The sequence below is a fragment of the Venturia canescens genome, chromosome 9 (genome assembly GCF_019457755.1).
Source record: "Venturia canescens isolate UGA chromosome 9, ASM1945775v1, whole genome shotgun sequence".
Lineage (NCBI taxonomy): Eukaryota > Metazoa > Arthropoda > Insecta > Hymenoptera > Ichneumonidae > Venturia > Venturia canescens.
Genome location: NC_057429.1, coordinates 9634655 through 9846172, shown reverse-complemented (window position 1 = coordinate 9846172; position 211518 = coordinate 9634655). Strand labels below are relative to the sequence as shown.

At 41.2% G+C, this 211518-nt stretch overlaps 6 protein-coding genes across 24 annotated transcripts in view; 4 read left to right on the top strand and 2 right to left on the bottom strand.

Annotated features, from left to right (window-relative positions):
• The first annotated feature begins 2894 nt into the window (after window positions 1-2894).
• by (blistery) lies at window positions 2895-179042 on the top strand. Of its 19 annotated transcripts, none has more exons than XM_043427625.1 (23): window positions 2895-3996; window positions 69623-69731; window positions 70167-70204; window positions 114244-114441; window positions 136173-136244; window positions 144573-144785; window positions 145269-145432; window positions 145744-145893; window positions 146963-147260; window positions 147764-148001; window positions 167060-167340; window positions 167859-168006; window positions 168199-168466; window positions 170390-170603; window positions 170755-170946; window positions 171612-172283; window positions 172790-173163; window positions 173932-174021; window positions 174527-174635; window positions 174790-174973; window positions 175176-175541; window positions 175663-175945; window positions 176185-179042. In XM_043427625.1, the coding sequence occupies exons 1-23, from the start codon at window positions 3904-3906 to the stop codon at window positions 176342-176344; spliced, it is 4914 nt and encodes a 1637-aa protein (XP_043283560.1). In that variant the 5' UTR covers window positions 2895-3903; the 3' UTR covers window positions 176345-179042. The 19 variants fall into 19 exon arrangements, with proteins under 19 accessions (XP_043283560.1, XP_043283552.1, XP_043283548.1 ...); XM_043427617.1 differs by having other exon boundaries at window positions 167057-167340; XM_043427613.1 differs by having other exon boundaries at window positions 167057-167340; window positions 167859-168466.
• LOC122415502 (putative sodium-dependent multivitamin transporter) lies at window positions 35530-38753 on the bottom strand. Its single transcript, XM_043427634.1, has 7 exons — window positions 38655-38753; window positions 38364-38489; window positions 38036-38257; window positions 37621-37964; window positions 37405-37524; window positions 36442-37119; window positions 35530-36063 (listed from the first exon to the last, which is right to left on the bottom strand). The coding sequence occupies exons 1-7, from the start codon at window positions 38658-38660 to the stop codon at window positions 35799-35801; spliced, it is 1761 nt and encodes a 586-aa protein (XP_043283569.1). The 5' UTR covers window positions 38661-38753; the 3' UTR covers window positions 35530-35798.
• LOC122415501 (putative sodium-dependent multivitamin transporter) lies at window positions 39432-46977 on the bottom strand. The gene is made up of 7 exons (XM_043427633.1): window positions 46478-46977; window positions 46032-46157; window positions 45651-45872; window positions 43603-43946; window positions 43175-43294; window positions 41003-41686; window positions 39432-39860 (listed from the first exon to the last, which is right to left on the bottom strand). Exons 1-7 carry the CDS (start codon window positions 46481-46483, stop codon window positions 39593-39595), a joined length of 1770 nt encoding a protein of 589 aa, XP_043283568.1. The 5' UTR covers window positions 46484-46977; the 3' UTR covers window positions 39432-39592.
• A 1869-nt stretch (window positions 179043-180911) lies between the features above and the next one.
• Window positions 180912-186320, top strand: LOC122415697 (carboxypeptidase B-like). Its single transcript, XM_043428059.1, has 9 exons — window positions 180912-181154; window positions 181415-181801; window positions 182246-182345; window positions 182428-182533; window positions 182642-182803; window positions 182980-183193; window positions 183811-184041; window positions 184118-184302; window positions 185363-186320. Exons 1-9 carry the CDS (start codon window positions 180988-180990, stop codon window positions 185542-185544), a joined length of 1734 nt encoding a protein of 577 aa, XP_043283994.1. The 5' UTR covers window positions 180912-180987; the 3' UTR covers window positions 185545-186320.
• Window positions 186321-187884: 1564 nt separating this feature from the next.
• Window positions 187885-193668, top strand: LOC122416567 (transmembrane protease serine 9-like). The gene is made up of 8 exons (XM_043429633.1): window positions 187885-187927; window positions 188276-188567; window positions 188694-188997; window positions 189258-189389; window positions 190184-190203; window positions 191484-191766; window positions 191879-192232; window positions 193144-193668. Exons 1-8 carry the CDS (start codon window positions 187885-187887, stop codon window positions 193306-193308), a joined length of 1593 nt encoding a protein of 530 aa, XP_043285568.1. The 3' UTR covers window positions 193309-193668.
• Window positions 193669-200255: 6587 nt separating this feature from the next.
• The window catches only part of LOC122416566 (transmembrane protease serine 9-like), a 17776-nt gene continuing 6513 nt past the window's right edge, over window positions 200256-211518 (top strand). Inside the window, exons 1-12 of the mRNA XM_043429632.1 lie at window positions 200256-200300; window positions 200606-200900; window positions 201357-201663; window positions 203334-203486; window positions 205805-205862; window positions 206108-206423; window positions 207447-207747; window positions 208038-208196; window positions 208781-208907; window positions 209050-209371; window positions 209539-209842; window positions 209931-210082. Coding sequence (XP_043285567.1) covers window positions 200258-200300; window positions 200606-200900; window positions 201357-201663; window positions 203334-203486; window positions 205805-205862; window positions 206108-206423; window positions 207447-207747; window positions 208038-208196; window positions 208781-208907; window positions 209050-209371; window positions 209539-209842; window positions 209931-210082 — 2537 coding nt within the window. The 5' untranslated portion in view covers window positions 200256-200257. The remainder of the gene's footprint in view (window positions 200301-200605; window positions 200901-201356; window positions 201664-203333; window positions 203487-205804; window positions 205863-206107; window positions 206424-207446; window positions 207748-208037; window positions 208197-208780; window positions 208908-209049; window positions 209372-209538; window positions 209843-209930; window positions 210083-211518) is intronic.

Sequence of the window (211518 nt, the reverse complement as noted above, 5' to 3'; positions counted from 1 at the left end):
TCGCTGCGTACTCGTGCGACCCGTTAATTTTTCAATGCTCGTGCGCTTTTCCTTCGTGAATACGGATTTTTAAACCGGGTGTCCCAAAACTCGCATTTATTCTTCGCTGTATCGAGGGGCCTTGAAATTCTAGCGAGAAAAGTCCTTTGCCGTTTTTTTATCTGCTCCATCGTTCTCGAGATATTCGGGAATTTCGTCCCAGCCAATCCGGAGGGACTGAAGTGGGCGGAGACCGCTTCCCCACTCCGCGCCTCCGCCGCTCCTCCGCCGGATTGGCTGACGCTCCGCTCTCCGATATCTCGTCACTGGTTCGTCGTAGAGAAAAATCGAAAAGAAATATTCTTTTCGGTATTTCTTCGTCCGTATTTTCTCACCGGTTTTAGTTACACCCGAGCACTCTTTTTCTACGGGATGAGTAATTTTATGAGAATTTATGTGATCCGTTAATTCGTCAATGAAGTGGCGAGGGATAAAAAATCTTGATAATTCTCGCTGATACAGTCGCGCGTCGCGAACCCTTTAAACGTGGCATTTTAAGTGGAGCAATTCGTTCGCTAAACAGACGCAAAAAGTCGTCATATGCTCCAGTATTCTTGGCAAACATCTTCGTCACTTTGAGATGAGACGCAAAAAGGCCGCAGAAGGTCAGAAACGGAGACTAAAGAAACTCGGCGTTACGCGAGCTCCCGAACCGCATGTTTCTCCTTTCAATTTGTATCGTTGATAATTCATGGGAAATTTGTAAATTGTAGACTCACGTTCGAGACAGCAAAGCAGATGGCTGATGACCGGAGAGGAAAGTCGATCCGTCCTTTGTTCCGCAGCACGTTTTTTCAGAACCGTATTTTGCACGCTCCAGTAAAAAGTGCTTCATATGCATTAGTCATCGGAAGTTTTCGATCTGGAGAAGCGAGACGATCGGAGACTGTGTTTCAATGGAAAGTCCAACAGTTAAGAAAATCACAGATCGAAGGGTTTTTAAATTTTTAATTGAGCGAAATTCCATTTTTTCAATATTTTTGTGACGATTTTACCTTCTTGCAGTTATAGAAGGAAAACTTGCATGGTTTTAGAATTTTTGGAGCAGTAACAAAAAGTTATTTGTTACAAAAAATCATTCATAAATTGATTTGGTAAATATTTACGATACTCACTTTTCCTGAAAATGGTCCCAAACTTTTTTTCAGTATTATTGTCAATAAAAAATCAAATGGGGGTTCATTTTAGGAAGGGGGAATGTAAAAAAAACTAAAAAAAAAAACATTTTGAAAAAATTCAAATGAAATTTCAGCTTCTTCGCTGTTGTCGTCAACGAAAAATGGTCCCAAAATGTTTGGCAGTGTGTAATAATATTGATAAAAAATATATTACGACGAATTTTAAGAAATGGGGAAGGTAAAAAAAACATAATTTTGTTTTTATGAACGAAATTTCAATTTCTTAGCTACTATAATCATTTATTCTCTCAGTATTTATTGTTCCAAACTCATACAACCCCTTAATCTTCGCAGAAGTGGTTGGGTGGGTCCGGAACATCTTCTTTATTTCGTATTTTGATTTTCCTACTTCCTCGTCGTGATTTATTTCAGATTTAAAAGGAAAATTTTCAATTGAATCTTCACGCCTCCCCGCTCCTTATCGCGGTAGCATTTTTCATTGGCGATAATGCTCAAAAAATAACTTGGCATGCTTTTTAGCAAAAGAGTATTGTAAGTGCTTACCATTGATTTTTCTCTCAAGGAAAAAAGCCAGCATTTTTTATGCCCCCAATAATTTTTGGCCTCCGAGTTTTGTACGCGAGTTCAAAGCGTGCCACGAAGTATCGAAGCGTACTGGAAAAAGCTATTTTTCTTTGTAACCATTTTTCAGTATTATTGGACACGCTCTAAATTCTCCATTTCGGTACAGTTGCTCGGATAAATGCTCGTAAAAATTTCGGAGAGGTAGAGCGAGATGGAAAAGAAGAATAATGGTCTCGGAGGTAGTGTGAAGGTCGGCGGATGAACCGCTGGAAGTCATCAATGGAGATCTGTTTGGCTGGAAGCGAAGGTGATGACGAGGCACAGATGCCCAATCGCAGGGTGTCCAGGTGTAAGTCACAATGAGGCACGCGCCAAAGGGCCGGGGAATCCATTTCGAAAGGCACCGGTCGCCGCATCATTTATTTTGTTCCTTCCTCGTCGCGTCTAATGCAGATATCAACGAGTTTGCGATACTTCGTATCCAATTGTGTCTCGAGTTCTGCGTCAGGTATACAAAATGCGAGGGTCTCATGGCCGCATCGTCAAAATCCACAAAAAACGAGAAAAAATATCAAGAAACTTTCGTATTAACCATTCCCACTTACGCGCAGGCTCGGCTAAGCTCCCACAAGTCAATAAATTTATGAAAGATGGAAAAAAAAAGAAAATTTGGATTCAATGAAAAGATGGGATTGAATCTATATCGAATAACCAATTTTTCAAGAACGATGAATTCATAAATTAGATATAATCGAATCCTTCGTTTTCAAATATGTTTTTTTTTTTTGTTTTTTTTTTCCTCCCAATAAGAGATAAGAAATCAAGCAGAAAAACGTGAATGAGAATTTATATTTGAGAAATGCTGCGGACTGTCGCAAATTTAGTTTTGCATCAGCGTTTTTCCAGCCCGAAATAACGAGAAGTGCGGAGAACATGGAAGTACCATGTTGTTTTGGTGGCAGGATCGTGGGGGTTAAAGCCGTGTTTATATTTCGTAACGCGCGCACAACAACAAAGTACGAAGCACTGTGCGCCGCAGCGCCGATGTAAGTTCGTTTGGTTCCGTCCGGTTAGAGAGCACAAGCGGCACGGGCATAGGAGGGCGTGCGTCCCCGGGCCGGCAATATTTTCTGTCAGTCGACGCTAGACCGCGAGGCGTGCTGGTCGAGACGGAGAGAGGGAAGGAGAGAGAAGCGCTCGCTCGATCGAACCGGCACCAAGGCACCGACACGAAATTAGTTTTTCCTTCGTGTTACGGTGCACATTGCTTTGTAGAATTTTTTTTTTTACGCATACGCCAAGCAACGTAACGGATGAGCATTAATGTAGTTTAACAAACTTTTCGAAGGATCAAAATCGATATGAGAATGGTCATAGTATTTCGACGTGCGACATTGACTTGAATCAAAGAACGCAGGAGCCTCGACGACGAACTACGAAACCTTTCATTTTGGACTGATAAATAAACGATATTAATTTTTGTGTGCGAAATCGATTCCTCATGTCCTTCGAAATGCGACTCGATTCCATTCAATTTGTTTTTTGAGTAACGTGTTTTTATGCAGGAGAACAACAAAAAGTGAAGTGTACAAATAAAAATGTCCACGATTATAACGACGCTGATAGCGATGAACTTCTGAAAAATTGTGTGCGCGATATTTTAAGCTTTCCGTCTGTAATCATTGTTTACGAAAATCAGATTAACACTCGGAAAATCATTGCAGTTCGATTGCGTGGCAATCCAAACCGGACAGAACTGCCAAAACTGTAAAAAGCCCTTGAAAACACCACTGCCATACGAATTAAATCCGTCGTCGAAGAGACAATAAAAAATAAGTAAAACATGAAATATCACACGCGAGTTTCAAGTATTGCGACGTTTAAAAAAACGGCTCGGTAATTTTGTCGTTGATTTAAATCGAGGAGGAGCGTAAATGTATTAAAAATGGCGCCACGTGTCGATCGGCGAAAAGCTGGACGCCGCACAATGCCGTAAAAAAGGAAACGAGTAAAAAAAACAAGCGATGACCGAAGAGAACTGACGTCGGACTGCCGATTGCTTTCATAAGAGTACTCGCGAAACACCGGAAGTACGGGAGGAATTTGTTTCGGTTATTGTTTCATCCAATACTACAGAACGAATTATAAAATCGGAGACGAAATGCCGTGGATAAAGTGTTTGGGCGGAGGTGGCAGCAAGGCGAGGCGTGGAAAATCGCTGACTGTAAGTCAACCAGTTCACCTGCTCGTCAAGGTTAGTTTCGTCGTTTTTTATCTCGCACAATTGTTTGCTTTTCTTTTCATTCGACGTAACGAAAATGCTCCGATTGTTATGGCGAATGAGAATTTTCGTGTAACGGTTTCTCGAGTGGTTTTACGCTTGATATTTTTTCGATCGACAATACACTGACGTAAGCAGGCTATGTTTCGAAATTTTTCGAATATTCGTAACTGTCACTGCTCCTTATCGCTGTTTGTACGATAAAATCAAAACATTTTCACGCAATCCGATAAAATCATTATCAAAAGTAACAACTGTCAAATATATTTATAAAAAATCACTAAAAAAAACGACGCTGAAGTTTCCAACGTTGGAGTCCAACGAAATGAACGAAAAAAACGTTTTTAATTCACCAATTGTTTATTTCACGAATCCTTGGTGCAGCTTGAAAAACTACGAATCGCAAATTTGGTAGGGAACAAAATAGGAGAATTGCTGGAATTATTGGAGAGTTCTTTTCGATCATTTCGTTGGACTCCAACGTTGGAAACTTCAGCGTCATTAAAAAAATATGATTTCCGTTTATGAACAGTATGGAAAATGGAGAAAAAAACGTATCGTGGGTACAAAAAAAGTGTTTTGAAGGCTCAAAATCGCAGTGATTGCCCCGAGGCTCTGCACAGACACACGCATAAAGTATAGACGTAGAGGCACGGCTCGTATTTATAACGCAAGCTCGGAGGAGAGCTGCTTCGTTCAAATTTATCGTTGCCGAGGTAGACTCGATAAAAACGAAATAATCGATAATCGACTTATTGCGGACAGAGTGGACGACGGACTTCGTGTTCTCTATATTTATACACACTCGCGCACACACACGCATTGAAAATATGTATCGATCCGATCATCGAGACGAAACTTTCACGTTGTGAAGAATGAGAATTACGTAGCATTGTAGCGGCTAATAAGCGGCGTGTTTCCACGCGTATCAGAATTTGTTTTCTACACGCGCGTTGCGTGTGTTCTCATTTACCGTTGCTTCATAACTCCGGAGTGTGTATAGAAACGCGAAGGAATTCGTACCGTGAAAAATGACAAATTCTTAAGAAAACGTATGATTTCGTAGGAAACGGAACGAAACTTGGAATCGATGTTGCGCGATGGCGGCTTCGTTTCACCCGCGAAAAACATTCTCGAGAAAACTTTTATTTCACAACTGTTCTGAAACTCGGTGCAAATAATCGGAGTAAATTCAGCCATTTTTGGGACTTTCGACTTCAATATTCGGCAACAAAATGGCGAAGACTTGGAAATGCAATTTGAAAAAACGTCGTTCGAGAAATATTCGGACGAGCTTTTTTTCAGTAACTTTGATGATCGATACACCCAACAAATTGACGAATGCTCAAAATAATAACAAATTGCAATTAACGTTGATTGTGAAAAAAAATTCAACTGCAAAATTCAACAAATTGAGACAATGAAAATTGGGAACAAAAGACGAGCGCACTTTCGAAAAAATTCGGATTTCTTTCATCGAAGCAGGAAACCCGAAACGATTTATTTCCAAAATTCATGAATTCAAATCACGATTCGAAGCTTTTTTACTTCTGAAAACGAAGAAAAGAGCTTCGGTCTTCGAATCACTATTTTTTTCTTCGCCTCGCTGCCGCACGTGTTGAGAAATGCGCGTCGAGTCTCTCCAGCGCATACATAAAGATACGAAATCTCGTTGGCTGCGTTTAGTCCGAGATTGAGAGTGCGAGTACGAGAACCAGAAGCCCGGAGGCTGCAAAATAAGCGTATAGAAATATTGACGTACAGAGAGAGAGTATCGATTGGTGCGGGAGGAAATATAATGGCGAGGGCGTGTGTGTGTGTGTTTTGCTGCCCTTTTTGCCGGATTCCTCCCCGCGTGGCGTTTTCTCCCTCTGATTTATTAATTCTCTCTCCGCTCGTGTCCTTGTCAAAGAATTTCCGTCGATTTTTTCGTCCCTTTTTGTCGGGCGCGTGCTGTCCGAGCCTCCGGATCGTTTCCTCGGTCGCGATGCTCTTTATTTTTATTCCTTTCGATAATAGACCACCCCGTTATTTCTTCCTTTTCCCTCGCCCGGAATATTCGATCTTGGAGAAACGCTCGCTTAGCAATTAAAACGATAACGGTCCCAGATGGGAGGAGAAACGCTTCGCGATACACGCGCCGCTCAGCCTCGATATTTCTCGTTATCGTCGGCCTCCGTTCCCCTTCGATTTATTCCTCTTTTCTCCTTTTTTTCTTCGACGCTTCCTTTCCTATTAAATGTACCCAAACCGATGGGCTCGCGAGAAAAGTTTTTTCTCTTCTCTATCGCGGGCTCGACTCGCCCTCGGACTTTGTCTTCTCGAATCGTCGAGTGTTTCACGTCCAGCAAGCAACGAAATTAAAGAAACTCGTTGTTTCGATCTCCCGAGCAATTTCTTTCGCTCTCGATCAACGCTGCGATCGTGCGCCGGGGAAAAAGGCTTGCCGAAACCTCCGAAAGACTCTTTTCCTTCGATCTCCATGGGGCCTGCAATTCGACACACTTTTTCTCGATTCCAACGATAATTGATTCACCGCTCGACAAAAGACGAGAATTTGTGATGCACAAACGATTATACCGTTGAAATTAAAGTCGAAAATATATCATGACTCACTCAACGATCGCGAGTGAAAGTGTTCATTTATTTTTAATGTCTCATTCGAGAGCCCGAGAGACAACATCCCTCGATTCATTGTTTACGCTCGCGCCGCTGCGCCTTCCACTCGCTTCTCGCCTCGGATAGCGGCGCGTGTCCGGATCTGTGGCGTGCGCGCGCCTTTGAGATTGTCAGCCGAGCGAGTTCGCCAACTTGTTGCGCGCTTTTCCACCGCTCCCTCCCGCCGACATTTTATTCGCCTTTTACCGCCGAGCAACGAGATCTTTCGTTGTTCTCAGGCAATTCAGCGCGTTGGGATACTTTCTTCGAGGGAGAAATGACAAAATTCTTGAAAATTCTAACGGATCATTGAGTTTCTGTCAATTATCGTATTACTACTTTGGAATCATGCGTCCATTTTTTCTCTCGCGCGCTTCGTGGGCTCTCGTGTTTTCCCTTTTCTCTTCCGTTTTCTCAAGAGTGCACAACCCCGGCTCGGCACACCGAGAGAGAAAAAATCTTGCGACTCGTTGTCGTTTATTTTCGCGCGGTGGCTCCGAGCATTCGTCGATTTCATCCGAGACGAGAGCGGAAGCGACCGCGAGCGGAAGATTCTCTGGATCGGCGCAGAGAAAACGCGCTAATGCTCGTGCAGGCGCGCGAGGCTCGACGAACTCGGGGACGCTCGGGTCCGAGCCAAGGACAAAGAGATTCCTCAATAACGTCCATTCGGTTTCCACCCCCTCAAACATTTTGGCCAACTCCTCGCGGCGGATCTCGAGATTCATTTAAAAATCAGTTAAACCCTTTTTTCTTTTGGCTCGGAACGAACGAAAAAAAGCAAATTATGTTTCTCCAAATGTTCACCAATCATTTTTCTCCACGATGGAAAACTGCGAATTGCAAATTAGCGAGAGCACTAAATTCGACAACCGAAAATTAGTTTTTTTCGTTCATTTCGTTGGACCCGAAACTTTGTAAGCAACGAATTTTGCCCAAACAGCGATGAGTCTTCGATACAGAAAAAAAAACCACGGAAATAGTCGAACCAATCGACCCAGCGGATTCTTGACACGAGAACAAAAGCACGAGGAACGCGCAGCGTCGATTAAATTGCAATTCTCATTCGTAACGCTCTCTCGCCTAGCTCGAGCCTCCCCGTTTTTTCTATTCACATCCGACCGTTACGCGTGTTTGTCTATTTATCATATTAAACACGAGGAGAGAAAGGCCGAGCGGATTTAGCGGGTGTACGAAGAGAGAGAGCGGGGGAGGCCGCGGTTTAAAGGGGCACAGGTGTAGCGGCACCAACGGGGAACCGATAATTGTAGTACGCCGCGATTATAATAACAGACCTCTCCGCTGCATATGTACGAGCTCCATAAAATCGCAGCCTCTCGAGCACTCGTAGATATATTTATAATGGACTCGAGCGTCGAGTATTACGTGCGGTAGGTAAAAGAGAGTTGAATCGAAATGCCCCGAGCAATAATAAAATCCTCTGGAAAAACTATGAATATGTTATTATATACGATAACATTTAATCTGTTAAATAAATCGACGTGGATCGCGCGACGCTTGATCGAATTACAGTTTCGTCGATTAATTGTCGATAAAATTGGGCTCGAGTGGCCAATAAATTTATTGTTGGGGAATTTTTTCATGTTTTCGAGAATTTGCGATCGACGTTTTTCACTTTATTTCGTGGGAGCTTGATCGATTACTTGATAGAAGTGAACGAGGCTGCTTGCAACGCGGAGTCAAACGAAGTGATGTTAAAAAGCCTGCTCCAATAATTGCAGTAATTCTCAAACTTCGTGCCCTGCCGAATGTAAAATTGGGCAAATGGGGGTTTTTCGATAATTTCGGTGGACTCTGACGTTCATGCAACTACAGCGTCGTTGGAAGTGAAGGAAATCATTGGAGGCAAATTCGGAGCGCGTTTCCTTCAAATTTCACTGGGATGGGAGATTTTTTAGAGGACTTTGTCGCGATGTTTGCGGAGTTGCTTCGCCGAACTTCGATCTCTCCGATTCGATGGAGAAGCGAGGAAAAGAGTTGGAGAGAAATCTGGAGCGAGCTGCTTTGAAGTTTGAGCGAAATGACGCACTTTTCGACGGAGGCTCTCGAAATTTTCGACTCTGTTTCATCGAACTTTGATCGGTTGCTCAATGGAAATTGATGAAAGCGCTCGAAGCGAATTTGGAGCAGGCTTTTTCGAAATTCGAATGAAATAACACGTTTTTTGTAGGCGAACGATTGCATTGAAAGTGAAGAATTTTCGATACTTTTTGACATCGTTGCCAACCGGTGGATCAGCGAAGAAGCGTTTTTTCTTCTGTCGAAACGTTATTGCGTCCTTGGCGAGTAGTGACGAGAGCCTGAACAGGGTCACAAGCGACACTTCAAGCCCTTATTTCGACTGTTAAACTCATCCAGAAAAAATATTGCCCCTTTAAAACACACTGGGCTATGAGCTCTGTATGGAGCACGCGAGGACGAGCTGCCAAAGCTTTTTTTATTCACTACTTTCTCGTCATTGACCCCTTTTAGCTTGACTCCTCATAGAACTGATCTTGAACAGTCGCACACTGCGTCAAAGAGCAGGCCAAAGCTTGAATAATAGAAAGACACACGGAAAAAAGGCTGGATCGAGGAGACCTTTTCTCATTGCAACTGAGGAGGATAAAGTGTCTGCAACGTCCCTGTGAATAGCTACAGCCTCGAGGGGTACAAAAAAATCCGAAATTCGACTTTGTACGAAAAATGGAAAAATAAAATTGCTTGCAATGTTCTCACGAAGCGAGGAAATTACTTGGGCTGTTCGTTCCGTAGATTGATCACATTTTCGTACACTTTTTCACGGTTTATTAAGCGACGACGCTGAAGTTTGCAACGTTGGAGGCCAACGGAATGGACGAAAAAAACATTCGTAATCGACCAATTTTTTATTTCACGAAGTATCGGTGCAGCTTGAAAAACTACGAGTTGCAAATTAGGTGGGGAACGAAATTGGAATGACGCTGAAGTTTGCAACGCGTTGGAGTCCACCGAAATGATGTCAAAAAACTCTCGAATAATTCCAGTAAATCTCCAATTTTCTTTCCTGCCCAATTTCCAATTGGTCATTTTCCAAGCCACGTCGATGATTCGTGAAATAAAAAAATGATGAATTACGAATATTTTTTTCGTTCATTTCGTTGGACTCGAACGTCGCAAACTTCGGCGTCGTAAATTGGAGAACTACTGGAATTATTGGAGGCCTTTTTTCCACCATTTCGTTGAACTCCAACGTTGCAAACTTCAGTGTAATTCACTAAGCATCTCGTGCTCTGGAACTCTTGCAAAAATTAGTCGGCAAAATTTGAATTTTCATTGAGATACAAGTTAAAAATTAAAATTAATACACAAATGCAAACAGAAAAAATTTGATAAAATTTTTTGAATGATCCTTGATTTTCCGGGCTCGAAGGAGTGGAATAGACAAAAAAAGATAAAAAAAAGTATCGCGACTCTTGGCTACCGCTGATGAGCGACGAGATAAAAATCTGTCTAATGAATTGAAAAAAGTGGCAAATTAATGACGAGTAACCGGTTGCTCATTTCAAAAAGATCATTAACCGCACTTTGTATTTACTCTCGTGACAACAGGATGGTGATAAAAATCATAATGATTTCGAGCAGAGTTTTCGTAGGAATGTTAATTTGATTTTTTTCCGCTTTTTCTTACGTGCTGGCAGACGAGCGAGTCACGTTGTTCGAGGCGAGAGCTCGAAGAGACACGAGTCCGCGCACGGGGTTGAAAAAAGATTTGTCCAAGGACGAGGCACCGAGAGAGACACGGAGAAAGCGAGAGATCAGTTAAGAAATGATATAGCGGAGGAGGCGTTTAGGTAAACCGATCGTAGATAGTAGCCAAGTTCAGGGTGGCTCGACCTCGTAATACTCCCCCTTACACCTACACTAAACCCCTCGAAACGCTGCTCGAAACGCTGCTCGAACTACTCATACACTCGCCAACGATCCATGTTAAAACACTCGAGCATTTATTTTTTACATTTTATTTTCCTTTCCTGAATTACCGAAGAGATAGAGCGGGGCTTGACCGTGGCCTTTGCTGATGCGCTGGGCATTCTTCCTCTCACTCGTTCACTCTCTCTCTCTTTCACTGCGATCACAAACTCACGTTGGCCGGATACAAAGACGCCTGCTCTCTCTCTCTCTCTCTCTCTCTCTCTCTCTCTCTCTCTTCCTCATTCTCCTTCAAATCTCTTCTACACAGCAGCAGGTAAACGGGCACATTCCCGATTTTCATCTCTCATCGCTCCTTTTCCTCTTCCTCGTTCCATACGTGAGAGCCAAAAGTTTAACTGGATTTGTCGTCACTAAAAATGAAGAAGGATCGAACGAAAGGCCCCCCAGGATATCAAAGAAACGGGCACGAAGTGTATTACAATGAAAATATATACTATTTTCTTTCAATAGATTTCAAATTTCAACAAACCCGAGACTCCATCTGGCAATTCTCACGCGGAGGGAATTGAATTTTCAATATTACCGTGAGTAACGACCGTCCGGTGACGAGCTGCAATTCACGATGTTATGGAAGAAAAATTAAATTTTACTCTAAATTTAATAATATTTATTGTTCCGAGTAGACACTTTTGCCGGAGTATTTAGTCTATTTTTACGCCCCATTCGCGATATTTACCGTTATAGAACTGAAGGTTTAGCCAAATCTTTGAAATTTTACAGTGCCTCACAGAAACGTAACGTTAACTTGTCCTTGCAGTCAAATATATCACGGTACATTTCACAGTGAATTTCACAATAATTATTACCGTTTAATTCTCTCCGCGCACGCTGTGACAGCTGCACTTTTTCATAGATTTGTAAATTTAAAAAATCTGTTAAATATGGGAATAGATTCGAATATTCATTGATCTCGATTGATGAAGAATATTTGTCGTTCATTTGAAACAATTTAAATTCAAGCTCATTGTATATTTACATTAAGATGACGCTGAAGTTTCCAACGTTGGAGTCCAACGAAATGATCTAAAAAAACTCTCAAATAATTCCAGTAAATCTCCAATTTTGTTCCCTGCCGAATTTCCAATTCATAATTTTTTAAGCAACATCAATCATTCGTAAAATAATAAAATAATGAATTATAAATTTTTTTTTTCGTTCATTTCGTTGAACTCCAACGTTTCAAACTTCAGCGTCGTACATTAAGGAGGTTGAAGCGTATCTTATGTTAAAACTATTTTTCAACTTTGCGCATTAAAATTTTATAAACAGAAAACTTAAGACAGTGTTAAACTTCTGGCGGGATATGCCGATGATTCACCGTCGTGAAATTGAGATATTTATTGTTGATGTTTGCAATTTTTTGAAAGCTTCCATAAGAGCCCATGTTTAACCTTGTCATTTTCGACAATGAATATCTTGATTACTAGGCGGTGAAACCTCTTCAAATTTTTCACACATAATTAAGCGCTGTTCAAGAAGATTCACGTAAATTTCCAATTCATTATTTTGGAATAATAAAATCTAATGTATTTTTCGTATAATATCGCTTCAACTTCCTTAAAACCAGAGTTCACAATGAACGGGTGTTTATTTCGAACAAATAACAGACTCATGACAGAAACATAAATCCAACAAGGTCTCACTAAATCGACACATTACTCGGACTAGAATTTTGTGAGACGACTAATAGGAGCATCGTATTAATCGTGGTTTGATATTTTTGCGTGGGTACGTCGCTGACTAATGAATTGAGTCATTAAACCACGATTACTTCAGTCAAATCAATGACAAACTAAATTGATCTTACAACCAACGGGTGAATGGGACGACGCTGAAGTTTGCAACGTTGGAGTTCAACGAAATGAACGAAAAAAATATTTATAATTCATTATTTTTTTATTTCACGAATTATTGGATGTGGCTTGAAATATGACGAATTGGAAATTCGACAGGGAACAAAATTGGAGATTTACTGGAATTATTTGAGAGTTTTTTTAGACCATTTCGTTGGACTCCAACGTTGGAAACTTCAGCGTCATTGAATGGGTTGATTTCGCGATCTTATTTCGTCAAGATTTCTGATAGAATGCAAAATTGAGCAGCCAAACAAAAGCATCATCAAACCACTTTTCACTTATTTCTAGTTTCTTATGTTTTAGTAAAAGATCAATTACAACCCGGCAATATTCACGCCAGATAATAAACGTCGACTGTATAATAAATCAAGCGATAATTTCATCTCATTTTGGAATAAAATTGATCGATGAATATTTTGAATCATTTGCATATATTTTTCGGGTATTGTACGGTTTTTCGAAGTGGGCACGACGCGCGGAAGGAGCTTCGGTCGTAATAATAGTCAAACTCTAAGTGCACTCTGCTTTCTCTTTTTTCCATTCGAGTATCTCGCTTTTAAGAGCGTACTCGGTGTGAAAATTATTGGGATTCATTGAAAAGTTTTATATTTTTCTGAAGATGGTGAGGAAAGCCTCGCGATCGAGTGAAAATCTCCGTTAGGAGGAGTGACCATTTGAAATTTATTCGTCTTGATATCGTGCACGTGCTTACGAGCGTTTTCATGTACCGGAACGTCGAATTGTACGTAATAAGAGATTCTGGGAGCCGAAACTGTGATTGTTCGTGCATCTCGGAAGTATCTGCGTCGGTGTTGGTCCATTTGCTCGAGAATGTTTAGCCATTCGATAAGAAAGTGCCTCGAGAGCTTCGACAATCTTCACGGGTCACTCCCTCGTGGAGAAAAATAAAACAAAATCTTTCACTTAAACCAGTCGCCGGAGCATAAACGAAGTGGTCCAAGGCACGAGAATTATAATTGGGCACGCGGTAGGAGGGCAGCTTCGATGCTGTCCGGATCGAAAAAAAAATCGAGGAAATAATCGTATTCATTTGTCTCACGGCCTCCCTGCGGCTGTCATCCCTTGTTTCTGTGCGGATTAATCGACTGAATATCAATGCGATGCTCCGGAATATTAAGATTCTTGGAGTAAAGCCGAGACCCTAAATTTGCCGGTTCGTAGTCATAATTTTTCCATCCTTTTCGTCCGAAATATATCGTTTCCTGAACCCATACGAAATATTCCAGGAATACATTAAAAATCGACGATTTTAATCAACTTATTTGGCGATACATTAGTTCATTATTGTTCCAGCAACAAAAAAAAAATAACAGATTTTTCATGGCGTATTTTACTATATTTTTAGCACGTTTTTGTCTTTCACGAGGGATTTTGAACGTTCATTAAAATCGGGATTCTCGTGAGGACTGTTTTAACGAAAAATTTACAGACGGTCGTCCCCAGCACCACCCGGGTCTGCTGCGCGATTCCTGATTTTTATATTTTTTACTGAATCTCGCAGTTTGTTCCGTGGTCGCGCTTTCCACTTGATAATCCGGTGCGAATAACCGCGGATTACGAGTTCGTCGGAAACGAGTGGGAAAGCCTGATCAGTGTGTCAAAATTATCGAAGTGAAAAAATCAATCCCGTCACGTGTTTCTACAAAATCCATCGCGCTGCTTCAATCGTAACACTGATCACAATGTTCCATTAGTTTCTCGATGAATATTATTCTGAAACTTGCAGAAAAGAGGAACCCACAGTTTTGCATAAAAATGCGGGTGATGCAGTGCTTGAAGAGTTTTCGAAACTCGAACAATTCTAGCGCAATACTTCAACATTCTTCACATTTCGCTCTCACACAATAGCAAAACTATAATTCGCTTCACATAATAATGATCATGCATTCGTATCACAATTCAGTCCAAATTTGTGCAGTTTGTGCCAGTTCGAATTTAAAAAAAAAAAAAAAATAGAAAAAAACTCTTCTACGATCATTCTAAGCCGAAAATTCTAGAGGAAAGTAATAAGAATTGTTCTATCCACCATAGTGAAAAGCCCAATACCCAGCATACCTTTTATTCAAAAGACTCGAGAGTCTTTTTCTCTATAAGCATGTATCGGTGTATATTCGTGTATTGATCATAGAATTGCTATGCTGACAGTCAAAATTTGTGATTTACGATACATTTCCACTTATCAGTGAGTCCTAGTCTCTTATGAGGAATAACACTCGAAAACAAAACGAAATATAGTTCTGGGGTGCATCACTTTTTGCTACGACATAAAGCTGTTGAGATTCGAAAGGAGGAAAAATTGGTAAATTCAAAAAATACTATGCTCTTTGTAATCGGTGCTTAAATAGTTCGATAATTCTTGAAAATTAATATATTCCTCAGTATAAAAAACGAATGGAATAGTGAGAAGGTACGTTGGAAACTTATTGAATGGCGTCGAGCATACGATTGCGATTTCGTATTGCAATTATGCTTCTATCAAGTTTTCAAAAATTCTCGGAATTGGTCGAAAGGTATTTCAACGTTCTGCCAGGCTTTCTATTTGGTTTCGTCTCCGATGACATTCACTTTTGAGTAAATTAATCTTTTATTTTTATATTCCCAAACAATACGATCTAATCGAATTTCCTTAACTTATTTGATTTTTCTTTGCGTACCTCCCAAAACTGTGAATACGATAGTCGCGAAAAGAGTTTGAGTAAATTTTCTCGTCCATTTATTAAGCTCGATCTACGCTGTTACTTCTTTTTGCTGGGGATGTGAGACACGTGGTCTTTGACCCATATCCCCTTTCGAAGCATCTGCATATGTGCGCATATAGCTGTAGATATGCGGCTTGACTACGACGAAAACACGAGTTAACGAATTGGTGGAAATGTGGACCTTCCTATTAGTTTTTTCATAGCATATAACATGGACACGAACGTGAAAAAACGCGGGGAAGAAAGTGGAGTGACGAGCAGGCGATTTTGGATATTCCTGCGCCAAAATTTCCACGAGGACGACGGTGGTCCCGAAATTTCCGGAGCTTTTGTTCGGGCGTAGCATCCGGACGAGAAATATTAGAAAAAAATGGCGTCTGAATGATGAATAAAAATTTCCGAGTGGTTCAAATTCCCACCAATTTCATTGGCCCCAAATAACCGCGGCGAGAGTTCGCTTCCGAGTTCGTCGAGCACACTTTTTCCGAGTTGACTCTCGAGACGGCTAGAATCAACGACTGTGTTTCAAGCCTCGCTTACATTTATTCATTCATTCATTCATTATTTCCAGAAAAGAGGTAGAAAAAACAGCACTTTCCGCGGCGAAACACGGACTCGAGTTTCGTATACATTTTTTTGTATTTTATTTTCCTGGCACTCGGCTTTTTCGATCCGGTTTATATTTCTGCTTCTTTCCACGTCTTCGAAATACATTTTTTCTCGCGAATCTTATCAACATTAATTAATTTTACATCACGAATCGATCGCACTCGCTACTCTGTCGATTTTTTTTTTTCATATATGCTCAAATTACGCGGATAGACCTCCGGCCAAATACTCGCTAAGCAACGGTGCTTGAAGTCACGCAGGTAAATAACTCTCGTTCCCCTCAATATATCTGTAGATAGAGCGTATAATATTGCCAATTATTCTTATCGATGTTATCGACTCGAGTTATAATTATGCTATAAGAACCGAGAATTACGAAGGGTGATTGGCCACAGGGGCTTGAACGTTCAATGGCATTCTCCACGATTTTGTCACAGCCAATGTTGACTTGATAATTATGCTCGTCAGGGTTACGCGCGTTCCGTGTGTGTTACGCGAGGCAGCAGGGAGCCTCGATAAGGCCTTTCGCGATAAAAACACTATCGCGAGGAAAAGCGATACTTTTGTCTCATGAGTAAACGGAGGAGAGAAAAAATAACCAGTAGAAAATATTTATTGCTATGCAAATATTTGCTCGACCGTTGTGGCCCCCCCCGATAAGCGAAGAAACAAGACTTTTCGATCTTCGCAGGCTTTTTTTCGTCGTGAATGCGCCTTGCGGATTCCGGTGACGCGCCGCATGAATTTACGACCTCGAGCGAGTTTCCTCGAATTTACTTTGCTCGAAATCACTTAATTTATTGCGCACGATTTCAGTCCACGTTTTCAACGATGATCCTCCAACAGAGGGGAAAGTACTTTTTTTTTCGGATGATTCGACGTGTGCTTTTACTCATTGACGTTAAGGAATTTCATCTGATAATACACCGAGCAAGTACAAAGAAATATTATTTTGCGACTTGCGTAGATGACGCTGAAGTTTGCGACGTTGCGGAGACCAACGAAATCGTGAACAAAAATCCTCCAATAATTCCAGTAATTCTCCATTTTCGTTTCCTCCCGAATTTGCAATTGGTAAAAAAAAATTGGTGAATTACAAACGTTATTTTCGGTCATTTCGTTGGACGTTGCAAACTTCAGCGTCGTCTTGCGTATTCGGTCCAGTGAGTTTGGCAACGCCTCGGCTTTGTAACTTGTACTCTTTATACAACTGTTATCTCGACAGAATTTTTCACCCGAGTTCATGCCATAATAGTTTGGCATCATTAAAACAGCAAAAATGTCGAAAAAATAAACAAGTTTTTATTAATTACATCAATACTTTCTCACCGGTCCTTCATATTTTATTGCAAGTCCCTAGTACGAGTTGTGTCGATCGGAAAACGTAGTCTCCGGTCTCAAAAAGCGCGCGGGTTGCAAAGTTGCCATCGTGAAAGTAAAATATGGGTTGGCCTTCCAATAATCGCCATTTATCGATTAAAAAATATGACGCTGAAGTTTCCAACGTTGGAGTCCAACGAAATGATCGAAAAGAACTCTCCAATAATTCCAGCAATTCTCCTATTTTGTTCCCTGCCAAATTTGCGATTCGTAGTTTTTCAAGCTGCACCAACGATTCGTGAAATAAACAATTGGTGAATTGAAAACGTTTTTTTCGTTCATTTCGTTGGACTCCAACGTTGGAAACTTCAGCGTCGTTAAAAAATCATTAATTGCGAACTTATAAGTATTGAATGGATTTTACGAAGCTGTAAACATATTCTTCAGATATTTTTCTATCACTTATGGAAGTTTCTGCAAAAACTGTTTGTCAATGGCTGCAAATTTCATATATAAAGATGGGAATGGGAAAACCACTGCAACCCGGAAGAGACCGTGTTAAATTGGAGAATCCGTTTCAATATTGTTTCTCACGAACAAAGTATCCTGCTCGGGCCTTGGAATTGGGAGAGGACATTTTTTTATTTTTCATTGCTGTATTCAAATTTTTAATCGAAATCTCTTCGTTAATTCAATTACCAGATGAACTTCCTTAAACGCAGATCGTTTTTATATCGAACAGCAGTTTTCTCTTTTTCTTTGGTAACTTTTTTCGGTCGTCTTATCGTCGAGGATCGAGATGCCCTCTGAGCAAACGTTTCGTTAATTATCTCATGGCGACGCTCGAGATTAAATTGCTCTTACTCACTCGTCGGTTCACCGTCGAGTTTCCTCTCTTCGAGAGCTCAAAGTCCCATTTCCGGTTTCGATGTCTCCTCGTCCGGACACAACCCCGACTCCGGACAACCCCAACGACATAATATTATCATCCGACTATCCCGCAGTCTGTTTGCTCTCGCTTTCCAATCGATCAAGAGCCCTTCTTCAAGTAATAAATGCCCGTCATTATTACCCCGATGGAACCAGGAACGGAAAACTAACCCTCTGAATTAGCACGCTCGAGCGACCGACCCTCCTTTGTGTCCGACCGGAAAATCGAGGAAATATCCGCTCCCTTTTTTCCCCTCGAGTCAATTTATCTCGCATTAAAGAAAAAAAAGGGGTCGCTGCTCTCCCAGCCCTTCAAAATAACTTGTGAACCTTCGACTCAGAACTTTTGCCTTGGTGACTCGCTGCGACAGTCATTCCTATCGATTGTTTCAATAAGAGGATTTACGAGGAAGAAAAAATAAAGCGAATGAGACGAAAACAAAGTTGTTTCGCCTGCACAGAGAAAATCGAATGGTAAAAATTGTATTTTACAAATTTTGTCAATTCGAACAAGCACAGACTTTCATAAAAATGAAATAAAATTTGTTGTATATGACAAAAACGTTGGGGTTACATATTCACGAAAATTTCGGAGTTTCTATTTTGGTGCAACGGCAATTTTTCACCTTTCCTCCGCGCACAAATCACTTTCCGTTAACGCATCGATTTATTTATCGGCCTGCTGCGAGGAAGAGAAAGTTTGCGGTTGATGCAAAGGTATGACGTATTCGTGACGGTGCTATGAAAACCGGAGCACATGCTGATCTCTGACACATTGGAACTCAACGTGCATGAAGAGACGTAAAAATAAGAAATAGAAATTCACAACAAGGCTCGGAAATACAAGAGTGCGGAACTGGATACACTGGCTTTTGAACTCTAAAGGTTCTCGAGCTGTGGGACGGAACGAGACCGAGAGGTTCCCTTCCCAAGACCCGCTCTCATCGTAAGGGAGATCAGTCGCAATTCTTTCTCAGTTCTGCTCTCTCTCTCGGACTATTTTTCTTATCCCTGGCGTATTTCATCGAGGGGGAACGTTGTCACGACGGGGAATATCCGAGGAGGAGGAGGAGGATTAGTACAAATATTTGTTGATCGTGAGTAAATCGGTCTGCGGTCACGAAATCGAGGAGAGAAGTCACAAATTATAAAACTTATTTCCTTCATATACGTCGATACGTTTATCGATGGAGCGAGCAACGATCGTTCGCTTTATTACGAATAATAAGGTGAAAAAGGGGGCCTAAGAATACTCTCGTGCACGTAAAATTTATTGTGAAATCGCTCCCTCGAGATCGTAACATTGTTCGGATGTAACAATGATGTTTTTGCACGCGATTGAAATTCTCGAACCTCGTATACAAAAGCTATTTATTATACACGTTTCGTGTGTACTTGTATCGAGGTGAGGATGCCCTCACCGTTTTTCTCGATCCCTTCGCACATACAGCGTCCGCGATTCAATGCCCTCAAGTCCGCGCTCGAACCTCCGAGATTCGCATCGCTTTCTCATTGTCCCCTACATTTATACATAGCTGCGGAGATCGCACGCTGGGATCGCTCCTTCCACGGGACTAAAAAGTCTGAGGAATGCCCGAAATGATGAGCGGAGCAGGAAAATATATCCAAAGAAGTCGTAACTTTAGCGAAAATTACTAAAAAAATGAATAAAAAATCGTGCCCGAAGGATCGTATTTTATCGGCGTTTAAATTTAATCGATTTTAACTCCCTGATTGAAGATACAATCGTGCACTTTAAATTAATGTCAGAGTTATTAATTCGAAATCGTAAATATATACGTTTTTTCAAATTATCTTTTGGCGAATGAAATTACAAGCCATTTATTAATCGGGGATCCATCAACGACAGAAGCCAACATTTCGTTCGTCCCTGACGAAAATACAGTAGTTTTTTATGTAAAAAATCGCATTCGAGAGCGCAAGGGGAAACCACAAGGGAAAGTGAATCAAGAAAGAAGCGCTAATAAAAAGACAGAAGGCTATGACAGAAATGGGCCAAGCCAAGAAGAAACAAAATGCTGAAATCAGCAAATGTATCTTCAACGTAATCTTTAACTATAATATAATTTTATTACTAGGAAGACAATCGTCTCGAATTTTTTCCCAAACCTTCATTATATACTTCATGTACATTCAATATTGAGTATTTTTCTTCGTAAAAACGTTTGTCTCGGTAACCAATAAGACGAACCCTTTGAAATTTGGCATTCGTGTCAGTCGACTGTCCATTTAAACTCTGTAAATTTCGAGACTGTCTTAAGAAAATCGTTTCGTCCATACCTTAAAGATGTTTTCCGAAAAAACTGTCGAGTGACAGTAAAACTGTCAAAAAACTGGCAGTTTCTCAAGAAATTTTCATCAATGAACGAAATGAATTAAAGTCGAATCGACGAATGGCCGGAATCGAACGATAATCGAATGAGAAAAGTGGGCTTCAAATATGAACCACGAACAGATGAAAATCGGACGTTGGAGGATCAGCCTCTGATGTCGAGCAGGGGACAGAAATTTTGCTCGATCTTTCTCCATGAACTAAGCGATACTTAAATAGGATATTCGTGACTCGGTGCACGCAAGAAGTTAAAAGGCTTGGAGTGCAGGGAAGGAGGAGTTTGATCGATCTCATAAATACGTGTGAAGCCTTTCAACACTGTATTTATCTCGAGGCCTTTGTTATCTCATCTTTATTTTCATTTCCATCTCTCGGATACGAAATGAGGCGTAGTAAAATATCGAGGGGGTACGAGCCCTTGATCTTCGCAGCCTTCGCATTGTTCCGCGATCTCTGTCGCTCTCGTACGACTTTTCGTGTGCGTGTGTGTGTGTGTGTCTGTGTGTGTGCGCGCATGGGTTTGCTCTGGGGGAGAATTTCGAGGCGAGGTTGGATTGGTGCAGGTCCGGGAATCCTCTCTTGATCGTTCTTTCCTTCTCCCCTCTGCATACATTCGGTCCATTCATCCTCCTGACACGCCCTTGAATCTCATACCTGCTGCGAGCGTCGCGCGCTAAAGAGTAATAGAAAACGGAGCTTGTTTATCCCATTTGTTCGGTTTTACGATTTGACGCGTTCATTATATGTCAGAGTCGTTTATCTCCTCTTTTGTATTTTATCACATTTCACATATATTTTTATTCTTCTTTTGTCGCAATATTTTCGACCCCCACCGTCTTTTCATCGATCGCGTTACAGCCTCGAACTGTCTCGCTCGTGAGAATATTTGACGTGAAAATTGATAGGTGCATGCATTTCAGTATTCCATCGATAACTCAATCACTATCGGGAACGTGTGTGCGGGGCTATATCCCTCGAAGAGAAAAGTTCGTGCGAACATATTTCTTCGCGGCGTACCTATAAACCCATTTTTTATTCTCTTTACTCCGCAGCCACAGGCTCATTTCTCCTTTTATTTCACAATGGAAATCCCTCGAGCAATCTGAATACCAAAGCTTCTTCTTCCTCTTCGTCGTCTTGCTCCCAGCAGCCCTCCAGCATCTCTAGTTCTCTTTCCCTTCTCCATCGCTCTCTTTCTCTTGCTTCTTTCCATCGGGCTCCCCCGTGAGATTGCACCAAGCATATTTAAATACTTGGGAGAGTCAAACTAATGTGTCGTCGTATCGCTCGAGCACGTTTCCTCGCGACCATTAAATATCCCTCCTCCTCCGCCCCCCCCGCAACGTAATACGTTCCACCATCATTTCGTCATCCGACTAGAACGAAACTTTTCTTATCCCCGACATTCTCACATGGATCACTCGTGTTCCAGAAATCACTTTTTTCCTACCCAAACGTGTCAACACTCGTGATAAAATCGTGTTTCTTCGCAGGAAGGAGAGCGAACCCTTGATTTTTTCAATTAGCCACTTGCTCTCGGAGACAAAAAATTCAAATGATGCAACCAGCCTGAAAAATTGTTTTGAAAAGATCTCTTCTCACCATCCCGAAAAACCGGTATGGAAATTCCCCTTTTCGAGTCCCATTCCAGCAGCTACGAGGATATCGAATAATGATAATCATCATCGCAGTCGGCAGCGAAGACGCAGAGGTCAAGGGTCAAGGAACAGCACTTTTGGAAAAGGTCGTTGCTGAAATTCTGCTTCTGTCTTTATTGTAAATGATAAAAACAGTTTCGATCAAATGCCGAAGGCCTCGGTCGCGCTTCCGGCTCGGCTGTAAACAGGCTTCGTTTCAATGATTTTCTCGTTCATAGAAACGCTCGTCAGAAGATCAGCGGTTTTCTAATCGCACTGTTTCCTTGACCGGGTCACGTATATACGAGATGCTTGTTCATGGCCACCGAAGAATCAGCTCGTAAAAAGTCTCTCGGGAACTCGAAGATTCAGATTTATCGGAAATGCCCAACGGGATTTGTTCGCGGCTTGAAATTGTACGTGACTGTGACCGCGAGGGCTGCGTACAAGTTATGGATTTTAGAGTGATCAACGCGAGGGACGTAGAAACATTAAAATCTTGCTTTGGCTCCGCAGTGTTTATCCCCGATGCGGGTTTGAGCACAGTGAAAACTTGAACCTGCATTGTTAGCGAGGTCACGGACTCGAGTTTCTTTTTAATTTACTCAGTCGAGCTTCGCGCCAGCTTGAATGGAGAAAAATTGATGCTGAAGAGATGCTCGTTAGAGCAGTTCCCATCGAGGGGTGCGGAACGCCGAGTTTTTTCTCCATTTTTCTTTTTCTCTTCCGTCTCCTTTATTTTTCACGCTCTTGCGGTCAAACACCCCGCGGACTTTCCAGAGGGCCGTTTTTTTCATTGTCTTGGCTTTTTCCCCTCCCTTTTTCGCTGCGGTCCTGTAAATTTTCTTCATTTTCGCTCGGCTCGCTTCCTCGCATTCTCCCATACACACGTGTGAACATTTAACGCGGCTGCACAATGGGACATGCCCCGGTCGTTTCGCTTGTACAAGAATCGTTAGGCGAGCATTTCTCCGCTTTTTGTTGGCTCTCTCTCTCTCTCTCTCTCTCTCTCTCTCTCTCTCTCTCTCTCTCTCTCTCTCTCTCTCTCTCTCTCTCTCTCTCTCTCTCTCTCTGTGTCCACCAAACGAAGGCTTCTTTCTTCTTCTCCCGCGGCGTTGCTGCTCACCCCACTCGGTCAGTCTTTGACTCGCGCCGAAGCTCGGGAAATACGGACTTCTGACCTTTCTCCGTTCCCGGAAATCCCCTTTCTCATCCCTCCTCTTCGCTCTTCTTCATTTTATACCCTTGCCTGCGCAGTCCGGGCGGAAACACTCGAACCATAGCTGCCCCAATCAGAATCACCGCTTCAGCCCTTAATTCGAGAAAACCACTCGACTCGGACGCTCCTCTTCGAATCTTCGTTCGTCGCTGCGCTTGCTTTTTTCACCGCCGATTCGTAAGAAAACTCTTTGGGCACGATTGGAAAATGTGCTTTGTTCCATTATGGCTCCTCGGGGATTTCGACCTCCCAGAAAATATTATCGCTCCAAGAGGATCCCTCCTTTTTGGCTTTCTTCGAGGCGTTGCCTCTCTGACCTAATCTCCGCTCACCTGGACAACCTGTCGCTCCTGCTTCCTGCCGGGCCTTCTCGGGTTACGCGGCGAAAAATCTCGCCCCAGCGATCGGTTTCTCCGGTGTAAAAACAAGGAAAAAAGGTGAAAAAATAAGACGCGATCTTCCTCGGGCGTGTTTCAGCTTCGAGTCCTGCCTGCTCTCTCAGCTCCCCCGTACCGCGAGTGTCCTTCCAGTGGGTAAATCCCAATGACATATTCGTTCCGTATATGAACCCGGACGATGGTTATTACTCACGTGCCCCCCCGATATCTTGGACTTTCCCGAGGGCTCACAGATTAATGTGGCATCTCGAGTACAAGTTCTCGAAACGCGTCAAAACACACGTGGACCTCGAACGACTACCAGAAACTCTCACGCACGTTTGTAGCTCTTTCTCTCTGTCTCTTTCTCTCTCGAATGAAATGAAGCCATGAAAATATCTTTTTAATTCTGGCCCTGCTGCCCTTGTCGCGATGATTCATTGCACGCGTGTAATCAATCTTCGAACTCCGGAGGTTCGAACGAGGACGAGAAAAAAAACAGAATTTTTCGTTGATTAGATTCTATGAGAAACGAGGATGAAGATAGACATTTTTATACTTCGCATCAATCCAAGTTTCCTTGATTTGCCACTTTTTATTTGCTTTTGGTTAAAAGTCAATTTTAACGACACCGCGTACACGGAGAGAAAAAAATAGTAAGAATTACTATGCTGCCATCGTATTGGGGTTCTATATATCGCCCAGTTTGAAGGTTTTTACCAAAAATATTGTCATTTCCAAGTAAATTCTGAATGAAAATTTATAAATTGCGTATTTTGCTGTGAGAGAGATTTAAACTGTGCTATTTTTTCCTAACATAGTTCACCAAGTAAACGTTGTAAAATTTATGTTGACTCGATGATGAACTTTCAAGTAGAATTATTATGCCGTTTTGTTATGCTTTTAGTACTGTTTTCACGATTGAAATTTACAGTTGAACATAGTTAAATTTGATGAGCTCGAACACAAGCATCGATCATACGCCAAAGTGTTTAGAAATTTACTATGGTAATTAATAGAATTTCATTCGCTATTGTACGATAATATACCGATATACATGTGTACCGATGTGTTTATTTTGACATCGCTCATAAATTTTCATCGAGTCGCTTCCCAAAAAATTACTGTTCGTAAGAATTAATAAATATTACCGAGTAGTTTTTAGTGAAATTTTCTCTTCGTGTACAAGCCAAATGCCAATTTGTAGAAAACTTAAGTCGAACGATCGCGTATATATACGAAAACGAGGAAAAGCAGGCTAACGTTCATTTTTTCTAATATCCTGAAAAAATTGGGGCACCCTCCGAATATTGTTCATTCATGAGATTGAGTTTAAGAAGAAGATTGGCAGAGACCCGGTTAGCCGTAAATTGGCCGAGTATTTTCTTATCGGTGCGGAACGATCGGAAAATTTGACTTCCGCGTGGCTGGCAATTGCCGCTGGTGCGCGGGGTGCCACTACGCGTTAAAGTTGCTCGATCGCATCGCTGCAAGAGACTCAGTCGAGAAAGACGTATTTGTCTCTGTCTGCGGGCGTGTGTATGTGTGCGAGTGCTCTGTGTCGTGGCTTCGTTGGCGGCCGTCTTCAAAGCGGCGCCAATGGGTTCTCCCGTGGCTCCGCGATGTGGGAAGACGCGCGTATATGCGTGGGACAGCCGCACGGCAGAGCGAGTACCCTCCATATATCTGTGTCCGCATCTCATCGCGCTTCTCGCTCGCGCTGTTCTTTCCGCATCACCGAAACACTTGGAAGAAAAACGGGATCCGGGAAAATCGATGTCACGGGGGGGATGGCTAAATAGATATTCGCCAATTGAAATGATTAATCTTGGGTGGGGATAAAATTTTTAAATTACTCAAATTTCGAACAGCTAAATTCTCGAGTTTATAAACTTCGAATAATAATATAGAGACGGATCGATTCGACTAGAGCTTTGAATGTCGAAAATTAATAAAGTGAAACTTCAAGGCACGAAGCACGTTTACATCGAAAATAGAATGTAACTATCGCTCGTAGAACGACGACTAAAATATCGTTTATCTACGAAAATTCGATCATCGCTCTTTCGATTCATAAATTACTGCAATCAGCAATACTGTGAATATTCACAATTTCGAAAATATAATGACGAACGAACATCGCCATTTTGACTTTAGTTTTTTCGTGGCATCGCTATTCATCCGTATATCCAAGTTTTATAGGCTCGAAAAATGCACTTTCGATTTTTTACTACTCCGTATAAAACAATTACTCTCCATTTTGAATTCGAAAATCTGAACTTTTGACATTCGTATGTTAAAATTGCATTCGAAATTTATATTTTCGAGTAATTATTACTTGAATTACTTATATTTCTCCAATCTCATGTTACAATTTTGAAAATTTCGAAATATCGACCGTTCTGCAATTTGATTATTTGAACTATCGAACTCTACCCGTAACCTCGAAATAAAATTCGATCGATCGTAGTACGATTATTCGTTACTTTTAGGCCTCATTAGACGTATGATGCTGAAGTTTCCAACGTTGGAGTCCAACGAAATGATCGAAAAAACTCTTCAATAATTCCAGTAATTCTCCTATTTTGTTCCCTGCCAAATTTGCGATTCGTAATTTTTCAAGCTGCACCAACGATTCGTGAAATAAAAAATTGGTGAATTAAAAACGTTTTTTTCGTTCATTTCGTTATGGACTTCAACGTTGGAAACTTCAGCGTCGTATTAGACGTTCGGCTTGCCGCCGCTGTTCATTGTAATTAACCAATTGAATTTGATCGGCCTACGAAATCGACTGATGGAATCGAACTCGAGAATCATTAATTCAGAAGGTGAGTTGCTCAAAAATATGACAGCCAATAAATCGTTTTTAATTCAATTTATCGATGGAGTAAAAGTCGATTTACGATTGGATGTTCGAACCGTGTTCGTTGTCCTCGCGTGCTCGCTCCTCCATTCTCACTCGGTCACCGTTTAATTTAACGCTCTTGAGACAGGCTCCCGCCAGATCTTGGCCGCGTCCATAGAATTCGCGATGAACTTATAACCCCACTTAAGGAGCAGCAGCAGCAGCAGGCGGGCTGAATACATCCGCAAAAAGAAATTCCATAATTTACAGTAGTCGTAAAAACGACATTCCTTCTTATCGGGATCGGTTTCCGCGACTACAACAATCGCCGCGAGAGACGAGGAGGTTGCGCATTGTGCGAGAGATCGTAACGCGATGATTGACAGAGCGTGGCCAATCGGAGACTCGCTCGAAATGTCATTCGCCTCGAGAACCCCGTTGTCTTCGTATTCGCGACTGAATAAGTGAAGAAATTTTGAGAAATTGGAATATTTTGCGATGGCACGTGCAACATGATTTGCACGAAGATTCCAACTGAAAAAGGAAGCAACAAGAAACTGTGCGAGAGACTCGCGCCTCTCAGTGGGCGGTTGGCAAAACATTTCTTACAGCACCGCGCGCACAGTGGACACCACGAGGTCGTGGCGAATAATTCACAGGCGTAGAAGCAACGCCATGAGACCGTCAACCCCATCGTCTCGGAACGTAACCTTCGACTCAGCCTGCTCCATCGCGCCTCATATGCAATCCCAGAAAATCATTCGTGTCGAGGGGGAAAAGAAGCTGTGAATAAAAAAATGTTGAAGATCGTTGTCGCGTCACGCCTCTGAAAATTCTTTCGCCTCGACGGATCTTGCTGGCGTCTTGCTTCGAACCGTTTCGCGATCGAGTTGCTTTTTCTTTTATTTTTCCATTTTTTTTCTCACTGCTTTGCCAGTTTCTAATGTCTTTGTTCGAGGTAGTGCCCTGCAAAATAGCGAGTCAAAGTTATTGACGCGGTGATTTTGTCTCGTCGCCTCGCGCGTCGGTCTCGCGGGGGCACCGGAACTTCGGATGTGTCGCTGCGCACCGAGGTTCCCCAACGCCGAAAGCTAATTCCGTCTCGCAGACGTGTACGGTCTGAAAAATCTTCAACTTTGGCTCTCTTCGGGCTGCTTTTTTCCTTCGCATTTACATATTTCACCCGGGCCATCGTAAGGTCATGGCACACGTCGCGAAACGCATATTTCATCGTGCACACATGCCAGAAATATGCACATGTGTGCGACTGCTTTTGAGCTCGCTGGCTCGCTCTGCCGTACCCGCGCGGCGACAATCTTAGCTTCGCGTCAATCACGTGGACGTTTCTGCGCGAGAACTTCCGCCCGAAGTGTTCATTCTCGTGTGTTCACCTCGACAAGAGTCTCCGCATTTATTTAACATAATTGCCCGCGCGGGTTCGCTGCCGCGTCGCCCCGCGCCGAATGAAATCGATTCAGACGAAACCGGACCCACGAATCTCCGCAGAGCTGCGGCCCGACTCGAATTTATTCTCAAATCATTCGGAAGTGGGTAACGTCGAATGTCAGAGATCAAACGCGTCCCCTCGCTCGAGCCATTGAAAAAAAACGGCCGCTGCCTCGCCCTCCAGCGATATTTGAAATTAAAATTTCAATTTTTCTCTCTCGCGCTCTCACACTTTCTCGCTCTTCGGAGTGCTTTTTTTTAGACGAACGACTCGAGTGCCAGCCTCACTTCAACATGCACGTGTACGTGTTAAATCGCTTTTTGCAGTGGCTCACTGCTATGCCTGTTCGATCTTGATTATCGACGTGGGCCGCCGGTTTTTCTTCTTCTCAATACTCTTCGCTCGTTCTCTCTCTCTCTCCCTCGTTCTTTCCCCTTCTCCCATTCAATCTTTTCTCTTATACGCTTCTCCATCTGCATGAATTATTCCCCGACGTGTCCTGGAGAAACGACTTGCCGCGCTTTCTTGCCCAGGACGAATTCCGAAGCGTCGAACACCTCGCACTCGCGGTTCTTGTTTCCGCGCCCCCTTTCCATTCATTCGGTCGAGAAAATTTTTGCCATTTACGCGCACACTCGACGAAGCTTCAATTTGTATGTGCGAGCATATTGCTTCTGGGGTTTAATGAAGTCATGAATTTACCTTTGACGCGAAGGTTTTTTACTTCCGTTGAAAAACAATTGTGTCGTTGCTCGATAAACCGACGAACTCGGGCGTGTTTCCCCTTTCCACTCGATTCAATGTTTTTCACAATGAAGAATATCCCGAGTTAATTCCACTCCGATATTCGAGATATCTCCGCAATAATTTTATTATTCTGAAGTCGAAAAAAATTCTACTAGTTTTATCTCCGCACGTATGTACGACGGAGCCCATGAAACTCGAGAGAGCGACGCGGAGACGAGCCAGTCGCGAACACCGCGAGATTCAAGTGCTGCGATGTCCACAACTAAACAATAAATAAAATTGACGTTGTTAAGAGCCATTCGTGTGTACGAGTGTCGTATACAAATGTGGTCGAGGCGCGAAGTCAGGCTCTAACTATCATATCCTGACTACCGATTCAACCACAATACAACCTCGAGACTCGAGACTCGATACTCTTACCGCGGTCGTTGACGCCACTAGGAAGGGGTTGCGAACATTTTTTTAAGGAAAAAAATTGCATTTTCGAACGGTAACGACGTTTGTTGTTGGAATACGCGACACGTTTAGAATAATTATCAGAAATAAATTGCAATCGCGATTATTCATTTTCAATTTCATCGATTTCGTTTGATTTAAGATAGTTCGCGCACGAAACGATTTTCTTAAGAAAGTCTTGTTTAAATGGGCAGTCGACTGACACGAGAATGCCAAATTTAAAAGGGTTCGTCTCATTCGTTACCGAGACAAACGTTAAAAATACCCAATTTTCATGTGACGAATGAACGCTCCGCTTACGAACGTTTATGAAAAAGTAGCCAATGACAATGAAGTATATAATAAAGGTTTGGGAAAAAATCGAGACGGTTGTCTTACCAGTAATAAAAATATATTAGGTTAAAGATTGAACGAAATTTGTAACGAGCACTCGTAATCTCACATTTGCTTATTTCAGCATTTTGTTTCTTCTTGGCTTGGCCCATTTCTGTCATAGCCTTCTGTCTTTTTATTAAAACACTTTTTTCTTGATCCATTTCCCCTTGCGTTTTCCCTTTGCGCTCTCTAATGCGATTTTTTACACAAAAAACTAAAGTATTTTGGCCAGGGACGGATGAAATTTTGTGAAAATGAATAAGTTCGAATTAATAATTCTGACATTAATTTAAGGTGACGATGAACGCTTCGCGTCGAATAATCGTTCCATTAGAATTCCCGTCAATCAATAAAAAAATATGTCTCGCCACGTCCACGTGCTCGTTATTTCCGTTGTCCTGCGAATAAATGCCGACGCAAAATTGTATCAGTTTCTCCCAATAAAGTTTGAAAGTTGGCTCAAACGGCGATTCCGCGCGGCCGGCACAAAAGTTATCGAATTACATCGGGGAATGGGCACAGCTGACGAGCCGGCCGGTCAGCCGCAAATCAGCCCGGCGGGGCCCGTTCGTACGTGGAATTTGGCAAAATGAGGGCCGCAGAGCTAATAAGACTCGAAGCCCCACGCTCGATGGGGGCAACGTTGTAGATTTTTTCTCCGTGAACGATTGTTTCCCAAGGCCATCTGCCACCGCACTCGCTTTACCCAAGAATCACGAGATCGCGCCGCAGTTCAAGAAAAAGTGGTCTCGCCCTCCGTTCAAAAAGTTAAACGCACTCGGTATACGCGATCGCATTATCGCTCCTAGACTTTTAAAATAACGGAATGACTGCTGGAAACTTTTGTAAATTGGCGATTCATATATCCCAGCCCGAGCAATCTGCTGCCATATTGCACATCTTTCATCCGGTTTTACGAGCGACACCCGCCATAGACAAACTTTACGAGGCATTTTATTGTCCACGCTATTTCAAGGGCATCTTCCTCCTCCTCTTCACCTTCCCCATTAAATATATCACGCGTGTGTTTCTCCTACCGCCATATACCATAGCCCGCCCACCATAAAAGCTCCTCGACTATCCTGTTACGTGCAATGTGTATTCACCCTGACCAATTGAAACGAACACTCTTGTGTGTATATTTCAATGGATTTTCTCCCCTCGTCGCACCATCCTCGTCGCGTGCATGTCGACCATGACCATGCAATACGAGCGATACAACAAATCGATACAGATATCCCTGGGCTGCGCGCGATATATCCCTCTTTTCTTGTGGATTGAGTTACATTTCGTTAAATTACAATAATAGTTCGACTACGAATTCCATTCTCCGAGCTTTTGTCTTGCGGACGCATTTTGTCCGATCGACCTTTGCTTGGGGAGCGTTCGCCATGCGATTTCTCATCGAAACGAGTTGATTGATCAGTATTGTTCGACTCGTTCATGTTTGTTGGTTATCTCCTTATTTCCAATCTTATTTTCACTCGATTTATTCAAGTTTTTGAGACATTTGAATTTATCGGCGTTTATCCAAGATCCGGTTCTCGAACTCGTTTTCAAACGTTTCTATCTCACTTGGAAACTTCTTGCTCCGCTGACAGTCATCTTAATCCCCGATCAGCGTCAACCGATCTGCAAATTTTTGGTGGCGAACGCCAAGAAAAATAAAAATACTCGTTTCACGTCTCGGCGAACTCGTCTCTCGTATTCCTCCGAGAATAATACGCTCGGACGTTCGCCCTTAGCTCCTCGCCTCCTGATTGTGTGTGACGTCGTGCGCTGGAAATACCTTTTGCCATACGAGAATTCACCGTAGTACCGTATACATTATCTTAGCCTACCCTGTACAGGCTTTTTCATGTTTAAAATCCCCTCTACTTTTCTCACACTCACGAGATCCTATCCCTTTTCGTGGGGACGATAATCAAATCTGCGATCCGACAAAACTACTGTAATAACACGAACCCAAAACCGCCGAATTCATAATCACAACTTCATTCATCGAGCCGAAGTCTTCGAGCGATGATTCCGCATCGCTCCACAATCGTTTTCTTCGTCAATGGAAACTTGGCTTATTCGCACGGCGTTAGAAATTTTTCCAAATAACCCCAAAAAAATACATCGCAGAAGCGAGTCGAAAAACCCAGATTTTAAGCCCGCTCCGACCAGATTTCATCACGAAAATGCCGCTGAATTCGCGACTCGAGTTCGTATTCGCGATCGATTGTTCTCATAATGCAATTCACGAGTGAGCGATTTCACGCGGAATGCTCCATAGATTCATATCTCCACTTGCGTACGTGTAGGTTCGCTATGAAACCTCTGCCGCGATCAGAGTATAAAAGACAGCTGAGAGGGGGAGAATAAGGAGAGAATGAAAGATCAGAGCTCGTCTCCCTCAGCTGGTCAACGTACCATTCATGACTATCCTCTCGATCCTCTCTTTTTCACTTGCTGCTTCTGCCGCTACGATGCTTCGCGAGGCAGCCGATCCTCGGCGATGGAATACACGCTTTGCGGACGCGGGCATGGTGCCTTTCATTGTGCGGGTTTCCGCGGATCTCTCTCGGCTGGCGGCCAAGACTTCATTTGTTTGCAAACCACCGCGCTTTAAGCTTTGTACAAACGATGCCACTGTAGATGTGTTTGGAAGGTGAGCGCCAAATTGGACCACCGCTTTGAAAAACGAAAGTTTCGCTTCGACTTTCGCACCAATTTTCGTCAGTTTTTGGCCTCTTTTCGTCAGCTTTGGTTCAAACGAAGTAAATAAGCTTAAGGTTGATCCTCTGCGACAGCCCCAACCAAAAGTTATGTACTGTCTGCATATTAAAAGGCTTGATAATTCGTTCGGATCGTAATCAATAACTTTGCAAAGACCCTATATACGTACTCGGTGCCAGCAGATATAGTACAAATATCATTTGCTTTCGTAAAATTTATTCTAAAAGTATTTTTGATCCGACATCGTGAGTAAATTTTTTGACGGAACTATCCAGGTTACGCTTCAATACACAGAAAAGGTTGTCTATACAGACGACATTCGCTTGTTTGCTTGCAAAATATATCGCATGCAGCCTAAACCTTCGTACTTCTCGAGGCTATATCTGTCAAACTAGATGGTCAATCACCTTGATTTTTTTTCACAATATCTGTGATATCCTGCTCTAGCTCCTCCTCGTTTTTTATAAACTTCCTAATTTTAGTACTAGCGGTAGAATTAATAATGTGCCGTTTGCTTATGCATGGTCCATATGTTACGTGTTAATTGAGTCAACTTCAATTACATATATCTCGGGTTCGGGATGGTGAAACTTGTTAAAATTTTATAGAGGTGTTGTTCATATGTTAAACAATACGTATGCCAAATTTAAATAATTTCCTAATTTAACTGTCTCGTGGAGGAACCACCTTAACAAAATCTCAACGACACTGAAGTTTGCAACCTCCCAGTTGAACGAAACTCACGAAAATAACATCTGTAATTATCACCTATTTTTTATTTCACGAATCATTGGTGCAGACTGAAAAACTGCGAATTGCAAATTGGGCGAACAGAATTGAACAATTGCTGGAATTATTGGAGAGTTTTTTTTAGATCAATTCGACGAACGTTGCAAACTTCAGCGTCATAAATCTCGCATTCAGTTAAACAAAAATGAGGTGAAATCAACTGTTGTTTTGTGGAGCGACCCGAATGAATTCATCGATATTCATCGAAGGAAACATAATTGATTTTTCGTTATCACCGCCGAGGAATCAAAATCGTCCTGCACGAACGAGCGGCCACGATTTTTTCAGGTAGTCCGTTCTGCCCCGACTGCCATTTTGCCCCGATCCGCGTCTATGCATACGCGCACAAACGGACATGCCGCATTCCCTTTCGAAAATAAATATCTTGGGGAGTCCTTTCAAGTGCACTCAATCCGTTTTACTTCTCCCCGGCCGGATTTCCAGTGCCACAAACATTATCGTGTTTTCCGTCGAGATGGAATTAACCATGAAAAAAGAAGAACAAAGAAAACAGCGCTTTGGAAGTCGGCTGTGGAAAAGTTTTCCCGGACCGAATTGCAAAAGCACTTTTTTTTGACGTCGTAAAAGAAATGAGCGTTGAAACTATACGACGAGAAAAATAATAATCGTAAAAGAAGGGACGGAGGATCTTTAATCATTTTAATGGCAAACACACCATCGGTGTTTGGCCAAACAACTCGTGTTATTATGGAGCGCTGAACGCATGTTTGAGTTTTCCCACGAGGGAAAGTGCAGAAAGCAGCTAAGCGATCATACGTGAAATATGTGAAGGTTTGGGCCCGCGGCTCGCATGTCTGTCGTCACAGAAAACTCTTCGGACTACCGAGGATTGCTGGGCGCGCCTGGATCAACAAACTACCGGCCAGCACCTTACACGCACCTCCTTCCTTCTTCATCCTCCTCAATCTTCTTCCCTCACGATCGTCTTTTTGCTTTCTTTCTCTCTTCCACAAACGTACGATCTCTCGCCTTTATTTTTCCCCTCAACTTTGTCCGTTGGATATTAGAAGAGCTCGAACCCGGACGTGTTAATTCGAAAAGCATGCGCGTCCTTGTTAGAACGACACCAATAATGCTTGTCAGCGTTCGAAGATGCGTTTTCGTCGAGCCACTTCGGAGCTGATGCGAGCCAAAGATTTTTCGAGTGATGCTACTTTTCGACTGATTTTTTAACAGCCGCGGGAGCGAATAATGTCGAATAATTGGTAAGCAGAGCTCTGAAGAATAAAGTGTGACTCGAATGACGCGAGTTCCTGGTTTTGTGTAATCGATAAATCCTCGGTACACTTTCATAATCCGAGCGGAATTAATCTATTAAATGTGTATGCTCGAGAATAATGATCCCTCAGTTCTCAGTGACCCACTTGTTTGCCACTCGAATCCCTTTCCCCTTGAGTAGACCACATTATTGCGCATAATATATGAATTTCACGAAAGAACGCGTGGGCGAGCACAGCTCAAAGTAGTTCGAGTATGTCGCTTCTTCGTCTATGATCCATCTTTGCTTTTTTCAATCGTTATCGCTCGATCAACAGTTCTCGAAGCTTGCCTCTACGTTGAATAAGATATTCAGAGTCGTTTGAACGATTAATTCACGCGCTATCAAACGTCTCATGAGATCCAGTCTATCCGTTTGAACCAATTAAAATAGTGTTGCAATAATCGCATTTTCATTATCGAATATTACATTACGATTATTCGCAGTGAGATACGAAACTTGTTGAATTTACTGAATGTGTTTATTGGATCAAGATAAAGATAAAGAACTTGATGAAATTTGTTAAGGAAGATCACGCGAATCCAATGGAAATGGAAAATTCCAATTTTAAGAGGCGAAGTTTAGAAATATGATAGACAAATACACCGTGCATCTATTCCCGGAATTATTATAGGATCTACCGTCTAGTTGTCGAGAAAATTATTAACGAAAATCACATTTTTTGAAGGGTTATTCACAGGCTCTTATATGGCAGGCACACTTGCTGTGGGACCATTTGGATTTAATGTAATTAATAAATTGGATTTAATGTATTTAATAAATTTGGATTTAATGTATTTAATAAATAACGAAATAAACAGTGGAAGGTTTGATAATACGATGAGCCAGCTGGTTTAAACGACGCTGAAGTTTGCAACGTTGGAGTCCAACGAAATGAACGAAAAAAACATTTGTAATTCACCAATTTTTTACGTAACGAAGTATCAGTGCAGATTGAAAAACTACGAATTGCGAATTCGACAAGGAATAAAATTGGAGAATTACTCGAATTATTGGAGGTTTTTTTTTAAATCATTTCGTTGGACTCCAACGTTGCAAACTTCAGCGTCATTGGTTTAAAATGTAGGTATGCATACGCATAGAAAATGGCTGTTGTCACATTTTCCTTGACGATTTTACTACGAAAGTATTTTAGCGTTATCGTTATATGAAAAATTTATCAATCTCATGAAATAAGTTGCACATAATTTTAATAATTTCGAGAATAAATTTTAATCGTTTCTTTGACCATGAAAAGAGCAAAAAGTTCAGTTGCTTTTATGAATCGAAGTAACACAAGTAACGCATGATCTTTCTTATGTGAACGAAAGTTTCGTTGGTTCAACGAGCCAACATCTGCTGGCTCGAAAGAATATTTCTTACTGCAACGAAAACGTCGCTGAATCGACGAAACAGTTATGCTCGATCAACAAATTCCGTTTCTCACAGAAGACTCGAATTATTATAATTGAGTTCTAGATTTTGCAACGCTCAGAACATCGTCCTCTCGACTCGGCGTTTCAATACCGTTCGAATCCTTTTTACGTATTCGGGCTGCCAGGTACGGCGTCAATAAATCAGGATCCACTTCGCTCGTCGTTTTAGAAAAGCATCGCACAGCTATGCTCGCCACGTAGCCAAAAATGAGCGTTGTCAGCGTTCCAATTGGCGTGTACAGTTGATAAGATATCCGATAGAGGTAGAAGTAATCCGAGTCGTCCAAGTTTCTGGAAGAATTTGCCGAGTTGAGTCTCATTCTACCGGCATAAAGTTTCTCTTTTAAAAATCCCTGGTAAGGCTGAACTACAAAATTCTGGAACGAAATGTCCCGAGTCATTTTTCTTTGCGATCGAAAGTTTATGAGATAGCAACGCATTGGTGAAAGCCAACCCGCTGCGTTGGTGCCGCGAAGTGGGCGCGGCCACGGTAGCGTCGTTGCTGTCTCGAATCTCATTGGTGGCGTTGACACTCATGAATATCTCGTCACCGGTTGATTTTACAGAAAAATGGCTCAGGACTTTTCGTTGCAGAATTTCCTCGTCTATTCAGCCTGTAAAATGGACTCTAAAGTTTTTCGATTTAGTTGCATATTTGTGAGAAAATACCTCGTATCGATTGGAGGCTGGTAATGATTATTTTCCAAAATTGTTACGTTGCCACAGTGCTCGATAGAAATTGGTAGTCGAGCAATCGGTGGCTTTGGTTGTCCGAAACTAATCCAAGCGGAGAGCGCCAAGCTGAGGAGAATCCCGATAACGGAGCCAACCTCGTTCGCAATCGGAACGAACATACCGAGACTGAAGAGGCCGAGTATCGGGCCACCGATCGTTCCATTAATACCTAAAGCAGTTTCTATCAAAGTTCCGAGACCGGAAGCTGCGTAAGCAATTCCCATGCACACGAGCCCGTTTACGAAGCACAAAATTTTGGCGACCAAGGCAGCTCTCGAGTCCGCTAATTCGAGACCGATTCTATGGTAAATCGGTTTCACGTAATCGGCCAGAGCGATTGCTGCGAGGGAATTCAACATCGCCGATACTGTGCTCAACGTCGCGCTGAATATACCGGCCACGAAGAAACCCGTGAGTCCTGGAACTTTCGATAACCGCACTTTTGCGAAATATGGCATTACCTGATCGAACGATGACACGTGACCCGAACCTATCGGATCGCATTTCACGAACCACGCGTATAAAACCAAGCCGGAGAAGGCTGTCATGAGAACTACGAGCACGATCGTCGGCCCATTGATAAATAACGCCAGCTGGGCTGACCTCAGCGACCTGAAAATCATTTCGCAAGTAGAGCCATAAAAAAATGTGTTCGTTAGCGGGCTAAATGGGCCACGCGGATCTTCCGTAGGCCACCCAAAGAGCGGACGAAGAGTGGAGTGGGGCATTCCGATAAAACGTGCGCTCTGAAACTCGGGGAAGTGAAAAATTGGAGCAGTGCTGAGAGAAAAATTGAAAAGTTGCTTCCGCCTCCCAGAACCCCTGACCTTTGATCTCTTCTGCTTCTCCAATTGCGATCTTGTTAACTCGCAGAGAGTGAGACGTTACGGGACTTACTTTGCGGAGAGAAGTCTCTGCACTTGGATCTGGTTGACGCCAATTTGGGCAGCGAAGTAAAACGCGGTGCCAATTACCAGAGTCCACCAGGTGTGTCTGACGCTCGGGTCGATATCGAAGCTGCGATAAAAGCGATTTTCCATTAGTTGGAAAACGGCGAAACAGCGTCGTCGGCATTCCCACTCTTTTTTTACTGTTTCCAGGCTACTGAATTACTTCAAAACTTCCAAACGGCCCCCTTTCGTAGCAACTTCCCAAACTTCGGCGACTCCGCCCTCGAGGTCGTAGCATCCGATGACGATGACGCAGAGGATCGAGGCCAGCATGAGAAATCCTTGGAATACATCGGTCGCCAGGACCGCTTTGATTCCGCCGATAGTCGAGTAAAAAGTGCAGATTATTCCGATGAGAAAAATGCTCGTTGTGCTCGACAACCCTGTTGTAGCTTCCAGCGCGAGCGCCGGAGCGAACAAAACGACACCGCTGTACAGTCCCATTTGTACGAGGTTGCCGACACTCGCTGTCAGTCTCGCCACTCTTCCGAACCTTTTCTCGAGATACTAGAAATTCACGAGAACAATTCATCCCCGATGGCCCCGTCGCGAACTAATAATCTTCCTCTTTTTCTCACCTCGTAAACACTCATGTTTTGCAGCCTGAAAAAAACCGGGAGATACAAGAACGCTGCGATCGGTGTCGCCAACAAAAATCCGAAAACGACCACCACGAATTGGCTCCCGTAGATGTAAATTTCGCCGCTTATCCCGAGCATCGTTATCCCTGATAAATACGTCACCGTCATTGTGATCGCCAGTACCGGTGTCCGCATCGATCGGTTCGCCGAAAAGTATTCCTGTCCGAATAAATAATTCGTTTCGGAAAATTCAATTACTTTCACGATCTGTCAACCCAAAATAATTTTCAGTTCATCTGCTCGTTCACCGAGCTTGCTCCAGTACCTCCGATGTCTTCTGACGTCCACCACTGAACCGATAGTACAAGCCAATCGTCGCTGAGATCGACAAGACTATCGCGATTACTACGTAATCGGGCCACTCCAGAGATTCCGCCCCTTCCTCGATCGCCTTCTCTCCAGATTTTCATTAAAAACAATAAAAATATCGATCAAGTTGAAACAACGTCACCGCATGAAGCGCCGATCAATCGTCGCTTTTCGTTGCTCAGATTTGTTGTAGAATTTGCATCGTTGTTGCTCGGCGACGGACTTGTTTGATTGCTCTTCTACTCACTTCCATCCTCAATGCGACGATGGACCAAACCTCGGCCAATGAAAGCCAACGTGTGTAAACCTTGGAATCTACGAATCTCGCTGCGACTGAACCGCTACTCACTTGCCAAGACTCTGCTGCCTCCAGTTCCATTTTCATGGATCACTGTTATCTACATACTTTGACATTTGCACAGCTTTTGAGTACACAAGAAACCAAGAATAAGGCGAGGACTCGTTGAGCCGAACAATAAACTTTATCAGACATTAGCTACTCTCGATCTCGAGTGCTATCTCAACTTTGTTGGTCTTACTTTGACAATTCACAATTCACCTTGATTTTTCTGTCGTTGCGAGCTCAGCTTTGATGCACGTTGAAGCATTTGAGATAAAAATTTTCGAGTTTTCAGTTACTTTCTTACGTAAATATTGTTTTTTTGATTCAATGTTTTTTATATTCATTTTTTCATGACTGAAATATTTTTTTATCTCTGTCAAAAGTTAATATCTTCGAGCATCAGAAGTTGTTTCATTCAAATATTTTTTTTCGAGAATCGGAGACTCATATTTTCCCATGTGAAATACCGACAGATTTATTTCCACGTCTGACCCACATTGAACTGCCTTAACGAACGTAAGAATAATGCGTCAATTTCTCAAACGAGAGCGTAGGCGAGAAAATTACTTTGTCGGAGTCTCTCCCCTCGCGGAGGCTCGACGGCGATCATCCAATTGCAATAAAATAGTTTCTTACGCTCGAGCAGCCCGCGCGAGGGCTGCCGAGGAAAATCCAACTCCGTTTCAATTTACAAAACATCATTTTTATTTCGTCGAAAATGTCACGCGGCCGCCTCGCTTTCAGATGAATTACAATACTTTATTCACTCGATTGCTTACTTTTCGGTTTTGTATATTTGGAACACCGGTGGAGAATGATTTATGACAAAAAAATTTATTCCATCATTGAGTCGGAACGATTTCTTTTGTGCTCAATACGAAAACTTGACTGGTCGTCGTCTTCGCTAAATCCTCTCGTCTTCTTCGCATCCTCGCTGCTACTATCGGCGTGAACAAATCCGGCTCTGGCTCCACTATCGTATTTTTCGATAATTTACGGATCAACACGCTCAATGCAAAACCAAGTACTATCGTACATAAAAATCCGATTGGCGTGTACCACATGTAAGATATTCGGTAAAGATAAAAGTATTCTTTCTCATGCGCCAATCTGTAATCATATTCGTTCCAAATCGTCAGTTTTTTTGGGTTTTTATTTACAGTTTTTTTGCTCAAATTGTTGTTGGATAATAAATCAAATATTAACCCTTAGTGTGCACATCTTCGCAGCGAGACATTTCGTGCACATGGGGTCACTTTGACCCCAGGTAATTTTTGACATCGAATTTCTCGGCAACTATGCGCTTTTCGGAATAAAAGGTTTCGTCACTTTTTGCTGTGAATTGATCCAACTTTCAGGCTGCAAAGTCGGATTTCCAAAGAAATTTTTTTTTCATTCTTCAAAAACGTGCTCAAAGTTGATAGTGCGCGTAAAAAGCACTTTTTCGGTTAAATCTCTCGTCAGAAATTGAATTTTGAGCTTTGAAAAAAATCCTTAAAGAGGTTTACAGACGAGGGTCCATGCTTTAAGGGAAAAATAGTCCACTTTGCAACCGTTCCAAAAAGTGTATTTATTTTGGAGTATGAAGTTGGCTATGCTCCCTACTTTTAGAGAGGGCATAACGATTTCTTAATATTGGGGGTTTTACTTACGAGATGCTCACCTGTAAATGCTATTCATGTGAGAAAAAAATTTTGGGGTCAACCTGACCCCGGATGCACACTAAGGGTTAATGTTCGCATTGCCTACTGTTTTTATGGTTGTTGCTTAACATTTTTGAGCTGTATAAAATTGAGGGTATAAAAATGTTTCTATTTTTATCTCAGAAACAGTTTCTACAAATTTGACGAGCGTCCTGCGTGTTATTACAAAAGATATTTATAATAATACCGCGAATATTATTATTAATAAATCATATTTTTATGGGACTGGAACCCAGCAGTGAGGGTTTGTTCGTTCTGAGACTTGGCTTGTTTTTCGAAAAAATGTATTAACTTCACGTAGGTCTGCGTGATGAATGCGTATCCAGAGCACAATTCGTGAAAAGTTTCAATTTCCACGTGGTGGTCGGGAGGCTTTAACACGGTCACTCGAATGAGCACACTCGCGTTATTTACTGGGTTGAAATTCAACGAAATAAAGCCAAGCCAGCAAAATAAACGAAATGAAAGAAAAATGTATAAAATTTGATGAAAATCGACGACTGAAAAGGAGTTTTGAAGATTTAAATGGGAATCGTAAATACTACTCACTTGTACGTTGCGTTGACTTGCTCCATATAAGCGATTGTGTCCGCATGCGTTGAGTTCGGGCACCCATCGATAGAAACCGGAAGTTTGAGAACCGGAGGTTTGGGGGAACCGAACGCCATCCAGAAGGTTAAGCACAAGGTCAGAATTGTGCCAGCAACGGCGCCTCTTTCGTTTGCATATTCGAAAAATATACCAAGACTGAATAGCCCCAGGACCGGGCCTGCCGTTGCTCCGCTAATGGCAAAAGCCATTTGGATTAAATTGCCAAAGTGCGAGGCCATTAACGCTATTCCTACGCACAGAGCACCGTTCACCACGGCCAGGAGTTTTCCCAATAACGGGCCTTTCGATTCTGCCAATTCACTGCCGCAGAGGCGATAAATTGGCGCTATGTAATCGGCGATCGCCACCGCAGATAGCGAATTCAACATCGCCGAAACTGTGCTCAACGACGCGCTGAATATACCGGCCACGAAAAAACCCGTCAGTCCCGAAATTTTGGACATTCGGACCTTCGCGAAGTACGGCATCACTTGATCGAACGATGATATTTGACCAGCAGCCTTTGGATCGCACGACTCGAACCATGCGTACAGCACCAGACCTGCGAACGACGTCGCTGATACGATCGCCACTATCAGTGGAGTGTTCAGGAATATTGCTATTTGCGCTTCCTTCAACGTTCTGTAAATCATTATCCAATCAATATTCCATTCATATTCCGAAAGTCATCATTTTTCCTTTGTTCATTCTACATTTTTCAAATTCTCTATTCGTATTATTATTTTGGCTTCGTGAATGACAAATCCAAGTTGAAAACCAGTAGAATGGGTTTGAAAATTTTTCTGGAACATCAGACATCGCTACTTGCTACTCTTGAATTGAAAATACTCGAGTTCGACAGAATAACAACCGTCCTCTTTACGACGCCACTCAAAAACAACGCTGCTTCAAACAGCCCTACTCTCAAATTTACAAAATCAATACAATGCAATTTATCTCCTCTTTTGTCATTAATAATCTGTGTTATCCACCCAGACAAGTTAAGGGTGAATGATACAAAAGTCGAAATAATTAGAAATTGATCAAATTTGGTGATAATGTTGTTCAACATCAAGTGCGAAAACACAAATTTTTTCAAAATTTTCTTCTGTTTAGTTAACGAGTAATTACGCATTAAAGCAGATTTCTTATGCCTGGAATGTATACCTATATATATGGAAACGCTATGCTTATACACGTGAACTTTAGTGATCAATTACTCGATAACTGTACAGAAGAAAAATCTTAAAAAATTTGTATTGTCAAATTTGGCACTAAAGAATATGTTCACCAAATTTTATAAAATTCTGATCATTTTGAATTTTTTTATGGTTTTAGCATGGTTTAGCATGGCAACATTGTATCGCCTGTGCAATATATCCTTAAAGAGCAGAGACGCTATTCGTGTATAAAATACAAATCTTTAGAGTGGAAATGTTATCGAGTAGATTTATAACAGTCGAGTTACGTTGCAGCAAGTCAAAAATTCTATTTTCAGTAAATGTAAATGTTTAACAACAGTTCTCCTCTAAATGCATGTTTAAGGAGGGTGGATAGCGACGATACAATGTTGCCACGCTAAACCATGTTAAATACGTAAAAAATTTCAAAAAGTTGAGAATTTTATAAAATTTGGTGAACATATTCTTTAGTGCCAAATTTGACAATACAAATTTTTTAAGATTTTTCTTCTGTACAGTTATTATCGAGTAATTGATCACTGAAGTTCACGTGTATAAGCATTGCGTTTCCATACATGTAGGTATACATTCCGAGCATAAGAAATCTTATTTAATGCGTAATTACTCGATAACTGGGTAGAAGAAAATTTTGAAAAAAATTGTGTTTTCGCACTTGATGTTGAAAAACATTATCACCAAATTTGATAAATTTCTTATCATTTTGACGAATGTAGCCACCCTCCTTAAAGTGCGGAATCGTTATCGAGTAGAACTGTGATGAGTATAGTTATACATAGCTGCTAGTTAACAACTCTATCGGTAGCCATTCTCGATAACGACCGATGTTATGAATTTCGGAGTGAAGATTTTAGAAGCAGAGTTTTTTTTCGAGTGGAGACGTAAGGAGGATGGTCGTCATTCTGCCACGAGTTCGAATGTAATAATTTACTTGGCGGATGAAAGTCGCTGCACGTGAACTTGACTGACGCCGAAATTGGCTATGAATATTCCCATTCCTCCCAATATCAGTCCAAACCACGTGTGTCTCACGGTTGGGTCGAGGTCAAAACTGTGATTTAACAAAAGGTTCGATTTAGCGAGGCTTGGCTTACATTACAATTCCTGCGGTAAACGATGACGCTGAAGTTTCCAACGTTGGAGTCCAACGAAATGATCTAAAAAAACTCTCAAATAATTCCAGTAAATCTCCAATTTTGTTCCCTGCCGAATTTTCAATTCATCATTTTTCAAGCCACATCAATAATTCGTGAAATAAAAAAATAATGAATTATAAATCTTTTTTTCGTTCATTTCGTTGAACTCCAACGTTGCAAACTTCAGCGTCGTGGTAAATGAACGTAGAAATTTGGGAATTACATATCGAAGGTTACGCGACCGCCTCTGATCGCAGTTTCCCAAACTTCGGCGGCGCCCCCCTCAAAATCGGAGCATCCAACCCCGATGACGCAAAAGATGGCTGCGAACATGAGAAATCCCTGGAAAACGTCGGTCGCCAGGACCGCTTTTATTCCTCCGATACTCGAGTAAAATGTGCATATCACTCCGATGAGAAACACACTCGCTGTACTCGACAATCCTGTTGTTGCTTCCAGAGCAAGTGCTGGAGCGAACAACACCACTCCGGTGTACAGTGTTATGTGCACGTAGTTCGCGACGCTCGCTGTCAGTCGGGCTGCTTTGCCGAATCTTGTCTCGAGATACTGAAAGCCCAACGAGCTTTCATGTTTCATTTCAAAAATTATATTCAAAAAATACTACAACATTTTTTTAATGTAAGAGGTACTAATTTGTACATATGATTTATGCGCTAAGTCTCATTGTCGAAGTTTCTCAGCTACGTATAATATGGAGATTGTAATTATTGACTGCGCAACAAAAATTCCAAATTCTTTTTCCATTTTCGAATATTTACCTTTCGCATATGAACCTATGAAAACTCGAAAAAATTGCGAAATTCTATATTTGCGGCATGTTGAAGTGCGATATTCTTCTTCTTTGGAAGCGCTTCGTTTTCAAACTCGCTAAAAATATATAATTTCGCAATTATTTCGGGTTTTTATAGGTTCATATGGAAGGAAAATATATGAAAATGGAAAAAAAAATTGGAATTTTTGTTGCTGACAATAATTACGATCTCCGCATTGAACGCAGCTGATGAAAAATTTCGACAACGAGACTTTGCGCACAAACCACGTACAAATTGGTATTTCTCACATGAAAAAATTTTTTTGTACTTTAAATATCCTTAAAACTATACCAAAAAATTCGCTATGGTGATTATTTCCGTCTATCCAAAAACATATCCCGAAAACGGTGGATTTTTTTGACTCCTTAAAGGAGGATCTCTTCTTAATCACTCATTTATCTAAAAATATTCGCGAAGACGTTCGGACGTGACTTTGCGCAAAATGAAATTCCTCAACATTATTTATCGTTCATACAGCGATTCGATGCCAGTTTTCTGCATTCTATTTTCGCTGTGAATGCGGATCTTACCTACGTTCCTTTTTTTCACTGTGACGAATAATCGTGATTTTATTATCAAAGTAACAATAAAAACGGGAATTTTGTATCGAAGTAACGCCTTTGAAACATTTGGCGTTCGTTTTTCTACTTTTGAAAAAATATTTTCATATTGAATTCACCGGACATCGAGATTCTATCAGCACGAAGCAACGTTTTAAGGAGAGTGGATCGCGACGATACAATGTTGCCATACTAAACCATGTTAAAAACATGAAGAATTTCAAAATTATAAGAATTTAATAAAATTTGGCAAATGTATTCTTTAAAAATGTATAAGACAATATAATTTTTTTTAGATTTTTCTACCACATAACTCTCGAGTAATTGAACATGTGTATAATAACATGTTATATAATAATAATAACATGTTTTTATAATAATATTTATTTATTTTTTTTTTTTATAATTTTATTTAATTTTTTTTTATTAATTTTTTAAATTAATTTAAAATTTAAATTTAACTATTATTAATTAATTAATAATAATTAAAAAAATTAAATTAAAAAATTAAAAAAAAAAATAAAAATTTAAATTTAAATTTAAATTAAATTAAATTAAAATTAATAATTTTAAATAATAATAACATAATATTAAAAAATAATAACATGTATAATAACATGTATAATAACATGTATAATAACTCGAGTAAAATAACATGTATAAGAACACGTGTATAAGCATAGAGTTTACATTTTTTAAATAAGAAGTTCGATTATTCGATAATCACGTGGTAAAAAAATTTGAAAAAAATTGTGTTGGTATACTTGATGCCAAAGACTGTTATCACCGAATTTGATCAAATTCTGACTATTTCGATTTCGTGATCGACCCTCTTTAATGGGCATCTTCGTTTTTCCAACGTCCACGTAATACCTTACCTCGTAAACGCTCAAGTATTGAAGTTTGTAAAAAACCGGGAGATAGAAAAAGGCTACTATCGGCGTTGCGCACATGAGTCCTACGGTGGTGAACGCGAAGTGAATGCCACTGATATAACTCTCGCCGCTGACCCCCAGCATCGCAATCGCCGAAATAAATGCCACCATGAGAGCGATCGCGAGCAAGGGGATGCTCATCGAACGATTTGCGGAGAAATATTCCTAGATTCAAAGGTTTTCCGGTTACTATTTATTCCTTGAGCCATTTAGCATGGAATATTTATTGAGAAGAAATTTGGCGAACGTGGCTGATCGTTTACTCGGCCAACACCAGCTTTGCTCTGCATTTCTTCTCATACGAACAACTTTTCACTTTCGTACCGCCGAAGTTTTTTGTCGTCCGCCAGTAAATCGATAGTAGACGCCGATCAGGGCGGAAATGGATAGAACGATACCGATGACCATGTAATCAGGCCACTCCAGCGATCCTGTCATTCCCTCTTTGGCCTGGCATTAAGATCGCATTAATGTCAACAGTTTTTTTTACGCCGTTGTGTAATAATTTGCAATCAAATACACGCAATCCCACATTAAACACGCACACACTAATTAAATGGTGGTTTGTATAATAGCAAGAGAATTGAGCATGAGAAAATGGCGGACGCACGAAGCGTTGACAGTTTTATTATTTTGGACGACGCGAATTTTCTGTGTCATTGTTGCCTTTGCGTTTTAATGCAGTTGAAAATAGTGGGATTTAAAAATGTTCTCTCAAATTTGGCTCCTTCGCTCATCGGACGTTTGAAAATTTCTTTCCTTCTACTCACCGACATTTTCGTTCGATTTTAACCCTCGAATATTTCGCACTGACCCGCTATTTCGATATCACAACGAATACATTTAAATTCAACGAACGAATGAACGACGATGTTGGATATCTCACGTCGCACGATTTACAATTGAAAGCAAAGTCGCACCAATTTTAAAAATGCTTGCGAAAATTCGACGCTGCGAGTTGCCGTGACACTCGCTACGCGAGCACGTCTCTTGGACGTTTGAAAATCGTGTACGAGATGATGGAAAAAAAAATGAATTTGCCCCCGAGAGACCGCCTACCGCGCGTGCATTACATAAAAGAGAGACTCCCGCTTGTAATGAGAGTTTTAACCTGCACACACCAATGAAACTCCCCGTGCACGACATTCTCGAAGGATTTTTCTTTTTAGAGCTCTATATCGGATCGTTATTTACATCATGTCGTATCTCAGTGTCGCGAATCGCCACGAGGAAATTTCGTGATAACGACATAAGAAATTTCAAGCTCAATGTCACGGGATAACGGTTATGAAAAATTTTCGAGACACTTTTGTGTTGTCGTCACGCCAAGTCGAATGTGCGAAAACTGCGCGTAACGCGATGGCTGGATTATTGGAAATGGAAGAAATTGGATAATCGAGTTTTCATCGATCACGAATCAATTCAGTGATCTCTGCCGTCGCTCGATTCTTTGTAACCCAATATTTTTCCCCTGATTCGCGTCTTTCAGAGATTTCGAGTTGTCATTGATGTCTGACTTATTGAAAATTCATAGTAATTGGATGGGAGCGAGCTTGATATTTGCTTGGGGTTTCGCGCGTCATTCTGCAATTGAAAACGCGATTATCTTTTGTCGGGATAATTGCAGCGATGAGCACCGTCGCGATTACGTCCCCCGAGACGCGTGCGATTATCTGACATTACGACGACGAATTAATGTCTGGGAATGTACTCGAGAGACGAAAAATATCGCCTCAGGTCGCTCGCCGCGTCTCTCCGCCAAAATCAACAGGCTCACAAATAAAATACGAGATAATTCAGGCTCCTCCGCCAACGTGTGTCGACGATAAATAATGCATAGACGGAGAGAAATCATGCGACGAAATGGAAAGAAAAAAAGGAGCGAAACTCCGTGCGGCAAAATAAATCGATCGCGACCAACATTTTACGGCCATAAAAAGCTTTCGTCTCAGAAAACTTGGAGCTCGACAGTGAAGAGAAACTGAATAATCTCGAGCGTCGATACCCCCGAGAGACTTGCTTTTCCCTTTGAAAACTATCCTTCAACGGACTCGACGCCACGACTCCGCACCTCGTGTTTAGACACAGAAGAGAGGCAGGGAATAAAAAGTACTGTCGGATCGGATGTCGTCGGTAGCAATTCAACCGTCGCACAATGCTTAATTTCAATGTTTTAAGTGAACACACTAAACGCTCATTCATTAAAGCGATTATAGATCGTTATTTAATTGACAAGTTATACTTTAACGACGCTTCGTATGAACAGCGCTCATCCTATCGTCGAACTCCTGAGAACGATTATTTTCGTGGGCGTATAACGTTCGCGATGCTCTGACGTGGACGAGAGTCGAGGGTGAACAGTTGTTGTCACGTTTTTTCGTCGCGTCGTTCATTCTCGTTGGACGGACAATGAGAAAGTGGCCAATAACTGTGTCAGTAAGTAATACGCGGTGCGTAAAAACGAAACAAGTTTTCAAGTCCGAGTATCAGTCGCGATGGCGAAGAAGGAGACAGAACGAAGCCGGTAAGTGGCGAATTCCCGTCATTAAGTTGTTAGACGACAGGAGAGGCTAACTGCCGGTTAACTGGCTGCTGAACTTGATCGGCAATATCTCGTTGACCCGGCTCTCTCTCTCTTATTCTCTCTGGTAGGACGCTCCGCTCCTCCGCGCGCGGTCCAAATCATATTTTTGCCATGTGCTTCTACCGGCTCTTTATGATCTTTACATGAAACACTTGCTTTTTTCCTTTTATCCCTCGCTAATGGCAATTGAACCGGGCAAATTACCTACCGCCTTTCCATACCCGTTTCTCAAGATCTCTCTTTCTCGCTCCGTCTTCATAACCTCCCCGGTTTCTTCCCCCTCCCAAGCCCATCGAAATTCCTCGTAGATCCGTGAGCCTCGTGAAAAAGATGCATCCGACTAGAAACCCCGACCGCTTGGTGCACCGCTAGATTCTGAGGTGAAAAGTTCTTGGACATTTTCTCATACGATCGAACCCCGACGAGATATTCGAGAATCGGTGCTCAGCCAATCCGCTGCGCTCCGCTTTGGTGGGCGGACGCTCGCCCCACTCCGCGCCGGACTTTTGACACCGCATCGGATTGGCTCTCGCACTTATTCGCTCATATTCGATCAACGGTGCGTCGCACATGAAAACGCCTCGTGACTTGACCCTCTAGAATTTTACGGTCGTTTATCTCCGCGGCTTATCTTCCTGATTTTTAAAGTGATTCTTGGGACACCCTGTACGGAGGGCGCTCCTCGCGTCGGCGGCTCAACGACATGTTCAATCACATTCTGACGTGAAACACGCCGATCGAGTTTTTCATTTCTTTACTGTTAGACGTTTAAATGCCGAGCGAAAGACATAAAAAACATGGGCACACGTAGACTCGGACAGAAATACGCCGGATAGAACGCCTGGAAAAACAATCTCGCGATCGATCGTCCGTCAATTTTATAACGAACGAAAGATCCATCGATACATAGTGGTCTCTGGATTCGATCATAAAATGTCTGGTATGCAACGGGTTTTCTCGAAGAATTATATCGACCGTTGTTTCGTTGCCAGCTCCATCGGCCTATTTCCCTCGAAAGGGATCAAACTCTCATCGCTTTTGGGATCGTGGCCTATCGACGACCATAATTGTCCACTATTCGATTAGAGTTTCGATTAAATTGAGTGCAATTGGATGAAATTTCGTGCAGTTCGATGTCCCTTAAGAATCTAATGAAATATCTTCAATTGATCGGAGCTTCGTTGAGCGTTACGGCAATTAAATTGCTTTCGAGTTGATAAAAATCTACTGATGCGTTCAATTTGGTGAAGTGCTTCCAATGGACGAGTGTGATATTTTTGCTTCGTGAGAACAAGCGATCGAAAATAGTACAAATTGAGTTTGTTATCAGGAGCACGCTGAGTTCCATTACGCAATCGGTTCCCTACGGGCTTGAGCGGTAAATTTTCCATCTTTGTTCCCCTTCCTACTGCGCGTGCCAGTTTGATCATATGCGTATATTCGAACGCGTTTCGTTGGTTGTTTATACAAAAGTTTCGGAGTAACGTGTGTCGTCGGTAGGTCAAATGCTTCAGAGCTGACTTAGTAACGTCTGTCAGAGCTCCGTGCGTACATATCGGCGCGAAAGAAAAGAAAGACATTGTATTTGTTTGAGCCTCCGCGTTCGCCGTCTCTCGATCCAGAAACCGTGGACGCCCCGCGCTCATCGAAACTCCTCTTTCGTCATCGAGTTTCTCGAGCGAAGCCCACACTCTTCCAACGTCGTTTAAATGCCCAGGCAATCGTCTTGAGTGAAATAAGAATCAAGTTTATTATAAATAGACATCGCTCGATGAAAAATGTGAAACTATTTCATCGTAGCTGATTCGACGATGATAAAAATCATCGAAATTCCAAAACAATAAATGATGCCAATTTTTTTTGGCGTGCCTGTCCCAAGGAACGTCGCGAATCCAGAAATAATATCGAGAAAACGTCACTCGATTTAAATCTCGTATTTTTTAAGGTTCTTCGATACTAAAATTCTATGGTTTCTCAGTCTGAACGCACGGTAAACGTCAAACAAAAAGTGTGCATCGAAACAACTCGGGAACGGTTCTTACAATTTTTATTTTAAAAAACTCAGTCTTGGAGTGTCTCCTGAAGAAAAAATTAACATAAAAACACGATCTAATACCGCCTGGTTTTTGAGAAAAAAATTATTGTCAAAAATCGTATGAGAATTTGAGCGGCAGGATTTCAAGGTTCGCGACGCGGCAACGCTGTCGCGTGAGACCAGCAATGATTATCACTATACTTTAGGACGCTGCGCTCGTCTCGGACAACTGGTCATGTACAATGTTGCCACGATTCACGCGCTTCTGAGCAGGCGGAGCGTGCGCCGAAGTAAAAATATACAAACTCCAAAATCACGAGAAATTGTGAAATTTAAGAAAAATATCGGTAACCACAGTTAACGATAATTTGAATGATTTTTGGAACGAATTTCACAACGAATACTGTTCACACTGGAAGGGGGCTGCACCCTACACGGAGAAAACGGATTCGCTTTGTTTAGTGAGGAATATATTATTTTTCAAGAATTTTAAAAGCATTCAGCCACCGATTACAAACAGCATAGTATTTTTTGAATTTCACCATTTTACATCCCTCGAATTCTAAACATCTTTATGTGAATAGCAAAAATTTATGCACGTGCGATGTAAACGTGCATATTTCGTTTTGTTTTCGAGTGTTACTCATAAGTGGAAATGTATTGTAAATCACAAATTTTTACTATCAGCATAGTAAATTCTATGATAAATACACGAATATACACCGAATACGTGTTGCATTTTACCACAAATATAGTTTTTTCTTTTTCAGGGTTGTCCGAGCATACTTTACAATATAAACATGTGAAGTGACTGAAAAGATTTTTTACTATGCTTATGGAGAAAAACAGTCTTAAGGAGGGTGGCTACCGACGATACAATGTTGCCACGCTAAACCATGTTAAATACATAAAAAATTTCAAAAAGTTGAGAATTTTATAAAATTTGGTGAACAAATTCTTTAGTGCCAAATTTGACAATACAAATTTTTTAAGATTTTTCTTCTGTACAGTTATCGAGTATCTGCTTTAATGCGTAATTACTCGATAACTAAGCAGAAGAAAATTTTGAAAAAAATGGTGTCTTCGCACTTGATGTTGAAGAACATTATCACCAAATTTGATCAATCTTATCATTTTGACGAGTCTAGCCACCCTCCTTAAGTCTTTTGAATGGTTTTATCCACTATGGTGGATAGAACAGTTCTTATTACTGCTCTTCGAATCAATGCTGCAATCCAGTCATATACTGTCCCCGAGATACCATATTCTTAGCACTTTCCTCGAGAATTTTCGGCCTCGTTTTTCTCCGTGTATTTTTAATACGGCACTTAGCTATCGAACTACCTTAAATATTCCTCGCGTTGGGAGTCAGAAAAAGAGCGTAAAGGATCGAGCATCGTTGCCAACGCAATTCAATTTTACTTGCTTATTAAACAGTTTTCCGTTTCAACTGTTCCAAGATAGACAGCCATGAGCTTTGTGACTCCCAGCGGCAAAAGAGACTTAATAGAAACATGTTATTCACACGTTTCGAACGATGTACGTGTTCACGTGTATAAATATATACATAGAAGTTTGCTGGTATATCAATTATCGACTGTTCGTGCAACGGTGCATCAAGAGAGAGGTGCCTCTCTCGTAATTTATAATATGTTACGCGCACTGGCATGGTCGCCCGTTGAGCCCGTTAACGTCCCATTAATTAACGTCTAATTAAATAACGCGTGGAACATAGCCCCTTTCGTTCGATGTTCGCGATGCGTGAAACTACCGCGCATTTGTAAACGTATTTTAATCGTTTGATCTCTCAATTATCGATGCTTAGAATTCCGTTGATTGCTCCCCTCGCTCCGTTTAAATCACTTGCATTAGTTTTTTTCGCCCTCGCGTTCTCGAAGAAACTTTCGGCTACCGATTTTCTCTTGCGATGACAGCATATTTTTGTTTACGGAAAACGGAACTTTGTTTGGCGAAACTTTATGAGGAGAATAACTGGAATGTACATTTGTTCAATTACCCGAAAAGTTTGATATTTACTGACGATGAAAGCGAGATTACCGGCGCCCCTCGCTTAATCACCGATCGCAGATCTCTCGATGTGTGCACAGAAGTGTGCGCCTCGACGATCCGGTGGCGCCTATAGTCCGAGAATCATTTTAAACACAGAATCCGGAAGGCTTCGAGTCACAACGTACCCGCCGAGTCTTCTCTTTCGGACGCCTCGCTTTCGATGTGTGCTTAAGCGTGTAAACCTCGATGATTCACGCGCAGCTCTTCGACTTTGGATCCGTTCCTTCTTCTCTCCCTTTCTCATTCGCTCTTATGGGAAAAGAGGGAGAAAGGAACGGAAAGAAATAGAACTTGGATTAACCATGCTCTGCGGTGTGGATTACTCACGCCTCGGAAAAACTATTGGCCCCGGGGGACGGAGCGACTATCCGTAGCTCAGTGTCTTTGCCAACTCGAGCGAATCCCTCCCCCCGGCCTCCTCTCGTGAGAGTTTCTAATTGCGCTAACCCAGCGAGCGCGATTCTTCAACCTATTTTATCGAGCACTAATATCCTCACGAATTTAAATAACGAATGAAAAATCAGCACAATAAATGAAATAAAAAGCAACGACGGGACGACGGAAATGTTCGAATAAAATCCAACTTTTTTATTGGACCTTTTGCCAGGCGACAACACAATTATCCGAGTGCTTCTTAGCCGTTGTGAAAACTGCTCTGCAGTTTCGTCATTGGATAGTTCTGAGAGGGAGAAAAACACGGCGAGAGAAAAGGAAGGAGCGAGAGTTTGAAGAATTTGCGATTCTGTGCGTGGAAATCATTCGATTGCGTTACGTTTCGAAACGGGAGATCGTTCGGAAAGTTTATGCGTAAAAAAAGTGTCGATGACTATGACAACCAGGAATCCGAAGCGATGTTTTTATATTTTATAACTTTACTGCTCCTTTTTGTTGTTCTGAAATGTTGCGCAAAAACTATTTCTATACCGTCTCCGCGTGTACGATCGGAAATGGAGTGTAATAAAAAGTGCTCGTTATTTTTATGATTCGCTTCGTACATTTTTTCTTCGGACTTTTCCTTGCTCTGAAGATTTCGCGATAACTTTGACCGTAGCGCGATGATAAATTTTCATAAAGTTTCAGATTTTACGACCAATTGATTCGTATGATTTTTCCCATAAAGGCATTGAGTGAATCTAAGAGTATCAATCGCTTCGAATGGACGCAGGTCAAAACTCAAGGGACGCGAGAAGTTACGATGCTGAAGTTTGCAACGTTGGAGTCCAACGAAATGAAGGGAAAAACATTTGTAATTCACCGATTATTTTTTGTTTCACGAAATATCGGTGCAGATTGAAAAACTACGAATTTCAAATTTGGCAGGTAACAAGATTGGAGAATTAGTGGAATCATTAGGAGTTTTTTTACATCATTTCGCTGGACTCCAACGTTGCAAACTTCAGCGTTATGAGAAGTTTGTGACTGGATGCGTCATGGAATTTATGACGCTGAAGTTTGCAACGTTCGGGTCAAACGAAATGATGTAAAAAACCCTCCAATAATTCAAACAATTGTAGAATTTCGTTCCCTGTCGAATTTGCAATTCGTAGTTCTTCAAGCTGCACCGATACTTCGTGAAATAAAAAATTGGCGAATTACAAATGTGTTTTCATCGTTCATTTCGTTGGACTCGAACGCTGCAAACTACAGCGTCGTTGAAATTTTGTGACCCGAATGAACAATCGAAGCTTCTTCACCAACATATTCTCGTCACTCACTTCCACCGTCGTTTCTAAAACGGAAAGGCGAAAACTCTTCTATTGTTTTCCGTAATGTCTTTGTGAAACGCTCCGCAAACATGCAATCCTGACAAATAACAGGTTGTTTGACAACGGACAGTTCGTCGCTGGTCAATCATTGTCGTTTGTGTGGACAGTCTTCGAACGCCAAAAGATATCTCGAGACGACGGAGGAACGATGACGACCCTCGCGTCATCGTCTTCGCGCAATGGCGTTTATCAAAAATGCATTTTTCTCCGCATGAAAATTACAATCTTCCTAATAATTTCATTATAAGTCACGCTACTGGTGATTTTGAACAAGCAGAGGCCTACGTACTTATATTTGTGACGATCAAAGATGATCAAGTCTGCCCAAAACGTTTTTTGGAATCTTCCGGCTGAAGATTCCTGTAGCTCGGAGTGCATGAAAAGTTTTTCGCAAATTTTTATAGTTGCCCTTTTGTCATAGTCACTATCGACTCCAGTTGAACTCGGTCCTGCTGAGCAGCTTTAATTTTCTGTTGGATCGAAGCGATGGCGCGTCAATCAAGCGTCTTTATATTGCAATAAACTCTCGAATCGTTTTCGAACAGAGGGAACGAACGTGTCGAATCAAGGACAAACAAAAACAAAGGAATAACAGACGCGACAAAAAAAGAAGAAGAAACAAAAAAAAAGACAAAAATCAAGACATGAAAAAGAAAAAAGACAAGAAATGAAAAAGAGGTCGCAAGAGTCGGAAGGGCACCATCGACCGACTAAAAATCTTCAAATTTCTAGTTCCATCATAACGAAGAAGATTTCGATTTTCCAACTTTTCTAGAAACTATTTTATTCGCTCACTGCATTTACTCGTGGATATTGGACGTTCGAATGCAATAAAATTTCTTGTAAGGAGGATCGTGAGATTCGATAATGCGTTTGAAGACTTTCGATGTTGCGTGGTGAAATCGACTGGGTATCCTCGCGCTCGGTGAGTCCGCGAAGAATTAAACATGTTGTGAATTTAATCTCCTACTACACTTTGTCTACGAATACTCGCGTGGGAGCCTTTTTTATAGCGCAGACGCGGTTAATGGATTCTCTCTATCGCTCTTTCCCCCCTTTTCTCTCTCACTCTCTCTCTCTCCGTTGCGTGATCTACGCGTTTCACAGTCACGCATAGCGGAGTTTTAATTTCCTCAAACGATAAATTTAAGTTCACGTTAACTGACGAAAAAAATACGTCAACGCTCGTCTCTACCATTTTCAGTTTTATTTCATTGCCCCTGACCGGAATTTCCCACAGCATCAAGGCGAATATCGCAGAAACATAAATTGGAATTGTGCAGAATAAATGTCCCTGTAAAGGCTTATTAATTATCACAAAATTTACTTCCAGCGACTAAATTAGACGCCATTTTTTACAGTCGATTTTACAAACACGACAGTCACGACCCGTCATCAAAATTATTCCATCATTTCCATTAATTCTGAGATACTCCATCATGAATTTTCTCTCACCAATTCACATTGACGCCTTCCACCGTCAAGAGAATCAGTTAAACTTAACTCTTAATTATAATTTAGCACAAATTAGTTATAATACCGAAGATTTATAGGAGCGTTGAAGAGCTGAGAATGAAAATCGAAAGTTCGTCGCCTCATCACTCACGTGGTGAAAATTCTATCAGTTGTTAACTCTCTCGAGGTGCATTCCCGCTGTCAATGGTAAGCCAATGTGCGCGGCCAGTTTATACCGTTTTGTGCTAGTCATGCTGCAATGGTCTAGGAAACGATACTCGAGGAGAGAGTGACGGGGGGAGGCTTCAGGAGGGAGTGGTCATTATGTTGTATGAAAGGAAAGGATGCATCGGCCTTATGCATCGAATGCCCTCGTGCATGGCTGCTCGCGCAAAGCCAGCAATCATCGGATGCACTTCCATGCGTCCTTAATTAGGCAGTTACGCAATTAAATCAATCGTTCGATCTCTACGAAATACGTTTAATACTGACGGATAAATATTTAAAGAGGCCCGCATGCGATTTTGAGTAGTGTGTTGATCGATGCGGGCATCTGTTATCGAGTTTTCTCTCGATTGGAATTCAAGAATAAAAGTGCTGGAGTTTCGCCTATTTTTTTATGAGAGGAGAAAAATCTTCGAGACATTGAATTCTCGAAGCAAACTTAGTCGATTTTTTATGGGTATTAAAGTGACGAATGTTGTGTCACGTGTGACGTGTGTTTCCTCGTGTGGGGTCTTGTCTCTCAAATTGCTTTTGATTAATCTTGAATTGTCGAGTTGGTGCTTGTCGCAAAGCCATTCAAACTGTCGCTGTCTCTCTTCGCTATGAGGCTTGTCAGAAAAGTTATCTTTGTATACGCCTCGTGGCTCAATGGAACGAGAACTTTGTTAACCCCCCGCCCCTCCCACTTCTCCACGAGCTCATTCCGTGCTCCACGCAAGAAAAATGCTACTCGCTACGATAAATAATAGCTAATTACAAATCCTAGTAGTTATGTCGGAGCGAGATTTGCTGCTTAGCTGCTCCTGCTGCTGCTCCCTCGTATAGAAAAGTAAACGAGAATTGCGGATGAAAGAAAATATATCAAGTCTTCGTGGCGTTTGCGATGCCGGATTATCATATCCTTATCTTTCTTTCACTCGCACTTACTCACTCTCTCCCTCTCTCTTGCCCTTTCTGTCTCTCAGGCTTATTTATGAATTTCTATCCTGAATCCTGAATCGGCTTATTCCGACGTCGCATTTGCGCTCTCAGGATCTCCATTATTGCTGTCGCACACCCACGCGACATTTTTTCCTGCCACGATGCTCTACAATTGTTATCCCAATCTCGATTTCTATTGTTCGAGGCTTTCCTTTTACAACACCTTTCCACGTTGCACTGATTGCCCGAGTATTCAAACTTTCCAATACCCTTTTCGGAAAAGCTGATATCGAACAGACGAAGAAAGTGGTTTTTTCATTTTAAAAACCGTCCAATTTTTATACGATCCCCCACTGAGAAAAAAAAAAGAGTTTTAGACCAAACTGCAGATTCATTCTCTCCGAAAGACTGTTATTGAATCGACCATTTTTTTCTCAACGCCGAAACTTTGAATGCTCACTCAAAAAATTGAGCAGTTTCCCTTCCTTCGGATAAATTTTAAAATCGACGTTAACCAACAGCCACCAAAGTCGCCAGGAGTCGCCCCGAAGGAGGATCCTTTGTGATCGCTTACTCCAGTTTTTTCGCTCGAGTTACTTTCTCTCGAATGTTTTCCTTTCGATAACGTTAAATTTCATTGAGCGGATTAAACCGCCTTGGGCAAAGCGATTGGCTCGTCGCGAGCAAGCTCTGCGAGCTCCGCATTGAAACGATGAATCAACATGAAATGATTTTCCCTGAAACGACAGCGTACTTGTTTCGAACGAGTATTCATCCTCTCCGCTCCTCCCCGCCGCCATGCCGGATCACATTTTTGTTGTACTTGTTTTTTTTTTGTTTTTTTTTTTTCAAAATCCCTCTCTTTTATCTCACTTTTGTTGCTCGTTGGATCAGCCTTTTTATTTTGATTGTATACCAAAGTGGTAGTGCGCGAGTTTAAGATAAGCGAGCACTCGCGATCGTCTGGTATGTTATTACGCGTCGGTATCCGCGAGCTTCAGAGAACCACCGTCTCAATACTTCAAAGGCAGAACAACGTAAAATGCATATACAGTAGTAAAATAACAGTGGCTCAAGAGAGCCCATGCTCGACATTTATAGTCTATATATACACAGTTATACATGCGCGAACAAATGAATTCAAGTTATTTTTACGTTACGCGGCGGAGCAACGCAGAATCCAAATGGAATTAGCTCTCGGCCGGCGTATGCGGTGCAGTTTTCATTATAAATCGAACAAACTCGCGGATTCTTGTGCGGTACGATTTTTAAAACACTCGAGAAACTCATTTGTCGGCCAACCGAAGCACCTCGCTGCTGCAGCCACGTAATAATACACTTTTACAATCGACCTCAATCGTTCACAGAATCCTTTTAACTATTATTTATTTAATAATCGATCAAAAGAATTTTCTGATGAGTCAATCATTCTTTGGAGTATTGCTCAATTTTACTGCATCGATATATATGCTCCGTTTGGAAAAAAATTACAGCGAGAACGACCAGAAAAAGATTTTTCAACCTTCTGGCATCACTGATTCAGATTTTTTAGTTTCAAATTAAGAAAATTTCTTTTTCCCTAAGCCAAAGAGATTTATTCAAATACAAAATTAATGCTACTCGAGTGTTTTCATTCGGTTACCCACCTTAAAGTCTGCCGAACAAATACGCGCGGCACAGTGGCAAGACTTTTCACCAATTGTGCTCTGGAGGTACATATAAATTGTGGTGGTAACCCAAGTAGAGTTATTAAACTGCCTCAAAACGGACCAAGTCTAAGAACAAACAGTCGCTCGTGGATTTTTATGATCCCCAGTGCTGCAGACCCATCAAAGTATCATTGAATAATAATAATAATAACATTGAGTGTGGTATAAATATTATGATAACTATTTTCTGCAACTTAACAACATGCTCGTCAAAATTCGTAAAAACTCTCATAAACTAGAAATCCGAAAAATAATGTTTTTATTGATTTGAAACATAAAAATGCCGGTGGAACTAGTACAAAGATTTGTTTTACTCTTGAGCTTATTTGAACCAACTAGACTCAACTACATATTTTTTCTGAACGTATCTTTTTAGTTCTTCTCAGGTTTGACCATTTTTTATAAATTATTGCAACGCCAAATGTCGTTTTTTTTAAAAAATCATCGATGTTTAAACGATATTATAAAATAAATAAGCTTGTTTGATAAATGGTTCATTATTTGAATTGAGTATTAAAATTATCGATTGGAATTGACAGTGAAGATGGTCTTTGATTATAGTTCGGTTATAAAGATGAATGTAGATATAAAAGAGAAGAAAAAAAGAACAAACGAAGTAAAGACGTTTGTTTACTTGGAGACAGTTTTTCTCCGACGAACGCTGCGAAAGGATGATATTTTGTGTTACCATTACAACCTCGCCCTCAAAATTGTACTTGTGTCGCCAAAGAACACTTGAATTACAATTAATAAAGATTTCGTCAGGCAATCCAATAAAACTTGATGTTTATTTATAATTTCGATTACCTCAACTCTACAGTCAATCCTCAATCAATTCTCCAACCCTCAAACGTGAGCAAGACACAGTACATCATCGTCTCACACGAGTCTCGTGAAAATGTTATCCTCGCGTGAGATTAGTTTTGCTCAGGATCAATTATCGTAATATTTTAATCACCGAATCCTAATGAAATTCCTATTGTCTTTCAAAAATCATACGTTTTGTTCAACACCAAAAGTGGCTCATATCAACAACTGGCAATTGTAGTCTTTACCTTTTCCTTTGCTTCGTTGAATATACGTAGGATGGAGAATCATCGAGTACTTTCGATTGATCGTGGCCGACATGGGTAGCTATTTACAAAGTTCCGTATCATCCGCAACGAGGCCATCCATCTTTTCTCGTAAATAACTCAAAGTTTCACACGGCAAAAAACTGAAGGATGGGGCGTCAAGGGGTGTGGAATTTTGCCGAGTAATATCGATTCGAGTGGTTTTCTCAATACGGCGACGCGGATATGACACGAGCTCGACGGGAGGTCGAGCTCTCTCCATCTTTTTTCCGTCGTCGTCTTCGTCGTCGAACTTTCTGTCTGAGCTCATACAATAGTTGACCACATCGGGGGACCGGGAACCGCGATGTTATTCCGTTACGGTAGGATCAAGCTGCGAGCTCGCTCTTCTGCGGGCTCAAGCACACGCACACGCGAGTGCCAAAAGCACGCGTGCCAACACGCCGCACACAACACATTCGTAGGTGAATTTATGACTCGAAAAGTTCGAAGAGTCTGCAATCGCTGCATTGCGGTTACGACGGAACGACGCACAGCTGAACTTTTATGTGCTTCTCTCCAGTGCGCATTATGCACGATACAAAAGAACCAGGCAAGGTGGAACGCGAGTACGAAAACAGTGGAAAACAAAGTCGTTGTCACAGCAAAACTTTAATGGGTTGCGTTCCACGAGCCCTCCGCGCAGTCCCTGAAACCAGGTAATCAGAAAAATCAACGCAGTTAATGACTCGACGCTGGTGGCGCGGCTTAATTATCCTGGCAGCGATGGTGATTAATCATCGAAGAGCCTTGAGCGTTTAAACACTATTCCGATGTCTAAATGCAGTTGCGAGCCTATTTTTCACAACCGCCCCAGTGCGCCCGGAAAATTAGCATTTATATACAGATTATTATTGCCCATACTCGAGTCCACCTCGCTCTCCATGCCTTTTCGTAACCATACGTGAGGTTATAATCTATGGGGAATTCTATACGTGTTTATGGTTAATGCAATATTGTACAAGGAATCCACAGGGTCTCGTGGTCGAGGCACAACGCGCTCGCATTAATAACTCCGAGCTTCGTGTACACGCGCAGACCGAGTGCGCGTGGGTTGAGATTATGACGTTTCCGAGTAACGTGTGTGCACGCCCTATGGGCTTCTGCACCCTCCGCTCCCTCTTCTTTTCTGTTTCTGTAACTATTTTTTAAAACTTGCTCTTCTAGTCGTCGTGCACAGCAAGAAATGAGCTTTACCGCTGCTGGAAGCCACGTGTGCTCGAGTCTCGATGCTTTTATGCTCGTTGGCTTCGACGCCCTTCGTGTGCGCCGAAGAAAGCCCTCGTTATTATCATTATTTTTTTTATTATTATCAGCATTGTTATATACTCTCGTATCAGTGAGCAGCAAACTCCCCAATGTATGTCCAAGCACATAAAATGCGTGCTCGTACTCCCTTATGATTGTGAGTAGTTTTCAACGAAGCTCCGTTCCCTCGACCGTTGCGCACCGGTGGCAATAACATGAAATATTAATATGCAGCCGTCCGGTATCGAACCTGAGAATTCGTTCCTCCGTAGCTTAGTGAGCGCCTCCGGGGGGAGGCCCGGAGTTACAGGCTCGCTCTGAATTTCCACTCACATTTTTACGCACTCGTGTGGATGGATTTTATCGCCGCACTTAACTCTCCCCATCATCGCCACCTTTCCGCGCATTAATTCTTTCCGCAGGCTCGCTCGCCGGGCCGTGAAAAATGATTGGTTTCTCTCGAACCTCATCGCGTAAGTGGCAGAGAAGCGACTCATTTTTATGGCGGTTTGTAATTGTAGGTTGAGGTTCGTGACGCTACCGCACGAGGGCGCTCTCTTCGGGTCGCTCGTTCAGGACGCCGTCGCTAGAGCGAGCGCTCGACGCTCCCCCCCCCCTGCCTCGGTCAACGGTGGTTGAACGTCGTTGGTATTTCTCTTTCGCGCACTCGCGATTCCCATTCGTTGTGGGAGGAGAACAGTAAATTGTGATTATGAAAAAATACGAAATTTTTCAATCTCCTCGCAGAATTATTGCTCTTGTTTATCATCATCCTCGAACTCGTCGATTTGCAATTACTTCCCTTTCGCTTTACTGCTCCATCCGCACAAAGTGACTGTATGAAAATGATTGAAGTGGAGGATCAAAAATATCCAAGTAACATAAAGAAGTGATTGATTTCGCAGGCATACGCATCCCATGAAGAATGTAACGTATACAGAGCCCCGGTACGTGACTGCGGATACAGAATAAATTTCAATCGGCGATTCGTACTCTTGGGATATCCACGTGGCCGTAGAACACGGACATTATACGAGGAGTCAAAAACCTCTCGGGTCTTACAGCCCCCCGTGCGAAGCTTATATTTACTCCGTCGCGAGAACAAATTGCCTCAATCAAACTTACGTCAGTAGATAAATATAATATTAAACTTATTATAGCCTCGATAAAATGTATGATGCGATTATCCTAACGAATGAATACACTTATGAAGAATCGTTGATTATTGAATAGGATTGATTTATTGGCTGGCATTATTATTCCTCGATGTCTTTCGCATTTGGAAAGGCTTCGTCCAATGTACTCGGCCTTTTCCTTCTTGTTTAATTCTTCATTGTTTTTACGAGGCTCGGCAAGCCACCAAAACGCCCACTCGGTATTCGCAATATGACAGAAACATTGCTGGAAAAGAAGCACTCGCAATGGGCCCAACTCAACAGCGTGGCGTGCTCCAAGCGCGCGCACACACTTCGTGCGCACGTAAACTTGCCGAGTCTCTGCACTAACCACCGCCGCGAGATAAATGCTCGTTTGTACATTTGCGTGACTTTCGTTGATCTCGGGTGTCGGACATTCCTCCGGAGCCACGGGAGGCACGAGAACACATCGATCACACGAGTTAGTCCGGCTATATTTATACTTGCACAACGATCGGCACACGAGTGCAGATATCTGTGTCAGTTGTGCACACGCGTCCACCGCGCCGGGACCGTTTCATCTTTTTCGTTCGTTGCGCACTTACGAAGTGTCCCAAAAGCGGTGCTCGCGGAACTCGACGAGTTCGGCGACCGCGAAGTACTGAAAAGCCGAGTCCTTCGGCCGTCAACCGATTTAGTGAGGGCCCGTCTGCTTTCACAGGTTTTAGCGTTGCTCCGCGGACTGGAGCGCGAGGCTCCCTGCTCTGTCCACGGGCCCACTTTGAGGTAGCACCCCCGGGGATCAACACTCGGCCAATTTTTAGAGAACGTCTGAGAACTCGGCCTCCTCTCCGGAATTCGAGGAAACTTTTATATCGGAGACTTATTCCTTTTTATTGGGGACCGCGTTCTGGTGACGGTGACTCGGACAGTTTGCTTCACTCGCCACAAGATCGTTCGCCATCTCATTCAAGAACCATGCCCGAGAGGCGGCGACTGCGGGGAAACTTAATAACACGTCCGCTGTCCAGCTCCGTCTCTCGTTTTCGAATCAATTGCCAGCTTGTCCTGGATGGTATTTTTATAAAAAAAAAACGACGCGAATAAAGAGAAGATTCTGCAAATCTCAATCTCCATACGAGCAGGCACGATATTTTCTCTTGTCGTTCATAAAACGGGGGGGGGGGGGCTACAAAATACGTGAGAAAATTTCGCGGTGTGCAATTACCCTGACATCTGTATGTGTACATATAAAGTGCAGTGGGAGTCTCTTGATCGACGTTACAAAACTGTAATGATAGTTCGGGCTGGATTAAGCGATCCCTTGGCGGTTTAACGTCGTAATCTCCCGATCGTCGCGTCCTCCCCTCATCGGGCACACGTGATTCGCGCTGCACACATGAAAGTAGCAGAGCACGTCGTCGTCAATCCGTATGCGCGATATTATTTTTCATTAGCTCCGGGCCATTTCTCCACTCGAACGAGGCACGAATTTCCCTGAGCACCGTCGGCAACGATTCACCTCTCGCCTGAATTCACTACGGTTTTCTTCTTCCACTCACGGGACCACGAGACTTTCGTCCTGTTCTATCACGCTCCTTCCCCATATATTCTTTTGAGCTCCTTTCTTACCTCCCCGTTTTTTATCATCTCCGGCAAAAGCCCGATCGTTGCGGCGACTGACATTCCGTGAACTCGCGGGATGGAGCGCATCTCAACTGCGCATAATCCGCTCGCATTCACGTGTCTGTACGGGCATCGTTAACGCGCACATAATAACACATCCTTAACATCATCCTAATAATAGATGAGGCTAATAACAAGATAAATCCCTGGCTCATTTTTCACTGACTCATCAGACTATTCGCTGCGGAGTGCCTCCATTTATCTTGCGGTTATTTTACCCTTTCGAATATGAAGGAAACTCCACTCAATTGCTCACATGCAAATGAAATTTGCGTCGCAATTCGAAATCGCGTTTAAGTCGAAGTTAAAGACGAGATTCGACGAACGAATTGAGCTTGAAGATCAGACAGTTGGCGACGTGTTTTAATCGAAAGGAAACGTGTGCTTTCATTTCGTTAAAAGAGCGGCTCCCGTAAATCCTCGGCGAGCGTAGGCGCGCGATATTCCGTCGCGGAAGAGAAATAAATCGTTCGGGTTAAAACTACGAGCCTGCTGCCGCGGAGTAACACAGGAGGCGAGCTCCGTGTTTCGCAATCCTCCTACAAGCGTTTTTTCCTTCTCCAGCTGCAGCTCCGCCTCTTTCGCTCTTTCTCTCGAGCTTTCGGCTTTCCTGCGCGTTTTTTTACTGGATTCTCAGGGCTGATACGAGCAGGATAGCGACCCGAGGATCGTACATGGCGATCGGGGAGTTTTAGCCGTTTTAAAAATGACAGAAAAATGAGATAAAAGTGGAAAAAGTATTGGCCGGGCTCTCATTATCCTATTCACTGAGAAAACGGCTCGTCCGGACTGATTTAACGGCTCGGGCGACTCTCCCGACGCCCTTTTCTGTGCCAGTATCTTCGAAGCCACTTTACCTCTACCTATATCCTCGGTAATATCGCGTACTTGTACTTATTACATCGTCCAAGAGTCTTACAAGTCTCGGCCAAGATCTACAAGATTCTTTGGTGCTCTCGCATGTGCCACAGTCCTTGGAGGAACGAGCGAGATGTCGTCATTATAACCGCGCGGCGCGGGACCGCGCTCGGACTCGCCGTTTCTTTTCCCTCCTCATTTTCTTTCCACTTTTGTTTTTCTACTCAATATCCGCTTTCCGGGCTTCTGGTGCACCCCCTTTTTATCCTAACGCAAATCGTAGCATGCACGCGAGCTCCGCGCGCGCAGGGAAATCTCGCACCGATGATTCACGATCGCGATTATTAGTCTGCCCGCCTGTATTCACAGACGTACGGGAGTCCACATGTGCGATTCAATATAACGATCTCGCATCTGGGCAATCGCGGCATCCGACTTTGCGCACATTATGTCGGCGCTCGTCACGCTTAATTACCCCACCAATCACGCTCCGATATCCGAGACACGAGTCGACAGCCAAGACACAGAAACTCGAGATAACAAGAATATTTCATTTCTCCCGTTTTTCTCTCTCGATCTCTATCTCGATGTTCAATCGCTGGGGTTATGCTCGCGAATGCTCTTCCAGGTTGGCTCATTTTCTCCAGGATTTTTGGAGAACGTCATTCCCCGGCATTTTGCGCGCAAATGGCGCGGACAATCTCATACTTTTTTCAGTAATAGTTTTCAAAATAATAACCAGCATCATTAGTCGTCCATTAAACGTTTGGTTTGGTCGGGCAAAAACTTGGAGATTTGAATTACTCCAATGACCGATGGTCGTTTCGACATAAACGTTCGCGTTCTTTACGAGCCTTGAATTTCATCTTTGGTGAAGAACGTATCCGGGAAAAGATTAAAGAAAATAAGTTCTAGGGGGAAGGACGAACGGGAAGCAAATCGATCGAAAAATCGAAGGTGATGAAGTACGGAAACGTTAGAACCGACGATTATGTCGATGTTTTTCTCCGAATTCCACGCAGCAATCTCCAGAGATTAAAAGATTCTAAGAGCCTTAATTATCGAGTGATAAATATTATTAGTTACGAGTGTTACGATGATGAGGATGATAAAAAATGGGACTCTGGCACACGGGAGTGGGGCGGGGGAATGGAGGTCGAATTCAAAGCAGTTCTATTCCACTCGGTTATATGAATTATTCATATTTATCATCCGAGTACTCTTTCATACGGGACTGAGCCGAGCTCAACCCATAAATTTATAGGACGTGTCGAGATTTTCGATTTTTTTTTTTCAATTTTCATTCCATCCTTCATCTCCCTCTTTTTCAGCCTTTTTCGATATCTCATCGACGATTATTCAATCCTTGTCGAAGTGCATTGTTCGGCCTCGATGAATGGCAAATGGACGATCGGTAGCTGAAACGGGGACATTTTACCAGGCTGTTATTATACGTAACTCCATATATGTTCGTCTGTGTGTGTGTGCGCGTGCGTATTCAAGATTCTTGGCCGATTAGCATTTATTAATGCGAGAGCCTCTCGTACATTACACGTTGTATATGTAGGATTGACCTCGTGACGTAACTCTCGTATCACTGTATAGACGACTTGCGATTAGAATACAATGAGTAACGTCGTACGTGCTCCTCGTGAGAGATGCAAAAATCCCATTACTGGCGAACGGTAGCGGCGCCACTGCCAACCGGAGTACGGTAAATGTGTATCGAGAACGAGATGGAAAAAAGTTAAAAATTGAAGAATTTAAGAGCGTTGATCCAGATTGAGGTTCGATCGAGCAAAACGCCCCCGGTAACTTGATTTTCGTGATTCGTCATGACTTTTTATACGTAAACAGTTCAAAATCGCGACTGCGCAAGAATCCGGGTCGATTCCTCGTTGTCTTATCAATCCGAAAGAAAGAAACGAAGCTGAATAACTAACGAATCCGAAGATTTGCCCCTCTCGGAAAGACGATCCGATCATTCAAATATTTGTCTAGACGAAAGAATCGATATAGTTTCCATCGTTGGCTTTTCCACTCGAACCGACAAGTCGGTGAATTTCCCTGAATGTTTCCCAATTTACAGCTTTCTCGTCCTGTCAACGATGCTAAATCCTTTCGGATTCTGTCTCAAAGATAAAAGCTGTGCTTTCATCGTTCCGGGACGACGCGAACAGGAGGATGATGCTAAAGATGTAGGAAGAATGGAAATTTGCAAATGGAGAGAGAGAGAGATCGAGAGAGAGAGAGAGAGAGAGAGAGAGAGAGAGAGAGAGAGGGAGAGAAAGCATCTCTCTGAGGCCTTTTGTCTGTGTGTATTCGAGAGCCCGCGAGCTCGTGTCCGTGGTTAATGCAAGTCCAAGTGCACTGCTGGTGTTGCCTGATGTTAGTACCAGCACAGTGCTCGTCCCGCGTACATACCGAGGAGCCTCTCACGTGTTCAACCAAAGCACAAACATCACTGAGAGAGCGATGGAAAGTCCGTGAAAAAGAGAGAGAGAGAGAAAAAAAACAAAAAAGGGAGAAAAAAAAAACGAGCAGCGGAGCTGTACCCAACAGTGAAGAACTCTGACAAAGCGCGTCTCTGTTCGCCCCCTTTTTTCGTCGTGCTCGATATATAATATTGCTTTCTGTCCTTAAACAGAAGATTCTTCTCTCATTTTCGTCTTCTCGTCTATATGTAAAGCCACTGCGAAATAAACCATGAAAATGGCCAGTCGTTGGCGATTTAACTAGCAACTAAAGGAAAACAGCTATTTCGCATGTTCCGCTCTCTTTCCAAGTGCTCCAACAGTCCCACACGAACGACACTGCCAATAATTGGAAAATGGCCAAACTACTGCGCGAGAGCCCGTGACCCCTTGCAAAATATCAGTTTTATATGATGCCATGTAGAAATAATGTATCCTCTGACAAGGAAGCATGTTCGAACGCACTTGAGAACGCACTCGAAAATCTCGAACAAGCACTTCGAACCCGTTCCAATCTCTCCTCTGTCCAGACGACTCGGAACGCTGCGCTCCCCGAACGTCATTATCCCACGCTCTTTCCTCCGCGCTTCTCGCTCGCTTAGAATATGTACTCCATATATTTCTTTACGATCGCTTCACGATCCATCGTCTCTGAATTTCAGTTTTTCCTTGCACGTTAGCCCCCGCGCGTGCGAACAACGCGAGCGGTGATGCTCCGATTCGACGAAGATTCTTTATTACGAAATCATTAAAAACTAAGCGTCTAATTAGAATGACGAGTTTTCGAGCAGATTCGAAGCTGGAGTTGGGCCATTTGAGGAATGAAAAAAAAAAAGACCGAAAATATAAATTCTGTCGAGAATAACGAGCCAGCCAAGCGTCCGGGGCGGAATGGCTCATGGAAGTAGCGAGCGCGGAGAGCTCGTAAAAACTGTCAGTAATCTAACGCGGAACGGAATATTCTGAGACCCGATGTACAAACAATATCAATGATGATAATCGATTTATGGAGGAAACATTCTCAACATCACGGTCAAAGGGTGCTGCGAATAAATCTCCATGAAGAATTCCGCGCTCTCTGCGGATTCCGCGGAGCTCGCTCACGGCACGAGATGCTCGATCGATCTTGCTTCTCTGTACTTTTATTTTCTCGCAATTTTTCGCGTTTTGTTTCCTGGTAATATTCTCGCTCGTGCGAGAGCTTCTCGAGATAAGGCCGAACGTGTGTGCCCAGCCTGAGGGGGAGAGGTGAAAGCGCGCTAGAAGAAGAATAGCGCTTAGAGGTGTATACGAATAGGATTTAACAGAGGAGAGAAGGAGCTTCCCAGGTAGCCAAATGAAATAAAAGGATGGAAGAATGCATTCGAGTTGACTCCGGTGAATTCGAGCGAGCGCGTGGATCGCGTGCGTGTAATCGGAGCCGCGCATCTTAGAATCCTAGCGCGCCTCAGGCTCGAGCTAGGATTATCCTCACGTGCATTACTTCGCATACCGAACCCTGGCCTTCTTTGGTGCCCGCCACAAGCCACAGCAGTGCAGAAGGATACTGAGAGGGGGCGCTTCTCGCCGTCTCCTCTCTTCGGGCCCCGCGCAATGGCGGGTCGACACACCAGCATCGCGTTCCGCTCGAACCTCTCGAGCTTTCAGATGAAAAAGTGTCGGAGCGAATCTGGAAATTTCGCTCTTGTGAAAAACCAAGAATTTGCCATTCCTCGTTAGCAGTTGTTCCATCTCGTACTCGGCTCCACTCATTTTCCCAGTTGACGACTCTTTAAGCACTCCATTTCTCTTCATTCCTTCGTTAACTCATTGGCTCTTACCAGTCGAACGTCCCTCGGACACGCCGCTCCACAATGCAGCCTCAGCGCGACTTGCGTTCAGCCGTCCCATTTTGCCCCGGCAATCATCCGTGCGAATATCCGCGTTTATTATTTCAGCTACGCGATACGATCCTAGCTCAAGATCCCGCGTCACGATCCATACGAACGATTACCGTCCGGCACTATGCTTTCGTCCCGCGATCATACATCATCACCGCGGTCAACAGTTGCTGACCGGCCTTTTATCATTCTGGCTATTACGCTTTCAACTGAAGGAAATCCTGGCTCAAAGATATTTTGTATACCCTTGTAAGGCGGTTCCCACCTACTGGTCATTCCTTTTTTCCATTTGATCAGGAGCTTGGAGATTTTTGTTGCAACGCTCATGGTTTCTGTCCAGATTCCACACATGGCTTGTGCACGATGCTTGAAGGCCTTCGTCGTGAATTTTCGAATTTTCTTTACCATTTTTAGCAGCTTATCAGGTTGACCTGGAGGATAAAAAGTCGATATTTTCTCAAACTGCAAGGGAAGAAAGTCCGAGTTTGAAATCTGCAGGCGCACGTTGATTCGGTGTTTGCGAAACGAAGCGGCGGCGTCGAGACGCTGCGGCGCCTGTTCGATAAAACAAAGTTCAGACGCGATAACACCCATTTGGGCTAATTTAATATCTGCCATCTAAGACGTTTATAAATTGCGCGAATACGCAAATATCTCAATCGTTTGTTATTATTATTCTCTATGATTAATGGAAAATTAATATTCGTAAAGAACTTTTGTGCTAATCCTTTGTCGTATTCTTATCTCTAATTGCAGAGTGAGTTCGAGCCTCAGTGTCACGTGTTTCGTACGAAACAACTGCGAAGATCACGACCGTGCCATCTTTGCCACCAATCCATAATCAAACAGGCATCTTGCTGCAGAGGTAAGTCGATCAATGTGCTCTCTGCCTTTCGAAACTGTTTTACCATCAAATTCACGATGGAAGATACATTTTCAATCCTGCCGTTGGTACACGGAACGTCTCTCGTTCATTTACCCACCAAGTTTGGCTTGGAGCTTCCTCTGAGCTCCGCTACGTCGGAGAAATTAAGAAGATCATTTCTTCAAGGTTTCGCTGCTCACTTTAAGGCTTTCGTAATTGAATTTCATACATCTAGAAAAATTTACCGGACATTTGATTGACAAATTGGACTTGGTATGAATCGTAATCCATTTTGAGTCTGCGATAAAGCGATTACTCGACCGAAATATATTACTATTCAAAGAAAAGTTAGTCAACCGACTGTCTCATTGATACGAAATTTTACAATTGAATGCTCATTTTAACGAGTTGTTTTTTTTTTTGTTATTTTCACAGTTTGCAAGTACACTTGCCACAAAACCTGCGAGGACAAGGTAAGACAACACTTTCATCATTAATTTCAATACTTTTGTCTTATTTATAATTCAAAGTGAAATCATGACTGGAATTTGAAAAGTTTTTTCATCCGGTACATTGTTGGGACCAGCGAAGATTGGAGTACCGGTGTTTCAGTCGGTCCGAGTCCAGGCTGAAGTGTTAACCCCGTTTTCACAAAGTCCAAGTTACTCTCGCGGGCTTCTTCGGAGTGCGCAGTTCTCTCTTCTCCGTCTGGTTAAACAGAAACCCGAGAATTTGTACGCTTGTTGGGCGCACGTGCACTCTATGAGCGGCGCGGTTCTTCTTCGTAAATTACACCGAAAAATTCTTAGGACGAGAAACGCCGACAGACATAAAAATCTGCTGCTTTGACCTTCCGAAAGATAAAGGAAGAAAAAACTTGAGCACTGGCCGTTCAAAAAAATCACTCTCCCACACGTGCTTCCTATTTGAAAACAGAAGCAGGAGGAAAAGACTCGAAAATCTGATCAACTTTTTTATTACTCGAATCCTGGCTCCAACGGGTCGCGATGATTTTTTTAAAATCGAAATCCCGCTTATATCGAACTCTTGTGACATTGACAGCTCTGTCGTCTGCTGGTCTGAGGCTCTCGCCGAGACTATATTTTCTCTGAATAAAACGATTCGAGGTGGTGAGGTTAAATAAATTGGCATGTTATTTTCTTGAATTACGAAGCTCATGAGTCGTCCGAGGCTTTGAAAATTGAACTGGAGATAAATCAAGAAATTCTCTTTCGATCGCGCCTAAAATCAGCATGATCGGTGGCTTAATTGGTGAGAAAAAACTTTGCACAGTCCTGCAATTTCTGATAATCCACAGGAAGTCACTAATTTTTCGTATTTACAAAGCCAGGCCACCACCTGGTCGCAGTTCAGCTTCATGATGGCATGTGAGAAGCATCGTATCGTCTCTCCACTTTTATAAAATGATGTGTACTCGTGTAATCTCATATCCTGAATAATATGTACTGGAGCATGTAACATTTAACTGGCTAACAAGTAGCCGGAGATTCCACTAGATCTTCATTCCAATTTTCAGTACGGTACAAGAGATGATGTTAACCTCGAGAGACTATCCACACAAACCCACACTCCGTATACGCCCTGCGTACCAGAAATAACACAATCGCACTTTTATATATACGAGAATCTACCAGGTGATCGATAATTCATGTCGAAAAATACACAGCCAGCAAGCAATAAGCTCATGCAGAGATTCTGAAGAGAAATACCTTCGAGCGATTTTTTGCATGGTCAACAGTCGGTGGGAAGTCAGCCGCTCATTGGCTCGTCTCCGACCAACTTCTCAGTCTGTCATCCTACCCTCATATTTTCCCCAGGACTGGGATTCGGTGGTAATTCAATGATGAAGCATCCCAGGAGTTACGAATCAGAGAGGAACATCGGTAGGGACTGAACTCTTTAGAATTTGACGGTTCATCGAAGCCTTCGCGTTTGAAGTCCGATATCCAGGACACGTTGTAGCCGAGGATCCCGCTTCTTCCTCGGGTTTCGTCGCCGACTAGTAGTCTCGCTCTTAGCCTGCCTCTTCTCGTATTTCCGTGTAAATGTCTGGCGTACACGTGGTTGTGTATATGTGCGAGTGTTTATATACCAGGATTGCAAGAGGCCACAGAGGGAGCTCAGATTCTCGGGGTTTGTGTGCTGTTACTCCGCTGGTCTCGAGCTGCTTGCCTGGCTGCCCGGTGTGGGTTCAGTCACCGGGCAGGGCACGAGCCTTACTTGTACTTGGCTTTACCTTCTTCGTGCCTTCATCTTACCACCAGCTTCTTTCTTTCTCTCCCCCCCCCCTCTCTCTCTCTCTCTCTTTTTCTCATCCCTACGAGCGTTGCTCTGCCTGACGCCGCCCCACGACGACCCAACATCCCGCTGCACTCAAACTGCACATTTGCCAAGAGAACAAGACGGAGATAGGGAGAACGAGGCGACGACCCTTTCCGAGAGGAGCAGGCACTAGCGAAAAAAGAAAACAGCACAAAAATAGCAGTGCCAAGAAGGTTTGCCTTCTGATGCACACACATACACCACACCCGGTGTTTGCATGAAACTTCCTAGCAGTCGGAAAGGTGGACTTGGGAGATTCTCTCTGCTGAAAATCTTCGATACCCCGACTCGATGTTGCGCTCTGAAGCTCTTAATTTATTTGGATCGACGTTCTTCTTTTCCTTTGGGCTAATTTTCTAGCGAAATTTCTTGATGTTCAACGATCCTGAATTCTTTTGATCGTGCTTTCCTATATTTGAGTGCGAAAGATTTAAGATGATGAGTAAGGAGTTTTGAGAAGGCGGTTTTCTTCCACTCAGCCTCCTTCGATGCAATCTTCTCGGTTTACCTTCCATTCGAAGAGGCTGATCTTCCTTGTCAGCATTTTCTGAATCATGACGTAATATTAGTGGAGTTTTGTTTCATGTTATGTCTCCACTTTTGTGATGCTTATCCGCGTCACGAAATGCTGAGAAAATGCTTCTCGAATTTTATAACTCTCGTATCAAATACGATATTGAGAAAATGACGTGTCCGATTTCGAAGCAAACGATTCATGGGCAGGACGGGGAATGTGTTTGGTACTCCGGAGCTGGCATGAGTGGAGCAACAGTCAAGATTGTCGGATTTCTCTTTTTTTATGTATATACGTCCCATAGGCTCGATGGTGTGTCTCCTTGAACTCGCGCCCGCGACATCGTGTACTCGGGTCACGCGGGCTTCGACTACTAATGCGTTAACTGGCCAGATACTTTTATCTTTTACTTTATTTTCCGCATGTACTCTGGCTTCCCCACACATTTTTTATTTGCTCGTATGCGATGGTAGAGTCTTTACTCACCGTGATACGCTCTCGCCTTGAGTAAAGGAACTTCGGAGAGTTTGTGTCCACAGGCTGTCGCACGAGCCATGCTGAAATCGTGACGAATCGCTGAATCGTGAAATTCCCGAGAGAAAAGTTCTTACAGACTTTTCCTTCACAGCAACCGTTCACGAGATATTCATCGATGCAGTGGGCGGGGCGCGCTTCCCCCACTCTTCGCCCCGCTGCGCGGCCCACCCGATTCGTCGTCGTTGATCGATTGATATATCTCAACAACGACGCATCGGACAGAAAAATCGCTGAGGACTTTATCCTTCGAAATTTCTCAATCTATCAACCCGCCAAATTTCCGGCTCAACTTTCAGGACCCTCTGTGTACACGGCCAGAAGTCTATTCGTTGTCCAGGTGTACTAAGTATCGGCGTGCTCGACGAAACGGTAGCGTATCGATGTCATCGTGAAACAATGTGGCTTCGGATCGTAGAACGCCGTCGGAGAGGGGCGAGCCTCTGTGGGAAGCTCCGTTGCTCCGTTACCCTCGCACTCGCGTTCACCTTACATTTTATCCGCTACTCATAGCTAATTCCCACATACGTATTATTTCTTTAACTCATCCGTCAATTTATTAGAGGAGAGCGAAGAAAAGGATGACGATTGGTGAAAAATTCGTATCAACATTTGGGTTGAAAAATGAACCCCTTTTTGGTTCAGCGAAATTTATCATTTCTTAAAGGCGATAGGAATTTCATTAGGATTCAGTGATTAAGTTGAACAATATCACGATTATTGATCCTGAGCAAGACTAATCTCAGGCGAGAAAAAAATTTTCACGAGACTCGTGTCCGAGAGACGATGATGTACTTGCTCACGTTTGAGAGTTGGAGAATCGATTGAGGATTAACTGTAGGCATTCGATATGACAGTAGTTTTTGAGGAGGAACTTGATTGAATTCGAGAAAAAACAGGAGTGAGCAATCGAATAGAGCATGGAGTTCATCACTCAAAAATACAGTATGATTGCTCCCATAAAAGTGTAAATTATAAAAAAAAAAAAAAAAAAACATCAAGTTTTATTAGATTACCTCATGAAATTTTGAATGAATGCAATTCAAGTAAACGAACAAATAAGATCATTCGTTCGTTTGACCACACATAGATGTGAATTTAATCACGTTGAGAAACCTTCTCGTTGTTTAGTACGCCAAGTATAATTTTAAGGGTGAAGACGAAATGATAATTCAAAAAAACGATATTAGATGAACGGATTGAAAACTCCAAGGACGCATAAACTTTTTGTTCTTTCTCACAATTTTACGAAAAAAGACTGTCTCCAAGTGAATAAACTTGTTTACTTCGTTTGTTCCTTTTTTTCTCTTTTATATCTATATTTCATCTTCATTTTCAACACCAATCAAAGAATAAACCATTTATCAAACAACAAGTTTATTTATTTGATAACATGTTTTAAACAATTTAGAAACGCATTTATTTATTTATTGGGATTATTGTCGTTCTTCTTTTCGAGAATCGCTTTTACGATGACAAAAGTTCGTATTCGATTTGAGGCATGCTTAATAATAATCAAAGTTTCGAACGCTCCGACGAGCGCGATATCAAGGCTAACGATGTTTCTCTTACTTCAATAAACAATCTTTATCTCTTCGACTTTGATTTTTCTGATTGCTATGCTCCGATTATTATCGGATTGCTCACAAACGTCGAGAACGATTTTCATTTTTCCATGTCATCCGGTGACGACGAGTTGCGCTCTTGTATACACATATATCGCAGACATGTGGCTTCGTATCTCGAGCACGAAATCGTTCGCGATGATCGAACGATTTCTCGAGACTGCTTCTCTCGTCACCCTTCCTTGAAATTGATACGAGAATCCTCAAGACGTGAAAAATCACGTGCTCCTCTTCTCGCATCCCGGTTGTTACGTGAGCTTCGTGATTGATATTTTTCGACAGCTTTCTAAACCATTATTCCATTATCACTTCAATCGAGTCGGATGAGAACGAGTTTCTAGTTAGTCGCAAGAGTCGAAAATTAGTGAAATTCGAAAAGTCCAGAAACTCCTAGGCGAAAACAAGCATATAATGAAAATTGCTAGTCCGGCCCCCCGCGAATTCTTCAAAGCGATCCTCAATTTTCGACGACAGCGTTGTACGCATTACACGAGGAAACGCTGCCATCCCGCGCGGCTATCGGGGACAATCTCTTGTGCGCGAGATGTTCTCGAGAACCGTAACGTTCCACGTCCATTTACGGCGCGAGGTATTTCGTCCAGTTTCGCGAACCTCGCCTCGCTCATCACTCTTCCGATGAGAATATGCCAGCAAGAGTATGAGAGAGTGAGACGGAGAGAAACAATGAAAAATAAGAGGCCGCGAAGGGCGAAAGATGAGACGGGAGTCAGGGTCGAAAAGTCCGGGTGAAACGTCCTTGTTAACCGAAGATGCTGACGCGGGCCTAGAGCAAGCATTTTTCTCGTTATCTCCTTTCGCCAAATGGCAGTATAGAATGAACTTTAGTAACGAGACACTTATTCGTCGATGTTTATTATAACGCAGTTACCGAGATGAATTGTCCGTGCCTCCTTAATCTGTCCACAGTTAAGAGTGGACGAGGCTCAAAGGTTCGTTCTCTCCGTTCAATCGCTCATCAAATTCGTGCAATCATGGATTGATCGACTGAAACGACCAATTACCGCATCACGATGAGAGAAAGAAAGAGAGCGAGAGTGGGGAGGGAGAGGGGGTGCGAGAGCTCATCCGTAAGATGTATGCGTTACGAGAGAGTCCATCGACCGTCCCTGGGGCGAGCCAAACAGGAGCAGGTCTCCTCTTCGCTCTGTGCTGCTCACCGGGAGAGATAGCTGGCTCACGAGAGTGGCGATTCCACGTCTCGTAGCCATCAAGTCTACAATCCAAGAGCACCGGGATGAAGAGAGAAGAGAAAAGAAGGGAGGGAGCGCGATGTAGTGAAATGAGGATGAGAAAAGATGCAGAGGAAGAGAGAGGTTCGAGAGGACGGGAGACTCAGGTTCGCGAGAGCCAGAGCATCACATGGGCACAAAGCGCGAGAGGGAATACCATACCCGGGTACTGGCTTCTCTCGCGCGCGCGTCGTCCACGTACGGGATCGTACACACGAACATACATCCACCGCGGGGGCAAAAGATGTTCGGCCATCCAGGATCGTAAACAGGCGAACAAGAACCGGGTAAACCGGCGGCAAGTTCGTCGAGAGAGAACTCTTCATTCTGCTATGAAACAGCGAGAGAGAAACGGGGAGAGAGGAAGGAGAGAAAGAGACGGGAAAATGAGGAAAGCGGTGGAGACCGAGAAAAATAGAAAGAGAGATGGAGAAAAGCGCTAAGGAAGAAATATGGCGAGAGATGCGGACAAGGGGAGGAGGAGGGGGAGGAGGAGGAGGAGGAGGAAAGCGTGAAACACTATACCAAAGTCGAGAAGGGAGAGATCTCTTTTCGATACTATATACGTTGCGAGTTTATCTGCTTCTCTCATATCCCGATAAAAATCCAGTTGCAAGAGACTCCACGTCGTCCATTATGTGACTGCGTTCTTCACGAGCCTCTCGCGCATCTCTCCTCGCCTCTATTCCTCTGCTTGGCTCTTTCATCCGATGAGATCGCTCGCGACACTCGTGCCAAACGAGACGAACGAGCTTGACATCAGGTGCGAGAGTCTTTCCCTTCTCCCCCGTTCTCGGACCCAAGTTTACATACATATAGAGAGATCGCTTTGCAAACGACCGGGTAAATAAGTCCTCGGGAAGATCTTTGCCCGCTCGAGACGTCGAGAAGAAGCGCTGTCGCCCGACCCGTTCATCTCCGCGAATACGAGAATACGCCGCGATTCCAATTGAAATAATGAAAAAAAGAAACACGATCTTACGGTCGGGGCTAAACGGGACAGCGGTGAACAAACGACGTCGATATTCGCTCGCCACTTCGACTCATTTTCGTAACGAGAATATGTTCGATTTAATGGAAAATTCAATCCTAGTTTTTTTTACTACAAATTACTGGAGATCCCCTTTTGCAACGGTATCTTTCGTATTTACATAAATAAATAAATTAGAAAGAGTAGTGATTTCAAGTAAATTGTTCGGCGATCAGCATCGATGAACATGATGAATATTCATCGAATATTCGTACACACACAAATCGTTGGTCAAGCGACACAAAATAAGGGAATGATTGAATTATTTTTCGTCATTTACGATTTCGTAATGCACGGAGAAAACGAGGCCGAAAGTCTGGAGAAAAGTACCAGCAATATAGTATCTCGGGGACAGTATATTCGTACTGGATTGCAGCACTAATTCGAAGAGCAGCAATAAAAATTGTTCTACCCACCTATAGTAAAAAGCTCAATACCCAAACCTTTTATTCAAAAGGCTCAAGAGTCTTTTTTTCTATAAGCATAGTAAAAAATCTTTTCAGTCACTTCAAATGTTTGTCGTGTAAAGTATGTTCGAGCAGCCCTGAAGAAAAACTCTATGCATGGTTAAATGTCACACGTATTCGGTGCAAATTCGTGTATTTATCACAGAATTTGCTAGGCTGACTGTCAAAATTTGTGATTTACAATACACTTCCACTTATCAGTAAGTTTGGCACTGACGTGCATCACTTTTTGCTATCGACACAAAGCTGTTTAGAATTGAAGGAAGGAAGAATTATTGTAAAATTCAAAAAATACTATGCTGTTTGTAATCGGTGGTTAAAACGGATCCGTTTTCTCCGGGTGGTTATTCATACGCTTTTCTCATCGGAATTTCAATGCCCAGGTTACGAAAGTGTGTGCCCCTCGGTTTCTTCTTCTTCCTCTGCTTCCTAATTCAAGCAATCACGTTCTCCATGCAAATACGTGTGCACGAGGTTATAATTATTATTTTATTCATCATTGGTTATTTTCCGTGAGGCTTTACGATCGATGTTTTTCCCGAGACACGGAAGGGAAATCAAGTCGATCTCGTGCTCGTCCCGTAACTGATCTACGTAATAACGGGATCCCCCCATCGATATATAGCTACACGTATATACGCTACCTTAGAACTCCTTATAGTCGCAATCGCCCGCGCTCGCTCCCTGGGATCACGAAAGACAAACTAAAAGACCAGAGATGAATGAACGGACGAGAGAGAAAGAGAATCGGCAAAAGTGGAGAAAATAAAGCAAATCGGAGCGAGATAGGGGCAGCACGAGCCTCGCTGTTTCCTCTCTTTTATATAGATATATTTGTGCACACATTTATTTACATTTACATATAATACGTATCGAGAGAGGTGGATATACGCGGCTGTGTGTGTGGCATATCGTCTTCTCATATCCTTTTCTTGATGGTAATCTGATCGGTCAGTAATCTCGTATCTCGAAATCAAATATATATCTCACTGTGGAACTATATATTTCTTTCATCATCTATAAATATAAAACGAGAGAAAATGGAGTTTGCTATTTTTGCGTAAGTCCGCAATTTAGTAAGCGGCACACGACTTTTGCTTTCTACGGATTGAAGATAATTCGACTCATTCGCATTCTTTTCATTCGGCATTTCGTACGTCGTTTCCTTCTCTCAAATGAAGGTTGTTGTCGTGGGATCAGGACGAAACGACCTCACTGGGATGAAACTTTTTGTTAACGTTCATCATCCCTTTGCTAATCAACCTGTCAAATTTCAAAACGATCCGCAGTACAGTTATATTTAGAAAAAAATCGATGCCATGGAGTTGAAAAAACAGGTACACTTAAGTGGAACATCGGACTAACTTTTTGTGCCCCGAAAATAATCATTTACAATACTGGCTCAGAGTTATTAATCATTGTAATCGCGAATTTTTCCAAAAATTGAGCACACAAAATATAAGGCCTCGGAAACGTGGCAATAGCGTAAACGCCACAAGCTACCTTAACGTTTTCTTTCCCCGGACCGATGTTCATGCGGTCGAGAAACAAACACTTCGATTTTGAGGTTAGGAACGGGGCGCGTATATGCTAGCTGTGCGGCGCTGCTGCCAATCGAAGCACATTATCATGGGCACATTATTTACGTCGTTGTCAGTTCGTCTTGCAATAATTAATCTAAAATAATGTTTTAAAAAAACATTTAAAAATGTCGGGAGATGTCTCTAACTCTTACTCCATGATTTGATTAGAGACTTCTCCTGACAAATATTAAACTCCATTATGATTATAACATATTTTAGTTATAAAATTTTTTGTTTTATTATCACCTTCATTCTTTGTACAATCATTCAACTTCGACAATTACTATATTAAAATTTTTATTTTCATATATAAATGACTTAACTACCATCAATCGATATTAACCATAAAAATCGAATCTCGAGGGAGTTGTAATAAATGGTTTCTTATCTATCTTATTATTAATCTATTTTTATTTCAGTCTTTCCAAAGTTTACTGCAACTTTCTTAAGAAAAAGAGTTTAAAATCATTTTCTGGAAACGCATATCCTTTTTTTACAATATTGTTCTTTTCTAACATTCATTTTTTTTCCTCGACTTCGTTTTATTTTAAATACGCTATACAATTTTTCAGTCGGGAGTTTTTTAAATGTTTTTTTAAAACATTATTTTTACAAAGTTGTTTTTTCGAACACTCATTTTTTTTATTACTAAAACATTTATTATTTCATCATTTTTAAAGTTCACTACGATTTCTCAGTCCCAATAATTTTTATTATTATTTTACATGATATTTTCTCGTTTTCACTATATTTTTCAATACACTATATAATTTTTTCAGTCGGGAGTTTTCTTTCTTTATTTTTGCCTATCAATCGTTATTTTTTGGTTTTTTTTTGTAGAATACCATCAAATCAGTCTTATTGAATGAAAAAAAGTTAATGAAATTGTTGATTTTTTTTTTCGATCGTCGTATTAATTGTACACGTTGTACTAAGAAAAAAATGAATGATTAACTGTCCTAATAAGTACTGTATATTTTGAACATGTACTTCGAGAAAAAATGTCCAAAAATGTGACACAATGTTGTAACATCACTGTGAACTGAATATCCGACAATTCAGTGTCCTGCCCACAATAAGCCTTTCTTATTTTGTCAAGTTTTTCAATTTGTTTATTAGCTTCGCATCAGCTTGCATTCTCCGTTTCACATGCAGTGTCCACAACAAATAGCAGACTTCTCGATTCATGGGTTGAGTAATAGAAAAAAAAAATTGGAAGAGTAACAAATCAGTGGTGCATTTTTTTTTGCATTAGTGTCGTTAATTCCAGAAATAATTTAGGGAAAAAAAACTAATAAAAATCATGCATAATTGTTGTCCAAAATTGCACTTCAATAGCGCCATATTTCCGTGGGACACGAGCGCCGCCATCGGTAGTGCGGATCGCTAATAGCTGAGAGCTGAATGAAAGGCGATCCAGAACAGCGTGAAGTAGTCGATAGTCGAATATGATGCGATATATTTAAACTGAGTATAGCGTAAATATCAATTAAAAAGAAAAATATTCAATAGATTTTGATTAAATTGGCTTTAGAACACTCTCTGCCACTCACAGAAGGACAAGCACAAAATTGGTCAAGACAACTATCACCGTTTTCGAGAAAACTGGCGACAAAGGAATATCCCCCCACCCACTGATCGCAGTGAAACGCATAACTCCCGTCTTTTGGCCCTGCGGGCAGTCGCGGGAGCTAAAAATGATCGAAAATGATGCCATAAATTGATATAAACAATTCCTGTAACCATGACTTTGTCAGAAATGCATATTTTTGAAACTGACGTGGATTTATTCCTCGAAAAAAATTTGACGACGAACGGTCGGTAATAATTCATCGGTTTCGTGCACAAGCGAAGGGCGCTCCCTGCGCGCTCACCCCCGTCAAGCTTGAAAATCGTTTTACTAATAATTTCGGTAATCGGATATAATTTTTTTTCTTCATTTCGAGGAATAAAAAAATCGATGTTTTGCATACGATTGGCTCCCGGGAGCACGGAATTATTTTTTCGATTCATCCTCGTACGTATTTTCCTGTTACCCAAATGAGTTTGACATTCCGTTTGAATTTATTAGTTCAATGCGCCGAAGCTGAATAATCTGGGCACGAAAAATGTTATATTAATTTTTTAACGAAATGAATGGAAACATCCAATTAAGGAGTCGAGTCGTTGAATGAATTTCACGATACGATTTTCGCTCAGGAACGAAATGATCTTAGCTTAAAAAGCTCTCGAGACTTTTATATTGTTTCTTTGGCGGATACGCCGCCGAGCTTGTAAAAACAACTGGTTCTCCAGTCCGGAGCAGTTATTACGCAATTAATGATTTATATGTGTGCTTAATGGATACGCGAGATAATTGGATTGAATGATAACCGGCCAGTAATTATAATTACTAGTAAAATAAATAGATTGGATGATGGATACGAAAGATAAACTGCGCGGAGGATAGTTTTGTAGTGCGTTCATAGACGCGGCGAAGGGCAACCGGAAAACGTAGCTTTGTGGGGTGTCCGTACGTGGTTGGTTTTACCGGTGTGTATACCTGCCACGACGTATATAAATATATAGTAACGCAAGTGTGTACGCCGAGGAGATAGCGGCAAAGCTCCGGTCTCGCGCCCGCGAACGGAGCTCGCGCGCGCACAACCATCTCTCGCCGGATCCAGTCCGCGAAGAGCGCTCCGCCGCGGTGGACGTGGCAAAGTATCAAAGACCAACCTTCTTTTTTCAAACGCTCGAACGACAATAAAGTAGCGCCGAGTTGGGAGACTTTCGGTAACTTAATTTCATCTTAAATCGGGTTCGAAGTCTGTGACCTTGAGACGTTGGTTTTCCCGATTCGGTCCGGGCCTCGCTTCGATCCCGTCGATCGTTCGAGTCGTTTGTACTTTGGAATTCGCGACGAGGAATTTTCGTGAATCGTCCCGTTGAAGAAATCGAAAGGGAGTTCTTGGCATCCCAATGGAATCATGAATTCGGAGATTTATCAAAATTCTCAAACAAGCAAGTGGCAGTGATTCGAGCAACGGTGGCCTCGTGGATTTCCAACGATTTTCAGCTCGTGTCGCGGCGCCCCTAAGAAGAAACATAAGAAGAGAAAGACTCTTGAACAGAAAACGAAAGAGTCTTGTGAATAGAGAGCGGGCTCTGAAAGGAAATTCCAGATGTGTGTGTTGTACTAGCATCGAAGCAAGTGTCAACTTTCTCGCCTATGCGAAGTACCTCGAGAACGCGAAGAGAGAAACAAGCAGCAATCACGAACCGTTATTAATGTTTTTTGCCGCACTCGCAGATTAATCGGAAGATCGGAGCGATCGATACGAGCTAGTAAAGATCGTTGTCGATAAATAACGACTTGGAGTAATCAGGAAAAAGCATCTCTCGATTTATTCAAAAATCCTGCATCTCGTTCGCCCCGTAAAAAGCGCATAAATAATAAAAGGAAAAACAACAATAAACGGCGAAGTAAGAGGGGCGGGGGGGAGGCACGCAGACGTAATATACTGCACGATTTTATGGTTTTATGCGGCAGGCGCAAAGAGCGAGAGTGCCAAAATGGATGGGCAAGGTGTCGTGGCCTTGACCCAAGAAGCCCGATAATTCTGGCCATGCTGCTGCAGTCCTCTTGCATACTACTACCACGCGAAGCACCTTTCGATCGAGGAGCAAGCAAAGAGAGATTTCATCTCGAGCCGCTATTAAGAGAAGAGCTGTACAAAAAGAGCCGAGTAACGATTGGCACTAGCTCGGTATTTCAGCGCGCGGAAGAGAACGAGACGAAGAAAAAGGATTGCGAGGGAGGGCTTAGGGAGGGACTTTGGGAGCGAACAGGATGCATTCTTCAGAGCGAGCTTTGAGCCTTTAAACTCCAAGTGCTTAAATAAATATACGGATATACACATTCGTATTATTCTGTGCGTGCGTGCGTGCGTGCGTCCCTGTGCGTGTGTGTTCGAAGATGCTCCGTATATCGCGAGTGGAAATAATCGTTCGTAAATTTTCGTGAGATCGTCGCTTCTCGCCGCGCTCTCCAAGTGTGCGTCAAGTCCCCGTGTACACACGGATGCTTTGCAAAAGAGGTAAAAGAATACGTCGACGGGGAATCTCACGAACGATCTACGGAGCAACGAAGCGCGTCCCGAGCTGGTGGTAATGTGGTACCAGAGGTGACGGCAAGATGAACGGTCACGGCTCCACCACTGAGGTAGTACCCTGATTCACCGCAGCATCCCCTTCATCTCTTCCTTTCTTTCTCTCACTCTCTCTATATTTACGCGTATTTGAGTAATCCTGCACATGTATCCCTCGACTATTTTCGTTCGGCACCGCTTTTTTTACACTTTTCAACGCATGCTCATGCAGTGTCATAAAAATATGTGGGTGACAAATCACGAGGCTGCGTATCCTCGAAATAGCCGTTCTGGGGCTCTTTTTTTTTTATTTTTTTTTTTTTATTAAAGTTGGAGAATTTGAGTAGCCTTCGGTCATTTTGGCCCCAAGAGATTTGGCTGAGTTCGGTTTTGGTTCGATGATCCGCGATCTTCGTTCTCGCGGTAATGGACTTTTCGTTGAAATGTCTTGGGATTATCAGAGGAATTTCGCACAGGGTTTTCATTCTTCGAGATCCATTTTTGCACGTGATAAAGTTCGGAGCAGGATGTAAATTGCCTGAATAATGATTAAGGGAGTGAGCGTATATAATCGCATTGGAATTGGGATGCAGCAGAGATGATTATTGGAAACGTTCAGCCTAGTCCATGCGTCGAAGGTCGTGCGGAATGTCTCATTCATATATTTAGATCGGCGCGACGCTGGAGCAGCTCCCGATTCATTTATTTTTTCTCCCCGCTTCTCAGCTCTCCGTTAAACCCTTCATTTTGCTCGTCACGCCGTAAATTTGCAAGGCAGACGGCGTCTCGTCCTCCTCTTGCGCGAGCACCGACCAAATATTAAGTTCGCCAGAATTCACGACCCCTTTCCGCACACATGTAGCCTGCGCAGGGCGACTGCGGTTTCGTTTACTCGCGCGTCCGTGTGTCTATGTGCGTGGCTCTGCGGCCCTGTGCGTCGAACGTGCAACCGCGCACCGGGGCGCTATCTCGAAGGGTTCATAACCGAGCACCGAAATTTTGTCCCTTACGCGGAAACCGACGGAAATGTGTTTGTTCGGCCGAACGAGGCCGAACTGGCGACGTCATTTCTAATAAATTAAATTTCATATAACGAGAAATAATCCTCAAATCTCGACTCGAGTCCCCGGATTCGTGGCTGCTGAGAAAAACGATATTTTATCAACGAATCACAATCAACATAAACGAAACACTCAAATTTATTTACGACAAATAACCGAAACGTGCCTTCCACTCCGATTCATATTTCGCCGCATTTTTTTCTTCACCAAGTTTTGCCTACCATTCCAAGGTGTTATGTAGACCGTGTATACGTCGAGATAACGGCTTGCCTCTCCGCAGCTCTCCCTCTCACTCTGCCACCCATCGTTATGCCGATTAGATAAGAGCACGTGTGTGCTGCTTCGTTTATGGATATGTGTATTCATACACACTTGCGTTTATTCGTACACGAAGATATTTACACTGATATATGTGCTTATGTATTATCACTCGTACACATAAATGAGGACGGGGAATATGAAAAGGCACGATGTATTAAACTCGCGGGGCGTTAGCGTGCGCATCGCGCGGGACCCCCGGGCATAAATCCCATTCTCTGATATGCCCACCCGGGATTCGCGCTCGCGATCGCACGTGTGAGTCTGAATTTTCTCGGCGCGTCCTCTTCCATCGCGTTTGCCCTCGTTCCTCTTATTTCTCGTTCCCAATTCCCCTTTTCCGTTTTTTCCGGCCTTTTCAAATCGTTTTATTCTTCACGAACCAACACCGGCGTGAGATTCAGCAGATGAAAGGGGAGGCAAATATTATTTTCAGTCGGAAAGATCCTGCTCGGGGAATTTCGCGCTGGCTCAGTCCCCTAAATATTTCAACGACGAAAATACACTATTCTGATGATCTCATCTCGATCGAAAATATGACAGAAATATATATCATCCACCGTTGATACGAGAGTTTTTTAAAACATTGAGAAACTTCGAAAAATTGCTCTTTCGAAGATTTAAGAGCCGAATCAAGATTACACGGAAACTGACACTGAGAAAAGAAATGATTCTCAACAGATCGAGTATCCTCGGGAGACAAGGGCCTCTCGAGCCCCTCTCGCCCTGGGATATAATGCGAGGCGCGCTATTATATACCAACAACTTTGTAGAAACTCGGAAACCGGTCACGACTGCAAAAGCAGAAGCGCGCTGTAATAACAGCCGATCTCGAGGCCGCCGTCGTTTGTATACACGAAATAAGTGAGAACAGTTGTTGTTTTTTCTTTATATTTTTGTTTCAAAAAAGAAAGAGCAGCATGAAAAAATATTGATTGAAATACAGACCTCAGGCTCGTTTGCTTTTGCAACTCTGTCTGGAAACACGTTGATTGAAAAAAGTTTGAGTGCGGTTGAACGAAGCGCATTTCTCTTGATTGCCGCTGAAAGTTAGTCGAATTTGCAAATTCAACTTGAACTGTACTGCCGCGACCAATGATTTATCGGAAATTCACGCACGTGCATGCGCTCCAAATACAGTCCAATTTCCGTTTTTCTACCCACCTGCCGCGGAATCCTCCTCAGGGCAAAGACGGATTGATTGCGAGGAGCCCCGAAAGAAAAACGCTTTTGCGGACCTTGATTCTCCTATGGAAAGCTCGGAAACGCACAAACGAGGCAAAGGACTCTGGCGCGCGCGATGGGCCCCTTGGCTGTCGGCCAACGAAAAACAACTCCGGCATGCAGACGGCTTTTCTCAGCTTTCCTCCCCGTTTTCAACCCCCTTTTCTCCTTTCTCTGCTCACCTTAATTATTCCTTTTTCACTTATTTCGACGTCGCAAATACCACGATGAATCGAGACCAGACGTCGCGACGCTTTTGCCTCTTTGCTCGCCTACAAATTGTGACGCTTGCTCAGCGCCAATTATAATCGAAATTCACCGCGAATTTACTCCCCAAGTCTCCTTTTCCCTCGATACGACGAACTTCGTTCGATAAAAAATCGATTAATCCAATGGAAACGACAATCGAGCCTTGATTACGAATGCAGACCTTTCGGCCACATCAATATTCTCCATCTGTATCTTCATTTCGAGAAAACGTTAATGCTGCAACGATTAGAGATCGAAAAACATCGACAATTTATGATAAATATGCAGAACGGAATGTCCACCTGGAAATTGAGATGGAAAAACGACTTTTCCTCCGCTACAAGATGTTCCATTAATGTGCACGGAAATTCCTGAAGCATTTTTCTTCACACTTGTCCGCACGTGCTCCCTCACACTGAGATATTATCTCGGATAATTTCTCACTTACGAATTCCTCGCGGTCGTAGAAAAATTGAGTGGGTGAAAGGTTCCGCTTGAAGAAACGAGGGAGAAAAAAAGAGGCGTCTCATTTGTGGAGGCATTGAGAAAAATTCGTAATTAGCATGGTAATGCGAGAGATTCCGTAAAGTCGGACTTATGAAACAGGCGTTTCAAACGTTCAATCGGTTAATTAGAATTGGAATTCCGTCGAAAGATAGGTTAGGCGCGAGGTCGCTGCGTTCTTGCCTTGACATTAGAGATCTTTCACTTTTCTCACTTCTTTTTATGGCTACGAATTCATACGCCGTTAGAGTCGTTCTCGTCAACGAATAAAGCCATTTGGAGGCCTTCCTTTGATCCGATATTTGGAGAAAAACAAGAAAATCAGTAAGAAAAAATTGGTCAACGCGACGGCACGAGCTCGGAGCATCGAATTTGTTTTTTATCTCCGACAAACGACACGTTTGTCGAGATGTTTTCGAGGCCACCAGCTCGCTAATTTCCCAAACGAGCCGAAATAGTTGTTCCGAGAACGAACACCGTCATCTCGCCTCTTTTTTCCTTTTTTCGACGTGTTACATCTCCGACCCTTCTTTTCCCATCTTTTTCGCATCCTCGTGCTCCCCTTCCCAAATCGCCCCCCCCCCCTCCCCCGCCCTTCCTACTTCAAACCCACTTTGAATTCTCCCCCAATCTGACTCCCTTGCATCAACGATCACTTCGTGGAAATCCTGCCTCTTGACTCGTCAAACACCGCCTCAAAGCCTACAATTAAACAATTATTTTCATACTTACGAGTGTGCCAGCGAGAATTACTGCAAAACGTTACGTGCGATATTTGGGTCTTTTAAACTTTTATTTTTTAAACACACGCTTCGAAGGAAAATTGTTGATGGAAGAATGGGGGAAAAAAAAAACGATTTCTGACTCACTTTTCTTACGAATCTCCATTGATTTTTAGAAAAATCGCGCATTCAGTTAGTGCGAGATTACAAAAAATATCGTCAGTGTAGAGTCGGGCACGCTGTCGTCAACTTTGTGGCAAGCTAGGAGTCGTAATTTTTGTCGGAACAGAAAAAATTAAAAACGAAATTGTAGGTATTAACATGCTCTACATGTTTGATGTCTAACATTTCTTTGATATCTATCACGGGAAAAGAGAAAACAGCAAAAAACAAATTCAACTACCTGAATTTTAGACTTTCTCGTCCGATATCTCAAGAATGATGAACGGTAGGTGCAAAATGTGTAGGATCTAAATTGTAGAACGTAAAAAAAGTAACAAAAAAGTATTATATTAAAATTTCCTTATCTCGACGGAGAACCAAGTTATTGTAAAAAAACTGAATTTAACCCTTTTTTAAAAATGGTGGAAAACGCGCATAGGAAATTTTGCTCGACAATTTGAACTCAAGTTTTTCTAGGCACACTTCAAGTGACTAATTTTCTTGACAACTGAATTGTCCGTTTTATTCGTGTTTTAAGCTCGTATCTCAACCGTCGAAAATAATTGATAAGGACATTCGGAATTTCCCGTGAATCGAAGAGACGAAAGAATTTTTTAGTGCTGCTTTTTCTCGAGATGAAGAGACGAGCTCAAAGTGCGCTGGCAGGTGCCACGAGGATCGCTTTTTGTCACGTTATAGCCCCGAGGATTGTCGGCGCTTCCAAGTTTTTCCATTTCCTTGTTTTGTTTTTCTTCACGTATTTTTTTCATCATTTTTATGACAACCGGTTGGATTCTCGAGCAACAAAATTGCCACTTGGGATTCTCGTTTGGAGCCGATGCGTAAAGAGATCGTAAACGACCTTTGCATGAAATTGATTCGCCACGCTCGCACGACGATATATCTCTTGTTGCCGCGCATCATCCCTGAAACTCTTTCCAACACACCACAGCAGGGAGTACACATATTATTATATTGCTCTCGGTATTTGCATGTTGTGTGACATCATGCGGTGCTTCTCGTCAGCTCCTCGACCAAAAGACGCCAGGAAATAATCGATGAGCAGCTTAAATTTCTCGAGAAAATTCGTTCACACGAACGGCTTGATCCGAGACAGAGTCGTGGGAGAGGAAACTATCAATTCAGTATAAGCTCAGCTCCGAATATCTAAGTGAATAATTGGTTGGAAATTTATTTAAAAATTCGATAAATACTTACGGCACACCGAGAAGACGAGGCCGAAAGTCTAGATGAAAGTACCAGGAATATAGTATCTCGGGGACAGCACTAATTCGAAGAGCAGTAATCAGAATTGTTTCTATCCACCATAGTAAAAAGACCAATACCCGCACTTTTTATTCAAAAGGCTCAAAAGTCTTTTTCTCTATAAGCATAGTAAAAAAATATTTTCAGTCACTTCAAATGTTTATGGTGTAAAGTATGTTCGAGCAGCCCTGAAGAAAAACTCTATGCATGGTTAAATGTCACACGTATTCGGTGCATATTACTCAATTTTTTACTCAATTGTAAGTTAGTTTAATTTTACACATTGTATTACGCATTATCCATGCTCAGAATTTTTTGTAACTGGGCTGGATTATTATTTTTCTGCTCAATTGCCTAACAGGTCCCTAAGGCAAATAAACTTAATCATCATCATCATCATCATCATATTCGTGTATTTATCATAGAATTTACTATGCTGATAGTTAAAATTTGTGATTTACAATACACACTTCCACTTATCAGTAAGTGTTAATCTGACGTGATGGATAAAACTCGAAAACAAAACGAAATATATAGTTCTGAGGTGCATCACTTTTTGCCATCGACATATAAAGCTGTTTAGAATCTAAGGGAGGCGAATAAAAATTGGAGAATTCAAAAAATACTGTGGTGTTTGCAATCGGCGGCTAAATATTTTGAAAATTAATTCTAGAAAAATGATATATTTCTAACTATACAATACGGATCCGTATTCTCTGTGTATTTAGCGAGAATATTTCGTTAAAAACGTGAGGGAAAATTGGAATTAGCAATCAATTTAATTTTTAGTCAATAGGGGAAAAAAATCGAATTAAATTAATACTGCGATTCGTCAGTTATTTCCGTTCTCCATTGTCCACTTGCTCGGGCTCTGGGTTCGAGGCACATTTCATTGAAAAATAAATGAAGCGAAGCCGTCCGTTTTTGAACGGGCGTTAATTGAGACCCGCGGCTTAAAAGACAGCGAATGAGAGTGCAACGGGGGCCGCAAAGTAATTCGCACAATTTATATATTGCGCACAAGCCCATACGCGGTCGCGTATTCTTTAATGACTTAATTCACTTTACAGTTTATTCAGCTTATCCAGACTCCAATAAAAAAATTAAAAATAAAAAAAAATATATAAATATATTTTCCTTATTAAATTGCACATGTTTGATATGCTCGAAGAAACGTGCAATCTTCGCGGTACAAAAGTGTGTGCATAAGTGAAAGGAGTGTAATAATGCCCGAGAATAAAAAAAAAAACTTAATGAGAAAAATATGTGTTAATCCTCATCGAGGTCGAACTCGTTCCATTGAGCAAAACATACCAAGAAAAACGAATTCAATTATCGAGTACTTTGCTGTAATGAAATTAAAATTGAAATGAGCGACTCTCGTCAAAATCTCGATCGACTTCTCGACTCTCGATCGATCGAACGAAATATCATTTAGGATTCGATTACAAATCGTAAAATTAAGGTAGTTTATGCACGAAACGATTTTCTTAAGAAAGTTTTGAAATTTACTTGGAGCTTAAATGGGTAGTCGACTGACACGCGCATCAAATTTTAAGGGGCTCGTCTTATTGGTTATTTAGATAAACGTCTTTAAATATAAACACAGGGTTATAGGAAGTATGCGTAAAAAATCGTTTATCACACAATAAAAATGATGCATATAATGAAGGTCTGTGGAAAATATTCGAGACGATTATCTTACTAGTAATAAACATATATTACGTTAAAGATTGAACGAAATTGGTAATGAGCACTCGTATCACCTCACACTTTCTCATTTCAGCATTTTGTTTCTTCTCGGCTTTTTTTTCTGCCTTTTTATTAATAATTTTTTCTTGACCCATTTGTTCTCTAAAGCGATTTTTTTACATACAAACTCTAGTATTTTTGCCAAAAATGAATGAAATTTTGAGTTGAGTCAGTGATGGATCCCCGTTAAATTAAGGAGGGTGGATCGCGACGATACAATGTTGCCAGGCTAAACCATGTTGAAAATATGAAGAATTTCAAAATTACAAGAATTTAATAAAATTTGGTAAATTTATTCTCTAAAAATATATAAGACAAGATAAATTTTTTAGATTTTTCTACCACATAGCTCTCGAGTAATTGTAAACTCTAAAGTTCACGTGTATATAAGCGCATAGAGTTTACATATATACAGTTATACATCTCGTGCACGAGAATTTCAATTTACTAACGCTCAATTATTCGATAACCATGTGGTGTAAAACAATTTGAAAAATATTGTATTTCTATACTTGATATCAAAGAATGTTATCACCGAATTTGATCAAATTCTGTTTATTTTGATTTCGTGATTCTCACCTTCCGTAATGGCGTGTAATTTCATTCGCCAAAAGATAAGTTGAACAAACGTATTTACTATTTTGAATAAATAACTCTGACATTAATTGAAAGATAGAGTGAGAGATTTAATAAGTCGTCAAAAATCGACCTAAATTAAACACCCATAAAACACGATTCTCCTGTGTATGATCTCCTTAAATTCTGGAGCATAAACTCGACAAAAGTTGGTTCACCTCAACAATTTTGCTCCTCAAGAGTGTAAATTGACTCGATTTTCCCACTCAATCATATCCCATAAAGAGGAAACTTTGAACAACACTATGCGAGCGAATAAATTGAATTCAGATTCGCAAAGATTGGATCGAGGAAGCTGATTCTCTGTAAGCATGTGATTCGATTGACGAAAGAGAGAGAGAGAGAGAGAGGGAGAGTGTGCCGCGTTGAGAGGCAGACGTGAGTACAAAGTGGACGTTTAACACGTGTAGCACACACTTGCTGCTGGCACGAGGCCCTCGATCGTAGTCGAGAGGCCGGAGATCCTTTTCATCGGCGCGGTGGGTGTGTGGAAGTATTAGCGGCGCTTTTGGTTTGCACGTGGCTGCGAAATTATTCTTCTTTGATCTATCTATCTATATACGTTAGAAAAAGCGTACACACGTTCCGATGCAGCGAATATCGGCGCACACGTCCATGTGTCCATACTGAAATGAATGGGGATGTATGAGCGTGACGCGTACAGACCGCGTGTCGGACGAGATGCACCGTAATGAATATTGATGTGACAAGCTCAGATTGCATTGCCGCATGTTGTACTACACCTAACCACTGAACCAAGATGCTATTAGCATTGGTAACTCTTCCCGGTGCCACCGGCCGGTCGCAATGACAATCTTCAAATGGCAGCAATAAATTCCTAAAAACGTTCTTAAGATTTGTCCGAATATGGATTTGCTGGCGGAAACGTCGTTGAGGGCCCTTTGAAAATCTTGTGAGTAGGAAAAAGCCCAATTTCGAAAAACAATTGCGTTGCGATTCGTTCGCAGCGAGAGAAAATCGTGATTCCGAATGAATTTGGAGCCCGATCCCCGAGTCTCGCTTCGCACATTTATCGCCGACATTTAGTCGCGCGTCGTCGTCGCCGCGTCGCGGGCTTTAATTCAATATTAACTGACACTGACGTTTCTGAATGATTTCTCATTCGAAGGGGAATTTACAAGCAGCTAATCGTCTCCGACGACTCGCGAAACGTTCTTGCCTTACGAGCATTATTATTTTGTTCTGCAAGATTGTCTCTCTAATGACAGTTTCGTTTTATTGTTTTGCGAGGCTCCCGATTCGCTGGAATACGAATTAGCCTGTTCGGCCGCGAACGTACAATCTACAAATTTATATTTATTTATATATTTCCATGGTTGTATATAGATATGAAGATAAATCAGCGAGCACCCGTTTAAGGGGCTGCGGTGAACCGCTACTTCTTCGCGGAGCCGCTCGAATACGCGTTTCTGCTGCTCGCAATTCAACTCGTTACAAAATTATACATACATCCGTATACTTGTATATTTATGTGGCTGTGTGTGCCTCTGTGTGTATGTGTAATGTATCTGTAATGGGAAAAAGAGCTGTGGCGGCGCTTACCAACAGTGGAAGAATCCGTGATAATCGAGACGCGAACTGCACAACTCGAGACTGCGGCTGGTTGTTACACCGCCCATATTTTCTCTCTCTCTCATTCTCTTTCTCGATTTATCGTCGCTCGTGTATCTCGACGCCATTGACCCGTGCAATCGATCGCTCTGTCGAACCTCCGATTCTCCTTTTTTCGAGCTTTTTTCCTCTCGTTAATGCGCTCCATCCTTCTGTTTTTTTATTTTTTTTATTTTTTATTCTCTCGATGAAAAATTCTTCCAGGCGACAAACACTTCGAGTTCGTTAGACTCCGCGCGCGGCCGTATACGGACGCGCGTATAATTCATGCACGTGTTTTCGGACAGCTGCTCCCAACGAGATGAAAACAACGAAAACGCATTTTCTTTTCTAGTATTTTGCTACAATACCTTCGCCCGTTTTGCCACAAACTCCAGTGTTTCTCCTGCTGTCAAAATCCATTTCGTTTTCTAACTTTTTACAACGCCCTCGCGTCGGGGAGTTCTCGTATTTTGTTGCTCGCCCGCTCTCTCTCTGTCTCTGTCTCTGTTTGCTACAGCATCAGGAAGTGCCGGAGCTTGACCCCGGGGGAATACATTCGTGGGTATATTGATCTATAAATTAAATTCCACGAGCGATGAATTAAAAGTGAGTGAAATAATTGGGAGCGTAGGTGCGCCGCACGAGCGGAGGGCGAAAGCACGAGAGTCGCGCAAACGAGCGATGTACGGAGTCGAGAGGAGCGAGCCTAACCGAAGCGTCAATTAGACTCGTGAGGCCCAAGACGCGTCTCGACGATCGTTTACGTGGGTGCATATATTAATTCTGACAGGCGAGAAGTAGCAATTGAGAAATCTCGATGTGTACAGTCTCGGAGTTTATGTGTGCACACGAACGCGGAAGAAACGTCGAAACGTGCGAGGCACACACGTTTAACTGTGCATATATTTAGGCTACGGTGAGATTGTCCAAGTTGGCAAAGATTAATGGCCTCTAAGGAGGAGAGAAATGAACGGAGAGTTTAATAAAAATGAATACGAGCACGATTCCTTCGATAAATTAGTCTCATTTTTCCCCCAATTTTTTTAGCCCTCTCGTTAAACGCTTTCCTCTTCATTTTTCTTCGCGATGCAGCCTCTCGACGATTGCTCAATGAGTTTCTCGCTCGTTTAAATACACATTGCAATAAATCAATAAAACTCACTCGCTCCCATGTTGACTTTAATCATCCAATTAATTATCTCAGCCAATTGATTATTTATCAACAAGATTCATGCCGCGCGCGCGCCGGTACAAATCAAAGGATAAACGTGTATCCTTGTTATCTTCTCTTATTACTGCAATAAAGTCTCTGTGAAAACCGGTAAAAAGCTTTTTCGTATTTTCCGGCTTTCGTCTTATCACCTCGACCCTCCTCGTCTCGCTCGTCCGCTCTTTCTTCCCTGGCGAATATCTCTCAATATCGAACGACCATCGATGCCTGCGCGCATCAGGGAAACGCGCGTTTTTTCCATCTCATAAATTCTAAAAAGAAAATCTTCGTCGAGACAAACGCGACAGTTGCAAGGATTTGAAAGTTGAAGAAAAAAATGTGAAAAATCTTCGATGTCGTGATCGAACTCATTCGATCCGGAAGCAAAAAACGTAGAAAGTTGTCACTTCTGAAAAACTGACGTCCAGAGTTTTCCGACTGATTTCACGTGCAACTAAGCTTCCTCTGTACACATAATGCAGGAGGCAAACGAACGTGGGTGGTAGCTTGCGCATTGGCTACGGATCGCCTGCAAAAGGCTTGCTTCGTTCGGTGCACACTCTTGTCGGCTTTGTCACACGTGCACGAACGTACGTATTTATTTATGCAAAGGTACGTGTATGTGGGAACGAAGGACTAGCGAGCGAATAGAAGCCGTATACGTATGCACATATAAACATGTATTTAAGGAGGGAAAAAGTTGGTTGAGTTTCGAGGCAAAACGAGGCGCTTCTTACGCCCTTATGACTCTCGATGTAGTCGATATGCATGCGAGCCTTTTCCCTTTATGCATGCAAGCCTCGTTTGTTCCTGAGCGTCGCGTGGTCACCGCGCTCCCGCGACTTTGCCTCTGCAAATAAATGTGTGCGTTTGTGTGAGGTCCACCACCTTATCGCGAGGCGGAAGAGAAAGTCTCTCCCCGTGCGGGCAATTTGTTTTTTTTTTCGCTTCCCCATTCCTTTTCTCCTCTTTTCATCTATTCTTTCGTCCTCTGCTTCACTCGCCCGCTTCTCCTTTTTCTTCGGCTCGCTTCGTGGCCCTTGCGCGCGCGCGCGTGGTTTCGCAGCCACCGGCTCTCGCGTGCGATGTTCATCTACTCGGATTTTTACGAGTTTATGGTGAAGACAAAAATGGAAAATTGAAAGAAAGAAAAAAGAGAGGATCGCTGGTGGGATTAAAGGACCGAAACTCCTGCAAAAAACACCACCGCGAGCAGAGCCAATCAGTTCCGATGGAACGTTAACGAGAAAGCGGCGAGGAGACTCGCGGCTTTTCGCCCGGAGCTTTGCACCCTTTTTTCTCTTTGCTTTATTCTGCTACCTTTTCTCATTCCTCGACCCCTTTCCGACCCCTTGTCCGAGCAGCCGAGTGATCAATGCCGGTGATTTTGTAGATCGGAAGATCCGTTTTCTTACTCGTTATTGCGGGAATTACGCGCGGGACGATATTTCCACCTCCTCGTCGCACACGTTCCTCACATTTTTCGTCATTTTAATGGAATTCATAACTATATCCGTTGATGTTATTAATTATCCACCGAAATATAAATTAATATTTATCGGTTTGAACCGATAAAAGTTCACGCAGTTACTTTATGTTGATTAAATTCAAGTCTAAATTATTAATCAAATTAATAAACACTTACATTATTGAGAACATTTTTGTCACAAGATTGTAATAAAATGCTTTAAGAATATCACAAAAGGCAAATAAATTTATATTTCAATTTGGCTAGTTGACACTTTAAATACACACATAACCTAGGAAACATTTTTGTTGTGCGAAAGGAATGGTCGTTTCGTTAAAAAAAGCGAAGCTACACTGGACGAATGAAAGCACGTGAGTCAGTCTCAAAAAAAAAAAAATTCATGAAATTCGCACGATTCCCGCGAATTTGCCCGAAGTTCAATCAGCTGTTACCAGAAGCCCAACGTAATGACCGACATCCGTTTTCGACGCGTCAAAAACTCAAATTTTTTCATGTTTTCTCTCTTAAAAGCCTCGTAAGGTAATGTTTTTTTTTTTAGAGAAACGGAACCTGTAATAAATTTTCTTCGCGATACAAACTTTTCCGAAGTTCGAACACCATGCAATTTTTTCACAATTAATATTATTGTAAGTTCTCTCACAAGGTAGCGTGTTAAAAACTCAAAATTGTAAATGCGAAATATAACTCAAAATTTTGCCCCGTAAGAGGCTCCGGAAGTGTGCTTATTAGGGGACCTTAAATTTACCGCAAAAAAAAGTGGACCTCCACCCTACTCGATCGAACGACCGAACTACTTTAATTGGAATTTATTAATTAACGTAATTCGATTTGTTTGAAAGTTGTTTCGGAAAGGCATGACAGCGACTGTTTTTTTGTTTTCCGTTGCCCCTTTCATGTGATTGGCATCTTATTAAACGCTGAGTTGGCTAAATAAATTGCAAGGAAATTCCGTGAGCATAAATTTACGGAAGTTATAATTGCGTCAATGCCTCGTTATTTGTACACGCCTCCGTGTGCTCCTTGGGCCTCTCGTTACGAATAGTTTTATGCACATTATTTCACGAGCGTGCGCTCTTATGCCGTGTACATTTCAATGCATATGCATACGTAGCTAAGATTTTATATGTTTTATTGCGTATTTATGCACGTTCTTGAGAGCTCATCGTCCTGCCAATTAAACGAGGCGCCAACTCGTTTCGTACACTCGTTTCCAACTCGCTCCCCACTCTTGTCGTCGTCGTCAAACGGCGCGGACCAAAAGAGCTCGCATTTTCCACACTCGAGTGTTATTAGTCCGAGCTCTCGTCTCGCTTAGGCCAGTTATGCTAATAACTCGCCTCCGAGCTCGGCTACTATTTTTTTCTCCTGCTCTTGCCCCCCGAACTGCCGCTTCTTTTCTCTTATTTATAACTTACGCGTGGTGTACGTGAATCCCGCGAGTTCTCACGCGGCCCCGCGCGCTTCAATCGCGTTCAATCTCGGACCTGCTCCTCTCCTCGCGAGAGCATTACGAAGCGAGGCACGAAAATTATTTTCGCCGTACGATCTCGGAATATCTTAAGTTATATATTCTCTTCCGTTTTTATAGATCTTTTTCGAAACTCGCTTCACGACTTTATCATACACCGCGTATGTTCCTTCGGAAAAAACATTTTTACGTGATACGAATCCGAGATATTCGACGCATCGGTGTACACGCTGCGGAGAAAATTCTTCAAAATTAAAACAAAAAATAACGATTCCTCGATATTGCTCCGCTGCGGGAGCTTGAAAAGTTTTTTCGAATCTCTGCAAGCTCGATCAGTGAAAAAGATCTCTCGATTTGTTAAAAATTCGAATAAAATCTTCAAGTTTCCCGATTACTCCGACGTCGAGTGACAAAACTGTTCATTTTTATATTTTTATACCCCCCTTTTTTTTTATTGAAATACTTGAAAAATAAGGCGCAAGTGCGATACGAAATCTACGACCTCGTGCCCGTCGCCGGAAACGTCCTTGGTAAATCTCCACCGCCGTGGTCCTTGGTCGAGTCTCGAGGGCACTTTTGTTCTACTGGATAAAAAAAGGACCGAAATAAAAGAGGATTCGAGTGCATCGCGTCCTCACCGAGCTCTCGCGATCTTTATGGATTCTCCCCCGTTATTTTTTCGTTCGCGCCACCTGCGCTTCTCTCCCCTAGCCTCGGTGGTCCCTTTAAAACAACATCGTTACCGCGAAGCGTTCGTCGTGGACCACCGTGATCGTCGAGAGTTCGTGCATGGTCCCTCGCCTTCCGATCGACCTCTAATTTCGTTAGGAAAACAAACAAATTTTCAATATTTTCGAATGTTTTTTTTTATTTTTTTTTTTTTTTATTCAACATGAGAAAAATGCTGCCATTTTCTCGTCGAAATATTCACATCAACAAGCTTCGTGAGCCTCGAAACATCGAATTTAATCTCCTCTCAGAATCTACGTCCTCGCCCCCTGCTGGATTCAAAGCGTTCAATCGTGCTGCAACGGATACTCGGAGCAGCACACCTTTATGTGGGTCACTGTGGTGAACTGTACACATGCCCTATATATAAATTACGACGGTGATGCTCGCTCACGCCGATCCTATTCACGCATCGCTCTCCTCTTATCGATCGCCACTATCGAGAGTAAACAGAGAAAGGCTCAATTGCCTTGTACACATAAAACGTATGTGTATGTAGGTGGGAGCCATTCCACCAGGAAATTGACGGGTTTGTTCCAAAGAAAATATATCTTTTCTTTCCACAATTTTCTTCCTCGTTTTGATCTTTTTTTTCGGAGTGGCGTGGATCGTTTTTTCTTGATCGCGAATGTACAAAACCGATTGAACGTAACTCTATAAACGGAAAACAACGCTGAATTCTACGTGGTTAACGAATTTTCGTGTTTATTTTAAAATCGAGTGAAGATTCTCTCGGAATCGGTTTCAGTTTATTCATTTTCGAAATGAATTTACAACCCTGAAGCCTGCAACGTCCGAGTCCAACGGAATTAACGAAAAAAACATTTGTAATTAACCAATTTTTTATTTCGCGAAGCATCGGTGCAGGTTGAAAAACTAAGAATTATTGCAAATTCGACGGGGAATGAAATTTAAGAATTACTGGAATAATTGGAGGCTTTTTTACACCGTTTCGTTGCACTCGAACGCTGCAAACTTCAGCGTCGTATGAATTTTCAAATAGTGAATATAAAGTCGCAATCGAGTCGATGCTTTTCATTAAAACGTTTACAGTTATTAATATGATTATTATGAGCTCGATGATAAGGGACCCCCCCCCCCCCCCTCGCTCATTCAATCTTCCTCCCATTCTGAATTAGTAAGCGACCCATTCATTCGTTCGTTATTTATACACACGCATGTATATCTATGTATACATGCGTCTGTAGTAAACGGCGAAGAAGCAATTACGATCTTTACGAGCTCGATTAAACTGTGATTTCACAGGACCGGAAGTCCATCGACGACGTTTCGTCCCCCTTCATTTTTCGTTCTCGTCTCAATTCGTCCGCGTACGCGCGCGTCAAGCGAACGCTCGATGCTTTCATGGGGTCCGAGAATCCCTTGCAAATAATCTCCATGCAGCTCCGCCGGTTCGCTCGAGCTGACTCCTCGCGACGAGAGGAAAAAATGCTCAACCAAAAGGATTCGAAGCTCGCCTCTTCTTTCTTTCGACGCTTGGAAAATTTCCTGAAAGGTTTTCTACTCGTTTGTATTGCAATTTTGCGCAGGCTTCTCCCGCGAGTCTCGAGCAGCTTTTAGCAATCCACTTAAATCCGCAGCCACCCACGTGGACCGAGAAATGACTGTGCACACTCTATGGAAGGTTCAGTCTCTCGTGTTTGCTTTCACGAGTGTGTGCGTACGGCCGAGGCGAGATTCTCGCCTCGCTTCGAAGTACTTCTTCGAGCACGAACTCACGCACCTTTACCCCCGCGTCGCTTTCAATTCCCCCTTTGTTTTCGTCCATTCCCATCACTGAAATGTGATCCTCGCGTACCCGCTTGAGATAAAAATCGTTCGATCGAATCACCGTTTCCTTTGACTGCTTTCGTCCTCGCTCTTTCTCTCTCTCTCTCTTTCCCGAGAAACTGTTCGATTTCAATCGACTCCTCGATTTCTCCGGAACGAATTCTTCGAGAAATCACAAAAACAACAATTTCTCAATATTTTTCTCCGGAAGAATAATTTCTTCAAATTTTTATTGCCACTCCAATCGACTCGGATAATTATACAGTAGGAAATAACATATTCTTTAACATTCTAATTGGACCTTTCAACGATTTTGTATTACTCGAATAATTGAAACGTTCGCAAAAGTAGAAAACACGATTATACAATTATATTTATCGTGACTGTTTCAAAAAGAAATAACAAATATGGATTATGTGTCTCGCGAAGGACAAACCGCAATTCATTGCAAGAAAAATAATGACAAACAGCCTGTGCCAAGAAAATTCCAACGATACTCTGTCGTAAACCGAGGGACGTAAGATCGCATATAATATCTCTCTCGCTTTCGACGTTTCGCGCCAATTGACTTTAACGCGAGAGCCAAAGAAACGATGCTCGCTAAGGTTTTGCGGAACCTCCATTTTGCATTGTTATGTGTCTATATCCATCGCTATTATGTAGAAAGCGAAATGATTTAAGACGCCCCTGCAGTATTATTGACCATTCATTGTGCCTCTCGGTGGTTGATTACTGCAAGACAAAAACGTCATTTACTCGGAGATGTTTGAGCAGCAGCTTTTAAGCAGCGCGGAAGAAACGAAATAAAATTAAACTCGATGTATATTCAGCTGCGTAACTAAAAGTTCGAAATTACTTTTTCCTTTGAATTTCAAAAGGGTTTCAACAACAAAAGTGCTTGAAAATATTAGTCGAATTTCATTATAACGCCTTGCGTACGTTCATTAAAAGAAAAACTGTTTTTAGAAAAGATAACAATGGAAATTAACAAAAATAATTTTTACACATTCTCTATTAGTATTTAAACTTTGTAAAAGAATTTATTTCATTATTTTTTTTTTTTTTTTTTTTTTTTTAAATTACAACATAAAAATCACGTTTCCCGAAGCACTATGAAAAAAGTGGCTCCACGGTTTACATAATTTCTTCTTGAAATATGTTGATAGATTCGCAGAACGTAAAAAAATTCTTGTAAAATAAAGCTGTAGTTTGTATTCGAAAAATTCCGAAATTTACGTCAGTTTTAAAAAAGTGTGCATTTCCTGTCATAAATGTCACGCACTTTAATTATGTTTATAACATTTTTTAATCACAATATGAAAAATCCAACTCGACGAGACTACGAAGAAACGAAATTTCGAATATTAAAAAAAAAGCATCAAAAGATATGAAATATTGCAATCGACTTTCGCAGAAATACGCCTAAAACTATAAAGAATATAGTGTAGGAAGAATATTTATTCACAGTAAAAGAAAATATTTGTAGTCCACGAACAGTACACTCTTCTATTAGTAAATGAGAAAATACAAAAATAGATATATGATACTTGAAGCAAAACGACAGTAGTCTCTGATCAGTAAAATAAGTTGGAAGGTCCCGAGGGTTTGTCCGGTGAAGCAAGACTGCCCGTTTCGCGTCTTCGCGCTCGTGTCCTGTGACCCCAGAGGCCCGAGTCCACTCGAGGGCCTCGTTTTTTATGAGATCACCCCTTCGGTCTTTTCCAAGGATTTTTCCCAAGAAAAACCCTTGAAAGCCGCGAATTCCGCGAGACAGGAAAATGAAGAGCCCTGTCATTTGGCCATCACGTGTCCATCGGCAGTTTTAAAGACTCTCGAAAAATGTCCCTTTATTCAATAGTAATCTCTAAAAAAAATGGATTTTTTGAAAATTTGAGACGTGCGATCTTAACGGGAGTGGCGTCGATCTGTGATGCCGAAAAAAACGGTGAAAATAAAATTCGTTTGGAGTTCCCTCTCTGAAAAAGGCAGGGCAACGAATGCTCGTAAAGTTGGCCATTCGTCACGTGCTTCCCATTATCGCGTACCAGAAGTTGTAGCAGTTGCTTGTACATCGAAATAATACAGTGCGAAGCACTGTGAGAAGCAGAACGGACCAAGTTCGTCGTGCGTGCGCGAGCGACTTGGTCCACTTGGTTTCTCAAGTGGCTCAGCTTGTATTTGATGAGCAAGGTAGACACAGCATCCGCGAGGCCCTCGGCTGTTGCTTTTCTCGCTTGGGACTCGTCCGCGACGGAGTCTGAGCTCCGGTTAATCTCGGTGACCAGCGTGGAACGTGTAACACGCATGTCGCTTGGACCAGACTGCAGTCTGCTGCTCCTTCTCGCTCTCTCCCCTGCTCCCTCGGCCCTTTTCGCTCGCGGCATTAAATCTCGAGTCATAATAATACGCTGCTCGCCCACGCACTGCATTTTTACTAGACGCAGCGCAGCGAGAGGTGCGCGGCTCTCCACAAACCCGGGGGAATGCGGGGCTAAACGGGACACGGGGGTAAAATGGGTCGTTTCCAAATTCACATGCGCTCGAGTCCCTCGGAACTCAGCGTTTTTATTGGCCTTTCGTGTGCCCGCGGTGATCTCTCCGAGCCCGGGGAAAAAGCGAGGAAAAATCGCGGAACGGGCGATCCCAAAATTCGCGGTCGCGGTATATAGCTTTTTTCACATTGTACGCACAGACTTTCGACCCGGCTTGTGTCGACTGCGGGGTTAGAAACTGCTGGCTCGCCGTCCCTCCGCAGCATCGATAACATTCTTAGAAACGCGATTCTGCGTTCCTACGTACTCCGGATCGTCGGCTCCGCGTTCTCCCGTGTGTACTTTGAGGCTCGTTTTTACGAGGGCTGATAACGTCTCCGAGGCGATACGACAGCATCGCGCTCGACGAAAAGTCCGCGCATGTTCACGCTCCACTTTTCCCGTGTGGGTGTGCGCGTTGTGAATAGGTGCGACGAGCATATTGTGCGGGGGGACTGATCCGGGGGGAATTCAGGTAATCGGGTCGAAAACGCGTGTTTTTCTCGGCTATAATCAGCTCGAAAGCTTTTCGGTAATCCGCCCGATAAGTTTATTGCCCATAAAAATAGGAAAGCAAATATTTTGATGCTCCGGCGAGCGCTGAGTGTCTTTGGAGCTGGAGGCTCGAGTATCGTTTCGCACACTTGCGGAATACGAGTTTTCACATCGGAGCAGCCCCCGACTCGATTCTGCTTTCAAAATCTCCGTTTCTTTTGGACAGTTTGTCTTTCGTTTCCGTTAGCACAATACAAAGCGAGAGCGACGAGTCGCTGGATGTTTGCTCGTTTTGTGGACTCGGGGGAACGTACCACCTCCCGGAACTTGAGGGGTCCGGAACGCGTTACCCAGAGAAAAGGCGCGCGCGGCAAGGCATATAAAAAGGCCTCGGGCCACGCGTGCAAACGACTCGGCTGGGCATTACCATGCGAGTAATATCCTCGCCGCTCGCGTGGGACGTGCCGCGAGCCATTTTCCAGTTATTTTTCTCTCTCACCCTCTTTTTTCCTTTCCTTTTTTCGTCTCTTCTTCGCCCCGGACTTTCTTCAACCTCCACAAATCCAACGCCCGCGATCCACTCTCTCGCCGCCGAGAGAAGCCACGTGGGTGAAATGACCGATGAATTTCCAGTTTGCCTCGATCTTTCGTGCGTCTTCGCTCGCGCCTCTATTTGTCCGCGTGTCTTATTGAGATCGTGCGAACTCATTCCGAACACCTATCTCGACTTTCCGCTCTTATGACTCCGCGCTCGCGCGTAGGCTGCATGGATTTATCTACGCGAAGGTGAATTCTGCTCGGGTCAACGACTGGTGCACCTCCTTTCGTAACATTAATTATTATCGGCTTTGTTGTACGCAGAAGGCCGAGATTGACGACGTTTTATCAGCCGCGTGCCATTCACGGGTTTTTCTTCACCCTCGGCCGTCCTTTCTAAAAGGTATTCCTTTCCCATGGCCGTGTTTTTTGCAGGTGCTAATTCGGCTACTCGAAATTCGGACTGATTCTAAACCTCGAACAAGAAGTCGCTGTTGCATGGGAGAAGCTTCTGCTTCCGCCATTGTTCCAACTTCTATATCGTTGATATATCTCTTTTAAGGATTCTCTAGCATTTTCGTCATTTGTATCGTCGCTTCGGATTCCTTACATGTTTCCCTGTCCGTGAGACAGTCAGGAATTTAGTGTATGAATTAGATCGAATAGAAATTTCGAGATGACGCAATCTCCACAAGCTCCCGTACAAATTCTACGATTTCCGAAGTTTTAATTCTTGATTAAATGCTCGACATGCAACCTGCCCGGAAATTTCGCCAATCTGTTCGCATGCACTTTTACTTGACTACCATTTAAAGTCAGTTATTTTTAGAATATTCGGGTTCGTGGAAGGAATACCTTAACGTTGTACTCGTGTAATTATTTTATTGCCGTTATTATCGTGACGTTGAGCCACAGATTCCTCGATTTTCTTTTATTTTTCAATCCCATTATTGTAGCTTGGAATTGCAGTGGAAGCAGGAAAATCGTAAGTGCGCGATGAGGAGTAAGTACGTTGTCGAAGATGAACGTGTGCAGTCGTGAAGTTTAATCAAGATGCCTGTTCGCATGGGAAAATAATGAGATAAATCGCGAAGCAGCTCTCGCTCGGCGCTGCTCAATCCCCGGTTCTCCCACGTCGCGTCCCTGCTCCTCGTACAAGCTCCGCTGCTATCGCTCTACGTGTACAACTCGTTCTCGCTCACACGCGATTCCATCGCGGTTACGCAATGAAACTGTGAGATAACGAGAGAGAAAATAAACAGGAACGCGGGGAGACCGAGTTTCTGACGTTTCTGCTCCTCTGCTCGGAAATCTTTTTCTGACTGTTCAGCCTCAAAGATACGCGCATAACGAGCGGACGGATCCCAGTCGCTTGTGCGAATTTTTCAACGAGCCTCCGCGCACGAAAGAGCCCGAAAAAGAGACAAAATTCAGGTGTCTCGCCCAAAGATTCTTGCGCCAGCATCTTCCCCTTTTGCCGCTAGATATTTTCGACTTACGAAAGACAGCCGGGACGTTGCGTCTCGGACTCTCGACTGGCGATATATTCTCAGTCGATTTCTATCCTCCTTTTTAGCAATGCGCATATACGTACAGGCCTGTGTGTTTCTCTTCTGTTCTTTTCTCGTCCTCGACGTCTCCGGTGACCCGTCGCGACCCGCACCGCTCCTTCTCACCGCCCCTCGCGGCTCTTCGTTCTCCTCTCCCGCATCTCAATATCGAGAGAGAGAGAGAGAGAGAGCAAAAGAGTTCGGCTCAGCCGAGGCTTTAATACCGCCGCAAGTATAACGTCTGTGCGGAGAGAGATCACCGCACGGGAAACTCCTTCGTGATCGTCCACGGAGACGAAAGAGACCTCACAGACTCCAAACTCTCGAAACAGTCGAACAAGACGCGAAAGACGATAGAAGGAGCACGAGGAAGACTCAAATTTATATACAGACATATTCGTCTACCTCGCTGTACGTACATTCGAACCCTTTTACGTTTGGCTCTCCGCGCTGCGGCGTGACTCTCTCATATACATACATGCATATTCCTACGTCAAATGCATTCGCGTGTCTGTATACCTAACGATAAAAAGTAGCCAATGCGCACGTGACGAAACGAAAGACACGGAACATGTCGAGAGTAGGTGGCACCTCTACACATTTATCAAGCTTTTTTTCGTGTACACATGCTCATCTGCACACAAGCAAATAGCCAACGAGTGTAAACTTCTTTGACGCTTCGACTTCAGTCTCCTGACGTTCTCCTTGGCGATCGAACGCTATGGAGGAACGTTTCATTAGCGCGTCCGCGCGCGCGCGCGCGCGTGCTCGTGGTAATGGTTTCATTTGTGTTATTACAATTGCGCGTGTTTCTCCCGTTTATTCTGCTCCTGCCAAAAGCAATTTTGAAGAAACTTTCTTTCGAAGCGATCGCGCTTCGAAACTTAACCCTAGAACGCATGACTGGGGTGTGAGCACACCCCACGCGAACTTCAAACTACGCTCCCGTCCTAACAAGCGACATTATCGACTGATTATCGACGGATTTTTTTTATATATAAATTCAATTGAAATTAGTTTTATCGTACATCATTCTTTTCGTTATAAAAAAACGAAGAAAATGGTGTAGGATAAAGTCAGTTTTGCATCGTAGGACCGGATTTATAAGCAGAAAAAGAGTGGGGTGCGTTCAAACCCCGGTCATGAGGCTGAGGGTATGAAAAAAGGCACACGAGGTGTAGGGTTAATTCTTCAATTAATTGACGAATTCTCGATCATAATTCTGCCAGGGTCTTTCGCAGTCTCAAGAATCGCGGTGTAATATATTAATCACCGAAAACATCGGACGAGTTTTTGCGAAGCTGTCGCGCTCATCCCCGCGATGATCTTCTGCTCGCCCCACGAGCATCTGGAACGGAGGAACGGAACGAAAGGTCGGGGGACACTCGCGATCGAATGGAACGAGGATTCTTCAACGCTCGCTTAACCGGCGACGTTTTTTTACGGCCTTTCTGGACCTTTCGTCCCTCGCTTCCGGCATGCCCGCGGATTTGGTAGCTCTAAACTCCGCAGGGAAGTGTTAGGAGTTTGGAAGCGAACAGAAATTTACCGGGCAGCAGGAAAAAACAGCTGGACAACGTCGAACATATTCCTTCGGTTTATTGTTTCTTATTAGATCGTTAACGGTTTTCAGAGTCTTCGATGTTTACGGTCGTGTTTGCATCTGCGGAGAAAAAACATTTTTTTTATTTTCGCTCCACCGGCATCGCTCCCGGCAATTAATACCAGTTTCTCGCCTCCAATATAAATCTCTCGGTTCGAATACGCGTGTGGATACAAGGTCGAGATTCTTCCTCGACGTTTCAATCCAAAGCCAGACGCTGCTTTTGATGACGTATAATCCAAGAGGATGGTTGAATGAGCGAAAGAGCCAGCATGTGCGACACAATCGAGGTATGCAACGACCAAACGCGTGTATACATAAGTCGTTTGCTGCGTACAGCGACGCTCGGTGCTTATGATGCTGATGACGATGACGACGTTGTTGGTCCCGGTAGCTCTCTCGGTCGCGATCCCATCCGAACCGCACTGCGAACAGTCTCCTCGCGTTCGTGTCTCGGTGCGCATGTTTTTACCGGCGCCTTTAAATAAACGGGCTGCACTGCTCGCAGCCCGAAGTTGTTCTTCGTCGCGAGTCATTTGAAGAGGAAACATCAGCGAAATCTTTCGTTTGATCTCTCTTTTGGTAAAATTAACCTGCGATCTTGACGCTGCGGAAGGTTTCGAATGGTTTTGACACCCGAGACTGCGAGAGCAATTCTCATTCGATCGATCCTGGATCATTTACAAATGGAAAAGAAACGCGTGCTGCTATATGACGAAACGACGCAAATCCGGGGACGAAACTGTTTTTTCTTTCGATTTGCTGCTCCAAATGTCAGAGTATCGGGAATCAGGTGGACGAAAAAATGGTCAATCTCGCAACGCTCTACTTTTTTCTCCCCTTTAGTCTCACGCTCGATCGGAAATTCGGTTCGAGAGCTTTTCGCTCACGAGCTCCTATCGAGTATCTGATGCGGATGGATATATACGAATGTAACACATGCAGATCAATCTCCGCAGCATCGTACCGACGCGAACATCATTCCGCAGAGTGCTCAATATCCATCCCACCGTGCGCTCGTCTCATCCTCCACGTTTCGCGCTCCTTCCCATATACGCTCACGTGAGAAATGCATTCCTTGCTTTTCACATATTCACAAAAGATTCTTCGAACTTTGTCGAAGAGTCTCCGGATCCGTATCGTCGTCCCAGTTTCTTATCGCCCCAACAAAAAGCATTTTTTCCTCTTTTTCAAACTCTTACGGTACGAGCTCGATCGTGCGAAGAGACAAAGAGACGGAGCTCGAGAAATGGAGACTTTCTGCCTTAAAATTCTTCATTTTTCTCCATAATCGCGTTGACGACACGGTTTTCCAGTGCGTAACAAGAGAACTCGACGAAAAGAGACTTCGGATTATCCGCATAAAATTGCAGGCCCTTCTCCAGAGTACAATCAACGATCATCTTTCGCTTTCATCTAACGCCGTTAACGGACGATAAATCCAAGAAAATTCGTATATTTCCTAAAGCGGATCTCATTAATAAATGCTAACGATTGAATCCCGTGATGGAAAGCGAGATCGGAAACGATGATCGTTACAGCTCTCGAATTTACCCGTGACCCTTTCTCGACGAGTGCAAATCGCGAACTCTCGATAAAACGAGATCGAGCAGGGTGAAGTGATTGGATCTTGACCTCGCTAACTCTCTGTACTGCACAAACGAATTTATCGACGTGTCTGTGTGTGTGTGTGTGTGTGTTCTTATATATATGCACACACGGTGCACATACCGGAAGTGCCCTGTCACGACCAACTTCTTCGCGCGGTGCATCGATTTTAATCGCGATTATTTTTACCTCCTCCCGCCTCCTCTCTCCCTTCCATTGTACTCGCTATCTCCAGATGAAATGTCGTCGTAAATAAATCGAGATTCACGGAATGATAAACGAGTAATGTGACCGAGCGATTTGTGACCTCATATGCATTAGTGAATGAAAACCATTTTCGACTGTCGATTGACACGCATATCAAATTTCAAAGGGTTTGTCTTATCGGTTATTGAGACAAATGTGCTTAAATGTGAAGAAAAATACACAGGTTTATGAGACTATGCGTAAAAAATCGTCGTTTATCACAATAACAATGAAGGTTTGGGAAAAAATTCGAGACGAATGTCTTGCTAATAATGAAGATATATTGCATTAAAGATTGAACGAGATTGGCTCACATTTGCTTATTTCAACATTTTGTTTTTTCTTGACTTGGCCCATTCCTTTCATAGCTTTCTGTCTTTTTATCAATAGTTTCACTCGCTGATGCGATTTTTTACATGAAAAACTGTAGTATTTTAGCGTTCAGTCAGCGATGGATCCCCGATTGCAATTTCCTTCGCCAAAAGACAAGTTGGAAAAATTTATTTACAATTTCGAATGAATAACCCTGACATTATATAATTTAGAGTGATAATATCTTTAATTAGGGAGTAAAAATCGATCGAATTTATTCACCCATAAAATACGAGCCTTCGAGCACGATCCACCTTGAAACAGTAGCCCAGGAAATCCCTTCGAAAGGGTTCAAATAAGAATCGGAGAAGAAAACATAATATTTCTTCGCACTCCTATCGCGCGATCTCCCGTCACAATTCAATTTAAATTCCATCGAAACGATGAAACGAAAGAATACACAAAATTCTACTCCCCATTGTCAAGTCCCAATCAGTGAAATTCCACGGAACTTTGAAGCCGCGGAGCTCGTCGAATAAACAATATAAAAGTTCCCCCAAATTCTCGGCTCATTTATCGCCTTAATTACCGCTCATCCCTCCTCGCAATATAATGAACTGAAAAAGCCCGAAAACATAAAGAATTTGGCATAGTTCTCCAGAATGTTGAAAAAATCATCATCAAGTGCAATTTGCTCCGGCATAAACACTGCTGAATACAATTATCCGTGTCTTATATACACGCATATGTATAGACTCGCGAGGCTTGGACATTCGTTCCCGCTGGCCGCGAATATCCAATTAGTACGTGGTCACGTATCCTCGCGAATGTGCGCGGCGCGATAAAGGCGACGACGAGAGCAATCCCGTTGTGGCGGACATACGGCATGTTAAACGTGATGCATATGTGTTACGTATGTGAGCACATATTTGCATGATGTGCAAGCCTGGGGAAAACGTTGCCGGGTTTCCACGGAGGAACACCCTGGCTGAATATCGCGTCGACGGGGCCGATCTACTTGGTGCGAATAGAACGAGATTTACGAGGCTGCTTTGGTATCTTTCGCCTCGTTTTTTCTCCCTCTGAACTTCTTCGTCTCTCCGCGGTGTTCGCGGTAGACCGTAATATCGACGAGTACCGAGTATATCGAGCGAGAAGAAGAGGGAGACGAGAAAATCGCGAGAAGAAATTATATCGCGGTGTATCGAAAAAGCCTGCGGCCGGAAGTGCGTGGGTGGCAAGAACCAGTTACGATCGTTCTTCAAGGATAAAGTCGCAGGCGCGCCCCCCCCCCCAAGACCCTCGGGCTCTAATAACCGATGGAAAATCATTTTGAAAAATGAGAAATACGAAAAAAGGGCGGACGACGTTCGCTATCGCGAACACCCTCTACGCGTGTGATCGCAGCCTGCTGCGTGAGCATTTTTTAAATAGATAAATGAAAGTTACACGCCTGGGAACGTTTCACAATGTTTCGGAGTCGCTTCCTTAGGAGCGATGGAAAATACAGTCATTTTCTTACTATCTCCGTCTCACGCGTTTGAAAGTTGCATTTATTGCAACGCTCTTCTGCACCTTGCACTTTCGAAAGTCAAATCTTTTGTCTTTTGGCTCTTTGGATTCAGACAATTTTAACAAAAAAAGTCTTCGTTATTTTTTTATCAACCTCTCCATTCGCTTTGGCATTTTCTTTAACCTTTGAACCTTCTCAAAAATTCATTCATCTCACTCGGTAATATGATGAGAAATAAAAGAAAATAATGAGAAAATTATAATAAAATACATTTGAAATACGCGTTAGCCGCGACCACAATAGTAATTACGAGCAATGCATAATATTTCTCGCTGCATCTCGGTCACGTTGCGCCCAGGGAGTTGCTAATTAAGAATTATTTATTCGACCATAAGCGACAGACGCGCTCTCAGCGGTGAGGTTTACGATTTTTCTCGTACTCGGGCGCGCAGCGATTATTATTGCGCTTCGTACAAAGCGATGTATGCTCGCGCACGTAAAGACGTGTAGAGGCGCACGAAGCGACAGAACATTGCGGCTTTTCACGAGGAGGAAACGCGTAATTGTTGCAACAGCACGTATATATTTTAATTGCAAAAATCGTCGTGAGTAAATCGCCACGTGCCAAATGCATTATGCACCGCATCCTCGCGTTTGTGCGTTATTTCACGACGACCTTTGCTTCGCAAACGTTCCAATCGACCTGTTTTTACTCACCATTTATGCTCATGCTTATAGAAACAATAAACAAGAAAGAATAAAGGAAAAGAGAGAAAGGAAAGAAATAAAAGAGAAGATCCTCGTGGTATCGCGATGACGAGAAATTTAAAATGCAACTCCGTTATAAACGCGTTTATGATGATCCTCTTGCGCCGCGTGTGTCGTCTCAAAGTGCACAATTTATCGGCTGGAACGGTCGCGTTATAGCCTCTGTGATGTCCGACCTTCGCCAACCGAGAGACTCGCGCTGCGATGCTTAACAAAGTTCTCTGACGCTGCGTCATCGACTCGTATATTTATATACTCCTAAAACCGCGCAGCTACATTCCCTCGTCCTCCTGTCATGTGCGCCCAAGTGTTTACAGACTGTAGCAAAACTCGCTAAAGATATTCGCGGCGATGCGTAGATCGTGAAATTCTGAAGAGAAAACTTTTCACCGCTTTTGCTCTCCGAGCCACCGTTGGCGAGATATCGATTGAGGAAGGATCTCGCCAATCCTGTGCGTCGTGCAGGTGAGCCGAGAGTGGGGGAGCGCGCCTCGCCCACTCTCGATTGGCCCAAACGTTATCGCGCGACGCCTACTGCGCCTACTTCTTATCGGCTCACCCGATTGGCTCTCGCACTCATTATTCAATATCTCAACAGCGCCAGGTCCGAGAGAAAAACTGCTCAGGACTTTTCTCATCGGAATTTAACGATCTAACTGGCCGACAAATTTCCAAGCTCAGATTTAACGACAGCCTGTATTATACGTACATCTTTAAATCTCAAGTGGAAGCACACAAGTTCGACTTTGAAAAAAGAAGTGGAAGAATAACAGTGAGACGAAAACGACCACGAAAGGAAGTGTGCTCGTGTGTGTGTGTGTATCTTTGTGCCGTATAACGAGCAGTTTCCGACACCAATGCCCGTGACATTTCGAGAACATGACACTCTTTTATTGTTCCTTTTACTTCAAGACTGTGACGTTTGCCAACACTTCTTGAACCGGCCGAAGAAATTCCCCGAGATACGATATATGTATATAAACACACGTCGCGAATTATACGAGCTCTCCTTCTCTTCGGGGGAGGAGGAAACGCTCTAAAATTGATGCAGACTTGAAGCAACGGGCGATATACCGAGCCAGTTTATCGTCCCCCGAGACCGTGAAACACCAAAATGAAGCCAAAGATTCCACGCAAGATACTCGACGACCTTTTCGACGAGGTATAGACGCAAAAAAAGCACTAAAATCACTTTCCTCATCGTCGTATTCCTATTTTCAACATTTTCAACGTATTTTTGACGAACGAGAAATATGACGATTGTGCAATTCCGTGATGCCAGCGGAAGTTCAAACTCTATGCAGAGCTCATCAATGATACGACAGAGGTCGAAATTTTGGTCGTAATTAAGGGGGTCCTGCTTTAGAAAGTCGAAAAAATCGATTGCTTTCGGGAATTTTTACGGCACGTTAAAGCGATCTTCTTTTTTAGAAGCTTTTTTTTCAAACTCGCTATAAATATAGAATTTCGCAATTTTTTCGGGTTTTTATAGATTCATATGGAAGAAAAATGTATGAAAATGGAAAAAGAATTTGGAATTTTTGTTGCAGAGAATAATTACGATCTCCGCGTTGTACGCAGCTGAAGAACTTCGACAATCAGACTTTCCGCATAAATCGTTTACAAATTAGTATTTCTCACGTTAAAAAAATGTTTTTTCACTCATGAAATATCCTTGAATCACACCGAAAAATTGAATTGAAAATTGAAACCCTTAAATTTAATCGAATCTAGTTGAGTTTTTGATACAAACGATTCCAATCGATGCTTCATTCACTCTGTTGCTTTTCATTTTTTCTACCATTTATTGATAATTCCTTACAAGTTTCATGACTCACCAAGCACTTTACAGGCTTCTACATCATGAATTTTGAAATCGATGCTCAATTAGAGTAACGAAGTATGCAAAACGTGCAATCGTCGAGTAAAAACGTGGTGTTATATGGCTTCTTGAAAGAAGCACTCGTCAACTAATGTGTGTATGCATCGAATGTTCCATTTATGACTTTGCTGCCATCGTTTCCACCGCGACGCTAATTGTTATTACGGCAGGTCTTGTTGCATAAGTGCAATTATCGTGGAAGGCGAGAAAGCAAGAGAGAGAGAGAGAGAAAGAGAGTCCTTCACGCGCTGAACAGTCCTCGATCTTCTCGCTCGAGCGAATTGCTCGCTCGCACGCGATCTCTTTTGGCTTTCGCTCTAAGAGCAATTTCTCACTGTATTAATGTACATGCGTGAATACAAATTACGTTGCTTTTGTGATCACAAGAGGTCTACGAACTCGATTATCTTTGCTTTCGAAAATTTCAGACGTGTAAACAACGGTAACTGGCCAAATGTCACTAGCCAAAAATCCAATTTTGGCCTGCATTAAAATGTATTATTAAAAAATCGTTGGAGTCAAAAAAATAAGAAATTTACAAAAATGAAAAATAATGCAATAAATAATGACGCCGAATGCTGATCTGAGACTATAATTTTCTAAACAGAATGACGAATTTTCATTTTTTATTTTTTTTATTTTTTTTTAATTATTATCTAGAGACACACGATTTTGTGACAGTCGAATACTGACAATTTTTCTTTCCCAAGAATTCCAATCTAACGAATCGGTATCAATTGACGAGTGAACTTCAGCCTCGAATTAATTGAATGATCTTAATGGAGGAAAATCAAGGGATGCTGTTCGGGAATAGTACGTAGGATTTCATCGGTTGAATGAAGTGAAACGAGCACAATCGTGACCAACGATTTATGTTCTTTGATATATAAGAGCTCATATATGTTTATACGTTTCGAACGAAGAACCTTGAGAATCGTTCCGGTGGAAAGATCGATTTATCACGGATTGATTGTTCGGGACCAAATGCCCGAAACTAATCGACTCTCTCTCTCTCTCTTTCTCTCTTTCGCTTTCATTCTTTCTTCTTTTTTATCTCTTGACTCGTTCATGTCGCAATAAGACCTATTTTCCACTGTATCTTACTCGGAGTACACGCAGAGAAAACGGATTCATTTTGTATAATGATAAATACATTATTTTTCAAAAATTTTCAAAGCATTTTAGCCACCGATTACAAACAGCACGGTATATTTTTTGAATTTTCCAATTTTTCCTCCCTTAGAATTTAAACAGCTTTATGTCGATAGCAAAAAGTGATGCACGTCAAAACTATATTTCGTTTTGTTTTCGAGTGTTATTCACCGTGTCGGACTGGCACTTACTGATAAGTGGGAATTTATTGTAAATCACAAATTTTGACAATTTTATTACTGCTCTTCGAATTAATGCTGCAATCCAATACGTATCCGAGATTCCTAGTACTTTCCTCTAGAATTTTCGGCCTCGTTTTCTCGGTGCATCGATTTGTATCCTCGAGCGAGCGTCTCTTGTATAAATTTATAATGCGGACCATTTTGAGGTCCGGAATAACTTTGGTTAACGTTACGTTGAATCAATACTGATGCAAACGGGAAAGTTTTGCTTGATTATTAATGTTTTTTTTTTCACGATTTTCGAGTTTGGCAATCGAAATAGTTGATTTTTATCGATCTCAAGATAGAAATTTGAGTTATTCCGTTAAAAAATAAATTTCGAGTGAACTTTTCGAAAATTTCAATACCCGGAAATCCGGTCGGAGCTTTTTATAATAAATTTCGTATTTTTCGTGCTTCTAGGGGGCGAGATTTCGAGACACGTCGCAACAGATTCACAAACAATGGCAAGCCGACCCGGCCAGGGCTTTTCCATCGGTGGGCGGAGTTGTTGGTAATTTGCAAACGTCACAAAGAATCGTCGGTTCGAGTGACATATCGTCATCGAATTCGACATCGAGTCCCAGCCCGAGTCCGACGAGCAACGGACATCAAATCACGGTGAGTCGAACGGATTTTTTATTATTCGTTGAATATTAATGTGACACAAATATCGTTACTTCCGAGCAGTCACGAATATTACGTATGCATAAGAAATGAGAAAAAGTTGCGGTGCACGAATTAAAGATATTTCGATTGATTCGTTCGAGTGTCAAAGTCGAATATTTTGTCAAAGTACAAACAGTTGAAACCAAAAATGCACAATCTCAATGAATTATAAAAATCTGGAATGAGGCAGAAAATAAATCAAATCATTTGAAATTAAAAAAAAATAAATAATAATTATAAATTTTAAAAAACTCAGACAAATTTATTGCAGAGATAATTAAAAGCATAAATCGACAATTCCTAGAAAGAAACTATATAGTACACCAAGCAAGAATACACTTCGCGAAAAAAAATGTTCCTTTTCTAATAATGGGGCAACGTTAACAGGATAAAAAGTCACTAATATAGGCGTGGTCGTTCCACGTTCTCGTAACGTTTTTCAGCCATCAGGCCCAGCGCCAGCGATATCAAAGGCCACAGCTTACACTTGTGATATTCATGTAGGTCAGAGCTCGCTTACGCTCAGAGTATTTTGCATCTTAAATGATAAAAGCGATGAATCGCATGCGGCTACAACAGAGAAGCTAATAGCCAAAGTAGAAAATGAGCTTCTTCTCGTAGGAGCTACAAAAAAAAATTGATTTTTTGCAGTCATAATAATTCAATGGAGTTTTTAGAAGCGAATCTACGAGCTTCCTCCGCCTTTCTCATTGATCAATCGAAAAATTCGACGGCCTGTCTTGAATTGATTGAATTTTAGAAAATTTCTCCGAAGAAAAGTAAAAACTTGATTCGATCGAAGGCACCGAGGGCGAAACGGGCCAGGGGTTGATCGAACTCGGGAGAGTTCAAAGACTTTTTTCTCCGGACGTCTCTCCTATAGGATTGTGCAGGGTGGGCGTAAAAGGATCGAAGGATACGAATGATCCAGTTGTCCTATCGGGCTCTCCGGAAGAGCCATTGTACTTACTCCCTCGCAGCACGGAGTTTAACGACTCGTACTTTGATTCTGGGTCAATGCGGCGAAAGGGAGCCGACTCTTTTCTTAATACACGGACACGCGAACACGCTCGTAGACTCGAAAGAGAGAGGGAGAGACATTTATACAGATATAGATTTAACGAAGAAAAAGTATCACGAAACACGCCATTTGATCTTCCGTATATCTTCGGCAAAACAGGATTTACGCTTGTACGTACTTTCTCAGCTACATGGCCAAAGTACATATTTCTCATGGACCATTAACAGCTCTATCGTAAATTCCGCATCTTCGAGAAGCTCCCTTAACTAAAAAGCCTCTTTAAGAGAACCGAAAAAACCGTAATTTATAACAAACATATTAAAAATCGAAGATAAATGCTCAGCCGGAATTTACGCGTGTATTTTGCACGCGAGAGTTTCAGCATGCTGCTGCTTTTTTCTCCCTCCCTTCTTTTTATTATTTTTACTTGTATCTTTGCATAATTTTGCGTCTCTTACTTCATTTTATCCCATTATTATTCTGCGTTATTCTGATCTCTATTATCGTTTTTACTTATATTATTATTTTTTTTTCTTTTTTTTTTTCTTTTTATTTTCTTCATTGTTTTCTGCACTTTTTTCGTAAACTTTTCACTATTGTGAAATATTGCGCCAGATTATGGCTCTCGTGTTCCAAGCCTGCTTGCCCAATGGCTAGTTTTCCGCGGCAAAATAAACTACGATCATAATCAATCTCGCTCTTTTCCTTCTTTTTTATGCTCAATTGGATTGAAGCCTCGCGTCAGGTGCTGATATAAATTCGTCGAGGCATTATCTCGACTTGAATATTCGATTTAGACGCACGAGCCACCGCAGTTTCCTCGCTCCAGCCAGTCGGGAATAGACCGTTTATCGTTGCAACACATGCACGGGGGAAAACTCCATTCTGTGCGTGCGGCCTCTCGAGAAGATTCACTCGAGAGACTCTCGAGGTAGAAAAACCTCGTGCTGCTCCCAGCCTCGAATCTATACGTCGTTGGAAATCGAAGCAACTCTTGGCGTGAATAGTAGCTTTCAAGAATTCATATTCCCCACGATTTTTTCATTATTACCGAGCCATTTACGCGAATAAATTTTACTTTAATGACAAAACAATTTTCTGCCACGAGCTCTGCTCGACTTCGGTTCGCCATCATTTTAATCCAATCTAGAGTCGCGGCAGCGACTCTGAGACAAGTACATTTATAAGATATGACGAGTTGCTGCCAGAGACTCTTTACCGGAGCGATAGCGTTTCCAATTTTTTCTATTAATGCGATTCAAATTTCACTCGCAATCTGCAGATTCGAGTGAACCAAAGCGCACTCAATCGAGTGAAAATTTCAATCAACGTCGAGCCTTTTCTCTCGCTGCTGGGTCTCAAATCCACGAATTTTATAATCAAACGCGCACAACAATTTCAACTCGAACCCCTCATCGCTCCATCGTTTAAAGTCATTTCATTAATATATCTATCCCAGCTTTATAAATACTTAGGCGTAGTTAATCGATGAAACGTAATGGAAGATTCTAATACATAATTCAAGCAACATCTGGCTCCGAGGAGCACGAAGCGAGAAGCCCGCGCGAGGGAGGAGAGTCGATTAATCCAACAGACGTTTGTTGCGTAGATAACGATAACGAAGCTGAGAGAAAACGACCGACTGATAAAGAGAAATACGTGATCTAGAATGGGGGATAGAAAACACGATGATATATACGTCACATTCGTGATTAACGACTCGATCGATCGATCTTTGTGTAAACGAGAAAGGAAAAGAGAGGGGAAGCGCGCTTCGCGGCTCACTCGAGACATCAAAGCCTCGAGATATATATTCGATAAACTTCTATTATGTTCTTTGCACCGCTCGCGTAATATACTGTCACGAATTACGATTCATAAAATGAAAAAAAAACCTTATATGCATGTCTTTTTTGTCGCGTCTGTAAATTCGATCGAGCCTCTGAATTCGAGCGATAACGACAAAAAATACGACGCGATAAGAAAAATAACTGAATTATTTTTCGAATATTACTTCACTCTCGGAGTGAGAAAAATTATCGGATTCTCGTCTAGACTATTTGCTCGAGAAACTCGAGACTTTTGGCACCGAATGTGTGCCCACGTCGCCTACAATACCGCCCAAAAGTTTCGCAAAATCATTTTTTTCGCTTGACTCATCGAGTCGTCATTTCCATCGCGATCGCTCTTCAGTGAACTTATTGAATGAAGCTTTATTTGAGTCGATGATCGAGGAGAATCGATCGAATAATTGGACTACTATAGAAGCGGTTTCGGGTCTCATCGATATTCCATGATTTCTTGAATTCATCGAACCCTCTCAAAACGGACCCTTCAATGCTCAACGAGGCTGCGAAACTTTCGAACAACGCACATTATGGAGCTGCGAGAAGATTTTTTGCAAGTTCTCATTCGGAAGGGACTCCCAATCGAGCCAAAGATTCGACAATGTCGGAACAAGAGAGGCTCCCGTTCTCCGGAGCGTTCTCCAGTCGGCTCTTCCCATTTTCGAGAATTTCGGATGCTCTATTATGTCATAAGGACAGGAAGAAGGGCGAGGAGAAGCAGATGTCATTTGTCTCTGGTGGAACACGTCACTGAGTTTTCCCCTTGTGGTGAAAGTGTGGCGTGCGCGGGCGTTGGTGCTCCACACCCCTAGGATTCTTACTCTGCCTCGCCCCCCCTCGCGTTCGCCCTCCTCGTCAATAGTTGTCTAAAGGACACGAGGCGACACACGTGACCCAGTTTGCGCATGACGTGCGACAGACTTTGGAATCCTTTTCGCCTCTGTCCACGGTTTTTTCAACTTTTGGCGCGCGCTTCCGTACTGACGATATGTCGTAAATTGCACGGCTTAACCCCGCGATCCAATGATTCTCGAAAATTCGCCCTTTGCTGATACCGCTGGATCGAAATATTTGTGCGGGTGGATTTTGGGAAGAGAGAAATTTCTTTATGATCAGAAACGATGGAACTTGTCGAATAGTCGGTGTTGCCGATAGTCGAGATTGAGGGCAAAGCGAAGGAACAACTTCGTTTCGATTCTTCTCCGGTTAATCATTTCTCGGATTATTCTCCGTTCGAGGAGGGGATAAGGGGATAAAATAGCGTCGGCAATCCTCAAACTCTCGTCCGTATGTAGATCTTTCATTTATTGATGTAAACATCAGACTTGCAGCTTTGTTTACCTCGAGCAAAAGGGTTTTTACCGGTTCCTGGATACGCTTTTACGAGCACCGACGACGCACGACGACGAGCCTTTTCTCGTACGCGCTAACGAGAGAGCGAGACCGAGGAGCATGATTTTTAAGGGGAAACAGCCCCGCTTCCTGCGCGCGTGCTGGCTGACTTCTATCGCGCTTCTACGGCTAGCCACACACACGCGCGCGCACACGCGTACACGAGGTCCGTAGGCAATGTGCTCTCTCGTCGCTCAACCGTTTGTGTACCCCGTTAAACCAGAGGGAGAGTGAAAACACTTCCGACTAAAATTAACCTCCGGATAACATCAGCCTCCGCTTGGGTTACGCCCCGATTATGGGCCTTTTCGTGTGTGTCTTTGGGAGTGCATTTTACGAGAAAATCTCCTTACGATTTACCGGCTTCGTTCTATCCCTCCCTTCCCCCGTAATCTTCCCAAATGACGAAACATTTTTCATCTTTTTCTCTCGAGTCCTTGACTCCGCGGCTCGGAAGCAACGCAAGTGCCGGAAGAGTTCGTTCCCTACTTTTTCCATTTTATCTGAAGTAACGGGATCGAAAAAATTTGAATGGCCGATTATATGGGGTTGGAAATTTACTGATTATTTGACTCGCGCTTGGAAATATCGATATTTGCTCTTCATATACAGGAATTCAAATATCAGCAGAGTGCAATGAATTTTAAGGTAGTTCTGCACGGAACGATTTTCTTAAGAAGGTCTTGGAATTTACACGGAGTTTAACCGACGAGTCGATTGACACGCCCGTCAAATTTCAAAGATTTCGTCGAAAAATCGTTTATCACAATAACAATGAAGGTTTGGGAAAAAATTCGAGACGATTGCCTTACTATAATAATAAAAATATATTGCATTGAAGATTTAACGAAATTGGTAAAACGAGCACTCGTAACCTCACATTCGCTTATTTCAACATTTTGCTTCTTCTTTACTTGGACCATTCTTGTCACAGCCTCCTTTCTTTTCATCAATATACTTTTTTCTTGATCTATTTCTCTTTGTGTTTAGTCTTTGCGTTCTCAAATGCGATTTTTGACATAAAAAACTAGTATTTTCGCCAGGGACGAGTGAAATTTGGGGTTCAGTCAGTGATGGATACGCGATTAATTTTAATGGCTTGTAATTTCCTTCGCCAAAAGACAAGTTGAAAAAATTTGTTTAAAATTTCGAATTAATAACTCTGACATTAATTTAGAGTGATAATATATTTATTTAAGGAATAAAAATCGGTCCAATTTAATCACCCACAAAAAATGTGTACCGGGAGGTAATTTAAGTTTTGCAAAAGTACTCGCAATAATTATTTTGAAGAATGCGAATTGTTGAAAATTTCGTAGTTCCATGGAGCCTCTTCTCGTTCCAGTTTTTCCCAGTCTCGTTTTTTTCTTCCTGTTCTTTCGGGGAGGGTTTTTCTTCGGGTAGTGAGATGACGTACGAGCCGCGAAGGGCGCGCACTTTGCCAGGCGTGTGTCGAGAGGCCGTAAGTCTCCTCTCGCGGAGCTCGTCGTTTTTTCATTGCTTCCTTTCCTCCGAACTTTTCTCCGCGCTCTTCTTTTATTTTTGACGAGTAGAGCGGCTCTCGTTTGGCCGAGGCAATTTGTCATCGGGAGCCTGCACCACTTAAGGGAGCAGCGGGGGGGATGGAAAGGTGCTCTCGTTTGTTACGGAGCACCGGAAGCCTCTCTGAAGCTACAGAGCATGCTTGCAATATGACTGTGAATCGATGAGCTGCTCTCGCACTCGAGTTAAATGGCCCGCAGGCAAAATCGCGCGAGAATAATTGAATCCGTTGGAAAGAATCGTTTTTTTCCTTCGATCATTGTCGGGGGCTCCTTCGTAATCGATTCGCAATTATTCCACAACGCTTTCGTCCCTCATTTATTCTCGATTGAGTTCCAAAACTCAAATACAAAAAAAACGCTCGAAGAAAAGAATTATTCCGAAGGGATTGCTCCGCTTTTTCATTCATTTCTCATCTTGTATACGAAATTCCGCAGGATATCCTGCAGCGAAAGTGGATTTTAGCAGTCCAAGAATTCGCGGGAATAATCAAGAGGCGAAAAAAGATTGATTTAATCGCTATATCAGGGCACGAAAAAAGGAAACGTTCTCTGAAGGATCAAGGACGCCTTTGACGAACGGAGCGAATGTATATGTGTGCATCCAAGACGTATTTTTGTGCTCTGATGCGAACGCCGATCGCGTGTCTGTCCGCCGGAATAATCCTGGTCAGACGAACCGGTTTATATGAAGGGGAGATCCCACAGAATTTCTTTTTTCTTCTTTGCTATTTTCATTTTCTCCTTTCCTCCATCTCTCCCCCTTTTTTTCAATGCACCGAGACAACCGCCACTGCAGTTATACACAGTGAGATAATTCGCATCATGCTCGAGAGAGATCTGCATACATCGCTCAGTGCTCGTGTGTGTTCGCGAGAATCGATCGACTCTCTCTCTTCAATATGCTTATTGCACGCTCATAAAACTTCTCTCATGTAATAACCAGTCGGCCAAAGGTTTTATCACTGCGCGCTTGTATACTCGCGCTTCTCAATATATTTTTACCTTTGACGATTTACAAGTAAACGCTAACTTATGAGAGTACCGTTTCCATAAATATATGATTGATGCCAAACTGCACTTCGAATTCCCGACCGATTTCACGGGCTCAGCGAACTTTTTTGAGTGCTTCGAAACAACGAAATTTTTCACTCCAACGTGTGCTCAGTTATTTTCGCTTCTTAAAACGATTCTTAGGTACGCATTATGCTAGTTTCTTGCCACAAAAAATGCAGTCGAATGCATTTTTATAGTTTTATCGAAAAAATTGTGCAGGATTCGATTTTAGTAATTCTGCCATTTTATCCCCACCTGAAAAATATGGATTTACGAAGTTCTCAGCCCTGCGGACTTGGATTATGAATTTTTTCCTATTATTATTTTGTATTCGTAAAGTCATCTATGAAGAATTCTCGATAGAGAATGAAATGGACCAAATTCAAAGATCAGCATCTTGCTCAAAGTCGATGTATGAACGGTTCGATGCGATCAGGTATTTGCATTACTCTTGCAACTTCGTATTTCATGTTTGTCAGGAAAGTAAAGATGATCCTTTGCAATCGAGTGGATGATTAACTATCTGTCAATGAAACGAAGGCGAATAGACTCTCGAGAGGCTCACGTAATTCGAGAGATTCAGTTCCCCGCGTATATACGTGTGACGGAGGAAGAAAAAAAAGTGAAGAAGAAGATGAAGAAGGTTACGGAGATAAAAAGCAGAGAGGAGAAAGGGGAAAAAACGAGCTGATAAAAAAGAAAGAGTTTTTTCTTCAGCCAGAGAGGGGAGAACGCATGCGCACATTTCCCATCTCCCCTCGCACTCTCTCTCTCTCTCTCTCTCTCTCTCTCTCTCTCTCTCTCTCTCTCTCTCTCTCTCTCTATAGTCAATCGTTCGTGTGGCGCTCCGCGAGAGCCGAGAGCTCTAAACGCGTGCGTTTCCGAAGCCTCCTCCACCTACAACTCGCAATGTCGCGGGGAACTACTGCCGGCGTATCGACGAGCAACTATTCGAATCAGTCAGCAGGACGACTTTTGCTCGCGTCGCGCGCGCACTCGCGCCACTCTCCTCGAACTATTAACTGTCACTACGAAAATCGTAATTATTTTATCACGAATTTGAAACTCTACATTTTCATTTCAACTGTCAAAAGGGACGAAAATTGGTCTATTTTAAGTTTGTTTAGCTGTCAAATTTGACAGCTCGAAGCAGCTGTCAAATTTTTACTTTTTTAAAGAAGTTTCGACCTGAGAAACTCAGTGCCTCAAAGCCCTCGCCTCTGGAACGATCTTTTCTTCCGAATTTGCATTCCTAAAACCAAAATTTTCAGCACAACGAATGTTCGGCGTTATACGATAAATTATTTGCAATTATCTCAAACGTGCGACTATACGTGAGTCATGTGCTACGACAGTGGAGTCGAGTGTCACGTGAATTTGTGCCATATTTCAGTGAGAACGATTTCAAAAATTTCGTAACTAGTAAAAATATTGACTGTTCATCACCGAAACTCGATTTTTGGAGAAAAAAAAGTTGTCCGGAGTTTTTTTGATTCGTGCGTTGACCGTTAAAATGTGAAAAATAATTTCTCGGCGAACATTCACTTTCGATTAAAAGGATATAAATAAGACAGCAACAGCAAAGACTGCCGAATCGAAGCAATGATTTCGACGGTTTTTTGGCGATACCATCAGCACCTGTCGCCGGTGAGTGCGCGCGAATTTTATCATTTCATTCCGAAGCATCTGAAGAAGATACATGAAAATACACATATCTATATATTTATCTACGAATGAAAAGGTATAAAAATTCACGAGCTATTTAAAGTCCAACTTTTGCCCAAAGTTTTCTCGTTGGTGAGCGACGACGTTTATGAGTTACAGACAGCATTGCTCTTTGAAACGAACGCGGTAGAAAAGTAAAAGAAAATAAACAAAAAGTTCAGAATTCCACAAAAAGGCGCGGTCGCCTACCGAATATTTCCGAAAAACGTAAGCTCTTTAAATTCATGTTACAAACACTTTTTATTCGTCAGTTTTTTTTTGCTTAACCTTGCTCAACGTTTCAACGGAAGCAGACATGTTTTTGTAGTTTTTTAAATATTTACTCGAGAAATTAGAAACTGTGCGAGGCCCTCGAGGCGGATTTTTCAAATTATTTGTGATATGATGATTGTGATGATTATTTTTGTATCCTCGCCTTAGCTGCGAGCGGATAAATGACACGTATTTATATAACATCATTATTAACGAGAGTGAGATTCATAAAAATAAAAAACTCGCAGCTAAAAACACATGAAATCGGAAAACTGACATTACGGTTGAATTATCGGGCTAATAAAAACCGAATCCTGCGATAAAAGTCGCGTCAATTTCCGCTCATTCAATTGCAATAAAACGAATATCTGTCGTTCTATAATATTCAAAGTCTTTCTTCATGTTTTCGTAAAATGAAATAAAAAATTCTTCAAATCATTTCCGACGTGGCAAATTCGTCAAAATTTGTCACACTTTTGTTTCTATATTTTATTAACAAATTTCGAGGCTCGTATTTGATTCAAGTCCTGAAGTTCGAGTCCCGAAATCTCGTAACTGGGTTAACTGGCTGCGTATACGAATGCGAATAAACGACATGAATAATTGAACGTTTCGAGGAGCATGGCTTAAAAGCTGGAAAAAATCAAGGCCATAGCGCATCCCATCGAACGAAGGCGAAAAACCTCGTGCAATATCGGAGAGGAGTTTTGTTCATTCACTCCCCTTCTTTTTATATCCCTTGCGTAGGACACAAGCTGCGTCCGGGGAATGGGAAATATTTGTGAACCTCGGGGCGGGTCAGTTTCCCGACGTGTCCTACAGAACCGGAAATTTCGCGAGTTTCATCTCGCAATGTCCTGGCAAAAGAGCCACCGCCCAAAAAAGAGAATAAGAAAAACAAACGGCAACAAAACTCAGGAAAGGATGGACCGCGAGTTTACGAGAGACTCTCAATCCTCGGTGACCAGCACGCGGAAACGGAGCAGTTCCGTTGCCCAAGTTTCCGCTGTCTTTCTTACTTTCTTCTCTCTTTTATTTCCCAGCGCACTGAGAGCTTTGTCTCTTGCTTAGGAAAGAAAATAAATACCACAGAATTTGTCTCATTTTATCGTGCTTTTGAATCCCCGGGCTTTTATCACCGATGGAATTGTTTTTTAGCAAACCCTCACGAAGGAGGATCAGCACCTGTTGAGAAATGATAAAAATGAGAGCAATAAAAATTGAAAATTCACTGTAATCCCGCAATACGCAGAAGCCTGACTCGATCTATGGAAATTTCTGTTAAATTCTGAGCGGCGAGTTCTCCAGTTGGTAGCTCCCAGGAAACCCTCCGCATCTCGAAATTGCTGCGATGTCTTTCCACTCATAATTCAGGAGTAAAGCACGAGATTTGAACTCGGTTCGCTCTAGACGTTTCCGCGGGTTATAACTATATTAAACGTAGTACCACGCTGGGGCTTCTGTTTTCGTGTAGCTCGCTCTTGGATCTTACACGTTTTCCGCCTGGGTGCAGTAGCACACGAGAGTTCATACGCGTGCGGTTAACATGAAAAAAAAGGTAAAAAACTGTTGGGAAGAAGCAAAAGAGCGAGAGATATGGTGGCTCGTAACGATTCTCGTCTTCTGGTATCGCGTCACACAGCGTGAAACAACCGTGTGTGCATCTCCTTGGAGAAACGAGAGAACCAGGAAGCGCGCAGTGGGCTTCTTCGCTCGGCGACTCTCCGGACAAAGCACCCTGCTTGTATCAGATACGCCGTGAGTAAATGTGTACGCGCGTACAGACTCACTCACTGCGGGAGCATACCAAGGTACGAAGGTACATTAGTTCTTGCATATAAAACGAAACGCACTATGCGCAAAAGTGTGTGTGTGTGTGTGTGTGTCGCGAATGGTTTGTTCGCGGAAGCGAATCTACGCCTTCGTCTATCGTGGTTAAATTTTAACCTGTAGCGAGACACTCTCTCTCGCCCTGCGACTTCTCCAGAGATGGGCACTTATGGAAGAAATTATATTTCGTGTCTCGTTCGAGCTGATTAACTTGTAGGACGCCTTCTCTCGTACGATATGTCGCCACTAGTTTTGGAGATGAAGGAAAAGTTCTCCATTCACTCCTACCTGTGGAGATGCTTCATTGTTTTTTTAGTGCAACCGACACCACATCGTTTATAAATCTATGAAAGAAAAAATTGAGGTAGATTATGCTGTGAGGATCGTATTTTATGGGTGTCCAAATTGGATCAATTTTTACATCCCAATTAAAGATATTATCACTCTAAATTCATGTCAGAGTTATTAATTCGAAATTGTAAATAAACTTTTTCAATTTGTCTTTCGGCGAAGGAAATTACAAGCCATTTATTAATCGTGGATCCATCAGCACTGACTGAACCCCAAATTTCATTAGTCCCTGGCGAAAATACTAGTTTTTTATGTCAAAAATCGCATTTGAGAGCGCAAAGGGTAAACGCAAAGGGAAATAGATGAAGAAAAAAGTATATTGATGAAAAGACAGGAGGCTGTGACAAGAATGGGCCAAGTAAAAAAGAAACAAAATGTCGAAATAAGCAAACGTGAGGTTACGAGTGCTCATTTTACCAATTTCATTCAATCTTTAACGTAATACATCTTTATTATTAGTAAGACAAACCTTCATTTTATACTTCAGTGTTATTGTGTACGTTTTTCATAAACTTCGTAAGGAGCGTTCATTATTCTTTATATAGAAAGATGAACGATTTTTACAGCAGTCCCTATAACCCTGTTTATTTTTCTTCATATTTAAATACGCGCTTGGTTCAATAACCAATAAGACGAACCCTTTAAACTTGATATCCGTTTCAGTCGACTACTCATTTACACACTGTCTAAATTTCAAGACTTTCTTAAGAAAATCTTCATGCGTGAACTACCTCAAATAATTATGACTTATTTATAAAAATCAAATAGACAGATACAGGAAAATCGTCAAAAAAGAAAAGATCCCGGAGTTATGAAGAAGAGGAACGGCGATTTTTTATAATAAGCCAATGACCGAAGACAGAACGAATTTTCCTTCAGTCGTATTAGAGAATAAGTTTTTTAATTACAATTGTAAACAACACTAAACAATATCACATGTCATATCGAAAATTGTATTTACTCTTAACATCTACAAGTTAATCATCTCGAACGAGACACAATAAAATATAATTGAAAAATCAAATGAACTTGCCATAAGCGAAGTCCCATCTTAATCATATGATGAAGTGCCTCGTTCGAGACAATTAAATCCCACCCAAAAAATTTATCGTTAATCCCATTTTTATTACCCAGTAATAATCACACATTTTTAACGCGCTTTGAAAAATATGAAGCATCTCGATAGGTAGGAGTGAGCGGAAAACTTTTTCTTTGTCTCGAAAACTAGTGGTGACATCGTACGAGAGAAGACATACAACAAGTTAATCATCTCGAACGAGGCACTTCATATTATTAACATCGATCTTCACTTTTAGTAAGTTGTATATGATCTTATAATTCTTGGACAAACGTAGTGAGAAGTTACCCAAATTACTCTCCAACGAGGAAAAAACATTTGGTAGAATAAGTGAGAGGGAGAATTCTTAAGGAAATTTTTGTGTGCTCGAGGAGGAGCCATCGTCATAATTCAAACGTTGAAACTTCGTCACTTGCATGGTTTGTTCCGAACTGACGATTTTAAAGACGACATACGCGTTCGTCCGGCATACGAAGATTTTGAATGAGAAGAAATATTCAGCTGTCAGCTCGCGACGAGCGAGCGAGTCTACGGAACATCAATCTCTGAAATCGGATGAGCTGCCTCTCGTCATCTTCAGCGGTGTTTCGTCCCCGCACGAGCTCGTACGTGCGAGCTCATTCGCACATCGAGCTCTACGTTGCGCGATGATAACCCGAGAGTATTCGTGCGAAACGCCCGGCGAGGTCAAGTATCCGTTTGTATTCGTGGAGATTTATCGAGCCACGGAGCAGCTGTCTCATTGATTAAAAGAAATAGCGATTCGCAAGCTCGTCTGAACGATGCGATCGATCTTGACAGAAGTGAGATCGCTCCGAGCCCCACGCTTGATTATCCAAACAACGTTGTTGACGCAACGCACTCATTTTTCAACGGGATCTATACGCTTCGAATTTTTTCCACTTTCCGCTCGCGGACTTGTCGAAACAGTTTTTTTCTTCCAGGCCCTCAAAGCTCGTGGACTCTGCGGATGCGACGATCTCTGTGATTTATGAAATAATAAAATCGTACTCGAACACATCCCAACATTGTTTTGCGCCCCGAGTCGATAAAGCCTCGCCACAGTTCTATGACTTTCTCCATCCCTTTATTTCCTAGGACGCAGTACACGGTGCTAAGTACCTACGTATTATTCATAGTCTGTAGCGCATCGTGAATTTTCTCCGTACCGGCTTAAGCCCGCAATTCCGACAGACGTGAACGCAATGCAAAGTTTAACTCCCTCGAGGCAACACACAGTTGGAAGAGTCTCCGGGGTTCTACCATCCTCGGGAAAGCACCACGACGAACGGTTACAACTTGATCCTATCGATGTGTAACTCTCCAAACGTGTGTATTCTCGAAACATTCCCATGAAAATTTTCGGTTTATTCTATTTCGTGATATTTTTTGTTTTTCCCTCGAGCAACATCCTTTTCGTTGATTAAACTCGAGATGGAACGCTTGAAATTGGCGCATTCTCGGGAACGCTTTCCCCGGATGTTTTCAATGATCCCGGGACAGTAACGAGTGGGTGATCCAATCCCATTAACGCGTTCGTCCAAGAGGGCGTGGCCTCGCAGAAAACCTTGGATTTTGCTCGATATTTAAGACCAGTTTGCCATTATTTTTTTTATTTTTTTTTTTTATTAAGAACCCGTTTTGGAGCAGAAAATCATCAACTTTCGGCACTTTTTTATCTTGCTTTTTGTATTGCTCATTTTTTCACGTCAATGGCAACGCCTAACTCTGAAAGGTCAGCATTGCCTTGCACACGTAGAGAGCCTGTGATCCGAATAAAATAAAATAAAAATCCTGATGTCTCCGGTCCTGTTGGAAAATTGCCAAAAACCGAAACTAAACCACCAACGACTCCGGGCACTCACCGCCGGCTGCGGGCACTCCCGACGCTACGATCATCCCTTTTCAGATCCCTTGACGCATATATAAGGTTCATCGCGCTCGAGGAAATTGAGGAAAGCTCATACTCTCTCTCGCTCTCTCTCTCGGTCTTATCCCTTGACTTTTCGCGCCACACCCAACAGATCAATTTGCTCAATCTCGCTGTATATCTATATACGAAAACGGAGAGGTTGCATCGCCGAGATCAAATTCGATTAAACTTTTCCAGCTCCTTTCATAATATATTGACGAAATTTGTGGCCCACTTTATTATCGAATTACTTGATGAAGCAATTATTGAAATTGAAGCTAATTAATTATTGAATACCGAGTTTTCTCTGCATACTTATCACTTCGACACACGGGAGTCGTACACGCGTGAAAAATTATTGAATTTTTTTCATGAGTTATATCAAAGATTTCGCAAAAAAAAATCGATCGTTTTATTTCGTGGATATTCAAGAATACATACGTATTTTAATTATTGAACCTTACCGTTGAAAATCGGCTGAAATATTGATAAACATCTAATCAGAAATCATTCGGATTACACGACAAATGGATTGGTAACGTTTGGCAGCGCTGCATTCGATATATGTTCACATGTGACGTCAGTTCGACCTCTTGGTCATGTTTTTTTGTCAGTTTTAACGAAACGATTATTTTTATCCCTCTTAACTTTTAAATCGTTCATTTTTTCATTTTCCTCCACTGCAATGCTACTCTCCACAGTAAACTCGCTTCATAACCTATAAAATTTGTAAACAAAACTGACAGCGTGACATCAACAGCGGTGGCTGCTGCGCCGCACACTAGTCAAAATGAATTAATTCTTCAAACGAAGAGAAGGATTGATGAAAAAATGAGAAGGATTGAGAAAATGAATTGTTCGAATGAAATAAACAAACGCTAATCTCCTCGAGGCATTTGGCGAGTTTGAGTGCTGGGAAAAAAACATGCTTGCATTCTTCGAGAGAGACTAAAAGGATTATGGATCATTAACATAAATACCACTCCCTTCTTTGTTCAACGTATAAAACGACACGTAACCGGATTGACCTTAACCGCGGGCAACATTTTCCATCATTAAGAGGAACTATGACGAGTCGCATAAACTCGATTGTTGAGTAATAAAATTAAGTCACGTTGCAATTAATGTGGCTCGGGAAAGACGATCAGGAACGTCGTTTCCTAAGCTCCTCATTCAAATCATTCCGCACACTCCGAGGATAGTGATAAAATTTAATCTAAATCCCCGAGACAGCCCGAGCAATATTTTCCTCGTTGCATAGAAAGCTTTTCCCCTTTTTCTTTCCTTACTTTTTCAACAAACTTGTCTGCACCGTCGCGTTATCGGGTCTCGCGTAATGTACGCGAGCTTCTCGTATAATAAGGCAGTCGAGAACCTCGATAAGACTTGGCTCTCTGATAAAGAGGACACGAGGAGAAAGAGCAGCGAATAAGTAAACGAGGAAAATGACGAAGAGCTTGGCGAACATTTTCGTTTCGCACACATACTAATACGCAGGGACCCTCCTCTCGCCGCACCTCCCATCTTTCATAACTCTCAAGTTGATAATGTACGGCCACATTTCGAGCACTTAAATCTCTTCTTCTCACTGCTTTTCTCCTTTTCTTATAACACTTTAAGATGAACTATTCCCCAGCTTTCCCCGACCTCGCAAATTTTCCTTTTTTCATCCCATTCACGACTCCTTTATTCCTTTTAATCGTATTGTTTAAAGTCACCTTTCCATTGTTACAAGTATCACGCTATTTTTCAATATTTCAACGCCGCACGTTTTTCATCGAACTCGTTGAAAATCTCCACCTTTAAAGTCATTTCGTAATCCCTCATCTAAATAGCTCGGCTAAGATTGCGTGGGCCGATATTTATATCGGTGAACCAGCGACCTGCGAGCGTCACTTCCCGTGAGATCATAAGGCACGCACAACGCGCGCGAGTCGGTGGCTTTCTCGTTACATCGCACAAGCATATTTGTGGAAATCTTTTGTATTGCGTAATGCATTACGAGTTAATTATACGGCAGGGGAGAGTCTCGCGACACTTTTTCTGGCTGGGTGCTCGCGCGTCGGCGACGAATCGCATGTGCATTTCTGACTTTTGGTCGATGATGCACGCGCTGTATCGACCCTGGAAAAAGAACAAAAGTGAGCGAAACTCACTTTTTGCATTTACGAGCGTCAAGGTTCCGAGCAATGTCGCAGCGAGACGAGCTCGGGGCAAACTGCAAAAAATTACTGATACGATAAAAAAAGCTTGGCAATTTACTAAATTGCAGTGTTTTTCACTCCGAAATCTTCGTTCCAATTATGTCGTAATTACTCGGATGAATATTTTGAGCGAACGCCTCAAAAATATCTTTTTATCGAGGTCATCCTTGGCTCGGAGTTTCGTATATTTTTTTATCTCCCTCGCAGTGACCGTAAGAACATTTTTGAGCTCGAGTTGAATTAGCAACAGGATCGCAGCAGCATCGCTGCAAAGGAAAGCGCGGGCATGATTTTCTACGAAAAATAATTACGAAATTTTCACGACGCTCTCATTCGAAAGCGTTTCATCGCAACGTCAACTCTCAGAATAAATAATTCGATTGAACGATCGAACAGCATTTCGCTTAGCTCGCTCGAAACTTAGTTTCAGTCGGAAATTACCTCGAGTTGAGTGTATTTCATATGCGAGCCATTCATGCTGACGTTGAGGTTCGTTATAAAAACGCAATTTTTATCGAATAAGCAATTATTAGAGTTCTAGTTATTTCGACGTTATTCTGTCGACAGAAATTGCCATGTTTTTTCCATCCACTCATGCGTACAACGAATTTAATACTTTGCTTGGTTGTTGCGCTGGACATTTATTATTGCAAATCTCGAGAAACAGCTGCTAACGTGCGTCTCGTGTTTCATGTGGCAATGAACCGAAGAATTTTTCTCTCCAACTGGAAACAGATGTTAAAATACGTCAATCCCTGGCGTACATGTTGAACCAGCAATTAAAATAAACCGATGCAAATCTCGTAGAAAATCATAAGATATTGAGAAACTTTAACGCGAGGAAAACGGATTCGTTTTGTATAGTGAGGAATATCTAGGGACGCGGCAGCGTCTTGACGCCAAGTATTAAAAAAAACAAATTTCTTAGGCTCTTGTACTCGTGAAGTTGAAGTGGCCCGTCGTATGTTGTCGGACGAAAAAAATGAGAGTATCAAATAATACGATTTATACGCTTCCTAAGATGAACATTTTTGTTTCCTGTGACATCAGGAAAATTTTTTTTTGCTGTGCGACATAATTTTTTTAGAATTTTCCAATTTTTCCTCCCTTAGATTTTAAACAGCTTTATGTCGATAGCAAACAGTGATGCATGTCGAACTACATTTCGTTTTGTTTTCGAGTGTTATTCATCATGGTCAGACTGGCACTTACTGATGATTGGACATTTATTGTAAATCACAAATTTTTAGTCAGCATAGAGTAAATTCTATGATAAATAAACGAATATGCACCGAATACGTGCGACATTTTACCATGCATATAGTTTTTTTCAGGGCTGCCTGAGCAGGCTTTATAATATAAACACTTGAAGTGACAAAAGGTTTTTTACTATGCTTGTAGAGAAAAAGACTTGAGTCTTTCGAATAAAAGGTATGGTCTTTTTACTCTGGTGGATGGAACAATTCTTATTATTGCTCTTCGAATTAGTGCTGGAATCCAGTACGTGTATATACTGTCTTCGGGATACTATATTTCTAGTACTTTCCTCTAGAATTTTCGGCTTCGTTTTCTCCGTGAACGTTACTCAACGAAAATGATAATATATTCTTCCTTTATTTCTATAAAAAATCATCGGAGTTGAATGAACGATTACAAAGTTCGGAATATTATTCCAATTCATCCTCCTCTCCAATCGAGCAAACGCATGGTAGTTATAAATAAAAATACTGAGTAAGATAAAAAAGCACTCGAATAAATAGTCGATTCCAAGAAAAGTGGTTTCCATATTTATAACATCTTTTCCAAATTTGACTCCTCCGTATTATGCTGACGAAAGTAAAGAATGTTAAGAGGTTCTCTGGGGAAATTCTTTGACTACTTCAGGAAGCGCGTAGGAGCGAGTGAGGGAGAGAGAACATTTAGTACGCAGAGTGGAGCATGGCGATCGTAAACTAACCAGTGGAGCACTTCCTTTCGGATCGTTTATTTTAATCTCTCTCTTTCTCTCTCTTTCCTTCTCTCGATGTTTTCCAATGATTTGTAAGCATCACAAGCCATTTTGCATGCATTTCTCTTAGAAATCTAACAACTCGAGATATTCACCTGCGACGAGTTTCTCCTCTTATTACAGAGTAATATCAATGCACATTTGTAGTTACGTCGCGAGGGAGGAGCATTCCGGTTATGTCTCTAGATAAAATCCACTGGAAGAACGCGTTTCGCGTTTATCTCTGCGCTACGATTACGGGAAATCACACCGAGCGGCATTTGGTCGTGACGGGAGGAGCCAGGAATATTAAAACAAATATGAAAAACATTGAAAAATCCCATTTTATTCAGGAAAGAATGAAAGAAAATTCGATTTCTTTAGCACATCCGAATGATCTTTACTGACATTCTTAATAAATTCTCTCCTCGAGTTTCATCTTTCCACTTATCCCAGTAAAAGAGTGGACAAAAAGACTGCCACGATTGCTTACGTAAATCGGAGCATCGTAAGAGTGAAAATAAGCGGAAGAAGAAGCGCCTCGCGAAATCAAAGGTGTGTTGCCGGCGCGTCAGTTTTCACCAAGAGATATTATTTTCTTTCGAAAGTAAAGCTCTCCGCAGGGCTTTCGCCCAGTACATGCGCGTAAACATGAGTCTACATGGAAGCTACAAATTTATCAAAGTTTCTCTCTTTTTCACGTCGCACCGATCGTCACCATGACTACGGTGAAAAAAAGGGAGAGCGAGCGCGCGGTTTCGTTCCTCTGTCCATCTCTTTCGCTCCGCCGTGATCCTCCCACGCATTCTGCGCCCTTTTCACTGCCTGTTCTCGCGCCAGAGTCTCCCCTGGCCTCCCAGAGCCTCTCCCTTCCTCTCTTGCTGCTCGTCAGGGTTTCCGCATCCCGCGCGGAAAACCCGGCGGCATCGACGCTGCTGGCGCGGCGGCGGTGGCGAGTTTCATCCCTCTATCGAAGGGAGCAGAGCCGCAGCGCGCGCCGGGGCGGCTCCCCCGCGTATGTGCAGCATCAGCGCAGTCGTTTGCCCCAGTTGACCCAGGTCGCGACCGAGCTATCCCGAATTCAAGTCCGCAAAGAATATCCGGAAGTCTCTAGTCCCGACCGGCTTCTCGCCCACTCGTCTCGAGCCTCCTCGTCGTTAACTTCGTTTTTCCCTGATCAAACTCGGCCACGAAACTCCCCAGTAATCACGCTACGATTGTGATATTTATTTCGAACATTATTATTATTATTATTATTATTATTATTATTATTATTACGGTTGCCAGTGTTTTTCGACTGATTTTTAAAGCCAATTTAAATTAACAATTAACAAAATGTCCTGATTCGCTGTTGATTATACTCGATGACAGTGGATAAATGATCATCCGCATTTCAGCGAGTGTTTTACGACAGTCGGATGAACTCGTAACGCCGAGCGCAATTTCGTCAAGTCTCGTCATCCCCCCGGTGCTTTTACATTAACCTCGCAAGTCCACGAGAAATAAAATTCTTCGAAGATTCGATGAGATACGGGAGATTGGGAATTTCGAATGTTTCTCATGCTTCCCAAGTTCATCAGAATTGCTTCGTCCCCGTATAATATCGCAGTGAATAATGAGGGAAAAAGGAATTCATCGTCGGCCGTATCGTGCGAGCTCGAGGATGGTGAATCAGTGAAATCTTCGTGCAGCGCTCGAATGAAATTGGCCAGGCTCCGTGCGAACTTGGAGCCGCGGATAATGATATCGATGAGTAACGATAGTGCAACAGCGGATGTGTATTTTACGAGGAAACCTAGGATCGGCTCACCACCCAAGAAGTCAGCGCGAAGAAGAGGAGGACGCGTGCCTCAAAACTTCCATATCGTTTATTCTCAATGACCAAAACGATTTAGATACCGGAGATTAACTGCCGGAATAATACACCCGGGAGACTCGATTTATGCCTTCGCACCGTGAAGAAGAGCTGCGAGAAAGCCCGCGAAGAAAAAACCGAGATAAAGAGCAGTCCGAGCGCACGCACACGCGTCAATATATTTATATATAAAAAACGATATATTACTATGTACCTCGAGCGACCGAAGACATCCGCTCGGTTAGGTGTGACTCGTTGAAATCCGACACGAAACTCGCCCGCGATTATAAAGAATTTAAAGTGACATCAGCTAACAGTGTGTCTCGATGATAAATCATTCGGAATAAATTGAGCCTAAACGCTCCCTCGACTACCGAATGAACATTCGTTCAAAGCTACTCGCATGCATTGAAGTTCGATTAAGGACAATAACACATGGAACAAATACAACTCCAGATACGAAGAAGCGAATAAACTAATGAACAAATCCTTGAAATCGTCGTTGAAAAATGTAAAAAGAGTTTAGTTTCGGTATAGATTGTTAGCTCAGAGATTATGCCGCTGCCGAAAATGGCTCGTTGCGAATCGAAAGACTGAGACGACATATACTTGTTAACGTTGCTCGTCGTAAATCGGCACAAATACAGAGTTTATTTATCAAAACGCACATCCGCATGGACTGAGAAAAAGAGTCATTGGAACAACGAAATGTGGCATCACGGAGAGCCAATGAAATATAAATCATCGTCACAAAGTTAAATATGATTAAACTGCAAATTCGCTCTCTCCGAAAATATTGCAGTTGAATGAGAAGAAAACTCTTCCAATAACATCAATTGTTATTGAATCAACAATTTTTTTTTTCTCACTGTATATTTATATGTTGAAACAAATATCGTCCACATGACGAATTCCAATAGCACTTCGTCCTTCTCGCGTGCATGGCTACGAGCACGTTGCTGTCGAAGCAACATTTTCCTGCCGAGAAACAACGCCCGTAACGACGACACGATCTCTCGACGTCGTAACGACGACACCAATAATAATCCCAAGAAAATTTGGCCTCCCGAATCCAGGTGCATCAACAATCACGACTACGATGATGATGATGATGATGATGATGTTTTTTATGATGATGATGATGATGATGATGATGATAATGAATACGAAGAGGTAGCAACACCCTTCCTTCGACAGGATACTGAGACACTACTCCATCGTATCGCCTTAACCTTCTGGCATAAAGCTTTTCACGTTAAACGCGAGGTTCGTTACACGCACGTGCGTGTGACTCCATTTTCACTTCATTATTCCATTTGTGTTTAGAGCGGGTTTTATGATATGTGACAAATAATTGAATTCGATGGAGGAAATTGAAACTTTTTTTTTCACGATTTTCAATACTTTTTTGAGTATACTTTTGGAGATTTATGAGTTCGTGGTTCGAACTCTGGGATAAATTAATTTCATTATCGATCATTCGACATAATTCATTCATTTCATTCATTATTCCTCTCATCATTTTCGCAACAAAAATCAAATTGTGAAGAGAAAATGTGAAATTTTGTTTTATTCTCACGATCAATCGAACTATCGATTTATTTATATATTTACTTTGATTTACTGTTACAGCACAATGGTAGCTACGAAGCTCAACCCAATGGGAGGAGCTCCATCGGAATGGCTGGGGGTAAACATTATCAGGTGAGAGAAAAAAATGAATACATTTTTTTAACGATGCTCACTCGAATCTCATGGAAATCGACCGACTTTGAGAGTTGAAATTTGAAAATATGCTAGAAATATACGACTGGAGGATCTACCGTCTAGTTGTCGAGAAAATAATTAACGAATATCACATTTTTTTAAGGGTTATACACACCCCCTTATGGCAGGCACACTTCCTGTGCGACCATTTGAATTTAATTTAATTAATTAATTGGATTTAATGTATTTAATAAATAACGACATAAACAGTGGAAGGTTTGACAACGCCATGAGCCAGCTGGTTTAAAATATAGGTGTGCATACGCATACGAATAGAAAATGGCTGTTGTCACATTTTGCTCGACGATTTTACTACGAAAGTATTTTACCCGCTATTGTTATATTAAAAATTGATCAATCTCAACAAACAAGTTACACATCATTTTAATGATTGCGAGAATAAATTTTAATCGTTTCTTTGATTATGAAAAGAGCAAAAAAGTTCAGTTGCCTTTTCGAATCACAAGTAACGCATGATCTTCCTCAATGAGAATCCTGGATTTTCATAATTTATGTTCTAAAGTTTGGTATCGAGAGGAGAAATTGACGATAAAATACCGGAAGTTAACTGCAAAGAGCTTTGTTTAATTCTCCGAATTGCTGATTTCGATCTCTCTTTTCTTGTTTGAAAAATTGGAAATTTTGTGGTGCTGTTATAATAAAGGATTTTCGGAGAAACGATAGAACATATTTTTTGCCTCGCGTTGTTCAAATCTTTCTCAGATTCCCTTCCTACTGCGTTCTCGTTGCTGCATATCTATAGAGAGGCAACGGAGTGCACACTTCGGAAGAAACAGAGAAAAGTTTTTCAGATAAATTCTCGTCGCTCCTGACTCCCGTAGCTGTGTAAAGAAAAAGAAAAAAATTTGTGCGGAATAAGAAAATGCCCTTTTATCGCTCCCCTTTTGAGAAGTTGTCGCGAGAGTTTTGTAGAGACATTGCACCAGGGGCACTCCCACGAGGATTTTATACATTCGCGCTCCCGCTTCTACCAACGTATGAGAGCCCAAAAATATGGTTATTGATCCTATCAGAGGCCACGTTTTTAAAATAGAAAAAATTGTCTGAATGCATCTTTTTTCATTTGGCGGGTTTTTTGAAATTAATTACCATCGGCTGACCACTCAAATTTGGAGAATTTTAGCGAGAATCTGAAACGAAATTTGAAGAATTCAGACAGCTCGAATTTGATAAAAAATTAGGACTTATCGCGGAAAGAAGGAATTTTATGGAAAAACAGATTCGACGAATTCTAGAATTTTGCTTACTAATTTTTTTCTTTCTTTTTCTATTTTCTCGACTGTACTCGGTAGACTAGAGAAAATGAAAAAAAGGGTTCTCAACTTTGCTCACAAACTTTTTTGCTTCCCCTTTGATAATGACGAATTGAAGTTAATTATTGGAACGTGAACTAATTCGAATTAGTCTCGGCTCTCCCACGGCTTCCATCAATTGATCTCGATCAATTAAGAGGCGCGCAGTTATCAATTTCTCACTTTGATCGAAAATGAGAACGAAGGCTGAAAATGGAACTCTCGGATGTGATTCCTACGCAATAAAAATGCTCGACGTGCGATTTTTCCTCCAGTGAAATAAGGCCCGCCCATGATTCCGCTTCGAATTCACTCTCCGAATGTGTGTTTTCATGCATTCACGTATGTAACAAAGGTTACAGTACGTCGAGCTGCAAATTGAAAATTTAACGATTTCGTGAAGCGAGTCTCTCCGGACGAGGACGAAAAAATCTTCATTCGAACGCTCTCTCGCTCAGGCTGCTCTAAAAATACGTTTATGGGCTCATAACTCGATAGAATCGCCAGTTTCTACGGTCTTCTCACGCACCAGAAAGCCTTACCAAAGATTCTGAGCAACGATGAATCTGGGCTAATCAGCACATCGAGAAACGGTTACTCCAACGAATCTAAAAACCCGAATTCTCATGAACAAAATTCGTCATTTCACTATTTCCGAAATTTCATCGAAAGTTTTTCTGGAAGCCAACACAAATTGGGAAAAAATCGATCACCATTTTCCTCGATACGTCAAATCTTCGATCTTCGAAGTCGCGATGTCATAAATTTCTTCTACCGTTACACAAGTTGGGTGAAAACAAAGTGTTAGAATTTCTAAAATTTCGAACAGCTAAGAACTCGAGTTTATAAACTTCGAATAATAATGTGGAGACAGATCAAATTTGAATGTCGAAAATAAATAAAGCAGAAACTTCAGAGTTCGCGAAGCACGTTTATATCGAATATAGAATAATGTAACAAAATCATCTATAGAACGACGACTGAAATATATCGTTTTCCGAAAATTCGACTATTTCTCTTTCGATTCATAAATTACTACAATCACCAATAACCGAATATCCACAATTTCGAAAATATAACGAAAGACTAAATATTAGTGAGGTTGAAATACTGAAACACCAAAAGGTCGACCGATCAAAATAAAGAAACGCGCAGCGAAGCTCAAAATACACACTTTCCACTCACTCGCTCGCTCACACTGGTGATCCCCAATTAAAAACATCGCCATTTTGACTTTCACCTTTTCGAGCCATCGCTATTCTGCAAATCTATATAAATTTTATAGACTCGAAAAATTCGCTTTCGATCTTTCGCTACTCTATATTCTGATCTGTCTATAAAACAATTACTCTCCATTTTGAATTCGAAAATATGAACTCGAAAATATGAATTCAACAGACATTCGTATGGTCTGTTGAAATTCCATTCATAACGAGAACTATCGAAATATATATTTTCGAGTAAATACGAAAATCGAAAGAAAAAAAAAATAAAAAATACGTCAACTTATAATATTCTCCGGAATGCTATAATTAATTAATTATTGAAGAAACAAATTTTGAAAATTTTCGAAAACAATCGGAAACGCTATCCCTCCGGTAAAAAGTCTCTGGCAGCAACTCGTCATAGCATAAATGTACTTGTCTCAGAGTCGCTGCGTCGCGACTCTAGATTCAAAGAAGTAATATTTGATTAAGGAAGTTGAGGCTGTACAGTCATTTTTTTTACCCAAAAGTGATGACCTGTACCTTTCAAAAGTTAGGCCAGTTTACAGTTTGGCAATGTTGCATACACTTTAAAGAAAAGTTGGGGAAAAAAAGACGAAAAACTGGTGAAAGCTCAGTCGAAAACACGAACAGTGACGATCCTAGCCTCAAAAAACTGCACGGAAAACAGATTATTATTAATATAATCTCAGCAAGTCTCCTAATAAATCTGAAAAAAATTGACATTATTCGGCAAGCCTTGCTCATGTTGCCCAAAAAATTTCATATTTTTAGCATCATTTTTAACGGAGATATCACTGAATGTGTCTTGACTTCCATAAGATTACATGTTATTTGGCCCAAATTGTTATTGATTTTTCTCAGCAACGACGCTCCTAAACTGTCTGAAAAATTAACTGATTTTTTTTTACACTTCACTTTATAAGATGCAATCGGTTTAAAAGCGGTGACATCATTTTCATTCTAATGCCTCAACTTCCTTAAACACGTAATCTGCTAAATAATCGATCGGAAAGAAGAATTTCGAATTACTTATTTTTCTCCAATCCTTCACAACTTATAAAATTTAGAAATATCGATCGTCCTACAATTCGATTATTCGACATATTGAACCCCTTCGCCCACAAGTTCACGTGTAAAATTGCCGTTATAAGTCTCGAGAAAGACGTTGCTGGTGCACCAGCTTCGTGTATTGCGATTTATCCAGCAGGCCTAAAGGGAAAGGGGGCCGAGAGAGCAAGAGGAGGATTGTGCACGATATTCTTCGTCTTCAAATATACACGCGTGTACTATATATAGGATATGGAGCATCCGGCTAAGAAGATTGGACCATATATTAGGTAGTCTGTATACACATTGGCAGGAAGAAAAAACCCACACGAGGAATGAGCCTCGAGCTTTTCTACCTTTTATCGTCCGTGTGTGTATCTCCTCTTATTTGTCTCAAGGATAAGAGAACAATGTTGTGCCCTTAAATCATGCGTTAACGGTTCTGCTATCCGAGACATTTTACATCTATTTTTGGTATAACAAAATGGTGAAAAATGGAGCCCCTTGGCTTAATGTTTCTCCACGACTTGGTCCGTTTAGTTTTTCAATTATCGTCAAAAGCCATTTTCCGTAGAATTTGGGAATCGTATTAAAAAACTGAAAGTGTATTCACTTTGAATGTCGTGCGGAGTAATTCTCGTAAGAAATTATTCTTATATAGGAACATTCGTCCGCTCGATTTTAATGAGCACGCGACGTTTTATCATCTCATTAAAAGTCTCGCTGAGAGACACACACTGTTTATAAAAATATTAAGGAATCTCAAACGACCCTCGCGGCGCATAATCATCCTCGGTGTCCTTCGAGAGATCGCGCAGGATAGAAATCCCGATAAGAATCAAACAGCACGACTTTATTCCCTCCTCTTTGTCGTTCCCACTCGGCGAGCGAGCCCGATATTCTTCGATGTGTTTTGCATCTAGGCCGCAGAAGTGCGGAGGCCAGAAAGAGACGGAGGGACTTCGAGATCGAGAATCCGGAGGCGCCCTCTCGCTGATAAAAGCAACAGGAAAGATGATGGAATTGTTTTTACTTGTTACATTGTTGCAATATGTAAATGGGCATCGAATACGAGCTCAGTGAAGAATTCGCGAGTAGAAAAATACGAGATTTGCCGAGATTGCTCTCGCCTCCGCGGCCCGACGCTTCCCATTTTCTTCCGTTCTCATTCCTCCTCTTTTCTCCTTCTTCTCGGCCTCTCGCGTATTATCTTTTTCTCCTTATTCCCGATTCACCCATCAAACTAACGGCGAATCCTCCGTGGCGACCTCCCGCTGTTCACCCTCGCCCTTCAACCGCCGCCCCCTCACACCGTTAACATCGCCGGTAACTCGCTCTTTTCCTCTCTCTCCTCCCCCCCCCTTTCTCCTCTTTCTCTCCTTCCCTCGTCATTCATTCTCCATCGTGGCTTGTTCTCCCTCGAGCGATCGCGAAATCACGAGATCTCGACTGTCTCAGGATTACAAGCACCATACAACATGATCTATATTTCCTTATCGCATAAAAAGGGATAAAGTACACGACATCACGAGGAAGAAAAGATGTTCTGCCGTTATTACGAAACTTCGGCCCTCGTATGTCCCCTTAAAGACAATAAATGTGTGCTAAATTATACATTTTTTATACCACGAACCCGACGCTTGGTCGAATCGATAATGAGGGCTTGAATTACTCAAAAAACTGCGTGACGCCGGCTCAAAATACCGCTCGAATTCACCGAGAGCCGAAAAATCACTACAACGCTTAAAGTACCCACTAGATTTTATTCGGCCACGAGCTCGCAATTGAAATGACTCGCCCCGGCGAGTAGTGCGCATTAAAAAAACTAGCGCGAGTTGCTCGCGAATGCAAACAAAGAAGTACGACCCTGAGGAGAAGAAAAAAAATCGTTGAGGAGAAGAAAAAAAAAAATGAGAGTCGTCGTCGAATTTAAAAAGGTTCAAACATTACCTCACAGCCTGTATCATATTTATTTTTATTTTATCGACGACGCACGGTGAACGTACAAGCGCGATAACGAATTCCACGCTCAAGTTTGTGTCTCTTTTGCCCGATAGAATCTACAACGATTCGCGGCTTAAACACTGACACTCGTTGATCGTGTGGGGAAACGCACACGCACGTGACATAAGCGAGAGTAGCTCCCACAGTCGCGGAAGCTACACAAAGTCCATCTGCGTACCTTTTCTCGTATATAAAATACGTGTATGACCGTAACTCGGCGTCTTTTTAACTAATATTGTGTCTATATACGCACTAGTACCTTAATATATAAATAGTAAAGAGCGTTCTCCTGTACGCGACCGCGAGATCGGCTTACCAAGTACCTAACCGTACGAATTCAAACCGAATCGATCCTGATCCTCGAGCTGCTGCGGTGCTCTTCCGCGAGCTCGCTACTCCTTTATACGGTTGACGAGGGACTCGCTCCACGGAATATACGCGACGTGGATCCATTCCCATCGTCCCATTTCTCACTCGAGAACTCACCGACCAAGACTCCACTGTATTACGCTTCGTGCGTCTCACCGAGACTCAATGTTTCTCATTAACGTTGAGTCACTCCTCTGCTCGCGGCCACAAATCTCATAAGGAATCAAACATCCGTTAAGGGGTCTACTCTGATTAGGATTTTCTAAAAATCTAGTTTTTTTATTGCATTTTTCGAAAGTATACATATTTAAAAGTACTGTGCTATGATTTTTTTAAAGATCCGAGCAGTCTAAGTGCACTTTTGAGGGACGTTTACTTGGCTGTGAGTGCGCTGATACGCCGCATCGCCCAATCCGGCACCGCGTACCTGCCTTCGTTTAAACGCGTTTTTCTCAAAATTACGTTTTTCGACGACTCGTTGATCAAATCTCCGAAACTATTCAACCGATCCTTGCCAAAGTTTTATCACGTGTTCCTTATCACTGCTGTAACGCGTGTCATACAAATTTAAAAATTTTTAGTCGAACTATTGTTTTTTTTTTTGCAAAAACGATTTAAAAAAAACGTGCTTTTTCGTGGTTTTTGATAAAATGGCCGCCATTTTGTCATTTTTGAAAAAATAAAGAATCGTACGATACGCGCCTTAGTCAACTGAATCTGAAACCATTTTTTTCGGATCATCCTTAAACGTTGAAGAAAAAAAACGATATTACCATATCGATCCGAAGTTCATTGAAATATTTCACGCGGGGACTCGAACAATCATCGAAAATCGATGAATCGGTTGCTCTTTCGAAAAATCATCCGATTGCCTTGAGAACTCAAAATATTAAAAATTCTTTCCAATCTCACCTTCGGTGACATTTCAATAATTTTTTATATTTTCGTGCTCGGACGCAATCTCCACTCGATGAATCCAAATATATAATTCTCGAACTTTTTGTTTTTACATTATTCGATTCAAGTTTTCGTCATTGAAAACCTCGAAAGAAACGTACAAACCGTGAGGAAACTTTGAGCCGTACTCGAGGCACGAGAATTCGTTACGTCACTCGACTAAAGCAGCATAAAACTTGGGTCGATGCATACATTCATATTCCACGGTATCGCGATGCTCTCGTGCTCGAAATAGCCGCAATATTGTTTTCCTGTATCGTCTTTCTCACACGATTCATACTAGATCTGAGAGCATGTTGGATATTACGTGTCGTTACACGAGCGATCGCAGTACGTGGCCAGATGGCCCAGACCTGTGGTGACCGGAGCTCGACACGATGTTCCATGTGTGCGTGCACGTGTGTGTCTCTCTACGAGCATCTCCGCTGACTTGATTCTCGCACGAATAGAATTATACTCGCTATTTTATCCGCCAATTTTCTCGAGACTATACGAAATAATAATGCGTAACGAAACGCCTCGTAGGATCAGTTTCGTCGCGTACTTGACACCGACCGGTTGTACCTCGTTGCAATTCTCAACGGAGTTTAAAAAAATGAATCGAAAGTTTTGTCTCCCGAGGAATTTTCGTTTCGAATGAGAAAAATATCGAGGGTCGATCGATCCTTTTCCGGTTGTGGAAACCTCGTCGAATTACAGTTTCTTCTCGGGCTGCTAAAATTGGTGACACTGCGAACATCTTTGCAGAGAAACTGTCAACTCAACACCTTCGAAGAATGGAATCGACTCGTGCGTCAGAATCTCGCTCGATTCTGCGCCCAACGAACACTGTCGAATAATCCCCCGCGACAATGCGACGTCGAACAATCGATAAATCATTGGCGCTTCGGTCCAATAAAATAAACCGGCCGTAATAGCGATATATTAGCGATTTCCTCAGTCAATCAGTTTGATCGATCCTGCAGTAGTCCGGCGCTCCGGCATTTCGTTTCTGCATCGAGTCGAACGACTGGTCATCCGTTTTGGGCCGTTGTCGCAATGGCGAAAATATTCGTAATCTGGATTCGATATTTTCCGGTATTTATCAAGGTCCGCGTTTGGGAATAGAAATAGCGAGTAGAAAAGCTTTTCTTCAGCAATGAACAGCGAAACGATGAATCTTTCGAGTTCTTTCAAGTCAAGCGAAATGATAATCTTTGCGACGTCATCCGAAAGGTCAAATTCGAAATGAGAGACTAAAATTTAACAATCAAGACGAAACTCTACATTTAATGATGTTTCAAGTTCAGCCAATGGCCGAAGTGACTTTAAAACTAATTTTCGTCTTGTTTTTGCGATGTTTGCAGGTGCAAAAAGCGCCATCGGCAACTATATCGAGAACACCGGGCGTGGGCGCGGACGCCACGTGTACCGGCAAATCCGGTGGCCGGGTCAGTGAAATAATGGAACTGTGCTACGTAACCGAGAGGATAATCGCGCTTTGGTACAGAGAAGATGCTCAGGGCGTACTGGAGCATGCAACGACACTCTTGCGAGGGAAGCACGCCGACAATTACATGGTAATTCACGTCGTCGCATTAATCAACCTCGCCGGATGTAACATTACATACGAAGCGCATATATAAAAAGCTGCGTGGCCTCTGTGTGCGCAGGGGACACAGTGAATGGCACATTTATTTCGCCTACTATACAATTGACTCTGACAAAAGGTCGAGGTGACTCGTATAAATAAACTGCCAGATATTTTCTCCATAAACTCCACTCTGCGGTGTACACTTAGCGGAAATTTTTCCACCTGCGAGTACGAATCGATTAAAAGCCCGGACCAGCGTTAGAGTCGATTTTTTTCAGCATTTTCCTCAAAATCTCGAATCACTGAGACGAAACAATTGAATTATTTCGAATTTGGATTTTTTCGAATTATGAAAATGTTTCGATGGCAAATTCTGATTGGAGTCAAACCTCCCGGTCGACTCAACACTTTCTTGACGTGACGTAAACCCCGCGAAGATTATAATAATTACGTTTTTCTCTTGTTTCAGATCTTCAATTTATCGTCACCAGGACGAAATGGCGAATCCAACACTCGTGAGGTCGGCTGGCCTCAGGGCCTTGCACCGAGTCTTGAACGGCTGTGCGCCCTCTGCAAGGAGCTCGATTCCTGGCTGAACGCGGCGCCGAACCGAGTCGTCGTTCTGCATGCCAGGCAAGACTTGAAAGCTTGATAAAAACAATCGATAAAAATGAATATAGAAGTTTTCGAGATTCACTTTTGTTATAAAAAGTCGTACGAGAAGGAGGTTTCAGCCTCTCAAAGTAACTTTGCACGTGAAGTGCCTCGTATATTCGACAGCGTATAATTACCATCACAATATATAATTGTACGTGGCACATATAATTGCAAAGTAACAGCACGATGAAGACATAAAATTAAGAGAAGAAAAATCAATGAAAAAGGCAGCAACATTTTTTATTCGAAGTAAGCAACTTGAGCACAACTTTTTATTCGCATTTCAGAGGAGGAAAGGAACGTCTGGGCGTAGCAGTATCCGCGTACATGAATTACAGCAGCATATGCGGTGGCCGGGATCAAGCTTTGGACAGATTCGCCATGAGAAGATTCCTCGATGACAAAATTGGGCATCTCCATGTCCCATCACATCGCAGGTGCATTAAAAATTCAATAAAATATTGTTAAGTTCAACGCGATCGCCAGTGTCAACACGCAGATTGGGGCAAAGACTCGCTATGAATAATTCAGAAGGCTCCGATCAACTTTGAGAGACGCTTGAAGCTTATTTTCGGTGACCCGAATTTTCACCGAACAAAAAATGAAAGAATTTCTTTCAAAACTCAAAAAATTCACAAAAACTCTACTGAAATAAAAATTCCATGAAATCCTCTTGTTCAAAATATTTCCAATCGATTCGCCTCCTTTCGGCCCCTTTTAAAATGAATTTTTCAATCACTGAAAAAATTTCTTAAGAATCGATATCGATTACTTCCGGCATTATAAACATCCATTACCTTAATGTTCCATGAAAAGAGAAAAATGAATGAAAAAGAAATGACAAAAGACATAAAAATTGCGTCATTATTTCACAGTATTAATTTTCGACTCTCGGTACTCGATCGACGACATGTCCGCATGCGTTCAAGACTTTATAAATGTTATCTCGAGGCCTCATCGAGCCTCGTTTTCACCAAGTCCATACATGCCTACGCACACAATATACACACGTATCTCAATGCTCGTAAGAGCCGGATAATCTCCGCTCGTACAGGTAGATGTAATGACGATAATGACCCGGTAATGATGCGTGATCGTGGATTCCCGGAGGGCGCAAGAACGCGAATCTTCTCGGCAGTCTTGTCCTCCGTTCTCAACGCTCTTCTCTTTCTTTCTCTCTCTCTCTTTCTCCCAGAAATAACATCGAGCGAGGCTCGTATATTAGCATATCGTTGCGTTAATTTCACTCTTACAAGACTTTTATAATGACAGTTAAAGGAACAAGAAAAATCAAGTAGTGGAGGCACGACGAACCAAGAGAAAAAAGAGTCTGCTATCGCTCGAGGTCCAAACGTGTCGTCGATAAAAATCGCTTTCGAGCCGTTTGTCCCGGTCGAAGTGACTCCTCCGATTATACACTTATTTATCTACATTTATTCTGCAAATACGTTTGAATAAAAATTTCTATTCGACATTAATGATGACAATATTGATTGTTGCCCACAGATACGTCGAGTATTTCAGCGGTCTTCTCGCCGGCTCCCTGAGGATAAGCCCATCTCCGCTTTATCTAACTCACGTTACAGTCCTCGGTGTACCACTATTCGAGCCAACCGGATGTCGTGCTTTTCTCAAAGTATACGAAGGCCTCACGCCCGTATACACTTCCGATCTTTATTCTGTTACCAACGCACGAGAATTCACCATCAATCTTGGAGGCTTACGGCTTCGCGGTGATATACTCGTCAAATGTTATCACAGGGTTTACTCCAAACAGAGCCGGGAAGTTATGTTCTCGCTTCAGGTAATTGGTCAAAGAGAAATTCCATATTTTTATGGAGCCTCGAACAGGCATACGACATCGAGTATCTTTTTCTATTAATTCGTGAGTGGAAAGCGTTAAATATATGGAAATCATTTGAATTTTCGAGAATGTCAAATCGGCAAGAAGTTTTGAGAACGAGGGTGAAAAAAATGATAAAAGAAATGTAATTAATTCCATTCGTAAAAAAAAATTGGTGAGAGAGCGCAATTGGGGAGAATTTGATTTTTATTTCTGAAGCTCGTGAAACGTTGGAAAAATGTTATTTTTTTAGTGTTGAAAGGAAATGAGAATTGGTTGGTAAATGAAAAAATTTTGTCCACTTTGATTCGGTTGGAAGTTGAGTGATTTTACGATGAATCACGATAATGAATGAAACACTGCGCACTTCCGTTCACGCTCTAATCTAATCTTCTTATCTGATCCATTTTTGCCAGATCCACCATCTATTTTTCCTCACTTTTCCTTTCTTTTTCATTTTTCAGTTTCACACTTGCGTCATCACAGAAAATGTCGTGTCGTTTCCGCGGTCGGAGCTAGACGTTGCTTGCCAGGACCCTCGCTGTCCAACCGACGGCGTCGTTACACTTTATTTCGCAACTGATGCGAGGCGTCAGGACGGTCCTATACCAGCACCCACTCCCGCTGTGCCTCACGCTTCGGCTCATCACGACCCTATTTTGCACTGGGACAGCTATACAAATCTGGAAAATAGCGACGACGGTAAGTCCTTTTCTATTTCTCATCGTCGTTTCTTCTTACAATCAAAACCAATAGACTGGCGCTAGGTCAATATATTTCGACAATAATAAAACAAACAAAAATAACCTGGTAAATATTATCCTCAGTAAAAATAACATACCTTAAAATATCCCATGTTTTTTGATGTTATTGTGCTGTTGAATTAAGAGAGAGGCTGAGCGATGAGAAAACAATTAATTATTCTTTATTAACTTCAAAATATAAAAGAATGAGAACACACAATTTCAATCGATACCGTCTTTTCGTCATTCAAGCTGACATTCAACTTCTTCCAAAACAAAACCCTTTTTTTTTATTCAAAACAACTCTTTCTGCACTCGACTAGAAATATTGCAAAGCTACACAATAATCACTAATGTAATGCTACATATAAATAATAACCCTTGCAAAAAAACACAAATCACCACACAAACAAGCACTTGATCATGTATTCATGTGATACGGATAATATTGCATGTTTCAATACAAGCATATGTGACGTTATGCCCCAAAATATTGTTTTTCGATTGGAAACAAAAAAATTATTACATTTGGTTGTGCGCAAGTCCACACTAATGATCAGTAATAGAAGACTCTCCATTTATTGCAACAATATTTATAATTCTGTTGTTTTAATACTTTTTTTTTTTTGCACGAGCATCATCTCCACGAAGAACTTGTTCCACTTTTATTTCTGTGAGTGATTCATAGTAATCCATAATCCATAAAAATAATCCGTGATAATCAACATATCCTCAAGCTATATACACATTTTTTATATACTAGATTTAGGAAATTTGTGTATGGAGATAATTTGTATTGCGGGTTATTTTTAAATCATGATATTTTGTGCATGGGATATTTTCACATGGGATAATATAACGAGGATATTATTGCATAGTTAACATTGCATGGCACATTAAGGTCGGACCCCCAATCAACTATTCGCCGGTACATTAATTAAATCCTGGTTTATGCTGATCGAGAATTCTACAAAAATCCGAAAAATGTTGTTCTCTTCACTCAAGAAAGTACGTAAAGTCGTTAAAAATCAAATGTCAAATTCCGTGACGTGAATTGGGCTTAAATCATCGTTCGATGTTCCCATCGATGCAGAATTTGAAAAAATAAATAAATAACCAAAATCTGCGCGTAATTAAAACGAAATATGTCAAGCAGCGGCGGTATAAATTCCCTCAGGCACTTGGAATTCGATTGGATGATTACCGCTTTTGATCGATAATGCATTTTCGGCTAATTATCATTCCCATTTCACCCCTGAAACGAATTGGCTCAGCGCAAAGTGTTGATGAGCTCAAATGACGAATTACAAATCCAACGAAACTGAGGAAACTATCATGAAACTACGAACAAATAAACGTGGCTATTATGGTTGGAAATGAAAGTGGATTTTTTCTAAACGTTTCAACAGTACGACCCCGGACGTGTCGTCCATAGGGAAGTTAATCCAACTTGAGTGATTATTTGAAGATAGGGAAGCACCGTCGAGCTATATTCCAAATTCTCTCTGGTTTGAATTTAAACTGAGGAGCATCGGGATATCGCGATGAGACTCTCGTAGAGAGAGAGAGAGAGAGAGAAATTGAGAAAAGAGAGCGAGAGAGAGGGAGCGAGAAAGCCACGAGAGTTCTGGGAATACGGCCAAGACCTTAATTAGAAGTACCGTCGGCCAATTTCGAGCGACATCTCGCGGCCGATTCCGTAACTCTCTCGCCCGTTGCCTCATCTCCAACGAGAGAGAAAGACAGAGAGCGGAAGCAAAAGTTTGAAGAGGGAAGAGGAGTTGGGCATTAGTTTCGATTATTGGGTGGGAATCGAAAGGTCAATTCTACATGTAAATTCGTTTGGCACAGAGCCGAGGGTATCAACTGCATCGGACTTTCCACGAATCCGATGAAAATTAACTGGCAAATGAATTATTTATCGGCTCCCACGGTTTCAGATGGAAAAGAGACGAATCGGGGATGCGGCGAGAGGATTAAGGGGCAGTTGATTCCACGAACGAACTTCACAATTTATGCAAGCTTTCCATTCAGATTCATTGTGAATTAATTAAAAATACTTTCCACGATCATATTAACAGTGAAAATATCTACGATTTATTCAAAACTTTATCATTCTATTTTCTTTGTTTTTTTTTTTGTTTTTTTTTTTTTCCATTCGACGCTATTGGAATGCAAATACTTCGTGAATTTATCACTTCGATTCTCTTATTCCATGAAGAGTCGAAATTCGTTCGTTAATCCTACGAGTCCTGTCTCATCCCTTCCTCGTAGTTATTTCGCAAATATTATTCTCTCAATGTACCGAATTCGTTTCCTGTTCCAATAAAGCTTTGACCCAAATTGGTCTCGATGCTAAATCGACGTAGTTCGTCACGCGACGAATCACGCAAAGGGGATCGGCACGAAACATATCGCTGCTGGTACAGACAGAAAAAATAAGGCACAGAGAACGAGAAAGAGATAGAAACAAATAAAAAGAGAGGAAACAGTAAAAGATAGAATAAGCGCAATTTCTATCGTGGCTTCGGGCCCAGGGGATGGGCTGCCGATAAAGTTTTTAGGGCTGGGCTCGTCTGCAGATTGGATTTCAATATCGCATCCGCGCCAACCTCAATAACTTCCATCGTTCGAATCTCTTTCTCTCTCACTCAATATTCCACTAAAAAATATGCAATTTTTGGCCCTTCGTAAAAAAACGATACTCATCCCAGAGGACCCTCGAAAATTGCGTAAACTTTCGTTATTCGCTCGGAAATTCATTGAATTCATAACGCAATGGAATTGCTACATGTTTCCCCCTTTGAAATTGTGCGTCTGTTCATCGAATTTTTATTTTATGAGAATTTATTCGTGATACTGAACAAAAATTTCTATTTTTCACATAAATTTTGAATGAAAATTTCGACAAAACACTTCCTGCGAAAATACGAGCTTCATTTTCACTTAATATCTCTCCCAGTGGAGCTGACGTCGACAAAAATAATCGGAGGCGTGTTCAACCTGTACCTGACAGAATTCCACTCATCTCGATAACGCTTTTCGTTCACCCTATAAAATACGCAATAACCGATGTAACACGCGACGCGCATTGGGTGCAGCGAAAATCGAACTTTGACGACCTTGAAACCCACTGACCTTGACCCAATTGTTGTCTAATTGTTGGATGCACGAAGCTTCCTTCCCTGATGAATGACTACTTTTTTTCTCAACTGCGATAACGCCATTAAATGAACTCTCGTTAAACTTTAATTTGATGCCATCGAGGATGAAACTTTGATGCGTAAATTATTCAACTCGGGCAATAATTTTCTTCATTTTTCATGCATGGAATTATTGTACGTGAATAAACAAACTAAAAAATGCGAAGAAATGGCTATTTATTTGGGAAAAGCTATAAAAAGTAGATGAAATTGGTGTTACAACGCTTTACAATGCCCCTCGCGATAGCCGAGAATTCAGAAATGCGAGTGTGTTTATTTTGGAACACGTTCCCCTCCTGAGTTACAACACTTTAAATCAAGCTCTATTTCTCCTGGAGATAAAAAGCTTTTCGAAAAGCACGCAGTTCGACTTCGTGAAAATCAAAACGAGCTATCAAAATGAGAACTAAATGAATACTTGCAGTGAGTGAAACACGAGACCCCTTGAACTGGCGGAGCATTTCGTCGTTCGCCTGCGCTGTAAGATGAGCATGATTTTTTTTTAATAGACGAAAAATAAATGAGCGAGAACGTTGAAAATCGAGTCTGCGACTACGTCGCGTCGCGATTCTCATTAATGAAATTCATTATTTCGGGAGTTTAGAAAATGCTGAATTTTTTGAAATCGATTGAATCAAAGAAATCCGATGGAACCGAGCATTTCGACGAGCTTACTCGCGTCCCTGGAGATAACTTAATTTTTAGTCATCACTGCTGGGCGCTCGGAGAGGGCAGAATTTTAAACTTTTAGTCACTGACCACGACGGTGCATCGGAACGGCGCCGGTCAGCGCGAGGGAGTAAACGACGCGTGAGTTTAAGGTGGCTTCTTTCTTGGCTGTGGAAAAAGCCATCGCCGTATCTCTTTCTCCATCGCTCCTCGTCCCACTCAAATACGCATACTTCAATTCCTCTTTCTCTTTTTCTCGTAAATACTCGTGCATATATATTCTCGATGGTGGGGTACGACCGAGTTATTCTTGGCAGGGAGAGGCGCCTCGTTGATTCAGACTTCGTCGCTACGTAGCGAAAGATTCTGACCGCAGAGGCTTCGGAGCTTTTGTGCTATTTCGTGTATAATCGTTAGTACGCTCCGAGCACTCACATCGGAAAGAGCGGTTTCGCGGACCGCTCAAAATCTACAGTTTTTACGCCACATCTCTGGCACCAGTTATCCATTCTCTTTTTTCGTTCAGTGACTTCAAAATCTTTGGATTCAAGGATTTTCGCTTCGCACTGTGAGTAAGGCATCTCGTTTTTTTTCCTCTTCGATTTATTTTTTCTACTCGGAGCGCAAATGATTTATTTTCTACCCTCAACTTGTTGGATTTAACATTTTTCTACGGACTCTCAAGCAAAAAATGTTCTACGCGAATTCAAAGCAGAAAAAGCCTGCTGCGTCGACGAAAGTTTCGTAATTTCGAAATATTGGGAAAAATCGTAGCTACTAACCGGATCCGACCTATTCGCGTTTCCTTAAAGGGACATGTGGCTTGAAAGGATGCTGGACAAACTCGATTGGTTGCATGTGTCACTTGTGTACCAGTGAGAAAGTTTACTTTACCAAGAAAATCTTACGGATATACGGTTTTCCTTTACGGCTCTCGGGGACTCGTCATTTTAAGTTTCTTTTTTTTTAAGGAGGCTGGATCGCGACGATACAATGCTGCCATGCTAAACCGCATGTTAAAAATTATAAGAATTTCATTAAATTTGGTAAATGTATTCTTTAAAAATATATAACTCAATATACATTTTATTAGATTTTTCTACCACATAGCTCTCGAGTAATTGACCACTAAAGTTCACGTGTATAAGCATAGAGTTTACGTATGTACAGTTATACATCTCGTGCACAAGAACTTCGATTTAACTCCCAATTATTGGATAACCCTGTGGTAAGAGAGTTTGAAAAAAATTGTATTTGTATACTTGATGCCGAAGAATGTTATCACCAAATTTGATAAAATTTTGATTATTTTAATTTCGTGATGCGCCCTCCTTAAATCTATTCTCTACGAATCGGGGGCCAAAGTGTTTTGACAAAGGTTTCAGAACTCCAATTATTTTGCCATAATTTCCTCAATTGGATGAAAATTTGGAGGTTTTTTAAGCCCTTCAAATAAATCTCGTTAAAAAAATGCCTCTTCTCATCCTTCGAGGTTGAAAACGTTCCCGAAGTTTCTTTCCAGCATTCCAACATAAATCATAGCGCAGAAGTGAAGCGCAGTGAAACGGGGGTGGTTAAACTAAAAGCAAGGGGGAGAGAGAGAGAGTGAAGCGAAATAGGAAAGACTAGGGCAAAGAGTCGCCCGTTAAATCTTGTCGTTAAAATCCCTGGGGCGAGAGGTAAACAATGCTGACGCAACTTTCAGGAAGACGAACAACCTGGTGACAAGACAATGGAGGGATTCTCCCGCTTTCTCGTTCCCTTTCTCTATATTCACGAATTTTTTCACCGGTCGAGGCTCAACAATCGCGTTGACGTGTGTTACGCCACCTCCAACCCCATTTGCCTCTTTGTCAACTTTTTTACTCTTTCTGCGTGTACGGATATAGAATAATGGGAGGTAAAATGAGCCAGGAAAAAGGAGGGACGATTTTTACGAACAAAAGCCGCTGAATCGTCGACAGAATTTCCACTTATTAAATGTGAATCGTAACTCAAGAGAAAAAAGGGTGAACGAACTTTTTGCCACGAAAACAAAAAAAAAATATTCAGTCGGGAGTCAGCTTTTTTCGGACCATCCATTTTACCCCGCTGTCCCATTTTCCCTCGTCCCTTTAAGAGAGCTCACCATCTGTCAACTGTATTCCGAAAGAAAATCTCGTGCGAGAACGAACCGGAAATGCTTTTTGAAAAATGCAAGCTCGATGCCTACACGTCTCTATTCAATTCTATTGTCAACGTGCCCAGTTTCCCAGAGCTTTTTTCACCTCGCCCGCGGATCTTTTCTCCCAGTCAGCATCACCACTGACGTGAAAAATCGAAATCTTGGAAGCCTTTTTTCCGGTTGATAAATTTGTAAATGGAATCCCAACATCGCGGGGCTCGTTTTATTTTATTTTTTCGTTTCTACACATTGATTTTCCAATATTTTCGCGCATCCGGTTCATTCACTTGAATTTTCGTCTCTCAAATGAGCTTCCGTCGTTCTTGCAGTTGGAAGTTTGCCGAATTTCTCATCCAATAATTACAGCGCTCCTTATTGTCATTATTGTGTGCATTTCCTTGACAGGAACTCATCGTCGGTTCAGACAAGCGTCGACCTTGAAACTTGCACCAAAGACTCGGAGAGTTTTCGTCTCGATGCACGAATGAATTTATGCCAGAGTGCGTGTAAAGGTTCGCTCGTATGCGTCACGCCTCGTACGGAGCGTGTAGGATAAATCGCGAGCGTGTAGACACGTCCTTGTCCCAGATCAAGAGACGCGAAGAGGGGCTACGAATAAGTCTCGGCAGTCGTTTGGTCTGACCAACTTTTCACGCTCTGTTCGAGTTTCGCAGCGAACGTTTACCCGCGCGGTCTCTCTTTAGGCTCGAAACACTACCGAAGAGCGTTTGATTAAACGAGCGTCGAAGAGATACCGCATGCCGGGCATGAAAAGCCTGTTGAGAAACAGTAGAAACAGCCCGTTTGTGCTCAGACGAGCGTGACCACTTGACAGTTACAATAATACCGCAAATCGTTCCTAAGAAATTATCATCAAATGATAAAAAATCGATCAATTATTATCATTAGAATGGGATAGAAAATTATTCACATTTTCACATTTCAACAAAAAAAAGTGATAAATAATATTCGGATGAAAATATTACTCAACATCGAGAAAAAAATGTCGTCAAATCGATGTTGAAATAATTGCGACATCGGCGAGCAAGAATTATCTTTTATTCAGTACAAAAAATACGATTTTCATTAATAAACGTCGAGGTAAAATAAAATATCAGAAATCGATGATCGAAATTAATGTTTAAGGTCCCCTGATAACGACAAGCATACAGTTTCGGGGCTTCTGATGAGGCAAAATTTTGAATTATTTCATTTACAGTTCTGATTTTTTAACACGATACCTTATGGGAGAATTCACAATAATATTAATTGTGAAAAAATTGTGAAAAATTGTGACTGACACCACGTGCTTCGATTCGTCTAGTAGCTTAATTTTTTTAACGAATTGACGTTTTTTTTCTCGGTGCTATTACACCGATATAAACTTTCTTTCGCACAATAAAAATGATCTCGGACTCGCGATCATTAACTAGTCAAATTGAAGTATAAATTTTATCTTTCATGATATTTTGAAAGCATTTTATTACATTCTTGTGATAAAAATATTCTCAATGTAAGCGTTTATTAATTTTATTAATAATTTGGACTCGAATTTAATCAACATAAAATATTTGCTAACTCGACTAGTCATAGAACGGCCGAACTACTTAAAAAATCCGAATATTCAGTATTCAAGTGAACTCCAAAATTGGGAATAAAAAATACTTTTTGGGTCTGCCCGCACTTCATAGGTGCAATAGTCCCAAGAATTTTAGCTAATAAACAAATAATCGGTTTATCATTTTCAACGGATAAATTCATCGGAAAACATGAATTGTTGAAATATTTATCGAAAATTAATGAAAAATGATAATCGAATCGTGCTATATTCGATCAAACATTAAGGAAGTTGAGGCATTAGAATGAAAATGATGTCACCGCTTTTAAACCGATTGCATCTTATAAAGTGAAGTGTAAAAAAAAATCAGTTAAATTTTCAGACAGTTTAGGAGCGTCATTGCTGAGAAAAATCAATAACAATTTGGGCCAAATAACACGTAATCTTATGGAAGTCAAGACACATTCAGTGATATCTCCGTTAAAAATGATGCTAAAAATATGAAATTTTTTGGGCAACATGAGTAAGGCTTGCCGAATAATGTCAATTTTTTCAGATTTATTAGGAGATTTGCTGAGATTATATTAATAATAATCTGTTTTCCCTGCAGTTTTTTGAGGCTAGGATCGTCACTGTTCGTGTTTTCGACTGAGCTTTCACCAGTTTTTCGTCTTTTTTTCCCCAACTTTTCTTTAAAGTGTATGCAACATTGCCAAACTGTAAACTGGCCTAACTTTTGAAAGGTACAGGTCATCACTTTTGGGTAAAAAAATGACTGTACAGCCTCAACTTCCTTAAGAATCGAGGTTTTTTAAACATTCGAGGGCAAAAGAAAGTTCATCTGAATATAAATCGGAACAGAAAGTATAGTAACAAGATTCGATAATAAAAATAATGATGAAAAAACGAATCGACGTTACAAAAATAAGCGGAGAATCGTCGAGAAAAAAAAATCCTTTTTCGACGTTACGTATATACGTTGCTGTTGAAACATGGCGAGTTTTGTAATAGAATCACGAGTTTATTCTAATGGGGAGTAGCTTATGTTCGTGTACATTGTAGCGTGACAAGGCTTCCGTATAAGACGCGCCGCATCTATACGGGCTTTTACTACTAAATACCGATTCGTCGAGGCAAGCTCTCCTCGCTAGGGCAGATATATATCTTCCCACACTCCGCTTAACAATTCCTCGATCATTCCGAATACGGGAACGCGCGCGCGCGCGCGCGCTGCCTCTGAGGAACGAGGAAGTCTCGAACGGCCCCTCTATTCTCGACGTGATTCTGAGCCTCGGCTCGATTAAAATCAAATTAAGGACATGCGCGCTACCGCAACGTACTAACGAATATGTTTTCGTCTTGAACGTTCTCCTTCGTTCGACCATCGATGTAGAGCGCCATTTATTCATCTTGTACAACTGAACTGAACGAGACAAAGAAAATAACGAAAACAGGAACAACGATGCATTGTCGAGGGGAAAACCCGGAGAATCGCGTCTCCGAATATTTTTTTTATCTCCGATCCATGACTAAGTATTTTGAAAGAAAAATGAGGTGAAAAATCGACGAGAAAACATTTCTAAATTGGTTGAGAATAATTTCTCCTCTGGAATCTTCGAGTCGCTTTCGTACTTCAAACGCTCCGGTGTTTGCTTAGAAAAAAATGGCTTCCACATCGTTGAAAGAGTCGGTAAAAAATTCTCTAGAATTTTTCTCTCTATCCCAGGCACAAATACATTTTTGTTCTCGCTGTACTGGCTCTCAGATTCTTTTTTTTTCGCCCCAAGCACGTTCTGTCACTATGCACGCGGTCACGTTTGTTCATTAGCGAGGTAAAGATAAGTTTCGTTTTTTTCCAATCACATTTATCGTAAACTAACTATGGGAACAAATTCCTCCGCAAACAAGAGACTTTGAGAGGGAGGAAGAGGGACAGAGGAAGTAAAAAAAAAGAGAGAGAGAGAGAGAAAGGCGCGAAAATGTTGCGGGAAGATCGGCAACCACGTTTTATACCTTAAAGGTGTTAAAACGTTGTGCAGTCAAATGGCACATGGCGCGGGCAAAACACGCACCGTATAATCTCGTAAATAATGTATGTGGACATAAATACACGCGTATATATTTATAACACGGACAACATGAAAATTGCGTGCCTCGTGCATAGTCAGGTGCGAGAAAACATGAACGATCGATACGAGATTGCATTCACTATTGTTTGCCATTTTGCACACGGCGAAAAGGTATTTTAAAGAATATTTGACACTTCGTACGAATAATCAACATTTTAAGTGTCAGTTTTTGCTTCGTCATTCGAGTAAACATTTTATCAGAATCGAATATTAATATTGGACAACTCGGAAATTACAAATACTGAAAATATCAAATTCAATGTAAGTAGGGGAGACTGAGGCAGAAGGTGGCTTGCACCAAAAAAAAGTATGGTAATTCTAGCAATTAATAAAAAAAAATTATTTGGGACACAACGGGGTATACCCCTAAACATTTGGTGATTTTTTTTTTCATTCCAATTTTAATCCAATGCACCTTGGTTGCTTCTTTTTAAGAGAAGTCCAAAAAATTTTTAATTGCTTCCAAATTTTTCCAATTTTCTTTTTCTAGAGTTTCTTGGTTTTTTCTTTTCTAGATTTTTCTTTCCTTTTCCAGAAAAATCGACCAAATTGTAAGAATAAAACAATAATTTCCGCTATTTTTGAAGTATCCCCCCGTTTTGTCCAGGTCTCCCCCGATCGTCGAATTCGAAATAAGCAGATTTCTCGTCGATGTTATTGTAACTGTCCGGAATGACGAATAAAATCTCGTGGCTGCTCATCAAAGTGGTGTGACGAACTGAAACCGTAATTCGATAAGTGTCGTTTCACCATCAATTACGTGATATTCTCAAGGTTTTCTGGGCGAGCTCACCACTTTGAAAACCACGAACTATTAATAGCTCTCTTAACTCGACGTGCTGCATCTTCGCAAGTGTGAAGAAAATGTCGCTCAATTTTTAATCTTTTTAGTCTTTTTAAACAAATACTGTCCATTTTTTTGCTGCGCTTCTGCAGTCATTGTTCATTGATTAGATGCGTGAAAAATATGTTAAAAAATAGTTCTCGAGCCCGAAAATTTGGAGACCTCGAAGCACCGTTTCTCGAGGTTTTATTTCACAGTTGAGCTCTGCTCAAAAGGACAGAATGAAAAGAATGTGTGAGTATTCGCGTGTGTTGGCGATGCCGAGACTGCGAGAAGCCCTCCACGAGTTGCCGTACATGGGCCGGTGACTGGAGGCCGGTTAAACGTGTGTTTCTACAAAAGTATCAGCGTATATATGTGCCCGTATTTTATAAGTCGTGTAGGACCAAGGCGCACCAACACATTTGGACACAGTTTGTTAAATCGTAGCGACATACAAAAAGTCTGTGATCTTTCCTCGTCCTCGCTCTCTCTCTCTCTCTCTTTCTCTCTCTCTCTCTCTCTTTCGAGCTCCTGCAAGACACTTTTGCAATCTCGCGACGTTCCACACCCACTCGTAAATGGCTACGAGACCTCATGCTCTATCTGTGAAGATTGCGATACCGCGTGTCTGCGCAAATTCTCCGAGAGACAAGAAACCTAGCGAGGAGGAATTGCACTGTCCTGTCGCGCTAGTGCAATTTCCCAAATTCGATTTGACCGCTCGAATCCTGTCGATAAATCAGAGGCAATATTTCTTCGTTTACGAAAAATCCCAATGGATTTTTCCATCGTTTCTTTCAGTTGTTATTTCGATGGTTTGAGCAATGACAAATGTCTTTTAATGATGCGAATTCGGACGACGATCTATTAGTAAAAATGACGAAGCCTCCGAGCAATTAAGGTAGATCATGCCTGTAAGATCCTAATTTATGGGTGTCTGGATTGGGTCGATTTTTTACTTCCCAACTAAAAATATTATTACTCTAAATTAATGCCAGAGTTATTGATTTGAAATAGTAAATAAATTTTTTCAACTTATCTTTTGGCGAAGGAAATAACAAACCATCAATTAATCGGGGATCCATATCACTGACCGAACCCCAAATTTCATTCGTCCCTGGCTAAAATACTATAGTTTTTTATGCGAAATCGCTTTAATGAGTGCAAAGGAAAAAAAACAAAGGAAAATAGATCGAGAATAAAGTATTAATAAAAAGGCTATGGCAGGAATGGGCCAAGCCAAGAAGAAACAAAATACCGAAATAAGCAAGTGCTTGCTCATTACCAATTTCGTTCAATCTTTAAGGTAATATATCTTTATAACTAGTGAGACAATCGTCTCGAATTCATTCTCAAACCTTCATCATACACTTCATTGTTATTATTTTACTGTGCATGAACTACCTTGACACTCGCGAAAAATGAATAAACTTTTTTCTGGCAACAGCCGATGAATTTTAGTGGCACAGCCTTAAAAGGATAGGCCGAGATCATTTCCGGAGGCGTAAGACAGAAGAGCAACGATCTCGTCACGAGATAACCTGACCAAATATTCCAGCGAAAAGGGGGCCGAGTTATTATTTTTCGATTCTTTTTTATGGCTGTTTCTTCACGCTTGTAAAACGCGTGACGAAGCCCACCAAGATGAGGACGATGACTGGAGGGGCGTAGTCGCGCATTGCCCCCTTCCAGGCCCCCGGAGCTCCTCTCAACGCACATAATTCCCGTCTCCTCTCGTCCTATCTACTTTTACACACGGCTCTGTATCAAATCTCCCCACGTACATAATACGAACATGTGCCGGATTCGCGATCGCGTTCTCTCGCTCTTTTATCCCTCTTGACTGGCGCTTGTCGCGAAACGAAGCAGCAGTGTCGTTCGCGCGCTCCTGGGCGAAAGATCTTCGACTCCCCGGCCCGTTTTCTCCTGCATATTCGCTCTTTTCTCGAGTCGCTAACTTTTTATGAAATTCGAGAAACTCATCGGTGCCCCGGAGTCTGCTGCTGATCGAGCGAGTCGCACAACCTCGCGAGCAGCATAACGAACGCGGTGAACGGTGATCGAAGAATCGCGACACGTCGCCAGTTATCGTCGCGCGTGACCACCACTCGTTTCTCTTTCTTCAGCAACCGGCAGCTATGATTTTACCTCCTCGCTCACCAAAGTCTCCGCAAACTTGTGATAACAGACTCGAACTCGCGCGCTCGCGCTCTCGCATATGCGCATAGAGAAGAAGCCTCAAGACTCGCTTTCTTTATCGTCTCCTTCCTGCTTAATGTACACTCCCTCGACGGGCTGCTGGCTTCCTGGTAGGAATGCAGATGAGACTCGCCACGATTCCGCGGAGAACGCGTACGACAACGCCGGCTCGCTTGGACTTTTGTCATCGCGGTTTTCCTCCCCGAGATCGAGACCGGAGTTAATAAATAAAAGGTAAAAATAACCCCCTTAAAAATGAGAGGGAAATATATGTCCGCGTGTTCTCGCGCCCACCTTTCCTGTCGCCGTTGCTTCTGCATCATGAATCTCTACGAGCCCGTCAAACTGGTAATTCATCCTTGCTCGAGGCCCCTCTCCGCATCCCGGAGTAAAGACCCCTCGATTATGCACTTTTATTCGACGACACGCTTCGCTATCTCGCCCATCGTTCGCGCATCGATCTCCTGCTCGCGGGGATGACGACGCTTGGCCTAACAACGGATTAACGGATTTTTTTTACTCCGTAAAAGGAATCGCGAGGGGAATCGAGAACGCGGCTAATTTTACGATCGACCTTGTTCTTCGAATGAGCTTTTATCCGCAGCACCGATCTAAGTCGATTGACAGTTGACATCGCTCACTTGTCAACCCACTTCGCAACTGCGCTGAACGCTTCTCCAACGAGGACGATCTTCCGGTCAGATAAAACGAAAAACTCATCACAACCTTTTTATTGTTTGGATGCAATTCCTTTCTCTGTGACGAATTTTATCACGAATATTTTCCAACGAATTCCCCAATTCATTGAACCAAAGAAAAAGTTATTTGAAAACCGATATCTTTTCACCCTTTTTGTGTCGAATGTCTTTGGCCAAAAAGAACTCGACGTTGTCATAAATCAGTGGAGAATTTATACAGGAATTGAAGATCTTCGCAGAGCTCTCGGTTCCCACCGTTTGGATAACGTCTCGGAAGAACATGGCTCGACGATCGAAAGTACTGACTTTTGTCGAATATCGAACAACCCTGATATTGCACACAATCGAACACCATTTCGTATCCTTTAACCACTTCTCCAAGAAATCGATTCCCACGCGTATTCTCATGTTGGAGAAAAAACGAAATTTTTTATTCAAACTTCAAAAACATCCGATCGAACGTTTTTTCGGATTTTTTTCACATATCCTCACGATAGAAAAGCGCAATTGTTTTGTACGTTTTCTATAAATATTGATGAACTAGTGCGAGAAAATTGCTTTTCGTTCGACTCAACATCTCAGTTTTTGAGGACACACGACAATATTCTCAACCTCGGAGTCGCTTTTATGACAAAATTGCAATAACAGAGCGAATAAAGCTCTGTGCACGCGCAGCAGCGAGGCCTCATATATCTGTATACGAAAAGTAGCACTTTGAAACTCGTGTTAAGATACATATCTGCAGAGTGTATTTCGCGCTAACATTCCCGGTGACTCTAGGAAGCCTTGCAGCTGCAAATGCTCTTACAACGGGCGAGCTCCGCACTCAGATAAGGCCAAGTGGATCCATTAGCGTAGGAGATTTTTCATACAGTGTCATATGCTCTCCTCTGAAGATGGAATGTGACGCGATAAAAGCTGGAGCAAGCAAACGAGCGAGGAGCAAACGCTGAAACAGGAGGACGGATATCGGCTCTCATGGATATTTGAATTTGAAGGAAGCTCGTATCGACGAAAAATTCGAGGCGTATTTTTACGCGTTACGAGGAGAAAAACTGTCGATCCGTAATTACAGAGAGCGGAGAGGAAAAAGGAGGAAAGAAGGAACTGTGAAAAAAGGCTCGAAGAAGTTCTGGAATAAAGCGCGATATCGGAGGTTTTGTCGGTACGAGAGAAAAAAAGGGAAAAATGAGAGGCCGGAGAAGAGATATATCAGAGAAACCTCGTGACGAGTAATAAGCGTGGACGACGAGAGTGCAAGAGCACAAATAAAAATGATTTATATATATACGCGCGGCGGAGAGTGTACGCAGTCGGGAGATGCGTCGACAAGATTGCGACGACGCGTGTGGATTGAATTCAGATGAGAGAGTATAAACTGCCGCGAATAAACTCTGGACCGATTGCCTTCGAGCCAGTGTACTTTCTCTCCTCTCTTTTCCTCTTTATGAGTGGCAGATTTGCTCGGCTTAGATCGCCTCGTGTCATTGACATCGTCGGTGCTCGTATTATCATAATTATTAACATTTTACAACGAGTGGGAAGTGAGAGGAAGAAACGCGGTGGATAAAAAGGAGAAGAGAAAATCTTGACAGCTCGATTTGGCCACGAGTGAGAGACGACTCGTTCTTGCCCAATGTCCAAATCTTGACGAAATGCCACACCGACGCCTTTTCCCGTACGCTCTCGCTTCTTGGCTTTCTGTGAACTCGACGCTTTTCGCGCGACGTTTGTAACTCGCTCTTTTTCCTACGCCTTTTTATGCGTGCCCCCAGCACACAAACCACGAGTCTAATGGCCCGAGAGAGTCGCGGGAGCAATGTGGCGGCTGTAATACCGATAGACACGCAACAATATACATGAGACATTCCACGTTCAAGTCCCATTTCGAAACTAATTTATTGTCTCTCGCGTCTCGAGATATACTGGGACGGATTTTCGATGTGGCTCATTTTCATTATTATAATATTTTTACTCAGTCATTCAAGTGCTCCAACGACAAGGCTCGAGTCCCGAAAATTCTTGTTTTATTTCAATTTTTCGAATTAATTTCGAAACTAGAAAACATCTCTTTTTTGTCATACTGCGATAAAACGTGATTTTCTTGATTCTTTTTCGACAAGAAAATCAATGTTTATTGAAAAACTGTGAACGACATTGATTAGCGCATATGTACTTGCACAATTTTTTTCACCATAAAATTTCTCAAAATGGCGCAACTCCGGCTGCATTCCAGTATAGCACCTTTTTTTAGCATCGGTTGCAGTGGACATGATAACTTAAAAACTATTAATCCGCTACATACCAAATTTATACCACTCTTTTTTTATAACAATAGCTTGGGTCTGGACGGAGGATGTGCAAAAATTTTTATTTAAAAAAAAATGGCGACAGTTTTAACAAAAAATTCATTCTTTGAGGTGCTAAATTTTCGGTTTTTTGTTACAATTTTTTTTCCAACAAAATACGAAATCCTTCGTCTAAGGTATTTCTCGAAAAAGACGAGTCGGAGATAATCGTCTTACAGATTTAAATATTAGACGACCGCGTGCACGCAGGGCAGTCGGTTGGAATACCCATAGCCACGAATCTAACGCTCCGATCTTTATGAAATTTGGTGAGAATATCCTTCAGGCATTGTACTTAATTGAAAAATATCTAATAAAAAAAGAATTTTCGATTTTTACGCTCATCACAAGTGTAAGGCCTTAAAGGTTCTTCCGGAATCGGTTTTTACTCGTGAAACGTCTTATGTATTTGTTTATACACAGACACATAGACTAGTAATCGCACATTACAGCAGTGGAGCGGAATGACGTGAGGTTTTACCGCCTCACGCGACGGGATACTTTACTTTGCCACCTCTCGCCGAGCCATTCATCTCTTTTTTCTCCGTTTAGACTCTTGTAAAAGATTTTTTTCTCTTCTTCCCTGCTATCGCCTTCTACCGAATGGATATGTACTATTTTTACTGCGAACAGATATAAATTATTCGTGAAATTCGTTCGCCGATTGTTGAGAAATAGTTTCACCAACGTTTCCCTGAAACTCGCCTGCTTTTTATTGCCTCTCGCTTCGTTTTATTGACATTTCGTTATACGAGCTGTTATGTCACGTTCACCATTTCGTACCGGTTGAAAAATTATTATTTTATTGCGACATTATGACTCAGTTTTTCTAGCTCGAGTAATTCGAGATTTTTTCCTCGTTCGTCGTTATTTCATGCGTACATTTCTAACGCCAACTTTTTATAATATAACAAACTTTCCTCGGATATTCGTGATCTTTTCCTATTTGTCCCGTCGATTCTCATCCCCCCAGCCGATCTCGACAAATCCCTCCTAACGTGGGAAAGTTGTAAAAAAACAGGACGACGTGTCGCTGATTAATTTAATTAACGACCCGACACGTGCACCACCTTAATACCTTGTTAAAATTCTCTCGCGACTTTTGTAATTACTATTAATTAACGAAGATGATTCTCGTGTGCGCGAAAGTACACGAAGACTGAACAGTGGAGTTCGTGCGTGAATCCAATAATTACTGGGACAACTGGCTAATCGATTATCGCACGATTCTTCGTACCGATCCCCATTTTTTCATTTCAATTCCATCAGGCTCAGGCACGGACCACATTCCATTTATTTTCCAACTGGAGAATTAGATTTATAATCAAATTGCCAAACACTTGGGTTTACAAAATTCGAAAATCTTAAACAAACGCTCTGCAAAGAGGATTCAAGCACGGGGAAAGGCCAGCCGTGCTTTGAGCACGCGGTAGCGAGCTTAAAATGCTGGAACTATTCTCGACTACGAAGTGAAATAAAATTTCTTGCTTAAAATAGAGAACTTGATGGCTCAGAGTCGAAGTTATTCGCGTTGAAAATGAGAATTTTTATTTATCCACAAAATCAATATTTTCATTGCAAATTGAATGAAAAATGTTGACTTATTTCTTCAAAGTTTTCACAAACATTCGAGGCTCGAGCTAACTCTCCTGACCCAGAATAACGGAAAATCATGGGAGAACGTTTTTTTTCCGAAATAGAACCGGATAATTTCGTCTCAAGTTTTCCGAGAGTCACGCGAGCGCGCTCCCGGAGTCGAAGAATATTACAACCGGCTGTATAAGAACGGACAAACTGCTGGATTGCATTCCCTGAACTTTTGTATCGCAGCTTCAGCGCGAAAAGAATGAGAAAGATGAAGAAGGAAGGAGAAAATAAAAGAGAGGAAATACTTCCAAGAGCTTAGCGTCAAATTCGAGCCTCGAGCTCGCTTGGCTCCAGTACACGAAATGTTACAGAATGCCTGTGTACATTGCTCGTGTGAAGCTACCACAAGGGCAACATTACGTCAGGCACGCGCGTGAATTACATCAACCGCGTGCCATAACTCGAGCTACCGAGTAAATTGCTCGTCAGCTTCGTGAGCACCAACAGCCAGCACGTTTGAAGAAGCCTGAGAAAAGAAAAAACGAAAATAAACATAAAAATAACACAACAAGCTCTCCTGGCGCTGCAGCCTCTCGAGCTTCCGCCTCTCAACCGCGATTAAAAAGGAAAAAGCACCGACTCAAGGATCACCGCGTTTACCTCTCTGCTGGCAAATAATTGCATGCCCATTCATATCCACGTTTCTCAAGCTCGTTTTGTCTTGTCAACGACTCGCTAACCAGAAATTATTTTCAAATATAAGCACTTTCAAACGTTCCCTTTTTCCGCCTCTTTTTCTTATACATATTTATTGACACTTGGAAAACAGGAGCAAGTTTTCCCTGAACAAGAACCGAACGATTTAACTCGTAGCAAAAAGGCAGAACATGCGAGGAAATTCGACAATCAAAGTTCAGTACGGCGACGTTTTATCAAAAAAATTTCTCGTCACTCTGGTCTTCACGACGATTTTTCTGTGAGCGTACCACTAAATCTTAGGCTGCAAAATATTTTTTCATCTTTTCCGCCACATCCGTACGTGTTTTGAAAAAATTAACGGATACGTTCAGTCTTACAGAGACAAAAAAATCCAGTAGCTTCGAATTCAATCAATTTTGAGAATCATTAGGAAACGTTTGGATTTCCGGAAACTCTTGTACCAACAATAAAACGATTTTTTGACAGTTGCCATATTGACGAAATGATTCCTCGTGTAATGATGAATCTACTCGAACGCTCTCAATTTCATATCAAAATAAATCTTAGAATTATATCCATTTCGTCACTATTTCCCCATTCGATATTACACAAGAATTGAAAACCAAAGATACAACTGAAGCGATACAACTGAAAGCTCTTTGCATCATTTTATCGAGTTTGAAGCGTACGGCTCGTAAAAGAGGGTTTTACTAATATCGATTGTGAGTTGGAATCAGTCAATTCAGCCAGAAATTCTACGTTTTGTGGGACAAAAAATATCGCCTTTGTATTATTTTCCTATATCAATAGTATCGAATTTAGCGTGCAAATAATTGTAAATGTTTACATCAAATTTCATTCGAAATACGATAAATTGATAAATTTATCGGGGAATATGTGATTTACATTAATTTCTGAATATTTTTCATTTCAGAAGGTCGTGAAACGCCACTTTCGCCACCGCCACCATCGAGTTCATCGGTCCGCACATCACCACGTGGATTAGGATACACATGTGGTCCAATAGATGGCTCGCTGTACGCAGTGGTTAATCAGGGTGCCGGAAGTGGTGCCCGGGGCTCCCCATTGACGGTATCTATGGACAGTGGTATAAGCAGCGCACCCCCGCAACGACCAAGTCCACCGGAGCCCGAGCCCGAGAGTCAGGCGCACGGTGATCTCGATAAGCTTTTGCACGATATGATGCTGACTGTCGAGGTTAGTATTTCGATCCCATTATTCTGTGTCAATCATTTTATATAATAATTTATTTATTTTTACGACGACGAAAAAGTCGACCGTCGTGTTCCAGAGGATGGCTCAATCATCCTGTTTATTTTTTCTTGCCAATTTACCGTTTAAGCTTTATTAGACAAACGGCCTTAATCGTTCGGTCAAATTTATTTCGAGTGACTAAAATTCATCCCGATTATTTGCTCCAGTCTTGTGCTCCAAATATTTTTTCCATTCGTTAATTTGATGGTTTTGGTGAAGAGTAACTGACTAGAGGTTACAATCTTTGTTAAAAAATGACGAAGGTCGTCGGCTAATTTGAATGGGCCCATCAAATTGTGTCAATATTGATATTGTAACGAAAGACTGTCGTGGTAAAAGCAGCAGAGCTCTCGTAACATGAGCGAGTTGACCTCGTACGTCACTCTTCATCAATACAGTCAGTTTTTTTTCTACTTTCGTTTCTTCTTTTAAACGATGCGTGTGTTTTATTTGAATTTCAGTCGATGCCAGATCCACCGAGCAGCGAGGAATACAACAGACTAAATCGACGATCGGACAAAATGTACATTCACGAGTCACGTGGCTACGGGAACAGCAATCCAGCCTCGAATTATTCGAGCGTTAAAGAATCGAACTATCGAAATTACGGTTCGTCAAAACGCGACACAAGCCCATCTCACAACACGAGTACCAATAATTATGGTAGCCTTAAAAACGAGACAAGAAACATGGACATTGTTGATTATAGAATTTCAACGGATCGTAAAAATCATGATTCCATCTCATCGAACCCGAAACAAAATCAATCTTTCTCACCGTCCGGTAATATTGATTTTATAGACGAGGACATTCCTTATCACGCGAGACAAACCAGTCAACCATTTAGTTACGGTGCTACGAGCGATATGATCAAACACCAAAAACTTTCGTCTCCGTCCCTCGTGAGAAAAGCTACTATGAGAGCGACCACCAATCCCGTCGTTGATATCGATGATATCCTCGCTGATAATTCACGAAGACCCATCAGTCCGCTCAGCCCACATACGCCTGATCCACCGCCCGAATTCGCTAATGGATCTGCCAAACTAAATTCTGATCACGCTGATGGGTAAGAATTTAATGCTTTCGTCGTTTCATTCCTTCCCGAGAGAATCGAAAACTCATCAATTTTCCAGTGGTTTCGTCGTTCCATCAGTTTCAAAATGTAGAAACTTAGGGGGGTCTACCCTAATTAGACGGGCAAAAAAATACTATTTCCACGAATTACTTTAAACCCTAATGCACTCTTAATATACACAAACATTTTTTTTATTATTTTTATTTTACTTAATCTTCGTACAGAAAAATGGGGGAGAAGACAGGTCCATAAAAAATATGGGTGTGCGCAGCTGTTGATGAAATCTCTGAAACGGATGATTTTTAAAAAATTGTTTTACATTCAGTAGGCTATAGCGCGTATCATACGATTTTTTATTTTTTCAAAAATGACAAAACGGCGGCCATTTTCCCAAAAACTACGAAAAAGCACGTTTTCTTTTCATCGTTTTTCCAAAAACAAAAAAAAAAAACAAATAGTTCCACTAAAAATTTCAAAACTCGTAATTTTGAGAAAAACGCGTTTAAAGAAAGGCCGGTACGCGGTACCGCACTGGGCGGTGCGTTGCTATTCAGATAGCCAAGCAAACGTCGCTCGAAAAATGCAATGAAAAAAAAATAGATTTTTTCGAAAGTTTCAACTGAAAAAATTCGGCGGAAAGTCATTGCGAATGCGATTATTTTTCTTTATTTGTTTATCCTTCGTATTGTCATTATTATTTTGATTATATAAAGTTGAGCACTGGATTGATGATAACGTTCAGAGTCACGATAAATTGCTTGAGAATGGTTGCTAAACGTTTACGGTATTGGCAACGAGTTTCGAGAACATATATCGTATGTGCATATTATGTACCAAATGACAAAAAAGGTGAATGCGGTCTCGTGGCGTTGAGTCACACGCGTTGCGCTTGGGAAACGTTTCTAGGATATTTATGACCGGTGGCACGATTTTGAGGGGAATAAAGCCCAATGAAAAATAGCACGGAATGGAGGTTAATTTATAAAACGACGTGCTAAACGTAACGAAATTTGGATTCCATTTTTCAACGATGGGAACCGTTGCAAGATCATTGAGAAGATTTCTCGTCGTTTTTTCACACTTCAAATGAAAAAATAAGTAAATTAACGTCGCTGGGAACGTAAAAACCGTTTTTTTCTTTCTCTTTCTTTTTAACGTAAAATTCAAACAACCGGAAATCTTGAGTATATTTGCACCGCGAGTACAAACATCGCCTTATGGTGACAGTCTTGTTGTCAAACAGCGTGAGCTACGCGAAACGTCGAGAAAAGGAAACGAGCGGAAGTAAAATAAGACGAGGTAGAAAAATGAAGAAAAAATACAAAGGAGCGACGAAACGTTTACCGGAGTATATTTTGAGTTGGCTCTTGCCGTGTCTGACATAATTATAAATATAGAACGGTCTCGAGACGCCGTCAAATCGGCCATGGTGCAACACCGCTCCTCGTTTCCTCGTTCTTTCTTCGTCTTCTCTTTATTATATGCTTTACGAAAAACATAATTGGATTAATTTTCGGTCGTGTGATGAACATTTAACGAGCTCATCGTCTTGAAATTCGTTGCGATTTCAATTTCACGTCAAATTACAGTGTGAAGATTTAAATAAAATTTCTTATGAAATTTAGTGGAAATGTCACTGAGACAAAATGAATTGAGAGATTTCGCCTGGTTGTCGTAGGCAAAATTCGACAGTTTTTTTTGTCAAAACCGAATTTCCAAGTGAGAAGAAATTCAATGATGGTGCTTCACAAAAATCGATAATCGATATGCACGAAAATTCATCATCCGCAACGGCAATGCCCTGATTATTTAGTTAACGAGCCTTTGTTGCACGATTCTCCAATCTCATTGTCGAGAGCATTATAAGAGAGAGAGAGAGAGCGCAAGCTCATAGTTTATTCTTAATGTTTCAAGACTCTCCTGGCTGAGACAACAGCAGCTGAAACTCGCGGCCAGGCGGGATGAAAGAAGTCCAGGAAAAATGTGGCGCCAAGAGAGCGGAAATCGCGTGATCGGCGAACTGCGAAGTCTTCAAAGAGGACGATTGAGGCACGATGGTTACGCCAGCGATTCGGCTGTGCTCGATGATGACGACGAGCTTTGGACTACCAATACCATCTCGTATCAGGTAATTATTGTTTTTTTTTTTTTCTTTTTATCTAACGAAAGATTTTGAATGAAATTTAACTGAATCTTCAAAAAAAGTTAAGAAAAATGTTGGATTTCCTAATCTTCTGTTATTTTGCTCATCATTTCTGCTTTGCTTGTGCTTTTTACAGCAAAGCTCAAAAGGAGTTCCGCACACATCGGCTCCAGCGAGTCCTCTTTTACCTCAAAGATCGAGCAGCCGAAAATTCAACGGTGGCATGATGAACGGAACACTGGGAAGACCTCGAGCCGAAAGTGTCAACGAGAGACCTTTCGTCTCCGTCAAACGAGCCTACGAATTCCAGAAATACAGCGACGGCCAGGTAAGCTAGGAGAAAAGATAAAAAATTTTAAAAGAAAACGACGTTCGTTTTCTCAATCCTTGGACCTTTTAGACAGTGATAATTTCGGCTTTGTAGAAAATCCATATTCAATAGTCGCATATTAACTCCCCTGGGACTTTCGTTGCCTCAATTATTTTAATCATTAATAAAATCTTGATGAAAAATCATTTGAAAATCACCGAATACATTTTCAGCTCGTGAATCCTCAATTTTTGTCATCTAACTCTCGTTTTTGTTGACACATTTTCATCAATGAACCAAAAGTCAATATTAATAACGACCAAACGTCTAATTTCGAGTTTCCCCTGCTAATTACCCAGAGCATTGATTAATACGACATTTAAAATATCTCGTGGAGCACGTTTATCGCGACTTTATCTTCACAAGGCATCTTCACAAGAGCATTGCAGCACTTAAAAGAAAAACACAACTATCCACAGCACATGCGAAACCATCTGAAACTCAATAATCTAGAAGCGAATAAATTCCAGTTTCTCCCTCCTTTGTAATGAAATGAAAGAGAAAAAAAAACGTTGAGACGAAAGATTTTGAATTGTGAATCCACGTGTAAAAAGATCTTAGAAAATCCTGAGCTAGATTAGTCGTGCATGTTGCCTGAGAAAAGAGCTTGGCTTGCGTTCCAGAGCCCTCAGACATCCCCAAATGGGGCACAAAAAACAGCACAGCAATTAGGCGTAGGGCAACAGCAATCATTAAACAGCAGGGGCATCGTGGAGAAGCAGCAGCAGCAGCAGCAGCAGCAGCAGCAGGAAGAGATAACTAATCGAGGAAGACAACAGCAGCAGCAGCCGCCTCGTCCCGATTCGAGAAGCGATAGTTACGGACGTACTGAGACGTTGCTGAGAGAGCACCGCCAAAATTCGAGCTCGTTGACACCGTGTTTGAATAATTTACAGGAGAATACAACAGCCCAAAGATTTACGACGCATCCTGAGTCGAGAAACGATGGACAAGCTGTTACGGGCAATTTTGAAACGACGAAAAACTATTATTCGGATCACACGATAAATCAGGATGCGAAAGATAACGAGACGGGACTTTTGGCTGTCGTCGAACAAAAAACCAGCCGAGAATCGAACGATCCTCTCGTCAGCCTCATGCGATCGTTGGCCGAAATGTCACCTGTCAAAAAATCAATATTGACTAATAAAAATGAGAACAATAATCATCTTCAATTCCACCATCATCATCATTCTATTTCCACGCCATCGTCAACAACTTACAACAGCGACACCAACACTGACACTAACAGTTCCCCTAACCAGTCACCAAAAGCATGGCAGTGTAGTACCCAGGTTTGTCTCCATAATATGCTTCGCACCAATTTTTTACACGCCCTTTTTGCCATCTCTTTTTTTACCCGTCCAATTAACCATTTTTGGCTGTAGTGCAATTTCTCTTTTTTTTTTTCATTCTCCATTTGCTTCGGATGGGAAAAGGTACTTTTGCCAAATTTTTATGTAAACATTCAACCGTTTATGAATTTTTGTTTAGAAAAATATATAAATGTATGGAAAAGTGTCCAAGAAATTATTCTCTTCGTATTTTTTTATATGCAGCTTACATTAGTTACTTAAAGTGGAAAAAAATGAAACTCCTTGCCAGACGATCTCAAAAATGGTTAATCTTAAGCATTTTTTCATCCACGAGAGAGATTTTTCAAAATCCTTTTGTCAAAGCTACAAACATTTTTATCGCGTCCCAATTGAGTCGTATGAAAGAAAAATTGAAATAAATGACAATTCAGCGAAATTGATGGAATCGCAATAAATAATTCGTTCGTGTTTTTTTGTTACTCCAGCCACCACAGAACGATTCACCTTCGTCGTGGATCGAACGAAGCGCCAGTCCCGGAAGTGCGGGAGTCGGAAATGCCTCGAGGCCACAAACACCAGCATTTCCGGTTCATCCCCGAACACCGTACGTCAATAATTCATCGCCTACAGTGACATTTGCGGCAGATCGTAATTACGTCGTTTCTAACAATATCAATCACGACACCTCGACTTACGCCATCAACAACAATAATATTCACAATGCCGATTCTCACGTCGGTAACAATATTAACAACAACAACATACGTGGCTATGTCGCTGATCGGGCTATTTACATCGAGGAAAGACGAGACATTAATCGGGAGACGGGACTTCCTCCCAAGAGTCCGACGACACAGCGGTAAATTCCAATTTTTTATTTTTTCAAAAAATCAGACGATTCACCTATGAAAACTTTTAGGGCTTAGTACAGAGTAAAAATAGAGTGTTCTTCAATTTTTCACTATGGCAATCATAAGAAATTGATAAAAACGAATTATCGGGTACCAAAATGACCGTTTTGCATTTTGGAGTTTAAAGGATTTCGAAACTGAGCCTCAATAACGTTTTTAACGTCGCATTTATAATCTATAAAACTGATTAAGCTCCTTAAACTTTTAGAGTATGAAAAATGCGTATAATTTCAAAAATTTTTCCATTTACCCACCTTTGTGCCCAACATTTCTGAATTTTGATTCAACTTGCAATATCTCCTGTTGTCTTACTTTCAATTTCTTTCATTTTTTCCTCTACGAGCTATTCGCTGTTTTCTCCTCCAAAAGATGTTCTCCAAATACGTTTTCCCAAATTCTTACTCTGTTCAAAGCTGTCAGGATTATAAAAAATTTTTATCGAATTTTTAAATATTCAGACCTAACGAAACTTGAGCTGAATCCAAAGTATAAAAATATTAGAAAAATGGTGAACCATTCGACTACTAGAAAAAAATTGGTTCGATTTCAGTAGACGAATGTGCAGTATTCAAATATTTGAAAAATTAGAAAAAAAATTTACTCCAGTGCGAATCTCATCGAGTGCATTTTTCCTCAAATGATTGTTGCAAATGCAAGAAAATATTATTTTGACCAATACATGAATATGGAAAAAACAATTATCTTCGTGATTCTAGACGTTTGAGTTTTCCGGCAAGCGGTACGCTTAAGCAAATGCATAACAAACGATGGCCACTCACTAACCAGTCGGCGTCGTTCGACTATAGGTAATAAAAAAAAAAAGAGAAAAATGTAAAGTAAATTAAAAACGAAGTGAAGAGAAAAAAACTGACAATTCGTTTGTAACGATAACAAAATGTGACATTGCGTGGCATTCGTCAACATTTTTATAAGCATGAACGTACGTGAACTCATATTGCATCGTTGTTTGTATGTGTCGTTTTCATGTCCCACACTCAGCATTATTCGACAAACAGAATTGACAATAGTGATGTCGCACGATACTCGTACACGAAATTTATCACGAAGTAATAAAGAAATCCTGGATAATGCTTTTTTAACATTACCAAATTAATTCCCGAAGACCTGTCATTGAAAATGAATAAGAACTAACTGAATGAGAAAACCAAACTCATCCGTCTTTTCTCGTATCAATGTTTAATGTCCTTACGTGTAAAATGCACACTTTTGCACGAGAAAAACCGCACCAACTGTTTATGTGTTCTCTGGCATTGTGTCAATTGGAGTATTAATGAGTTTTGTAAATTTCAGCAAGGACCGGCCTGTCTCACCGACGAGCGATTCAACGATTTCGGAAACACACACGGTCATTCGTCATACTGGAACACCGACGCAGGTCGATTTTACCCAAAGTCCCAAGGTACTTTGCCCATTTGCGAATCTCAGTTTAATGATTATTTTTAAAACTCTCTAGAAAATGTGCACGAAAAGTTTAAAAAGCATTGAAATGTCTTGCAAATTCTTTTTTAAACTTGTTGAAATTACGTCATACATCAATAAAATTATTCTTTCAGAGCGCTACTTCGTACAGTTCGGTTAATAGCGGAGGTCATTCGTCTCCTCAGGTACAACACTATGGCTCGAGACGATCGAGCATTCACTCAAACACCGAGCCTCAGGAGGTTGCTGACGTAAACGTCAAGTTTGTAAGGGATACGAGCAGGATTTGGTACAAGCCCAATATTTCTCGAGAACAAGGTAGACCAATTATCTCCTAAATTTTTCTTATCCAATATTTCGTGCACACAGCAATTTCTAAAAAACTAAATTTTCTTCTCGTCCAGGATTGAACAATGATTTTGTTGAAGCTCAGTATTTCGTGAATGTTTTTTTATTATAAATCAATTTTACCACAATTTTTCATGTAAGTTATGCCAACCAAATACATTTCTTTCCACAGCTATTTCAATGCTCAAAGACGCAACGCCCGGTACCTTCGTAGTTCGTGACAGTAATTCATTTCCCGGAGCCTTCGGTTTGGCGTTAAAAGTCGCGACCCCGCCTCCTGGTGCACCGAGCAGTCCAAAAGATCCATCGAGCGAATTGGTCAGGCATTTTCTCATCGAACCAACCTCGCGTGGTGTTCGACTGAAGGGTTGCGCTAACGAGCCAGTATTCAGTTCGTTATCCGCTCTTGTTTATCAACACAGCCTTATGGCCATGGCGCTGCCTTGTCAATTGTTACTCCCTGAACCCGAGGCTGCTGCTCGAGCTCTGGACTCACCGAGCTCCAATAGTACGCAACAACTTCTCGCCCAAGGAGCAGGTAAATTCTTTTCAAATCGCACACGAAATGCAAATTTGAATATTAAAACATTTGAAAAATAAAATCTTTATTAGTTGGATCATGAATTTTGTACGATAATAAATATGATTTTTTTTTGCAGCTTGCAACGTTTTATACCTCTTTACCATCGACACCGAGTCTTTAACAGGGCCACAAGCAATTAAGAAATCGATAACGACCCTGTTCGAACAAAAACCATTGCCGACGGCAACGATCGTACATTTCAAAGTTTCGACGCAGGGAATAACGCTCACAGACAATGCGCGCAAACTTTTCTTCCGCAGGCATTACCCCACGAACAATATAAGCTACTGCGGTTTGGACACTGAGGAAAGAACGTGGGACTTTGTCAGCGATGACACGGGACGACCGCTGAGTGCTCAGTAAGTTCAACTTTATTCGACTAACATTGGGAGAAAAAATGATCTTCTTTCTCCTTAACTTTCCAACGTGGGTAAAACGAGTTTTATTTTATATTTAAAATTCGATGCGATTCGAATTAATAAACGGAATAATTGCCTTTTGGAAGGAACATTTTGCGAGAAATATAAATATTTTATAGTATTCAGAATTTTTCTATTTCATTGATTTTTATTATAACATTCTATCTGTTTTGCTACAGTCGCTGCTTTGGTTTCGTCGCAAGAAAGCCAGCTCACAAGACCGACAATCAATGTCACGTGTTCGCCGAATTGGAGCTCGGACAGCCGGCAACGGCGATCGTGAATTTCGTGAATAAGGTCATGATGGGAAGTGCTGCGATAAAAGCCAACATTGTCTAAGCATGGACAAAAAAAGGGTACGAAAACAAAATCGAAAAAACTCAGCACCGATTTTGTTTCTGGGACTAAATATAAATCTTCGTCCTCGACGAAATCGACGAGAATCTCGAAACGCATAGATCTGCCTAGAATTTGCCCCGCGAGCTCCGACGCGATTGGATCGAAATCCAATTATACGAAAGAATTACTTGACCCACCAAAAGGAAACGAATATGTGGACTCAAGTCTTGCATGCAATTGTACGATTAGACAAATGTTACCTGTTCTTCGTGAAAATGTCCATTTCTCATAAACGAACGACGTCGGAACACGTTCGACGATTTAGAAGAAACGAAAATATTAATATCAGTTGTATTTAATCCTCGGGTAGAGTTGAAATAATAGATTCATTTACGACACGCTGTCAACGCATGCTGCACACGATCGTGAATGAAAAAGAAAGAAAAAAAAACGGAAAAAAATCGATGATAAAACACAAACGCGAATACGATAAAGCGAGATGAACTGTAAAGTCGAAACCTGCATCTTCGGAACGCGTTGGAATTCAATGTGTTTCTCATTGCATTTGAAATTCCATTGCAAACAGTTGCATTTCTTCTATACAAATTCAGCGACAGATTCAACCGAAAATGATAGTCAATTTTGAGCACTGCGAGACTCAACAATTTTTTGACTTCTCAGAGCTTTTCGATGATACAAATTTCGACATTCTCGTGAAAAAAAAAAAAAACAGATAGATTGTCTGCGAATTGAAATCATGAATATTACGATAGATCTATATGACGTTATTGTCGTGGGTTCATTGGAAAAAGAACCCGAATGTTAAGTCGTTGCCACGTGCCCATTATTGTCATAACTTTTATCTTACATACGAGATAAACAAAAGATGTTCATAACTGTAAATAACACTAAGGCCTTAGAAAGAGTGAGAGCGAGAGAGAGAGAGAGAGAGAGAAAAAATAAAACAAAAAAAGAAAAAGAAGAAAGATAGTGAGAAGAAGAGAAAGTATTGAAGAATTGAGCTGAAAATTATGATTAGCTAATTAATCGATAATACCTTCTCTCGAAATAAATGATAGATATTCGAGGATATGGGATGGGGGAAAAGGGATAAAAGATAAAAAAAAAACCGCGATTTTAACAACCGTTTCAAATAAATTGTTTTTCAGCTATTTGAAAAATAATTTGAAGAATATTGGCGCAGAATCACGACCGAGAACTTTATCGCACACAAAATTTGATCCGAGCCTCTTGAAATTTGATTTTAGAAAACTACTTCATACATATTTCTACGAAGGTCCGAATAACGAGGCAAATTTATCTGATATTTGATGATTTTTTTTTTTTTTTAGACTTTTCTCGACATCAAAGTTCTGACGAAACTGTTTGTTTGAATGAATTCATGAAGTTGACCTGACTCTTAATTTTTGAAGTTGTCGTGTGCGCAAAGCATCCTCAGATATCTGGTTTACGAAAAATCTTGAAAATATGTGTTACTCGAGTTAAGTGTACCGGAAGTAGAGCAGGGTCAGTCGAGAGATCGTTCTTGCCATAAAAGCGTGAAAATCGTGTACAATTATTTAATTCTTAAGCATAATTTCAAGGAGCGTTTATCGTGAGGCAGATGACGTGTGTTCAAGACTCGACGAATTGAAGACAACAGCGCTCGCGAGTTCTATAATGGTATCCGTGAGAGTTCGGTGTATAGGACCGCAGAGGCGTCGAAAAAGAAACCAAAAAATCGTTTATCAAAGGAAGAAAGGAGAATTTCCCCCCTCCCTGGCGAGTACTAATGAGGAGTCAATTATTAATCAAACTCTTTACCGAAAAAGAATATAAAATAGGTCACGACGTCGAAGAATGGAACGGCGTGACGATTGGGCCCTCCTTATAACGCGACGAGAAAAGTGTCAAATGAATTTCAATATCGAATTCGCCATCCTCCAGAGACGAGCGATCGGCAACGAGTTCGAAATCTTCTCTCGTTTCTCCCCCTACTTTATCATTCTTTTGTTTATCTTTCGTTACTTCCATTGCTTATTCCTCTTTTTTTTACATTTACGTTGAGGTGACATTGTTAACAAAGACGTTTCTCTCTCTGCGGACATGCCACAAACGTGCTAGTCAAAATTCGATCTATCGGGAGGATGGAATAATATTCGTCGTTGCTGAAAGGGCCATATTCTATATCGAAGATAAAACAAACCATGAGAATGTTGAAACCAACAAACGAGTAATCCGCAGGCACACAAAACTAATTCTAAACGAATGTTGTACTAATGATAATATGTATATTCATCCCAAGGCTTTCTGAGACGCGTTCTTTCAAAGTGTCAACCGAAAACCGAATGAAAACTTCTATCCCAATCCCTTAACTCCTCCCTCGTATTCCTCGTTCCTCTTTCTTTTTACGAATTTAGATGACTAACAACAGTCGGATATAAAATACACGTTTATGCTGTAACAAACTTTTATTTAATTACTTGAGTCATTATTCTTACTCAGTTATGCTCTATTTTTTTCGTCTGTACCTTCAGAACGTTATTTCACCGTGGCGTACAGTAACAATACCAACCCGTGTGTTTGTCACATTATTATATATATATATATATATATTTAATTACATATAATGAAACATAAACATATAAATATATATATTAAAATAATAAAGGATACTCACTGCGTAAAAAGTCTAAAAGCAACCGATTTCTTCTTTTTCACATAATCTTTCACAGTAATTATCTTTTAAGGAGGAGATCGAAGAAGAACTTTCAGCAAAAAAAGGGATCTCGTGTACGGGTTTCGTGATTGGAAGTAGTGAGTAACCGGAAGTCGACATCGACGACGACAGACGAGAGGAAACGCGTGCTCCACGCGCAAATTTATGGAGAGTCAAAAATCATTTTGCTCAATATCCTGACAATCATTCTGATAATTATGGGTCTTCGATAGCTGAAAAAAAATTGGAGAGCGACTGGGACTTGAAGAAAAACGTTAGTTTTGGTTGTTCGCGTCGTCGTGACACCGAATGCCTGATGGCAAGAAAATTAGTTGCTGTAGATTAGAGGGATTGTCCAATGATGAGTTTCTTCGCTGACTTTTTTTCATTTTGAGAGGCCAGAGAAAAAATTGCAATTCCAAGTCTCGGGCCTACGATCGTTTCGAAAATAAAAAATGCAGTTGCTGCTCCGTAACTTTGCGAGTGATGAAAATGCAAAAACTCGCCCACAAAAACAGAGCAAAAATGGTTTAGCCTCGTTCTCATTCCGATTTCTCCTGTGCGTCCGTCCAAAAAGTTCGTTTGAAATCCGCCACAACGTTTTTTAATCGGCATGCAGCGGCATTCCAGCCTCGAACCGTGTCAATCCCAACGGCGTTTTATTTGTTCGGTTGTGCTTGTTTTTTGCTCCTCTCTTGTTGTTTTTACAACGCGTTCGTTCCGTAGCGGTAAGGCGAGCAGGCAGCAAAGATTTCCCAAAGAGTCACAGCATTTTCACCGTTCAACGCACCACGAAAGTGTGCGTGCGTAAGAACGAAGTACGACCAGCGTCTGCTCCGAGCTAACGGCAAATATATAAATGACCTACTGCCACAGCACACACTCGTGCCTCATTCACGTAGGCGAGAAACTTGCAAAAGCCACCGACGGTTTGCTCTCTCCGCCACAAAAGCAAAGGCGTCGTCCCTTTCACCCGAAATTATTTCATATTCTCTCGATTAACACAACAGTTATTCTTCCTCTGGCGAGATGAACGGAACTTACACCACTGGCGAGTACTCCGACGTGTTTGGAACAACGAACAGCGGAGCCCTCGCAGGCTCCGAACAGTTTGACTCGGATGAGTCGACCTTGACTCTTTCCAGCCTACCGTTATGTTCCGTAAACGCGTTCACAAATTACAGTTTTTTCACATTATTCTCCGAACAAATGTCAGACACTTCCGGTCCCATCGAAGCCAATGATAGTTGAGAAAAATGAGCGTTAGGCAAGCCTCCAATTAAAAGGGGATTAGACCGATTTTTGAAGCTCGGTTGAAACTCGGTTTTTGTTTTCGAAAAAAGTGGAGTCGTCGCGATGAAGCTCAGCAGGATCGATTAAAATATTGTTTTCTGAAATTTTCTCTGACTCCATTTCCTTACGATTCTCGTCGAAGGCGATTACTTTTTTCTTCCTTTTCCAACTTTCTTTACTTACGACATTTTTTCAGTACTTCGCGAGCCCCGTCGGACTGAAAAAATAATTAGGTGGATTGAAAAAACAAGACGAGAAAACGCGCGATAGAATCGACACAATTGCTCGATGGGGAACCGAGGAACTGTCGTAAAACGAGGCTCGTTATTAACAACGGTTCTAGTGAACCCTGTCGAACTATTAACGATGACATCTCTGAAGAATTAAGCATTAATGTACCAGGTGAAAGACAGCACCGTGTTTACTACGATCTCATGATGCATGACAGTGAAACTGACGTTTTTCATCTCGGTCGTACCATCGCCAGGAAGCGAACTGAGTCTTGCTGGGTGGGGGGCGCTCCTGCGAGGTCAGTCATCTCGAGGCCGCTGTCGCGGTTGCATCGTTCTTATTACCCGCTCTTGAAAACGAGAAGACAAAAACTTGTGGATTTTTTATTGTGCCTCGAAAAATGGCTCATTCCTTCCAAATTCGAGCGACCCGGTGTTTCATCGTTTTTTTTGTGTTGAGAAGCATCGTTGGCAACCCAGTGAACGACGAAAATCTCCACGACTCAGTTGAGACGAACGAGGGAAATATTTATCCCGAATACGTCGATTCGACGTTTTACAATTACGGGTTTGTATCGATTATTCACAAGATTGTAGTTGCCCTTTTGTCAAACTTGGCGCGCGCCAGTCACCGGGATTCGAATGATCAGAAAAACTGAATTTTCGTTGGAGCTCTCTCTAAATTTTCGGGGATTCTCATTAAAATGCATTCAATTCCGATTGAAAGATTTAAAAATGATAATGTTAATCAACGATTCGTTGAAATGAAATTTGAATAGAAGATCGAAATGAAGGAAAATACTCGAAAGAAATTTGTCTTCAAAACAGAAGAGAAAATGATAACAAATCGGAAGAAATCGAGGCGGAAGTGAGTACGAATTTCGGGAACCGTGGAAAAGCGTATGGAGGAGCCCCGCCGACGAGACAATACGGATATTGGTTGTCACCGTGGACAGCTCGCAACCGTGAATTTTCTTTCACCGGTTTTCTCGAATCGATGTTAGACGTTGTGACCGGTGGCTTGAGTTCGATCGTCAGCAATGTGATTGGGGGTGATCCAAAGAGTCGTAAACCCCGAACGAATCGTGTTAGCTACAAAGGTCATCAACTCATCAGAATTACTCCTACGACCAAGGGCCAAGTCAAGGACCTTGTCGATCTCAAGGACTCGGAAGGCGAAGACGTGAGATTTTGGTCTCCGCCGTTGGGCAATAAGTAAATCATTTTATTACTCAATAAATAAACTTCGATTTATCTGAATTGATGTACTCAATGGCGGACTGATCAATCACAAAAATTTATTCATCATTTTTTTTACTTTTTCATTGTGTGTTGAACTAATCACTTGCAACTTTGAGGAAATTTTTTATTTTTTTTTTTTATTTTTTTTTTTTTCCAATCACCCGAGTGTGCTCATACTCGAGAAATTGAACTGACTCTTGTTCTGAAATTCAAAATGGTGCTGCGGCTAGAATCGAAATAACCGATTTTGTTGGATGCGACGAATGAATTTGCCCTGAGCGTAGCTAAAAAAAGTAATTGTACGAAAAAAGTCGATGAAAAAACAAACGAATTTAATATTTTCGAGAATTCGCTCGTTAAATTTATGAAATTGTTGAACAAAAAGAAACCTGAAGGAATTTTATTTCCCTTATGTAGGTCGACGGACATACTTATTTCGCCGGACATAATACCAGACGTGAAAGATTTTTTACGGGAGAAGAACATTGACTTTACAGTTATGATTCCTGATCTCCAGGTATTTCACGAGTCGCACGAATCTTTTGTCTTTTGTAATTCACTGAAAGCTGTGATCGAGTTTGTTGATGTTTATCCGACAGAAAACTATCGCATATCAAAATCCTAAGATGTCGAAAGAGCAGAGGGACGATCTTCTCAATAATCAGGGGCATCCGATGACCTGGAAGCGCTATCATCGATTCGGTGGTACAAAAAATACACTCGCATCAACACAAAGAAAAAAGATGGATTTTTCTCGTCCCCTTTATCCCAGCGTTTCAAGCAATTCGTCAAAAAGTGTTTTCTTCTTTTCAGAAATATTAAAGTATCTCGAATACTTGGCCTTCAGGTATCCTCACTTGGTCGAGCTCATTACGATCGGGCGCAGTTTTGAAGGACAACCCCTTCAGGTTGTCAAAGTCTCGAGCGGTCCGACGAAGGATGGGAGGACGAAGCCGGTGCTTTGGATCGACGCAGGTACAGAGGAACCGATAATTTTCATTGGAAACAAAAGAAAAGGATTCATTCGACTTCGTTGATTGATTTTTTAAAAAAATGTTTCCAATGTTCTTTCAGTGATAGAAATACGAATGTAAAGTTCATCGAGGTTTCGATGCTTGACGAAAAATCAGGTTTTGTCTCTCTGTGATCAGGTATGCATGCAAGAGAATGGATCGGCACAGCCGTCGCGACTTACATACTCAATCAATTGGTCGAAAAAAATAACACGTACTCGAAGTTGCTCGATATCAGCGATTGGATGATCCTCCCGGTCGTTAATCCCGATGGCTACGAATTTAGTCACACAGGTGATCGACTTTGGCGCAAAACTCGAAGCAGCCATGCCGATAACGACAACGAGGCGAGGTACGCGCTATTTTGAGGATATCAAGCTCGCTTGATCTTGAGAATGTGAATCGCGAAGCTTGTCTATTTTCTCACTTTCTCAAGATCGGGTAACCTTATGTTCGGTGAAAAAAAGGCCCAATTTTAAGAATTTTTTAGACGCTATAAATAATACAAATATATTTTATTGATTGCGAGACCATAATACAATATATGAAGAATATTTCATGAATTTTTTAAACTCAAATATCAATAATTAAGTCGACGGTAGTAACGGCACTCGAAAAAAAAAATTTCGAGAGATTTTTCCAATTTTCGATAATTATTAATTTTACAATAACAAATAAGCTTATTTTTTAGGCGACAAATTGGTGTTTTTTTTTTAATACCAAAATTTTAAAAATTCAGGAAACATTGTTCATTTATTGTATTATGATGTCACAATCGATAAAAATAAATTTGTATTATCTGTAGAGTCTAAAAAAATGTTTCAAATTGGGCCTTTTTTCACCGAATTAACGTTGGAATTCTGTATTTCATTTGATGTAGAAAATTATTTAGAGTGTGCCAAGAAATAGAACATTTGATCATCAAGAATTGAAATTGGCTGGTTCAGTATTTTTCGGTTCCTGTCACAGGTACACACCTGCAGGTTTATTTTACATGGTTTCCCATTACACAAAGTGGCTGTTTTCCCGATGCGATGGTGTCGATCCAAACAGAAATTTTGGCTATCATTGGGGCGAGGACAAAGAAGGTGGAATGAGCAAAGATCCTTGTCACGAAACTTACGCAGGTCCGAATGCCTTCTCGGAGCCCGAGACAAAAGCGATGGCCGATTTCATCATGGAAAATCGTGAAAATATCAGGTTTGATGAGGTTTCATTGAAACGAATTCATTGATTGATAGGAATCGATCTAATCAGACGCTCTTTCTGGTTCCAGGTTATATCTGACTCTGCATTCGTACTCGCAAATGTGGCTCGTGCCTTGGGGCCACACGAGAAGTCGTCCCGACGATTATTCGGAACTTTCGAGTGTTGCGAAAAAAGCTGCGAAAGCCATGGGCAAAGTCCACGGAACGAGCTACAAGGTTGGACCTTCCGCAGAATTGCTGTATCCTACCTCAGGTGAATCCATTTATTATACAAAATCTTAAGGAAGTTCACGAGAATCTAATGAAAATCGAAAATTCCAACTTTAAGAGTTGACATTTGGAAATATCCTAAAATATCCTGTCGAGAAAACAATTAACGAAAATCTCATTTTTTCAAGGGTTAATTGGCTCTTATGGTAAGCACACTTCTTATGCGACTTTAAAGAGCCAAAAACGAGAATAAGAAAATATAATGTTTTTAGATGTCAATGATGTCTTGAGAAAGCCTTGTTATACCAGTGAAAATTACTAATAAATATAAATAGAAAATGGCTGTTGTCACATTTTGCTCGACGATTTTACTACGAAAGTATTTCAACCGCTATCATTGTATTAAAAATTTATCAATCCCAACAATTAAGTTACACATAAATTAAAGGAAGGTGGATCACGAAATCAAAATAATCAGAATTTAATAAAATTTCGTGATAACGTTCTTTGGCATCAAGTATACAAATACAATTTTTTTCAAATTTTTTTACCACGTGGTTATCGAATAATTGAGCGTTAAATCCAAGTTCTTATGCACGAAATGTATAACTATTTACATGTAAACTCTATGCTTATACACGTGAACTTTAGTGTTCAATTACTCGAGAGCTATGTGGTAGAAAAATCTAAAAAATGTACATTGTCTTATATATATTTTTAAAGAAAACATTTACCAAATTTTATTAAATTCTTATCATTTTGAAATTCTCAATATTTTTAACACGGTTTAGCATGACAACATTGTTTCGTCGCGATCCACCCTCCTTAATAATTGCGAGAATAAATTTTAATCGTCTCTTTCGTCATCAAAAGAGCGAAGAAGTTTAGCTGCTTTTTTGAATCATAAATAACGCATGATCTTCCTTAAAATCAAATTATCGGATTTCTTACTATTCCAAATGAAAAAATGAAACAACGATCAGGTTGTTTTTTTTAATTTTTATTGAGAGTTCGAATGTTCGATCGGATTACTTGGAAGCTAATGAAAATTCATGTAAAAAAAAGAGAGAAAAAAATAATGAATTTTCAATACCCATTTTCAGGTGCGTCGGATGATTGGGCGAAAGGTGTAGCCGGAATAAAATATTCGTACACTTTGGAGCTCCGTGATCGTGGAACTTACGGCTTTTTATTACCAGCCACGCAAATAATCCCAACAGCGAGGGAAACGTGGGCGGGAATTCGTACGCTGGCACGTGCCGTAACAGCAGCGACAAACACCTGAAACTAAATATCGAAAAAAATGTTGAATATTTTCCTAGGTTTGATGAAATCTGGTTTGCCACTTTTCTCAAACTGAAACTTCAAGACTCTGTATTTATTTGTTATTAGCGAATTAGTTTTAAAAGGATTGTAGAAAAATAGCGTAAAGATTAGGCGAAGTCAGCGATCAGGAGATTTTTTCATGCGAACTACAGCGCTAAAAGCTGAAGTACGATAAAGAAGATTGAAAAATTTCCTGAACATACAAACGCCACGGCAGTTTACGAAATACTTGTAAAAACAATAATCTCCACCGCCATCAAGTCATCTTTTGAAAAAGCATTTTTTAAAGATTGGCTCCAATAATCAGTCGAAAACGAAAGAAGTCAAAGAAGGTTCCTGATCATGGTCCTCGAAATCTGATAAAATCGGATATTTCTAACAATGACATTTAACGTTATCATTTTCAGTACATTTTGGGAATTGAATTTGAAAAAAAAAAAATGTTTTCACTGCATTTGAAATTTTGAGCGGATTATGAGATCCGTAAAACTATGAGCACTTCACATTCGAAGAATTATTGCACGAGAATATGGAGGCCGAGAAATTATTTAGAAATTTATATCCCAAGGGAAAAAAGTTGACTTGGCATTTTCATTTTTGAAAAGAATTTGTTCAACTCACGAGTTTATTTTGATGGCAAGTCGAATGTGGAAGTAAATTTAAATCTGTTAATACTAATTGGATGGACGTCTGATCAATTTTATCTGTCGAAATAAACAATTGCAATGATTTTCAGATGGATGCACTTTTCTAATTATTTTTACAAGTTCCCAATTTCATTGGTCACGGCACCGTAGAAAAAATGTCTTCGCGACCATGTGGCTTCATCATGGTATATCTCCGTCAATTTTCAATGTTTTTGTATTTAAAAAAATGGAAAATACTCTTTAAAACCGGTATAACGAAGTGTAAAAATTTCAAAAAGTTTCCAAATGGTTTTCCCCCTCGAGGAAATCCGTAATAAGGAAAATCAGAGTTTCGAAGATTTATCCACATGCAGAAATCGTGCAAGCGACAGTAACTTTTTTTCGTGGTGATCCTTGAAACTTCAAATAAAATCCAGTCATTGATGACAGAAAACAAACCTCTCAAAAATTCGAATACAAGCGATTTAATGATCAAAAAAATACTGTTCGAAGCTCCATTGAGAAGCGTTGCAAAATCGTTCATTATTCAATATTGATTAGATGTCACAGACACGACAGCAAAGCTCGACCATTGCTCGTTGAACGGAGATTTTTTAATTGTTTTTTCCTTCGACTACGATGAAAAGATAAGAGAAATTTTTGGGTTTATAAATGATATAAATGCGATGGTGAATTTTTTAGTCACTGGCATTCGTTCGAAAATGTTGCGCTCCGCGTTCGCGACGCTCCTCTCGTCGCTCAGAGTGAGGACACTCCACGAAATCGTGAAAAAGAAGGAAACAATAATCAAGACGCGAGCTCTCATGGGAAAAATACTTATTGTCCTTACTCGTGGATGATTCCGTGTATTTTCTCGATAGTTAAACAAAATAGTTTTACCAATATTGTGTTAAGGTTGTTTGACCCATGTTGGGTACCGAATTACAAATGGGGATGAAGCAACGCCCCATCAATTCCCTTTCTTGGTGTCAATTTCGGTGCTATTGTCACCACAGCAGGTCACGTTTCTAAAAAAAAGGTGAGTTGGAATGAAAAAAGTGGACATCAGTTCCTTATCGCAATTCGCGAAGTTTGATTAGATTTAATATTTTCACCTAATCAGTAGAGTTGATTCGAATCGATTGTCACTTTGATCTAACGGCATACTCGATTGTGCTTTATCGCAGATTCACTCCATTTGTCAATTTTAACAAGTCACGTATTTTTCAGGGTGATTAATTTCATGTTAGTCGATTACGGTGTCCATGAGATTGGAACAGACGAGATTCAAATCTAATTAACGAATTTAGTGTTGGTGGAATATCTCACCGAGACTGGGGAATTTTGTGGTAACGATTTTCTCAGACTTTATCGAATTCTTTCGTAGAGTTTTACTGAATGATTCTGTCCCAAACTTTTTCGAACTATTTTCAAAAAAACTTGGGTCTCGATGTGAGACAAGAGAACGTTTGGGGTATTATTTTCGGCGCCGTTCGATTAGATATCGCCGATATTACGAGTTTCGATCATCGCTAAGTAAACACTCAAGGAGATCGTATCTGGAGCTTGCATTTTTTCCTATTTTTTAAGTTCTCCGCGATAAAAAGATACGAAGAAATTTTGGCGATATAAATGCGACAGTAAATTAACTAGAAAACAGCATTCGTTAAAAAATGTTGTGGCAATACGTGCTGGCCGCACTTCTCGTCGCGGAGGGTAAGTAAACAAAGAAAAAGTCAAAATTATGTCAACCTGCCAATACCCTCTGAACTCTAATTTTTTTTTTATTTAAGAATAAAATTTTTAAAACAATTGGAAACGTGACACTAGATATGCCAAAAAAAAATAAGAATTTATCAAATATCAGGAAACGATCGAAGGATTTGTGACAATAAATTTTAGGAAAAATTGGAAGAATTATTGCCCGAAAATCTGGCTTCGATGACACGCAGACATAAAACGTGAAAAACACAATCTCAGTTGAACAAGATAATCCAAATAAGTTAGAAAATCCGATCGATTTCGATAACCGCATAAAATAAATGTTACCATCAATTGTGTTAGGTTGTTTGGCCCATGTTGGATACCAAGTTGTAAACGGAGATGACGCTAAGCCCAAGGAGTTCCCTTTCATCGTCTCAATTCAGTTGAAAAATTCAAAAACCGGTGCGAACGAACACTTATGCAGTGGCTCAATTCTCAGTGAAATCTTTGTCGTAACGGCTGCTCATTGCGTCAAGGACAAGTCAGCCAAAGACCTGAATGTTTACGCTGGTAAATATTACATCAATCGAAGGGAGGATGGTCAGCAAGTTTTGCCTGTGAAGCTCGTCATTCCCCATCAGAAATACGACGAGTGAGTTACGCTCAAAGGAATCATTCAATTGAAACAAAAAATATACAAAAAAATTGACATCTCACAGCAGTTGAGTAATCACAAATCTGTTTGGACAATAAACTAACTCGATGGCACTCTTTACAGGGAAACCAAAGAAAACGACATTGCTTTGTTGCATCTGGAAAGCCCAATAGTATTGAGTGATACTGCTGCCAAAATTGGTCTGCCCGATTCAACCAGTCCAGCTGGACCATTCGCTATGGCTGGCTGGGGTTCGATGTCGAACACCGAGACGGCCTACTATCCACGAGTTCTTCAAAAAGTTACCGTTCCAATCGTCCTCAATGCCGATTGCGTTTCTTTAATGCGCGAACGGGCTGATGGTGTTAAAATCTACGAATCTCAATGGTGCACTGGACCAATTCAAGGTTCCGCTGCTGCATGCACTGTAAGTAGTTTTAAAATATTTTCATTTCGATTTATCAACCAGACGAAGGATCGAAGAAAAAATTTACGCAATTTCTAATAAACGATTTTGACTTGAAAATCATAAATATACCAAAAATTGTATTCATAAATTTTATTGTTATCACAACAGATGATTTGTTGAGCCGAGTTGAGACGCTGCCACGTCTCTAAATCAATAACGAATTTCCATTGATTTTTTTACTAAAAATTGTAATCGCTTTTTCGTTTTCTGTATTTTAGGGGGATGGCGGTAGTCCTCTTGTGGACGCTGCTACGCCAACGATGCTCTATGGAATCGTCTCACAGTGGACATTTCCCTGCGGAACTGGAGAGCCTACGATCTCTACACGTGTATTACCGTTCGTTGAGTGGGTGAAAAAAAATATGAATGACAACTGATTGGAAGGACGTCAATATATTTTCCATAAGTTCCAACACTTTCATTTTTTTCCTGAAAAAAATCGAGGATAATCTCAAGCTTAAGGTTGTTCAGAATTCAATCTCCGTTTGGGAGAGTGTACTCGATGTTGTGAACCCAACAGGAATTTATCAGCAACTAAAATACAAAAATAATGAACTGGAGTTCAATAAATCGTAATGAAACCGTTGCGCAGAATTTATTTTACAAAAAATCACCCTCCCTTGATTTTTGAACAGTTTCATGCTCAATATTTCGATTTATCAACAAACCAAAGCATCTGGCAAAGAATTCGAAGGAGGCACATCGATAACTTACGGGGCGTGATAGGGAATTTGGGTGATAACGATTTCTGCTTAATCTCAAGAATTTCAATAAGAAAGTCGTTTGAAAAAATTCAGTAACTATTCGATCGAGAGTATGAAATTTCACCTCTCAAGCAGAAGTTGATCGTTTGATATGAGAAATCATCGCTGTTTATTATTTAAAACTTTTCTTGCGATAAGCGAGTCCAGAATGGGAAAAAAAATAAAATATAATGGAACGCAGGCTCTTTGCGGTACCGTGAAACCAGATTAGATCTAGTATTTTTTTCTAATCAGTAAATTGTTCGATTCTAATTGATAGTCACATTGATTTAACATCAAGCAGTGTTTATCACATACATAGCTTATCACAACGTCAAGAAACTCTAAAATTTTCACGCGTCATAAGAGTTTCTTTTTCATTAACTGTCTCATTATAACAGCTCACGAAATCTGTGAAACCGTAAGTACACGGAGAAAACGCATTCGTTTTGTATACTGAGAAATATATTATTTTTCAAAGCACTTACGCACCGTATACAAACAGCATAGTATTTTTTGAATTTTACAATTTTTCGTCCCTCCAATTTTAAACAGCTTTAATAGCAAAAAGTGATGCACCTCAGAACTATATTTCGTTTTGTTTCAAGTGTTATTCGCCGTGTCAGACTAGCACTTACTCATAAGTGGAAATGTATTGTAAATTACAAATTTTGACAGTCAGCACAGTAAATTTTATAATAAATACACGAGTATACACCGAATACGTGTGACATTTTCAGGGTTGCTCGAGCATACTTTACAACATAAACTTTCGAAGTGACTGAAAAGATTTTTTACTATGATTAAAGCGAAAAAGTCTCTTGTTTTCAATAAGAAAAGTTTTTCAATAAAAGGTATGGGTATATTGGTCTTTTTACTGTGGTGGATAGAACAATTCTTATTACTGCTCTTGGAATTAATACTGCAATCCAGTACGTACACGTGCTGTCACAGGGATACGTTTCTAGTACTTTCCTCCAGAATTTTCGGCCTCGTTTTCTTCGTGTATTTTGGTCAAAAAGTTTTGTTCTCGAAAATCTAGAAACTGGTGGATCATTTTGAAGCCTCCATTCTCCATTCAAAGGATGAAAATGTTTTCTACTTGAAAAAATGATGCCAAACTTATAAGTGGATTTTCGCAGTGGACGAAAATGACTTTTAAACGTAAATACTTTTGAAAAATATTTCGCTAGTTAGATAACGATTGTCTATCGACGAAAAACACGCTTCGTAGCAGGAGTCTTCGTTCAAGAGTCTTCGTATATATAGGAGAAGCATTTGTTTTTCACCGTTGATTAGATGCCACAGATATTAGAAACCCATCGTCCGTTGGAATGTAAGAGGCTCATATCGAACTTAAATTTCTTATTTTACTTCTTTTTTTTCTTGATCGTCCGCGATAAAAAGATAGCAGATTTTATTTTGTTATATAAATGTGGATCTACGCGAAAACCGCATTCGTCCGAAAATGTGGTTTCACTACGTACTGGCTACGCTTCTCGTCGTTCAAGGTAAGTGAACTATACGCCAAAAAACTTGACGGGTTTACAAAAAACTTGAAAAAATTTCAACCATTTGCAGTACTTTTATCTAAAAAACAAAAGAATATTCTGACAAAAAAAATATTTTTTAAAAATACTTGAAACGACGAAATCTAAGAAATGAAAACTTCTTCAATGCGACCGCATTCGTAAACTGAAGTTTGTCTAAAGATTGTTCGGCTCGCGCCGGATATCAAATCATTCACGGGGATGAAGCGCCGCCACATCAATTACCTTCCATCGTCTCAATCATGTCGGGAAAACCGGCAACCGGTAAGTACAAACACATTTGCGGCGGCACGATCCTTAATGAAAAGTGGATTCTGACGGCCGCGCACTGCATCACGAAAACCCCACCGGATGAACAACTTGAAGTTTACGCTGGCAAACATATCATCAATCAGAGAGAAAAAGGCCAACAAGTGTCGAGCGTAAGGCTCAAGGTGATCCACCCGGATTACGACGAGTGAGTTGTCATCGAAGACGTTGCTCGATGCAATCTGTGAATGACGAAAATAAACCGTTGAAAAAGTTGTTAAAGAATGAGAAATTGAGAATTCAAAATTTTGGATAAAACGTAGATCGAACGATCTTCATTACAGAGACACGGGCGAAAACGACATCGGCTTGTTGCGCCTGGAAACTTTTATGAAATTCACTTCGAACGTCAAAGCTGCAACGTTACCGCCACGCTACAAAATCCACACCGGGAAAACGGTGCTCTACGGTTGGGGCTCAATCTCGACGACCGATTCGCCCGAGTATCCATCAGTCCTTCAAACGATAACCGTTCCCATTATCCCTAAAGACATTTGCTACGATGCGGTGCACGAATCTCCTGGTGATCTTCGACTTTTCAATACTCAATTGTGTACGGGACCCGACGATGGCACCAAGTCCGCATGTCTCGTGAGTTTTCTCGGATTTTCATTTTCTACTGATCTAGAAGCCAGGGTAGCTTTTTTACAATATTTTTCTTTTTTAACAAATTTTCACAATAGAAATGATAAAACTTTATAGCGAGTGATACTGAATTTAAGTTTGATCGGGCAGAACTGATTGTTGAAATACGAAGGGGCAGCCTGCAGAGGCATTAAGGGGTTTAATCTAATTAGATTTTTCAAAAAATTGATTTTTTTATTGCATCCTTCGAAGCATACATATTCAAAAGTACTAAAATGTTATGAAGATCTGAGCAGGCTGAGAGCGGTACCACGTACCTGGCCTTTGTTTAAAAACGTTTTTCTCAAAATTACGGTTTTGGACGGCTCATTGAATTTCCAAACTACTCAACCGATCCTTACCAAAATTTTACTACATGTTCCTTGTGACTGCAGCTGTAGCACTTATCGTACGAATTTTGAAATTTTGAGTGGAACTATTTTTGTTTTGCTAAAAACTATGAAAAAATGGTGCCTTTTCGTAGTTTTTTGCAAAAATGGCTGAGTAAAATAAATATAAAAACATTTGTTTGTGGATTTGAAGAGTGTATTTGTTAGGCTTAACACTTTTTATCCATATTTATAATTTATACCGATCAAAAAAAATCGTGAAAATTAAGATCTAATTAGGGTAGATCACTTGAGTGAGAAAAGAGTATGAAAAATGCAGGCAATGGAACGACGTACGCTGAACACTGGGCCGAGCTAAATTTCACTAGAATTCTCAGTATTTGAAAACTATTTTCTCGTTCACTCCCTGCCTCCAATGAAGCTCGATTGGTAGGTGAAAAAAAGCTGAAGCTTAGACATTGAGTAGCGAATTTTCATCATTTCCCTTACGAAAAACTGTAACAACTGTTTTTTTTTCCTGTTATTAAGGGAGATGGCGGCGGTCCTCTTGTACAGTACGGCGACCAAGCTAATACAGAGCTCGTAGGAATCGTCTCGTGGGGAGCTGTGCCATGTGGATCTGGTGATCCCACAATCTACACGAGTGTATCTTTTTACATTGATTGGATAAATCACCACATCAAAAATATATAATCGGAGTGAACTTAATCGAGAGATACGGCAGCAGCTCGACGTCGAGTATTAAAAAAAAACACCGACGCTTTTTTTCATTCATAATTTCTCTGAACATTTGACCGGTCATTGAAGAAGAGTTACTGAGACTCCAGATCCAAGAAAAACTTTCATTGCCGAAACAACTCGAGCTCATCAGAAAGGCGCTCTTTTCTGTTTAGGCTCTCATCGTCGAATCTTTTTTATTTTTCGAACCTTCGGATTCCAATCAATTTATGAAAAGACGTGCCACTGCATAACCAGAAGGAGGGAAAAGACGAATTGAACGAGATGGATGCTCAATTTATTGTAATCTCCTACTTGAGGACACCCCTTAAAATGATCCTATCCTCGCAGGCTAGTCATACTAACAACTGCGTGCAATTCTCACTCCAGTTTTCACAATACACTCCAGTTTCCACCAAAAAATAAAGTTTTCAATAAACAAATGTGTCTCGATAAAAAAACCTCTCGCAATAATATTTTCATTATAATACAAAACGGAAACAATAATTATTTCAATGACTCGCCTAGTGCTCGATCCCACGGACACGTGTCGAGCTCGACGTATTCGTTTCTTAAGAGTATGGATCAGTCGACTAACCTCACTTGAAATTTTCGAAATCGAAATTCTTTGACACAGTTTGACTGATTGAAAAAAGGCTCTGTCAGCCTACGCAGGACGATGGCAAAAATCGACTGACAGAGCCTTTTTTTAATCGGTCAAACTGTGTCAAAGAATTTTGATTTCGAAATTTGCAGCTATCTCTCTCGCACTCACGGTTGCGATATACCAACTGATCCATCCTCTTAAGGTGATGGAGCAGTCGCTATCTCGCCACCGTGAGTGCGAGAGAGATAGCTGCAATTTTCGAAATTGAATATGTTCGACACGGTTTGATCAATAAAAAAAGCCCCTGTCAGCGTATTTTTGCCATCTTTCCGCGTCCGCTGACAGAGCCTTTTTTTGATTAGTCAAACGACAGCGGAGAATTTTCATTTCGAAAATTCGAGGTGAGGTTAGTCGACTGATCCATGATCTTACGGAAGTTGAGGCCGTACAGTCATTTTTTTTATCCAAAAGTTACCCAGATAGCCAGCGTACTGATACGAGATACTACCATGGTACTGGTACCGTACTGCAACGAAAGTACGAGCATACGCCGTACCCGTACGGTGGCAATACGTGTTACTGCTGCAGTACCCGGTACGGCGTACCATTACAGTACCAGTACGGAGTAGCATCCGCCATTTCTGCATGGTACTTTTTCCACAGAAAAGACCGTTACGGTACTATAACGGCGTACTAAATGGTATTTCGTATCCCTGAATACGAGTTCCACGAAAAGAACTGTATCGTACCAGTACGACGTATGAATTCTACAACCGTGCTGGTACCGGACAGGTACCGTACAAGACAACGTACTAAATGATTTCCAAAAATTAGCCACGATTAATATATTTGTTTCGTTTACCTAAAATTTCCCAAATAACCAGCCTACTATAGTATAATACTGGTAATATAGCAGAACGCGTATTAGTACTGTACTTGCCAGGTACCGCCGTACGGTGAGCGTACGGTACTAGTACGAACGTGTTGGGTACGTCGTATTGGTACCGTATCTGTACGCCGTAGACTGAAATTCATTATGAACTATACGGTGTATTGCTACGGTACTGGTAAGGTACACTCACCATACCAGTAACGTACGACGGTTTTACACAGTAATTCAACGAACTGGTACAATACTGGTAATATGGAAGTACGGTGAGCGTACGATACTAGTACGGCGTACTCGCAGTACTGTTCGGTGAGAATAGTATGGCATACTGCCACGGTACCAATACAGTACTCTTACCAACCAACAATCAATAATCGAAGATTTATATGTTTTTGATAAACTTCGGCGGTAGCGCCGTGGTAAGTCTTTTGACTCCTAAGCTGAAGGTCGAGAGACCAATTCCTGCTGTCGATATTTATTTTTTCAATTGATTCAATTCGAAATTATTCCAAATTGAAACGAATTATATGCAATTTGATAAGTGGACTAATTTTTCGAAGAAAAACATTTTCCATTTAAAAAATGAACGATCATTATCAACTATGAACATGTTTCACGCGATTCTGAGTCGAATGAGACAAAGTTGTAATGACCGAAAAGAAAAAATTTCGAAGGCAATAGACTATGAAAAAATGCCAAGGTTCGGAAATTTGGAAAATTTTCGAAAATTCAAAAACCCAAAAAATAACCTCCAACGATGCGTTCGGAACATGTTTAACGCGATTCTGAGAGTCGAATGAGACAAAGTTGTAATTACCGAAAAAAAAAAAATTTCGAAGGCAATAGACTATGAAAAAATGCCAAGGTTCGAAAATTTTCAAAATTTTCGAAAATTCCAAAACCCAAAAAATAACCTCCAACGATGGGTTCGAAACATGTTTTCTTGCTCCCCTAGCCGAAAGTACGCACTTTCCGGCCGCATTTCAGGCCGGGAAGAGCATTTTTCGTGGCCGGCTAACTCGGCTAACTTCAGTGCGCTCTGACGATATTTTTGCGGCCGGTGATCCTTTCATTTCGATATATGAATGTGAAGCCTGTATTCGTTGCCATGATTTTGTTTATTCGTTGCCAAGCATCATTATTATTTGCTTCAAGCGGGCGCGTATAGCGTAGCTTTTATCATTCATGTTATGCGCTATACTGCCATGAACCCGAACGAATAACATACATTTGTTCGTTCAGATGAGAAAACAGAAAATAATGTAACGGGACTAATAAAATGAATATGGTCGTCCCGAATAATGTTGTATTTCCAGATTCCAGGTTCATAGGAAAGCACATATTCATATAAATTGTCAAGTATAGCGGGAAATATTCATATATAGAAATTGTTAACTATCATGGGACTTTAAATCAGACATGTATCAAAGAATTATTTATTTGTACTAATAATATTGTTGTATCATTGTGTGATATTTTGTGTGTGTTTTTTGACTTTTTGTTTATGTTTTTAATGCCCGCCCCGACCAGCAAAACCTCGGCTTCGCCTCGGTCCTGCAAAAGTCGGGCGGGCGCCCCCCCCCCCCCCCCCCGCGATTGCTAGTAATTATTGAACGTACTTTCGGCTACGGGATCAAGAAAAATAGTATACAACCCACGGCCCAAATGTTGGATGCCCTGGCATGTGCAACATGAAGGCCTCGGCTTCGCCTCGGCCTTCATATAGCACATGCCAGGAAATCCAACTTTCGGGCCTAGGGTCGTAATATACTATTAACGCGAGTCTGAGTCGAATAAGACAGAGTTGTAATGACCGAAAAAAAAAAAAAAATTTCGAAGGCTATAGACTATGGAAAAATTCTAAGGTTTGATAATTTTGAAAATTTGTAAAATTTTCGAAAATTCCAAAACCCAAAAAAATAACCTCCAACGATGCGTTCGAATCATGTTTAACGCGATTCTGAGTCGAATGAGACAAAGTTGTAATGACCGAAAAAAAAAAAAATTTTTCGAAGGCAATAGACTATAAAAAATAAAATGAACAATCATTATACGGCGTATGAATCTTACCCTTTTACATTTGGATGAAAAATAAAATATCGTCACAATAAATTATTCTGCATTTATTTAAATCGCTTAACATTCTTTACGCCGTTTAAAAAAATATAATTAAATAAAATTAAAAATTGATTTGCCGAAGGTTCGAACTGTCGAACTTCGGTCTTCTAGATGAGCATGTTACCAACTGACATAGTAATATGACTCGTACCTTTCAAAAGTTAGGCCAGCTTACAGTTTTGCAATGTTGCATACACTTAAAAAGTCGGGGAAAAAAAACAAAAAACTGGTGAAGGCTCAGCCGAAAACACGGACAGTGACGATCCTAGCCTCAAAAAACTGCACCGGAAACAGATTATTATTAATATAATCTCACCAAATCTCCTAATAAATTTAAAAAAAAATGACGTTATTCAGCAAGCCTTGCTCATGTTGCCCAAAAAATTTCATATTTTTAGCATCATTTTTAACGGAGCTATCACTGAATGTGTCTTGACTTCCATAAGGTTACATGTTATTTGGCTCAAACTGTTATTGATTATCTCAATAACGACGCTCCTAATCTGTCTGAAAATTCAACTACTGATTCATTTTAACACTTCACTTTATAAGATGCAATCCGTAAATGCGATGACACCATTTTCTTTCTAATACCTCAACTTCCTTAAGTATCGAAACAATATGGATGCAAAACCTAATGCCGGAAGCCCTAATTACACCGGATATTTCCAAATAAAAAAGTAGATGACTTTTATCCAAGAATCTTATGGATTTTAGCTAGTACACAAACTTCTTTGTATACTGTCTGGAGGCTTCGTTGTAATAAACACCAACTTTAAATAATTATTTCCTCAGTTATAAAGTCGATGATTGACCTCAAACTTTCACGAGAACAATAATTAATGAATAAAGAACGCTATTAATATTTTTTCATCCGAACCCCGTGGCTCAAGCCGCTAAAGTTGCCAGAGTCTCGAGTAGTTCGACAAAAAATAGAATAGCAAAGTACTGGGTCGATACACGAAGCAAAATATTTGATAATTTCGATTAAAACCAACACAATAAGGCTCAATAACGTAAAGATTTTCTGTTTTATGAATCCACGAAGATGATGTACGAATAATTAAGGAGGGTGGCTACGTTCGTCAAATTGATAAGAAATTGATCAAATTTGGTGATAATGTTCTTCAACATCAAGTGCGAAGACACAATTTTTTTCAAAATTTTCTTCTGCTTAGTTATCGAGTAATTACGCATTAAAGCAGATTTCTTATGCCCGGAATGTATACCTATATATATGGAAACGCTATGCTTATACACTTGAACTTTACTGATCAATTACTCGATAACTGTACAGAAGAAAAATCTTAAAAAATTTGTACTGTCAAATTTGGCCCTAAAGAATATGTTCACCAAATTTTATTAAATTCTTATCATTTTGAAATTTTTAATGTATTTAACATGGTTTAGCATGGCAACATTGTATCGTCGGTAGCCACCCTCCTTAAAGCGGAATAGAGAATGGGGACGAAAATTTTTAATGATAGTTAAAAAATTCGTTTTTGTTTTCGATAAAAAGTATGAAACCTCGTCGCTGCTCACTTACCTAATCAACTGGTCAAAAAAATAATAAAAGGTACTCAAAATTGCTGAACAAAAGTAGTTGTAAGATTTCGCCGGTCGATGATTCCACTGGCTACAAATTTGATCACATCGATGATCAGCTTTGACGCAAAGTTCCAAACAGTGATGCTGATAACGATAACGAGGTGCGTGCTCGGCAGAGAACATGGGCAGAAATACTTGAGTGGATACTGGCCATAACGGCAGCTACGAAGTCTGAAGAAGAATATTGAAGTAAAGTTCCAAATTTCCTAATTTTGAAAGATCTCTTGAAAGAGTTTCATGCCTGGGACTTGACGAGAATTAGTAACGCGTGTCGCAATTCCTCAAAGAAAATTATAAAATAGCCCAAATTTCGAATTTTAGCTATTTCGTTACGCACGAAATAGCGATTTGCTCTCCAATTGAAAAGCTGAAACGAGCAATCTCTCAAATCTTCAAACATCATCGCGATGCATAAAAAGTGAAAAAAAAACTCATCGCGAGTAAGATATTTTCTTGTACACTGCAAAGACCGTTTTCGATAAGTAAGCCGGAAATAGAGAAGAAATAAAGAGGCAAAGGCTCCCTATCAGAGGATACGAAATCTGATAAGACAAAGTATTCTCATCTCATCAGCGAGTTGTTCGATTTTAATCGATCGTCACTTTGCGTTAACGGTACTCGATTTTTCTTTATCACAACTTCACTATATTCTGAGAATTAGATGATTTTTTCATTGCCTTCCTTATTTCGACGGGTTAAAATATTTCCTGGAATTGAGCATATTTCATTCGAATAATTATAGATTTAAATATAAAGCTACAAAGCCGTTTTTTAAAATCTTCATTGCAAGAAAAAAGAATCTCATTTTCAAACAAAAAGAAAAATTTTTTCGTTGCTATAAGCTTACGAAGGAACGGTGACGTTGATTATCGACAAACATTAATTCAATCACTGTCCTAATAAAATTTATTAAAGAGCCGCTTATTTCATATCCATTGAAAATCTTCCGACGAATTCGATGCTCGTTTAAGAAAAAAAGTTTCTTAAGAAACGAAGAAAGTTAACATCGAAATATTAGGATTGCAGAAGTAAAGACAACTTGAATTTTTCGTGATTCATACTGTGCAAAGTTTGAATTTTAATCAGAGATAAAAACGTTTTTACGTTAATCAATTTATTTTGCTCTACTTTCCAGAGATTCGCGCACATCTCTCAACTGCTAACGCAATGGGAATTCTTTTCCTGTATTTTTTTTACTTGAATTTTTGTTTGGTATTGATTTTTTTTCGTTTTTGAGAAAGTCAAAGAATATTTAAAAAATAAGCAGTTTTATGGATTCTTTAGAGGATGTTAATTTTTCATTGTCGTTTTCACTAAACCCTGCATTTTTTGCAATCGAAAAAAGATCAAAATCTCCAGGTCAGTCATCAGAATCGAACAAAGCCCGAAAAAAGTGTAGCGACATTCGATGAAGGTGACCTTAGCCTACAAAAAACTTAAAACATGAGACATTGATCCAAAATGACAACACAGTCCGAAGGTTCGTTTAATCGTGTAGCAAAAGCTTTTATAATTCAACGTTGATTAGATGTTGCAGATATTGTTGATTTCGACCATCATTCTTTGCCGTCAAAGGGTCTTATCGATGCCGAGTTTCTTTCTTCACGCTGTTTTTTTTCGATTGCCTACGATAAGAGATACGAGGAATTTTTGGCTATATAAATGGGGCAGCAAAGTTGCTGGAAAAGAGCATTCGTTTAAAAATGATGTTTCACTACGTGTTGGCTGCTCTCCTCGTTGCCCAGGGTAAGGAAAAAATGTGCAAAAAACAACTGAGAATTTTCGACTGGAGAAAAGAAAATTTAAAGTCACTAAAAGTAGTTTACACTAGTTTACTTTCAAAGTACTTCATTTCTTCAAAGTTAAAAACTTTCGGTTGAAAAAGTAACTCGAAAATCTTTCGAATGAAACAAAAGCTTCGAAATAATACCAAAACTTCCGTAATTTATATCCAATCGCAGGAAAATCCTCCCCGCTCGAATATCTCATCGATTCCAGTGCCGACTAAAATAAAAAGGGTTACCAAAAATTGTGCTAAAAATTATGTCCAGGTTGCCTGGCCCACGCCGGATATCGAATCATCGATGGAGATGAGTCTCCGCCCCATCAATTCCCTTACATGGTCTCAGTCGTGTGGGGTCTCCCACCAGTTTTCTCGTACAGACACATGTGCGGAGGTACAATTCTCAGCGAAAAGTGGATTCTGACCGCCGCCCATTGTGTCGAGAAATCCCCATGGATTGGTAAACTGGGAGTTTACGCCGGCAAACATATTATCAATCAGAGAGAGGATGGTCAACAATTTTCGACCGTGGGCCTCAAGGTTCTCCACTGGAAGTACCCTGAGTGAGTTTTAGTTGAATACGGAGAGAAAAAATAGTAAGAATTACTATGCCGCCAAAGTGTTAAATTTTACCAAAAACGTTGTAACTTTCGTGTCGTTTCTAAATTAAAATTTTTCAATCGCTTATTCTACGGTTGAGCGTAGTAGAATTCCAAGAGCTCGAAAACAAGTACCGCCGATCGGCCGGAATGTTTGAAAATTTACTAGAGTACACAGCGGAATTTCATAGGCACTATGTTCGTAAGAATCAATAAATATTAGGATACAGAGCCCTACTTTTATGGCACCATAGTAGTTTAACTGGAATTTTTTCTCGAACGAACGATCGAATTAATGCGATAAAGATGCGAACGTAGGAGACCAAATATTTGAATATTGAGAAGGAACCGTTGAAACGCGATCGTAGATTTTGAGAAACGCGAATGAGAACTAAAGCGATTGGACGATTTTCGTTTCAGAGGCAACGGCGAGCACGACATCGCCATGTTGAAACTGGTAACTCCGCTGCAATTCGGGCCCTACATCAAAGCTGCTAAATTGCCGAGAGGAGATAGAATCCCTTCTGGAACCAGCGTCCTCGCTGGTTGGGGCTCGGTCTCGAAGGGCTGGTTGCCCAAATATCCAGCAATTCTCCAAACGGCAACCGTTCCTATCATCGATAATGACAGGTGCTACTCTGCCTTGCACGAACTGTCTGGTGATTATCGACTCTTCAAGACGCAGTTGTGCACAGGGCCACTTTACGGATCCGTTTCTGCATGTCACGTTAGTATTTTCTTGATATATATATATTTTTTTTTTTTTTTCTCTCATTTATTTATAAATTATAAGCTGTTATGTTTTATAACAATAAATAATTTTTATGAAGCGGTTGTAAGGACAGTAGGTGAATTTAGCAGTTGCAACCATCGGTGCCTTCTGCTATTGGTGCACGTGCTCCGATTCTTCGTTCGGTCGTTTAATTGTTAAATCGTTGCCGAAGGTCTAGCGGTTTGTATTTTTTTAGTCTGCGTGAGATGCGGTTTCTGTCGAGCAGTTGTGTTGCTAGCTGGTTCGGATGTTGGTCGATTCGTGTTTCGTAGTTGGTGCTGTGTTTTTTGGCCGTACTTCTAATTGTATCTATTCCAAGATCTTCGTGTAGCGTGGCGTTGGATACATACCAGGGGGCATTTGTTATTGCTCTAAGCGTTTTTGACTGAAATCTTTGAAGGATTTCAATGTTCGAGTTACTAGCGGTGCCCCAAAGTTGAATCCCGTACGTCCAGATTGGTTTGAGGATTGTTTTGTATATCATTAGTTTATTGTATAGCGATAGTTTCGATTTCTTGCCTATTAGCCAGTACATCTTTTTTAGTTTTAGATCGAGTTCTTTTCTTTTCTTTCTTATATGGTTTGCCCAGGTTAATCTTTTGTCAAGATGCATGCCCAGATATTTCACTTCTTCAACTTGTGGGAGGTGCTGGTTGTTCAATTTGACTGGGGGGGCAGTGGTTTTTTTTCATTGTAAACGTGATGTGAACCGATTTCGCGATGCTGGCTTTGATTTTCCATCTTTTTAACCAGTTTTAGATATCGTTTAAACTGTTTTGGAGTATTGTTTCTTGATATATCTCGACTTTTTTCGTTTTCCAAAAAAAAGAAAAGCATCTTTTCGAAAAATGGATACCGATGAATTTATAATGGATCTTATGAAACGAAAAAAATCATTATAAATTCGTTTCGAGAGTCAATTCGGATGGAAATTTATTACAAAATAAACATTCAGAGGGAAGCACTTTTTCTAGCCAATGTAATTTTAAGAGACCAAGGGCAATCATAGAAAATTTGCAAATTTGCAAACTAGCTGCCTGAATGAGTCAATAATTATATTTTGAAATAAAAGCAAGTTTTATTACCAATTATAATTGTTACGATTGATGATGAATGGTGATGAATATTTTCATGAAGCAATGAGAGAACTTTGAGATTCAATCATCTTTAGTCAGTCAGATAAATCAGGCTTTTTTCTCATTACACTGACTTTCTCCAACATTCTCAACGAACCAACGACACCATTTTCGAAGTTTTTCTAAAGAACCTCGACTATTTTTTTCTGATTTATTGCTGTGGTACTCACACGAAGGACATTGAGAACTTTGGAATCTCAGAAAAGTGCATATCACTCAGGGATTGATTCACGAGTCAATGCATGGCTAAGCTCCTTTCGAATTCTAAAGTCTTGAATTGGATAATTGGCATGACCTGTGGGATAGATAATGAGAAAAGGGTTAAAAAAACAAGCAGGATAATTTCAGTGTGTCGGAGGCTGAACACGAGAACGAAATTTCACTGAAATCATTCGAATTTCACTCTCAAGGGATCATCAATAAACTGAAAAGTCAGATAACAGAAGCCTTAATAAAACTATACTAATTTTTTATTTTTTCGTCATTCAGGGAGATGGCGGCGGTCCTCTTGTACAGTATGACGAAAACGCTATTGCAGAGCTCGTAGGAATCGTCTCATGGTCAAAGTACCCGTGTGGATCCGGTGCACCGACTATCTACACGCGTGTATCTGCATACGTCGAGTGGATCAAAAACAAACTTGCAAATGATATTTAATATTTTTATCAATAAATGTTTCCTGAATTGACACTGAAGCTTTTGTATTCATTCCTCACCATTATTGGTGAGGATCCAAATGATCCAAAAATCCAAATGATGATCTTATGATCATCATTTGGATTGCCCTATCGCGGAGAAAACGAAGCCGAAAATTCTAGAAAAAAAGTACTAGGAAAATAATATCTCGAGGACAGTATAAACGTACTGGGGATCGCAGCATTAAGGAGGGTGGATCACAAAATCAAAATAATCAGAATTTGATAAAATTTCGTGATAACATTCTTAGTCATCAAGTATACAAATACAATTTTTTTACCACATGGTTATCAAATAATTGAGCGTTAAATCGAAGTTCTTATGCACGAGATGTATGACTGTATGTACGTGAACTCTATGCTTATAAACGTGAACTTTAGTGTTCAATTACTCGAGAGCTATGTGGTAGAAAAATATTTAAAAAAAATATATTGTCTAATATACTCTTAAAGAAAACATTCACCAAATTTCATTAAATTCTTATCATTTTGAAATTCTTAATATTTTTAACATGGTTTAGCATGACAACATTGTATTGTCGCGATCCACCCTCCTTAATTCGAAAAGCAGTAATGAGAATCGTTCTATCCACCACAGTAAACAGACTAATACCCAAACCTTTTATTCAAAAGGCTCAAGAGTCTTTTTCTCTATAATCTATAACACAAATTGTTATATATTCAATATTTACGTCGGTCGATTCTGTATGTTTAGCTATGATGCACTGATTTCATAAAATTAATAATTCGAGAGACGCACACCAACGGTTTAATTTTTACCGGTGGCGGACTTCTAAAAATAAACGTATAACACAGCTCATGGACAATTTCACGTAAATAACGAAGGCACAAAAAAATATAACAAATGCGGCGGCGGGAAAGCGAAGACACACGTGATACGGCATTTTGTTTATTTGCCCCAAACGATTTAAAGATAAAGATACAAATGTCAAACCATTAAATATTAAGCCACGCCCGAAGGTCGCACAATAAATCGCACGGGACGGGATAATGTTACAGTTTATACAAAAAAAATTGTTCGCCCTGCCTACCGCCAACGCTAGTATTTGATAGCGCGGTGAACTTTAACGAATCGTATTGCTGGAGAGATACAACCTCATGGGTGACCCCATTGGCGACGTCCGCGTATGTCCCAGCCGACTGAGATTTCCATAAAAGTAAGCTGGACCCACAAAAACTGCGAATTATTTCTTCTACAAGACTCCAGGAGGGCGATGGAAGCCGAAATGTCCCCGGATTGCACGGCAGATGGTCTTTTTCTCGTAGAGTAATAGTAGGTGGCAACGGCCAGTTCCGTTCACCGATGATCAAAGGTATATTTCTCGCTGTCGGGATGTCGTATCTCATAGCTTGCGCAGAGATCTCTCACTACCTTCGAAGAGCGTACAGGGCGAACTAATCGACTACCGAAAATCTACCTCGCCGTCTCGTCGAACCGTCAGATAAGTGGGGATGAGAGAAAGACCCAGACTCATTACAAATCATAGTCAAAAATCTTTTCAGTCACTTCAAATGTTTATATTGTAAAGTATTCTCGGGCAAGCCTGAAAAAAAAAAAAAAAACTACGTGGATGGTAAAATGTCACACGTATTCGGTCTATATTCGTGTATTTATTATAGAATTTACTAGGCTGACTGTCAAAATTTATGATTTACATTACATTTCTACTCATCAGTAAGTGCTACTCTGACACGATAAATAACACTCGAAAACAAAACGAAATATAGTTCTGAGGTGCATTACTCTTTGCTACGGACATAAAGCTGTTTAGAATTGAAGGGAGGAAAAATTGTAAAATTCAAAAAATACGATTACAGCTCTTTGTAATCGGTGCGTAAGTACTTTGAAAATTCTTGAAAAATAATGTATTCCTCACTATCCAAAACCCTCCTATAAATTTAAGTAAGGTGATTGAAGTTTATGATAAAAACTTCATTTTCATGGAAATTCGACGGTTAGAAAAATATCGGTCGAATGAAAAATGTATAAACTTGATTGGTTGCACCGGAAACTGCAACATCTGTGAGCACTCGATTGATTGAGCACTTCAATTGTATATTAGAAAGAAAAAATGACACGAGTCTGAAAAATCGTGTCATCCTCAATAAATCCTTATCAGAGCATTTTTACTTTTCGAACGATCAATTTGCGGGTAGATGCGTTATCAGATATCATACAGATATCTGACGATGCACTTGCACAGGCCATCGCTATAAAATGAGACCGGAAAACGGAGAAACCAGTTAGACACAATGAATGCTAAATTTCTTTTCGCCTTTTGCACCGTCCTTGCAACGGCTGGTAAGTCCAACCACAAATATTACTGCTCGACGTAACGATTCATTAAATAAATATTTGCAAGTAGGAAACAAAGAAGCGATGAAAATTTTCAGACGATTGAATAAATCAAATTTTTTTAAAATTCCCAATTTTTACAAAATACAAGAAATACAAATAATTTTGATGATTTCGTTGCATTGAAATCTCTTGAAAAAATCGTCTCGCCTTCGTATGACTTTGTTATAAAAATTTGTGTAATTTAACAGTAAGCCAAAGAATCGGTTTCAACCTACCGACTCTCGGACTCGGTCGCATCGTCGGTGGCGAGGACGCTAGAAAGAACGAATTCCCTCACCAAGTTTCCCTCCAATGGGGTATTCCGCCACTAGTTAAATACCAACATTTTTGTGGTGGATCGATTATTGACAGCCAGTGGGTTCTCACTGCCGGCCATTGCGCCGAAGCTGTTCCCTGGATCGGTAGTTTCGTAATCAAGGCTGGAAAACACAACGTCAAAGTTAGCGAAGCTGATGAACAAGTGATTTCTGTAACGAAAAAAATTGTTCATGAAAAATACGAAGGGTAAGAAAAATTCATAATTAGAAAAAAATTCTTAATTATTAATGAATTTAAAAAATAGAATTAGAACTAAAGAATTTTTAATTAGAATTAGAATCATAAATTAAGCGATCACACGTTTTTAGTATTTCCCCTGGACAAATTTCATGCTTAAATTTTGAGTCAAATCGCTCATAGTTTCCTTGAGCTTCAGTGCTTGCCAGCTTTACAATTTTTATCTGAGAGAAACTCAGTTCGCTTTCAACAATTCTCGTAGATAAATACAATAATTTCAAGTATTAGAATCTCAACGACGTACTTCAAAATAGGGAAGCTCGAAATTTCAAGATGTAACTGCAAGTTAGAAAATTAAATATTTCCGACCATTGCCACACTTATGCGATGCTCCGCGTGAAAATGTTTAACTTTTAGTGCAAAAGCAAGAAACACAACAGTTTTTGCAGCGTTCTCGTCAATATTTTTACAATGAGAAAGAAGAAAAGTGGATGAAAGCAAACTTTATAATGGTCAGGAGACTGGAATTCTCATTCGTTAGAGCAAGTGATCACCAAACCGACCTTGGAAAGTGTCTTTATTGAAGCTGCAGTTTAAACCGCTTCGGCGGCATTTGGAATTGAATGATCCGAAATGAAATATTAATTTGCTAGAAATTATCTTTCGTTCTTATCTCACGAGGTCGCTTCCTAGAGAGCCTGGTTCGAGTCCATTGAACTTTTTTTACCCGAGCAGTAGACGAACGATTAGAGATTTCCTGCCCGTGTTCGCCAATTTGTTTTGGCTCTTGTCCCAATTCTCTTGGATGAGACGAGACAAATATCTTCAAATCCCCCACTTCTAATGAGACTCATTTTCTGACAGAATCTTGACTATCTCGAGTCCATAATCCAGAGAAACTTGACGTTAGCAATAAACCCCGAAATTTTATCCCGGAAGTAACAGGAACGATAAAAAATTCTTCATTTTCTAATCATTTCCATTTTTCCACGAGATTTTTTAAAGAATTTATCCATCTATTTTTATTCGCAGGGATGTCGGCCCATATGACCTCGCTCTCCTGAAGCTGAAATCTCCTCTCGTCCTGAGCAATGCTGTAAAGGTGATAAGTATACCAAAGAACGTGACGGTACCATCCGGGAACAGCACCCTTTCTGGATGGGGTTCGATTTCAGCGGACGGTAAAGAATTGCCTGCAATCTTGCAGAAGGCTGTTCTCCCGCTAATAGATCTAAAGACTTGCAATGCCACGTTGGAAGAGCTCGTTGGACCGAGCCCGTTGCACGAAACCAACATTTGCACTCGATCTTTGAACGAACAATCGGCTTGCAGTGTGAGTATTCGAGTGATTGATTGATAATGAAGCCTTCTATTCTCGCGATTGAGCTGCGTTTATCATCAGCTCGTTTCCTTATCACGTTCATTTATTTTTCCCGTACATTATTGTTTTTGTTTTCTGCTATTTTTCATCCTGATTACTTTCCTTTAATCCTATTTCTTCTTCGAATGAAAAATTTGTCGCGTACCCTCATTTTCGTTGCTTCCTAAAATATTCGCGTCTCAAGCTAATTTCGTTTCCATTTTTCACCATTTTCACACGGGCTCTCGATCAATTTCTTACAGGGTGATTCCGGCGGTCCGTTGATAAAAAACAACACTTCCGGTAATGCGGAACTAATCGGAGTCGTTTCCTGGGGTGTGCTGCCTTGCGGCGCGGACGCGGCTCCTTCCGTGTACGTCGACGTGTCCCAATTCGGTGACTGGATCAACGCCACGACGTCTGCCAACTGATATGACCTCGCGAAAATGGCCAATTGATACTTATTTTGTTACACAATATGTTTTGTGATCACGCGGGCGATGAATTATTTTTACGAACGAAATACAAAGACCGATGATCCACCGGGACGATTGTGAGATTTATTAGTTCTTTCAATTTTTCCTTTACTGATGCGGTACACCGAATGCCGGACTATCGAATGCGACGAATCCGAAAAAAATGAAACGTCGCAGTAGCCCGAGCCGTTATTTGATTGACACTGATGTCCATCTGAAAAATGGCAGATATCGAAATGAAAATAGCCGTTTCTCATTGGCTGTCTATGCTGGTGTGCCAGATCGGCGATAATCGTGGAAGAATTTTACAGCCGATGGGAAAATCCGGACTCTGGGAACGAGTGAAACGCTCGGAAATCTCGAGATTAAATCTCGAGCTGATCTCAAGAACGTCGAGGACGGCCGGCTGATAAAGATCGAGTGGAATGCTATTTTTGGAGGAAACTCGCTGCTGCAGATTTTATCGGAACAATGCATGACCACGGGAAATGCGATTCGACAAAATTAAGATATGCAATGAAACGGGGAAGGGCTTTATCTCCGATCATTGGTATAAAAATACGGGGGGCAGGTCGAAGGAATCATTAAACCGAGTCGCCATGTCTCCGAATCTTGTGGTCGTCTTCAGTACCATCCTCGTCGCGGTGGTGCAGGCCGGTAAGTCAATGGAAACTCTCGCTCCTCAGAGAGCTCCGAGGTCAGAAATCAGAGTGGAAACTCGTTTTTTTTCTCATTGAATTTTCGCATTTCATTGAGATTTGCGAGTCTCGGAAAGTTGACGAACGTTTGCTTCCTCCAGCGGACCCCTTTTTCGGTTTCAATGTGCCGAAACTCGGTTTCAACTCCGGTCGTATCGTCGGTGGCGAGGACGCCGAACCTGGCGAATTTCCCTATCAAGTCTCGCTCCAATGGAGCCAAAGCAGTTCCCAGGAAGGTCGTCACTTCTGCGGCGGTTGTATTCTCAGTGAAAATTACATCGTGACTGCTGGACATTGCGCTCTTGCTGTCCCGTCGTACGGCAGTTTCGTTGTCAAGGCTGGAAAACACTTCATCACCAGAGCCGAGCCTGAGGAACAAGTTGTCGAGGTTGAAAAATCCGTCGTCCATCCCGAATACGTAGGGTGAGTTAACAGAGATTTGCGTCCAGCTTTTTGTTGAATTTATTGCGATTTTTCGTGAGAATTTTTTTTTTATAATACGTCCCAGCCAAGAAGCAACAAAAATTAGATTCTCTCACTCGAAATTCTCAAGTTCGTTGAGAAAACTAATCCTCGGTTGTCACCGACAGATATGTTGCTCCCTACGACATCGCTGTTCTGAAGCTGAAGACTCCGCTGAAGTTTAACTCGGCGGTTCAGCCAATCGAGCTACCGAAACAGGGCGAGATTTTCGAGGGGAAGAGTCACCTATCCGGATGGGGTTCGGTGGCAGGAAACGGGCAGGAAATGCCGACGGTTCTTCAGAAAGTCGTTTTGCCGATTCTGAACTTCGAACCTTGCAAAAAAGCATTCGACACTATCGTCGGATCCAGCCATCCATTGAGTCCGAAGAACATTTGCACCTCAGGAGAAAACGGCCGTTCCGCTTGCAGCGTGAGTTTGGATTCGGTCGAGGAAAAATCATAAACACTCTTTGTTCAAGCAAATTCATTTTTTTTTTCGTTTTATTATTCTTCTACAGGGCGATTCCGGCGGTCCTCTAGTTTTCAAAACTGATTACCAAACAACTTTAATCGGACTGGTTTCATGGGGCATCATGCCGTGCGGCCAAATCCACGCACCTTCGGTGTACACCCAAGTCTCCGATTTCGTCGACTGGATCAACCAGGAAACTTCCTAGAAATCATGTCACTTGATTTTTCCTCAGAAATAAAACTTTGAATCATTATTGCTTAGAATATTTCATTTTTCATTCATTTTCTAACGTTGGCATCCTTTCCTGAACATTCCGATCTACGCGTTACCCCGATACAGCATTAACGATAATGAAATATTGAGGGCTGAGATTCATTTAAATAACATGCTTGAAGGACATGCGGAAAGTACGAAATTGGACGAAAAGCCACACCGTCTGCCAGCATTCGTGACACTAAGATGAAAAGTTTGAGAAAAGGAGAATGGAAATTTGTGAAGAAAAATGAATCAGGAGCTCATGAAGACACGGCTGGCTTGCCCGAGTATTTACACAAACTTGCAAAATCAATGAAAAGAGTGGGAAGGTTTGAAGATTTCTAAGTGAAAATGTACATCGAAGTGACGCATTTGTGCAGGACTTTTTGTTCAATTTTCTGCCTCGAACTTGTACTATCTCGATTTTTATTAATTGTTAGATTATTTGGATGGTTTTCATTTGGAAGTAGAATTCTTTTCCTTCTCTTCATGCATGCTTTTTTAGATATTGATGGAAGAGACCGTCAAGGAGGGAAATCGATTTCTCAATTCAGTGGCACTCGACTTGGGATCAATTATTTTTTCGATCATCATTCGCCGAGACAATATCATTTTTGAATAAAACGAGTCTACTGCCTTCAAAAATTTTTTTTTCGATTTTTGCGGTTTTCGAAAAATTTCAAAATTTTCGAACCTTGGCATTTTTTTTTCGGTCATTACAACTCTGTCTTATTTGACTCAGAATCACGTTAAACATGTTTCGAACGCATCGTTGGAGGTTATTTTTTGGGTTTTGGAATTTTCGAAAATTTTACAAATTTTCGAACCTTGGCATTTTTTCATAGTCTATTACCTTCGAAAATTTTTTTTTTTCGGTCATTACAACTTTGTCTCATTCGACTCAGAATCGCGTTAAACATGTTTCGAACGCATCGTTGGAGGTTATTTTTTGGGTTTTGGAATTTTCGAAAATTTTACAAATTTTCGAATCTGGGCATTTTTTCATAGTCTATAGCCTTCGAAATTTTTTTTTTTTTGGTCATTACAACTCTGTCTTATTCGACTCAGAATCGCGTTAAACATGTTTCGAACGCATCGTTAGAGGTTATTTTTTGGGTTTTGGAATTTTCGAAAATTTTCAAAATTTTCGAATCTTGGCATTTTTTCATAGTCTATAGCCTTCGAAATTTTTTTTTTCGATCATTATAACTCTGTCTTATTCGACTCAGAATCGCGTTAAACATGTTTCGAACGCATCGTTAGAGGTTATTTTTTGGGTTTTGGAATTTTCGAAAATTTTCAAAATTTTCGAATCTTGGCATTTTTTCATAGTCTATTGCCTTCGAAAATTTTTTTTTCGGTCATTTACAATTTTGTCT

Coding starts and splice junctions, on each gene's coding strand:
- by (XM_043427613.1), top strand. CDS start 3,904: ATGCCGTGGATAAAGTGTTTGGGCGGAGGTGGCAGCAAGGCGAGGCGT. Junction 170,604..170,754: donor CCAATACCATCTCGTATCAG/GTAATTATTGTT, acceptor TGCTTTTTACAG/CAAAGCTCAAAAGGAGTTCC. Junction 175,946..176,184: donor GGACGACCGCTGAGTGCTCA/GTAAGTTCAACT, acceptor GTTTTGCTACAG/TCGCTGCTTTGGTTTCGTCG.
- LOC122415502 (XM_043427634.1), bottom strand. Junction 38,258..38,363: donor GACGTCAGAAGACATCGGAG/GTACTGGAGCAA, acceptor TTATTCGGACAG/GAATACTTTTCGGCGAACCG. Junction 37,120..37,404: donor CAGAGACTTCTCTCCGCAAA/GTAAGTCCCGTA, acceptor AATGATTTTCAG/GTCGCTGAGGTCAGCCCAGC.
- LOC122415501 (XM_043427633.1), bottom strand. Junction 45,873..46,031: donor GACGACAAAAAACTTCGGCG/GTACGAAAGTGA, acceptor CTTTGAATCTAG/GAATATTTCTCCGCAAATCG. Junction 43,295..43,602: donor GGTCGCGTAACCTTCGATAT/GTAATTCCCAAA, acceptor GTTAAATCACAG/TTTTGACCTCGACCCAACCG.
- LOC122415697 (XM_043428059.1), top strand. CDS start 180,988: ATGGCTCATTCCTTCCAAATTCGAGCGACCCGGTGTTTCATCGTTTTT. Junction 182,804..182,979: donor GGTGCTTTGGATCGACGCAG/GTACAGAGGAAC, acceptor CTCTGTGATCAG/GTATGCATGCAAGAGAATGG. Junction 183,194..183,810: donor GATAACGACAACGAGGCGAG/GTACGCGCTATT, acceptor TTCCTGTCACAG/GTACACACCTGCAGGTTTAT.
- LOC122416567 (XM_043429633.1), top strand. CDS start 187,885: ATGTTGTGGCAATACGTGCTGGCCGCACTTCTCGTCGCGGAGG. Junction 188,998..189,257: donor GTTCCGCTGCTGCATGCACT/GTAAGTAGTTTT, acceptor TCTGTATTTTAG/GGGGATGGCGGTAGTCCTCT. Junction 189,390..190,183: donor TATTACCGTTCGTTGAGTGG/GTGAAAAAAAAT, acceptor TCATTATAACAG/CTCACGAAATCTGTGAAACC.